General features: G+C 44.5%; 2 protein-coding genes across 4 annotated transcripts; both read left to right on the forward strand.

Annotated features, from left to right (window-relative positions):
• The first annotated feature begins 14,242 nt into the window (after positions 1-14,242).
• On the forward strand, positions 14,243-165,155 carry FLT3 (fms related receptor tyrosine kinase 3). 3 transcript variants are annotated; one of them, XM_069759027.1, is made up of 23 exons: positions 14,243-14,348; positions 32,937-33,148; positions 34,318-34,433; positions 34,856-34,967; positions 61,919-62,079; positions 80,282-80,409; positions 85,007-85,154; positions 88,725-88,893; positions 89,794-89,897; positions 106,091-106,199; positions 113,961-114,136; positions 115,470-115,561; positions 115,653-115,788; positions 115,871-115,975; positions 117,263-117,373; positions 117,463-117,616; positions 126,077-126,201; positions 131,674-131,795; positions 134,795-134,917; positions 136,157-136,268; positions 136,368-136,467; positions 148,553-148,658; positions 163,667-165,155. In XM_069759027.1, the coding sequence occupies exons 1-23, from the start codon at positions 14,262-14,264 to the stop codon at positions 163,766-163,768; spliced, it is 2,910 nt and encodes a 969-aa protein (XP_069615128.1). In that variant the 5' UTR covers positions 14,243-14,261; the 3' UTR covers positions 163,769-165,155. The 3 variants fall into 3 exon arrangements, with proteins under 3 accessions (XP_069615128.1, XP_069615129.1, XP_069615130.1); XM_069759028.1 differs by having other exon boundaries at positions 34,321-34,433; XM_069759029.1 differs by lacking the exon at positions 134,795-134,917.
• Positions 165,156-181,933: 16,778 nt separating this feature from the next.
• On the forward strand, positions 181,934-230,398 carry URAD (ureidoimidazoline (2-oxo-4-hydroxy-4-carboxy-5-) decarboxylase). Its single transcript, XM_069760285.1, has 2 exons — positions 181,934-182,108; positions 229,999-230,398. The coding sequence occupies exons 1-2, from the start codon at positions 181,934-181,936 to the stop codon at positions 230,352-230,354; spliced, it is 531 nt and encodes a 176-aa protein (XP_069616386.1). The 3' UTR covers positions 230,355-230,398.
• The last annotated feature ends 57,960 nt before the right edge of the window (positions 230,399-288,358 follow it).

The following is a 288,358-nucleotide window of genomic DNA, read 5'->3' on the forward strand; positions in this document are numbered from 1 at the left end:
CAAGCTTCCAGGGCTGCTGAGCGCAGATGGAAAAGATCCCACTCCAACGAGCAATTCATCGCATTCAAACAGTCCCTCACTACTTTCAAGACCACACTCGCCACAGCTAAACAAACCTACTTCTCATCTCTCATATCCTCCCTGTCTCACAACCCTAAACAGTTATTCAACACCTTCAATTCTCTCCTGTGTCCCCATAACCTCCTCCCTCCCCACTCATCTCAGCTTAAGACTTTGCCTCATTTTTCAAGCAGAAGATTGATAACATCAGAGACAGTTTTGGTCAACAACCCCCAGAGCCCTTCCTCCCGACTTCCCAGCCCTCCACCTCCAAAACCAACTTCTCCACCATTACAGAAGATCGACTCTCCACTCTACTCTCAAAATCACATCTCACCACCTGTGCACTTGACCCGCTCCCATCCCACTTCATCCCAAACCTCACCACAGTCTTCATCCCAACCCTAACCCATCTCTTCAACCTATCACTAACAACTGGTGTTTTCCCCTCAAGCTTTAAACATGCCTCCATCACACCTATCCTCAAAAAGCCCTCTCTTGACCCATCCTCTGTATCTAGCTATCGCCCTATATCACTTCTCCCCTATGCCTCCAAGCTACTGGAACAACACGTCTACCTTGAACTGTCCTCCCATCTCTCTTCTTGCTCCCTCTTCGACCGCTTACAATCTGGCTTCCAGTCACACCACTCCACTGAAACTGCCCTAACTAAGATCACCAATGACCTCTTAACCGCCAAGAGCAAGCGACACTACTCTGTCCTCCTCCTCCTGGACCTGTCAGCTGCCTTTGACACAGTGGACCATTCCCTATTATTACAGACCCTCTCATCCCTTGGCATCACAGATTTGGCCCTATCCTGGGTCTCATCATACCTAACAGACTGGACATTCAGCGTCTCCCACTCACACACCACCTCCTCACCTCGCCCCCTATCTGTTGGAGTCCCACAAGGTTCAGTCCTAGGGCCCCTGCTCTTCTCCATTTACACCTTTGGCCTGGGACAGCTCATAGAATCTCACGGCTTTCAGTATCATTTCTATGCTGATGACACACAGATCAACATCTCTGGACCAGATATCACCTCCCTACTAACCAGAATCCCTCAATGTCTGTCCACTATTTCATCCCTCTTCTCCGCTAAATTTCTGAAACTTAACATGGACAAAATAGAATTCATCATCTTTCCCCATCTCACGTGACCCCCCCAACGAACTTATCCATTACAGTAAATGGCTGCCTATTCTCCCCAGTCCCACAAGCTCGCTGCCTCGGGGTAATCCTTGACGCTGATCTCTCCTTCAAACCACATATCCAAGCCCTTTCCACTTCCTGCCGACTTCAACTCAAATATATTTCACAAATCCGTTCATTCCTCAACCAAGAATCTGCAAAAACCCTAGTCCATGCCCTCATCATCTCTCGCCTTGACTACTGCAACCTCCTGCTCTATGGCCTCCCCTCGAACACTCTCGCACCCCTCCAATCTATTCTAAACTCTGCTGCTTGACAAATCCACCTGTCCCCTCACTATTCCCCAGCTTCTCCCCTCTGTCAACCCCTTCACTGGCTCCCCATTGCCCAGAGACTCCAGTACAAAACCCTAACCATGACGTACAAAGCCATCCACAACCTGTCTCCTCCATACATCTGTGACCTCATCTCCCGGTACTTACCTGCACACAACCTCCGATCCTCACAAGATCTCTTTCTCTACTCCCCTCTTATCTCCTCTTCCCACAATCGTATACAAGATTTCTCTCGCGTATCACCCCTACTCTGGAACTCTCTACCACAACACATCAGACTCTCGCCTACCATCAAAACCTTCAAAAAGAGCCTGAAGACCCACCTCTTCCGACAAGCCTATAACCTGCAGTAACCACTGATCGACCAAACTGCTGCATGACCAGCTCTACCATCGCCTACTGTATCCTCACCCATCCCTTGTAGATTGTGAGCCTTCGCGGGCAGGGTCCTCTCTCCTCGTGTACCAGTTATGACTTGTATTGTTTAAGATTATTGTACTTGTTTTTATTATGTATACCCCTCCTCACATGCAAAGCGCCATGGCATAAATGGCGCTATAACAATAAATAATAATAATAATAATAATAATAATAATAATTATATATACAGTTAGGGCCAGAAATATTTGGACAGTGACACAAGTTTTGTTATTTTAGCTGTTTACAAAAACATGTTCAGAAATACAATTATATACATAATATGGGCTGAAAGTGCACACTCCCAGCTGCAATATGATAGTTTCCACATCCAAATCGGAGAAAGGGTTTAGGAATCATAGCTCTGTAATGCATAGCGTCCTCTTTTTCAAGGGACCAAAAGTAATTGGACAATGGACTCTAAGGGCTGCAATTAACTCTGAAGGCGTCTCCCTCGTTAACCTGTAATCAATGAAGTAGTTAAAAGGTCAGGGGTGGATTCCAGGTGTGTGGTTTTGCATTTGGAAGCTGTTGCTGTGAGTAGACAACATGCGGTCAAAGGAACTCTCAATTGAGGTGAAGCAGAACATCCTGAGGCTGAAAAAAAAGAAAAAATCCATCAGAGAGATAGCAGACATGCTTGGAGTAGCAAAATCAACAGTTGGGTACATTCTGAGAAAAAAGGAATTGACTGGTGAGCTTGGGAACTCAAAAAGGCCTGGGCGTCCACGGATGACAACAGTGGTGGATGATCGCCGCATACTTAATTTGGTGAAGAAGAACCCGTTCACAACATCAACTGAAGTCCAGAACACTCTCAGTGAAGTAGGTGTATCTGTCTCTAAGTCAACAGTAAAGAGAAGACTCCATGACAGTAAATACAAAGGGTTCACATCTAGATGCAAACCATTCATCAATATCAAAAATAGACAGGCCAGAGTTAAATTTGCAGAAAAACACATCAAGAAGCCAGCTCAGTTCTGGAAAAGTATTCTATGGACAGATGAGACAAAGATCAACCTGTACCAGAATGATGGGAAGAAAAAAGTTTGGAGAAGAAAGGGAACGGCACATGATCCAAGGCACACCACATCCTCTGTAAAACATGGTGGAGGCAACGTGATGGCATGGGCATGCATGGCTTTCAATGGCACTGGGTCACTTGTGTTTATTGATGACATAAGAGCAGACAAGAGTAGCCGGATGAATTCTGAAGTGTACCGGGATATACTTTCAGCCCAGATTCAGCCAAATGCTGCAAAGTTGATTGGACGGCGCTTCATAGTACAGATGGACAATGACCCCAAGCATACAGCCAAAGCTACCCAGGAGTTCATGAGTGCCAAAAAGTGGAACATTCTGCAATGGCCAAGTCAATCTCCAGATCTAAACCCAATTGAGCATGCATTTCACTTGCTCAAATCCAGACTTAAGACGGAAAGACCCACAAACAAGCAAGACCTGAAGGCTGCGGCTGTAAAGGCCTGGCAAAGCATTAAGAAGGAGGAAACCCAGCGTTTGGTGATGTCCATGGGTTCCAGACTTAAGGCAGTGATTGCCTCCAAAGGATTTGCAACAAAATATTGAAAATAAAAATATTTTGTTTGGGTTATGTTTATTTGTCCAATTACTTTTGACCTCCTAAAATGTGGAGTGTTTGTAAAGAAATGTGTACAATTCCTACATTTTCTATCAGATATTTTTGTTCAACCCTTCAAATTAAACGTTACAATCTGCACTTGAATTCTGTTGTAGAGGTTTCATTTCAAATCCAATGTGGTGGCATGCAGAGCCCAACTCGCGAAAATTGTGTCACTGTCCAAATATTTCTGGCCCTAACTGTATATATATATATATATGTATATATATATATACTGTATATAGGTAGTCACAATTATTTATGTGTGCTTCTGTTAAATTGACATTTTGTTGTTTTTGTGATTGACGCCTAGACTAGAACAGGACTCCTATTTCCTTCCTGTCTCGGTTCAGTCTGGCACTTCAACCTTAAGGAAGTTCATTTTCTTTCTCAGTTCTTCTTCGCTGGTTATACTCAAGTGTTTTTGTTCTCTTTTCCTTCAGATGTAAAATATCTCACCTTCCTTTGTACTATTTTTTGATGACCACAGTTATTGCAGACAAAAGGGCACAACGTATCCATCGCTACATCACTTCCAGCCGGTAAAAAAATTCTCAGCTCCTGAACTTCCGCCTTTGTCCCGAATACATTTATTGAATAGGATCTGTCACCTATCCTGACATCTGTGCTAGTAAAGATGTGTATTCTGGAGCATCTTCGATATAATCTTTGTGTTATGCTGTTTATTCCTACTATTAATTTATGAATTAATTAAAACGGGGTGTTACCAGTTGTGGGGGTGTCCCTGCACACTCTTACACTGTCCAATCAGCACTGACAGAGCGAAAAAGTATCTTGACACACCACTTTGACAAGGTCATTGGTAATACCCAGTTGTCAATTATCCAGGAAAATTGACCAAACCTTTTTAATATTGAACTAGTCTGACTAGTACGAGTCTGTCCTCCTACTGTTCCCCCCAAAATTTAATTGAAACTAATCAAATGTATGACCCCTTGGTTAACAGTAGTGATGAGGGAGGGTGCTCCGATAAGGTGTTATCCGGCATGCTCGTGTGCCAAAAATATGTTCGAGTCCCCACAATTGCATGTCTCGTGGCTGTTCGACAGCTGCAACACATGCAGGGATTGTCTAACAAACAGATGCCTGAACGATCCCCGACAATCCTATTCTGATATTGTCAGCACTGAAAGGACATAGGCACAGTGTGCAGGGACACCGCCCAACTAGTAATACCCAGTTGTCAATTTATACATTTCAAGGAGGAATAACAGAGGAATCGCATACACTCTAAGATGCTCCAACACTATTATATTTTAAGGAATGCAAGCATTTATTAAAACAGATTTGTGAAGAGAATGGACTCTGCTACCAAAAAAACTCAAACTAAACTTTAAACTAATCACTTTTAGTCATTTAGAGGATTTATCCACAGTAGTAATCATGCCAGTAGTGTATAGTGGTTTTGAGAGTGACACACACGTTTGATTTCACCTAAACTACTCATAAAAAGTTAAGAATATTTGGCTTTTGTATAAAATTTCAGGATGAACCGAAAATGCCCTCTAACCATCTCAGGTGAGCTTAATGTGAATGTCTCTAAGCTTTTGAATTCAAAAGTCCAACTCTTCAATGTTTCAGTACTTTTTGCACAACTTGCTGTTCTCTAACAGGTGTTGGATCCATGAATCACCCAATACATTTCGGGGTTCAATTAGAATTGGTAGTTAAACCATCCTCCTCATCATGCTGTTCACATTTTGACATCATGAGACCAAGGCTACAATTGATGATCAGTACCTCGCCATTGCGAGGCTTCAAGCAGGATGTTCTCAAACAGAAGTAGCCACTTAGCTTAGAGGGTCACAGAGTCAGCATGGAGCAACAGAGATACAGAGAGACTGGAAGAGTCACAAAAAGGCATCCTTTGGCCACATCCCACACTGATGACCGCTTTATTGTGAATAATGCCCTTCGGAACTTGATGACGAATTGCACACAACTCCAGGCACATTTAGGGGAGGAGAGAGGCACCCAAATGGAAGACCATTTACATCAGCGTGATCTGCAAGGGTACCCGACCACACTACCAGGCACAGGTGACCCAACCACACTACCAGGCACAGGTGTCATCATCTTGCATGGACCAGGGAGCATCTATGCTGGTCGAGGGACCAGTGAGCCTCAGTGCTGTTTACTGATGAAAGTTGAGCAGAAATGATGGCCGACAACGATGTTGGAGATGTCAAAGAGAGCGCCATGCATCTGCCACTGCTGTCACCAGATGACCCCTTTATAGTATTTTAGTGTGGGCAGGTTGCTAGTCAATACAGAACTGTCCTACCCTGTGCCAATGGTACTGTGAACAGCCCCTACTACTTTACGGTAAATAACATCATTATTCCAGTCATTGTGTCTCTGCACAAACAACACAGGCCTAATTTCATCTTCATGGACGATAATGCTCCAGCTCATCGAGGTCACATCATTGAGGAAAGGCCGCTGAGGACTGCGAGACCTCAAATGGAGTGGCCTGCACTTTCTCCAGACTTGAATCCCATAGAAAACCTATGCGATCAGCTGAGTCACCATGTAGAGGCACATAACTCTGTACCATTGTATTTCAAGACTTCTATCCTTCACCCTGGCAGCTGGATTTCAGCTTTTGGACCAAATCTTACCGAAGACAACCCATTCTTACCTAATCAGTGCTTGGAGATTATCATAATTTCTGTGCTTTTGTTTGTCCTACTTTTTGAGGACTGACCACAGGTTCTTAATGGGATTGAGTTCTGGGGAGTTACTTTCCTGGCCATGGACCCTGAATGTAAATGTTTTATTCACAAACCCACTTAGGCTATTTTCACATTAACATTTAGACGGGCTGCGGAGGGATGCGGACTTCCTCCGTGAAGTTCTACCCACTGCCACGCCTCTTCATTCAGCTCCGCCTATGGCTGCATGCAGCGTGCGCACCCTATCTTTAACATTGGGTCCGCAGGCCATGCCGCTGTATGCGGATGCCTCCGCATGCGTCGTTTTGACGGTGCGACGACCTGCGCCGAACACAACAAGTTGCAATTTCGTGCAGATGCCGCACTGTCAAAACGACACATGCGGAGGCATCCGCATACAGCGGCATGGCCTGCATGCCCAATGTTAAAGATAGTGTGCACACGCCGCATGCAGCAATAGGCGGAGCTGAATGAAGAGGTGCAGCAGTGGGCGGAGCTTCATGGAGGAAGTCCACATCCCTCTGCAGCCCGGCTAAACGCTAATATGAAACTAACCTTAGATATACCTTTTGCTTTGTGACGTAGTCTCCATCAGGATTGCAAAATGCATTGCTTGTCACCAAATTGCTCCTGGAGGATGTTTAGATCCTATTCATTCATGGGAGTGTTCTTAGGCAAAATTATGAATGTGCCTTTCATGAACAGCTCCCACATATGAGTGGTCTCAGGATGCTTTACAGTTGGCACATGACTCATGGTAGGGCTCACCTTTTTTCCTTTGGACAATATTTCTCCCATACAGTCATGGCCAAAAGTATTGACACCCCTGCAATTCTGTCAGATAATACTAATTTTCTTCCTGAAAATGATTGAAAACACAAATTCTTTGGTATTATTATCTTCATTTAATTTGTTTTAAATGAAAAAACACAAAAAGAATTTTCCTAAAGCCAAATTGGATATATTTCCACACCAAACATAAAAAAGGGGGTGGACAAAAGTATTGGCACTGTTGGAAAAATCATGTGATGCTTCTCTAATTTGTGTAATTAACAGCACCTGTAACTTACCTTTGGCACCTAACAGGTGTTGGCAATAACTAAATCACACTTGCAGCCAGTTGACATGGATTAAAGTTGACTCAACCTCTGTCCTGTGTCCTTGTGTGTACCACATTGAGCATGGAGAAATGAAAGAAGACCAAAGAACTGTCTGAGGACTTGAGAAACCAAATTGTGAGGAAGCATGAGCAATCTCAAGGCTACAAGTCCATCTCCAAAGACCTGAATGTTCCTGTGTCTACCGTGCGCAGTGTCATCAAGAAGTTTAAAGCCCATGGCACTGTGGCTAACCTCCCTAGATGTGGACGGAAAATATAAATTGACAAGAGATTTCAATGCAACATTGTGTGGATGTTGGATATAGAACCTCGACTAACATCCAAACAAGTTCAAGCTGCCCTGCAGTCCGAGGGTACAACAGTGTCAACCTGTACTATCCGTCTGCGTCTGAATGAAAAGGGACTGTATGGTAGGAGACCCAGGAAGACCCCATTTCTTACCCCGAGACATAAAAAAGCCAGGCTGGAGTTTGCCAAAACTTACCTAAAAAAGCCTAAAACGTTTTGGAAGAATGTTCTCTGGTCAGATGAGACAAAAGTAGAGCTTTTTGGGCAAAGGCATCAACATAGAGTTTACAGGAGAAAAAAAGAGGCATTCAAAGAAAAGAACACGGTCCCTACAGTCAAACATGGCGGAGGTTCCCTGATGTTTTGGGGTTGCTTTGCTGCCTCTGGCACTGGACTGCTTGACCGTGTGCATGGCATTATGAAGTCTGAAGACTACCAACAAATTTTGCAGCATAATGTAGGGCCCAGTGTGAGAAAGCTGGGTCTCCCTCAGAGGTCATGGGTCTTCCAGCAGGACAATGACCCAAAACACACTTCAAAAAGCACTAGAAAATGGTTTGAGAGAAAGCACTGGAGACTTCTAAGGTGGCCAGCAATGAGTCCAGACCTGAATCCCATAGAACACCTGTGGAGAGATCTAAAAATGGCAGTTTGGAGAAGGCACCCTTCAAATATCAGGGACCTGGAGCAGTTTGCCAAAGAAGAATGGCATAAAATTCCAGCAGAGCATTGTAAGAAACTCATTGATGGTTACCGGAAGCGGTTGGTTGCAGTTATTTTGGCTAAAGGTTGTGCAACCAAGTATTAGGCTGAGGGTGCCAATACTTTTGTCTGGCCCATTTTTGGAGTTTTGTTTGAAATGATCAATGTTTTGCTTTTTGCTTCATCCTCTTTTGTGTTTTATCATTTAAGACAAATTAAATGAAGATAATAATAATACCAAATAATTTGTGTTTGCAATCATTTTCAGGAAGAAAATGAGTATTCTCTGACAGAATTGCAGGGGTGTCAATACTTTTGGCCATGACTGTATGTCCCAAACAGTCTGAAGGGGCTTCATCAAAGAAAACTACTTGACCCCAGTCTGCTTCAGTCCAATATCTGCACTTCCTGCAGAATGTCACTCTGTTCTTTATGTTTTTTGGGAGAAAAGTGACTTCTTTATTACTCTTCTTAACACCAGGTCAACCTCCAAAAGCCTGTGACTCCCTATGCATGCAGATGCTCTGTCATCTGCTTGCTGTCATTCCTTTGCACTGGTGTTGAAACAATTCCATAGCTGATCCTCATTAAAAGACCATACTGGCACTTGATTGGCTTCTTGGGCGCTCTGAAGCCTTCTTCACAGTAACTGAACATGTTAGTTTGAAGCTCTTTGAAGTTGCAATGTCCTTGCCTGTAAAACCCTTTGGATGCAAAGTAATGGTAACTGCACGTTTCATTGGAGGTAATCTTGGTCAACAGAAGGCAATTATTTCAAGCAGGAGCCCCTTTTAAAGCAACCAGTCTGCTCTTAAAATTCAATCAGCATATAGAGTGATATCAGCTGCCTTGTCTTGTTAAGACTTTTTCCTGAGCTAGTGAAAAGATCACCGAAATGATGTAAGCAGGTCATTGTGTGTTAGGGCTGAAATTTAGTAGAAATTGGATTTTGGTGATTATGCTCATTTTCATGGCGAAGGAGCGAATTTGCAATTATTTTACAATTCTTCTCATCTAGCTTCATAACAATTCAGAGTTAATACACGTCACCTATTATAGATACAATCTTACTGAGTAATGACCTAAATATACTTTATCTGGACTTCTGCCTTGATAAACTCATCTGGTAACCTAGCTGTCATATTTATGGGAAAAAAAACTAACAATCTAAAATTATAAATGAATATATTTCTAAAGCGTGCATTATATGTGACATAGATTATGTTTTGAGCAGAGACTGGGGTAGACGGCATGTTGTTTGGCATAAGTCTCTTCCTGCCAGGGCCACGCAGCGACTCTTCTGCTCCACAGGAAACAGCTAGCATCGTCTGAACAGGAAAGATGAACTGCTGGAGGACTGCTTGGCGCAGTGACTGTTAAAGGAGACGCTTTAAAAATAGATTTTTAAGGGAAGTCCATCAACTTTGGTGGTTGCACCTGATTTACGATGCATTTACCTAAAATATTCAGAATATTCTAAAAATGAAAGTTAAAAGTCTGATATTCTGGTATAAAGGAGATGCTTTATAAAAAATAAATTAACGACCCATTTTGCAAGAGTGAGGCATCTACCATGTGGCTGACACGGCCATCAGTCGCTTGATGCAAATCCAGCTTCAGAACCCCAGCAATCAGCTGCCTTAACGTTCCCCTGGAGCAGCCTTTGCAGTAGGATCAATCCTCCTACGCAGTCTATATGGGTATGCAGGACACAGGAAGTGGGATAAAATTATACTGATGCCTTATTGCAGAGAAATACTCACTTTTCTTAAATATAAATGACCTGTATAGGACAATGGGACAGGACATAGACAACTCTGACAATCTGCCTCCTTTTTAAATGAAAGGGGATGTTGCCAGGGTGAGACGTGTAACTAACACAGAACAGGAGAAATTAACTTTGTCTCATAACAAGCATGTTAGCAGCTGCAGCTCTCACAGCTCTGCTGTATTATAACAGTAATACAGCCCTGTCTGCCTGTGAGATGTAAACTAAGAAGAACCTGCAACTCTCACAGCTCTGCTGTATTATAACAGTAATATAGCCCTGTCTGCCTCTGAGATGGAAGCTGAGAGGAACCTGCAGCTCTCACAGCTCTGCTGTGTTATAACAGTATTACAGCCCTGTCTGCCTGTGAGATGAAAGCTGAGAGGAACCTGCAGCTCTCACAGCTCGACTGTATTATAACAGTATTACAGCCCTGTCTGCCTGTGAGATGGAAGCTGAGAGGAACCTGCAGTTCTCACAGCTCTGCTGTGTTATAACAGCATTACAGCCCTGTCTGCCTGTGAGATGAAAGCTGAGAGGAACCTGCAGCTCTACAGCTCTGCTGTATTATAAGAGTATTACAACCCTGTCTGCCTATGAGATGGAAGCTGAGAAGAACCTGCAGATGTGTCAGTTCTAACCATACACAGCTCTGCAGTGAGGTCAGGAGAGCAGAGAGCGGCCATCACACATCACACTGGTAACAATTACATATCACACTAAAATGTAGGATACCAGAATGTACCGAATCTTTATGGAACTAAAACCACTTCTGAAGAAACGTGCACAAATGGACAGCGACATTTGTTTCCTATCTAAATGCAAAAAGGAGAATCTAATTCCCAAAGGACTCTGGATTACAAACCCAATTCTTCATACCTACAATACCCATTATGCACAGAACCTGTGTCACAGGACTTCTGAGAGATTAAGGAATCATCTTTTGCATGTCTGCTACAGCATAAAGAGTAAAGTCCAAGGGCAATTTAAAACCCTGAGGAAAACACTTACAGAAGACACAGAGCAAAAATTACAACAATATTACAACAAACTACGGACCCATCTAATTCATAACAAGGAAAAGAAACTGCACAGATTGCGCCTCAATTCAGGACTCTATACAAACAGATACAAAACAAAGCCAAAACCTGACAAATTGGACAACCACTCCATTCCAGGCACAAATAACTGTGTCACTAATCTCTCAGATTATAAAACCCAACAAAGTGGAGCTGGCTGTGCTTTCCAGAGGACTCTCATTTTGTCCTACTAAGGAACTGGATAAAACTGAACTCTGCAGTGATATGGAACATTTTTTCAGGAGACTGCGTCTGAGGGAATATTTCAATGATACAGAAGATTCAGAACCCACCTGGACTGAAGGAAAAGGGATCCTAACAACAAAGAAGAGGTCAGACTGGACACCTCCACCGGGACGCAACCCTCATTTGGATAACTATATAGACTCCTTCAGACATTTGATAAAATCCACCATCATAGATACTAACAGGAGACAAGCATCCAACATCAGTGCCCAGGAGAGAAAGGCCATACAGTCTCTGAAAACCAACAAAGAAATCATCATCAAACCTGCTGACAAGGGTGGTGCAATAGTCATGATGAACACATCAGACTATATGAGGGAAGCAAACAGACAACTTATGGACACACGCTACTACAAAAAATTGGAGTCAGATCCTACACAGGATTATTACAAGGAACAAAACAATTTGGTATCGTGTCTGCCCGACGTATCCATAAGAGCCAATGACCTGATACCAGAAAGTCCAAGAACAGGGACATTCTACATGCTTCCCAAAATCCACAAATCTGGAAACCCAGGAAGACCAATTATTTCATGTGTGGGCACCCTTACTGAGCAGGTATCTGGATGGGTAGACGGTATTCTTAAACCTCTGGTAAAGGATACACCCAGCTTCATTCAGGACACAACTGACCTATTGAATAAGCTATCAGCAATAGGTCCTCTACCAGAAGGAACCATCCTGCCAACCATGGATGTGGAATCTTTGTACTCCAATATCCCACACCAGGATGGATTAAATGCCTGCAAATTCTTCCTGGAAAACACAGGGACTGATGCAAATTCTGTGGTGAAACTTATAAAATTCATGCTCACCCACAATTACTTTGAATTTGACAAGAAGATCTATCTACAGGAGACTGGCACAGCAATGGGAAGTAAAATGGCCCCACAGTATGCAAATCTTTTCATGGCCAAGCTTGAAAGCGACTTTTTGTCCTCATGTCCCATCAGGCCTCTGGCCTACTACCGCTACATTGATGACATTTTAATCATCTGGACGGAGTCTGAGCCACAGCTAAAGACGTTCCATGAACAGTTTAATCAATTTCATCCCACTATCAACTTGACACTCCACTACTCCTGCACTGAAATTAACTTTTTGGACACCATCATTAAGCTGAAGAACAATAAAATAGAGACATCCCTGTATCAGAAGCCAATCGACCGTCCAACATACCTTAAATGGGACAGTTTCCATCCTAAACACATAAAAAACTCTATTGTCTACAGCAAAGCCATCAGATACAATCGTATATGTTCCAACCCAATGGATAGGGATGAACACCTTGGTCGCCTCAGAAAGACCTTTTTGAATCAGGGCTACCATCCAAGAATAATTGCAAACAAGATCACAAGAGCCACCAGAATATCAAGGAATCACCTGCTACATTACAAAACTAAAGAAGAAAATAACCGGGTGCCTCTAGTGGTTACCTACAATCCGAATCTGGAGGTGCTAAGGGGAGCTGCACGGAAATTACAACCTTTACTACAAAAAGATGCCCGATTACTATCCATTTTTCCAGATCCCCCACTACTGTATTTTAGGCAGCCCCCAAATCTAAGAAGCATCATTGTCAAGAGCTCCCTGTCCTCTCCCAACAGCTGCAGGTACCTTTCCTTGCAACCAGAAAAAATGTAAAACCTGTCCTTTTATAATGACCACGGACAAGATAAAGATCCCCAATTCACATCAGGACTACAAGATACCAGGTACTTTCAGCTGCGTCACTTCTAATGTGGTGTACCTAATTATTTGTAGTAAATGTCCAACTGGGGGTCTGTATGTGGGGGAGACAGGGCAAAAACTGAGAACAAGAATGAATTCTCACCGCCACACAATAAGAGATAAAAGAATGGATCTACCTGTGGCAATACATTTCTGTCTCCCGGATCATAACATTATGGACATGAAATTACTTGTATTAAAAGGTAACTTCAAATCTCAGAGAGACAGAAGAGTCTGGGAATATAAACTGATGACGACCTTTGACACGCTCACTGATGGAATGAATGACCATTAAGGGTCATCACAAAAGATACCCTAATTACATGACAATAAGACAATCCTTATCTAAGAATTGGCCCAATATTTATGGACGTAACTGTTTATCACCCATGGTAATTCTGCTTCATGTCACCTGGCTTATCCATGTTTTTTTTTTTTTTTTTCTATACTATGTTGTGCATAAATATGTGATTCTTCAGAATTTGTTTTAGTCTTTGCCTGATGAAGAGACGTATGTAGTCTCGAAAGCTTCCAATTTGTTACCACCTTTTCAGTTAGCCATTAAAAGGTATCAACCACTGAGGACTCTCAATTCTAAATATTTTTATATCACACTAGTAACACTCTTAACTATTACACATCACACTGGTACACTGGTAATTTATCCTTCATGTAAAATAGTGTCTGGAGGCAGATTCTCAGGGAGATCTATGAACGGCCCATAGATCTTAACAGCTCATTTACATATATCAAAAATGTGGATTTCTCTGGAGTAAGACATCAGATTGCAGATATCAAGGTACCATGTTACTCAGCTTCTTATGACCTGTGCTCATATAGAGGGCTTAGAAGAATTGATCCTACTGTGAGATTCCCTTTAATAGGTTTCCTTCGTCCATGCAAGAGAGTTAGTGCTCTGTATTAATGATCAGACAGAGTTATGGCGACATTAGTGTTGTTCACTGAAATTGATTGAATCTTTCACTGATTTACTTTCTACAGTTGCTGTCTTCTTAACATTATTGATGGTCACCAAACAAAGCGAGTCGCCATTTGAATGCTATTTAATAAGAAACTTTCCAGACAAAGACGAATCTGGATCTGGATTAGAGGTTGGTATTCATTTTCTGTTGTATTTTTGTTGCAATAGCAAAATAAAATGCCCAACACCTTTCTGAGCCCCTTTTTAGTTTAGATCATGCTTTCCATGAAAGGCCGTGGCCAAACTATGCCTATTAGCATTATATAACTGGGAGAATAAAGCTTTCACAAACCTACAGAACCATCTAAGGCCAGGGTCACACTAGAGAGTTTTACGGACGTATGAGAGGCGCAAAAACAACGCATTGCACACGGACCAATGATTCTCTAAGGGGCAGCTCCTATCTCCCGTATATTTCACAGCCGTATTTTACGGGCTGAGAAAATCGCAGCATGCTGTGTTTGTCAGGGTATTGAGCAAAAACAATCCACCAGTGCAAGTCTATGGGGGTGAGAAAAATACAGATTACACACAGACCATCAGTGTGACTTGCGACAAATACGCAGCGGTGTTCTATAGAAAAGCCGGCAATTCAACGCGGTGTACAGTAAAATCACACTGACAGGTTAGAATAGAATAGATAGAATAAATGTCTACACATAGTATAGGTATATATATATATATATGTCACTGAGACACATACTGTATATATATTTATCTAATATATAATTGCCTAGAATACTACTTCCTGCAATTTGTGCCAACTTCCTGTCCGGAGCTAATGTCCGGAGCTGATGTCCGGAGCTAATGTCCGGAGCTAATGTCCGGAGATAAGTGACGTCAACAGTGTCCAGTGTCTGATTGGTTGCCGCCTGCTGCGAGCGACCAATCAGAAACGTGCCGTACTGTGACACACTCCGCCCACCATTTTGGTGTGATTTTTGAATTTTTACCTCACAGCAAGTTTCTACTGCGTGGAGGCGGGCCCAGTGACGTTGCTCTTCAAGCTCCTGCCGAATTTCGTCAAAAAAATGATAATACCATTTACCAAAACTATATATATTTAGTTGTGAAGTGGTTCAGTGACATTTTCACACCAATTTTGAACTTTTGTTTGGTGTTTTCTCCATATACTGCCTATTATTCACTGACTGTTATACTGAGAGACTGCCGTTTATTAACCTCTTCTTTGCCACATTGATTCAATTGCCGGCTTTTGCTATCTCCTTATCAAATCCGACAGGATATGAGACTTGTTTTCCATACAGTAAACCATTTCATATCCCTTATTTTTTACATATTCCTCACTAATAAGTGTCTGTGTGCAAAAATTTGGGGGCTCTGTATGTTAAAATAAAGGGTTAAATCATGGAAAAAAATGGCGTGGGCTCCCGTGCAATTTTCTCCACCAGAGTGGGAAAGCCATTGACTGAGGGCAGATATTATAGCCCCCCCCCCCCCCCCCACCGGCTAACAACATCTGCCCCCAGCCACCCCAGAAAAGGCACATCTGTAAGATGCGCTTATTCTGGCACTTAGCCTCTCTCCTCCCACTGCCTTGTAGCGGTGGGATATGTGGTAATGAAGGGTTAATGTCACCTTGCTAATGTGTAATCAATAAGACACCTATCCATTATTAATCCAATAGTAGTAAAGGGTTAATAATACGCACACACATTATGAATAAAGTATTTTAATGAAATAAATAAACACATGGGGTTTTAAAATCTTTATTGTACGCTTGATCCATCTGAAGACCCTCGTTCTGTAAAAACATTAAAATAAAAAAGCAACAATATCCCATACCTGTCCATCGTACAGTCATGTCCCACGCTGTAAATCGATCTGAAGAGGTTAAATAATTTTACAACCAGGAGCTCTGCTAATGCAGCTGTTGCTCCAGGTTGTATAAACTGGGGAATGAATGGAATGCAGGGGAATGTAGCTACCTAGACTTGCGGTGCAGTGCCCCCTGCTGGCATAACCTCATATGAACTCTAGTGTGGGAAAATATTCAGAAAAATTCCCACGCTAGAGTTCATATGAGTTTTTGTCACTTTTGTCACTTTTGTCACATAACGCTGTATTGTACATTTCTCTATTGTTCCACCTGAAAAATTATAACTAAAGGGACATGTGGGTGTTACCCCATGTGAATAGGGTGTGTCTCTGCACAGGCTGACATTGTCAGCACCTGATTGGACAATATCCCGGTGTGCAGGGGTATACCCCAAACTTCTAACACCCAGTTGTCAACATATTCATAAATTTTCACGGGAGGGATCGACACGGCACAAAGATCTAAGGAAAGATGCCCCACTAATATTATTTCACAAAGAATACAAGTATGTACCTAAAGTGGATATGTGAGCTAATATTACAAAAAAGATTTCACACAGTATTGAAAATATACACTGCTCAAAAAATAAAGAGAACGCTAAAATCCCACATCCTAGATATCACTGAATGAAATATTCCAGTTGTAAATCTTTATTCATTACATAGTGGAATGTGTTGAGAACAATAAAACCTAAAAATTATCAACGTAAATCACAACTAATATCCTACGGAGGTTTGGAGTTGGAATAATGCTCAAAATCAAAGAGGAAAATGGAGTTACAGGCTGATCCAACTTCAGTGGAAATGCATCAAGTCAAGGAAATGATGCTCAGTAGTGTGTGTGGCCTCCACATGCCTGTATGGTCTCCCTACAACACCTGGGCATGCTTCTGGTGAGGTGGCAGATGGTCTCCTGAGGGATCTCCTCCCAGACCTGGACTAAAGCATCCGCTAACTCATGGACAGTCTGTGGTGCAACGTGACATTGGTGGATGGAGTGAGACATGATGTCCCATGTAGGTCTGGGGAACGGACGGGCCAGTCCATAGCTTCAATGCCTTCATCTTGCAGGAACTGCTGACACACTCCAGCTACATGAGGGCTGGCATTGTCCCGCATTTGGAGGAACCCAGGGCCAACCGCACCAGCATATGGTCTCACAAGGGGTCTAAGGATCTCATCTTGGTACCTAATGGCAGTCAGGCTACCTCTGGCGAGCACATGGAGGTCTGTGCGGCCCTCCAAAGAAATGCCACCCCACACCTTTACTGACCCACTACCAAACTGGTCATGCTGAAGGATGTTGTAGGCTGCAGATCGCTCTCCACGGCATATCCAGACTCTGTCACGTCTGTCACATGTGCTCAGTGTGAACCTACCTTCACTTGTGAAGAGCAGAGGGTGCCAGTGGCGAATTTGCCAATCCTGGTGTTCTGTGGCCAATGCCAAGCGTCCTGCACTGTGTTGGGCTGTGCGCACAATCCCCATCTATGGACGTCGGGCACTCAGACCATCCTCATGGAGTCGGTTTCTAACCGTTTGTGGAGACACATGCACATTTGTGGCCCGTTGGAGTTCATTTTGCAGGGCTCTGGCAGTGCTCCTCCTATTCCTCCTTGCGCAAAGGCGGAGGTAGCAGTCCTGCTGCTGGGTTGTTGCCCTCTTACGGCCCCCTCCACATCTCCTGGTGTACTGGTCTGTCTCCTGGTAGTGCCTCCAGCCTCTGGACACTATGCTGACAGACACAGCAAACCTTCTTGCCACAGCTCGTATTGATGTGCCATCCTGGATGAGCTGCACTACTTGAGCCACTTGTGTGAGTTGTAGAGTCAGTCTCGTGCTACCACGAGTATGAAAGCACAACCAACATTAAAAAGTGACCAAAACATCAGCCAAAAAGCATTGGTACTGAGATGTGGCCTATGGTCCCCACCTGCAGAACTACTCCTTTATTGAGTGTGTCTTGATAATTGCCCATAATTTCCATCTGTTGTCTATTCCATTTGCACAACAGCATGTGAAATTGATTGTCAATCAGTGTTGCTTCCTTAGTGGACAATTTTATTTCACAAAAGTTTGATTTACTTGGAGTTATATTCTGTTGTTTATGTGTTCCCTTTATTTTTTTTGAGCAGTGTATTTTAGACCTGGTGAGCCTGGTGCACTTACTTTGAAAATCTACAGCTGACTGGCTGTATAATCACCACTGCAGGTTTCCAAAAACGTGAAGCAGTTTAAAAAAAAAGTGTGCGGATCATTCTTCAAGTGATATCTGCTCCATACTTTTCAATAGGAGTGAATGGTAAGGCCAAACCACATCTGAAAGAGACCTGGACTTCTCTTGGAGCATTTTGTGAGCAGAAAAAAGCTCAAAAATGCCCCCCCCCCCCAAAAAAAATAAAATAAATAAAAATAACCTCTTTAAAAAAAATCCAACAAAAATGCTAATAAACCACTTCAAGAAATGGTTGCAAAAATGCACAAAAATATGCTTTAGGAAAACAATGCAGGAAAAATGCTGGCATTTCTTGGGGCGGTTTGTATTTGGAAACCTTGTCATTTTTTACCCTCCCCACCCAAAAAAATGGTAGTGTGAACAAGCCCTAAGTGTCCCAATAGTTTGATAATCTCAATAAATTACTTTGAGAAGGTGAAGAGTAACCAACCTACTGAGAAGTTGCATAAAATCTAACTATTTGTAAAACTAAAAGTCCAAAAATCAGAGACAGCACACCATTCTGGATAAGGTTATGAATGTATTCAAATTTAATAGCCCATAATGGCAACGTTTCGGCCCGTGGAGAGCCTTTCTCAAGCAAAGTGACAGTGTACAGACATGGTATTTATGTTATACAACCAATTGAACATACTTAATCTCATTTGTGCTCCATACTTTTCAATTTCAATAGGAGTGAATTGTAAGGCCAAAACACATCTGAAAGAGACCTGGACTTCTCTTGGAGCATTTTGTGAGCAGAAAAAAGCTCAAAATGCCCCCCCACCTTCCAAAAAAAAAACCTCTTTAAAAAAATCCAACAAAAATGCAATAATGCTAATGAATACCTTCATAACCTTATCCAGAATGATGTGCTGCCTCTGATGTTTGGACTTCTATGACAAGGTTTGGTACATGCCTGAGGGGCCCTGCTGTTATGAAGGCAATCCAGTAACACAGTGTGCCAGTAATCAGAGCACATACAGTGATCTGACAATAACCCAAAAACAATAGAACGAGCTCTGAGACGTGGAATCTCTGTAGACCGCAATACCTGAACCTATCCTAAACACAACTAAAGGCAGCTGTGGATTGCGCCTGACACTACCTATGCAACTCGGCACAGCCTGAGGAACTGACTAGCCTGAAGATAGAAATACAAGCCTGACTTGCCTCAGAGAAATACCCCAAAGGAAAAGGCAGCCCCCCACATATAATGACTGTTAGCAAGATGAAAAGACAAAACGTAGGGATGAAATAGATTCAGCAAAGTGAGGCCCGATATTCTAGATAGAGCGAGGATAGCAAAGAGAACTTTGCAGTCTACAAAAAACCCTAAAGCAAAAAACCACGCAAAGGGGGCAAAAAGACCCACCGTGCCGAACTAACGGCACGGCGGTACACCCTTTGCGTCTCAGAGCTTCCAGCAAAAAACGAATAGACAAGCTGGACAGAAAAAACAGCAACAAAAGCAAAGAAGCACTTATCTAAGCAGAGCAGCAGGCCAAAGGAAAGATCCAGAAGCTCAGATCCAACACTGGAACATTGACAAGGAGCAAGGAAGACAGAATCAGGTGGAGTTAAATAACAAGGCAGCCAACAAGCTCACCAGAACACCTGAGGGAGGAAGCCCAGAAGCTGCAGTACCACTTGTGACCACAGGAGTGAATTCAGCCACAGAATTCACAACACCCTGCACCCTGATTTTTATTTTTCTTTTCTGTGCTGCTCTCACTTTTTTGCAATTATTTGTAAAACCAGAAATCCAGTTGTAAAATCCGGTTCCATACATTGATGACTAGGAAGAAGTGTGGACAACGTCTTTAAAAATGTTTAATTTTTAAAGGTGTCGTCAAAACTTCAGTTTTCAGGAACACTTCACTGTCCTGTCTCCCTGCTTCCTGCTTCCCAGGCCGTGGTGCGTTCCTGAAAATTGGCAATTAAGACCAGTATTATAGCTGCTCCGCTGGTCCGATCTGTGCCCTCTCCAGGCAGCATTACCTCAGAGGAGCTCATCCAGTCAGCTTCAGAGCAGCGCTTACAAGCTCTATAGAAAAGAGCTGGTAAGAGCTGCCCTCCTTGTCTAGGACACCCACCAGCCACTACTGATATACTTGAGAGGTGCTTGTTTTTACATTTATGAAGATGAGACAATCCCTTTACCTGACACTCTAGAAAATTTATACTGGTTTGTCATTGTTGCAGAGTATCAAGTATCCAGTAACTAAGTATGTATATGGGAGAAATATCAAAGCACATTGACCAAACGTGATGAAGAATGTCATCTGTAATAACCCCACATCTAATCCCGGTCACAAAATGATAGATTGCGTTATAAATCTACGGTGATCAATAAATGCTTTCACACATATCAGACATTGAAACCCAACACATACCTGCCAGCTACGAGTAGGCAGGAGGAGCAGATGCATGTCAAGTTTCTGCGGTTTATGTGTGCAGAATACTTCCCGTGCCTGACATACCTGAAAACAGAATTTGGAAAGCAGAACTGTGACAACCACAAAGAGCTGTAAGTCAGTGCTGAAGCCACTGAGGAACTTGTGCACAGGAGATAGCATGACAGCATGGTTTACAAACAAGTGACCTAAGTTTCCATAAGGAACCATACCGTTAAAGAGGTTATCTGGGACATTGCTTATTTTTTGCTATGGAGCTAAGAACGCTAGAAGTTCCAGAGAGGGGTCATTTAACATTTCTACCTTTGGAACATTTGGAGCTCGAAATTTCTGGGACTTCTAGTTAAAGGCAGGTAGTTGCTAACTACCTCACTGTTCTGCCCGGCACCGATCCGTGCTGGCTGAGAGTGGTCACGAGCCGCTCCTGTGGGCGATTCTGCAGCTTATTCTGACGTCGCGTCGACAGAGCAGCTACGTTTCTACTCTGCTCTGTTGAAGGGGTTTCAATGCCGATTTCATGCTGATTGACAGTCGGTTCCATGGATGAGGGAGGGATGGATGATGGATGGATGGATGGATGAAGGAGGGACGCATGCACACAGCACATTATACTCACCTTTGTAGAAGCCTTTTTCTTCCTGGTTCATTCAATCATCTGAGTCATTCTCCACACTGTGTGCTGCATGAGGAGGCTGGAAGGGGTGTCTGGCCGAAACTGAGATTGGTTAAGACCAGTCTCTGACAGCCAGGAAAACTAATCGTCAAATGAGCAGCTCCTTCAGAACCAGGAGACAGCTGCTCACCAGACTAAGACCTCATGCACACATTCAGTATTTGGTGAGTTTTTTATCCCAGTATTTGTAAGCCAAAACCAGGAGTGGAACGGTCAGAGGAAAAGCATAACAGAAACATTTGCGCCCCTTCTGCATTTATCACCCACTCCTGGTTTTGGCCTAAAAATACTACGATAAAAAACTCACCAACTACTGAATGTGTGCATGAGGCCTAAAGGTAATACTTATGTTGGAGCGCACCCCAAGGGCTTGGGGAACTCGGCACCGGGCCCTTCGGTTAACAAGGGGGATGTCACGGTGGCTGACCCGGTCCGTGGCCCTCGGGAGGTCCCCGGGACGGGTGACTACCTGGTTCTACATAGAGTGCACCTGCACTCCTGATGGGAGTCTGTGTGCTGACAGTTCTCCGCGCCACAGATGTTTGGGTACACTTGAAACACATGGTGACCGGTGCAGGGGTGACCTGTTCGGGTGGAGGTTGTGGCGTTCCTTTTGGTGTTAGATCAGGGCTGTGAGATGGCGATGCGGTGGTTTCGAGTTTATTCTTGTGAACATGTAGGGCATACCAACCCTTGTCTCCCCAATGTCGCGTATATGTGACACGGTCACCAGGGTATAGATCCTGGCCTGGGTGTCCCTCCATGACGTGAGCCTCCACATCACGCCGGTTCACAAATACCTCAGGATAGAGGCCGGTTTCCTTAATAAAGCCCCAACCTCCTTGCAGGCGGAATGTCACAACGGTTCCACAACGCTGCGGACCCCAGTCCTCCTGACTCATCTGCCGGGCCCAGGTTTTGGCCAGCAGATCTTTTTCACGGTCAGTCTGGCGTCGGCGCTCTGCCTCCCTCTCCTGCTGTTCTCGCCAGAGGGTTTCCTGGCATTGATATTCTGCTAACCCGACCACCTCAACCTTCTCTCCCTCTGGCTGGGCCTCTCCCGGGAACCCGATCAGGCTAGTGGTGGCGTGGGTCCATTTGAACGTCACCCACTCCCCTTGGACGTTCACAGCGTGTTTCGTGAGCTGCAGAGGGACATCGGAGGTCCTCAGGGTCTCTCAGGGTCTTTCAAATTCTATGCGGCCACACACCCAGCCGGGTGGTGGTGGTGGGTCTACCGCCACTAGCAGGGGTTCCTCGGCTACCGGGGCAGGACTGGTGTCATTACCTGCTTCCACGGTGTCTCCGGTGCCGGTCTCCTCCTCTGCAGGCTGGAGCTCTGGCGGCTGACTGCCTCGCTGCTCCTCACTACCAGTCGTCGCACGATGCCATAGGCTCCGGAGCTGCCGACATAGCTCGTCCACTTCCGCTCCAAGAACCTCCTGGTTCATGCAGCCTGGTAGGGTCTTGCTCGATTCCCATTGGCCGGGAGGGCTACGGGCTTTCTCCCCCTCTTCCGGACGACCTCCGCTCGCCATGTTGCCAACCAGGTTCTGCCTCATGGCGTCCAGTGGTTCCTGCCCCACTCCTCCTGCACGCCACATGGTGCTGTAATGGCGGCGATTTTGGTGGGAATTTTGGCGGCAAATGGCAATACATAGTCTTTAAGCAAATCACAGTTCAAATACAATTGTGGCACAGTTCTTAGGCGCACATGACATGATTTTCAGGCTTAAGTAGATCCTGTTCGTGACGCCAAAAATTGGAGCGCCCCCAGTAGGGCAGTGGGGTACTCGGAGCCGGGCCCTTCGGCTCTCAAGGGGGATGTCACGGCGGCTGACCCGGTCCGTGGCCCTAGGGGCGTCCGTTGAAAATAAGGGGGGGATAGGTCTTTAAAGGGATAATATTCGTGACGCCACCTGTGGTATTCGGTCGGGGTGACCGACGCTGCTTAGGGGTCCGTTGGGGTGATGTTATGGCAACTAGATGGTATACCTTCCCACAGGTGAAGTATGTCCCCAGGGCTTCCCAGTGTGTGGATGATGGATGGTGTGAGGCGCAGTGAAGAACGAGGACACAAGGTTGCAGTCTCTTTACCTTTTTACTGAAGGCTTCAGCATCCACAGTTCAGAGCACAAGATCACAGGGCAGGCAGAGTCCAGCCGGTCCGAAGGCAAATCCAGAGTCCCCTTATCCAGGTGGAAATCAGTAGCCTTCCTCTAGCGCCTGAGTGTTGTAGTCCCTCCCTGCTGAGCTTCTCAGTGAGGTCCTCACAACTATTGTAGATGTAATGTCTCTTTCTCTCTGACCACCTGATGGATAGGATAGGGCAAACCCATATGACTGGTGGCCTGAGGCTTTTTACAGGGACACTACCACGCCCCGGCCCCCACAAGTTGCCACCGTGCCTCCTGGGTATAAGGTCGGGCAGCCAACATAGAATTGACTGTCCTGCCAGTCTCTGAAGTAAAGCATAGCGATCCTTACTCCCTTGGTATTCTGGCTACCGGCTTCTGCGCCTCAGAAAGGAGGCAGCTTTTTACAGGGCAGAACTCCTTCTGGTTTCCTCTCCTTTTGCTATGACTTTGTTTCTCACTCACTACAAGACAATTCTCTTCTGATGTCTCTTTCTTAGGATGCTGCCGCACGCGGGGCAGGCGCAGCTCCGTGGACCCTCATCCTCCGCAGACCTCAGTCTGCCTCTGGCCCCCTCTCACTCCAGCCAGCTTCTCCCTAACTTCCTATCCAGACTACCAGTTTTACCTAATTGTGAGGAGTGCCCTAATAGATAGAAGCATGGCTCCCCCTGGCCGCCTGGAGTGTGAAGTGTGTTGTGTGGTTTGTGATACTTGTTAAGGTGATCTCCTTTATTGCCATCAGACATAACATCACTCCCCCTGGTGGAAAAATGACATTACTGCAACGACCAGGACCCTGGGGCGCTGCACTTACAACACCATTCAGAATTCTGACAGGGAGTACAGGGTGGGCCATTTATATGGATACACCTAAATAAAATGGGAATGGTTGGTGATATCAACTTATTGTTTGTGGCACATTAGTATATGGGAGGGGGGAAACTTTTCAAGATGGGTGGTGACCATGGCAGTTATTTTGAAGTCAGCCATTTTGGATCCAAATTTATTTTTTTCAATGGGAAGAGGGGCATGTGACACATCAAACTTATTGAGAATTTCACAAGAAAAACAATGGTGTGCTTGGTTTTAACGAAACTTTATTCTTTCATGAGTTATTTTCAAGTTTATGATCACTTATAAAATGTGTTCAAAGTGCTGCCCTTTGTGTTGGATTGTCAATGCAACCCTCTTCTCCCACTCTTGACACACTGATAGCAACACCACAGAAGAAATGCTAGCACAGGCTTCCAGTATCCATTGTTTCAGATGCTGCACATCTCGTATCTTCACAGCATAGAGCACCACCACATTATGGGTGTCAGATCCGAGTATTCCTACATGAACAGTTTCCTGGAAAGTGGATTGGTCGTCGTGGGCCAATCCCGATCTGACCCCCCTTAGACTTTTATCTTTGGGGTCATCTGAAGGCTATTGTCTACGCTGTGAAGATACAAGATGTGCAGCATCTGAAACAACATATACTGGAAGCGTGTGCTGTGCCACAAACAGGAAGTTGATATCACCAACCATTCCCATTTTATTTAGGTGTATCCATATAAATGGCCCACCCTGTATATTACATACTATCAGCATTCTGCATCCTAGGTATACACCCAAATTATGCAGAAAGCTCAGACAACCCCTTTAAGTATTGATCCTAAGTGATTCTGCTGATATGCGCAATGCTTCTGGGGGAAAATGTTATGCGAAATACAGTGGCATGTTTAAAATTTTGCACCCTTAGTCAAAATTACTGGTTTTGTGAACAGTTAAGCAAGTTGAAGATGAAATGATCTGAAAAGGACCTAAAGTTAAAGCTGACACACTTCCTTTGTATTTTAGCCAATATATATTTTTATTTTTTTTCCATCTTTTATCATTTAAAAATTACAAAAAAAAATGGGCCTATGCAAAAATTTGAAAAAGAAAAAAAGAAAATGCGATCTTTGCAGAGCGCTGAGGCAGATCCTTTTTCTTTTTCACTACTCATCCCTCTTTGAGGGTACACAGCAGGAGCTGCTCCGTGCATTGCATCTGGACACACAGACCACTAGCCAGGGGTTTTGAGGACCTGCGATCACGTGACTTGAGGACCTGCGGTCACATGTACACAGCTCAGCTACGGCGGTGTCCATCAGCCTCCACGTGTGACCTGCACGTCTCCAGCTACAGGAAGCTACAGGATGGACATCGCTCCTCACTCCCATGCTCACACCGGGGTTATGCAGGGGGTGCATAACTCTGTTAGATTAGTGGCCCCTTGACGCTTGTCTAAATAGTTTTATGGTGCATACAGATTCTGCAAAAGTTTTGACACCTTGCATGGATAGTACCTAGTAGCACCCCCTGTTGAAAGTATCATTGCTTGTAAAAGCTTTTATTAGCCAGCCAACAGTCTTTCAATTCTTGTTTGAGGGATTTTCATCCATTCTTCCTTTGAAAATTCTTTCAGTTCTGTGAGATTCCTTGGTCGTCTTGCATGCACTGCTAGTTTGAGGTCTAGCCACAGAATTTCAATGATGTTCAGATTAGTGGACTGTGAGGGCCATTGTAAATCCTTCAGCTTTTGCCTTTTGAAGTAGTCTATTGTGGATTCTGACATGTGTTTAGGATCATTATCCATTTATAGAAGCCATCCTCTTTTCAACTTCTGCTTTTTTACAGATGGTGTTATGTTTGCATCAAGAATTTGTTGAAATTTCATTCAATCCATTCTTCCCTCTACCCATGAAATGTTCCCCTTGCCATTGGCTGTAACATAACTCCAACTTGATTGATCCACCTCCATGCTTAATGGTTGTCGAAATGTTCTTTTCCTGAAATTATGTGCCTTGTTTTCTCCACACATAACTTTGATCATTGTGGCCAAAGAGTTCTATTTTAATCTCATTGGTCCACAGGACTTGCTTGCAAATTGCATCAGGCTTCCTGAGATGTTCTTTTGCATACTTCTGTTGCTGAATTTTATGGTGAGGATGTAGGAGAGGTTTTCATCTGATGACTCTTCCATAAAGGTTATATTTGTGCAGGTTTTTCTGAATATTAGAACAATGTACCACAACTCCAGAGTCTGCTACATCTTTGTGAAGGTTTTTTACAGTCAAGCAGGGGTTTTTTGATTTGCCTCTCTAGCAATCCTACCAGCAGCTCTCACTGAAATTTTGCTTAATCTCCCAGACCTTATCTTGACCTCCACTGATCCTGGTAACTGCCATTTTGCCATTTCTTAATTACATTTCGAACTGAGGAAAGGTCAACTTGAAAACGCTTTGCTATCTTCTTATAGCCTTCTCTTGCTTTGTGAGACCCCACAATTTTCATTTTTAGAGTGCTAGGCAGCTGCTTAGAAGAACCCATGGCCCCTATTTTTTGGCACAAGGTTAGAGGAGGCTGGGTTTTTGTAAAGCTGTAAAATTTTCATCACCTGGCTTTTCCTAATGATGATAGTGAACAAGCCATAACCCTAACAGGCTAATTAATGTCTGAAACCTTGGTTAAAGTTATCTGAGCACACAAATTTCCAAGGGTTCCTAAACTTTTGCATCGGCCTATTTTCTTTTGTGTAATTTTTAAAATGTAAAAAATGGCAATATATATTGTTTTTGCTTAAGATCCAAAATAAATGTGGCTTTAACTTTTAGTGATCATTCATCTTCAACTTGCTTAACTGTTCACAATAACATGTGATAAAATTTACATGTCACTGTAGCTTTTCTCCAGAAGGAAGCTATTTCTCCAGTGCCATATAGAGGTGAATACCCTGTCAAAAATACATACATAGTGCTAATAAATAGTAGAAAGAGATAGTATAAAAGAGAAAAGACTAAAAAGACATGCAAAGAGGGAAGGACTTTAGATGGTAATAGTTCCGTTCAACCGAATTCCACTAATATAGAGACAAAAGCATTAGCTATTAACCCTGTGTGTCCCCAACTTTTTACTATTGACGCTGCCTATGCGGCATAAATAGTAAAAAATGTAATGTTAAAAATAATTTAAAAAAAAACCTGCTATACCCACGCTCCGTAGTCGCTCGCGCCGGCCGCTATCTTCCGTTGCAGGTTCCGGTGGCAAAGATGGTATGGGAGAAGGACCTGCCATGACGTCACGGTCATGTGACTGCGACGTCACCACACGCCCTGCACGCCTGCGCGAGAAGGACCTGCCGTGACGTCACGGTCATGTGACTGCGACGTCATCACAGGTCCTGCGCTCATACCAACCCTGGGACTGGAAGCTGCCGCGGACTACAAAGGGCCCTAGGAAAGGTGATTATATGTTTTTTTATTTTTCAACCTGTGACAAATCTGGCTGGGCAATATACCACGTAGCTGGCCAAAATACTACGTGGCTCTGTGCTGTATACTACTTCGCTGTGAAATATACTACGTGGCTCTGCTGTATACTACGTGGCTCTGTGCTGTATACTACGTAACTGGGCAATATACTACGTGGCTGGGCAATATAATACGTCACTGGGCAATATACTACGTGGCTGGGCAATATACTACGTCACTGGGCAATATACTACGTGGTTGGGCAATATACTACGTGGTTGGGCTATATACTACGTCACCGGGCAATATACTATGTCAATGGGCAATATACTACGTGCCTGGGCAATATACTACGTGTCTGGGCAATATACTACGTGGCTGGGCAATATACTATGTCAATGGGCAATATACTACGTGCCTGGGCAATATACTACGTGTCTGGGCAATATACTACGTGGGCTGTGTAATATACTATGTCGCTGGGCAATATACTACGTGGCTGGGCAATATACTACGTGTCTGGGCAATATACTACGTGGCTGGGCAATATACTACGTCGCTGGGTAATATACTATGTGGCTGGGCAATATACTACGTGGCTGGGCAATATACTACGTGGCTGGGCAATATACTATGTAGCTGGGCAATATACTACGTGGCTGGGCAATATACTACGTGGACATGCATATTCTAGAATACCCGATGCGTTAGAATCGGGCCACCATCTAGTAATAAATAAATGGACAGAGTCAACCTGTGCAGGCACTCATCCCTAATTGTTAACACCCAGTTGTCAATGTATTCGTAAATTTCTATGGAGAATACTAGAGAAACGGCACAATGCAGATAGATAAGAAAAGATGCTCCAAAATGATATTACATAAAGAATGTAAGTATTTATTAAAATAGACATGTCAGGTCTTAAAGAACCTTGCAATATATGGGCCACGCTACCCAGAGTGGCCAAAGACCTAAAGTCAACAGCTTCATAGGCATCCATGTGGGACATGTGAAACCAGCCTCAGGAAAAAAGAAAAATGAACCGATTATTTTGACCAAACTCTGATCAGAGTTTGAGCAGAGAGTGGTCCAAATGCCATCAGTTTCTCTTGAATGTGGAGAAAAGACGTTTCTCCACCTTCTCCTTATGCCATCCAAATGCATTTTGATTTATTCAGGGACTCATAGACTTGCATTGCCGATTTTGATATGACCCTCAGATCAAAATCAGACACGTCTCCATGATTTTCCAGAGGGCTGTTTGGTCCACGAAAAATCATGGACATGTGAATGACCCCATACATTATAATAGGTTCAAGTGCTATCTGTGAAAACTACGGCTAGCACTCATACGAGAAAATCTGACGTCTGAATGAGGTCCTAAGGCCACGTTGATATGTTCAGTACTTGGTCAGTATTTTACCTCAGTATTTGTAAGCCAAAACCAGGAGTGGGTGATAAATACAGAAGTGGTGCACATGTTTCTATTATACAGGGTGGGCCATTTATATGGATACACCGAAATAAAATAAGAATGGTTTGTGATTAGTGATGAGCTAATATACTCGTTACTCGAGATTTCTCGAGCATGCTCGGGGGTCCTCCGAGTATTTTTTAGTGCTCGGAGATTTAGTTTTTCTTGCCGCAGCTGAATTATTTACATCTGTTAGCCAGCATAAGGACATGTGGGGATTCCCTAGCAACCAGGCAACCCCAACATGTACTTATGCTGGTTTAAAGTCCTTTTACTAGGCACTGCTCTTAATAGCCAGTTTCCTACTCCACACTGATGAGGGGCAAATACCCCGAAACAGCTGTCTGTGGATGGATACCATGTTTTGGCATAGGTGGTTTTCCTTTTTGGATGCTGTCCTTCCCGTAGTTGTTCCTTCCCGGTGAAAGACCTGGCTATTCATTGCTTGCGTTGAGAAACACGTGATGGTGTCTCCGCGGCTTTTCTACATGCATTTGCATATTTCCCATAAGGGATGGGGGCAGTGTTCTGGATCACTGCGTTGAGAAACACGTGATGGTGTCTCTGCGGTGTTGGATGTTTTGATCTCCCCGAGGTCATTGATCCTTATGTTTATAGTTCTTTTACTAGGCACTGCTCCTAATAGCCAGTTTCCTACTTCACACTGACGAGGGGCAAATACCCCAAAACAGCTGTCTGTGGAAGGATACCATGTTTTGGCATAGGTGGTTTTCCTTTTTGGATGCTGCCCTTCCCGTGGTTGTTCCTTCCCGGTGAAAGACCTGGCTATTTATTGCTTGCGTTGAGAAACATGTGATGATGTCTCCACAGTGTTGGATGTTTTGATCTCCCCGAGGTCATTCATCCTTATGTTTATAGAAAGTAGGTGTTGACATAGAATTGCACTTCAACTCTTCTCACCCCTTTCTCCCTTCTATGTTAGACTATGTGCCCATAATCAGGAATAGTAATGTTTTGGATGCACCGTATTTTTGTTACATCCAAAGCGCTGTGTTCTAATTGTCGCACTTGTTTGTCAGTACAAGCGGATTCACCGCCATGTAACAACACTCTATTGGTCAAAATACGCAGACTAGCTTCTCCGCTACAGAAATTGACATGCTGCGGCTTGTAAACCCGCACCGCTGGTGAGTATACGCAGCGCTAAACAGAAGCACTGTGGGCATGGGAATTCTATAAATCCCATCCACTGTGCTGGTAATGTAGAGTGCAACGTTTTGGACCCAGCGCAGATGCGTTGCGTCCAAAACGCTGCTATTGCAGATCGTGGACACGTAGCCTTACCGCTCTGTCCGGTTATTGTCCATGTTTAATTGTAACAGTAAGATGTGAAGCGACACTACTCTATCCGCCTCCTTCTGGACCTGTCCTCTGCCTTTGACACAGTGGACAATTCCCTGTTGCTGCAGACCCTCTTATCCCTTGGCATCATAGACTTGGCCCTATCCTGGATCTCGTTATACCTAGCTGACCGGACATTCAGCGTCTCCCACTCACACGCCACCTCCTCACCTCGCCACCTATCTGTCGAAGTTCCGCAAGGTTCAGTTCTAGGGCCCCTGCTCTTCTCCATTTACACTTTCGGCCTGGGACAGCTCATAGAATCTCACGGTTTTCAGTATCATCTCTATGCTGACAACACAGATCTACATCTTTGGACCAGATATCAACACCCTACTAACCAGAATCCCTCAATGTCTATCCGCTATTTCATCCTTCTTCTCCGCTAGATTTCTAAAACTTAACATGGACAAAACAGAATTCATTGTCTTTCCCCCATCTCACGCGACCCCCCAACGAACCTATCCATTACAATAAATGGCTGCCCACTCTCCCCAGTCCCACAAGCTCGCTGTCTAGGGGTAATCCTTGACCCTGATCTCTCCTTCAAACCACATATCCAAGCCCTTCCCACTTCCTGCCGCCTTCAACTCACAAATATTTCAAGGATCCGTACATTCATAAACCAAGAATCTGCAAAAACCCTAGTCCATGCCTTCATCATCTCCTGTGTTATGATCTGGTGGTTTAGGAGCAACATGGGACGAGCTCTGAAGGAAGTGGTACCTGTACTGACCGCAGTCTCTAAGCTCAACACAACACTAGAAGTAGCCGTGGGATGCTCCTGACACTCCCTAGGCACCTCGTCACAGCCTGAGAACTAGCTACCCCTAAAGATAGAAACAGGAAAACTATCTTGCCTCAGAGAAAATCCCCAAAGGATAGATAGCCCCCCACAAGTAATGACTGTGAGCGGAGAGGGAAAAGACATACACAGAATGAAACCAGGATGAGCACAGGAGGCCAGTCTAGCTAGATAGATAGGACAGGATGGAATACTGTGCGGTCAGTATAAAACACTACAAAAAATCCACACAGAGTTTACAAAAATCTCCACACCTGACTAAAGGTGTGGAGGGTAAATCTGCTTCCCAGAGCTTCCAGCTACACAGAATTAATTCATACTGACAAGCTGGACAAACATAGAAAGCACAGAACGGATAAGTCCACAACATGTGGACAGAAAAGAGCAAGCAAGGACTTAGCTTTGCTGAACTGGTCAGGATAACAGGGAAATCCAAAGAGATGTGAATCCAACCAGGAACCATTGACAAGTGGCACTGGCTGAAGAGAGAGCCAGGCATAAATAGCCGAGCAGAAAGACAATCAGTGGAAGCAGCTGCAGACTGCTAAATCCAAGGAGCAGCCATACCACTTAAAACCACCGGAGGGAGCCCAAGAGCAGAACTCACAAAAGTGCCACTTACAACCATGAGAGGGAGCCCAAGAGCGGAATTCACAACACTCCTGCCTCGACTACTGTAACCTCCTGCTCTGTGGCCCCCCTCTAACACTCTTGCACACCTCCAATCTATTATAAACTCAGCTGCCCGACTAATCCACCTGTCCCCTCGCTATTCCCCGGCCTCTCCCCTCTGTCAATCCCTTCACTGGCTCCCCATTACCCAGAGACTCCAGTACAAAACCCTAACCATGACATACAAAGCCATCCACAACCTGTCTCCTCCATACATCTGTGACCTCGTCTCCCGGTACTTTCCTGCATGCAACCTCCGATCCTCACAAGATCTCCTTCTCTACTCCCCTCTTATCTCCTCTTCCCACAATCGCATACAAGATTTCTCTCGTGCATCACCCCTACTCTGGAACTCTCTACAACAACATATCAGACTCTCGCCTACCATCGAAACCTTCAAAAAGAACCTGAAGACCTACCTCTTCCGACAAGCCTATAACCTGCAGTAACCACCGATCGACCAAACCGCTACATGACCAGCTCTATCCTCACCTTCTGTATCCTCACCCATCCCTTGTAGATTGTGAGCCCTCGCGGGCAGGGTCCTCACTCCTCCTGTACCAGTTGTGACTTGTATTGTTCAAGATTATTGTACTTATTTTTATTATGTATACCCCTCCTCACATGTAAAGCGCCATGGAATAAATGGCGCTATAGCAATAAATAATAATAATAATGTGAACTCTTTAGCATTGACTTTACTCATCGTTACTGATTTTTAAGTCAAACTGTGCAATCCTTTTTGCTAATTATTATTAATTTTATCATGTCATTCTCTAATTTTATTTTTGGAAAAAAATCATGAAAATTCAGTTATATAAAAGAAACACATACTTTACTTTACAGAATTCCACCTCTCATATTAATGCTACAAACCTGAACTGTGTGTGGACATCAAATAACACTTACAAGGCTGCACTCAGCGTGGAAGTGGATATTTTTGAATCGATAAAGCTGAAAGTTCTTCAGAACATAAGCGACACGGTGACCTATGTCTGGTTTCAGAAGAAGTGCAGTATCTGTTGCGTTGTGATTCTTGTGAATGGTACTGAGTCCAGGTAAGGTGCATGGTTCTCAGGTGAGACATCCTTGGTGAACACCTTGTCATAAGAGATGCAACTGCCAATAAACTCTACCGATGACAGCAACCTCTAGGAGCCACTTTAGTCACATATGCCCTCTAGCTTTTTATTTTGTAAACCTTCTTGATAAATCAGCTTCCAAAAAGTTTGTCCTTTGATATCACTATTGGATCCACCGTTACTGTGGTGGCTTTATCTGCCCTTGTTTTAATGGGATCATCAGACAACTTACCCTAATAACTAGTCGGTTTATACGATCCCGTGTACCGCAGTGCAACTTTAGAGTTTGGGCGGGCAAAGCACAACTTAAAAGGACTCCAAATGAGTTGGACAACTTTTATCCCTTTCCAATCCTATTTCTTTTGATAATTTTTCAAAACATATGGCACGCTTGAACAATATAGAGTACAACCTGCGCTATCTGCTAGCTAAAGTCAGCGCTGATCAGAACAAATGCAGCAAAAAAAGGTGTCGGAAGTTTACCATAATTGGAACGGAGCAGGAAAATCATAATGTCATATCAAACATTGGAACGGAAAAGATTAATGCTGATGAATTCATCTAGTTACTAGAATATGGCATCACTTTATCATCAGTGGCGGTCCAGCCTCTGGGTTCCTCACCAATGCTAACAACAAAAGGGCTTCAGAGCTGTTTTTTATTACCTGCAATATTCTAATATTGTATTATGAGATTCACAATGAACAGTGAAAGATTCAATTTTATTTTGCTAAATGGAGTATTAAGATTTGCACAGCAAAATTTGTGCTAACGGTTTGACCTGAACCAAATTAGCTCTACAGTAGGTTAATTTGGAAAGTGTGAGTATAACCAGATACTTGTCCACAGAGAATGTGTGGGGACGATTGACTATATTTATTAATACTTGAAGGCAGAAGTACTGTGGGTCTTAACCAGTTAGTAGTTTTTAATGATTGCAGCAACCTAGGTAACGAGATGCAATTTGTTCTGTACTAATATATGAATGGGGAACATTAACACGATTTGACAAGTGGAGGGGGGGGGTATTTTCTGGGGTCTTCATTATTTGTTAAGCAGTAGGTCATCACGATGGATATTCATCACTACAAGTAATGTAGCAATGGCAGATCACTCACAGAAGTAATCATTTTCCTTTATTTCAGTAGTAATAGTTATTTGGATCTGGTAAGAGCCACTGGAAAACAAGCGGGAATATATGGACTTTCTATACGAAGCGAAAACTCCACCTACTGCATATATTTTGAAGTGAAAATAAGAAGTAAGTAAACCACTATGGAATGACTAGGTTGGAAGAACCAAAGTACATATTGTCAGGTGACTTGCCTGCGCCAACACTATATTCTCAGAAAGTTTCTTCTCTAAAAAAAAGTCTATTCTCAGAAAATGTGGTTCCTTATGAAGTTTCGCATCTGTTCCATCATCGGAGCACATTACCAAAATGATGGAATGCTAGACCTATCACTTTACACCAATGATGTCCAAGGGACCCTATTGACTTGTAATGGGACCCATAGCGCTGTGTTGGGGTGCACGTCATTGTCATGCATAGAGTAGCGCTGCCTGCTGCATTTTTCTTCCAGTGAAATATGAGAGAATCTGAAATTGTGGCTTCTGATGAAGCCTCCGATGCAGAGGTGAACCAAGGCTATGGAGTCAAATACGATTTATGTTCTTTTTCAGGTAAACCAAGAAAACCTTATTTTAAAATTATGCCATACCACTTGAGCTGCATTTCTGAAGCTTATCCAAAACCTGTTGTATATTGGATATCATGCACTTCACCTGATGACAGGTAGGAACATATTCTGCTGCATCATTTAGCTTATCCTGTGGTTCTGCTGTGTTTTTATTAAAGCAGTAAAAAGTATATTAAAGGTAACCTGTTACCCCCAAAATCGATGGTGAGGTAAGCTCACCGTCATCAGGGGCTTATCTACAGCATTCTGTAATGCTGTAGATAAGCCCCCGATATAACCTGAAAGAGGAGAAAAAGAGGTTAGGATTATACTCACCCAGGGGCGGTCCCGCTGCGGTCCGGTCAAATGGGTGTCTTAGGTCCGCTCCGGCGCCTCCTATCTTCATTCCATGACGTCCTATTCTGGTCTTCTCGCCGCTGCTCCGGCGCAGGCGGACTTTGTCTGCCCTGTTGAGGGCAGAACAAAGTACTGCAGTGCGCAGGTGCTGGGCCTCTCTGACCATTCCGGCGCCTGCGCACTGCAGTACTTTGCTCTGCCCTCAACAGGGCAGACAAAGTACGCCTGCGCCGGAGTCGCGGCGTGAAGACCAGAAGAGGACGTCATGGAATGAAGATGGGAGGCACTGTTCCGGACCTGTGACGCCCATCAGAGCAGGACCGCCCCTGGGTGAGTATAATCTAACCTCTTTTTCTCCTCTTTCAGGTAACATCGGCGGCTTATCTACAGCATTCCAGAATGCTGTAGATAAGCCCCTGATGACGGTGAGCTTACCTCACCATCGATTTTGGGGGTGGCAGGTTCCCTTTAAAATGGTTGTGTCAGAAGGTATATTTACATATAATAACAGATAGATTAGCGTTTGTCCGTACTGTATTATATCTTCTGTGTATAACGGCTATGACAGTTATGCCAGATCCATTTACAAATGGCTACCAACAAAGCGTAATAGACCACCTTCACCTCTCATGTTGTCTGTCTGGTTTTCTTGGGGTCTCTGACATTTTGGAATAATGCTGCAGACTACACTATTCAAAAATACCTGGAATCCTGTGGGAATAAAACAAAAGTGTGAACAGAGCCTAAGGGTATGTTCACACGTTCCTGATTTCCATCCTTTTTTTCAGGACTAAAAACCGCAGCTCTTTGCAGAAAACGCAGGTCCTTTTTTGGTGCTTTTTTGGTGTGTTTTTTGGTGCGTTTTTTGATGCGTTTTTTTTATGCAGTTTTCTATGCAGAGTCTGTGTGTTTTCTAGGAAGTTTTTTAGGGTTAAAATGGCTGAAAATACCCTAACCCTACCCCTAACCCTAACCCTACCCCTAACCCTACCCCTAACCCTACCCTAACCCTAACCCTACCCCTAACCCTACCCCTACCCCTAACCCTACCCCTAACCCTAACCCTATTCTAACCTTAGTGGAAAAAAATAAAAATAAATTCTTAATTTTTTTTATTGTCCCTACCTATGGGGGTGACAAAGGGGGGGGTGTCATTTACTATTTTTTTTATTTTGATCACTGAGATAGGTTATATCTCAGTGATCAAAACTCACTTTGGAACGAATCTGCCGGCCGGCAGATTCGGCGGGTGCACTGCGCATGCGCCCGCTATTTTGCAAGATGGCGGCGCCCAGGGAGAAGACGGCCGGACGGACACCGGGAGGTCGGGTAAGTATAAGGGGGGGAGATTAGGACACGGGGGGCATCGGAGCACGGGAGGGGGGCATCGGAGCACGGGGGTGGGCATCGGAACACGGGGGAGGGGCATCGGAGCATGGGGGGGTGGGATTGGGGCAGCCACACTCCGCCCACGCACTTCCGCCCGCTTCCCCGCACTTCCTGCTGCAGCGGTTCGGCACCACAAACCGCAATAAAACCCGCAGATATATTTTTGATCTGCGGGTTTTACTGCGGGTTTGACCTCACAATGGAGGTCTATGGGTGCAGAACCGCTGCGGTTCCGAAAAAAGAAGTGACATGGTACTTCTTTTTTACCGCGGCTATTCAGCGCGGCTTTTTTTCCCGATTCCCGCATCATGTGCACAGTGGTTCCTGTTTTCCATAGGGTACAGTGTACTGTACCCTGCATGGAAAACAGCTGCGGAGCCGCAGCGGCAAAATCGCGCCGGTTCCGCAGTAAAAAACGCACTGTGTGAACATGGCCTAACAATGGTTTTTATACACACTCTCCTCCACCTCTTCTGTCTGCATAGTGTCCATCACTTTTTGAGCTTTTGTATTTCTAGATGTTCAAAGCTTGTACACGTATACTAATTTTATATTTCCATCACATCTAGATCACCATCACCTCCTTGCCATTCTCAATTTTACACATATATCAAGATCACCATCATCACTACATCACTTCTAGATCTTTATAATTTCAACTCCTCCGTAACTTCTAGATCTTTCACTTCTAGAACTTCAGTAATTATAGATCTTTAATGCTTCCGCATCTCCATCACTTTTAGATCTCCATAGCTTTAACAACTCCATCACTTCTAGATTTCTTTAGTCATTATTGACTGCCAATGCTTCTGCACCTTCACTCCTTCTAAATACCAATCACTTTTACATATGCATCCTTTCTAGAGCTCTATAATTTCTACACCTCCATGAATTCTAGATCATCATCACCTCTACATCATTATTAGTTTTACACCCTCATCACTTTTAGATCTCCGTTACTTCTACATCTATATCACTTCAAAATTTAAATCACCTCTACACTTCCATCACTTTTACACCTCCATTATTTGTACACTTCTACACATCTATAGTTTCTAGATCTTCAGTGCTTCTAGGCATTGCTTGTGCACCTCCACCTCTTTTACACCTGCATCACTTCTAGATCTCCATCACCCTACATCTTCATCAATTCAGTCATCATTATCATCATAAATTCTACACCGCTATCACTTCCAGACCTCCATCACTTCTAGATCACCATAACATATACATAATTATTACTTTTATACCTACATCATTTTTAGATCTTCGTCACTTATTTACTTCTAGATCTCCATCACTTTTTTTTGCCTCCATCACCTCTAGATCTCCATCACTTTTTTGCTTCCATCACTGTGCTGTTCAGTTTATCCTGATAGACTTTCAGCATACATGGACATTTATGTAATGGTTAGAGTTGAGCGACCTTGACCTTTTTAGAGTCGAGCCGGGTTTCGCGAAACCCGACTATCTCAAAAGTCGGGTCGAGTGAAATCGGCCGATTATGACGTAAAGTCGGGATCGACCGAAACACGAAACCCAATGCAAGTCAATGGGGCAGCATAGTCGGCAGTGAGTGGGGGCCAGGAAAACACCTAGAGTGCCCATTTTAATGTCAAAACCATCCATTCTTCTTAATGAAGCTTGTCAAGCGTAATTTACCTTATAATAATTGGAAGGCATTTGAAATTGGGGGTCATTTGGCTAAAGTTGTGGTGGGTAGGGCTGGTTCAAGTAATTAGTGGGCCCAGGAAATCTGGACCACGTCACGGCAGTGGAGCAGGGAGAGGTAAGTATTTCAACTTTGCAAGTGCTGTGAACCTGAGCAAGCAGGGGGGGCCCACTCGTTGGCATTGGCACTGGCACAGGGCCCCTCAAAGTACAGCGGTGTGTTTGCACGGCGGGGGCGCCTCCCACCGGCAGCAACACTTTTGCGTACCATGAGAGGCCCTGTGCCAGTGACGTCGCCAACTAGTATTCCTCCCCCCACCTGATGAAGGAACCTGCACTTTCATCTGCACCTTCCTGTTTGTCCCCGTGTAAGGTGGTATGGTATGCGGGAAGGGGGACCTGACTTTCAGCAGGGTCACAATCTTGCAGTGTAGCGTGCACGGAAAATGTTGCGTTATGGGTCAATGTACCAGCAGACTCATCTATCACTGGCTGGGCAATGGGCAGGATGAGGAGGAAACACAGATATAGGCCCAAAGAATAAAGTGGGCTAAATGCAGTTCAAAATTGGTAACACAGGACTAATCAGGGGGCATTGCAGTGGAGGACAACTGGAATGAGAGGCTGACACAGAGAGTAGGCCCAAATCAGTAAGTAGTCGAAATGCAGTTCAAAATTGGCAACAGTAGTAAACAGGTGGCACAGCTTTGTTCAGTGGAGGAGAACAGCAAGGAGTGGCAGACACCGATACTAGGCCCCAACCCAACTAGTAGGCCAAATGCAGTCTAACATTAACAACTACTTAACGAGCGCCTGAAAACGGAATTTCAGGACAGGAAACCAGGAGAACAGCAAGGAGCGGCAGACACCGATAGTAGGCCCCAAACCAACCAGTACGCCAAATGCAGTTGTTCCGTTTAACCACAATTTAATGAGAGCCTGAAGATAGAAGTTCAGGAAAGGCAACCTGGAGAACACCTTGGAGTGGAACACACCATCTCTCTACACCCCATACCCAATTTGTAGGCCTAATGCAGCGTAGTTTCCAACAACTACTAAACGAGAGCATGATGATCGAAGCATTGGCGAGGAAACCTGGGGAACACCTTGGAGTGGAACACACCATCTCTCTACAGTGGAACACACCATCTCTCTACACCCCATACCCAATTTGTAGGCCTAATGCAGCGTAGTTTCCAACAACTACTAAACGAGAGCCGGAAGATCGAAGCAATGGAGAGGAAACCTGGGGAACACCTTGGAGTGTAACACACCATCTCTCTACACCCCATACCCAATTTGTAGGCCTAATGCAGCGTAGTTTCCAACAACTACTAAACGAGAGCCGGAAGATCGAAGCTCAGGAAAGGCAACCTGGAGAACACCTTGGAGTGGAACACACCATCTCTCTACACCCCATACCCAATTTGTAGGCCCAATGCAGCGTAGTTTCCAACAACTACTAAACGAGAGCCGGAAGATCGAAGCAATGGAGAGGAAACCTGGGGAACACCTTGGAGTGTAACACACCATCTCTCTACACCCCATACCCAATTTGTAGGCCCAATGCAGCGTAGTTTCCAACAACTACTAAACGAGAGCCGGAAGATCGAAGCTCAGGAAAGGCAACCTACACCACGGAAGGGCTGATTCTTAGGAAGGAAGGCTGTCGGAAAGAAGCAGGGCGCGTCCGAGGGTGATTATATTCTTATTAGGTATATACTCACCCTCGGACGCGCCCTGCTTCTTTATTTGTAATGAATGTTTATTTGCAATGTGGTTTTGACTTACTCTATTTTTTTGGTAAATAATGATTTTATTATTTTCATTGTTTTGCATCTTCTTGGCAATAATATAAAGAAGACGCGACAGGACAACACTCGGTGGATGCCATATCTGTGTTTAAAATTGAAAAAACCTTTCAGTTAACTACTTGCAGGAGAAAGTTATTGTAGCTGGTGGCCATTTTTAGTACTGTACCAGATTTTTGTTGTATGTGTTTGTTTTTAATGTTAAAATGTCTGCATTTGATATCTCTCCAGTATTTTCTTTTTTATAAGCAAAATACTTATTTTTATATTTTCTGATGTTGGTTCCAGGGGTACACGGGCAGCAGTGGTGTGGTCAGTGGAGGCCTAGTGGAAGGAGTGACCGCAGACAGGCATCGAAGGCCTAAAATAATAACACATGGCTGTAGGCAATTTTAAATTGGTTACAGGGGTACACGGGCAGCAGTGGTGTGGTCAGTGGAGGCCTAGTGGAAGGAGTGACCGCAGACAGGCATCGAAGGCCTAAAATAATAACACATGGCTGTAGGCAATTTTAAATTGGTTCCAGGGGTACACGGGCAGCAGTGGTGTGGTCAGTGGAGGCCTAGTGGAAGGAGTGACCACAGACAGGCATCGAAGGCCTAAAATAATAACACATGGCTGTAGGCAATTTTAAATTGGTTCCAGGGGTACACGGGCAGCAGTGGTGTGGTCAGTGGAGGCCTAGTGGAAGGAGTGACCGCAGACAGGCATCGAAGGCCTAAAATAATAACACATGGCTGTAGGCAATTTTAAATTGGTTCCAGGGGTACACGGGCAGCAGTGGTGTGGTCAATGGAGGCCTAGTGGAAGGAGTCACCGCAGACAGGCATCGAAGGCCTAAAATAATAACACATGGCTGTAGGCAATTTTAAATTGGTTCCAGGGGTACACGGGCAGCAGTGGTGTGGTCAGTGGAGGCCTAGTGGAAGGAGTAACCGCAGACAGGCATCGAAGGCCTAAAATAATAACACATGGCTGTAGGCAATTTTAAATTGGTTCCAGGGGTACACGGGCAGCAGTGGTGTGGTCAGTGGAGGCCTAGTGGAAGGAGTCACCGCAGACAGGCATCGAAGGCCTAAAATAATAACACATGGCTGTAGGCAATCTTAAATTGGTTACAGGGGTACACGGGCAGCAGTGGTGTGGTCAGTGGAGGCCTAGTGGAAGGAGTAACCGCAGACAGGCATCGAAGGCCTAAAATAATAACACATGGCTGTAGGCAATTTTAAATTGGTTCCAGGGGTACACGGGCAGCAGTGGTGTGGTCAGTGGAGGCCTAGTGGAAGGAGTCACCGCAGACAGGCATCGAAGGCCTAAAATAATAACACATGGCTGTAGGCAATTTTAAATTGGTTACAGGGGTACACGGGCAGCAGTGGTGTGGTCAGTGGAGGTCTAGTGGAAGGAGTAACCGCAGACAGGCATCGAAGGCCTAAAATAATAACACATGGCTGTAGGCAATTTTAAATTGGTTCCAGGGGTACACGGGCAGCAGTGGTGTGGTCAGTGGAGGCCTAGTGGAAGGAGTGACCGCAGACAGGCATCGAAGGCCTAAAATAATAACACATGGTTGTAGGCAATTTTAAATTGGTTCCAGGGGTACACGGGCAGCAGTGGTGTGGTCAGTGGAGGCCTAGTGGAAGGAGTGACCGCAGACAGGCATCGAAGGCCTAAAATAATAACACATGGCTGTAGGCAATTTTAAATTGGTTCCAGGGGTACACGGGCAGCAGTGGTGTGGTCAGTGGAGGCCTAGTGGAAGGAGTGACCGCAGACAGGCATCGAAGGCCTAAAATAATAACACATGGCTGTAGGCAATTTTAAATTGGTTACAGGGGTACACGGGCAGCAGTGGTGTGGTCAGTGGAGGCCTAGTGGAAGGAGTGACCACAGACAGGCATCGAAGGCCTAACATAACAAAAATGTCAATACAATGGTATTGTCAGTGGCAGGCATTGAAGGATGTCAGCGCATAGACTAAACATTGGTGGAGCTGTGAGATAATTTTGCAAGTGGTAGAGCACTGTTTGAGCTGGGGTGGGGGGAAACTGTCTTGTGGCCGGCGGTACAGGCCCAGGGCCCCTCATATTACAACGGTGTGTCTGACGTTGGGTGCGCACCACCACCGCCAGAGACACTTTATTGTACTAGAAGGGACCCAGTGGCAGTGCCGTCGACCAAAAGCGGGCTCACCCACCTCTTCAGACAAACTGCACTCTCACGGGTGCTGTCGCCAAGTGTCGATACCACAGCCCCGTGTGGGGAGTTTGGCCATTTAGTGAGGTGTAAACATGTCGTATGCTGGACAATCAGGTGCAGAAAATTACGAGATTGGAAAAGGCATTCAGAATAGTCCACAGGCAAGACCTTTTCATAGGAAAGCTAGGTGTCAGCCGGGCAAGGTGGGGCAAAAGATTTCGAAATCCAGTTGTGGTTCATTTTAATGAAGGTTAGATCATCTACATTTTGGGTAGCAAGACGAGTCCTTTTTTCTGTTAGTATTGAACCTGCAGCACTGAATACTCTTTCTGATAGGACACTAGCTGCCGGGCAAGCAAGCTCCTGCAATGCATATTCTGCCAATTCTGGCCAGGTGTCTAATTTTGATGCCCAGTAATCAAATGGGAATGACGGTTGAGGGAGAACATCGATAAGGGATGAAAAATAGTTTGTAACCATACTGGACAAATGTTGTCTCCTGTCACTTTGAATTGATGCTGCAGTACCTGTCCTGTCTGCGGTCATAGCAAAATCACTCCACAACCTGGTCAGAAAACCCCTCTGGCCAACGCCACTTCTGATTTCTGCCCCTCTAACTCCTCTGGTCTGCTGGCCCCTGCAGCTCGTGTGAGAACGATCACGGGCGCTGTGTGCAGGGAATGCCAGAAGCAAACGGTCAACAAGAGTTGATTGTTTGGTTGCTAATATTAGTTCCAAGTTCTCATGTGGTATTATATTTTGCAATTTGCCTTTATAGCGAGGATCAAGGAGGCAGGCCAACCAGTAATCGTCATCATTCATCATTTTAGTTATGCGTGTGTCCCTTTTGAGGATACGTAAGGCATAATCCGCCATGTGGGCCAAAGTTCCAGTTCTCAAATCTGCGGTTGTGCTTGGTTGAGGGGCAGTTTCAGGCAAATCCACGTCACTTGTGTCCCTCAAAAAACCAGAACCCGGCCTTGCCGCGCCACCAATTTCCAGTGGCCCCGGAAAAGCTTCCTCATTAAAAATATAATCATCCCCATCATCCTCCTCGTCCTCCTCCTCCTCTTCGCCCGCTACCTCGTCCTGTACACTGCCCTGGCCAGACAATGGCTGACTGTCATCAAGGCTTTCCTCTTCCTCAGCTGCAGACGCCTGATCCTTTATGTGCGTCAAACTTTGCATCAGCAGACGCTTTAGGGGGATGCTCATGCTTATTATGGCGTTGTCTGCACTAACCAGCCGTGTGCATTCCTCAAAACACTGAAGGACTTGACACATGTCTTGAATCTTCGACCACTGCACACCTGACAACTCCATGTCTGCCATCCTACTGCCTGCCCGTGTATGTGTATCCTCCCACAAAAACATAACAGCCCGCCTCTGTTCACACAGTCTCTGAAGCATGTGCAGTGTTGAGTTCCACCTTGTTGCAACGTCTATGATTAGGCGATGCTGGGGAAGGTTCAAAGAACGCTGATAGGTCTGCATACGGCTGGAGTGTACGGGCGAACGGCGGATATGTGAGCAAAGTCCACGCACTTTGAGGAGCAGGTCGGATAACCCCGGATAACTTTTCAGGAAGCACTGCACCACCAGGTTTAAGGTGTGAGCCAGGCAAGGAATGTGTTTCAGTTGGGAAAGGGAGATGGCAGCCATGAAATTCCTTCCGTTATCACTCACTACCTTGCCTGCCTCAAGATCTACAGTGCCCAGCCACGACTGCGTTTCTTTCTGCAAGAACTCGGACAGAACTTCCGCGGTGTGTCTGTTGTCGCCCAAACACTTCATAGCCAATACAGCCTGCTGACGTTTGCCAGTAGCTGCCCCATAATGGGAGACCTGGTGTGCAACAGTGGCAGCTGCGGATGGAGTGGTTGTGCGACTGCGGTCTGTGGACGAGCTCTCGCTTCTGCAGGAGGACGAAGAGGAGGAGGAGGGGGTGCGAACGGCTACAGCCAATTGTTTCCTAGACCGTGGGCTAGGCAGAACTGTCCCATACTTGCTGTCCCCTGTGGACCCTGCATCCACCACATTTACCCAGTGTGCCGTGATGGACACGTAACGTCCCTGGCCATGCCTACTGGTCCATGCATCTGTTGTCAGGTGCACCTTTGTGCTCACAGATTGCCTGAGTGCATGGACGATGCGCTCTTTAACATGCTGGTGGAGGGCTGGGATGGCTTTTCTGGAAAAAAAGTGTCGACTGGGTAGCTCGTAGCGTGGTACAGCGTAGTCCATCAGGGCTTTGAAAGCTTCGCTTTCAACTAACCGGTAGGGCATCATCTCTAACGAGATTAGTCTAGCTATGTGTTCGTTCAAACCCTGTGTACGCGGATGCGAGGCTAAGTACTTCCTTTTTCTAACCATAGTCTCATGTAGGGTGAGCTGGACTGGAGAGCTGGAGATCGTGGAACTAGCGGGGGTGCCGGTGGACATGGCAGACTGAGAGACGGTGGGAGATGGTATTGTTGCCACCGGTGCCCTAGATGCAGTGTTTCCTACTACGAAACTGGTGATTCCCTGACCCTGACGGCTTTGGCCTGGCAAAGAAACCTGCACAGATACTGCAGGTGGTGCGGAAAATGGTGGCCCTACACTGCCGGAAGGGATGTTGCGTTGCTGACTAGCTTCATTGGCCGAGGGTGCTACAACCTTAAGGGACGTTTGGTAGTTAGTCCAGGCTTGCAAATGCATGGTGGTTAAATGTCTATGCATGCAACTTGTATTGAGACTTTTCAGATTCTGTCCTCTGCTTAAGGTAGTTGAATATTTTTGACAGATGACTTTGCGCTGATCAATTGGATGTTGTTTAAAAAAATGCCAGACTGCACTCTTTCTAGCATCGGATACCTTTTCAGGCATTGCAGACTGAGCTTTAACCGGATGGCCACGCTGTCCTCCAACAGGTTTTAGCTTTGCCACGCGTTTTGGGCAAGATACGGGCCCGGCAGATGGAACCTGTTGCGATGTTGATGCCTGCTGCGGCCCCTCCTCCTCCGCTTCAGAACTGCTGCCGCCTGCACCCTGTTCCCCCAATGGCTGCCAATCGGGGTCAAGAACTGGGTCATCTATTACCTCTTCTTGTAGCTCGTGTGCAACTTCGTCTGTGTCACCGTGTCAGTCGGTGGTATAGCGTTCGTGATGGGGCAACATAGTCTCATCAGGGTCTGATTCTTGATCAGCACCCTGCGAGGGCAATGTTGTGGTCTGAGTCAAAGGACCAGCATAGTAGTCTGGCTGTGGCTGTGCATCAGTGCACTCCATGTCAGATTCAACTTGTAATGGGCATGGACTGTTAACTGCTTCACTTTCTAAGCCAGGGACGGTATGTGTAAAGAGCTCCATGGAGTAACCCGTTGTGTCGCCTGCTGCATTCTTCTCTGTTGTTGTTTTTGCTGAAGAGGACAAGGAAGCGACTTGTCCCTGAGCGTGAACATCCACTAACGACGCGCTGCTTTGACATTTACCAGTTTCACGAGAGGAGGCAAAAGAGCTAGAGGCTGAGTCAGCAAGATAAGCCAAAACTTGCTCTTGCTGCTCCAGCTTTAAAAGCGGTTTTCCTACTCCCAGAAAAGGGAGCGTTCGAGGCCTTGTGTAGCCAGACGACGAACCTGGCTCCACAGCTCCAGACTTAGGTGCAATATTTTTTTTCCCACGACCAGCTGATGCTCCACCACTACCACTACCCTCATTACCAGCTGACAATGAACGCCCCCGGCCACGACCTCTTCCACCATACTTCCTCATTGTTTTAAAAACGTAAACAAACTAACGGTATTTGTTGCTGTCACACAAATTACACGGTGAGCTATAACTTCAGTATGATTTAGCTACCCCTTTACAGGTGAGTGAGACCACAACGAAAATCAGGCACAATGTTACACACTCTGTTGTTGGTGGCAACAAATGAGAGAGATGCCACACACGCAGGACTGTCACTGAAGCACAAATGTAAATATTAATCTCCCACTGATTTGATTTTTTTTTTTTTTTCAGGGAGACTTTAGGAAAAAAAAAATAGAATAAAATGATTTTTTCAGGAAGAATTTAGAAACCAAAGAAAATAAAATAATTTTTTCAGGGAGAATTTAGAAAACAAATAAAACAAAAAAAGGCTTTTTATGGCCCACTGAGTGAGAGATGACGCACACAGGAGTCAGGAGTGGCACACAAGCCCAGAGGCCAATATTTATCTCCCACTGATTGATGTAGTGATTTTTTCAGGTAGATTTTGGAACCCAAATCAAGCTAAAAAAAATAATAGGCTTTCTATGGCCCACAATTGGAGAGAGAGAGAGAGATGGCACACCCAGGAGTCAAGACTGGCACACAAGCAGAAAGGGCAATATTAATCTCCCACTGATTTGTTTTTTTTTGGTTTTTTTTTCAGGGAGACTTTAGGAAAAAAAAAATAGAATAAAATGATTTTTTCAGGAAGAATTTAGAAACCAAATAAAATAAAATGATTTTTTCAGGGAGAATTTAGAAAACAAATAAAACAAAAAAAGGCTTTTTATGGCCCACTCAGTGAGAGATGACGCACACAGGAGTCAGGAGTGGCACACAAGCCCAGAGGCCAATATTTATCTCCCACTGATTGATGTAGTGATTTTTTCAGGTAGATTTTGGAACCCAAATCAAGCTAAAAAAAATAATAGGCTTTCTATGGCCCACAATTGGAGAGAGAGAGAGAGATGGCACACCCAGGAGTCAAGACTGGCACACAAGCAGAAAGGGCAATATTAATCTCCCACTGATTTGTTTTGTTTTTTTTTTCTTTCAGGGAGACTTTAGGAAAAAAAAATAGAATAAAATGATTTTTTCAGGAAGAATTTAGAAACCAAATAAAATAAAATGATTTTTTCAGGGAGAATTTAGAAAACAAATAAAACAAAAAAAGGCTTTCTATGGCCCACTGAGTGAGAGATGACGCACACAGGAGTCAGGAGTGGCACACAAGCCCAGAGGCCAATATTTATCTCCCACTTTTTTTTTTTTGTTCCAGGGAAAATTTATAAACCCAATAAAAAAAATAATAAATAGGCTTTCTATGGCCCACTATCTGAGAGACAGAGAGAGATGGCACGCTTAGGACTGGCACACAAGCCCAAAGGCCAATATTAATCTCCCTTTTTTTTTTAAGGGAGAATTTATAAAACCAAAAAAAAATAAATAAATAGGCTTTCTATGGCCCACTATTTGTGAGAGAGATGGTACGCTCAGGACTGGCACACAAGCCCAGAGGCCAATATTAATCTCCCACTTTTTTTTTTTTTCCAGGGAAAATTTATAAACCCAATAAAAAATAAAAAAAATAAATAGGCTTTCTATGGCCCACTATCTGAGAGATAGAGATGGCACGCTTAGGACTGGCACACAAGCCCAAAGGCCAATATTAATCTCCCACTGATTGATTTATTGATTTTTTCAGGTAGAATTTAGAACCCAAATAAAGCAAAAAAAAAAAAAAAAAGGCCTTTCTATGGCCCACTGAGTGAGTGATGATGCACACAGGAGTCAGGAGTGGCACACAAGCCCTGAGGCCAATATTTTTCTCCCACTGATTGATGTAGTGATTTTTTCAGGTAGATTTTAGAACCAAAATCAAGCAAAAAAATAAATGGGCTTTCTATGGCCCACTGAGTGAGTGATGATGCACACAGGAGTCAAGAGTGGCACACAAGCCCTGAGGCCAATATTTTTCTCCCACTGATTGATGTAGTGATTTTTTCAGGTAGATTTTATAACCCAAATCAAGCAAAAAAATAAATAGGCTTTCTATGGTCCACTGAGTGAGAGATGACACAGACAGGGATGGCACTCTAGCAGAAATGTCAATCTTAATCTCCCACAAAAAAAAAAAAAAAAAACAGGGAGTGTCCTTCAATTACTATCTCCCTGCAGTAATCTCAGCCAGGTATGGCAGGCAGCAATAAGGAGTGGACTGATGCACAAATTAAATAAAAAGTGTGTACAAACCAAAAAGATAGCTGTGCAGAAAGGAAGGAACAAGAGGATTTGTGCTTTGAAAAAAGCAGTTGGTTTGCACAGCGGCGTACACACAGCAATGCAGCTATCAGGGAGCCTTCTAGGGCAGCCCAATGAGCTACAGCGCTGAGGGGGAAAAAAAAAAAAAATGTAGCTTCCACTGTCCCTGCACACCGAAGATGGTGTTGGGCAGTGGAAATCGCTACAGCACAAGCGGTTTGGTGGTTAATGGACCCTGCCTAACGCTATCCCTGCTTCTGACGAAGCGGCAGCAACCTCTCCCTAAGCTCAGATCAGCAGCAGTAACATGGCGGTCGGCGGGAACTCCCCTTTATAGCCCCTGTGACGCCGCAGACAGCAAGCCAATCACTGCAATGCCCTTCTCTAAGATGGTGGGGACCAGGACCTATGTCATCACGCTGCCCACACTCTGCGTTTACCTTCATTGGCTGAGAAATGGCGCTTTTCGCGTCATTGAAACGCGACTTTGGCGCGAAAGTCGCGTACCGCATGGCCGACCCCGCACAGGGGTCGGATCGGGTTTCATGAAACCCGACTTTGCCAAAAGTCGGCGAGTTTTGAAAATGAACGACCCGTTTCGCTCAACCCTAGTAATGGTAATACACTCAGTTCTATCATCTATTGTATTTGTTATACTTTGCTGCCATCTACTGGCCATTGCTGTATTACACTATAATATTTTGTTATGGTACTTTCCCATAATACCTCTCTGTCTATAGCTCCTCCTATCTTTTTCCTTCTCTTCCTGTTTTGTACACCGTGCCATCTTAGAACACACATGTGCTGCAGAGCTGGAGAAAGGATTCTGTTGTTACCTCTAACCTGGAGCTTCTACTATCTCTAATCTGTTGTTTCTATAACAGCTCTAACCTACAGTCCTCACTCCTACCTCATCTTCATTCCTTCATCTTCCCTGACATCTCACCTCATCTCATCAAGGTACTGTAAATAAAGCCTGTTGAATTCATCACTGCGTCATCCTTCCAGACCACCACGCACAGCTGATGAGGACTAGGAGCACAGGTTGGCGAGTAACGCTATCCACCATTGTTTATACAGAGATTCGTGATCACATCCCTCAGACACATCTCATCCACGTATATCGGTGGCAGAATAGTAACAAGAGACCTAAGTCTACAGTGTCTGTGTGCATATGCATTGTCTGCTAGCAAGTCTTAGCTAAAACATGTCCACAAAAGGCACCGTAGACCCATCTGCAAGTGAAGCACATCAGGTTCCCGACACCATAGATGCTGCAGGAGCAGAGTCCACACTTACTGCAGAGCAAGACGTACGACCCAGACGTGTATCCAAGCCAACACAAAAGGCCAGAGAGAACTTTGAGACTACTAGAGACGAGTTCCATGATAACCTAGAACATTTATGGGGCAGAGTTGATCACTATTTAGCAGCTCTTCCACGCTCTCACAGTGACGCCGCAGATTTAACCGCCACATTGAAGAGTTTATCTGCCCCCTATGATCGCTACCAGAGACTGTCTGCAAAGTACATCACATTCCTGAGTAACTGTGACATGGAAGATGCCCCAGCAGAACTAGCTGAAAGGGAAACTCTTCTCCAAGAAAAGACCTTATTAGTACGAGATGCTCAGGATAAAGTAGAACTCCGCATCGCTCACCTCCAAAAGGTTAGGTCACATGGCACAACATCGACCAAAATCACATCTCCGTCTTCCAGATCATCTCATTCCAGGAAGTCAACATTGTCTGACAAGCTACTGAAGATCCTTGCGGCTGCAGAGGAAGCTAGAGTAAAAAGCTCATTTGCTAAGAGGAAGGCTGAAGTGGAAGTAGAAGCCCAAATGGAAGCTCAAAGAAACAAAATGGAAGCTCAAAGAAAGGAAATTAAAAATACTCCAAGCAGAAATGGAAGAAGCAACAGCCCTTGCTAAACTAAAGGTCCTTGAACAAGCATTGGGACAAAAAGATAATTCGGACTGTCTTATTCCAGGAGAAATGGAGGACTCAGCTAATCGCACTTCTGACTACGTGCTAAGACATTTAACATCTGCACCAGCACCACCACCAGTTTCTAACACGGATGCGCCCGCAAGTCAAGAAATGTCGCTACCTACTGCCGACAAGGTAACTTAAGGCACTAACTCACAATTTAGGCCTCAGCCAGCAGAACCTATAGAGACTAAACCGCAGTTTAACCCTTATGCCGCATCATTTCATCCTGATTTGTCGCAGTCATATAAGCCAGAGAACTTACATCCCCTATGGATACCACAAGTTCATCCTGCAACAATGCCCAGGAGATCGGACATGTCTGACTTCGCCAGATACATGATTCGCTGGAAGTTAATAAACATTAGTCTCTCAAAGTTTGATGATCGTGCCGAGAATTATAGAGCCTGGAAATCGACCTTTCAAGCAGTGATCCAAGACCTTAATCTCACTGGCAAGGAACAACTGGATTTGCTTGTTAACTGGTTAGGCCCTGAATCAGCAGAGCGCGTAAAGACAATAAGGGCAGTTCATGTGGACTATTCAGATGCAGGTCTTATTGCAGCCTGGGAGAGACTGGAACAAACCTACGGCAGCTCAGAAGCCATAGAACGTGCTTTATTTAAAAGACTGCAAACCTTCCCAAAGATAACTAAGGACAATAGAAAACTTCAAGATCTGAGCGACCTGCTAAAGGAAATAGAATTGGCGAAATTAGACCCACGTCTCTCAGGACTGAGCTACCTAGATACTTCTCATGGCGTTAATCCAATAGTGTCCAAGTTGCCACACGGCATGCAGGATAAATGGGCAGACCACGGCTCATCGTATAAAAGGCAGCATGATGTGTCCTTTCCCCCCTTTTCACATTTTTCCTGGTTCATCAGTGACCAAGCTCGGAAGAAGAATGATCCCAGCTTCGACTTCAATGAGCCTACTCCACCAGCATCATCATCATCTACAAGGTATGATAACATTGCCAAAAGTAGAGATTCAAGGAACACAGTATCCGTGAGAAAGACTGACGTTCCACTTACTACACCTGCCGTCACTAAAATGAATAATGTTGCTCCTAAGGTCATGGGCAGTAACCGTATGTGCCCTATCCACAAAATGCCTCACCCACTTAAAGAATGCCGTGGATTCAGAGCAAGGACTTTGCAGGAGCATAAAGATACTCTCAAGGAGCTTGGGATATGTTATAAGTGTTGCGCCTCCTCAGACCACCTCGCTAAGGACTGTAAGGCCGCCATTAAGTGCACTGAATGCAGCAGTGATTAACACGTCACAGCCATGCATCCCACACCAGCTCCACACAACTCACAACCTTCTGCAGCATCCAATCCTGCTCAAAAGCATGGCGGGGAGCCAGAAGTTACTGACCCTACTGTTACTGCTGTTTCCTCCTCATGTATTGAGGTATGTGGAGAAGGGACTGTTCCTAAATGCTGTGCCAAGGTATGTCTGGTTAAGGTCTATCCAGAAGGACAACCCGACAAGGCCTCCAAAATGTATGCCATAATAGATGAGCAAAGTAACCGATCTCTAGCAAGGCCCAAATTCTTTGAGATCTTCAACATAAAGGGACAAACGACTCCATACACCCTCAAAACCTGCTCTGGTCGTATTGAGACTTCTGGCAGGAGAGCCTCTGGGTATGTAGTCTCTTCAATCAAGGGAAACGTGCATATACCCTTGCCAACCCTTATTGAATGTGACCAGATACTTCATAACAGGGAGGAGATTCCCACTCCGGAAGCCGCGCTTCATCATTGCCACTTGAGGCACCTGACTAAAGAAATACTCCTCTGGACACGAATGCTGATATTCTAATCCAACTCGGGAGGGACATTCTGAAGGTCCACAAGTTGCGCCAACAATGCAACGGCCCAGATGATGCTCCATACGCCCAAAGACTCGACCTAGGCTGGGTAATCGTGGGCGACATATGTATGGATAGGAGTCACAAGGCATCCGAAGTCAACGCCTGTAAAACATATGTTCTCCAAAATGGTCGCGCAACTCACTTTAAGCCATGCCCTCATCACTACGAAGTGAAAGAAAGGTTCTCTTATTGCATCCAGGAGCCTGACATCATTCCCACTCCCTACGGTGATGACTTAGGGAGAACAGTGTTTCACACAACAAAAGATGGCAATAAAGTCGCCTTATCCATAGAAGACAAGGAGTTTCTTAAAATGATGGACAGTGGATTCTTCAAAAATGAATCTGACCGCTCCCTTACCCTTCAAGGCTTCAAGGACCAGGCTTCCTAAAAACAGAGAACAGGCCTTATCTAGATTCATCTCACTGCAGAGAACATTAAGGAACAAGCCTGAAATGAAGGAACATTTAATAGCCTTTATGGACAAGATATTTCGCAATGACCACGCAGAGCCAGCTCCAGCATTGCGAGCTGATGAAGAATGCTGGTATCTACCTTCCTTTGGAGTAAATCATCCAAAAAAAACAAAACAAATAATAGTAGTGTTTGATTCAAGCACCAAACATGATGGCGTATCTCTGAATGACGTCCTCCTCACTGGTCCAAACCTGACTAATAACCTGGTGGGAGTGCTGATGAGATTCAGAAAGGAACCAGTCGCCATTACCACCGACATCGAACAAATGTTCCATTGTTTCATCGTGCAACAAGATTACAGAAATTATCTCCGTTTTCTATGGCACCGAGACTACGACACCAACAAGGAAATGGTTGAATACCGCATGAAGGTGCACGTGTTCAGAAACAGTCCTTCTCCTGCAGTCGCTACATACGACCTACGTAGGGCCGCCTCCGATGGTGCATCAGAGTTCGGGAAGGATGTTCAACAGTTTGTTGAAAAGGACTTCTATGTGGACATCGGTCTTAAATCCCTGCCCACAGCAGAAGAAGCCATAAATCTGCTCAAACGGACACAAGGTATGCTTTCTAAAGCTCATTTAAGATTGCATAAAATTGCCTCCAATAGTGCTGTTGTCACGAAAGCCTTTCACCCTAATAATCATGCTGCAGAATTTTGGGACTTGAATCTAGGTCCGGACAATCCACCAGTACAGAGAAGCCTAGGCCTGAGGTGGAACTTGCTAAAGGACTCCTTCAGCTTTCAGGTTAGTGGTGCAGAAAAACCATTTACTAAGCGTGGGGTTCTGTCAGTGGTGAACAGTCTATATGATCCACTTGGGTTTGTCGCACCCCTGACTATACAAGGCAAGCTCCTGCTGAGACAACTCTCAGAGTACATTAAGGACTGGGATATACCACTCCCTGCAGACAAACAACTAAGGTGGAAGTCGTGGAGAGAATCTCTTTGCGCCTTGGATAAGATCCACATACCAAGTTGTTACACTCCGGCATCCCTAGCTACGAGTCAAAGGAAAGAGATTCATGTATTCGCTGATGCCTCCACTGAAGCTATTGTCGCTGTCGCTTACTTGAAGGTTGTAGACTCTAACAATGAAGCCCATGTTGGATTTCTGTTTGGAAAGGCTAAACTGGCTCCTAAATCCGAGCACACCATACCCAGAGTCGAGCTCTGTGGGGCTGTACTAGCCATAGAGATTGCAGACTTCATACAGAGCGAACTAGCTATTCACATGGATGACACAAAATTTTACACAGACAGTAAGGTAGTTCTGGGCTACATACAGTATATAACCAGATGAAACGCTTCTACGTCTATGTCAGGATCAGGAAATCCTCTAAACCCCAGCAATGGCAGCATGTCCCAACCCATCTTAACCCTGCGGACCTTACTACTAGACCAGTGTCTATTGGTGCCTTCGCAAGCTCTTCTTGGTTAACAGGACCAGAGTTCCTTCACGACCAATGTGAAGAGACTGCCGTTGAAGACGGCTTCAACCTTCAGGATCCAGATGTTGACCCAGAGATCCGTCCTGATGTAAGCACCTTCATCAGCAAATTCAAGGAGAAGGTTGGCTTGGACTGTCAGCGTTTTGATCGCTTCTCAAGATGGATGAGGCTGGTTCGTGCCATTCAGGGCCGGACTGGGACTAAAATTCAGCCCTGGCATTTGAAGTTACAGAGGCCCACTTGTCACATGGTGACTGTATAATATCTTTGTAAACTTGTAGGTAGGGTCGGTTTTAGGCAAAGTGGGGCCCTAGGCAAAGTTTAAAATGGGGCCCCAAATGCTAACATATTGCACATCACACAAAAGCATTCCGGTTGTATTTACATGCGCTGAGTTCAGGCCGCTAAATGAGTTTGATCGACAATACTGAAGTTGTTCAACACTTGTTTCCCAGCCTCTTTCCACCAGCTGAGGAATAATGATGGGACAGAACCATCACTAACAGATCACTAACAGATCACCATACAGTATCATGTTATCAGCAGCACATCTACAGTTTACACCGGCGATGTGCTGCTGAGAACAAGGATTTTTGTTCCGGCAAAAACAATCTGAATATGCAGCATTTTACTTGTTTAGTAAAATACACCCCATAGTCCTCCATATATTATAATGTGCACCACAGTCCTCCATATAGTATAATACACTCCCTATAGTCCTCCATATATTAAAATACACTGCTCAGTCCTCCACATAGTATATTACACTCCTCATAGCCCTTCATACAGCATAATACACTCCTCATAGTGCTCCATATAGTATAATGCTCCGCCATGGTCATCCATGTAGTACAATTCACTTCCCATAGTATAATACACCCCATAGTTCTTCATATAGTATAACGTATTCCCCATAGTCCTCAACACAGTATAATGCAGCCCACATACAGTATAATGCAGCCACCACCCTACAGAGTATAATGCAGCCACCCCAGAGTATAATGCAGCCACCCCAGAGTATAATGTAACTCCCCAAAGAATATAATGCAGCCCCCCATAGAGTATGATGCAATCACCCCTCATAGAATATAAATATAATACAGCCCCCCATAGAATATAATGTAGCCCCGAATAGAATAGAATACAGCCCACCTCCCCATAGAATATAATGCAGCCCCATCAAAGAGTATGATGCAATCATCCCTGATAAAATCTAATACAGCCCCCCATAGAATATAATGCAGCCCACCTCCCCATAATAAATAATGTAGTCCCCATAGAATATAATGCAGCCCCCATAGTATATAAGACAGCCTCCCCCATAGAATATAATATACCCCCCATAGTATATAACACAGCCTCCCCCATAGAATAGAATATACCCCCGCAATAGTATATAATACAGCCACATAGTATATAACACGGCCTCCATCATAGAATATACCTCCCATAGTATATATCAAAGCCCGAATATAATAGCACAACTTGCATAGTATATAGCACAGCCTGCATAATATAGCACAGCCTGCGTAGTAGTATACAGCACAGCCCGCGTAGTAGTATATACTACACAGCCCGCGTAGTAGTATATACAACACAGCCCGTGTAGTAGTATATACAGCACAGACCGCGTAGTAGTATACACAGCACAGCCCGCGTAGTAGTATATACAGCACAGCCCGCGTAGTAGTATACACAGCACAGCCCACACAGTGGTATATACACAGCACAGCCCACACAGTGGTATATACACGGCACAGCCCACACAGTGGTATATACACAGCACAGCCCACACAGTGGTGTATACACAGCACAGCCCACACAGTGGTATATACAGCACAGCCCACACAGTGGTATATACAGCACAGCACACACAGTGGTATATACAGCACAGCCCACACAGTGTTATACACAGCACAGCCCCCACAGTGGTATATACACAGCACAGCTCACACAGTGGTATATACACAGCACAGCCCACACAGTCGTATATACACAGCACAGCCCACACAGTGGTATATACAGCACAACCCACATCTCATCCCCCCGATAATGGCTCCACAGTCCAGTTAAAAAAAAACAAAAAAACACTCTCCTCACCTTTCCTCTTGCCCGCACTGCTCCTGGCTCCTGTCTCCTGTCTCAGCGGCTGCAGTCTGCCCGGGACACAGCATGACGTCATATCATCGCGCACCCGCAGTGTCAGAGGCAGAGCGGGGAATGATGGGAGAGGGAGCGTCAGCGGACGCTCTCTCCTCCATCATTGCATTGAACTATACCGGCGTCATAGACGCCGGTATAGTTGAATGCGGCGGCACTGGTGGGGGGAGGGGGGAAAGAGTGCAGCGGCCCACTACTGGCACCGGCCCTTCTGGCATTTGCCAGAAGTGACCAATGGCCAGTCTGGCTCTGGTGCCATTGCAAGCTTAGTACATATTGTTCAGTGCTATCGCAATAAGGGCAGTAACACTGATTGTCACGGTTGGCATATCTGCCATAAGCCTCTCTCTGTAGAAGACATTGCTCTGAGTGAACTCTTTGTGATACGCAATGTGCAGCAGAATGTTTTTCACAAGAAACTGGAATGTACAGTCATGGACAAAAATTTTGAGAATGAGACAAATATTAATTTTTCCAAAGTCTACTGCTTCATTTTTTCTAATGGCAATTTGCATATACTCCTGAATGTCAGAGTGATCAGCTTAACAGCAATTACTGTACTTGCAAAGTCAATATTTGCCCAGAAAATGAACTTTAACCCTCAAAACACATTTCAACATCATTGCAGTCCTGCCTTAAAAGGAGCAACTAACATCGTTTTAGTGATTGATCCATTAACACAGGTGTGGGTGTTGATGAGGACAGGGCTGGCGATCAATCAGTCATGATTAAGTAAGAATGACATCACTGGACACTTTAAAAGGAGGCTGGTGCTTGGTATCATTGTTTCTCTTCAGTTAACCATGGTTATCTTTAAAGAAACACGTGCAGCCATCATTGCACTGCACAAAAATGGCCTAACAGGGAAGAGTATCGCAGCTAAAAGATTGCACCTCAGTCAACAATCTATCGCATCATCAAGAACTTCAAGGAGAGAGCTTCCATTGTTGTCAAAAAGGCTCCAGGGCGCCCAAGAAAGACCAGCAAGCGTCAGGACCGTATCTTAAAACTGTTTCAGCTGCGGGATCGGACTACCAGCAGTTCCGAGCTTGCTCAGGAATGGCAGCAGGCTGGTGTGAGTGCTTCTGCACGCACTGTGAGGCGGAGACTCTTTGAGCAAGGCCTGGTTTCAAGGAGGGCAGCAAAGAAGGCACTTCTCTCCAGAAAAAACATCAGGTACCGACTGATATTCTGCAAAAGGTACAGGGAGTGGACTGCTGAGGACTGGGGCAAAGTCATTTTCTCTGATCAATCCCCTTTTTGATTGTTTGGGACATCTGGAAAACAGCTTATTCGGAGAAGAAGAGGTGAGCGATACCACCAGTCTTGTCTCATGCCAACTGTAAAGCATCCTGAAACCATTCATGTGTGGGGTTGCTTCTCAGCCAAGGGAATCGGCTCACTCACAGTCTTGCCTAAAAACACAGCCATGAATAAAGAATGGTACTAGAATGTCCTCCAAGAGCAACTTCTCCCATCCGTCCAAGAGCAGTTTGGCGCCCAACAATGCTTTTTTCCAGCATGATGGAGCACCTTGCCATAAAGCAAAGGTGATAACTAAATGGCTTGTGGAACAAAACATAGAGATTTTGGGTCCATGGCCTGGAAACTCCCCAGATCTTAATCCCATTGAGAACTTGTGGTCAATCATCAAGAGACGGGTGGACAAACAAAAACCAACAAATTCTGGCAAAATGCAAGCATTGATTATGCAAGAATGGACTGCTATCAGTCAGGATTTGGTCCAGAAGTTGATTGAGAGCATGCCAGGGAGAATTGCAGAGGTCTTGAAGAAAAAGGGTCAACACTGCAAATATTGACTTGCTGCATTAACTCATTCTAACTGTCAATATAACCTATTGGTACTCATAATATGATTGCAATTATATTTCTGTATGTGATATAAACACATACGTGTGCTGCTGCTGCATCCTGCGTCCCCATCCTTATGTGCTGCTGCATCCTGCGTCCCCATCCTTATGTGCTGCTCCATCCTGCGTCCCCATCCTTATGTGCTGCTCCCATCCTGCGTCCCCATCCTTACGTGCTGCTCCATCCTGCGTCCCCATCCTTATGTGCTGCTGCATCCTGCGTCCCCATCCTTATGTGCTGCTGCATCCTGCGTCCCCATCCTTATGTGCTGCTGCATCCTGCGTCCCCATGCTTATGTGCTGCTGCATCCTGCGTCCCCATCCTTATGTGCTGCTGCATCCTGCGTCCCCATCCTTATGTGCTGCTGCATCCTGCGTCCCCATCCTTATGTGCTGCTCCATCCTGCGTCCCCATCCTTATGTGCTGCTCCATCCTGCGTCCCCATCCTTATGTGCTGCTGCATCCTGCGTCCCCATCCTTACGTGCTGCTCCCATCCTGCGTCCCCATCCTTACGTGCTGCTCCATCCTGCGTCCCCATCCTTACGTGCTGCTCCATCCTGCGTCCCCATCCTTATGTGCTGCTCCATCCTGCGTCCCCATCCTTATGTGCTTCTCCATCCTGCGTCCCCATCCTTATGTGCTGCTCCATCCTGCGTCCCCATCCTTATCTGCTGCTCCATCCTGCGTCCCCATACTCGGCGCCGAGTGCTGGGGGGCCCAAGCAGGTGGGGACACCGGCGCGCTGTGGGGGTCAGGTGCCGGTATCGCCGCCAGCTCAGGCCCCCCAGCACTTACTATACTCACCTGTCTGTCCCGTTCCACCGCTGGGTGCCGCCATCTTCCCGGTCTCCTGGCTGTGACTGTTCAGTCAGAGGGCGGCGCCGGCGCGCATTAAGCACGTCATCGCGCCCTCTGAACTGAAGGTTACAGGCCGAAGACCGGGAAGATGGCGGCGCTCAGCGATGGAACGCAGGACAGGTGAATATAGGCGATACTCACCCTCCTGGCGGCCCCTGCTTCTCTGCTGGAGATCGCGGTGTGCGTTCAGTGTGAACGCATACCGCGATCTCCCGGGAGCGTCACTCTGTGAGGCCCAGACTGCGCCGGCGCTTGCGCCGGCGCAGTCTATAAAGGCTTCGGACAGAGTGACGCTCTCAGCGTTATATTATAGATGTTATTGTTGCATTGTATGCATTGTTTTTATCTTACAGGTTGATGTATCTCTCCATGCACTTCAGGTAAACACTCCCAATTCGAGACTGTTGGTATAGTGAAATCCAAGGATTTCAGACGGGGAGTGTGCTGTTCAATATGCTGAAAAAAAAAGACTAAATAGCCACAGCCAGCTCATCGATCCACGCAGGTGCACAAAACTTCATCTCGGACCAGGATGAGTGAATAGCAGAAGGAATAGAAGGAATGCATTGAGTAAGATCATTTAGATCGAAACGCGTCGCATGTACTCTGCACTCACATTTTCGCACTAAGGCAAGGATTGCTGTTGCGCATTTTAATGGAGAAATAAAGTTTTTGAAATTTTTAAAGGAGCTGGAACGCCTTTCTTCTATTCCCAGTGTGCTGTTCAGTTTATCCTGATAGACTTTCAGCCATACATGGACATTTATGTAATGGTAATATACTCAGTTCTATCATCTATTGTATTTGTTATTCTGGCCATTGCTGTATTACACTGTAATATTTTGTTATGGTACTTTCCCATAATACCTCTCTGTCTATAGCTCCTCCTATCTTTTTCCTTCTCTTCCTGTTTTGTACACCGTGCCATCTTAGAACACACATGTGCTGCAGAGCTGGAGAAAGGATTCTCTTGTTACCTCTAACCTGGAGCTTCTACTATCTCTAATCTGTTGTTTCTATAACAGCTCTAACCTACAGTCCTCACTCCTACCTCATCTTCATTCCTTCATCTTCCTTGACATCTCACCTCATCTCATCAAGGTACTGTAAATAAAGCCTGTTGAATTCATGACACTGCGTCATCCTTCCAGACCACCACGCGCAGCTGATGAGGACTAGGAGCACAGGTTGGCGAGTAACGCTATCCACCATTGTTTTTACAGAGATTCGTGATCACATCCCTCAGACACATCTCATCCACATATATCGGTGGCAGAATAATCACCTATAGTTCTCCATCACTTTTAGATATAATTTTACCAGCTCTATCGCTTCAATATCTCCATCATTTTGACACCACCATCATTTCTAAGATAACCATTGCTTCTACACTTTTCTCCTCCATCCTCCATCATTTATAGATCTCCTTTGCTTCTACACTTCTATCAATCCTAGATCTCAATATTTTCAGCTGTCACTTACAGATTTCCATTACTTTTAGATTTCAACCATGTCTACACCTTCAGTACTTATACTTTTCTAGATCTCTATCACTTTTACTCTTCTGTTACTTTTAGAAGTGATGGAGAATCAATTCTTATTAATTTTAGATTTCCATCCCTACTACTCCTTCGTCATTGAAAGAACTCATTCACTTCTATATCTTCATCAACTTTACACCTCCATTACTTTTAGATATATCACCTTTTCATCTCCATTACATGTAGATTTCCATCACCTCTACACCTCCATTTCTGTTATATCTCTAACAACCCCATGAGTCCACATCCCTCTACTCTCAGTCACCTTTTAGATCTCCATGACTTTTACATCACTGTCATGCTGCTGTGGTGCAGTATAGCGCAACCTCCACTGGAGGGAGCTTGAGAGGGAAGTGAGACTGCGTACACAGAGCAGCAGCACAGGCACCACCAAGTGGCGAGAGAGTGGTCAGACAAGCCAAGTCAAAAAACAGAGGCAGAAGTACTAAACGGATTAGAAGTACATGTGGTCAGGAACAAGCCAGGAGGTTCAGCAATGGTCATGAGCGGATAAGACATAGTCAGAAGGCAGAAGCAATTCCGAATATAAGCCAAGTCAGAAACCAGAGAATCAAGCCGACAAACAGGGAAACGCTTGGGAAAAGGGCAGACAGAGGGAAAAAACCGACACGGCGCAAGTCAGGGAACACAGCAGGACAAATCAAGGGCTACCAGAGTCAGGTTCACACGCCGAAGGCAGAACTATAGCTGACACTGCAAGCAGAATGCATAGGAGCTACATGGTCATAGACATGGACATGGACATGATCTGCCCGGAAAAAGGGCAGACAGGAATAAACCCTGGAACGGATCATGACAACCACCTTCACTTCCACACATTTATCACATCTGAATCTCCATCATCTTTATATCTTTATCACATCTAGATCAATATCACCTGCTTGCCATTATCACCTCTATACCTCCATTACTTCTAGACCTCCATGCCTTTTACACCTGGTGATGAAGATCTAAAAATGATGTAAGTGTAAAACTAATAATTATATATAGGTGGTGGTGATCTAGAAGTGATGCAGGTCTGGAAGTGATAGCGGTGTGGAATTGATGATGATAATGATGAATGAATTGATTAAGACATAGGGTGATGGAGATCTAGAAGTCATGCAGGTGTAAAAGTGGTGGAGGTGTAGAAGCAATGCCTAGTAATACTGAAGACCTAGAACCTGTAGATGTGTAGAAGTGACAGAGATGTGGAAATAATGGGGGTGGAAAAGTGATGGAAGTGATTTAAATTTAGAAGTTATGTAGAAGTAGAGGTAGCGGACTTTTACACCGCCAAAGTTTAACACCTCCATCACTTGTAGACCTTATAAGTTCTACACATCCATAAATTTTAGGGATTGTGTTGCTATTCTCTGTTAATCATACTCCTGATTTTCTTCTCATAGATGCAATAACAAGACACCCTCTACACAAGTTCTTGAGTCAAATGATATTGGAAGTATGATGGTGGAAAGCAAATTTAATTTGCGAGATCTTAAGGAGAAGAATATATCCTGTTGTGCATTTAATGCTCTTGGACAAGAATGCAGCCAACTTCATACCATTGGTAATAAGTAGTGCTGAGTGATACCTTCCGAAATTCGGAAATATCGGTATCGGATTGGATCATCCGATATCCAAAAAATATCGGATATCGCCGATACCGATACCAATGCAAGTCAATGGGACAAAAATATCGGAATTAAAATAAACCCTTTCTTTCCTTGTAGGTTAATTCTACATTAAGGAAAACAACTAAGAATAATGTATGATGTATTTGGGAGGTGGAGGAGACATTAAAGGCATAGAGGTTTAGCCCTATCAAATGGAATAGCAGGAATTCATTTGTTTTTAAGACGTTCGGAGTTACAAAGATATTGACTATGTTAAGCTTTTTTATATTTTGTCAGATATTTATGTTTCACTACTTCCATGCTCTTTACCTTCTTTTTTACTTCTCCCACACTTTCTTCTTCATCATCCTCAGCAGCAGCATCTTTTTCATCAACTTCTCCATCTTCTTCTTCACCTTCTTCCTATTATTCTTTTTTTTACATTCTTCATATTCTTTTTATTCAACTATTCTTTTTCTTCATATTCTACTTCTTCTTCTTCATCATATTCTTCTTCTTCATCATATTCTTATTTGTGGCAGGCATTCCTGTAGTTGTTATCTATAAAAGTTTGAAGATTACACCTTCCGTTCTGCCTGTCACAAAAGATTTACAACAGGTTTGGCCTGCAGCAGCAGGTATTTTCCAGGGGCACCACGAGGAGGAACAGACTCACCCCCATACACTGCTTAGTCTTCTTCTGCTTATAATTTAGATAATATCGTTTGCTCTGATTTTTAGTCTTATGCTTAATGTACTTCTGCTTTTTGTTCTGCAGCTTCTTATTCTTCTGCTTTTTGGTCTTCAGGGTCGTCGTTTCCAGGGTCATTGTCTCCAGGGTCGTCATCTCCAGGGTTGTCGTCTCCAGGGTCATCGTCACCGGGGTCGTTGTCGTCTCCTGGGTGGTCTTCAGAGTCGTCTTCAGGGTCGTCGTCTCTGGGGTCGTCGTCTCCGGGGTCGTCGTCTTCTTCGGGGTGGTCTTCAGGGTCGTTGTCTTTAGGCTCTTGAACTTGGAAATGTAGCAGAAGGTACAAGAAGGCTGAGGAACTGCTGAGAAAGAGCTGACGGTACTGGAACCCGGATGGCTACCTGAAGGTACAAGAGCCAATGGAACTACCGATGACCAGCTGACGGTACTGGAACCCGGTTACTAAGCAGGAGGTACCCGTGCCAGAAAGCACTACCAAGGACCACCAGGACCATAAGGAGGCACCTAAGTCAAAGGCTCTGCCTGGAACCAGTTGACAGTACTGGAACCAGGATGGGGAGCAAAAGGTACAAGAGCAAAAGACACTGCCGAGAAGAAGCTGATGGTACTGGAACCTGGATGGGTAGCAGAAGGTACAAGAGCCAATGGAATTACCAAGGACCAGCTGACGGTACTGGAACCCGGTTACTAAGCAGGAGGTACCCGTGCCAGAAAGCACTACTAAGGACCACCACGAGACGTTGGTGGAACTCTGATACCCAGAAGGAGGCACCTAAACCAAAGGCTCTGCCTGGAACCAGCTGACGGTACTGGAACCAGGGGGACCTATTCAAGATTGTCTTCCAAAGAACCAGCTAATGGTGCTGGAACTCAGATAGGCAGGAGAAGGTCCACAGGAAAAAAAAACTGCTAGGCTGCGAGCAGGCCGTAGTTACTGAAACCCCACAGTCCTACAGGGGGAGCTTGTCCTTTTGGCACTACGGAACCAGCCTTGATTGCCAGTTCCCGCAGCCCACATAGGAAACACCTAAACTGCAGGCACCATAGAGTTGGCTAACCCAACTGCAACCCGACAGGACAATGTATTGGAGGCAAAGTGACCTTGACACTACCCGGAAACAGCTCGCGTGCTGGAATCAGGCTGGGTAGAAGGGAGTACCCGTGCCAAAGACACTGCCGGGAAACAGTTGGCGATGCTGGAACCCGGATGGGTAGCCGAAGGTACAAGAGCCAATGGAACTACCGAGGACCAGCTGACGGTACTGGAACCCGGTTACTAAGCAGGAGGTACCCGTGCCAGAAAGCACTACCAAGGACCACCAGACGTTGGTGGAACTCGGATACCCAGAAGAAGATACCTAAGCCAAAGGCTCTGCCTGGAACCAGCTGACGGTACTGGAACCAGGGGGACCTATTCAAGATTGTCTTCCAAAGAACCAGCTAATGGTGCTGGAACTCAGATAGGCAGCCCACATAGGAAACACCTAAACTGCAGGCACCATATAGTTGGCTAACCCGACCGCAACCCGACAGGACAACGTATTGGAGGCAAAGTGACCTTGACACTACACAGAAACAGCTGGTGTGCTGAAACCAGGCTGGGCAGGAGGGAGTACCCGTGCCAAAGACACTTCTGAGCAGCAACTGGTGGTGTTGGAGCCCAGGGATTACAGGAGAAACAGAGTGTAGGCCGAGGCCTAATTGGAGCAAGTTTCTAATCTGGAGTTGTGTGAGTTTAAAGGGAGCAGGAGAAATTGCCGGATACACAGCTGGGGATCAGCTGTTACTAAACCCCAATAACACTGGAGCAGGTGTTGACTGTGCAGACAGCACTTCCGGGCAGCAACTGGTGGTGTTGGAGCCCAGGGATTACAGGAGAAACACAGTGTAGGTCGAGGCCTAATTGGAGCAAGTTTCTAATCTGGAGTTGTGTGAGTGTGGAGGGAGCAGGAGAAATTGCCGGATACACAGCAGGGTATCAGCTGACATTACTGAACACCAATAACATGGCAGCAAGTGTTGACTGTGCAGACAGCCCTTCCGAGCAGCAACTGGCGGTGTTGGAGCCCAGGGATTACAGGAGAAACAGAGTGTAGGCCGAGGCTTAATTGGAGCAAGTTTCTATTCTGGACTTGTGTGAGTGTGGAGGGAGCAGGAGCAATTGCCAGATACACAGCTGGGGATCAGCTGATGTTACTGAACCCCAATAACACTGGAGCAGGTGTTGACTGTGCAGACAGCACTTCCGGGCAGCAACTGGCGGTGTTGGAGCCCAGGGTCAATGCTAGAAACTGAGGGGAGAACTTGCTGCACACACAGCAGGGGAGCAGCTTGCGTTATTGAACCCCAATAACAGAAGAGCAACTGTTGACTGTGCAGACAGCACTTCCGGGCAGCAACTGGTGGTGTTGGAGCCCAGGGTCAATGCTAGAAACTGAGGGGAGAACTTGCCGCACACACAGCAGGGGAGCAGCTGGCGTTACTGAACCTCAATAACACTGGAGCAGGTGTTGACTGTGCAGACAGCACTTCTGGGCAGCAACTGGTGGTGTTGGAGCCTAGGGTCAATGCTAGAAACTGAGGGGAGAACTTGCCGCACACACAGCAGGGGAGCAGCCTGCGTTATTGAACCCCAATAACAGAAGAGCAACTCTTGACTGTGCAGACAGCACTTCCGGGCAGCAACTGGTGGTGTTGGAGCCCAGGGTCAATGCTAGAAACTGAGGGGAGAACTTGCCGCACACCCAGCAGGGGAGCAGCTGGCGTTACTGAACCCCAATAACAGAGGAGCAACTGTTGACTGTGCAGACAGCACTTCTGGGCAGCAACTGGCGGTGTTGAAGCCCAGGGTGTTGTGAATTCTGTGGTCAAGCTCCCTCCTGTGGTCATGAGTGGTACTTCGGCTGGTTCTGTCTATGAGCTTCCTCTGGTGGATGTGAGTGGGGCTGCGGCTTCTGAGTTTCCTTCCTCAGGTGACGAGGTTAAGTCATTAGGTGCTGCTCTATTTAACTCCACCTAGTTCTTTGTTCCTTGCCTCCAGTCAATGTTCCAGTATTGGTCTTGCTCTCTCCTGGATCGTCCTTGTGGCCAGTCTTCACTGCATAAGCTAAGTTCGGCTTGTGTTTCTTGGTTTGCTATTTTTTCTGTCCAGCTTGCTATTTTGGTTTGTCTTGCTTGCTGGAAGCTCTGGGACGCAGAGGAAGCACCTCCGTACCGTTAGTCGGTGCGGAGGGTCTTTTTGCGCCCTCTGCGTGGTTGTTTGTAGGTTTTTGTGCTGACCGCAAAGCTATCTTTACTATCCTCGGTCTATTCAGTAAGTCGGGCCTCACTTTGCTAAAATCTATTTCATCTCTGTGTTTGTATTTTCATCTTTACTCACAGTCATTATATGTGGGGGGCTGCCTTTTCCTTTGGGGAATTTCTCTGAGGCAAGGTAGGCTTATTTTTCTATCTTCAAGGCTAGCTAGTTTCTCAGGCTGTGCCCGAGGCGCCTAGGTCTGGTCAGGAGCGCTCCACGGCTACCTCTAGTGTGGTGTGATAGGATTAGGGATTGCGGTCAGCAGAGTTCCCACGTCTCAGAGCTCGTCCTATGTTATTAGTAACTATCAGGTCACTTTGTGTGCTCTTAACCACCAGGTCCATTGTGTTTCTAAACCACCAGTCATAACAGTACTGGAGGCCCAAAGTACTAATGCTTCTCAATAGAGGGAAAAGAGAAGTTCTGAGACCATTTTTTTTTCTCTGCACTGTGTTTTGTCTTTCTTTTCCCCTAGACATTTGGGTGGTTCAGGACACAGGTGTAGTGATGGACATTAAAGGTCTGTTTTCTTGTGTGGATCATCTCACTGCAAGAGTACAAAATCTTCAAGACATTGTGGTTCAGAAATCTATGTTAGAACCTAGAATTCCTATTCCTGACTTATTTTCTGGAGATAGAGCTAAGTTTCTGAATTTCAAAAATAATTGTAAACTGTTTCTGGCTTTGAAACCCTGCTCCTCTGGTGACCCAGTTCAACAAGTTAAGATCATTATTTCTTTATTACGTGGCGACCCTCAAGACTGGGCATTTTCCCTTGCGCCAGGAGATCCTGCATTATGCGATATTGATGCGTTTTTTCTGGCGCTCGGATTGCTGTATGATGAACCTAATTCAGTGGATCAGGCAGAGAAAAATTTGCTGGCTCTGTGTCAGGGTCAGGATGAGGTAGAGATATATTGTCAGAAGTTTAGGAAGTGGTCTGTGCTCACTCAATGGAATGAATGTGCGCTGGCATCAATTTTCAGAAAGGGTCTCTCTGAAGCCCTTAAGGATGTCATGGTGGGATTTCCTATGCCTGCTGGTCTGAATGAGTCTATGTCTTTGGCCATTCAGATCGATCGACGCTTACGTGAGCGTAAAAATGTGCACCATTTGGCGGTATTATCTGAGCATAAACCTGAGCCTATGCAATGTAATAGGACTTTGACCAGAGCTGAACGGCAAGAACACAGACGTCGGAATGGGCTGTGTTTTTATTGTGGTGATTCCACTCATGCTATCTCCGATTGTCCTAAGCGCACTAAGCGGTTCACTAGGTCTGCCACCATTGGTACGGTACAGTCGAAATTTCTTTTGTCCGTTACTTTGATCTGCTCTTTGTCATCCTATTCTGTCATGGCATTTGTGGATTCAGGCGCTGTCCTGAATTTGATGGACTTGGACTTTGCTAGGCGCTGTGGGTTTTTCTTGGAGCCCTTGCAGTATCCTATTCCATTGAAAGGAATTGATGCTACGCCTTTGGCCAAGAATAAGCCTCAGTACTGGACCCAACTGACCATGTGCATGGCTCCTGCGCATCAGGAGGATATTCGCTTTTTGGTGTTGCATAATCTGCATGATGTGGTCGTGTTGGGGTTGCCATGGCTACAAGTCCATAACCCAGTATTGGATTGGAAATCTATGTCTGTGTCCAGCTGGGGTTGTCAGGGGGTACATGGTGATGTTCCAGTTCTGTCTATTTCATCATCCACCCCTTCTGAGGTCCCAGAGTTCTTGTCGGATTACCGGGATGTATTTGATGAGCCCAAGTCCAGTGCCCTACCTCCGCATAGGGATTGCAGGGCCCTCATTCCTCCTGGTATCTGTTTTGAACTGTATTTCTGTTATGCTGTAATGTCTATTGTCTGTATAAGTCCCCTCTATAATTTGTAAAGCGCTGCGGAATATGTTGGCGCTATATAAATAAAAATTATTATTATTATTATTATTGCGATTGTGCTATCGATTTGATTCCTGGTAGTAAGTTTCCTAAGGGTCGACTGTTTAATTTGTCTGTGCCTGAGCACGCCGCTATGCGGAGTTACGTAAAGGAATCCTTGGAGAAGGGTCATATTCGCCCGTCGTCGTCGCCATTGGGAGCAGGGTTCTTTTTTGTGGCCAAGAAGGATGGTTCGTTGAGACCTTGTATTGATTACCGCCTTCTAAATAAAATCACAGTTATATTTCAGTACCCCTTGCCGCTGCTGTCTGATTTGTTTGCTCGGATTAAGGGGGCTAGTTGGTTCACCAAGATAGATCTTCGTGGTGCGTATAATCTTGTGCGTATTAGACAGGGCGATTAATGGAAAACAGCATTTAATACGCCCGAGGGCCATTTTGAGTACCTGGTTATGCCATTCGGGCTTTCCAATGCTCCATCAGTATTTCAGTCCTTTATGCATGACATCTTCCGAGAGTACCTGGATAAATTCCTGATTGTATACTTGGATGATATTTTGGTCTTCTCGGATGATTGGGAGTCTCACGTGAAGCAGGTTAAAATGGTGTTCCAGGTCCTGCGTGCGAATTCTTTGTTTGTGAAGGGGTCAAAGTATCTCTTTGGTGTTCAGAGGGTTTCATTTTTGGGTTTCTTTTTTTCCCCTTCTACTATCGAGATGGACCCTGTTAAAGTTCAGGCCATTTATGATTGGACTCAGCCGACATCTCTGAAGAGTCTGCAAAAGTTCCTGGGCTTTGCTAATTTTTATCGTCGCTTCATCAATAATTTTTCTAGTATTGCTTAACCGTTGACTGATTTAACCAAGAAGGGTGCTGATGTGGTCAATTGGTCTTCTGCTGCTGTAGAAGCTTTTCAGGAGTTGAAGCGTCGTTTTTCTTCTGCCCCTGTGTTGTGCCAGCCAGATGTTTCGCTCCCGTTCCAGGTCGAGGTTGATGCTTCTGAGATTGGAGCAGGGGCTGTTTTGTAGCAAAGAAGTTCTGATGGCTCGGTGATGAAACCATGTGCCTTCTTTTCCAGGAAGTTTTCGCCTGCTGAGCGTAATTATGATGTTGGCAATTGAGAGTTGTTGGCCATGAAGTGGGCATTCGAGGAGTGGCGTCATTGGCTTGAAGGAGCTAAGCATCGCGTGGTGGTCTTGACTGATCACAAGAACTTGACTTATCTCGAGTCTGCCAAACGGTTGAATCCTAGACAGGCTCGTTGGTCGCTGTTTTTCTCCCGTTTTGACTTTGTGGTTTCGTACCTTCCGGGCTCTAAGAATGTGAAGGCGGATGCTCTTTCTAGGAGTTTTGTGCTCGACTCTCCGGGTTTGCCTGAGCCGGCGGGTATTCTCAAAGAGGGGGTAATTTTGTCTGCCATCTCTCCTGATTTGCGGCGGGTGCTGCAAAAATTTCAGGCTAATAGACCTGACCGTTGCCCAGCGGAGAAACTGTTTGTCCCTGATAAATGGACGAGTAGAGTTATCTCTGAGGTTCATTGTTCGGTGTTGGCTGGTCATCCTGGAATCTTTGGTACCAGAGATTTGGTGGCTAGATCCTTTTGGTGGCCGTCTCTGTCGCGGGATGTGCGTTCGTTTGTGCAGTCCTGTGGGATTTGTGCTCGGGCTAAGCCCTGCTGTTCTCATGCCAGTGGATTGCTTTTGCCCTTGCCGGTCCCGAAGAGGCCCTGGACACATATCTCTATGGATTTTATTTCGGATCTCCCCGTCTCTCAAAAGATGTCGGTCATTTCGGTGGTTTTTGATCGCTTCTCTAAGATGGTCCATTTGGTACCCTTGTCTAAATTGCCTTCCTCCTCTGATTTGGTGCCATTGTTTTTCCAGCATGTGGTTCGTTTACATGGCATTCCGGAGAACATCGTTTCTGACAGAGGTTCCCAGTTTGTTTCGAGGTTTTGACGAGCCATTTGTGCTAGGATGGGCATTGATTTGTCTTTTTCCTCGGCTTTCCATCCTCAGACAAATGGCCAAACTGAACGAACCAATCAGACCTTGGAAACATATCTGAGATGTTTTGTTTCTGCTGATCAGGATGATTGGGTGTCCTTTTTGCCTTTGGCTGAGTTCGCCCTTAATAATCGGGCCAGCTCGGCTACTTTGGTTTCGCCGTTTTTCTGCAATTCTGGTTTCCATCCTCGTTTCTCTTCAGGGCAGGTTGAGTCTTCAGACTGTCCTGGTGTGGATACTGTGGTGGATAGGTTGCAGCAGATTTGGACTCATGTGGTGGACAATTTGACATTGTCCCAGGAGAAGGCTCAACGTTTCGCTAACCGCAGGCGCTGTGTGGGTCCCCGACTTCGTGTTGGGGATTTGGTTTGGTTGTCGTCTCGTTATATTCCTATGAAAGTTTTCTCTTCCAAGTTTAAGCCTCGTTTCATTGGTCCGTATAGGATTACTGAGGTTCTTAATCCTGTGTCTTTTCGTTTGACCCTTCCAGCTTCTTTTTCCATCCATAATGTATTCCATAGGTCATTGTTGCAGAGATACGTGGCACCTGTGGTTCCATCCGTTGATCCTCCTGCCCCGGTTTTGGTTGAGGGGGAGTTGGAGTATATAGTGGAGAAGATTTTGGATTTTCGTATTTCGAGACGGAAACTCCAGTACCTGGTTAAGTGGAAGGGTTATGGTCAGGAAGATAATTCCTGGGTCTTTGCCTCTGATGTTCATGCTGCCGATCTGGTTCGTGCCTTTCATTTGGCTCATCCTGGTCGGCCTGGGGGCTCTGGTGAGGGTTCGGTGACCCCTCCTCAAGGAAGGGTACTGTTGTGAATTCTGTGGTCAAGCTCCCTCCTGTGGTCATGAGTGGTACTTCGGCTGGTTCATTCTATGAGCTTCCTCTGGTGGATGTGAGTGGGGCTGCGGCTTCTGAGTTTCCTTCCTCAGGTGACGAGGTTAAGTCGTTAGGTGCTGCTCTATTTAACTCCACCTAGTTCTTTGTTCCTTGCCTCCAGTCAATGTTCCAGTATTGGTCTTGCTCTCTCCTGGATCGTCCTTGTGGCCAGTCTTCACTGCATAAGGTAAGTTCTGCTTGTGTTTCTTGGTTTGCTATTTTTTCTGTCCAGCTTGCTATTTTGGTTTGTCTTGCTTGCTGGAAGCTCTGGGACGCAGAGTAAGCACCTCCGTACCGTTAGTCGGTGCGGAGGGTCTTTTTGCGCCCTCTGCGTGGTTGTTTGTAGTTTTTTGTGCTGACCGCACAGCTATCTTTACTATCCTCGGTCTATTCAGTAAGTCGGGCCTCACTTTGCTAAGATCTATTTCATCTCTGTGTTTGTATTTTCATCTTTACTCACAGTCATTATATGTGGGGGCTGCCTTTTCCTTTGAGGAATTTCTCTGAGGCAAGGTAGGCTTATTTTTCTATCTTCAGGGCTAGCTAGTTTCTCAGGCTGTGCCCGAGGCGCCTAGGTCTGGTCAGGAGCGCTCCACGGCTACCTCTAGTGTGGTGTGATAGGATTAGGGATTGCGGTCAGCAGAGTTCCCACGTCTCAGAGCTTGTCCTATGTTATTAGTAACTATCAGGTCACTTTGTGTGCTCTTACCCACCAGGTCCATTGTGTTTCTAAACCACCAGTCATAACACCAGGGTCAATGCTAGAAACTGAGGGGAGAACTTGCTGCACACACAACAGGGGAGCAGCTGGCGTTACTGAACCCCACTAACACAGGAGCTAGTGTTTTTCTCTGTGCAGACGGCACTTCTGAGCAGCAACTGGCGGTGTTGGAGCCCAGGGAATCCAGGAGAAGCAGACTGTAGGCTGAGGCCTGCACTCGAGGCAGTTTAATATCTGCTGTAGGGTGAGAGTGGACAAGCAGGACAAATTTCCGGATACACAGCTGGGGATCAGCTGACGTTACTGAAACCCAATAACACGGCAGTAAGTGCTCACTGTGCAGATGGCACTTCTGAGCAGCAACTGGCAGTGTTGGAGCCCAGGGTCAATCATGGTGTAGGCCGAGGCCTAATTGGAGCAAGTTTAATTTCTGAAGTTGTGTGGAGGAGCCATTGCTGGATACACAGCAGGGGAGCAGCTGACATTACTGAACCCCACTAACACAGGAGCTAGTGTTTTTCTCTGTGCAGAAGGCACTTCTGAGCAGCAACTGGTGGTGTTGGAGCCCAAAGAATCCAGAAGAAGCAGAGTGTAGGCTGAGGTCTACACTCAAGGCAGTTTAATATCTGTTGTAGTGTGAGTGTGGACGGAGCTGGACAAATTGCGGGATACACATCTGGGGATCAGCTGATGTTACTGAAACCCAATAACACGGCAGCAAGTGTTCACTGTGCAGACTGTTGTGAATTCTGTTTTCGAACTCCCTCCTGTGGTCATGAATGGTACTTCGGCGAGTTCTGTCCATGGACTCCCTCTGGTGGCTGTGAGTGGAGCTGCTGCTTCTGAGGTTCCTTCCACAGGTGACGTAGTTTATTCTTTGGCTGGCTGTTCTATTTAACTCCACTCAGATCGTTACTCTATGCCAGCTGTCAATGTTCTTGTGCTGGTTCAGTTCGCTCTTGGATCTTTCTGGTGACCTGTCTACTCCAGCAGAAGCTAAGTCCCTGCTAGTTATTATTTGTTCATTGTTTCCTTGTTCAGTTGGCTATCATGATTTTGGCTTGCTAGCTGGAAGCTCTGGGATGCAGAGTGGCACCTCCGCACCGTGAGTCGGTGCGGAGGTCTTTTTGCACACTCTGCGTGGTCTTTTGTAGTTTTTTGTGCTGACCGCAAAGATACCTTTCCTATCCTCAGTCTGTTTAGTAAGTCTGGCCTCCCTTTGCTGAAACCTGTTTCATTTCTCTGTTTGTGACTTTCATCTTAACTCTCAGTCAATATATGTGGGGGGCTGCCTTTTCCTTTGGGGAATTTCTCTGAGGCAAGGTAGGCTTTATTTTCTATCTTTAGGGCTAGTTAGCTCTTAGGCTGTGAAGATGCGTCTAGGTCGGGTTAGGTACGCTCCACGGCTATTTCTAGTTGTGTGATAGGATTAGGGGTTGCGGTCGGCAGAGCTCCCACTTCCCAGAGCTTGTCCTGTGTGAGTTTAACTATCAGGTCGTTCCGGGTGCTCCTAACCACCAGGTCCATAACAGCAGACGGCACTTCTGAGCAGCAACTGGCAGTGTTGGAGCCCAGGGATTACAGTTCAGGTGGTAGAAACATGAACACAACAGGAGACCTGGATACTGTTGCCAACCAATTATTTAATATGGAAGAGGAGTGGCAAATTCCTGCAAAATCCAGGCCTTGTTCATTTTCAGAAAAGTAAGCCGGTCAACGTTATCGGAGGATAGTAGCATGCGACGGTCTGTTAGTACACCACCTGCGGCACTAAAGATGCGTTCCAATAATACACTAGCAGCAGGGGAAGCCAGCACCTCCAATGCATACTGGCTAAGCTCTGGCCATGTACCCAGCTTAGAGACCCAAAACTTGAAGGGGAAAGAGCCATCTGGGAGTACAGTGAGAGGACAAGACACGTAGTTTGTCACCATCTGACGGAAACGTTGCCTCCTGCTGACTGAAGCCGTCTGTGATGGTGTAGACATTTGTGGCGGTGACGGGCACACAAAACTTTGCCTCAGTTGGGCCATACTGGTCTTGCCTTGTGCTGAGGCACTGCTTATGCTCCCTCTTTGTGCAGAGCTTCCTCCACTGCCTCGACGCACTGAGCTGCTTTGTAAAGCACTAGCAGCACTGCTCTCGGTTGGACTGGAGAAGATGATGGAATGCACCAGCGTGTCTTGGTACTCCCGCATTTTACGCTCCCGGTTCAATGGTGTTATGAGGCTTTGTAAGTTGTCCCGGTAGTGAGGATCTAGGAGGGTGTACACCCAATAATCAGCCGTGTTGAGAATGTGGGCGATGCGGCGGTCGTTTCTCAGGCACTGCAGCATGAAATCAACCATGTGCTGCAGACTGCCAACTGGCCAAGAAACGCTGTCCCTTGCTTGAGGCGTGATCTCTGCCTGCTCTGGTCTGCATCACCCCACCCTTGCTCTACATACTGACTACTGGAGCATTGTGTAACTCCCTCCTCTGGACAGATGTCTTCCTCCTCCATTGACTCCTCCTCATCCTCACAAAGTGTCCCCTGCCTAGGCCTTTGTGAGGAACCACGTTGCGCAGACTGTCCAGAAGCAGATGGCATTTGTGACTCCTCATCCTCCACCTCTTCCACAACATCATCCCTTAGCGCTTGCAGTGTTTTTTCAAGCAGGCAGATAAGGGGGATAATCATGCTGACTAGTGCATCATCTGCACCCGCCATCCGCGTGGAATCATCGAAGGCACGCAAAACCTGGCAGATGTCCTTCATAGTGGCCCACTCAGAGGTTGTGAAGTCTGAATGGCGCGCAGTGCGACTTTTTTGCGCCTGATGCAGCTGGTACTCCATTACTGCTGGCTGCTTACCGCTACAACATATGTAACGTTGAATTCCACCTGGTGGGTAGGTCACATATGATGCTATGTTCCGGAAGGTGAAATCGCTGCTGCAGAGCTGCAATGCGCGATCTTGCCATGCTGGAACGCCGCAAGTGAGCACACTACAGGCGGACCTTGTGCAGCAGTGCATCAAGATCCGGATAGTCCCTCAAAAAACTCTGAATGACCAAGTTGAGCAAATGTGCCAGACATGGGATGTGAATGAGGTTGCCTGGGCCCAGAGCTGCCACCAGATTTCAGCCATTGTCACACACTACCATGCCTGACTGGAGATTCGCTGGCACAAACGACACGTCGCTCTCCTGCTTGATGGCATTCCAGAGCTCCTGCGCTGTGTGGCCTCGATTCCCCAAATAAATTAATTTTAATATGGCCTGTTGACGTTTGGCCACGACTGTGCTTATATCGGTCGTAACAGGTATGCGTTCACGGGTCCATGTGGAGGTGGACTGTGACGGCTCCTGCAGCGCTGATTCAGAGGAACTGGAGTATGAGAAGGAGTCAATGTGTACAGACTGGATTCCTGCAATCCTTCGAGTTGGCAGAACACAAACAGTGCCACTCGCAAGATCTGTACCCGGCTCCACAACATTGACCCAATGGGCACTGAGGGAAACTTATCGTCCCTGTCCATGGTGACTGGTCCACGCATCGGTGGTGAGGTGGACCTTGCTACTGACGGCGTTTAGTAGTACATGTTTAATGTTTCCCTCCACATGCTTTTGCAGGGCAGGGACGGCTTGCCTGCTGAAATAAAAGCGGCTGGGCACATTGTATTGTGGGATTGCTAATGCCATCAAGCTACGGAAGGTGTCTGTCTCCACCAGCCTGAATGACAGCATTTCAAGGGACAGTAGTTTTGCAATGCCAGCATTCAGAGCCTGTGCTCGGGGGTGGTTTGCCAAGAATGGCCACCTTATCACCCATGCCTGTGCTACTGATGGCTGTAGACTGGGCTGGAATGTGAGGATGACAGGGAACGTGGTGCTGTGGGTGGAATTACACTGGGTCTCTGTACAACAGTGCCAGAGGTTCTTCCATGGCGATCCTGTGAGGAAGTCGAACCAGCTGTGTGTAAGCTGTAGGAAGAGGCTACAACACGAGCTGAAGAGGTGGTAGGTGCCATTGTAGGTTGGCCGAGGTCTTCAGTGTGTTTTTGTAACTCCAACACGTGCTTGGTCCGCACATGTTTCCACATATTTATGGTATTGAGGTTGCTGACACTTTTCCCTCTTTTGACTTTCTGATCACACAGCTTGCATTTGACAAAGCAAATGTCATCTGCAACTGTGTCAAAAAAGGACCAGGCACTGCAAGTCTTGGGATCGCCCATTTTGGCTTTTGGAAGAGGCATGCTCCTAATGGGTGCCGAAGTGGAGGCTACAGGCAACTCAGTCTTCCCCCTCCCTTTCCCTCCTTTTTGGGCCGTTCGGGGAATCTTTTCCTCAGAGCTGCTCCCACCACCTTCCTGTACCTCACGCCATGATGGGTCAAGGACCTCATCATCTACACTACCCTCTGCCAACAACTGCTTATCCTGGGTAGTCTCAGCAACACAGTACGCACCAGAAAGTGGCACCTGAATCTCATCATCAGATGCGTACTGAGGTGTGCTGACCGGATGCACTGGCCCACCCGCCTCTTCAATTTCAGAGAGACAAAGCAGTTGGGCATCACTGCATACTGCCTCTTCCATTTCTCAAATGCTGCTTGGCTGGCCCCCTCTTTCCAAGCCAAGAGATTCAGAGAACAGAAGTAGAGATGGCTCCTCTACAGGGCTCTCTGACTGCCTCGGCAATTTGGTAGGTGGTGAAGAGACAGATGGGTGCTCTTCAGTGCTCTGTGCCTGAGAGGATATGGCACTAATTGAAGTCAATGCGTTAGCTGCCATCCATCCGACAATGGCTTCAATTTGTTCATCCCGCAGCAGTGGGGTATGGTGAGCTCATACAAAGCTGTGCATGAAGGACTGTTCCCTGCTAAAACTGGGGGACGATGAGTCACTGGTGCCCACAGCAGACACAGAATCCCCACGTCCTCTCCCTGCAGAAACTCCACGCCCACGACCACGTACCTTACTCCCTGCCTTCTTCATCTTCGTAGACTGATAAAGATAGGCAGAAAAATACTAAGGGCTTAGAATGCTTATTCCTGAACAGCTGCTAACAGGTATAAGAAACACAAATTTTAGAAAGTGTGGACTAGACTTTAATATGAGCTAATGTGACCTACACAATTGTAAAGTGGAGTGTTTGGTGAACTTTATTAACGTTTTGAATTTTTCGCAGAACAGACTACAGCGTGAGCTGAACTCACACAGAGACCTTGCAGACAGCCGTGAACGGCGCTGCAAGGCCAAAAAAAGCTCCTCTTTGTACTCCTATATAGTGTTTTTCCACAATCTAGCAGGATACGGATGGAAAACCACTAATAGGATAATTCAGGAAAAATGTGCAGCAGACAGCACTAATTGAAAAAAGGACAATGGAACAGTATGAGGCAGTGACGCACGCTGAGCTGACTACAACCAGCTGGGCTGCAGAACAGACTACAGCATGAGCTGAACTCACACAGAGACCTTGCAGACAGCCGTGAATGGCGCTGCAAGGCCAAAAAAGCTCCTCTTTTACTCCTATATAGTGTTTTTCCACAATCTAGCAGGATGCGGATGGAAAACCACTAATAGGATAATTCAGAAATTTGTGCAGCAGGCATCACTAATTGAAAAAAGGACAATGGAACAGTATGAGGCAGTGACGCACACTGAGCTGACTACAACCAGCTGGGTTGCAGAACAGACTACAGCGTGAGCTGAACTCACACAGAGACCTTGCAGACAGCGGTGAATGGCGCTGCAAGGCCAAAAAAACTCCTCTATGTAGTGTTTTTCCACAATCTAGCAGGATATGGATGGAAGCCCACTAAGGCTATTTTCACACTAGCGCAGTTTGGCCTCCGTTGCAATGCGTTGTTTTGGTGAAAAAACGCATCCTGCAAAGTTGCCCACAGGATGCGTTTTTTCTCCATAGACTTTCATTAGCAACGCATTGTGACGGATTGCCACACGTTGCATCCGTCATGCGACGGATGTGTTGTGTTTTTGCAGTCCGTAGGGACAAAAAACGTTGCATGCAACGTTTTTTTGTCCGTCGGTTTCGATTTTTACTCTGCCCCCTCCTCCCCGGACCTTACAATGGGGCAGCGAATGCGTTGTAAAACTGCATCTGCTGCCCCCGTTGTTCATTTTCTTCACAGTTTGCGTTGGTACGTCGGGCCGACGCTAGTGTGAAAGTAGCCTAATAGGATAAATCAGGAACAATGTGCAGCAGGCAGCAGTAATTGCAAAAATGGACAATGGAACAGTATGAGGCAGTGGCGCACACTGAGCTGTCTACAACCGGCTGTGGCTGCAGAACAGACTACAGAGTGACCTGCACTCACACAGAGACCTTGCAGACAGCCGTGAACAGCGCTGCAAGGCAAAAACAAGGTTCTCACACAGCGGTTGCTAAATTAGCATGGGTAAAGCACAATGAAGCAAATAGCAATCTCAAACTGGCCCTCAGTCAGAACACAACATCCTTTCCCTAACTGAATTCACAGCTTAGTGAACCCAAAATGGCGGCGGCGACTTTTATAGTGCATCATGACATCATTTCAGCAGCCAATCACAGCCATGCCAGTAGTTACATGACTAACATGCATAACAGGATGTGCCCACACTTCTTAGGAATCCTCATTGGCTGAATTAAATGAAACTTGCTCATAGCATTATGGGAACTTCCGATTCCGGTATCCGATATTGCAAAAGTATCGGAACTCAGTATCGGAATTCCGATACCGCGAATATCAGCCAATACCCGATATTTGCAGTATCAGAATGCTCAACACTAGTAATAAGTAAACCACACAGTGTGTGTCACATCACATATATATTTAGGTGGCTATTGACTTGCGTGTTTATTACCTACTAGATGGTGGACCGATTCTAACGCATCGGGTATTCTAGAATATGCATGTCCATCTAGTATATTGCCCAGCCACGTAGTATATTGCCTAGCCACGTAGTATATTGCCCAGCCACGTAGTATATTGCCCAGTCACGTAGTATATTGCCCAGTCACGTAGTATATTGCACAGCCCACGTAGTATATTGCCCAGCCACGCAGTATATTGCCCAGCCACGTAGTATATTGCACAGCCCACGTAGTATATTGCCCATCCACGTAGTATATTGCCCAGTCACATTGTATATTGTCCAGTGACGTAGTATTTTGCCCAGGCATGTAGTATATTGCCCAGTTACATAGTATATTGCCCAGTGACGTAGTATATTGCCCAGGCATGTAGTATGTTGCCCAGTTACGTAGTATATTGCCCAGTGACATAGTATATTGCTTAGTGACATAGTATACAGCAAAGAGCCACGTAGTATATTGCACAGCGACGTAGTATACAGCACAGAGCCACGTAGTATATTTGCCAGTCACGTAGTATATTGCCCAGCTACATAGTATATTGCCCAGCCACGTATGTCACAGGTTAAAAAATAAAAAATAAACATATACTCACCTTCCGAGGGCCCCTTGTAGTTCGGTCACATGACCGTGATGTCATGGCAGGTCCTTCTTGCGCAGGCGCGCAGGGCCAGTGATGACGTCGCGGTCACATGACCGTGATGTCATGGCAGGTCCTTCTCCCATACCATCCTTGGCACCGGAACCTGCCGCGAAAGGTGAGTATATAATGATTTTTTATTTTTTTAAATTATTTTTAACATTAGATGTTTTTACTATTGACACTGCATAGGTAGCATCAATAGTAAAAACTTGGTCACACAGGGTTAATAGCGGCGGTAACGGAGTGAGTTACCCGCGGCATAACGCGGTCCGTTACCGCTGGCATTAACCCTGTGTGAGCGGTGACAGCGGGGGAGCATGGAGCGGGCGCAGGGCGCTGACTGCAGGGGAGTAGGGAGGGACTAATCAGACTGTGGCCGTCGCTGATTGGTCGCGGCAGCCATGACAGGCAGCTGGCGAGACCAATTAGTGACTTGGATTCCATGACAGACAGAGGCCGCGACCAATGAATATCCGTGATAGACAGACAGAAAGACGGAAGTGACCCTTAGACAATTATATAGTAGACTAGATGTTGGCCCGATTCAAAAGCATCGGGTATTCTAGAATATGTATGTATGTATGTATGTTGCGCTGTCAGTAGTGTTTAAATCCCGCACTAATATCGCTGATTGGCTGATATCCGAGACAGACAATTAGACCCTTAGACAACACAATGGCGGCACTTGACAGCAGTGGAGGACAATGATGATTCCAGAATTCGCGGCAGACTGTGCCCGTCGCTGATTGGTCGAGGTCGGCTGGCCTGGCGGCCTCGACCAATCAGCTACGCGCACAGGCCAGCCAGCCTCGACCAATCAGAGACTGTGCGCGGCGCTGATTGGTCGAGGCCTGGCGGATTTCCAGCACAGACAGCCAAACCCTTAGACAATTATATATATAGATGTTGTGAACTTGAACATGGGATTGTTTTTTAGATATTGTAATGAATTCAAATCAATATTTTATCATTTATAGAGAAATATGAATAATATACAAACACTGTAGAACTCTCCACTACAATATCATACGTACATATGTATAAATGTGACAATAGTGTTTTCTGGCCTTTGTGGCAAATGATAAGTCCAAAAACCAAACCTTTGCTAACCTTTCCTGATTGGTTTGTTTTAAGATCTGATGTCTAACACATCTGACCCTGCAATTTTCCTAAAGACCTGCGAGCGTTCTGTTATCCGGTGTTGGGCGTGGTATAAATCATATGAATATAAAATTTCATGGGATGCTGGAAGCGCAGAACAGGTATGTTGTAAAGAACATTTAATCTTGTTTGTTTCTTTATTTTTGTTAGTTTACTTTAGTCTTTACTTTGCAATTGTGTTTTAGTTTTTATGGGAAACGAAGATCAAACTGGATTTAAAAACGCAGGATCTTTTTTTCCCAAGGGAATGTTGAGTGGCCTGCTGACATATTTGTCTAATGCACTTAGGCAATTTAAGGGCAAGTTGGCAAAGCAGTAAAAATACAAACAGGCTCCTTTGTTGCAAACTACTTGTTTTTTTTTCTCTTGGAAAACAATCCAGTAGTCTCTCCTCATTCGTCTCCACCTGACTGATAGTTTTCTCCCTGCTTAAGATCTGCTAATCCCCCCGTACAACACATGCGTGCAGGATGAGACAGGGCTGCCCCATTGAAAATCTCTGGAATGTAACCAAGAGGATGATGGATAGTCACAAGTGAGTCGCCCACCAGGGCAATGGGGATACTCGGTACTGGGTCCGGTCGCTCTTAAAGGGGATGTCACGGTGGCTGCAACCCGGTCCATGGCCCTGGGCACTCAATAAAAGGGGAAGGTCTTTAAAGTGAATTTGGTAATAAAGTTTATTCGCGACGCCACCTGTGGCTCTCGGTCAGAGGGACCAACGCTGCTTAAAGGGGTCCTCTGGGATGTTGTTGTTGCAGCAAGATGGTTACGCTTCCCACAGGTGAAGCGGGGTCCCCAGGGCTCCCAAGGTGTATGGCAAGGATAGTGGGTTGCCGGTAAATAACGGATGACACAGAACTGCAGTCTTTACCTGGTTTACTGATGGTAGCAGGCCTCAGTCCAGGGTACCGGCAACCGGTGCAGAATGAGTCTAGGCTGCCTGAAAACAAGTAGTAATTTCCCCCGGCAAGTCAGGTTGGGAGCCTTCCTCTATGCGCTGGTTTCCTGGTCTCTTGCTACCTGTAATTTGCTGGCAAGGTACCCCTTTCTCTCTCCTGTCCTGGGACAGTACCTCCACGGTAGGCAGCTTGACCTGTTCTCTTGGGGGGTCTCTGACACGGTGACTCCAGGCTCTAACTGCCGCTGTACCTCAGGTATGGTATGGGCAATCTACGTATAGTCCTATGCCCTCCGGTCCTACTGTGGACCTTGCAGCTATCCACAACCTTGGGCTCCCAGTGCCTGGTTTCTGCTCTGTAGCTCACAGGAGGCCCAATCGCAGCCTCCCTGATCTAATCACTCCTCTCCTTTCACTGTCTGCTCCAGACTGAACTAACTCCTCCTCCAGACCAGGATGGATATCAGGGAAGTTCCCCTAAATCAGGGTTCTGAACTTCCCTTTCTGGCCTGGAGTTAGAATGTCTTGTGTGTAACTTTTACATGCCAAAAGGAATCCCACTTGTCTCCAAGCATGGCGCTACCCTCCCCGAGAGGAAGGCAGCACCACTGTGGTACCGAACTTCTGGGGTGTGACACAAGCCATCAAACAAAGAACTGCTTAAATTTTTGCACCAGAAGCAGTGTGAAAGACTGGTGGAAAGCATTCCAAGATGCATGAAAGCTGTGATTAAAAATCATGGTTATTCCACGAAATATTGATTTCTGAACATTAGTCTTGTTGTTTCTAAATGATTATGAACTTGTTTTCTTTGCATTATTTAAGGTCTAAAAGCACTGTTTGTTTTTTTGATTTTGACCATTTCTCCTTTTCAGAGAAAATACAAAATTTATTGCTTGGAAATACAAAGATATGCTGTCAGAAGTTTATAGACTAAAAGAACAATTTAATTTTTCTCAAAAATATACAAATAAAGAGAAAAATCAGACAAACTGAAAATTTTGCAGTGGTCTCTTAATTTTTGCCAGAGCTGTAGATAGATAGATAGTGAATAGACAGACAGATAGATAGATAGATAGATAGATAGATAGATAGATAGATAGAGAGAGATATGGGATAAATAGGTAGATAGATAGATAATAGACAGATAGATAGACAGACAGATAGATATATACAGTGGGGCAAAAAAGTATTTAGTCAGTCAGCAATTGTGCAAGTTCCACCACTTAAAAAGATGAGAGGCGTCTGTAATTTACATCATAGGTAGACCTCAACTATGGGAGACAAACTGAGAAAAAAAAATCCAGAAAATCACATTGTCTGTTTTTTTAACATTTTATTTGCATATTATGGTGGAAAATAAGTATTTGGTCAGAAACAAAATTTCATCTCAATACTTTGTAATATATCCTTTGTTGGCAATGACAGAGGTCAAACGTTTTCTGTAAGTCTTCACAAGGTTGCCACACACTGTTGTTGGTATGTTGGCCCATTCCTCCATGCAGATCTCCTCTAGAGCAGTGATGTTTTTGGCTTTTCGCTTGGCAACACGGACTTTCAACTCCCTCCAAAGGTTTTCTATAGGGTTGAGATCTGGAGACTGGCTAGGCCACTCCAGGACCTTGAAATGCTTCTTACGAAGCCACTCCTTCGTTGCCCTGGCGGTGTGCTTTGCATCATTGTCATGTTGAAAGACCCAGCCACGTTTCATCTTCAATGCCCTTGCTGATGGAAGGAGGTTTGCACTCAAAATCTCACGATACATGGCCCCATTCATTCTTTCATGTACACGGATCAGTCATCCTGGCCCCTTTGCAGAGAAACAGCCCCAAAGCATGATGTTTCCACCACCATGCTTTACAGTAGGTATGGTGTTTGATGGATGCAACTCAGTATTCTTTTTCCTCCAAACACGACAAGTTGTGTTTCTACCAAACAGTTCCAGTTTGGTTTCATCAGACCATAGGACATTCTCCCAAAACTCCTCTGGATCATCCAAATGCTCTCTAGCAAACTTCAGACGGGCCCGGACATGTACTGGCTTAAGCAGTGGGACACGTCTGGCACTGCAGGATCTGAGTCCATGTTGGCGTAGTGTGTTACTTATGGTAGGCCTTGTTACATTGGTCCCAGCTCTCTGCAGTTCATTCACTAGGTCCCCCGCGTGGTTCTGGGATTTTTGCTCACCGTTCTTGTGATCATTCTGACCCCACGGGGTGGGATTTTGCGTGGAGCCCCAGATCGAGGGAGATTATCAGTGGTCTTGTATGTCTTCCATTTTCTAATTATTGCTCCCACTGTTGATTTCTTCACTCCAAGCTGGTTGGCTATTGCAGATTCAATCTTCCCAGCTGGTGCAGGGCTACAATTTTGTTTCTGGTGTCCTTTGACAGCTCTTTGGTCTTCACCATAGTGGAGTTTGGAGTCAGACTGTTTGAGGGTGTGCACAGGTGTCTTTTTATACTGATAACAAGTTTAAACAGGTGCCATTACTACAGGTAATGAGTGGAGGAAAGAGGAGACTCTTAAAGAAGAAGTTACAGGTCTGTGAGAGCCAGAAATCTTGATTGTTTGTTTCTGACCAAATACTTATTTTCCACCATAATATGCAAATAAAATGATAAAAAAACAGACAATGTGATTTTCTGGATTTTTTTTTCTCAGTTTGTCTCCCATAGTTGAGGTCTACCTATGATGTAAATTACAGACGCCTCTCATCTTTTTAAGTGGTGGAACTTGCACTATTGCTGACTGACTAAATACTTTTTTGCCCCACTGTAGATATGAGATAGATAGATAGATAGATAGATAGATAGATAGATAGATAGATAGATAGATAGATAGAGGCTTGGACTGGCCCACAGGGTAACAGGGGAATCCTGTGTAGATCTAGGCCCCCAACCCACTGTATGGGCAGTACTTGGCATAATTCACTTGATTCACTCTGTACAGAAAAATGCAGCATCTCATCATTCATTAACCAAACTACCCAGTTTATTATTATATAGAGATAAAGGTAAATTTGTGAACAAAGGTAGTATAATATTTGAATGCAGGTGAAAAGTGGGCCCCCCAAAGTCAATGTTATTGGTGGGCCCTGGTCACTCCAGTCCAACACTAAGATAGATAGATAGATAGATAGATAGATAGATAGATAGATAGATAGATAGATAGATAGACCCAGCTTCAGTGCGGCGCAGAACTCAGATGATTCAATTGAGCTTCTTACGGTGAGAGAACAAACACTTCCCCGGAGTCCTTCAACTCATAAAGGGTCCGGCTGACAGAGGGGCCCCCGAGCTCCCAGGAGGGGAATACACCACTTCAGTGCAGCATGTGGCTCAGATGATTCTAATGAGCTTATTACAGGTACCCGAGCATTCAAGAACCACATGATACTCGGCACTTCTCGATAATCAATCAAGCTCAATCAAGTATCGAGCAGTGCCGAGCATGCCCGCCTATCACTATTCTTGAGGTCATTAAAGAATTTCAATTTTTCTAAATGAAAATATACCGTAAATGAATTTGTAATACCGTAATCAGAAACCAAATCCTTGCTCATCATTGGTACGATTTGTGTTCGGTTACCCATACCAAGTTTGGAAAGGTTTTTTCCCCAAAATGTTTTTCCCCCAAATGTTATGATGATATCTCTGATTCGATGAAAGAAGATGATATAAGATTGATCAATTCAACTACTCCACTGAATAAATAGCCAAACGTAATTGTTAACTGTAAAAATCAGAATGATACAACACATCCCTAATTTATGTTAATAAATTCTTCCATTATAGAATCAGTCCATTCCTATAAACTTTTACGCCGGCGAAGGTTCTGATATGACAAGAATGTTATTTACGTCAATAATCGGAAGGAAAAGCAGGAACATCACATGTTCTTCAAATGTTCATCAAAGCAAGTCTCAACGCCTTGAAGTAATAGGTAGGAAATGTTTAAAAATGGTAAAAATCAAACGTAAAAATAAGTAAACTGTAATCAATGTAAAGTCAGGGTTTTGAACATTTTCCAACATTTGTAGCCATTAAACAAGTTGCCTGAGTTTGCTATAACAATGTCACGTGATCCCGGGAGAACCAGTGATTACACCGCTGCAACAGTGCCAGCACCGGAGGTGAGTACAAGTGTTATTATTTTACTGGAGGGAAACATATAGATTCAGAAGGGTGTGTCCAAGTAGTAGACAACCCCTTTAATTTCAATGCATGGCCTTTAAGTTTCCTTACGCCAGCTTGACACTCTCCACAAGGAGAAGCATTCCCCCATAGACCTCTATTCCCTGAAAAATAGCAAAACAGATCAAAACAATGCCAATAAAAGTTACTTTTCATCCCTTTAACGGATTCTGTCACTAAGTTTTTCTATGTAATCTGACAGCAGCATTATGTAGGGGCTGTGACCCTGATTCCAGAAGTGTGTCATTTATTTACTGGAGGCAGCAGTTATGATACAGTCACTGATTTCTCTGCTTCAGATCTAGCGCAGCTCAGCTGCTGAGCCCTGTATAACACTGCTGAGTGGCAGCTTTCTGTGTACACTATGCATAGGCAGAAAGCCTCTAATCGGGTGGGAGCAGTAGTTGTAGTGATAATCTGTTGATAAAACACTGTCTTTACTGACACTGCAGCACACATACTGTATGTGGAATCAGGGACTCTGTCCCTACATTATTCAGTTCTCAGATTACGTAACAAAACCTGCTGACAGATTCCCTGTAAAAACAAAAACCAAAAAAAAACAGAATTTTGTATTTTAAAGGATGCTGTGATACCAAAAATGATTTGTTATTTATTTGATTATTTTTAGAGGGAAAATGTGGTAATTCCAATTTTTTTTCTTCAGTTTATTTTTTAGTCCATCTGAAGAATTTGAACCAAAGTGCGCTCCTGATTATTGACACTTCAGTTCAATGGCTTGGATGAGCTTTTGGATCAAACTGTGTGCTTTCTGATGCTGCACGTAGAAGCGTCGCAGAAGTGCAGGGATACTGAAGCTTGGCGGATCCAGCAATCTGGTGAACTTCAGAGCAGCATTTGCGGCAAGCAGTGTACAATAGAAGTAAAAATCCCTCTGTTCCTAATAACAGAAGGGATCTATAAGTAGGGCTACATTGCAAAGTTGCATGTTTGCAATTTTGAAATTTTATCCATTTATGATGTTGAGAAAACCCCTTTAAAGTCACATTCACACGTTTAGTGAACGTGTTCGTGAACGTGATAATGATCAGTGATCATTATTTTACATCAGTATTTGTTGGCCAAAACCAGGAGAGGATGATAAATACAGAAGTGGTGACGTGTACAGATGGGCGAACTCAAATAGTAAAGGTCGGCATCTGTACCGAACACCTACTATTCGGACACGGGCACGGACACCTAACTCGGACTTCACCAGAAAGTCCGTGTTATTGTTCGGGTTCAGCACCCTGAACACCGGGTGTTTCTCACACTGTCATGTGCATGACAGCGAGGCAAACACTGCTTCTGTTTTGCGATAAAATCATTACCGCCGCTCAGACAGCCGTGGTTCCCTTGCTGTCAAATGACAGCGTGAGCCCGTAGCTGTGATCGGAGGTAAAAAGTTTACCTCCAGTCACTAGCGTCAGCTGATGGGACTACTGCTTCCATCAGCCTATGCCTGCTGCCGCTAACAACAAGAGCAGGTGCGACCGATGAGAGTATTTATCAGCTGCCGCCTGCGCTCTAAATAAATGATTTGAAAAAAAAAGTTTTGGGTTTCTCTGTATTTGTGATAGCTAGTCAGGCAAAATTCACAGCTGTGGGCTGCAACCTTCAGCTGTCAAGTTTAGCAAGGCTGGTTATCAAGAATAGAAGGGTCCCCACTGCGATTGTTTTAAATTATTTAAATAAATAATTTTAAAAAACGGTGTGCGGTCCCCCCAACTTCTGACAACCAGCGAGGCTAAATCAGACAGCTGGAGGCTGGTATTCTCAGGCTGGTAAGGGGCCATGGATATAGGCCCCCCAGCTTAAAAATAGCAGGCCGCAGCTGCCCAGAAAAGGAGCATCTATTAGATGCACCAATTCTGGCATTTTTCCAGTTCTTCCCACTTGCCTGTAGCGGTGGCAGGTGGGGTTCATATTTGTGGGGTTGATGTCACCTTTGTATTGTCTGGTGACATCAAGCCCACGGTTAGTAATGGAGAGGAGTCTATAAGACACCTATTCATTACTAATCCTTTAGTTACATGGTAAATAAAGACACAGCTAGAATAAAGTCCTTTATTAGGAATAATACAAAACACACTTTTCCTTTTTTATATACTCACCTAACATTTATTCCATTGAAGCCATCGTCTTCTGCATTAAAGCAAAAATAAAAAAAACAAATATTCAAAGTGATGTGCCACTTCTGTGGTGGCTGTGAGCTGGTATTTTTAGGCTGGGAAGAGCCCAATAACCAGGGACCTTCCCAGACTCAGCTGTCTCCTTTACCTTTCCTGGTTATCAAAAATAGGGGGACCCTACATGTTTTTTTTGTTTATTTATTAGGTTAAACCAGGCTAAAAACTCTTTACTGCCACATGAAAGGCACTAAAGGGTGCAAGTTTATTATATATACGGGGCGCGTAACATTATATTTCTCCAGAATATTTATCTATTCTATTCTATCTATTCTGACAAAGTCACTTGCATAGTACTGGAGGGAAGATATGTATCACTGAGGTTATTAGTTTCAGTGATTTGAACCTAGAAAAATGCTCTAACACACTAAGTACTGACAGGGATTAAAGAGTGGGTGGGAGGCTGTTCACCATATCTCCTCCCCAGGGTGGAGTCCAGAGGATAAACACTCAGCCTTCTGGTTCATTCAGGGTTGGGTGTGCCTGGAGATTTGAGCTTCAGAGTTGTGTTTGAAGATTAGGAAAGTTGAACCTTTTTGTTTCCTGAGCGGCCGATCCCCCCCCAACAGCACTAACTGTGCCGTTTGTTTTATTTTCCTGGTAGGCCAGAAATGTGTTTATGTTGTGAACTGTGCCCTGGTTTATGCTGTACTTCAGTAAACCAGTGGAAAACTTAAAGAGACAGCATTCCTGGGTTTACCTCTATGAGCAGCCGAGTGAGCTGAGCTAGCACACTATCTATAAATATGGCTGTGAATTTACTATACTTGGCTGATGGAATTTTGAGGTTCTTGAGAGAAGTGTGCGAGAAAACAAAATAGACGGCATGCACATGGCCTGTATGCCATTTTTTTTTCTCCCACCCATTGACTTACATTGGCGAGTCTCGTCCAATAAACGCGGCCATACGCAGCATGCTGCATTTTTTTTTCCTCAGCCCGATTACAGCTGAGGAATAACTCACAGATGACCACTGACACATTGAATAACATTGGTCAGAGTTATATTTTCTTGCTCTATTTATACTCTAATGTGAACGAAACCTTCAACTAACTAGACTCCCCTCGTTACAGATTCTGTCCTTTTGAGTAATACTCCTAAAAGAGTTATGTTTCTCTCTTATTTTGTAGACAGAGGATTTATCATCATGGACACTTCGACCGTAGAACATGACATTGACCCAAAGCAGGACTTTTGCCTTGTCGTAGAGTTTAGAGCATACCCGGCGGCGCGATGTGCATGGATTCACAACTCAAAGGTTTCTCCATGTTCAATCATCAAACATGAAAACATGCAAAGGTATTATAAGCATGAGTGATGCCAAAACATTGTATTTTTACTATTGCCTGACCGTATGAACTTAGTGTTTAATGATTCTGGTCTCCATTTTTGTCTTTCCCTTTGACTCTTTATATTATAATTTGCTGTGGATTGCACGGGCACAACTCCCGTGACGTAACTGCACTGCAGATTGTGGAAAGCACTTGTACATACAGTTATGTCAGATTGCGAACAGCAGTTAAAAATACTATTGAATTATGCTTTTTTGGTGCATTTTTCCCCATAGGTTTCTATAAGGAGGTGTTAAAAAAATTCAACATATCTGCACAAAAAATGCGTATAATAAAATTATGTCAAATCTTCACCCAGAAAATCTAAAAAGGGAAAAAAATGAAAAAGTTGCAAAAATGCAATAATCAGAACAAATTGCGATCACGTGTTTTGGTGCAGATACCTGCAGAATAAAAACACTGGGAAAAAGCAGCATTGTCACACGTGGGAACAAGGCCTTAGTGTTCTTCTTGGGGGTCTTCTACAGATTTTATTCTTTTTTTTTTATAAATTATTATGTTTGTAGAAATTTTGTATATTGAAGGGTATTGATTTGCAATGTACCTTAAGAAATAGCGGAAGGGACTATGACTTCTTCATTCAACCGGTGAGGATCCCGGAGCTGGAAGGATAAGTAATCTATATTAAAGTTCGAGAAATTCACTCTAAAGTGAATCTGGTATATTCTTTTTAAAGGGAGTCTATCAGCACAGAATGACTGTGCAGACCAAGTGCAGAATCTCGGTGAACCTTTTAAGTCCTATATATTAGATGTTAAACTTAATATGAAGTTATGACGATAATGTAAAAGTATCTGTAAATATATGTCTTAATCCTATGTCCTATATTATCTTAATCCTTGGACAGCAAATCTGAATACTGCCTCCATGAAAACACGCCAGGAAAGTACATGTTCTACGTAGAAAATGGTGACGTACAGCGCAGCAAAACCTTCACTTTGAATTTGCTCAGTGAGTTATACTGATTTCCATGTGCCTCAAACTATTTTTTTTGTAAATTGGTAAAATAGAACATTTTTAGAGAAAAGTAAAAGGCAGGGCATTGGACTACGTATGGACTTCATAGATTGGTGTCCGATCTATTAGCTGGAGCTGAGAAGGGCTTTGGTCTGGAGGAGTAGGATTGTTCATGTATTAGGGCTCATACTCACTTGCGAAAAACACGGATGAGTCTCGCACGGCAATACCCGGTATTGCACCTGGCACACAGGAATGGAGTGTGCGGCTGCATGTAATAATAATAATAATCTTTATTTTTTATATAGCGCTAACATATTCCGCAGCGCTTTACAGTTTGCACACTGTTAAGTCCTTCTCAGTCCCTGGCTTACTAGAGGTAGGGATCCTGAGTAAATGACACGCAAACAAGGTATTGTGTGATCATGTACAGGGGAAGCCCAGGAGCACATCTCTCTCTCTGGGCTTTGCCCTCCCTTTATATAGAAAAGAATTATTCTTTTACAGACATGCGCACAAGCGCTCATATTTCACTATCTCTTACATAAACAATCTATACCAGTCTTTATCAGTAGAAAGTTACATCATCTGGAAGGTGAATGAAAGGCTGCTATTGAAAGAAGGAATGCACACATGATTACTTCCATAAAAGGAAATGTCAAGTCAGCAGAAATGTATCTTGTTGTAAGCGAGATTTCTCAGGAAGAAGACAAGATGGATTCCTTTAGTTCAGTCTGATCTCCACAATTCCCCCCTTTGACATTTTCTTTTATTTATTTTATTACCACAGGGCCAAAGACAAAGCCTTTATTTGGTATTACACATGTACATGCTTGTATTCAATAAGAGAATCAAATCTAGTATTAATTCTTCCGTTTAACTCTCGCAACCTTTTCTTTGTTTTGCAATAAGTACAGATATTACAAAGGGATAGCAAAATAAGCGCAATAATCAGTATTAGCAAAGGATAACATAAGAGAAGAGGAAAAAAAAACTTTATACTCTTGCATCTATTACACAAAGTTTATCTGTGCATACTGAGATACTCTTGAGCACAATCTGGAATAGTACGTATATGACTACAATAATCATAACTATATGTATTATGCTCTGCATAATCCCAGCAACCCACCCACCGATTCCTCTGAACCAGTTGGCTGGGTTAAGAAAAGAAAAGGTATCTGACCACCAGCTATCCTTATTCTGGTCATTGTCTTTGTCATACTGATCTCTGAGTCGTTGTACGTCCTTTAATTTAAATGTCATACTCATAGTACTATTCGGGTCTATATAATGACAGCAGGTGGGTCCGATGATTTGACACATACCCCCTTGTGAGGCAGTTAGGTAATCCAATACCAGGGTATGTTGGTTAGTGACTATTATAAGCTGATTCTGTACAGCTATACTAGTGTTTAGTATATCCAATATATCCCAGATCTGATCATCTAGATAATCCGTGGCTCTAACTAATTTATCCCACATCTGTGTTAACATAGGATAAATAAAAATGGTACTAGCAATTTTGTTAGGAATTCCCATTTGTACTATATGTGGCCTCCTGTTGTGAATTCTGTGGCTGAGTTCACTTCTGTGGTCACAAGTGGTATTGCAGTCTCTGGGCTTCCTCCCTCAGGTGTTTTGGTGAGCTCGTTGGCTGCCTTGCTATTTAGCTCCACCTGAGTCTGTCTTCCTTGCTCCTTGTCAATGTTCCAGTGTTGGATCTGAGCTACTGCATCTTTCCTTGGGCCTGCTGCTCTGCTAGATAAGTGCTTCTAGTTTGTTTACTGTTTTTTCTGTCCAGCTTGCTATTAACTTTTGCTGGAAGCTCTGAGAAGCAAAGGGGTGCACCGCCGTGCTGTTAGTTCGGCACGGTGGGTCTTTTTTGCCCCTTTGCGTGGTTTTCGTTTTAGGGTTTTTTGTAGACTGCATAGTTCTCTTTGCTATCCTCGCTCTGTCTAGAATATCGGGCCTCACTTTGCTGAATCTATTTCATTCCTACGTTTGTCTTTTCATCTTGCTAACAGTCATTATATGTGGGGGGCTGCCTATTCCTTTGGGGTATTTCTCTGAGGTAAGTCAGGCTTGTATTTCTATCTTCAGGCTAGTCAGCTCCTCAGGCAGTGCCGAGTTGCATAGGTAGTTGATAGGCGCAATCCACTGCTGCTTATAGTTGTGTGAGGATAGATCAGGTACTGCAGTCTACAGAGATTCCACGTCTTAGAGCTCGTCCTATTGTTTTTGGTTATTGCCAGATCTCTGTATGTGCGCTGATTACTGCACGCTGTGTTGCCTGATTGCCAGCCAGAACAGTACAAGGAGCCCTCCAATGATTTCCAATAGAGGGAAAAAAGAAATCCTGACATCATTTTTTTTTCTTAGCTCTGTCTTCAGTCTTTTTTTTCCCCTAGACATTAGAGTGCTTCAGGATACAGCTGTGGACATGGATATTCAGGCTCTGTGCTCCTCAATGGATAATCTCGTTGTAAATGTACAAAAGATTCAAGATACTATTGATCAGAAATCGATGCTAGAACCAAGAATTCCGATTCCTGATTTGTTTTTTGGTGACAGAACTAAGTTCCTGAGCTTCAGAAATAATTGTAAGCTATTTTTGGCCTTGAAACCTCATTCTTCTGGTAATCCTATTCAACAGGTTTTGATTATTATTTCTTTTTTGCGCGGCGACCCACAGGACTGGGCGTTTTCTCTTGCACCAGGAGATTCTGCATTGAGTAATGTTGATGCATTTTTCCAGGCGCTGGGATTGCTTTACGATGAGCCTAATTCAGTGGATCAAGCTGAGAAAAATCTGCTGGCTTTATGCCAGGGTCAGGATGATGTAAAAGTATATTGTCAGAAATTTAGGAAATGGTCAGTACTCACTCTGTGGAATGAATCTGCACTAGCGGCTTTGTTCAGAAAGGGTCTCTCTGAAGCTCTTAAGGATGTAATGGTGGGATTTCCTATGCCTGCTGGTTTGAATGAGTCTATGTCCTTGGCCATTCAGATCGGTCGTCGCTTGCGCGAGCGTAAATCTGTGCACCATCTGGCGGTATTGTCTGAGAGTAAGCCTGAGCCTATGCAGTGCGACAGGACTATGACTAAAGTAGAACGGCACGAACACAGACGTCTGAACAGACTGTGTTTCTATTGTGGTGATTCTACTCATGCTATTTCTAATTGTCCTAAACGCACTAGGCGGTTCGATAGCTCTGCCGTTATTGGTACTGTACAGTCCAAATTCCTTTTGTCCATTACCTTAATGTGCTCTTTGTCATCATATTCTGTCATGGCGTTTGTGGATTCAGGCGCTGCCCTGAATCTGATGGATTTGGATTATGCTAAACGTTGTGGATTTTTCTTGGAGCCTTTGCGGTGTCCTATTCCGTTGAGAGGAATTGATGCTACACCTTTGGCCAAGAATAAGCCTCAGTACTGGGCCCAGCTGACCATGTGCATGGCTCCTGCACATCAGGAAGTTATTCGCTTTTTGGTACTGCATAATTTGCATGATGTGGTCGTGTTGGGGTTGCCATGGCTACAAACCCATAATCCAGTATTGGATTGGAACTCTATGTCGGTAACCAGCTGGGGTTGTCAGGGAGTACATGGTGATGTTCCATTTTTGTCTATTTCGTCATCCATTCCTTCTGACATCCCAGAGTTCTTGTCGGACTTTCAGGATGTATTTGAAGAGTCCAAGTCTGATGCCCTACCTCCGCATAGGAATTGTGATTGTGCTATCGATTTGATTCCTGGTAGTAAATTCCCTAAGGGTCGTTTATTTAATTTTTCCGTACCTGAACACACCGCTATGCGCAGTTATGTGAAGGAGTCCCTGGAGAAGGGACATATTCGCCCATCGTCGTCACCATTGGGAGCAGGGTTCTTTTTTGTAGCCAAGAAGGATGGTTCGCTAAGACCGTGTATTGATTACCGCCTTCTTAATAAGATCACTGTTAAGTTTCAGTATCCCTTGCCATTGATTTCTGACTTGTTTGCTCGGATTAAGGGGGCTAGTTGGTTTACTAAGATTGATCTTCGTGGTGCGTATAATCTGGTGAGAATCAGGCAGGGAGATGAATGGAAAACGGCATTTAATACGCCCGAGGGTCATTTTGAGTATCTGGTGATGCCGTTCGGACTTGCCAATGCTCCATCTGTTTTTCAGTCTTTTATGCATGACATTTTCCGTGAGTATCTGGATAAATTCTTGATTGTTTACTTGGATGACATTTTGATCTTCTCAGATGATTGGGAGTCTCATGTGAAGCAAGTCAGAATGGTTTTCCAGGTACTGCGTGCTAATTCCTTGTTCGTGAAGGGATCAAAGTGTCTCTTCGGTGTGCAGAAAGTTTCATTTTTGGGGTTCATCTTTTCCCCTTCTACTATCGAGATGGATCCGGTTAAGGTTCAGGCCATCCAGGATTGGACTCAGCCGACATCTCTAAAAAGTCTGCAGAAATTCCTGGGCTTTGCTAATTTTTATCGTCGCTTCATCTGTAATTTTTCTAGCATTGCCAGACCATTGACCGATTTGACCAAGAAGGGTGCTGATTTGGTTAATTGGTCTTCTGCTGCCGTGGAAGCTTTTCAGGAGTTGAAGCGTCGTTTTTGCTGTGCCCCTGTGTTGTGTCAACCTGATGTTTCTCTTCCGTTCCAGGTCGAGGTTGATGCTTCTGAGATTGGTGCAGGGGCGGTTTTGTCACAGAGAGGTTCTGGTTGCTCAGTGTTCAAACCATGTGCTTTCTTTTCCAGGAAATTTTCTGCTGCTGAGCGTAATTATGATGTGGGCAACCGAGAGTTGCTGGCCATGAAGTGGGCATTCGAGGAGTGGCGTCATTGGCTTGAGGGTGCTAAGCATCGCGTGGTGGTTTTGACTGATCATAAGAACCTTACTTATCTTGAGTCTGCCAAGCGCTTGAATCCTAGACAGGCCCGTTGGTCGTTATTTTTTGCTCGTTTTGATTTTGTGATTTCATACCTTCCGGGCTCTAAAAATGTGAAGGCGGATGCTCTGTCTAGGAGTTTTGTGCCCGACTCTCCGGGGTTATCTGAGCCGGCGAGTATCCTCAAGGAAGGAGTCATTGTGTCTGCCATCTCCCCTGATTTGCGGAGAGTGTTGCAGAAATTTCAGGCTAATAAACCTGATCGTTGTCCGGCCGAGAAACTGTTCGTCCCTGATAGGTGGACTAGTAAAGTTATCTCTGAACTTCATTGTTCGGTGCTGGCCGGTCATCCAGGAATCTTTGGTACCAGGGAGTTGGTTGCTAGATCCTTCTGGTGGCCATCTCTGTCACGGGATGTGCGTGCTTTTGTGCAGTCCTGTGGAATTTGTGCTAGGGCTAAGCCCTGCTGTTCACGTGCCAGTGGGTTGCTTTTGCCCTTGCCGGTCCCGAAGAGGCCTTGGACACATATTTCGATGGATTTCATTTCTGACCTTCCCGTTTCTCAAAAAATGTCGGTCATTTGGGTGGTCTGTGATCGCTTTTCTAAAATGGTCCATCTGGTGCCCTTGGTTAAATTGCCTTCCTCCTCTGATTTGGTGCCTTTGTTCTTCCAGCATGTGGTTCGTTTACATGGCATTCCTGAGAATATTGTTTCTGACAGAGGTTCCCAGTTTGTCTCGAGGTTCTGGCGAGCCTTTTGTGGTAGGATGGGCATTGACCTATCTTTTTCCTCGGCCTTCCATCCTCAGACTAATGGCCAGACCGAACGAACCAATCAGACCTTGGAAACATATCTGAGATGTTTTGTTTCCGCTGACCAGGATGATTGGGTGTCATTTTTGCCGTTGGCTGAGTTCGCCCTTAATAATCGGGCCAGCTCGGCTACCTTGGTCTCTCCATTTTTCTGCAATTCTGGGTTCCATCCTCGTTTCTCTTCAGGACAGGTTGAGTCTTCGGACTGTCCTGGTGTGGATTATGTGGTGGACAGGTTGCAGCAGATCTGGACTCAGGTAGTGGACAATTTGACCTTGTCCCAGGAGAAGGCTCAGCTTTTCGCTAATCGCAGACGCCGTGTGGGACCCCGACTTCGTGTTGGGGATCTGGTTTGGTTATCTTCTCGTCATATTCCTATGAAGGTTTCCTCTCCTAAATTTAAACCTCGTTTTATTGGTCCGTATAGGATTTCTGAGATTCTCAATCCGGTGTCTTTTCGTCTGACCCTCCCAGACTCCTTTTCCATACATAATGTATTCCATAGGTCGTTGTTGAGGAGATACGTGGCACCTATGGTTCCATCTGTGGAGCCTCCTGCCCCTGTTTTGGTGGAGGGGGAATTGGAGTATATTGTGGAGAAGATTTTGGATTCTCGTGTCTCTAGACGGAAACTCCAGTATCTGGTCAAATGGAAGGGTTATGCTCAGGAAGATAATTCCTGGGTTTTTGCCTCTGATGTCCATGCCCCAGATCTTGTTCGTGCCTTTCATTTGGCTCATCCTGGTCGGCCTGGGGGTTCTGGTGAGGGTTCGGTGACCCCTCCTCAAGGGGGGGGTACTGTTGTGAATTCTGTGGCTGAGTTCACTTCTGTGGTCACAAGTGGTATTGCAGTCTCTGGGCTTCCTCCCTCAGGTGTTTTGGTGAGCTCGTTGGCTGCCTTGCTATTTAGCTCCACCTGAGTCTGTCTTCCTTGCTCCTTGTCAATGTTCCAGTGTTGGATCTGAGCTACTGCATCTTTCCTTGGGCCTGCTGCTCTGCTAGATAAGTGCTTCTAGTTTGTTTACTGTTTTTTCTGTCCAGCTTGCTATTAACTTTTGCTGGAAGCTCTGAGAAGCAAAGGGGTGCACCGCCGTGCTGTTAGTTCGGCACGGTGGGTCTTTTTTGCCCCTTTGCGTGGTTTTCGTTTTAGGGTTTTTTGTAGACTGCATAGTTCTCTTTGCTATCCTCGCTCTGTCTAGAATATCGGGCCTCACTTTGCTGAATCTATTTCATTCCTACGTTTGTCTTTTCATCTTGCTAACAGTCATTATATGTGGGGGGCTGCCTATTCCTTTGGGGTATTTCTCTGAGGTAAGTCAGGCTTGTATTTCTATCTTCAGGCTAGTCAGCTCCTCAGGCAGTGCCGAGTTGCATAGGTAGTTGATAGGCGCAATCCACTGCTGCTTATAGTTGTGTGAGGATAGATCAGGTACTGCAGTCTACAGAGATTCCACGTCTCAGAGCTCGTCCTATTGTTTTTGGTTATTGCCAGATCTCTGTATGTGCGCTGATTACTGCACGCTGTGTTGCCTGATTGCCAGCCAGAACAGCCTCCCCGAGGGACGTGGTGAGTTATCTGCAGCTCTTTTATACAGTGTGTGCTTGGGCACGGCTTGCATATTCACTTGTTTATTTGAAATTATGAATGTAGCCGGGGTTAGGCGTCCTAATGTACAAGTACCCTTTATACCTACGGGAAGCCATTTATATGCTCCTTCTCCGCATATCCAAAATGTACCTTCAGGCAGATCCCATAGAGCTGAGTGCTGCAATACCAATCTGTGAGCCAAGTCCACAAATCTAGATACATTCTGAAGCATACACCAAGAGGGTTTTTGTCCCAAGGGGCTACAGTACCCGGCTGCGGGATTCCCACATACAGGCATTCCTTTGATATACTCATCGGATTTATTACAAACCAGGTTCCCCAGCTTACTTGTACAACTGTTTGCATCACCTTGGGGGAACAATTTAGAATGTTTCCATTTTCTATTATGTATGTATCTTTCCAATACTACAGGTTTGAAAGCATCAGAGGGGGGGACGGTTGTACTGAAACTAAGCTGTAGATTTTCTGTGGGGACCTGTCCTAAATTAGTTAATCCAGTCTTATTTCTAGGTACCCATTTTCCTCCCCTAAATGCTAAATATTGTAGATGTGTGTTACTCCCTGAGAGATTACCCTGCCACCAAGGAAATTCTACCCATCCCACAATTGGTATGGCGATTGTAGTATTCCACAGCCTAGCATTACCAATTTGGTTGTTGGCCAGGTTGTCTGAACAATTAGGCCAAGCGAATATTTCTTCTGCTAATACGGGAACTGCTAGAAAAGGTATACTTGTGGCTGATACCGGCGAATGGGTACAGATCCAACAATCTGTCAGGGTTTGTGTATTGTTTAACAAGTCATGCACTAATTTTCTATGATGTTGTACGAATCTATTGTTCAAAGGGGCTAGAGAATTCAGTCTATCCCACGCCTCCGTTGAGGTTATCATTATTAACATCAATATCATGAGTTTATACTGCTTTTCTTGCAATGGCTTGCATGTATCCATGATGCCTTTCCTTCAAGCTTGACTGATGTAGGTGTTGTCAACAGGACTTGGAAGGGTCCGTCAAACCTTGGTTCTAGAGCCTTTCTGGTGTGTCTTTTTACATAGACTTGATCACCTGGTTCCAACTTGTGACTTCCTTCTGTGTTGTCAGGATCTGGAAGGGAAGCAAAAACTTGTGCATGCACCTTAGTTAATTGTTTCTGAAGATTTTGCACATAAGAAGTCAATGACTCAATATTTAACACAAGTTGCTGTGGAAAATAACATCCTAAATTGGCAGTCCTGCCAAACAAAATTTCATATGGAGACAGTTTAGTCTTACCCCTTGGGGTATTGCGTATTGAGTAAAGGGCCAGTGGAAGGCATTCTGTCCAAGGCTTTCCTGTTTCAGCCATGGCTTTCTGTATTTTTAATTTTAAAGTTCCATTCATGCGTTCCACCTTACCAGAACTTTGAGGATGGTACGGAGTGTGTAACTGACTTTCAACACCCAACATTTTCAGTACATTTTGAAATATTTCTCCAGTGAAATGAGTACCCCTATCTGACTCGATCACTTCAGGGAGACCGTAACGGGGTATCAGTTCGGCAACTAGCTTTACAGCAGTGTTTTTAGCTGAAGCCTTCCGAACTGGATAGGCCTCTGGCCACCCCGAGAACATGTCCACACATACCAACACATACTTATACCCATTACTTTTTGGAAGCTGGATAAAGTCTATTTGTAATCGCTGAAACGGGTAGAGAGGTCGGACGTGGTGCTTCATAGGGGTCTTTGTTGTCTGTCCGGGATTATGTGCCAGGCATATAGCGCATGCAGCACAATAGTCTCTTGCATAGTTGCCAAAACCTGGAGCCACCCAGACTTGCTTTGCCAGTAGTGTCATTGCATTTGCAGACACATGAGTAGGGTGGTGCAGTTCACCAACTACAATCGGATACCAGGCTCTAGGTAGACATATTAGTCCATCTTTCTTCCAAATTCCCGCTTGTTCTTCTGCCCCTTCCTTTTTCCACCTGTCCCTCTCCTCTTCTCCTGCATCTTCCTGTGCTTGTCTCAGTCTATCTTCAGTATTTTCTGTGGGGTTTACAGTATGAACCTGTTGTAAGGGTTTGACAGCTGCTGCTTTGGCTGCTTTATCAGCCCTATCATTTCCCCTAGATTCCCACAGTGTTTCTGGGACCATTGAGAGGTCTAGATCTGTGGTGTACTCTTTTTCTTCAGCATAATCCTCAAAAGCCTGAATTCTAACATATTGTTCTAATGTTTCTGCATCATCAGGGATAGTCAGTATAACTGTGCCATCTTCCCTAAAATTGATGTTAGCTTCTAATTTCTTTAGGACATCAGTTCCTAACAAACATGTTGGGGCACCTCTGGCATACAAAAATCTGGATGCAAAACATTTAGGTCCTAATGAGACCTCTAGGGGCACAGTATATGGCAGTGTTCGAATTACCCCATCATAACCCTCAGCAAAAGTTGTTTGTTCTGAAATATCTTCCGGATTCGGAAGAAAATCTTGATTTAAAATTGAGGAAGTTGCACCTGTATCTATCAAAAATGGAATCTCTCTCCCCCCCACATTCACCTGTATCATAGGTCTTCTAGCTGGTAGGGAAGTTTGTAACACATCGAGTCAATCTGAATCTGGTATGGGACCATCTATGATGGTAGATTTCTGCTGGTTGTCCGTTTGGGGAGGGTTATTTCTGGGAACAAATTTGCCTGACTTTATATCTGCCAACTTCTTCCTGCACTCTCTTTGGAAATGACCTGGCTTTTTACAGTAGTGGCAAGGAAAGTTGTGTCTCACTCTTCCTCCTGTATTAGCTTGTGCTATTCTAACAGGCTTACGATTCTCTCTCATATCCATGACTATTCCTAAACATCGTTGTTTCACAATATTTGGTTGTTCAATTGTTCTCCAATCTGGAGTAGAGGATTTAAATTTTTCTCTGATTTTCGGATCTAGCCCCTCTATTAATTGTTTTGTAAAAAGTCTCCTTACTGAAGCATCAGTCAAATCCAATCCTTCATCCCTAAAGCTATTTTCTAATTCTTGACTATATTCTTCAATACTTTGCCCAAATTTCTGCATAATCACACCCGTAGATCCCCTTTCCCTCTGTTTTTCTCTCATGAAAATTATTAATGCCTCTGTGAACTGGGTACCTGATGCTTCTGTCTGTAAGGCACCCCCTTCTGCCACTGGTCTATTGGGCTGTAGGTGTGTCAATAATTCCTGAAAAAGTCCGGGGGACATTTTCATTCTACATAATTCTTCCCCGTCCGCCCAGACCCCAGCATGAGTCTGCATGATTTGTTGTATGTATTGTGCAAATCGGATGGGATATTGAGTGGGATCAGGCGCATTATGCAGGAGGGACATACCTTCAGCAGGGGACCAAGGAAAATACTGTCGGGTCTGGTGATATCTAGTTCCCATTACCCCGTCAGCACCAGGTTCCCTAAAGGGTCTTGGTACTACCCTAACAGGGGCAAGTACAGCGCCATGTCTAGGTGTACCACAGACTAGGCAATCATTTCTCCAATCTGGATTTTGTTGTCCACAGTGTGAACATACCCATCCTCCTACCCCACCAAGATTGGGATACAAGGCTGGAAATTGTTTTCCTCCTTCTGCTCCTCCAGATGATACAAATGATTGGGCTTTTGGATCTAGGTAAGGTGGTGGGATTATGTCACAACTTTTTCCCTTCCCCATAATCCATTTGGAAGTGTCTGGATCATACTTCCAATTCTCCTCTTTAGCTGTTTTTGAGACCTCTATCATACAGTGTATGATTTCTTCCCACCCATTGTCTTTGATAATTCCACCTCGTTCTTTACTCAGTTTTTCCCATTCTGTACTGAACATAAGTGCTTCTGAAATTCCCAATTTTTCTCTTACCCTTCTAATCTGACTTCTGACTGTCTTCCCACATCTTTCCTGTATGATATCTGCTGCTTCCACTTGTCCTAAGACGGTTTTTGTCTGTTTATTTCCCATTTTTCTTTTTTATTTTTTTTCAATATTAGCTATTTCTACCCCAGGTGACGTTTGGACAATCACTTATCCTAGGTGATGTCTCGTTGCCTTCTCTCCTAGGGAGCTAAAATATTGAAGGGCTGATCTGCTCCATTCTTTCTAATGTGCAGAATGTACTTAAGTGCTATTATGCACGCAAACAGACCCAGCAACACCATACAGATCACAAAACTTTCTGTGTCAGTTAGCATACTTGTCCCAGGCTCATGGACCCGCGTCCTGGGCTCATTCTATCAAACCTTATCCAGAAATGAAGGAGGTTAAGCACTTAAATGAGAGTCAAGCATGGGCGGAGGTCTCCCCGAAAGGACGCAACCACATGACCCAGTTAGGCTGACTTCCGTGTATAAGGCTTATACCCCAACTATTTCGGCTTATTTTTCTACGCACTTTTGCTCTTCTTTCACAACATACCACAACCTTCACACTGTTCACACACTGCCAGGGACAGGACTCATAAATCTATACAATATAGTAACCCGAGTTTTATAGGTATCTACTCACTACTAGACTAACCCAGCGTGACACGGCTCATAGAGATCTTTCGGATAATACAAGGCAGATAAAAGAGAACTAATAATGTCTCTTACCTGGCCAGGTTTTTCAGTTCATTTGCCGTCCATTATCCCAGATCTCCATTGTCCGTATCTGCAGGTGAATCTCGAGCAAATACTCTCATCTCGGGTCCCTGTTCGGTGCGCCAAAGAAATGTTAAGTCCTTCTCAGTCCCTGGCTTACTAGAGGTAGGGATCCTGAGTAAATGACACGCAAACAAGGTATTGTGTGATCATGTACAGGGGAAGCCCAGGAGCACATCTCTCTCTCTGGGCTTTGCCCTCCCTTTATATAGAAAAGAATTATTCTTTTACAGACATGCGCACAAGCGCTCATATTTCACTATCTCTTACATAAACAATCTATACCAGTCTTTATCAGTAGAAAGTTACATCATCTGGAAGGTGAATGAAAGGCTGCTATTGAAAGAAGGAATGCACACATGATTACTTCCATAAAAGGAAATGTCAAGTCAGCAGAAATGTATCTTGTTGTAAGCGAGATTTCTCAGGAAGAAGACAAGATGGATTCCTTTAGTTCAGTCTGATCTCCACACACACATTATCATCACTGTCCCCGATGGGCTCACAATCTAGAATCCCTATCAGTATGTCTTTGGAATGTGGGAGGAAACCGGAGGAAACCCACGCAAACACAGGGAGAACATACAAACTCTTTGCAGATGTTGTCCGGGGTGGGATTAGAACCCAGGACCCCAGTACTGAAAGGCTGCAGTGCTAACCACTGCGCCACCGTGGCGCCCATGTATTCCTATGCGGCCGCACGCTCCGATCTGAGTGCCGGTATCACGCCGGGTATTATCATGTGAGACTCATCCAAGTTTCTCGCAAGTGAGTATGAGCCCTAAATACGTTAAAGGGATTCTGGCTACAAGATTTCACACCTCAAACTATTTCTATGTGCACGCAGCTCTTTCAAAGACAGGTCCAGCAATACCTTTACATAACCAGTCCAATCCTTCCATACTGGGAATTCAGCATTTGAACAGATATACAAATGAAGCTGAAGAGCTATGATAGATCTGAAGCCTCCGTCACTCCAGCTCTATTCCTCAGCCTCCTCCTGCTTGACTGACAGCTCCTTTGACTGAAATCATACAGAATGGTAGTTGTAAGTCAAACAGGAGGTAGCAATGCTGGAAATAGCGCCACCAGGACAGAGGCTTTAGATCTACAAAGAGCTGTTCATATTATGTTTCCTTTAGTCCATTGCCATCTCAGTGGGCTATTGAGTGAAAGAGCCACTGGGTGCCACTGCCACCCCAGCTTGATAATTGTAGAAAATGCTTACTTAGAGCACTGTGTGCACACAACGTAGACGCCTGCCTAGATGTGATGCCACCAAACTTGTATAGTCAAGCCACTTACAGAGATACTAGATGGTGGCCCGATCTAACGCATCGGGTGTTCTAGAATATGCATGTCGCCGTAGTATATTGGCCAGCCTCGTAGTATATTGGCCAGCCACGTAGTATATTGCCCAGCCATGTAGTATATTGCCCAGCCACGTAGTATATTGCCCAACCACGTAGTATATTGCACAGCCACGTAGTATATTTCCCAGCCACGTAGTATATAGCACAGCCCATGTAGTATATTGCCCAGTCACGTAGTATATTGCCCAGCCACGTAGTATATTGCCCAGCCACGTAGTATATTGCCCAGCCACGTAGTATATTGCCCAGCCAAGTAGTATATTGCCCAGCCACGTAGTATATTGCCCAGCCATGTAGTATATTGCACAGCGACGGAGTATACAGCACAGAGCCACGTAGTATACAGACATAAAATAAAAAATAAACAGTTACTCACCGTCCGAAGGCCCGTTGAAGTCATTATCATTATCAAAATCATTATATACTCATCTTCCACCACCTTTCCCGCTCCTCGCGACGCTCCGGTGACCGCTCCATGCAAGCGGCAGCTTCCGGTCCCAGGGTTGGTATGAGCGCAGGACCTGTGCTGACGTCGTGGTCACATGACCATGACCTCATGGCAGGTCCTTCTCACAGGACATGTGATGACGTCGCGGTCACATGACCGTGACATAATGGCAGGTCCTTCTCGCATACCATCCTTAGCACCGGAACCTGCTGCTTGCATGGAGTGGTCACCGGAGCGTCGCGAGGAGCGGGAAAGGTGGCGGAAGGTGAGTATATAATGATTTTTATTTTTTTTAAATTATTTTTAAAATTAGTTCTTTTTACTATTGATGCTGCATAGGCAGCATCAATAGTAAAAATTTGGTCACACAGGGTTAATAGCAGCATTAATGGAGTGTGTTACGCCGCAGCATAACGCGGTCCGTTAGCGCTGCCATTAACCCTGCGTGAGCGGTGGCTGGAGGGGATTACGGAGCGGGCGCCAGGCACTGACTGCAGGGGAGTAGGGGAGGGACCAATCGGACTGTGCCCGTCGCTGATTGGTCGTGGCAGCCATAACAGGCAGCTGGTGAGACCAATCCGTGACGCGGGATTTCCGGGACGGAAGTTGCCGACAGACGGAAGTACCCCTTAGACAATTATATATATAGATTATTCACACCTAGTATGAGAGGTACAACCATAGCCAGTAAATGGATTGAAGTAAGATCTGACACCACACAGGAAGTATATATAAAAAACGCCTTTATTAAATACAAATGGCAAAATATATGTATATTTAAATAAACATAAAAGATGCGCATAAGGACAAAAAATATATTAACCAAAAATACAATAAAAAATATAGATAAAAAATATATATATATAAAAGAATATATGGAATAGAAAAACTAGCTGACCCCAACAGTATCCACATATAAGACCAAGGGTGTGGCTCCCCTACAATGTATATGGCAAAGACAAAAACCAATATTTTATAGTAAAAAAGTAGATGATAGTACAAGTGCTGAGTAGAATAGACGGCACAGAAAATTCCTGTATGGATACGCCAGACTGCTCAGACCAAAGTGCAACGTGCCAAAAATATATAACACAAAATGGGGATAAATATTAATATATTATATAGTGAACATACTAAGGTGCCAAAAAAGTGTGCAAAAATTGTCCACAGACAGGTGATAACAATCATATAAAAATGGTCTATCCGGTCTGACTATCTACCATAATGTAAGTACATAAAGTAGTACAAGTGCCATAGTGCAGTATAGCCAATAAGGCAGAGAAAGTGCCCAATAAGATATCGATTTTATACCAGCAGCAATGCTGCTGACTCTCTCTTACAGGTGGGGCAATAGTACAAATGGCTAAGAGCACCGCAGCAGCCAGAAAATCTAGCATAAAAAGTGGTAAATGGGGGAGCGCACTATACCTTAATGAATGAACTGGGTCAGCGGGGTCAGCCGAGTCCTATTGCAAACGCGCCCCGATGCGCTTTTCGGATGGTGATCCTTCGTCAGGGGGGTGGCTCTTAGCCATTTGTACTATTGCCCCACCTGTAAGAGAGAGTCAGCAGCATTGCTGCTGGTATAAAATCGATATCTTATTGGGCACTTTCTCTGCCTTATTGGCTATACTGCACTATGGCACTTGTACTACTTTATGTACTAACATTATGGTAGATAGTCAGACCGGATAGACCATTTTTATATGATTGTTATCACCTGTTTGTGGACAATTTTTGCACACTTTTTTGGCACCTTAGTATGTTCACTATATAATATATTAATATTTATCCCCATTTTGTGTTATATATTTTTGGCACGTTGCACTTTGGTCTGAGCAGTCTGGCGTATCCATACAGGAATTTTCTGTGCCGTCTATTCTACTCAGCACTTGTACTATCATCTACTTTTTTACTATAAAATATTGGTTTTTGTCTTTGCCATACACATTGTAGGGGAGCCACACCCTTGGTCTTATATGTGGATACTGTTGGGGTCAGCTAGTTTTTCTATTCCATAAATTCTTTTATATATATATATTTTTTATCTATATTTTTTATTGTATTTTTGGTTAATATAATTTTTGTCCTTATGCGCATCTTTTATGATTATTTAAATATACATATATTTTGCCATTTGTATTTAATAAAGGCGTTTTTTATATATACTTCCTGTGTGGTGTCAGATCTTACTTCAATCCATTTACTGGCTATGGTTGTACCTATCCTTTGGTGAGTGGGTTCTCCACAAAATCTTCCACAGCGCACTGGTTATTTTTACAATATTATCTATTTCTATTATTGCCTATGTGGCATGTGTATGTATACATAATACCATTGTGCCCTGTGGATTTGTCTTAACACCTAGTATGAGAAAGATTTTTTTTTTCTATCTCCTTTAATCAATAGAAAAACCTGAGGTTAAATGTGAAACAATTAACACAAAGAGCATCTCCTGCAAGTCACAAGGTTATCCATTGCCCACCATGTCATGGTTGAAGAGTGATGGCGGCTTCAAGTAAGTTTTCATGGGAATGTTTTTTAGCATTTATTGGATTTTATTTATTGTTTGTCACGGATCCCTTACTCCTTGGTGTCACTAATTCGTCACATGCCCGCTCTCAGCACGTGACTTGGGTTTGTGTCTGCAAGGATTAATCTATCTCCCCACTCTCTTTCCAGCATTCAACCTCTGTCCTATGCTGTAATGGGAGCATAAATCACACGCTGACCCAGGCCACACACCCACTCATACACACTGCCACCACTCATCGACCACATGGGCGATGAGTCCCGGAAATATTAATACTAATAATGTCTACCACTCATAAGGCTCACACACCTTAGGCTATGGATTCACTAGAACATTCAAGGTTCAACTTGTTAAAGTTTTATACTTTGATACAAAATAGGTTCAGTGCTTACAGTAAGAAAAAGGTATAAAAATATGATAATAAAAAGACATACAACTTATGCAAAACAGTATAAAAATAAACAGGAGAAAGCTTACAGAAATCATCTATCTGGTAGTTTGCTTTCTGCTCCCTGAGGGGGTGAATATGGAGTTGGTGGAACACATCAGCTTCGGCTGCCCTCACATGTGAACACCATTCTCTGTATACAGCCCTAATCTATAGCTTTGGTCTGAAGGTCAGGTTTCTAGACCAGCCCCTCAGGTTAATATCATAATTGCTTGTTTTTTGATTGCACCACGGCCTCGCCCCCAATGAATATATTATTTTCTCTTGAGATCCTTTGGGTAAAGGTACCTTCACACTAAACGACGCTGCAGCGATACCGACAACGATCCGGATCGCTGCAGCGTCGCTGTTTGGTCGCTGGAGAGCTGTCACACAGACAGCTCTCCAGCGACCAACGATCCCGAAGTCCCCTGGTAACCAGGGTAAACATCGGGTTACTAAGCGCAGGGCCGCGCTTAGTAACCCGATGTTTACCCTAGTTACCATCCTAAAAGTAAAAAAAACAAACGCTTCATACTTACCTTCCGCTGTCTGTCCTCGGCGCTCTGCTTCTCTGTACTGGCTGTGAGCACAGCGGCCGGAAAGCAGAGAGGTGACGTCACCGCTCTGCTTTCCGGCCGCTGTGCTCACAGTGAGTGCAGGAAAGGACAGCGCCGGAGGACAGACAGCGGAAGGTAAGTATGAAGCGTTTGTTTTTTTTACTTTTAGGATGGTAACCAGGGTAAACATCGGGTTACTAAGCGCGGCCCTGCGCTTAGTAACCCGATGTTTAACCTGGTTACCAGCGAAGACATCGCTGAATCGGTGTCACACACGCCGATTCAGCGATGTCAGCGGGAGAGCCAGCGACCAAAGAAAGTTCTGGCCTTCTAGCCCCGACCAACGACATCACAGCAGGATTCTGATCGCTGCTGCGTGTCAAACTGAACGATATCGCTAGCGAGGACGCTGCAACGTCACGGATCGCTAGCGATATCGTTTAGTGTGAAGGTACCTTAAGAGATCTTACAGAGATACTATCAGGCCGTAATTGACATCTCTCTTCCAAGAGCTAGGAGGTGTCAAATGTTACCTTTCTTCTTGGCTTCTAGCAGGACCCCCTGGTGAGATTGGAGACAGAAGTCTGCTTGTCTTGTTGGTGCGACCTGCAGCTTTTGAGACAGATGTTACATTATTGCCAGTGACACAATAAATCTATACATAGTCCACTGCACACACACACATACAATTAGGTCCATATATATTTGGACAGAGACAACATTTTTCTAATTTTGGTCATAGACATTACCACAATGAATTTTAAACAAAACAATTCAGATACAGTTGAAGTTCAGACTTTTAGCTTTCATTTGTGGGTATCCACATTAAAATTGGATGAAGGGTTTAGGAGTTTCAGCTCCTTAACATGTGCCACCCTGTTTTTAAAGGTACCAAAAGTAATTGGACAATTGACTCCAAGGCTATTTCACGGACAGGTGTGGGCAATACCTTCGTTATGTCATTCTCAATTAAGCAGATAAAAGGCCTGGAGTGGATTTGAGGTGTGGTGCTTGCATTTGGAAGGTTTTGCTGTGAAGTAAACATGTGGTCAAAGGAGCTCTCCATGCAGGTGAAACAAGCCATCCTAAAGCTGCGAAAACAGAAAAAACCCATCCGAGAAATTGCTACAATATTAGGAGTGGCAAAATCTACAGTTTGGTACATCCTGAGAAAGAAAGAAAGCACTGGTGAACTCATCAATGCAAAAAGACCTGGGCGCCCACGGAAGACAACAGTGGTGGATGATCGCAGAATAATCTCCATGGTGAAGAGAAACCCCTTCACAACAGCCAACCAAGTGAACAACACTCTCCAGGAGGTAGGTGAATCAATATCCAAATCTACCATAAAGAGAAGACAGCATGAAAGTAAATACAGAGGGTTCACTGCATGGTGCAAGCCACTCATAAGCATCAAGAATAAAAAGGCTAGACTGGACTCTGCTAAAAAAACATCTAAAAAAGCCAGCACAGTTCTGGAAGAACATTCTTTGGACAGATGAAACCAAGATCAACCTCTACCAGAATGATGGAAAGTGAAAATTATGGCAAAGGTGTGGTACAGCTCATGATCCAAAGCATACCACATCATCTGTAAAACATGGCGGAGGCAGTGTGATGGCTTGGGCATGCATGGCTGCCAGTGGCACTGGGTCACTAGTGTTTATTGATGATGTGACACAGGACAGAAGCAGCCGAATTAATTCTGAGGTATTCAGAGACATACTGAGGGCTCAGATCCAGCCAAATGTAGCCAAACTGATTGGTCGTCGTTTCATACTACAGATGGACCATTGTTGTGAATTCTGTGGCAGAGCTCCCTCCTGTGGTCACAAGTGGTACTTCGGCTGATTCTCTCTGGGAGCTTCCGTTTGTGGAGGAAACTGGTACTGCTGCTTCTGAGTTTCCTTCCTCAGGTGATCTGGTGAGGTCGTTAGGTGCTTCTCTACTTAACCCCACCTAATGCTTTGATTCATGCTTCCTGTCAATGTTCCAGTGTTGGACTTGTGTTTCTCTGGATCATTCCTGTGGCCTGCTGCTCTGCATAGCTAAGTGCTTCTTTGCTATTTGTTGCTATTTTTTCTGTCCAGCTTGTCTATTTGTTTTGCTGGAAGCTCTGGGACGCAAAGGGTGTACCTCCGTGCCGTTAGTTCGGTACGGAGGGTCTTTTTGCCCCTTTGCGTGGTTTTCTTTAGGGTTTTGTGTAGACCGCAAAGTTATCTTTCCTATCCTTGTTCTGTCTAGAATATCGGGCCTCACTTTGCTGAATCTATTTCATCCCTACGTTTGTCTTTTCATCTTACTCACAGTCATTATATTGGGGGGCTGCCTTTTCCTTTGGGGTATTTCTCTGAGGCAAGGTAGGCTTATTTTCTATCTTCAGGCTAGTTAGTTTCTCAGGCTGTGCCGAGTTGCATAGGGAGCGTTAGGCGCAATCCACGGCTGCCTCTAGTTGTGTTTGGAGAGGATCAGGAATTGCGGTCTGCAGAGTTCCCACGTCTCAGAGCTCGTTCTATTATTTTGGGTTATTGCCAGATCACTGTATGTGCTCTGACCTCCATGTCCATTGTGATACTGAATTGCCTTTCATAACAGTACAGGAAGCCAAAAGTACTAATGATTCTCAATAGAGGGAAAAAAGAAGTTCTGACACCATTTTTTTTTCTTGGCTTTGTGTTTTTTTTTTTTTTCCCCTAGACATTTGGGTGCTTCAGTACACAGGTGTAGCGATGGACATTAGAAGTCTGTCTTCATTTGTGGATCAGCTCTCGGCAAGAGTACAAAAGATTCAAGACACTATTGATCAGAAATCTATGTTAGAACCAAGAATTCCTATTCCTGATTTGTTTTTTGGAGATAGAACTAAGTTTCTGAGTTTCAAAAATAATTGTAAGTTATTTCTGGCCTTGAAACCTCGTTCCTCTGGTGATCCAGTTCAACAGGTTTTGATTATTATTTCTTTTTTGCGTGGCGACCCTCAGGACTGGGCATTTTCTCTTGCGCCAGAAGATCCTGCATTAAGTAATATCAATGCGTTTTTCCTGGCGCTCGGATTGCTGTACGATGAGCCTAATTCAGTGGATCAGGCAGAAAAGAATTTGCTGGCTCTTTGTCAGGGTCAGGATGAGATAGAGGTATATTGCCAGAAATTTAGAAAATGGTCAGTGCTCACTCAATGGAATGAATCTGCGCTGGCAGCTATGTTCAGAAAGGGTCTCTCTGAAGCCCTTAAGGATGTCATGGTGGGATTTCCTATGCCTGCTGGTTTGAATGAGTCTGTCATTGGCTATTCAGATCGGTCGACGCTTGCGTGAGCGTAAATCTGTGCACCATTTGGCGGTATTACCTGAGCTTAAACCTGAGCCTATGCAGTGCGATAGGACTTTGACCAGAGTTGAACGGCAAGAACACAGACGTCTGAATGGGCTGTGTTTCTACTGTGGTGATTCCACTCATGCTATCTCTGATTGTCCTAAGCGCACTAAGCGGTTCGCTAGGTCTGCCACCATTGGTACGGTACAGTCAAAATTTCTTCTGTCCGTTACCTTGATCTGCTCTTTGTCATCATATTCTGTCATGGCGTTTGTGGATTCAGGCGCTGCTCTGAATTTGATGGACTTGGAATATGCTAAGCGTTGTGGGTTTTTCTTGGAGCCCTTGCAGTGTCCTATTCCATTGAGAGGTATTGATGCTACGCCTTTGGCCAAGAATAAGCCTCAGTACTGGACCCAGCTGACCATGTGCATGGCTCCTGCACATCAGGAGGATATTCGCTTTCTGGTGTTGCATAATCTGCATGATGTGGTCGTGTTGGGGTTGCCATGGCTACAAGCCCATAATCCAGTATTGGATTGGAAATCCATGTCGGTGTCCAGCTGGGGTTGTCAGGGGGTACATGGTGATGTTCCATTTTTGTCAATTTCGTCATCCACCCCTTCTGAGGTTCCAGAGTTCTTGTCTGATTACCGGGATGTATTTGATGAGCCCAAGTCCGATGCCCTACCTCCGCATAGGGATTGTGATTGTGCTATCAATTTGATTCCTGGAGGTAAATTCCCAAAAGGTCGACTGTTTAATTTATCCGTGCCTGAGCACACCGCTATGCGCAGTTATGTGAAGGAATCCCTGGAGAAGGGGCATATTCGCCCGTCATCGTCGCCATTAGGAGCAGGGTTCTTTTTTGTAGCCAAAAAGGATGGTTCGCTGAGACCTTGTATAGATTATCGCCTTCTTAATAAGATCACTGTTAAATTTCAGTACCCCTTGCCTTTGTTATCTGATTTGTTTGCTCGGATTAAGGGGGCTAGTTGGTTCACCAAGATTGATCTTCGTGGTGCGTATAATCTGGTGCGAATCAGGTGAGGCGATGAATGGAAAACTGCATTTAATACGCCCGAGGGTCATTTTGAGTATCTAGTGATGCCATTCGGACTTGCCAATGCTCCATCAGTGTTTCAGTCCTTTATGCATGACATCTTCCGAGAGTACCTGGATAAATTCCTGATTGTGTACTTGGATGACATTTTGATCTTCTCGGATGATTGGGAGTCTCATGTGAAACAGGTCAGAACGGTTTTTCAGGTCCTGCGTGCTAATTCTTTGTTTGTGAAGGGATCAAAGTGTCTCTTTGGTGTGCAGAAGGTTTCATTTTTGGGTTCCATCCTCGTTTCTCTTCAGGACAGGTTGAGTCTTCGGACTGTCCTGGTGTGGATACTGTGGTGGACAGGTTGCAGCAGATTTGGACTCATGTAGTGGACAATTTGACCTTGTCCCAGGAGAAGGCTCAACGTTTCGCTAATCGCAGACGCCGTGTGGGTCCCCGACTTCGTGTTGGGGATCTGGTTTGGTTATCTTCTCGTCATATTCCTATGAAGGTTTCCTCTCCGAAGTTTAAACCTCGTTTCATTGGTCCTTATAGGATTTCTGAGGTTATTAATCCTGTGTCTTTTCGTCTGACCCTCCCAGATTCTTTTTTCATACATAACGTCTTCCATAGGTCATTGTTGCGGAGATACGTGGCACCTATGGTTCCATCTGTTGACCCTCCTGCCCCGGTTTTGGTGGAGGGGGAATTGGAGTATATTGTGGAGAAGATTTTGGATTCTCGTGTTTCAAGACGGAAACTCCAGTATCTGATTAAATGGAAGGGTTATGCTCAGGAGGATAATTCCTGGGTTTTTGCCTCTGATGTCCATGCTCCCGATCTTGTTCGTGCCTTTCATGTGGCTCATCCTGGTCGGCCTGGGGGCTCTGGTGAGGGTTCGGTGACCCCTCCTCAAGGGGGGGGTACTGTTGTGAATTCTGTGGCAGAGCTCCCTCCTGTGGTCACAAGGGGTACTTCGGCTGATTCTCTCTGGGAGCTTCCGTTTGTGGAGGAAACTGGTACTGCTGCTTCTGAGTTTCCTTCCTCAGGTGATCTGGTGAGGTCGTTAGGTGCTTCTCTACTTAACCCCACCTAATGCTTTGATTCATGCTTCCTGTCAATGTTCCAGTGTTAGACTTGTGTTTCTCTGGATCATTCCTGTGGCCTGCTGCTCTGCATAGCTAAGTGCTTCTTTGCTATTTGTTGCTATTTTTTCTGTCCAGCTTGTCTATTTGTTTTGCTGGAAGCTCTGGGACGCAAAGGGTGTACCTCCGTGCCGTTAGTTCGGTACGGAGGGTCTTTTTGCCCCTTTGCGTGGTTTTCTTTAGGGTTTTGTGTAGACCGCAAAGTTATCTTTCCTATCCTCGTTCTGTCTAGAATATCGGGCCTCACTTTGCTGAATCTATTTCATCCCTACGTTTGTCTTTTCATCTTACTCACAGTCATTATATGTGGGGGGCTGCCTTTTCCTTTGGGGTATTTCTCTGAGGCAAGGTAGGCTTATTTTTTCTATCTTCAGGCTAGTTAGTTTCTCAGGCTGTGCCGAGTTGCATAGGGAGCGTTAGGCGCAATCCACGGCTGCCTCTAGTTGTGTTTGGAGAGGATCAGGAATTGCGGTCTGCAGAGTTCCCACGTCTCAGAGCTCGTTCTATTATTTTGGGTTATTGTCAGATCACTGTATGTGCTCTGACCTCCATGTCCATTGTGATACTGAATTGCCTTTCATAACAGACCATGACCCAAAACATAAAGCCAAAGCAACCCAGGAGTTTATTAAAGCAAAGAAGTGGAATATTCTTGAATGGCCAAGTCAGTCACCTGATCTCAACCCAATTGAGTATGCATTTCACTTGTTAAAGACTAAACTTCAGGCAGAAAGGCCCACAAACAAACAGCAACTGAAAACCACGGCAGTGAAGGCCTGGCAGAGCATCAAAAAGGAGGAAACACAGCTTTTGGTGATGTCCATGAGTTCAAGACTTCAGGCAGTCATTGCCCACAAAGGGTTTTCAACCAAGTACTAAAAATGAACGTTTTATTTAAAATTATTGAATCTGTCCAATTACTTTTGGTCCCTTTAAAAACAAGGTGGCACATGTTAAGGAGCTGCAACTCCTAAACCCTTCATCCAATTTTAATGTGGATACCCACAAATGAAAGCTGAAAGTCTGAACTTCAACTGCATCTGAATTGTTTTGTTTAAAATTCATTGTGGTAATGTCTATAACAAAAATTAGAAAAATGTTGTCTCTGTCCAAATATATATGGACCTAACTGTATGTATATATATATATATATATATATATATATATATATATATATATATATATATATATATATATATATATTTCACCACAATTTATATGGAACCTTTTTTATGAGGATTTTATTTACAGCTGTGTGTCAGAAATCAAGAATGGACTAACTGATGGACAAACAGAAAGAAGCGGATACAGTTGGACGTCCAGTAGCACATTGAATGTAGAGGACCAGGCAGAGACCGTCAAAATCTGCAGCTGCGCTGCCAATTCTGTCGGGACAACTTGTGCAGAAGTTTTATTGAAACACATTGGTAAATTTGTTCATTAATACATCTAACAAAGTTGTGTGCGGAGACGCTCAGAGTCCCTGGTGGCATGGGGCTGCACCCACTTGTGACAGGCAGCCCATATGGCTTCATGAATTGTTGCTGCTGCAAAAATAGCTGCCATGCCGAAACTAAAAAATGACTAAAAGAACACAATAATGAAATTTGTATTATTGATTTCATTTTTAATTTCCTAGCATTTTTAAGACCTCGTTCAAATGAAAATACCATAATCACAGACCTGTTTGTACTTTATATTCTCAACTAAAAGTAATGTTTAAGATAGATGGTAACCAGAAAGGGGGACTCATTTCTCTAGCTGATAGCTGATATCTTCAGATATTTCAGATACTTCAGATATTTTAAGAATAGAGCAGGCGTACGCATGCAATACTTGCTGCTCCACTCATTTGCAGTCAGGGAAGAACAGAGGGCACAATTTTCCTTTTACAGTGATCAAGGGGGTGAGACCCACATTGATCTAATAGTAATCACCTGGGTAGGTGATACATTGTTTAGACTGAAATACCCCTTTAATAATAAATGCCATGTCATGTAGCTCAATAACATAAGCAGTCAGCCTTGGTTAGTGACCATCATTGTCCCTGAGTAGTCTGTTTTTTACCACTTGTAGATATGCTGTAACAATTGTAGCAAAGCCAGTTAGGACTGGATTAAATCTTAGCATTGCAGGCCTTAAATAGCTGAACTTGGCCAGCTTTGACTAAGAACCAGGAAATGGCTTCACCTTGTGTCAGTCTGCTGGATGTTGAGAAGAGTGGAATGTGTTGGAGCTGGTGAGTGAGATCAGCCAAAATGTGAACTGTAGCTGGGATACAGACTAGCCAGAGTCTCTCTCTGAATAGAGACTGCAAGGGTAAACTAGGAAAGCTGAGCAGTCTGTGTGTTGGAGCTGCAGAGTAACATGTGGACGCTGGAGCCTGTCCAGTGTGAACTGTGCATGGAGTTGAACACTTTGGAGCTGGAAACTCCTGGAGCTCAGACTGAAGGTGATAACGAGACTGGTAGGACCGTACCTCTTCTGTGTATATTGTTTGCCCCGGGAGAAAGAGGACTGTAAGCTGTTTGAGTGAGCACACACTGACAAATATGTGCCTCCTGAATTGTTTATTTGCCGTGATACCTTTTTGCCCAGAAGAGTCTGTTTTTGGTTTTGAATCCCTTTTATGGAAGCCATAAGAATGCACATATTTGGACCAAACCGCTTTGCCTGTGTGAACGCTACCTAATGCCTACAGTACCTGAGAGAGTGAATCCCTACACCCTCTAAAACCAACCATTTATATTTCTATTACAGAACAAAGTAATTTAATTCTTCCAACTGTCACTGGAATTTGCAGCTTGTTCTTTGTTATTCTATTTGCCTTGATCCTGAGAAAGTACAAGAAGGTAGCATTTCCAACTTTTTAGGTTTTTGGTTTATTTTTTCGTTTTGTTTTTTTCAAACTCCACTTATAAGTTGTTTATTTTTTTGGGACAGAAATACAAATACGAAGGTCAGCTACAAATGCTGCAATACATTGGACCCTCCGATAATGATTACATCTACATTGATTTCCATGTTCTGCCCTATGATATGAAAAAGTGGGAGTTCCCAAGAGAGAATCTGGAGTTTGGTGAGATGCGGATGATGTCCATAAGATATTCTGGCAAACCACCCAACCAACAGAAGCTATTCTAATGTTTTTCTTGTTATAGGTGATACTATCGGATCCGGAGCCTTTGGGAAAGTGGTGACTGCTAAAGCTTTTGGAATCAGTAAATCGGGAGTGTCCCGGCAGGTGGCGGTCAAAATGCTGAAAGGTAAGAGGAGAAAACTGGTGGTTGTGGAATGGATCCTCAAAACTGGTCATCAACAATGTATTTATTAGGGTCCAATCCCCTACACCTATGATGATCTGCAGAATGGTGGGGTTCTAACAACCGCCATGTCCTCTTCATTGTAAACATAGACACATCAGCTCATCCACAGGGGTGGTGGTGCCTGGCTTCAGCTCATACTTTCACTAGAAGGCCTCTTTGACATTAAGGGTGGATATAGATGCACTTGGACCTTTTTTGAGAATGCTATTAAAGTGGGCTCTCTATTTCCCGTTCATATTTACTTCTTGTTGCGAGGACAGCATGACGAGATCACACAGCAGCCGGCAGCCGGGAACTGTAAGATGAGATGTTGAAAGCTTGGAGGACATAGGTTTGGCGGGGCTAATAATGGAGGTGACACAGGCCTAACTGTGCCTTCTAGGTATCACCTCAGGTAGATCTAATGCATGGATACAGCAAACTAGGAAGCTTATTAGATAAACTACCCAGTTTTCCCAAGCAACTTAGATGGCGTTGTCACTAAACAAGGTGTAGGAGATGGTGGCAGCTCAGCTGATGTATCTTGGATTAATTGAAAAAGGGTCTACTCTTGGCTCAGTGGCTCATTGGAGAATGTTATGGCTCCTTGAGGGTCAGTCTGTACCACCTCGCAGGTATTAGCTATCTGTACGTGCTATAACAGCCTCTACATGATGCTCAGTTGTCCTCTCATGAGACCATTTCTTCAGGCTTCCTATCCATCACTGAACATTGTACTCTGAAATGTAAAATACATTTTAACTTTATGTTCCTAAATAAATAAATAAATATAAGGAATCCGTCAGCAGCTTTTAGAGCTATGTAATCTGACAGTAGCATGATGTAGGGACAGAGACCCTGATTCCAGTGATGTATCCCTTAGTTTACTGGGTGCAGCAGTTGTGATAGAATCCCAGTTTTCTCTGCTGCAGGTCTAGCAGAGCTCGTAATCCCGAGCCCTGTATAACTTCGCCCACATCAGTGATTGGCGGTTTTCTGTGTACATTGTATACTGGTAGAAAGCTGCTTATCAGTGTTGGGGGCATGATTGGACCATGAGGTACTAGACACCTAGTCCTGTTGTGATAATCTCCTGCCGATAAGACACTGAATTTATTGAAACAGCAAAACACAGACCAATGTGTGACACATAACTGGAATCGGGGTCTCTGCCTCCTACATCATGCTGCTCTCAGATTATATTGCAAAAACCCGTTGACAGAGTCCCTTAAATATCTCAAATTTCAGAAAATCCTGATGCTTCCGAAAAAGATGCCTTAATGTCTGAGCTGAAGATGATGACTCAGATTGAACACCACGATAATATAGTCAATTTACTTGGAGCGTGCACTTTATCAGGTAAAAAGTCACTTTCTTTTATCATTTTCCATACTATGCGACTACATATAAATTCTTCATTTTCTTGTGTAAATCCTTGTTTATTGTAGGTCCGATATACTTAATTTTCGAATACTGTCCGCATGGAGATCTACTCAATTATCTGAAAAGCAAAAGAGATTCCTTCCACAAGACATGGTCGGATGTCGTCAAGGATAATAGCTTCACTTTTTATCATAATTTCAACCAGGATGAGAAATTCAGGTATTATACATAAACTGACATCACACAGTAATGGTGGTCGTGTGAGTGGGTACGATTCGGACAGAATAAAGGGGACGTGCTCCATCAGACACCATACTACAGAGCTGATCTCCTGATTGCATCCAGAAGAAGATAGATCTGTCATATGGGGACAATGGAACATGCCACAACTTTTTGTGCCACAATTACACGAAATCTGAAAGATGAAGCCTCAGTGTGCCTCAGATGCAAATGGATGCCTCATTACAGGTTCATACATAATACAGTGCCATAATAAATGATGGCCTTCATACACATTCATGGCGGCCATACCTGATGATTTTCGTGAGACTGAGAAGCTAATGTGCATGTGGCCTGTGCTGACTCTTCCCTGCAGATGATAATAAAGAATATAACTTCCTAGATTGAGACTCAGGCGTGTCTGACAGGATTATTCCACTCACCACTGTGGAAACACAAGAACGCTGGGCTGTACATGGGGCAGTAGGCCTGGCAGAGATGGCTGTAGGCCTGGCAGAGATGGCTGTAGGCCTGGCAGAGATGGCTGTAGGCCTGGCAGAGATGGCTGTAGGCCTGGCAGAGATGGCTGTAGGCCAGCGATCATTGGTTGACAACTATAGGTGTATGGTCACCTTTACTGTTCATACACCTCCAGATTATATTCACATGTGGCAGATTTGTTACCGAAATGTCTATGACTGCAAATCACATCTAGAATTGAGTCGCCTGCCAGCGCCTTGCGGTACCCGGTACCAGGTCCGGTGTTCACAGGGGGATGTCACGGTAGCGACCCGGTATGTGGCCCTGGGCGCCCATGTAAAAGGGGAAAGTCTTTAACCCCTTCATGACCTTGGGATTTTTTGTTTTTCCGTGTTCGTTTTTCGCTCCCCTCCTTCCCAGAGCCATAACTTTTTTATTTTTCTGTCAATTTGGCCATGTGAGGGCTTATTTTTTGCGGGACGAGTTGTGCTTTTGAACGACATCATTGGTTTTAGCATGTCGTGTACTAGAAAACGGGAAAAAAATTCCAAGTGCGGTGAAATTGCAAAAAAAGTGCAGTCCCACACTTGTTTTTTGTTTGGCTTTTTTGCTAGGTTCACTAAATGCTAAAACTGACCTGACATTATGATTCTCCAGGTCATTACGAGTTCATAGACACCTAGCATGACTAGGTTATTTTTTATGTAAGTGGTGAAAAAAAATTCCAATCTTTGCTAAAAAAAAAAAAATTGCGCCATTTTCCGATACTCGTAGCGTCTCCATTTTTCATGATCTGGGGTCGGTTGAGGGCTAATTTTTTGCATGCCAAGATGACGTTTTTCATGATAGCATTTCTGTGCAGATACGTTCTTTTGATCGCCCGTTATTGCATTTTAATGCAATGTCGCGGCGACCAAAAAAAGTAATTCTGGCATTTCGAATTTTTTTCCCGCTACGCTGTTTAGCGATCAGGTTAATGCTTTTTTTTAATTGATAGATCGGGTGATTCTGAGCGCGGCGATACCAAATATGTGTAGATTTGATATTTTTTTTATGGATTTATTTTGATTGGGGCGAAAGGGGGGTGATTTAAACTTTTATATTTTTTTAAAAAAAAATTTCAACTTTTTTTTTTAACTTTTGCCATGCTTCAATAGCCTCCATGGGAGGCTAGAAGCAGGCACAGCACGATCGCCTCTGCTACATAGCAGCGATCTGCTGATTGCTGCTATGTAGCAGAAATGGAGGTGTGCTGTGAGCGCCGACCACAGGGTGGCGCTCACAGCCACCGGCGTTCAGTAACCATAGAGGTCTCAAGGACCTCTATGGTTACAATGGAGACGCATCGCCGACCCCCAATCATGTGATGGGGGTCGGCGATGACGTCATTTCCGGCCGCCCGGCCGGAAGCGGTAGTTAAATGCCGCTGTCTGCGTTTGACAGCGGCAATTAACTAGTTAATAGGTGCGGGCAGATCACGATTCTGCCCGCGCCTATTACGGGCACATGTCAGCTGTTCAAAACAGCTGACATGTCCCGGCTTTGGTGCGGGCTCACTGCGGAGCCCTGCATCAAAGCAGGGGATCTGACCTTGGACGTACTATCCCGTCCGAGGTCAGAAAGGGGTTAAAGGGATTTAGTGAATAGAGTTTATGCTCGTGACACCACCTGTGGTATTCGGTCAGTGTGGACCGACGCTGCTTTAAGGGGTCCTCTGGGGTGATGTTATGGCAGCTAGATGGTATAACTTCCCACAGGTGAAGTATGTCCCCAGGGCTTCCCAGTATGTAGATGGAAGATGGTGAATGGTGCAGTAAGGAACGAGGACACAGGTTTGCAGTCTCTTTACCTGGTTTACTGAAGACTTCAGGCAGCCACAGTCCAGGGTACCAGATCACAGGGCACGCAGGGTCTGGCCGGCTTGGAAGCGAATCCAGAGTCCCCTTTACCAGGTGGAGCTAAAAGCCTTCCTCTAGCGCGGTGGTGTTGTAGTTCCTTACGGGGTTTTTGAGAATAGCTGAAGAGTGGGTGGGAGGCTGTTCACTATATCTCCTCCCAAGGATGTGGTCCAGAAGGTAAATTTGCAGCCTTTGTATTCATTCGGTGTGTCTGGAGATGAGCGCTCCAGAGCAGTGCTCGTGTTAAAGAGAACTGAACCTTGTTTTTGTTCCCCTGAGCGGAAGGATCCCCACAGCCATACACACTGTATTGTATACTTTTTTTTTCTTCTTATGCCAAAAGGGCCATGTTTGTTTTCCTAATTTTGCACTGATTTATGCAGTACGGTTTTAATAAACCAGTTGAAAACTTAAACGGAAAGTGTTCGTTTGACTACCTCTTTAAGCAGCCAAGTGAGTCGATCTACCACAGTGCTATATAAGTAAAATAATTATTATTATCACTATTTCTTATAAATCACAGCTGTCAGGTCACTAATTGGCATTTTCCTTTATTACTCAGTGGCTTCTCTCCATGAACCTAGGATATTGTGATATATTGGCATAGGATCTATGTAACTATAAGCAGTTTACTTATGGTGATTTTGTCAACATTGAGCTGTAAGTGATTCCCGAGGATTTTTTGGATAGCACCCAATATGCCAATAACAACTGGTACCACAGTTGCTGGTTTGTGCCTTAGCCTTTCATTTTCATGTTGATATTTTTCAGCTTTCTCAATTCTCTTTATTGAATATGCTATCTCCTGGTATTGCTATATCGACAATCCTCTCCTTTTTCTCAATGATGTTTAAAGGGAATCTGTCACCAGGATTTTGCTATGTAATCTGAGATCATCATTATGTAGGCGCAGAGACCCTCATTCCAGTGATGTGTCCCTTTCTGGTCTGCTTGGTGTCATTTTGATACAATCTCTGTTTTATCTGCTGTAGATCTAACATTGATTAGATTTCTGAGCTCTGTATGTCACCCCAGGAGTCCGGATGCCACAATGGCGTTGCCTTCCTCACGGGGAGGGTGATGCTATGCCTGGAAGCGAAAAGGATCGCCTTAACAGGTAGCACTAACATACAACTCTTTTCTAACTCCAGGCCAGAAGGGGGAGCTCTAAACTTGGTTTCAGGGTAGCTTCCCTATAAGTTCTAGTTTGTAGGAGGAGTTAGTGGTCAGTCTACAGCAGGGGTGTCAAACTGCATTCCTCCAGGGCTGCAAACAGGTCATGTTTTCAGGATTTCCTTGTACTGTACATGTGATAATTTAATCACCTACACAAATAATGAGTTGGTGATTAAATTATCACCTGTGCAGTACAAGGAAATCCTGAAAACATGACCTGTTTGCAGCCCTCGAGGAATGCAGTTTGACACCCCTGGTCTACAGTACAGACCAAAATTTTGGACACACCTTCTCATTTAAAGATTTTTCTGTATTTTCATGACTGTAAAAATTGTACATTCACACTGAAGGCATCAAAACTATGAATTAACACGTGGAATTATATACTTAACAAAAAAGTGTAAAACAGCTGAAATTATGTCTTATATTCCAGGTTCTTCAAAGTAGCCACCTTTTGCTTTGATGACTGCTTTGTACACTCTTGGCATTCTCTTGATGAACTTCCAGAGGTAGTCACCGGGAATGGTTTTCCAACAATCTTGAAGGAGTTCAGAGATGCTTTGCACTTGTTGGCCCTTTTGCCTTCACTCTGCGGTCCAGCTCACCCCAAACCATCTCGATTGAGTTCAGGTCTGGTGACTGTGGAGACCAGGTCATCTGGCGTAGCACCCCATCACTCTCCTTCTTGGTCAAATTGTTAAGTATATAATTCCACGTGTTAATTCATAGTTTTGATGCCTTCAGTGTGAATGTACAATTTTCATAGTCATGAAAATACAGAAAAATATTTAAATGAGAAGGTGTGTCCAAACTTTTGGTCTGTACTGTATGTGAAACAGTGAAGGGAGAGGAAGCACAGGAGGAGAGAGAAACTGGAGTGGAGCTGCGATTGGGTTCAGTCCAGGTTTGAGCGCAAGAAACCGGACACCAGAGTCCAAGGTTGTGTGGGAACTGTATGCCCCACAGCAGGAGATTGCAGGTCTCCTGGCCACCACTAACACCCGAAGGCACAGCATCATGTTAGAGCCTGGAGTCACCGCGAGAGAAAGGACCCCTGTAAAAAGGCTTGAGCTGCCTGCCATGCGGGTAGTGTCCACCTAAAAAGACAGATTGAGAGAGGACCTTGCGTGAAGCCTTAGGCAGCAAGGGACAGAGAATTCAGAGCAGAAAGGAAGGCTTCCAACCCCACCTGCCTAGGTGGATTCCGAATCGCTTCCAGGCTGCCTGGATTCCAAAGACCACCTGTAATCTGTGTACCTGAACTTCACCAGTAAAAGGTAAAGAGACTGCATCCATTTGTCCTCCAGTTCTTTCTTGCATCTCAACATCTACCATCCCTTACCAATTGCACCGGGAGCCCTGGGGACCAAGCTCTGCTTGAGAGGAGCTATACCAACTCTGCTGCAATACCATCGGCCCCAGTGGATCCCTTTAAGCAACGTCGGCCATCCCTGGCCGAGTACCACAGGTAGCGTCACAAACATTACTCTATAGACTTTATTTCCCAATACACTTTATCCCCTTTATTTGGACGCCCAGGACTACGGGCTGGGTCACCAAATCCTGTACCAAGTATCCCACAGTTCTAGCGGGCGCTCCATTTATAACCCCACCCACACCACTGATTGGCAGCTTCCTGTGAACAATATAGATTGACAAAAAGCTGAAATTCGGTGATGGGGGCGTGGTTACACAGATCAGGTTAACTACAAGGCCCGAGACCCCTAGTCCTGTAGTGATAATCTCCTGCTGATAAAACAATCATTTTAATGAAACAGCAAAACATAGACCAGTAAGTGACAACGCTGGAATCAGGGTCTATGGCCCAACATCATGCTGCTCTCAGATTACATGGCAAAAACCTGCTGACATATTCTCTTTAAGTCAGATGTGTTGTGGGTCAATCCTTTGTCTGTTCATATCCGAAAGTTTTCACTTGTTCATTTTTTACTACCTTTTCCACCGTGTGTTCCCACCAGTTCTTAGTAGGCAGCTGGTCCAGTCTGCACTTGCAATCATCAGAATTATTATTATTATACCTATATACTTCAAAAACCTTTGGGCTCGTCTTAGTTTGGTACAGGGCTTGTGGCTGCTCATTGCTGTCATCAAAGATACCTTCAAGTCATTGGTGGTTTCCTACTGTATGTGCATTACGCATTGATCATTTTCCATTCTTAGTTTGTAATTCACCTATTTTTAGCTGGCAAAAATGTTCATGTTTTGGGACTTTTGGGAATATGTTTGTTACATACTTGTATAGTTTACCAATGTCATAATATAGATACTGTATGTTTGATAATTATCTTAAATGAGGACACAAAAGAGAATAGTAAAACCAAAAACACTCAGTTTGAAAATAATCTTAATCTTAATCTTAATTATCTTAAATGAGGCATTCCCAATATACGGTAACTAGCTATTGAACCCGTTCTACGCCCGGGTGGCGAGCATTTATATTGGTATATGGTCTCCATCCTGGTATGTGCTGCTCCATCCTGCGTCCCCATCCTGTCATGTGCTGCTCCATCCTGCGCCCCCATTCTGTCATGTGCTGCTCCATCCTGCATCCTCATCCTGTCATGTGCTGCTCCCATCCTGCGCCCCCGTTCTGTCATGTGCTGCTCCCATCCTGCGCCCCCGTTCTGTCTTGTGCTGCTCCCATCCTGCGCCTCCATTCTGTCAATTGCTGCTCCCATCCTGTCATGTGCTGCTCCCATCCTGCGCCCCCGTTCTGTCATGTGCTGCTCCCATCCTGCGCCCCCGTTCTGTCATGTGCTGCTCCCATCCTGCGCCCCCGTTCTGTCATGTGCTGCTCCCATCCTGCGCCCCCGTTCTGTCATGTGCTGCTCCCATCCTGCGCCTCCATTCTGTCATTTGCTGCTCCCATCCTGTCATGTGCTGCTCCCATCCTGCGCCCCCGTTCTGTCATGTGCTGCTCCCATCCTGCACCCCCGTTCTGTCATGTGCTGCTCCCATCCTGCGCCCCCGTTCTGTCATGTGCTGCTCCCATCCTGCGGCACCGTTCTTTAATTTGCTGCTCCCATCCATATGCCCCATACGCTGCTCCATAAGATGCTCCATAGTATATGCCCCGTATCAGGTGGCGTAAGTAACAAATAGCTGTGGCATGAAGTGCCACAGCCTCATGCCACAGCAATTTGTTACTTGCGCCACCTGATTCCTTTCTGCCGCCATTTTCTTTGTCCTCCTGCTGGCGGAATCGGCGCCTGCGCAGTCCGCGCTTTCCGGCGCCATTTTCTTGAAGACACACCTGCAGTGTGTCTTCAAGAAAATGGCGCCGGCAGTGTGTCTTCAAGAAAATGGTGCCGGAAAGCGTGGATTGCGCAGGCGCCGATTCCGGCAGCAGGACCAAGAAAATGGCGGCGGAAAGGAATCAGGTGGCGTAAATAACAAATTGCTGTGGCATGAAGTGTCACAGCTTCATGCCACAGCAATTTGTTACTTACGCCATTCCTTTCCGCCCATTTTCTTCGTCCTCCTGCTGCTGGAATTGGCGCCTGCGCAGTCCGCGCTTTCCGGCGCCATTTTCTTGAAGACACACCTGCAGTGGAGCCGGAGTGTGTCTTCAAGAAAATGGCGCCGGAAAGCGCGGACTGCGCAGGCGCCGATTCCTGCTGCCGGAATCGGCGCCTGCGCAGTCCGCGCTTTCCGGCGCCATTTTCTTGAAGACACACTCCGGCTCCTCTGCCTGTGACTGGTCAGAGGGTGGCGCCGGCGCGCATTGAGCGCGTCATCACGCCCTCTGAACTGTCAAAGCAGAGGAGCCGGGAAACGGAGCCGCACGCAGCGCTGGAACGGGGAACGGTGAATATACTTACCCTCCTGGCGGTCCCTGACTCTCCGGTGGAGATCGCGGTATGCGTTCAGTGCTTATGCATACCGCGATCTCCTGGGAGCGTTACTCTGTGGGGGCCAGACTGCGCCGGCGCTTGCGCCTGCGCAGTCTATAAAGGCTTCGGACAGAGTGATGCTCCCAGCGTTATATTATAGATTTATGTATGACAAAGGTATAGGGCTTTTTATTTTTTAACCTTTTTTCAGCTGACTTATGGAATGTATATATACTAAAATGTCAATTTTTCATGTATGAGTTCTGTTTTTTTTCAAGGATGGAACTCGTACCTACAATATGATCTATGGGACTCTTCATATAACTAAATTTTTAGTTTAACCAAGTGATCCGCACATGATCACAGAGATGTGTCCAATATTTATCCGAGTATCAGATCAAAATTGGTAATGCAAGTCTATGGGTCCCAGTTTTGGACTGGAGTGCCAAGGGCCCATCAGTAACCAAGTCTAGGGCCCCCTTTTCAACTACATGCAAATGTGACATTATCCTCAATCACAAATTTATATAACAATGTACTGGGTAGATTGTTAAATGAATAAGATGACGCCCTTGTTTGTACGTCGTGATTCAAGTATATTGTGCCAAGTAGTGCTCATCTAAGAGGGTGGTGGCCCACTCCTGCACAGGGGCCCACCGGAGGATTCTCCGGTTCCGCTATGGCCAGTCCAAGCCTGAGCTCCATGCAAAAATCAGACAGCACTGGGATGCCATCCGTGTGCTATCAATTTTTCTCAGACTGCATGAGAAGTAGTAGTATTCTTTTTTTTTCATCCGAAAAAAAAACTGATGAAACGGATGAAATTTGGATGACACTCGGATGAAACTCTGATAAAAACAATAACACTGTAAATGCTCAATAACACTGATGAAACTTGGTCCGTTTTTCTTCTTTGAGAAGAGAATGGACATCTGAATGAGTCCTAATGCCAATTTCATAGAAAGTGAGTTATTACTTTGTTAATATTTACATTTTCCCCAGCTTCTCATTGACAATGCCCTTTCTAGTGAATATATTTTGCCCTCCTCTAGAGACAGAGCTGTGACGGCGTTAAGCAACAGCTCGTATTCGTGTTTAACTACAGAACAAGAAAGTGACGAAAATCAGCACAACCTGGAGTTTTCGACCACACAACCTGAGATCCTACAGGCTGAAGGTATGACATTTTCACAATGGCTCTGCTATCACAGGGAGAATAGTAGGTCCCGTACTGCAACCCCGAAAGACCAAAAAGAGAGGGCCACATGACTAGGATGCCTGCCAGGCCCTGGTTAATATGGTGGTTGATAAGGAAAACATTATCAGGGGGAGCCAAGATGGCGTTTGTGAAGTTGAGGGGCAAGGTCCCAGGGAAATTTTTTGGGTGGGGTCCAAGGGAGTGTCTACCCAAGGGATCTTACCTGAATGGAAGGGAGCTCTGGGTATGTAGGGGAGCCAGTGGCGTGACAGTCTCAGACCATTGGTAGATCCACGTAGCACCCACCCTCCTTTTAAAATGGTTATAAATATTTTAAGAAATGTTTCAGTGTAAGTTTGGCATTGTTGGCTGCTCAGGTTAACCCTCATGTCATGGCAGCTGACAGCAATGGGTCTTTGGAAAGCCAATTGGTGACATGGAAAAGAGAGAGAAGGTAACTTGTTTTGGTGGGGTCAATCTCCTTCCCTCCCTCTTTTATAAGTAGTGAGAAAAATACCTGGGGTACCCACTGAGCAGAAATCTCAGTGGGACAATTTTATGAGGCGATGCCATTCAGCAGGAGGCTCCCTGAATCGGCGCAATGCGTTTGGGAGCAGAGAGGAGCAGCTGATGGCCCTAGGTTTTATTGGTTGAGCATCTATAGACCCTTTCCTTATGTTATGTTTAATATGTTAATGTTGTTTAATAAAGGCTGCTGTGGCCAATTTATTGTTTTTATTGAGTTAGAGTTAAGGTGAAGGTGAGAAATTAAAGGGGGATAGCTAACTTCCCTCTCCAAAATCACTGAAGGACAGCTTGCTCATCTTCTCTTCAAATCACACCTCACCACTTGTGCACTTGACCCCATCCCATCCCACCTCCTCCCCAACCTCACCACTACACTAATCCCATCCCTAACCCATGTCTTCAATCTATCATTAACTTCTGGTACCTTCCCCTCTGCTTTCAAACATGCCACAATCACACCTATCCTCAAAAAGCCATCCCTTGACCGAAGCGCTATGTCCAGCTACCGCCCCATATCTTTGCTCCCATTTGCTTCCAAACTCCTTGAGCAGCACGTCCACGCTGAGCTTTCCTCTCGCCTTGCATCTAACTCTCTCTTCGACAACCTACAATCTGGCTTCCGTCCCCACCATTCCACTGAGACTGCCCTGACCAAACTTATGAACGACTTACTTACAGCCAAAGTGAACAGACAATTCTCTATACTCCTCCTTCTAGACCTGTTCTCTGCCTTTGACACAGTTGCCCACTGCCTCCTACTACACATCCTCTCTTCCTTTGGTGTCAAAGACCTTGCCCTATCCTGGATCTCCTCATACCTTACCAACTGCACATTTATTGTTTCCTACTCCCATACTACCTCTTCATCTAGCCCCCTCTCTGTTGGTGTCCCTCAAGGCTCGGTCCAAGGACCCCTTCTCTTCTCAATCTATACCCTTGGCCTGGGACAACTCATAAAGTCCTATGGCTTCCAGTACCATCTATATGCCGATGACACTCAGATCTACCTCTCTGGCCCAGATGTCACCTCTCTGCTCTCCATAATCCCAGACTATCTATCAGCCATATCCTCCTTCTTCTCCTCTCGCTTCCTCAAACTCAATGTGAACAAATCTGAAATAATTATCTTTCCTCCATCTCGTACACCTTCCCTACCTGATCTATCTATCACAATAAATGAGTTCACACTTTCCCCTGTCCGGGAAATCCGCTACCTTGGAGTAACCCTTAACTCTGCCCTGTCCTTTAAACTGCATATCCAAGCTCTCACCATCTCCTGTTGCCTCCAGCTCAAAAATATTTCCAGATTCCATACTTTCCTCAACCCTCACTCTACCATAATGCTTGTGCATGCCCTAATCATCTCCCGCCTCGACTACTGCAGCATCCTCCTCTGAGGCCTACCTTCTAACACTCTCGCACCCCTCCAGTCCATCCTTAAAGCTGCTGCCCAACTAATTAATCTCTCTCCTTGCTACACTCCTGCTTCCCTTTTTACAGATCCCTTCACTGGCTCACAATTTCCCAGCATATCCAGTTTAAACTACTAACACTGATCTACAAAGCCATCCGTAACCTTTCTCCTTCATATATTTCCGAACTAATCTCTAAATATCTTCCCTCACGTAATCTCCGGTCCTACCAAGACCTCCTTCTCTTCTCCACACTTATTCACTCCTCACCCAATCACCTCCAAGACTTCTCCCGAATATCCCCCATCATCTGGAATTCTGTGCCCCAACCCGTCCTGTTATCCACCACATTTGGATCCTTCAAACGGAACCTGAAAACCCATCTCTTCGAAAAAGCCTACAACCTTTACTGACCACGCTGCCACCTCAACACCATTGGAGCTACTGCAACCCCTGACCTAATGTCTCCTTCCCCATAATCCTGTAGAATGTAAGCCCGCAAGGGCAGGGTCCTCTTCCCTATGTATCAGTCTGTCACTGTTAGTTTTGTTTACTGTAAGTGATATTTGTATTTTGATGTAGCCCCTTCTCATGTACAGCACCATGGAATTAATGGTGCTATATAAACAAATAATAATAATAAATGGGAGAGTTTTCTTGTTGGGTTAGGCTGAGGTCAGCCATTCGTTAGTCATGTGCAGTAGAATCATCTTATTCTACAGCAGTGATTTTTGGTTCCTTAAACATGGCGCTCTACTCAACTTGCAGAATAGTCTCTCTCTAGGGCCTTTCACCTAAAACAGTCCATCTCTGTCTTTCACCTCTAGTGCTCTTTAATGTTTCTTCACCCCAGGCTGTACTTGTTGAGTCGTAAGCATCTGCGCTCTCTCTTCCCAGCTACTGATCTCTGCTGCGTTACGGCTCTGTCACATCTAATAAACACTTTCCCCATGTGCTTGTAATATGGTATCATGGTCTGAAGAAGCTTGTTTGCAGGAGACCCAGGAAAAGGTTGTTATGATAGAGGTCAAGGGAAAAGCATACAGTCCCTGGAAATCCTTGCTAGAGAAAAAAACAGCTGTGATCTGCGAATTAACTCTTCCAATAAGATAGTAACCTGAAAGAAAATTCAGTAAATGGTTATCTTAAAAGGAATCTGTGAGAAGGATTCCATCCCCCATAATACTTATATGTGCAGGTAGCTTCAAACATGTGAAACCATATACGAATGGATAAATCCAGCTCACCGAGTAACCACCGCAGTTGCACCGAACTTCACGCTAATCCACGTAGTCACATATAGGAAGAGAAGAAAAAAACTTGTTCCAGCTCCATATTTGTAAAATTCAAGCTCAATACTTTATTATGCCGATTTAAAAGCAGTGGATATAAGCTCTCCAAAAGCACAACGGGAAAAGAGCGACGCGTTTCGATCACTAAAGATCTTTGTCAAAGCTATATACAAAATGTCCAATACACAATGAATGGACACCTTCAACCAATGAAGAACAGAAAACAGATCATGTCAAAGGTCCTTCATAAACAAAAAACTATAATTAACAAATTAACCAAAACAGATGTACAAACAGAATTCCAATCAGAAGAGTAAAAAACATACTTGAATTTAAAAACTTGATATGCAGAAATGTTTGACACTAATAGTGATACATCAATTCATTACGTTTGTTAAAGGGAACCTGTCACCTGAATTTGGAGGGACTGGTTTTGGGTCATATGGGCGGAGTTTTCGGGTGTTTGATTCACCCTTTCCTTACCTGCTGGCTGCATGCTGGCTGCAATATTGGATTGAAGTTCATTCTCTGTCCTCCGTAGTACACACCTGCGCAAAGTAATCTTACCTTGCACAGGCGTGTACTATGGAGGACAGAGAATGAACTTCAATCCAATATTTCGGCCAGCATGCAGCCAGCAGGTAAGGAAAGGGTGAATCAAACACCCGAAAACTCCGCCCATATGACCCAAAACTGGTCCCGCCAAATTCAGGTGACAGGTTCCCTTTAAGACCAGTTGGAAATCGGGTGTTAAGAGAATAAATCCAAAATGCCTCATGTGTGAGAAGACGCCGTCTGGCGTCACCCCCACGTAAAGGTCTGTTCAAATGCTCTATGCCCTGTATGCGAAAACACTTAGTACTGCAGGCGTGCTGTGTAATAAAATGTTTGGAAGCTGCAGAGACAGTGCGGGTTGATTCCCCAGTGTTACTTATATCATAAAGGTGTTCAGTAATGCGTACCTTCAGTTTACGCGATGTGCATCCAACATAAGATAAATGACATGCAGTACAGTCAATTTTATAGACTACAAAAGTGGTATTAGAATTAATGTATTGTTTAATATTAAAACTCACTGAAATATCAGAATTATAAAAAGTTTTAGTAATAAATGCATATGCGCAAGTTTTACAATTATTTGAACCACATTTGTAGAAACCACTGCAATCTTACCACGTCTTATTTTTATTTCTGTCTGCACAAAACATACTGGGTGAAATTTTGTTACCTATGGTGGGAGCTCTCCTGGCCCTTACATTAATTCCAGCTTTTAAAATTTTAGCCAGATTTTCATCCTCATATAGAACTGGGAGAAATTTTTTACCAATTCCCTTGATTTCATAAAACTGAGGACTAAATTGGAAACATACATAAGGTTTTTTACCAGCATCAGATCTAAAATCAGAAGATACTGTTTCTGTTTTGGGTGCAATAAGATCCTCACTTTTTTTTATGCGTCAAAATTTTGCGTGCTCTATTAAGAGTCCAATGTGGATTCGGATTAGGATGGAGACTCTAGTCCTATGTTTGTTGTCCTCCACCATCTGTGCTTTTTATGTTTGTGCTTTTGTTTGCTTCCTTCCTTGCTGGGTTCCACTTCATTCATCTTATTGCTCCTTAGATTTCTGAGCGTGCCTAGTCCTCACTTCCCGCGTGCATTTCTGCTTGCTGCATCAATGCCCAGGGTTCATGTTGCCACCTAGATCTGAGGCTTAGAGAATCCACCGTAGGCTAGGTTCACATTTGCGTTCAGGAGGGCTGCGGATGGCTGCCTACTTTCTCCCTTCCTCCTCCCTGAATCTCCGTCAAATCACCGCATGCGGATGCATCTGTATACACCGCATGTCCCTGCGTACCCAATGTTAAAGAAAGGTATGCAGGGAAACGCAGAACGCATACAGAAGTAGGAGGAGCGTAGGTGGAGCTTCAGGGAGGAAGAAGGGAGGACGTACGCTGCCATCCGCAGCCCTCCTGAACGCAAATGTGAACCTCGCCTTACCTGGTGAGCCTAATATGTGCATTCAACCTAGTGTCTGGCAGCAGCTTATTCTGTTCTCCACAAGCCAAGCCAATCCTCCACATGATAGAAGGAGTCAGGGACATAGCCATCGGATAACACCTATCGAAGGAGTATGGGCACCTCTAGATATCCATGGCATTTCAGGATTGAAATTTACATATTTTATAATTGTTAATCTCTTTACTCTCTTATCGTTAAGAAATCAAATACCAAAACACCAAGAAGTACGACGAGGAGGATCTGAACATCCTCACACTGGAAGATCTGCTCAGTTTCTCATGTCAAGTTGCAAAAGGAATGGAATTCCTTGAATCAAAGTTGGTGAGTTTATTAGTTGGTCCCACCGTACTAAAACAGGATCTGTTGTAGTACAGGACTGGTCACTTTTCTGCTTTTTATAGGCATAAGGCATGGCCAAGCCATGTAATGGAGCGGAGCAATTATTAGAACAAACAATGCATTAAAATAGAAAGAGGCCAGAAATGCCTCCGATTAGCGACGACCTCACTGTGCGTTTACAGTTCCATGTTCTCTTCTATTCGTGCAGCTTCATTTACACGTATACTTCCTCTGGGCTGACTACGTGCTCTCTCCATTCTGTAAACAGCGTGCAGAAATAGTTTGCAGCTTAGTGAGGACTGGAAACTGCATTGTAGCTGGAGGAGGGGGACATCCATCTGCTCAAATTATCATTGTCCTTTGGCCAGCACTTTAGGAATTAGCGTAATCTTTTTTTCTTGTCTATTCTAGTTACACACAACCTGCACGTGTCGGTAAAAAAGGGACCTAAAGGATAAAGAAACTTAAAAAGATTAATAAAAACTGTCATGAGAGCATAAGTGCAGTGCTTATAAAGCGCCTGCTGACTTTTTTTTGCATGTTTTCCTGTTGGTTTGCACTTTTTAGTTAATAGGTTTCATCTAATTGGTTACTAAGTTTAGGCCTGTCTCTCCTAGTGAGGAGATCCTCAAAGCATCTGGACGAGCAGGTCTTATATATATACTATATAGTATATATACTATATATACTACAATCCTGGTGCACAATATAATTACAAATGCAATTAATGCCTATATGCGAATTTTTACATACCTAATACAGGAAGGCGTTTGCTAGGTTACTGAGGAGCTGGCCGCATTCCGGATGGTACGAGGGGGGAACTTGCACACGCTGGTGATAACTAGGGCAGATATCTACCCATATGCTCTGGAAGGTAGGCGTGCACCTTCTGGTACATTTGTAATTATATTGTGCACCAGGATTGTAGTATATATAGGCGCAATATAAGGAGGTGTTGCTTGTTTATATTCTACAGGGCAACTTGGTTGGCACGCATATTAGTGGTGTGCATGATGTGGTGCATATGATCTTTCAGGACAGCAGAGTTGGAAATAGTGTGATTATATCCAGGCACTCATAGCGCGGTATTTCTCATTAATTATCTGGTCTTCTTATTGTTGACAGAATAGGCACAGTATCTGTCTGGTATACCAGCAGCACTTGTGCGTTTCGAGTTGTAGCGCCAGTGTATTTTATAAATTTTAATCTCAGAGTTAGAACAGTTGTAGTAGTACCAGATGTAACAGAGCTGGAACCACAGAGTTGATGTAGTGGAGACCAGATGTTGTAAAACTGGGACAGTGGATTTTTTTGTAGTGGAAATCAGGTGCAACAGAGCTGGAATAGCAGAATTGTTGCAATGGAGACCAGATGTAGTAAAGCTGAAACAGTAGAGTTGTTGTAATGAGATCAGATGTAATGGAGCTGGAACCACAGAGTCGCTGTAGTGAAGACCAGATGTTGTAAAACTGGGACAGTGGACTTTTTGTAGTGGAGACCTGTTGCAACAGAGCTTGAACAGTAGAGTTGTTGCAATGGAGAATAGATGTAGCAAAGCTGGAGCAGCAGAGTTGCTGTAGAGGAGACCAGATGTAGCAGAGCTAGAACAATGGAATTGTTAGACTGAAGACCAGATGCAGCAGAGTTTAGAACAGTAGTAGTACCAGATGTAAAAGAGCTGGAATGACAGAGTTCATGTAGTGGAGACCAGATGTTGTAAAACTGGGACAGTGGACTTTTTGGAGGGGAGACCAGTTGCTGCAGAGCTGCAACAGTAGAGTTTTTGCAGTGGAGACCAGATGTAGCAAAGCTGGAACAGTAGAGTTGTAGCGAGATCAGATGTAACAGAGCTGGAGCCACAGAATTGTTGTAGTGGAGACCAGATGTTGTAAAGTTGGGACAGTGGACTTTTTGTAGTGGAGACCAGTTGCTACAGAAGCTGGAACAGTAGAGTTGTTGCAGTGGAGACCAGATGTAGCAAAGCTGGAAAAGTAGAGTTGTTGTAGTGAGATCAGATGTAACAGAGCTGGAACCACAGAGTTGTTGTAGTGGAGACCAGATGTTGTAAAGTTGGGACAGAGGACTTTTGGTAGTGGAGACCAGTTGCTACAGAAGCTGGAACAGTAGAGTTGTTGCAGTGGAGACCAGATGTAGCAAAGCTGGAACAGTAGAGTTGTTGTAGCCAGATCAGATGTAACAGAGCTGGAACCACGGAGTTGTTGTAGTGGAGACCAGATGTTGTAAAGTTGGGACAGTGGACTTTTGGTAGTGGAGACCAGTTGCTACAGAAGCTGGAACAGTAGAGTTGTTGCAGTGGAGACCAGATATAGCAAAGCTGGAACAGTAGAGTTGTTGAAGTGGTGTTCAGATGTAGGAGAGCTGGAAGAGAGGAGTTGTACTGGAGACCCGACGCAGCAGAGATGTGATAGTGCAGTTGTTGTGTTGGGGACCTGGAACAGCAGAATACCACCTGAGATGGTTTTAAAAGGCCTAGAGGCATTATTTAGTCTGGCGTCTGGCTGCTGCAAAGCAAGAGGAGCAATTTATGGCTAGGAGACAGTAGAGAAACAGATTGTCATTTTATACATCATGTTTGAGTACCAAAGTGAACGGCCAGGAGACCAATTAGGAACAAAGGATATTGCAGGTTTTTATAATACTGTTTGAAGAGGCCTAATTTGGAGCTCCTAGTTCCCAATGCAAAATGTCTCTTACACAGCTTTTGTTTTGAGCGCCCTGCTACCTCTGTACCCCTTAAGTCTATGATCCTGACACTGGGGAGGTCATAAAATCCATTTGAAAGAAAAAAAAAAGTAAAGAGAAACACCTGTGTCATAGGCAGGAAGAAGCAGATGGTCGTAATACTGAGGGTCCAAGAAATACTCAGTCCATCTCTGGTGTCAACTGGAGATCAAGGCGTCAGAGCGACGCGGTGACTGCGTATTATTAACACAGATTCCTAATTCTGATCCTTTCTTCAGTGCATTCACAGGGATCTTGCAGCCAGAAATATACTGATAAACAATGGAAAGGAGGCCAAGATCTGTGATTTCGGACTTGCCAGGGACATTATGAATGATTCAAACTATGTGGTAAAGGGCAATGTAAGTCCGTCTTAAATCCATCTTCATTGCTTTCTTGGTCATTTGAAAAATGTAGAAATCTGTGAGAATTTTCAGTCGGTTCCTAATTTTAATGGGCCTCAGACTGAGCCTTGGCGTGCAGATACAGAGTCAGGGATGGGAAATTGGCAAATGGAAGGCCTATGGCCTATAAAAGGGGTCATGGTTATGTAAAATATTTTCGATTGGTTTCATCCCAGAAATTCCCACAAGTCCGTTTAAAAAAATCTAGGTAAATATGCTATAAAGTATTATTATATTCCTACCAAGGTCAGGTTATCAGTTTATCAAGACTGAACTACTAGAAATCTAAGGTCTTACCAAAGTGTCAATTGTAACATTTTCGAAAATGTGAATGCAATTTTTCATGTGATTTTCTATGAACGCATTTACATCCTATCTGCAGTAATCTAAAAAATACATTATTGTTAATTTTTTTGCAGCAGAGATATGTCCCAATATTGTAGGAATACAATTATTAACAATTACATTTGTGCGATAAATGTGCATTATTTATCACCTTGGAGCGCGAACCTTTGGATAAACCGCTCTAACAGCAGATCGATAATAAGGAAGTCATCAGCTCCATCTACAGGACAAATGGGAGTACTGCTAAAAAAAAATCCAGTTAAAAAGGAACCAAACCTTCATTTTTTTTATAATTATGTCCAGCATGGAAAGTTATGAAACTTTGTACATGACTTTATTAATTGAATTGTCTTTATTCCCATAAAAAACTGCATGTAAGTGGTTTCCAACCCTCTGTTTTTCCTCAGTCTATTTGCCTTCTTTTAGCTGCACTGATATCAGCACGTACTCATTTGGAGTACAGATGATGGCAGTGATGGGTCAGTACTTGTTTCCTCCTTTTTAGTGTTGTGCTCATCAGAACAATCTCCTGTAGCAGCTTATTCCCAGAGTTAGTTACAAAGGTGCCATCATCTGTACCCCGAATGAGTACGCTCTGATATCAATGCAGCAGAAGGCTGGGAAATAGGCCAGAAAAGCAGGAGTTTAGAAGCCCCTTACATACAACCTTTTTTTTTTTTTACAGGAATGAAGACACATTCCCTAATAAAGTGATTTACAAAGTTTCATAACTTTCTATGCCGGATAAAATTAACAACAAAAAAAGTTTGGTTACTTCTTAAAAGTTTTTAGTTTGGATACGTTTTTCTGCATACATCACCTGGTGTGTTTCATTTTTCATGTCTGCTCCAGGCTCGACTGCCAGTTAAATGGATGTCTCCAGAGAGTATATTCGATGGAATATATACTATCAAAAGTGACGTGTGGTCTTACGGCATATTACTTTGGGAAATATTTTCTCTTGGTATGGCATATATCATTAGAATGTTGTATTATAAGCATACAGACATGTACGTACTTACCGCATATGTAAAGTGTAACATGGATTTGTGTCTCTTTCAAGGAATAAATCCATATCCAGGCATACCAGTCGATGCCAAATTTTACAAGCTTCTGCAAAGTGGATTTAAAATGGAGCAACCGTTCTACGCCACTAACGAAATGTGAGTATATGAGACTTTATATAGTGTATTGTAAATTCCACCATGTCTGAACATGACCAAGCCCTTCAAGCAGGATCCTAACCCTCCTGTACCAAGAAGCAGAGGATTAGGCCATATTCCACTCCTTCCGCACTGTTGTTCAGGGTAGGCTGCTTACCCCCCTCGACGCGCGTCTGGTGAACTGCTGAGGGCAGTTGTTTGTCCGCAATACTTTCGGCACCTTCACCCCTTACTCCACAGGGCTAACTCCAGAGATACATTGCGATGTTACTGGAGACACCAGACTAGATGCAAAACACATAGATCTCAAAGCACCTCTCATGATATTGGTAAATGTAAATGAGAAGGAAAAATGAGTGTATTATCCCACACTGCTGGAAAAATGATGAGAAACCGGAAGCAAGGAGCTGTAGTTAAACGCTTTTATTATCGATGTGTTTCAAAGTATAACACACTTTTTCTTCAGATTACCAACACTTTTTGTATCCTGAGGAAGAAGTGTGCAGAGAGAGAAGATATGACAAACCAATGGGATCCACCTTAAATAATCAATTTTATTGTACAAAAGTCATAATCCATAAACAGAGCCAGGCAAGACATACATTTAAAAACATTTAAAACAATGGTATGGCTAAATAGACCATAAAGAATTATACCCGAGGGAAGAAAGGAAGCTGATACTTCACAACATACGTAGAGCAGGAAAGATTACCAAAAAGTGCTAAGTATGCGAATACACCAATCTTAAGGTACCTTCACACTGAGAAACTTTTGAACGATAACGATAGCGATCCATGATGTTGCAGCGTCCTGGATAGCGATATCGTTGTGTTTGACAGGCAGCAGCGATCAGGATCCTGCTGTGACATCGCTGGTCGGAGCTAGAAGGTCAGAAGTTTATTTTGTCGTCAGGTCTCCCGCTGTCATCTCTGGATCGGCGTGTGTGACGCCGATCCAGCGATGAGTCCACGGGTAACCAGGGTAAACATCGGGTTACTAAGCGCGGCCCTGCGCTTAGTAACCTGATGTTTACCCTGGTTACCATTGTAAAAGTTTAAAAAAAAAACACTACATACTCACATTCTGATGTCTGTCACGTCCCTCGCTGTCAGCTTCCCGCACTGACTGTGAGCGCCGGCCATAAAGCACAGTGGTGACGTCACAGCTGTGCTCTGCTTTACGGCCGGCGCTCACACAGTCAGTGCGGGAAGCTGAGGGCGAGGGACGTGACAGACATCAGAATGTGAGTATGTAGTGTTTTTTTTTTTTTTTACTTTTACAATGGTAACCAGGGTAAACATCGGGTTACTAAGCGCGGCCCTGCACTTAGTAACCCGATGTTTACCCTGGTTACCCAGGGACTTCGGCATCGTTGGTCGCTGGAGAGCGGTCTGTGTGACAGCTCCCCAGCGACCACACAAGGACTTTCCAACGATCACGGCCAGGTCGTATCGCTGGTCGTGATCGTTGGAAAGTTGATCAGTGTGAAGGTACCTTTAGTCAAATATAAATCCTATTGTTTGCTGCCAACTGACCCCCGGAGTACTATAACAGATAACATGTACTCCAGCCTAAGGGTATGTGCACACGTCAGGATTTCTTGCAGAAATTTTCCTGACAAAAACCGGACATTTCTGCCAGAAATCTGCATGCGTTTTTTTCGCGTTTTTTATGCGTTTTTTGTGCGTTTTTTGTGCGTTTTTTCCCAAATGCTTAGAATTGCGGGAAAAACGCAGAAAATCCGCAAAAATAATGAACATGCTCATTTTTTTACCGCTATGCATCCATGTGCACAAAACATGCAGAATGCATTCTAAATGATAGAATGCATAATGTATGCGTTTTTAATGAGTTTTTATAGCGTTTTTAGCGTGAAAAAACCTGAACGTGTGCACATAGCCTAATATCAGGAGAAGATATATCATGGATCCTATCTTGTCCAAAACGGCATGTGTGCAAACAGATGGTAAACAAGTAAGAGCAGACCCTTGTAGAAAAATAATCAGGGAAATAAATATACTGCAATACTACAATGTCCTAGTAATTTAAATAAACATATGCATACACACACCATATGGAAATACAAGGAATAAAGATCCAATATCCTAAGGCATGAATAAGTGTCAGTCTATGCAAGAAATAAATAGGTGTAATTCCATAGCAGTTATAGAGTTACCCAGTCCTATTCCTCGGGGAAAAAAAGGCCCTGAACCCCACGCGTATCGACGCTACTCAAGCGTCTTCATCAGGGAAAGAGTTCAGGACATTGGATCTTGCATGTTATCTGTTATGGTCTATTTAGCCATACCATTGTTTTAAATGTTTTTAAATGTATGTCTTGCCTGGCTCTGTTTATGGATTATGACTTTTGTACAACAAAATTGATGGGCAGCACGGTGGCGCAGTGGATAGCACTGCAGCCTTGCTGTGCTGGGGTCCTGGGTTCAAATCCCCACCAAGGACAACATCTGCAAAGAGTTTGTATGTTCTCTCCGTGTTTGCGTGGGTTTCCTCTGGGTTCTTCGGTTTCCTCCCACATTCCAAACACATACTGATAGGGATTCTAGATTGTGAGCCCCATCGGGGACAGTGATGATAATGTGTGCAAACTGTAAAGCGCTGCGTAATATGTTAGCGCTCTATAAAAATTATTATTATTAAGATTATTATTATTATTTAAGGTGGATCCCATTGGTTTGCATATCTTCTCTCTCTGTTCAGTAATTATTTATATGCAATGGCTGATCCCTAATTTTTGTATTGGAGTGGTGCCCGCTTTTCTTTCTCTTTATATAAACTGAGGAAGAAGTGTGTTATAATTGGTAACGCGTCAAAAATAAAACCGCAAAACTACAGCTCCTTGCTACCGGGTTCTCCTCTTTCTCCAACAGTGCGGAATGATCCACAAATTTTTCCTTCTCATTTACATTTATCAATATCATGAGAGGTGCTTTGAGATCATGAGTCCCAGGTCACAGGACATAGGGCGCATAGCTGGTCCCTCATGCCTCATTTTCATTCTTCTAACCCCAGTGGTGATTGGCTGGCAGACATGTGCCAGCGTTGTATGAAACAGTAAATGGTAAATCACTCCAGTAAGGTGTTTTATTTAATTATTGATGTATATAATTTAGGAATACATATACCGTATACAGCTCTGTCAAAAATTAAGAGACCACCACATCAAATCCCTGTCATGAGCAGCCCAATCTCCAGACCTGAACACCTCTGTAATGTAACCAAGAGGATGATGGATAGTCACAAGCCATCAAACATAGAAGAACTGCTTACATTTTTGCGCCAGGAGCAGTGTGAAAGACTGGTGGAAAGCATGCCAAGACACATGAAAGCTGTGATTAAAAATCATGGTTATTCCACAAAATATTGATTTCTGAACTCTTCCTGAGTTAAAACATTAGTATTGTTGTTTCTAAACGATTATGAACTTGTTTTCTTTGCATTATTTGAGGTCTGAAAGCACTGTTTGTTTTTTTTAAATTTTGACCATTTCTCCTTTTCGGGAAAAATAATACAAAATTTATTGCTTGGAAATTCGGAGACATTTGAGAATTTTATAGAATAAATGAATAATTTACATTTTACTCAAAAATATACCTATAAAGAGAAAAATCAGACAAACTGAACATTTTGTCCCAAAAAATTGTTATTTCGTGCTGACGCATCGTGTATGTATATGTCTGTATATTCACCACCTAGTATATTTGTGCACCTGTCATTAATTTATCACTAAAGGTGTGCAGGCCCTATTTTCTATAGTATATATTAGGGGTTGTGGCCCCTTATTCACCCATCTATCCCACACAAGGTTTTAATTGTGAGCTATGTCTGGTTTTCTTTAACTTTCCCATTCAGTTGAGGCTGGTTTGGCACATGGAGAGGTAGGATATTAGTGATAGGGACCATCCATATTTAGGTACACCTTGACCTTGTTGACCCTAAGTACCTTACATTTCTAACATATATAGCAGTTTTGGAGTTCATGTATTCCATGATCGCAGTGTACAGACCGCATTGTGTATGTATATAGACTGCTCGTGGCTGCATGTCTCGCAACTGTTCGACAGCCGCAACACATGCAGGGATTGGCTAGCAAACAGGCTATCTTTGCATGTGTTGCAACCGTTGAACAGCCACGAGACCTGCAGCCGCGGGGACTTGAACGTATTATTCGAGCACTCGGTTAGCACCCGAGCATGGCGGATAACACCTTATCCAAACACGTTCACTCATTACTAAATACATGTCTTGAAATACAGTCTAGCAACCTGACCAGTGTTATAGACTTTCCTCATTTCTCTAGCTGGCGAGAAAGCTTGGGCAAAATTAAACGTGAGTGCACTTGCAAGTCAGTAGTGATCCAACGTACCATCAGGTAGTCACATCCTATACCAAGTGATTTAGGGCACCCCATGATCACCATTCCGGAGCACCTTTGCCACTCTGGCTTTAATCCCCTTTCTTACAGCTTTAAAGGGGTTGGACACTTTAAAGGAATGTTAAGAAATAGGTTTTAAAGATTCATCTATTCAGTTTATAAATACAGGTGCATCTCACAAAATTAGAATGTCATCAAAAAGTTAATTTACTGTATTTCGGTTCTTCAATACAAAAAAGTGAAACTCTTATATCATATAGAGTCATAAAAAAACAGAGTGATCTATTTTAAGTGTTTATTTCTGTTAATGTTGATGATTATGACTTACAGCCAATGAAAACCCAAAACACCCACTTGAAAAAAATGATTTTAAAATCCGAACTGTTGGCCTAGTGAAATGCATGTTCAGTAAATGCACTCAATACTTGGTCGGGGCTTATTTTGCATCAATTACTGCATCAATGTGGCGTGGCATGGAGTTGATCAGTCTGTGGCATTGCTGAGTTGTTATGGAAGCCCAGGTTGCTTTGATAGCAGCATTCAGCTCATCTGCATTGTTGGGTCTGGTGTCTCATCTTCCTTTTGACAATACACCATAGATTCTCTATGGGGTTAAGGTCAGGAGCGTTTGTTGGCCAATCAAGCACAGTGGTACTGTTGTTTTTAAACCAGGTATTGGTACTTTTGGCAGTGTGGACAGGTGCCAAGTCCTGCTGGAGAATGAAATTTCCAACTCCATAAAGCTTGTCGGCAGAATGAAGCATGAAGTGCTCTATAATTTACTGGTAGACGGCTGCGCTGACTTCAGTCTTGATAAAACACCGTGGACCTACACCAGCAGATGACATGGCTCCCGAGACCAACACTGATTGTGGAAACTTCATAGGACCCAAGGGGTTGTGGTATAGATGTCACTGGAGACATGGGGCTGTGGTATAAACATCGCTGGAGACATGGGACTGTGGCTTATACATCAATGGAGACACTGAGCTGGGGCATAGACATCACAGGAGACACTGGGCTTGAGCATAGACATCACAGGAGACATGGGCGGGGGCATAGACATCACAGGAGACACTGGGCTGGGGCATAGACATCACAGGAGACACGGGGCTGGGGCATAGACATCACAGGAGACACGGGGCTGGGGCATAGACATCACAGGAGACACTGGGCTGGGGCATAGACATCACGGGAGACACTGGGCTTTGGTCATAGAGATCACATGAGACATGGGGCTGGGGCTTAGACATCACAGGAGACACTGGGCTGGGGCATAGACATCACAGGAGACATGGGGCTGAGTCATAGATATCACAGGAGACATGGGTCAGGGGCATAGACATCACAGGAGACACTGGGCTGGGGCATAGACATCACAGGAGACATGGGGCTGGGTCATAGACATCACAGGAGACACTGAGCTGGGGCATAGACATCACAGGAGACATGGGGCTGAGTCATAGACATCACAGGAGACATGCGACAGGGGCATATACATCACAGGACACACTGTGCTGGGGTATAGACATCACAGGAGACACTGGGCTTGGGCATAGACATCACAGGAGACACTGGGCTGGGCCATAGATGTAATAATCTGCAGAAATGCGGGATGTCACCACGGACAGGGAGTGTCAGGGGCAGGCCCAAAGGAGACTATCGCCGCGGGCGCTGATACCCGGGGACAGAACGTAGGAGAAGCACGAGAGGCAGGCGAGGAAAACAGGTAGCGGAGGCAGGATATACCAGGATAGACTGATATGGCACAGGCAGAGGAAGACGGAAGGAGGACACTAAGGAGAGGCTGGAAAATGGAACAAACAAGGAAAGGACATGGACGGATGGCAGGCACTAAGAGGACACACAGAGGGAAATCAAGGAAGGAGAGCACAGGGCAAGGAAACATGCAAAATACTGAACAGAATGGCAGAAAACCAGGGAAGCTTAGGGAAGAGAGGGACCTGAATCTAGTGTGAAGAACAATAGACAAACAGGCAAAGGACAGGGGAAGAGGCTAGCTGATAAAGGAAGCATACCGTAGAACTTCTGGGTCAGGAAACCACCAGCATCATGAAAAGGAGGAACGAGACGAGGGAAGGCCAGCCAGTGGAAGTACGCGTGCGCCGCTGGAGCTGGAGGAAGGAGTGCGCACACGCCGCCGCCGAAAACCAGGAGCCAGCGAGGAGACCAGAAGTGAGGACACACCGGGAGCGCACAGGACCGGACGAACATGCCGGAGGAAGACCCAGCCGAAGTGGCAGCAGCGGGAGAAGCGCACTGGGACAGGTAAGTATGCTGCAAACCAGATGGAGGTGCGGCAGACGTGACAGTACCCCCCTCCTTACGCCCCCCCTTTCTAAGATTAGAAAGAAACTTAGCTAAAATTCGAGAAGCTTGGTTATTCTCCCGAGGCTCCCAAGACCTCTCCTCAGGACCAAAGCCCTTCCAATCAATTAAAAAGAGGGTTTTACCACGAGATTTCTTCATAGCTAGAATGTCCTTAACTTCAAAGGCATCCTGTGCAGAAATGGGTAGAGGCGACTGGCCAGTGGTGGCGTGAATTTGATTGAGTATGACTGGCTTAAGTAGGGAAACGTGGAGTGAGATGGGGATGCGAAGCGAAGCAGGTAACCTTAACTTGTAGGAAAAAACATCATTAATACGAGTTAACACTTCAAATGGACTGATATACCATGGACCAAGTTTACACGAGGGAATCTTAAGATGGATGAACTTGGAAGATAACCATACTTTATCACCTGGTTTGAAAGATGGAGAATCCAGACGTCTCTTGTCAGCATGTCTTTTAATTCTGTCTCCAGCTCGTTCGAGTGCGGTCTTGGTCTCCTGCCAGACCCTGGAAAAGTCCTCGGTTAGAAGATCGGCCGCCGGCACACCCGAGGCAGGGAGTACTGGCAGAGGAACACCAGGATGTTGCCCATAGATGACAAAGAAAAGCGACTTGGAAGAAGATTCGCTGATGTGGTTGTTGTAAGCAAACTCGGCCCAAGGGAGTAAACTGGACCAGTCATTTTGATGGACGTTAGAAAAATGACAAAGATGGGTAACCAGGATTTGATTAGTGCGCTCTGCCTGACCATTAGTTTGAGGATGGTAGGCAGAGGAGAAATCCAGTTATGTCCATTAGTTTGAACTGAACTCCTCTGTCCAAAACAATTTGTCATGGAAAACCGTGAACCCAAAAAATATGAGTGATGAAAACTTTTGCCAATTTGGGGGCAGAAGGTAATCCGGGTAGAGGAACAAAATGAGCCATCTTGGAAAATCGATCCACGACTACAAAGATAACTATATGGCTTGAAGACTGAGGTAGATCGGTGATAAAGTCCATTCCAATGTGTTGCCAAGGAGCCAAGGGAACTGGAAGCGGATGCAGAAGACCCGAGGGTAGATGCCTAGGAACTTTGTTCTTGGCACAGGATGGACAGGAAGCGACAAATCTTCGGCTGTCTTGAGGAAGGGATGGCCACCTGTAGTATCGTGACACCAGAGAAAGGGTTTTCTTGAAACCGACATGACCCGCCAGCTTGGAGGCATGACCCCAACGTAAAACTTGCTTCCTGTTGCTCTCTTGAACAAAAGTCTTACCCGGGGATAAAGAAGTTAAAGTGACGGGAGCAACTGAGATGACCTTGCTCAGCTCCACGATATTTGAGGGTTTCTCCTCAACATCGGTTGTCAGAAAGGATCTGGATAAAGCTTTGAAATTCTTATCGCCAGCACAGAAATGTAGCTTCAAATCGTGCAAAGAACAGCGACCACCTAGCTTGCCGAGGATTAAGTCTCTGTGCAGAGCGGATGTATGCCAGATTCTTGTGGTCAGTGTAGATCTTAAAAGGATGTACAGCTCCCTCCAACAAATATCACCACTCCTCCAACACCATTTGATAGCCAGCAACTCTCTGTCACCAATGGTATAGTTTCTCTCAGCCGCTGAGAAGGTCTTAGAGAAGAAGCTGCAGGTGACAAGCCGACCAGAGGAAGACCTCTGGGAAAGTACCGCACCAGCACTAATCTCAGGACAATGGAGAATGGGAGCTGAACCAAAGGCTTGCTTCAAGGACCGGAAAGCATTCTCGGCCTCAGGAGACCAGGAGTGAGGATTTGCTCCCTTGCGCATCAGAGCCAGGGTGGAAAAGTGTGGAATAAACTGCCGGTAGTACTTAGCGAAACCAAGGAACCATTGGATTGCCTTGACCCCTGGGGACGCGGCCAGTTCAGCACGGCAGACACTTTTTCCGGATCCATGTGTAGACCAGAGTCAGATATGATATACCCTAAAAATGGTAGTGAAGACTGTTCGAAGGCACACTTTTTAAGATCTGGAGAGAAAATAAGAATATCATCAGTACACCAACACACCAACCAACACACCAAGTACACCAACACACAGGAATAAAGTAGATCCCGGAACACATAGTTCACGAACTCCTGGAACACAGCGGGAGTGTTGCATAAACCAAAAGGCATAACAAAATACTCGTAATGACCATCTCGGGTGTTGAACGCGGTCTTCCACTCATTTCCGGGGTGGATACAGATGAGGTTGTAGGCCCCACAAAGATCCAATTTAGAGAAGATTCACGCTTCTCGGAGACGGTCAAACAGTTCCGGAATGAGAGAAAGTGATTACTTTAATTTAACTGTGATATTGTTGAGGCCTTGGTAGTCGATTCAAGGACGAAGGGAACCATCTTTCTTCTTGACAAAAAAGAAACCTGGACCAGCGGGAGAAGAAGATTTTCGAATAAAGCCTTTGACTAAATTTTCCTGAACATATTCGGTCATTGCTTGAGTCTCAGTAGTGGATAGGGGGTAAATCCGGCCCCTGGGTGGAGTGGAACCTGGAACAAGGTCGATCGGGCAATCATATGGGCGATGTGAAGGCTGGATCTCCACCTCTCTTTTATTGAAGACGTCCGCAAAGGCCACATAGGCAGACGGTAAATCTGGAGAAGAGACTTTTAACTGGACGGGAAGCAGGCACTTGTTCTGGCAGCACTGTCCCCAAAGCAGAATGTCCCCAGACTGCCAATCGAAGGTAGGCTCGTGCATTCTCAATCGAGGGTAGCACGTAAAAGACAATTCTCTCCCGGTGCCGGACTCTGATCTGTAGCTCCAACTCTTCGGTGATCTGAGTAACAGACTCCCTCAGGGGTTGACCGTCGACTGAAGCTATCTGTCGAGGAGTCTCCAGGGATCTAACAGGAATCCAAAGTCTTCTAACCACCTCGAGCTGGATGAAATTTCTGGCTGCACCTGAATCAATATAAGCTAATTCAGAGAAATACTTAGAACCCAAATGCAAAAGAACAGAAATAGTCAAAGGTGGAGAGGAATCAGAATTACCTAGGAAGACCTCTCTTACCTGTCCTAGGCGGAGGCGTTTCCCAGCCTCAGAGGACAGGAACGCAGAAAATGAGAAGCACTGTGTCCCTGTGGGTGGAGATAAGGGGAGGGGGAAAAATAATAAATTACTGATAGGGGTTTGTTATAAATCTCCAAAAATAATGGAAGCAATGGAGAATATCCTCGTAAAGCAAATAGATGAAGCTGCGACTCAAGGGGAAGTTATTATTATGGGGGACTTCAACTACCCTGAAATAGATTGGGGAACAGAAACCTGCAGTTCCAGCAAAGGTAATCGGTTTTTGACAACTATGAGAGACAATTACCTTTCACAATTGGTTCAGGACCCAACAAGAAGGGGGGCACTGCTAGACCTAATATTAACCAACAGGCCAGACCGCATATCAAATATAAGGGTTGGGGGTCACTTGGGGAATAGTGATCACAAAATAATAAGTTTTCATGTATCCTTCAATAAGATGTGTAGTAGAGGGGTACAAGGACACTAAACTTCAGGAGGGCAGATTTCCAACGGATGAGAGAGTATCTTGGTGCAATTAACTGGGACGATATCCTGAGACATAAAAATACACAAAGAAAATGGGAGACATTTATTAGCATCCTGGATAGGACCTGTGCACAGTATATACCGTATGGGAATAAACATACTAGAAATAGGAGGAAACCAATATGGCTAAATAGAGCTGTAAGGGGCGCAATAAGTGACAAAAAGAAAGCATTTAGAGAATTAAAGGAAGTAGGTAGTGAGGAGGCATTAAATTAAATACAAAAAATTAAATAAATTCTGTAAAAAGCAAATCAGGGCAGCAAAGATTGAGACAGAGAGACTCATTGCCAGAGAGAATAAAAACAATCCCAAAATATTCTTTAACTATGTAAATAGTAAGAAACTAAAAAATGATAGTGTTGGCCCCCTTAAAAATTGTCTGGGTGAAATGGTGAATGAGGATGAGGAAAAAGCCAATATGCTAAATGACTTTTTTTCATCAGTATTTACACAAGAAAATCCCATGGCAGACAAAATGATTAGTGATAACAGTTCCCCATTAAATGTCACCTGCTTAACCCAGCAGGAAGTACGTCGGCGTCTAAAAATCACTAAAATTGACAAATCTCCGGGCCCGGATGGGATACACCCTCGAGTACTGCAGGAATTAGGTACAGTCATTGATAGACCATTATTTTTAATCTTTAAAGACTCCATAATGACAGGGTCTGTACCACAGGACTGGCGTATAGCAAATGTGGTGCCAATATTCAAAAAGGGGACAAAAACTGAACTCGGTATTCTAAGGGATGCTATACTGGAGTATCTGAAGAGGAATAACCTCATGACCCAGTATCAGCACAGGTTTACTAGGGACCGTTCATGTCAGACTAATCTGATCAGCTTCTATGAAGAGGTAAGTTCTGGACTGGACCAAGGGAACCCAGTGGACGTAGTGTATATGGACTTTTCAAAAGCTTCCGTGGAAAGTGGGAAGTTTACAGGGCAGTGGTGGGTACAACTTACTAGCCTGACTTGGGGACTGCCCTTGTCAGGGCAGGAGCACTACAGGGGCACGACCGGGGTAGGATAGAAACTCTCTCCCCCCTTAATATCCTTAATATATACAGATGCTCCTGTGAAGGAAACTACAGATTTGGTGAGATAAAACCATTTTTTATTGAGCACTGGTTTACATGGGCACTTTTTGCAGTTTATCACTGTTGTGTCTTGTTGAGAATTATCCAATAGTTTTTTAGATAAAAGTTATGTTTTATTGTATTGGTAACCACTCCCCATCTTTATTTAAATAGTCACAGGAAGCATCAGCTGATTGTCGGTTATAGAGTTATTCCTATGCAGACCAGCTAGTGTGTGGGTTTCTCCTGTGACTGGGATATTGCCGCTGTTGGAGTCCTGTTTACTGTGCCATTTACTCTGCTGCGGTGGAGCTTAGCTGCAGATTCTGAGCTGAGTTGTATCTTTTCTGTTAGTCCCTTGTTTGTCTCTTTCCCTGTGTTATATTACCTGCAGTGGTAAGTCTAGCGTCCTTGCCAGCCAGTGCACTAGCCAGGGTATATTGAGGTGGCAATCAGGGATTAGGCACGTGATGGCAGGGGGAAGAACCCACATAGGGAATTAGGGGAGCTTAGGGACAGGCACAGGTTGGTGTCAGGGGGTGTCCCATCCCTTGCTCCCTATCTTTAGGGTCTTCCTCTTCCTTTATCACCCGTTGTACCTATATATTGTGCTGTTTGTCAGATCTACCCTTGTGCAGACGTGACACATATATTTTGCTTTCTCTGCAGATATTTCCTGATGCAGTCCTGCTGGGCTTTTGATTCTAAGAAAAGACCATCCTTTTCAGAACTGGTTTCCTATTTGGGCTATCAGATTTCCAATATAGAAGCTCAGGTATGTAAGATATATATTGCCATTTTCTTGTCACCCATACTGTTACCAATCAGAGTAATCACTGGCTTTTTTAATCTCATTTGCCCTTAAATAAAAATGTTAAAATTATTATTATTATTATTATTATACATTTTTATAGCGCCATTTATTCCATGGCGCTTTACATGTGAATACGGGGCAAATATAGACAAATACATTAAACATGAGCAGATAACAAGGCACACGAGTACATAAGGAGGGAGGACCCTGCCCGCGAGGGCTCACAGTCTGCAGGGGGTTGGTGAGGATACAAAAAATTATTTGGGCCATAATAACAGATTATAAAGTTGTCATCTTCTGTCAGGTTAATAAAAATTCCATTAGTTCATTAGAAAGTTGTCTGACAGCCAACATGGCCTCCAGAAGGCAAACTTAAAGTTTCTCAGTCTTATCCACAAACATTACCAGCGCCATCCTGAAAGTTTATATGTAGTGGACAGTGTTGTTGACTTCTTTTGTAACAAGAGGAACAAGAGCAAAAAGTAGTTTGTGGCTGTTTGACCAAAGCCCCGTAATCCTCCTCCCTCTTGTTGGTATCCCTGATGCCTCTCCTAATTAGTAGATCTGGTACGACGTCATTATTGTGACGTGATGTATGCATGACTTCAAGTCTGGCCTATAAATCAGAAGAAATGCCAGAGATGTCACAGCTTATAAGTAACAACTACCATATCACGCAGATAAACACATTGTAATGCGCCTATGCGATAATAAACATTGTGGTAAAGTTGAAAACTTTCTGTAAAGGGTTTTTCCACAATTTAAAACTTTTATGACCTATCTATACTAATTACTAATGGGTGTCCTGACTCCTGGGACCCCACTCCATCTCACTGTGGTCAGACGTTTACTTGGTAATAAATGTCATTCATTAGTAAACCACTTCAGTTTCTTTGTAACACCATGAATCCGCCATGTCTGAGCAGCTGATAATGCTGCATCAGGGGCGATTCACTTTCTCTGTCGAATTCTTCATAATTAGACCAAATTCTGATGGCTCTCGTATGGTTGATATTAGAGTCTTAGTTTTTCTGCCGAATTATAGCTTAGATACACATTAAACCCTATGATCTAGGTTTTGTTCTAGGGTTGTTTCCATCATGATATGTCATGAATATACAATATGTGCATGTACCTGTAAGGAGGTGACAGAGTCCGTCAGGTTTCTTCCTCCCCTGTGGATACTCTACACATGTATTACATACGGCACCTTGTCGTTTGTTAATGTTAATGTAATGTGCTGTATTATTTATGTACTGTAATGTGAATGTCTTTGATATGTGTTTATTTACAGAGTTAGGCTACTTTCACACTGGCGTTTTTTTCAATACGTCGCAATGCGTCGTTTAGGGGAAAAAACGCATCCTGCAAAGTTGTTTGCAGGATGCGTTTTTGCCCCATAGATTAACATTCGCGACGCATTGACACGCCTTGACACACGTAGCAACCGTCGTGCGATGGTTGCGCTGTGTTGTGGCGGACCGCCGGGAGCAAAAAACGTTACATGTAACATTTTTTGCTGCCGACGGACCGCTTTTTCCGACCGCGCATGCGCGGCCGGAACTCCGCCCCCACCTCCCCGCACCTCGCAATGGGGCAGCGGATGCTTGGAAAATCTGCATCCCGTTGTGCGGCGCAAACAACGCTGGCGTCGTTGCGCCTGCATGTCGCATCGCGACGTGCAGCGCACGACGCTAGTGTGAAAGTAGCCTTAGGGATAGTATAGACGTTAGCATAGGTAATAGTGGGGTTTGATTAGTGAGGCACATTAGAGATAGGGAATAGGATTATTAGCTTAAGTTTAGTTAGCATGGGGGTTTTCTAGAAGGCAGTGGCTACAGAGCAGTGCAGCATAGAGCAGGGGATATAGAGAGGGACTTCCTGGTTAGGGATAAGTGCAGTCAGGATGCAGCAGTGAACAGTGATAGTCTGCAAGCCATGGGGATAAAGCTGCTATGGCAGGAAGGGGCCTGTTGTGAGTTCTGTTTTTGGGCTCCCTCTGGTGGTTACTGGTGGTACTGGGTGACTTGTGTTCTCTGCGGTCTCTGGTGTCCACCTGTTCCATCAGGATATTGGAGTTTCCTATTTAGCCTGGCTTTCTTGTCATTTCCTCGCCGGCTACCAATGTAATCAGTGTGTCTTTTTACCTCTGCTACCCGCTTCTGTAATCTTCAGGACAAGCTAAGTTTTGATTTTCCTGTTCCACGTTTTGCTTTATTTTTGTCTTGTCCAGCTTGCAGATATGGGATTTCTTGTTGCTGGTTGCTCTTGTGGGCTGAAATTACTCCTCATGTTCCATGAGTTGGCACATGAGTTCAAGTAATTTCAGGATGGTTTTTTGAAGGGTTTTTCGCTGACCGCGCAGTTCACTTTTGTATCCTCTGCTATCTAGCTTTAGCGGGCCTCATTTTGCTGAATCTGTTTTCATAACTACGTATGTGCTTTCCTCTCATTTCACCGTTATTACATGTGGGGGGCTGCTATTTCTGTGGGGTGTTTCTTTGGAGGCAAGAGAGGTCTGTGTTTCTTCTAATAGGGGAAGTTAGTTCTTCGGCTGGCGCGAGACGTCTAGAATCATCGTAGGCACGTTCCCCGGCTACAGCTAGTTGTGTGTTAGGTTCAGTATCGCGGTCAGCTCAGGTTCCATCACCCTAGAGCTTGTTTTGCTTTTGTGCTTGTCCTTTTGTGATCCCCTGCCATTGGGATCATGACAGTATAGCCGGCCAAAAGTGGTAATCGTATTGGCTGAAGTAGGAGGAAAAGTAGTCTGAGGAAGTTTTTTTTTTTTTTTTCCTCTCCCAGAGGTTGCTGCCTAGCCTTAATTGCTGCCTGGCTGCTTCTATCCTCCTCTTAATCCTTGAATGGCTCTGACCTCAGCTGTTTATCATGGACGTCCAGAGTTTGGCTTCCAGCCTGAATAATCTTGCTGCTAAGGTTCAAAATATACAAGATTTTGTTGTACATGCTCCTATGTCTGAACCTAGAATTCCTATCCCAGAGTTTTTTTCTGGAGATAGATCTAGTTTTCTGAATTTTAGGAACAATTGCAAGTTGTTTCTTTCATTGAAATCTCGTTCCTCTGGAGACCCTGCTCAGCAGGTCAAGATTATTATATCTTTCCTGCGGGGTGACCCTCAGAATTGGGCATTTGCATTGGCACCAGGGGATCCTGCGTTGCTTAATGTGGATGCGTTTTTTCTGGCATTGGGTTTGCTCTATGAGGAACCTAACCAAGAGATTCAGGCTGAAAAAGCTTTATTGGCTCTCTCTCAGGGGCAAGATGAAGCAGAAATATATTGTCAGAAATTTCGGAAATGGTCGGTGCTTACTCAGTGGAATGAGCGCGCTCTGGCTGCAAAATTCAGAGATGGCCTTTCTGAGGCCATTAAAGATGTTATGGTGGGGTTCCCGGCGCCTACAGGTCTGAATGAGTCCATGACTATGGCTATTCAAATTGATCGGCATTTACGGGAGCGCAAACCTGTGCACCATTTGGCGGTGTCTTCTGAACAGGCACCTGAGACAATGCAATGTGATAGAATTCAGTCCAGAAGTGAACGGCAAAACTATAGGCGGAAAAACGGGTTGTGTTTTTATTGTGGTGATTCAGCTCATGTTATATCAGCATGCTCTAAAAACGCACAAAAAAGGTTGATAAGTCTGCTGCCATTGGTACTTTACAGTCTAAGTTCATTCTGTCTGTGACTCTGATTTGTTCTTTATCATCCATTTCCGTCGATGCCTATGTGGATTCAGGCGCTGCCCTGAGTCTTATGGATTGGTCATTTGCCAATCGCTGTGGGTTTAGTCTGGAGCCTCTGGAAGTTCCTATTCCTTTGAAAGGAATTGACTCTACACCTTTGGCTATGAATAAACCTCAGTACTGGACACAAGTGACCATGCGTATGACTCCCGTTCATCAGGAGGTGATTCGCTTCCTGGTACTGTATAATTTACATGATGTCTTAGTGCTTGGTCTGCCATGGTTACAAACTCATAACCCAGTCCTGGACTGGAAAACAATGTCTGTGTTAAGCTGGGGATGTCAGGGGGTTCATGATGATGCACCTCCGATTTCTATCGCTTCATCTACTCCTTCTGAGGTTCCTGTATTTTTGTCTGATTATCGGGATGTTTTTGAGGAGCCTAAGCTCAGTTCGCTTCCTCCTCACAGGGATTGCGATTGTGCTATAAATTTGATTCCTGGCAGTAAGTTTCCTAAAGGTCGTTTGTTCAATCTGTCAGTGCCAGAGCATGCTGCTATGCGGAATTATGTTAAGGAGTCCTTGGAAAAGGGACATATCCGTCCATCTTTGTCCCCTTTGGGAGCAGGTTTTTTTTTCGTGGCCAAGAAAGATGGTTCCTTGAGGCCTTGTATAGATTATCGTCTTTTGAATAAGATTACAGTCAAATATCAGTATCCTTTGCCATTGTTGACTGATTTGTTCGCTCGCATTAAGGGGGCTAGATAGTTCACTAAGATTGATCTTCGGGGTGCGTATAATCTTGTGCGGATAAAGCAGGGTGATGAGTGGAAAACCGCATTTAATACGCCTGAGGGCCATTTCGAGTATTTGGTGATGCCTTTTGGACTTCCTAATGCTCCTTCTGTCTTCCAGTCCTTTATGCACGATATTTTCCGTGAATATCTGGATAAATTTATGATCGTGTATTTGGATGATGTTTTGGTTTTTTCTGATGACTGGGAGTCCCATGTTCAGCAGGTCAGGAAGGTGTTTCAGGTCCTGCGGGCCAATTCTTTGTTTGTAAAGGGTTCAAAGTGTCTCTTTGGAGTCCAGAAGATTTCTTTTTTGGGGTATATTTTTTCCCCTTCTACTATTGAGATGGATCCCGTCAAGGTTCAGGCTATTTGTGACTGGACGCAGCCTACATCTCTTAAGAGTCTACAGAAGTTCTTGGGCTTTGCTAATTTTTATCGTCGTTTCATAGCTAATTTTTCTAGTGTTGTTAAACCTTTGACGGATTTGACTAAGAAGGGTGCTGATGTTGCGGATTGGTCTCCTGCGGCTGTGGAGGCCTTTCAGGAACTTAAGCGCCGGTTTTCTTCCGCTCCTGTGTTGCGTCAGGTTGAGGTTGATGCTTCCGAGATTGGAGCGGGGGCGGTTTTGTCGCAGAGAAGCTCCGATGGCTCAGTGATGAAGCCATGTGCGTTCTTTTCTAGAAAATTTTCGCCCGCTGAACGGAATTATGATGTTGGTAATCGGGAGCTTTTGGCCATGAAGTGGGCATTTGAGGAGTGGCGTCATTGGCTTGAGGGTGCTAGACATCGTGTGGTGGTCTTTACTGATCACAAAAATCTGATGTACCTTGAGTCTGCCAAGCGTCTGAATCCTAGACAGGCTCGTTGGTCACTGTTTTTCTCCCGTTTCAATTTTGTGGTTTCATACCTGCCAGGTTCAAAGAATGTGAAGGCGGATGCTCTTTCTAGGAGTTTTGTGCCTGACTCCCCTGGAAATTCTGAGCCTACTGGTATCCTGAGGGATGGGGTGATTTTGTCGGCTGTCTCTCCAGACTTGCGACGTGCTTTGCAGGAGTTTCAGGCGGATAAACCTGATCGTTGTCCGCCTGAAAGACTGTTTGTTCCGGATAATTGGACCAGTAGAGTCATCTTCGAGGTCCATTCTTCTGCGTTGGCAGGTCATCCTGGAATATTTTGTACTAGAGACTTGGTGGCCAGGTCTTTTTGGTGGCCTTCCTTGTCGAGGGATGTGCGTTCTTTTGTGCAGTCTTGTGAAGTTTGCGCTCGGGCTAAGCCTTGCTGTTCTCGGGCCAGTGGATTGTCGTCACATTTGCCTATCCCAAAGAGGCCTTGGACGCACATTTCCTTGGACTTTATTTCGGATCTTCCTGTCTCTCAAAAAATGTCCGTCATCTGGGTTGTGTGTGACCGCTTTTCTAAGATGGTTCATCTTGTACCCTTGCCTAAGTTACCTTCCTCTTCTGAGTTGGTCCCTCTGTTTTTTCAGAACGTGGTTCGTTTGCATGGTATTCCGGAGAACATCGTTTCTGACAGGGGATCCCAGTTTGTGTCTAGATTTTGGCGGACGTTTTGTGCTAAGATGGGCATTGATTTGTCCTTTTCGTCTGCATTCCATCCCCAGACGAATGGCCAGACTGAACGAACTAATCAGACCTTAGAAACTTATTTAAGGTGTTTTGTTTCTGCTGATCAAGATGACTGGGTTACCTTTTTGCCGCTTGCCGAATTTGCCCTTAATAATCGGGCTAGTTCTGCTACCTTGGTTTCTCCTTTCTTTTGTAATTCGGGGTTTCATCCTCGTTTTTCCTCTGGTCAGGTGGAGCCTTCTGATTGTCCTGGAGTGGACATGGTGGTGGATAGGTTGCATCAGATTTGGAGTCATGTGGTGGACAATTTGAAGTTGTCCCAGGAGAGGGCTCAGCAGTTTGCTAATCGCCGTCGCCGCGTGGGTCCTCGTCTTCGTGTTGGGGACTTGGTGTGGTTGTCTTCTCGTTTTGTTCCTATGAAGGTCTCTTCTCCTAAGTTCAAGCCTCGGTTCATCGGTCCCTATAGGATCTTGGAAATTCTTAACCCTGTGTCGTTTCGTTTGGATCTCCCGGCATCGTTTGCTATTCATAATGTGTTCCATCGGTCGTTGTTGCGGAAGTATGAGGTACCTGTTGTTCCTTCGCTTGAGCCTCCTGCTCCGGTGCTGGTGGAGGGAGAATTGGAGTATGTTGTGGAGAAGATCTTGGATTCTCGTGTTTCCAGGCGGAAGCTCCAGTATTTGGTCAAGTGGAAGGGTTATGGTCAGGAGGATAATTCTTGGGTGGTTGCCTCTGATGTTCATGCTGCCGATTTGGTCCGTGCATTTCATAGGGCTCATCCTGGTCACCCTGGTGGTTCTCGTGAGGGTTCGGTGACCCCTCCTCAAGGGGGGGGTACTGTTGTGAGTTCTGTTTTTGGGCTCCCTCTGGTGGTTACTGGTGGTACTGGGTGACTTGTGTTCTCTGCGGTCTCTGGTGTCCACCTGTTCCATCAGGATATGGGAGTTTCCTATTTAGCCTGGCTTTCTTGTCATTTCCTCGCCGGCTACCAATGTAATCAGTGTGTCTTTTTACCTCTGCTACCCGCTTCTGTAATCTTCAGGACAAGCTAAGTTTTGATTTTCCTGTTCCACGTTTTGCTTTATTTTTGTCTTGTCCAGCTTGCAGATATGTGATTTCTTGTTGCTGGTTGCTCTTGTGGGCTGAAATTACTCCTCATGTTCCATGAGTTGACACATGAGTTCAAGTAATTTCAGGATGGTTTTTTGAAGGGTTTTTCGCTGACCGCGCAGTTCACTTTTGTATCCTCTGCTATCTAGCTTTAGCGGGCCTCATTTTGCTGAATCTGTTTTCATAACTACGTATGTGCTTTCCTCTCATTTCACCGTTATTACATGTGGGGGGCTGCTATTTCTGTGGGGTGTTTCTTTGGAGGCAAGAGAGGTCTGTGTTTCTTCTAATAGGGGAAGTTAGTTCTTCGGCTGGCGCGAGACGTCTAGAATCATCGTAGGCACGTTCCCCGGCTACAGCTAGTTGTGTGTTAGGTTCAGTATCGCGGTCAGCTCAGGTTCCATCACCCTAGAGCTTGTTTTGCTTTTGTGCTTGTCCTTTTGTGATCCCCTGCCATTGGGATCATGACAGGGGCCCCAGCTGAGGAACATGCTAATGGTCACCACCTTCAATGGAAACCGACCCCAAATGGATCCAGGGCCTACGGTCAGGATTAGGCGCAGCTGAGATGGTGAGCCTTCTACCTTCTCCTACTGAGACCGGACAAGGGGAGTGGGAAGCTGGTGGACCCAAAGGCACTTACGGTCCAGACGGGGCAGGGAATGTGCAGAGAGGCTGGGATGGCCAGAAGAGACAGGGATTGTCAGGTGGGACAGGGATTGTCCGGAGGGGCCGAGATGGCCAGGAGAAACGGAGACTGCCAGGGAAAGCTTCTTGACTGCCATTACAAAGGAACTTTACTGTACTTGTGGATGGATACCATGCTTGGCATAGGTGGCTTTCCTTAATAGGATGCTGCTCTTCCCGTGGTTGTTCCTTCCCGGGGAAAGGCCTGGCTATTCACTGCTTGCGTCGAGAAACACGTGATGGTGTCTCCGCAGCTTCTTTACATGCATCTTCATATTTCCCATAAGGGATGGGGGCAGTGTTCTGGAATCACTGCGTTGAGAAACACGTGATGGTGTCTCCGCGGTGTTGAATGTTTTGGTCTCCCCGAGGCCAATCATCTGTGCCTTTACAGCCTTTTTACTAGGCACTGCTCCTAATAGCCAGATTCCTACTCCACACTGATGAGGGGCAAAAACCCCGAAACAGTTGTCTGTGGATGGATACCATGCTTGGCATAGGTGGCTTTCCTTCATAGGATGCTGCCCTTCCCGTGGTTGTTCCTTCCCGGGGAAAGGCCTGGCTATTCACTGCTTGCGTCGAGAAACATGTGATGGTGTCTCCGCAGCTTCTTTACATGCATCTGCATATTTCCCATAAGGGATGGGGGCAGTGTTCTGGAATCACTGCGTTGAGAAACACGTGATGGTGTCTTCGCGGTGTTGGATGTTTTGGTCTCCCCGAGGCCAATCATCTGTGCCTTTATTTACTGTACTTGTAACGGAAACTCTGTCATTAAGTAAAGTTAAATTGTTGAGCATGGATATGGAGTTTGGAGTGATTTGTGAGATCCGTGGATCTGAAGCTGGACTGACAGACGAAAGGACTCCAGCAACTGAAGTGTTCTTCTGCACATACAGCAGGACGGACATTGTATTTAATCTGTGGGGCACCAGGGTGTGGAGACACTACAGCTTGTTGCCACGACTAATACCCTGGCGGCTTTACATACCACCAATGGGATCTAAATCTATCTCCAAAATAGAAACCTGACACTTACTGCTGTCAATGGAGAGATGGTCAGAATTCCCATTCAGCTGTCTTGTGATAGATGCAAGTCACATTGGTTGGACACACACATGCCATACCTTCATGGCGTATTCTATGGATTTGGTATAAATTTAAGAGATGGGAATACCCCATTAAGTAGACATGTTAGATGAATCTTTTAGAGAGATCGTATAGAATTTGAAGCAGACAGGGAGCAATACTGCTGATGCCGTACTTATGATATTCTATCCAGGACCCTAAGTTTGAGGGTACCCATCCATTTGTAATGTGGCACCCCAGGAGTCCAGTTGCCACAGTGGCATTGCCTCCCTCACAGGGAGTAATGTCATGCCTGTAAGCAAGGAGGGGTCCCCTTACCAGGTGTCAGTAGGAGAGAAGTAGAGCAGACCCTGGGGACTGGAGCTGTGATTAAACTCGCCCCAGAGCTGAGCGCTAGGAACCGGATACCGGAGTCCATGGTTGCATGGGTACTGAAGTCCCGGCAGCTAAATCCGGAGGGCAGGGGACTGCAGGTCAACCATCAAGTAAAGGAAAAGAAAACTACAGCCCATGTGTCATTCAGTGATCTCTTGCACCCTGAGTCCTGCACCACAAGGTACATGAAGCCTGACATAAACGGGACGGATACCCCTGGTGCCCCACTCCACCTGTGGGGAGCAGAACAATCCCAGCTGTGTCACCATCAGCTCCAGCGGTCTCCTTGAGCAGCGTCGGCCATCCGTTGCCGAACACCACAGGTGACGTCACGTTAAATCCCATATACCGTATATACTCGAGTATAAGCCGACCCAAGTATAAGCCACAAAAAACTGGGAAAACTTAATGACTCGAGTATAAGTCTAGGGTGGGAAATGCAGCAGCTACTGGTAAATTTCAAAAATAAAAATAGATACCAATAAAAGTAAAATGAATTGAGACATCAGTAGGTTAAGTGTTTTTGAATATCCATATTGAATCAAGAGCCCCATATAATGCTCCATAGAGTTCATGATGGGCCCCATAAGATGCTCCATACAAAATACGCCCCATATAATGCTCCATAAAGTTCATGATGGGCCCCATAAGATGCTCCATAATAAAATATACCCCATATAATACTCCATAAAGTTTAAGATGGGCCCCATAAGATGCTTCATACAAAAATATGCCCCATATAATGCTGCACAAAGGTTGATTGTGGCCTCATAAGATGCTCCATAGAAACATTTTCCCCATACAATCCTGCATAAAGTTTGATTATGGCGCTATAAGATGCTCCATAGAAAATGTGCCCCATATAATGCTGCATAAAGGCTGATTATGGCCCCATAAGATGCTCCATAGAAACATTTGCCCCATATGCTGCAATAAAAGAAAAATGACATACTCACCTCTTGTCCTGAGCAGGCGTGGACCCCGGCACTTGCGATATTCACCTTTCCCTGTTCCACCGCTGTTCAGGCAGAGGGCGGCATGCACACTAAGCACGTCATTGCGCCCTCTTACCTGAACGTCACAGGCAGAGGACGTGGAAGACGGAGCGGCGCGTGACGGTGGCACGGGGACAGGTGAATATCGAGCAATGCTCACCTCCCCCGTCATACTCACCTGCTCCCAGCGCGGTCCCTGGCAGCTTCTCTCTGACAGATGGTCTCCAGCGCCCGCAGCTTCTTCCTTTGTTCAGCGGTCACATCGTACCGCTCATTAAAGTAATGAGTATGCGTCCATATTCATTACTTTAATGAGCGGTACCACGTGACCGCTGAACACAGGAAGAAGCTGCCGGCGCCGGAGAAGCAGGGACGTGCAGAAATGCCCCGGGAGCAGGTAAGTATGATTTGGCAGCTGACGCTCCCCCTCCCCCGCCGACCCCCTGGAACAATGACTCGAGTATAAGCTGAGAGGGGCACTTTCAGCCTAAAAAAATGGGCTGAAAATCTCAGCTTATACTCAAGTGTATACGGTACATATTCCCCATTTTATGGCACAACCAAAGCCACGGAGTCGGGTCACGGCCCCGTGACTTCCCCAAAGAACTGTCCGACCCGTTTCCAAGTACCCCACGGCCTGGTGGGCATGTCATTTTGAGAATACAAAACTGGGCTTTCCATACAGTATATCAATTATATACTACAATGCAGGGCTCTTTTATCTATACCTTTAAGGCTACGTGCACACAGTGCGTTTTTGCTGCGTTTTTTTCCATGTGGAAATGGGCCAAAAAGGCTATGGAATCCTTATGCAAACTTATTCAATGACAATCCTGATCTGCTGTGCAAATGATCAGTAAATTTCTGTTTGTATGTGCAGTGTGTTTTTTTCTGCAGCATGTCAATTCTTTATGCATTTCTGTAGCGTTTTTCACCCATTGACTTCAATTGAGTCAGTCAAATCTGCAGCAAAAACGCAGGTATAAAAATATGTTCTGAAGATTTGCTGAGTTTATGTTTTGTGTTTTACCGGCTTCCTATGTTGTCTCCCATGCTGTCATCTGTGTGAAACACTGGGAAATACCGGCACTGTGGTTCTTATTGGCAGTAACCATACCATCCAGTACCATCGGTAGGACCGTCGGTCACAGCACTGCGGGATCATACTGTCAGATGTCAGCATTGGAGCGCCCACAAGGGCTATGGGGAACTCAGTACCGGGCCCTTCTGTTGTCAGTGGGGATGTCATGGTGGCTGACTCGGTCCGTGGCCCTCAGGAGGTTCGGTGATGTTGTGGGGGAAAGGTCTTTAAAGGGATAATGTTCGTGACGCCACCTGTGGTATTCGGTCAAGGTGACCGACGCTGCTTAGGGGTCCGCTGGGGTGATGTTATGGCAGCTAGATGGTATACCTTCCCACACGTGAGGTATGTCCCCAGGGCTTCCCAGAATGTAGATGGTGGATGGTGGATGATGTAAGGCTCAGTGAATAACGAGGACACAAGGTTGCAGTCTCTTTACCTTTACTGAAGGCTTCAGCATCCACAGTCCAGGGTTGGGACCACAGGGCAGGCAGAGTCCGGCCAGTCTGAAGGCAAATCCAGAGTCCCCTTATCCAGGTGGAATTCAATAGCCTTCCCCTTGCGCCTGGGTGTTGTAGTACCTCCCTGCTGAGCAACTCGGTAAGGTCCTCACAACTATTGTAGATGTAGTCTCTTCTCTCTGTCCCCCTTATGGATAGGACAAACCCGTATGACTGGTGGCCTGAGGCTTTTTACAGGGACCCTAGAGATGCCCTGCCCCCACAAGTTGCCACCCTGCCTCCTGGGTAAATGGTCGGGCAGCTAACGTGGAATTAACTGTCCTGCCAGTCTCTGAAGAAACGGCATAGAGATCCTTACTCCCTCGGTGTTCTGGCTACCGGTAGTGCGCTTCAGAAGGAGGCAGCCTGCTTCTAGCTGGTCTCCCTCTGATGTTCCTCTCCTGTGCTCTGCTTTCCTGCACACTCTCCACGCAATATGCTCACTTTTTGGTGTCTTTCCCCAGGAGTTGCAGCACTTCATGCCACAGAGCTCCTCTCCGTCTGTCTTCCTGACAGGAACTGCACTCTGAACTCCCTTTCCCTCCAGATCAGGATGTTATATAGGGGAGTTCACCTTAAACAGGCTTAGAGCTTCCCCTTCTGGTCTGGAGTGTGAACATGTTGCATGCATTGTGTTACCTGATGAGAAGATCTCCTTTATTGCCTTCAGACATAACATCACTCCCCCTGGTGGAAGAATAACATTACTGCAACAAACCAGGACTCTGGGGCGCTGCAGCATGACCCCGCAGCTGTGACTATCACCCGCGGTAACACTACCGCCGATACTGTCGGTCACAGCGCTGCAGGGTCATACTGTCCGATGTCAGCATGGCCCCGTAGCTGTGACTGTGACCCGTGGTAACGCTACCGCCAGTACTGTTGGTCACAGCGCAGCGGAATTATGCTGGCAGACGTCAGCGTGACCCCGCAATTGTGACTGTGACCCGCAGACGTGGGCCAATGAGACTACTGCTCCCATCGGGCTACGTCTGCTGTCACTGATAACAGTTGCAGCAGGTGCCGCTGATGGGAGACGCCTGTGCTCACAGCTGAAAAAAAAAGTAAAATTAAATACATATTCAAATAAAAATTAAAAAAGTATACTCACCTTAACGCCCAATCCCTGACGCCCTCGTATCATAGAAATAATGCAAAATAATAAACCAACATACACTCACCTGTTCGCCATAGTCCAGGTAATCCAAGTAACCCACGGCAATCTCACGTGTAGAACAGTCACATTTTGAGATATGATCGCTCTACCCAGCCTCCGGCGATACACTGACAGGAGGTAATCGCTCCCGCAGTGTATCATTGAGCTGCCGTGAGAGTTCAGTGGAGTTCATAAGTTCTGGTGCTCACACTTATGGCACCGCTGCGTGAGAATTTTCCGACGCAGCAGTGGTGCTGTAAGGAAGATCACCTGAGCTGATCAGCTGATGAACTCCGGTGAACACTCACGGTAGCTCAGTGATACTGTCAGTGTATCGCAGGCTGTCTTTGAAAGTAGTCACATCACTGATGTGACTGCTCTCAAAGTGATCAGGATCGTCGTGGGACGTTATAGATTATCTTCTTGGCGGACAGGTGAGGAATATTGTGGTTTATTATTTTATTTTTAAATAAGAAAGAAAGGTTTGTCAGCTCACCCGTTATGTGGATCTCGCTTCACTCCTTCCCTCACGGAAAAGGTTGAGAGACCAGTCCAATGTAGAAAAACAGAAGAATTCCAGCGGGAAAATTTCATAAAAATTCCAACACTTATTAGCACATATTTAAAATATTTTCCCCAATGGTACACCACCAAAAAATATTACAAGAACTATATTGATACAGCTCTGTGCACAATCAAGCGGTAATCACAGCGTTTACCAACGCGTTTCAACTTAAGTTTTAATCATGGCATCAATCAGCATGAAAAAGGTGATGTTGAACCAAGAAATTTCATCACAAAACTTTTTTAAAAAATATCTTTATTTAGCTCAAAAAAATTTATTGCTGTACAAAAACGCATGCAAAAACGCATTAAAAAAAGCACCAAAAATGCGGCAGAAACGCACATTTTTTCCGTAGCGTTTTTCCTGCCAAGAGATGCAGAAACCTTGCAGAAATTTCTGCAAGCAAATACTCAACGTGCTCACATAGCCTAATTTGTACTACTTTGCTATTTGGTGGTGGGGGCCCCTCTAATTTTGCTATGTGGTCATGTAACGCCCTGTTCCGTATTGCCTCCTTGTCTTTACCAGTCTTAAGGTACCTTCACACTAAGCGACGCTGCAGCGATACCGACAACGATGTCGATCGCTGCAGCGTCGCTGTTTGGTCGCTGGAGAGCTGTCACACAGACAGCTCTCCAGCGACCAACGATGCCGGTAACCAGGGTAAACATCGGGTTACTAAGCGCAGGGCCGCACTTAGTAACCCGATGTTTACCCTGGTTACCAGCGTAAAAGTAAAAAAAAAAAAAACACTACATACTTACCTTCAGCTGTCTGTCCCCGGCGCTCTGCTTTCCTGCACTGACTGTGACCACAGCGGCTGGAAAGCACAGCGGTGACGTCACCGCTCTGCTTTCCGGCTGGCCGTCGCTGACACAGGATGCAGGAGGAGTGCAGAGAAGCACAGCGCCGGGGACAGACAGCTGAAGGTAAGTATGTAATGTTTGTTTTTTTTACTTTTACGCTGGTAACCATGGTAAACATCGGGTTACTAAGCGCGGCCCTGCGCTTAGTAACCCGATGTTTACCCTGGTTACCAGTGAAGACATCGCTGAATCGGTGTCACACACGCCGATTCAGCGATGTCTGCAGGGAGTCCAGCGACGAAATAAAGTTCTGGACTTTCTGCAGCGACTAACGATGGCACAGCAGGGGCCTGATCGCAGCTGCGTGTCAAACACAACGATATCGCTATCCAGGACGCTGCAACGTCACGGATCGCTAACGATATCGTTGTGAAGTTGTTTAGTGTGACGGTACCTTTATCGTTCACACACAAATCGTCTGTTGTAAATCTTTACTTACATCATTATATTCATTACAGATTTATCAGAACAAGGAGACCTGTGATGCAGATGACAATTTTTCAACGCTAAAAAGTGAGCTGATCTGGGACTTTCTGTCTGTGAATACGCCACTTATCTAAATCTGCAATCAGTCCAGAGAGGATCCAACTAGCAAAATGCTTTTTGAGCCAGTCACAGTCAGTCCCGTCTGACTATGTCTCTTTTCTAAGATCACCTCTGTTGTAGATTGATAATGGAACGATGGAATATATTTTATGAGATCATATGAGTACAGGCAGATGTCAACAAATGTTGTTTTGCAAGTAATGTTTTGCATAATCACATATAGGGTCAGGTATTGAAAGAGGATAAAAATGCCATAATATAAAACAACAATAACTGGGACCCTTCCCATGCCAGCTTCACCACCCTTTAGCCCAAATACTTAAACACTGCTTCTGCCTTTTTTCATTTCCACACCCTAACACCAAGGATATCTGCTTCTTTGTTGTAGAGGAAATTATGAGCAGCCTATTTAAGACATTTGGGTCCTTACAGGCAAGAACACCTGTTTTGCTTTGTCTCCCATTTTGGCGTCTTTATAGTTTCTGGGTCCCACAAAGACTGTGATATCTTTGACAAATATTTTGCCACATTTCTTGTATTGCTTCTTCTACAGTTCCCAGGTGTGAAGATCTGAGGTTCTCAGTTGTAATAATCACCTAGTCAGGTTAACAATGAAACTATTTTTATTCCTTACGTCCATTGTCTTACAGCAACCTCGGGTAGATGGCCACACTGCAATGCCCCCAGTCCAGGAGATTCCCAACCCGGGGCCGGTTGTTCAACCAAACCAGGCGATACCAACTGTCTCCCAAATTTTGCTTGGCCTACAGCTTTTGTATCTCCCACTGGTAAAGTCTGCAGTCACAGCTCATGCTCCTCCAGATGACAGATACCATGACTGTAGTGCATATATCCAGCTCCAGCTGGCATCAAGATATAGTACTGTCTCAACCCGGGTTATCCAAATGTGTTTGTGAGTTCAGTAATGGGCAGTACAACAGATCTATATTCCACCAGATGGAGTCATAGTTCCTTGGGCTGATCCTGTAGAGTCTCTCTGTAGATAGAGGAAGCCCCATTTTTATATTCCACAGCTCTCCTTTAGGGCATTCTCCCACAGAGTTGGGGGAAGGTGGAATGATGTAATCCCTCATTGTTCGATTGTTTAATTAACCGGCATTTTTGTCCTTCAAGGTTTGTGGACTAATAAACCGCAGGGTGATGATGCAATATGTAATCAGCAGGCATTCCACAGATTAATATGCAAGAGTCAACGTACTGACTTACATGTACAGTGGCTCATGTCCCTTGCAATACGTCTGGCATTATTAAGAATAGTGATGACCGAATATACTCGTTACTCGCACGCTCGGGTGTCCTCCGAGTATTTTTTACAGCTCGAAGATTTAGTTTTCATCGCCTCAGCTGAATGATTTACAGCTATTAGCCAGGCTAAGTACATGTGGGGTTGCCTGGTTGCTAGGGAATCCCCACATGTAATCAAGCTGGCTAGTAGCTGTAAATCATCCAGCTGCGGCAAAGAAAACAAAATCTCCGAGCACTAAAAAATACTCGGAGGACACCCAAATGTGCTCGGGAAATCTCGAGTAATGAGTATATTCACTCATCACTAATTAAGAATAAAGGTCACAACAGGCATCAATTGGCAATCAGTCATCAGAAAACTAAGGCTAGACTTTTATAACCAGGATCGTCTTTTTAGATCGAAAGGAGGAATGTATCAAGACAAAGTCCCCTAATTTTCCTTGATAAGGTGGTAGGGGGATGCTTATTTTAATATTTTCTTCCTGTCAGCTCTATAGGCGCATATCTTCTGCAGCTTATAGTCACAATCTTTTTAGTCACATCAGTCCATGTTCCCATTGGGACTCACAATCTACTTACCCTATGACAGATGAACTGCAGAGGATGTTAGCGTGAGGAAGGCTTACACAAACTGTGCAGATTTGACTGGTCTGAGAGACTACGACTACCTTTGAAAAATATATTATAGAGATCCTATAAATAATCCTACATGGTGCCCAAACTATCATTGCTAGTTTACACTTATTGTGGGGTCTTATTAACACATGTATAACTCAAGAGCATTAAGTTAAAATGTAAGCATGTTTTATAGGTAAATGAAACATAACTGAGAGAAGATCAGAAGATACTAATGGTGGTGGTCCATGACTTGGAACAATCTCTAGGGCCCATTCAAAGACATATCAAGGGGAGGAGAACATATGGAGCATATGTCCTGGGTTCTGCTTGCCAAATGGGGAGCATTGGCTACAGCTAATTCTAAAAAATAGAAATGGTGATTATTCACTTTAAAAATGGTGACTGAAGTAGACTACCCCTTTGCTCAAGCATATCCCATTATGATGTGTTAATAGGAGAGGCATGCAGCTTTGCCCACATGTGATCATCTACAGTATTACAGGGGCAAGCGAAATGTACGTTTTCATGAAGCATTACATGGCACCCCATCTAAATGAACCTGTCATTTAAAGAGAATCCGTCAGTAGGATTTCACCTCCCAAATTATTTATATCCACATGTAGTGCTTACAAACACAAATTAAGCACTTCTTTTACATGTACTGTTAATTCCTCCATTCCTAAGAAATCAGCATTTTAATGGATATGGAAATGAAGATGAAGTGCTTTCAGGGCATAGAACAGGGTTCCCCAACTCCAGGCCTCGAGGGCCGCCAACAGTGCAGGTTTTCAGGATTTCTTTAGTATTGCATCGGTGGTAATGTGATCATCTGCACAGGTGATGATTCCAACCCCTGTGCAATACTAAGGAAATCCTGAAAACCTGCACTGTTGGCGGCCCTCGAGGCCTGGAGTTGGGGACCACTGGCATAGAAGCTCTTCCAAAGCCTCTGACACTCCAGATCTTTTCCCCACCCAGTACCACCTCCTCTTACTTGTCTGACAGCTTCTTTGCTTGAAGTTAGACAATACAAGAGCTGTCAGTCAATTAGGAGGAGGCAGCGCTGTGCAGGAAATAGAGCTGGAGTGACAAAGGATTGAGAAGAGATTCCAAAGTCCAAAGCATTTCAGTCTCAATTGCATATCCATTCAAATGCTGGAGGAATGGATTGCCTAGATAAAGGTATTGCTGGATTAGTCTTTAAAAAAGTTACATGTGGGTATAAATTGTTTGGGGGTGAAGTCCTGCTGAAAGATTCCCTGTAGTGCATTAACAAGACCATTACACGGAAGGGCTATTGTTAGTGGCTGTCCACTTAAGCTAATAGATGGGGTCCTGTCTAGTACATTCATATGCCATAATGAGGCATGTACAAGGGGGTTTCCTCCCTTTAAGAATTATTCAGAAATTATGTAAATATTTGAATCACAAGAGGCATTCATTTTTTGGTGTTGGCTTTTGCTGATCGCTATGATTTAGTGATGATTTTATTATGTTGTCCATGCTTTCTTCTATTATTAACAGATCTGTACTAATAAAATGCACAATAATATGTTATCATTTGTGCTTTCTAATTAAACATTCAATTATCTTGTGTGATGTCATTTGTTTTCTGTAATTAATTTATAAAAAGAAAAAGAGAAAAAAAATCAATGAGGTTCAACGGAGAAGCATTAATATCACATTTACAAATGAAACTCATCTTCGAAAGTACTCATCTTCGAAAGTTTAAAAGGGGTTTCTTTTGTCACAAATCCATCCAAAGGAGGGCAAGATGACGAAATAACGAAAAAATCTACACATGCCCGTTGTTACTAAAGCTACAACCACCTTGCCTATGTTTGCTCGGCTGCAGCAATGACGCACTTCTCAACACACGGGATCACTTTAGCCAATTATTGGCTACTGCAGTCTCATGTAGTCCATTGCTGAGGCTGTTGGTTGGCTGCAGTGGTCACATTTGATCACATGTGATGCAGGTGTTCAGATACTGGCGGGATAGCACCAGGAGAGGAGATTTTCTTTTTGCATTTCTTCTAGTAAAATGTTTTCTATTTTTATTTAAAATTATCAATATTAAACCATATGGAAATCAATGGGAAGACTGGAGAGAGAGATTCCAGTTCCAAAGTTCGGGTTCTCATTGATTTCTATGAGGTTTGGGTTCAGGTTCAAATTTGAATTCAAATTCTTGTATCTAAACCAAACTTTGGACTAAAACTTGAACCCGACGAACCCAAATTCCCACGGGTCCGCTCATCCCTATTACTGAGAAATTCTGGAATTACTGTTAGGCTGTGTGCCCACGTTCAGGATTTTTAGCCTTTTTTTGTGTTTTTTCATCGGTTTTATGCTGCAAAAATGCTAAAAAGCGCTTACATTAAGCATCCTATTATTAGAATGCATTCCGCAATTTTTGTGCCTATGCTGCATTTTTTCCCCACAAAAAAAAAACAAAAAACACATTGCAGAAAAAAACGCAGCATGTTTATTAATTTTGCTGAAAATCTGCGGATTTGCCACTATATTATTGCATTGGGAAGCTCCGGAAAAAAACGTGAAAAATCAGAGCTAAAAACGCGATAAAAACGCATGCAGATTTCCTGCGGAAGGAGTCCAGTTTTGATCAGGAATATTCTGCGAACAATCCTGAACGTGGGCACATAGCCTTACAGTTACTTGACTTGTACCTAATAGAAAATCTTCAGTGGAATGTGAACAAGATGGTAGCACAGGGCCGCCATCAGGGCATTACTGCCCTTACTGCTGTATGGGGCCCGGTGAACAGCAGTACACAGAGGGGCCCGCAGGTCCGGGGCCCGGATTATGTGCTACTGTTCATCGGGCCCCATCGTGCAGCAAAGTGGTGCGCACTGTGATGCACATGTCGGCACTGAGGCCTGGGAGTTTTCCCGGAGCTGTGCACGGCCGTCTGACCTTGACGGCTGCGCAGCTCCTGCTCCCTCTGTCTTTGGTTGAGCCTATACTGTATGGGCTCCTTCCAGGTCCTGACTGCAACCCATACGGCTAGCCGGCTCACTACTGAAGATGGCAGCTTCTCTTCCTGCCTTTGCTAACTCAGAACACGCCCCCCGTATGACACGCCTCCGAAAATGACATCATACCTGGAGGGAGCCCATACAGTCTAGCATTTACCCTGGAGGCAGAGGCGCACTGCCGCGGAGCGACTGTGAGGTAAGTATACAAAACATTTTTGTTTTCTGTACAAAATGAACTAAATGGGTGAGGGGAGGAGGAGGAGGAATTGCACATGATGACAGGGGAAGGAGTACGGGAGACTGCACATAATGATGTGGGGAGGGGGTTAAAGGGGGACTGCACATGATGATGTGGGGAGGGGGTTAAAGGGGGACTGCACATGAAGTGGGGGTTAAAAGGAACTGCAAAGGATGGCATGGGGGTAAAGAGGACTGCAAATGATGAAGTGGGGAAGTGAAGTGCAGTCCCCCACTGCACATGATGAAGTGGGGGAGGGGATGGGAGACTGCAAATGATGAATTGAGAGTGAGGGAAGAGGGACAGCAATTGAATTGAAGGTGGGGTGGGGAGAGCAAATAATGATCGGGAGAGAGCAAATAATGATGAATTTTGAGGGTGGGGAGTAAATGATGTATTGAATGTGGGGGTACAGCTGTTGATAATGAATAGAATGTGGGAGAGAGGAGACATGGCTGAATTGGGGCCGAAGGGGCAGGTAAATATAATGAGTCACGGGAGCGGGAGGTACATAGTGGGAGAAATGAGTATGCAGTGACTGGTAATGAATTGGGGAAAGCATACAGGTGCTAATTAGTTTATATATTAGGTGGGGAAAGTGGCTATGTATAGCTAGAAGAAGCTCAGTGGTGGATTATACAGTGCCTTGCGAAAGTATTCGGCCTCCTGGAACTTTTCAACCTTTTCCCACATATCATGCTTCAAACATAAACATACCAAATGTAAATTTTTGGTGATGAATCAACAACAAGTGGAACACAATTGAGAAGTTGAATGAAATTTATTGGTTATTTTAAATTTTTGTGGAAAATCAAAAACTGAAAAGTGGGGCGTGCAATATTATTTGGCCCCTTTACTTTCAGTGCAGCAAACTCACTCCAAAAGTTCATTGTGGATCTCTGAATGATCCAATGTTGTCCTAAATGTCTAATGATGATAAATATAATTCACCTGTGTGTAATCAAGTCTCCGTATAAATGCACCTGCTCTGTGATAGTCTCAGAGTTCTGTTTGAAGCACAGAGAGCATCATGAAGACCAAGGAACACAACAGGCAGGTCCGTGATACTGTTGTGGAGAAGCTTAAAGCCTGATTTGGATACAAAATGATTTCCAAAACTTTAAACATCCCAAATAGTATCATACCACTGCAAATCTACCAAGACCAGGCCGTCCCTCTAAACTTTCATCTCAAACAAGGAGAAGACTGATCAGAGATGCAGCCAAGAGGCCCATGATCACTCTGGATGAACTGCAGAGATCTACAGCTGAGATAATAATAATAATCTTTATTTTTATACAGCGCAAACATATTCCGCAGCGCTTTACAGTTTGCAAAATACAAAAATAGTGAAAAAGGAAAAAATGGGAAGAAAATAAGTCAGCTCACCAATCCCTCAACAATGCAATGATGTCCATGCACGGAGCCGCCTTGGTCAAGGGCGTAGTCCAGAGCCAGCAATGAAAAAGAAAAAATAATCTCCAGCATGGATCTTCTAAAAAGTCAATTTATTGGAAACACTTTAAAATGCAAACATTAGCAAAAAAGAGATGGGAGTCCCAGGTGGTCAACGCCGACGCGTTTCGACCATCAGGTCTTAGTCATGGCATGAAAATGGAACCACATATTAACATTTTATACAACACAGAACACTAAAACAACAAGTGCTTAGATTAAAACTCAGGTGGGCAATCAGAACATTCATTAGATTAACCCCCTGTGAACCGCAAAAGAGAAAGACATGTCTATGGAAAAGAACCACAACGGTATATCAAAAAATTACATTAGCCGGAGTAATAGAACCAATTCACAGTGTGTACAATATTAAATATCACCTTCTTATGGAGAGAAAAAAAATAAAATTGGATTATATTAAATAAAGATATGAATATATAATTCATATATATGAATATATAATGTAATAATTTCATATCTTTACAGTTTGCACACATTATCATCGCTGTCCCCAATGGGGCTCACAATCTAGAATCCCTATCAGTATGTTTTAGGAATGTGGGAGGAAACCGGAGTACCCGGAGGAAACCCACGCAAACACGGGGAGAAGATAGAAACATCTTGCAGATTATGTCCTTGGTGGGATTTGAACCCAGGACCTCAGCGCTGCAAGGCCACTGAGCCACTAGTCTGTCTGGGACAGTCTGCCCATAGGACATCAATGAGTAGTACACTGCACAAATCTGGCCTTTATGGAAGAGTGGCAAGAAGAAAGCCATTTCTCAAAGATATCCGTAAAGTCTTGTATAAAGTTTGCAACAAGCCACCTGGGAGACACAACAAACATGTGGAAAAGGTGCTCTGGTAAGATGAAACTAAAATCAAACTTTTTAGCAACAATGCCAAACGATATGTTTGGCGTAAAGGCAACACAGCTCATCACCCTGAACACACCATCCCTACTGTCAAACATGGTGGTGGCAGCATCATGGTTTGGACCTGATTTTCTTCAGCATGGACAGGGAAGATGGTTAAAATTGATGGGAAGATGGATGGAGCCAAATACAGGACCATTCTTGAAGAAAACCAGTTGGAGTCTGCAAAAGACCTGAGACTGGGACGGAGATTTGTCTTCCAACAAGACAATGTTCCCAAACATAAAGCAAAATCTACAATGGAATGGTTCACAAATAAACGTATCCAGGTGTTAGAATGGCCAAGTCAAAGTCCAGACCTCAATCCAATCGAGAATCTGTGGAAAAAGCTGAAAACTGCTGTTGACAAACCATCTCCATCAAACCTCACTGGGCCCGAGCTGTTTTCCAAGGAAGAACAGGCAAGAATTTTAGTCTCTCGATGTACAAAACTGATAGAGACATACCCCAAGTGACTTGCAGCTGTAATCGAAGCAAAAGGTGGCGCAACAAAGTATTACGTTAAAGGGGCTGAATAATATTACACGCCTCACTTTTCAGTTTTTGATTTTCCACAAAAATTTAAAATAACCAATAAATTTCGTTCAACTTCACAATTGTGTTCCACTTGTTGTTGATTCTTCACCAAAAATTTACATTTGGTATCTTTATATTTGAAGCATGATATGTGGGAAAAGGTTGAAAAGTTCGAGGGAGCCGAAAACTTTTGCAAGGCACTGTAAATATTTTTTGATGACAGAAAATATCTGAGTGTGATTTATACTATAATGGGTAAAAAATGTGACCTTTTTGCTATTAGCTTCATTGTTAGTCCTCTTGGATGTCTGATACATTCTAAGGGGTGCACGCATGTGTGGGGTCACACGCATTGAGCAAAGCATCGCATTAGCAAAGCATCAAGCTAAAGGCAGTTACTCCATGGCAAGGAATTAACATCCATCTACTCTCTTCACACAGGTAATCATGTCATTCAACCTCTGAACTGAACTACCCTGCATGTATTTTCACTCCATTCAATGTTAGCAAGCAGCCTGAATGGTAATCATGTGTGAGATAGCACTCTCTGCATTTGTTGGGGGACACTTGGCATGGGATTCAAACACACGGGCACAGTTTTCTCACATAAACAGTCTATTTGGTTAATTTAAGCAGTCATAAACCATAGAAACGTGAACCAAATGCAAACAGTCTTTACATAAAGCTTCACATCATCAGTTTGCGACACTAAACACGCTGATCCTTATCTGACCAGTTGCCGTGGGTGACCGCACAGTTCATAGAGTATCATAAGCAGGAGCTCCTGCTCCACACGCTGTCTCTTTGTCAGTCCTCTCTCCTGGGAAAGCTGCCTCACTATGTTCACCAACTTGCCTGGCAGGCACACATCAGTCAGTCCAGAGCCACCGAAGGATGGTAGCTTCCCCAACACAGACCGTCGAGGTCCACGGTCTCAGGTGCTCCAGGAAGACTCCACACACAGGAGCTCCCAGCACAGACCGTCCAGGACCATGGTCACTCTGTGCTCTTCAGGGATCCAGTCCTACTTCCAGGACCTCCCAACACAGAAGCTTTCCACAGTGTACTATTCAGGATGTCCATCCCACCTTGGACCGTCCAACACACAACCATCCAGGTCCATGATCTCTCAGGTGCAATAGGAAGACTTCACTCACAGGAGCTTCCAACACAGACCGACCAGGACCACGGTCTCACTGTGCGTTATTCAGGACATTCATCCAACCTGGGACCATCCAACACACAAACATGTGGCCTGTCCAGGTGCTATTTAGGACATTCGCCCAACACCCCAGGTCACCAGGTCCAAAGCTGTTGTGAATTCTGTTGTCGGGCTCCCTCCTGTGGTCATGAATGGTACTTCGGCTGGTTCTGTCCATGGACTTCCTCTGGTGGGTGTTTCTGAGTTTCCTTCCACAGGTGACGAGGTTAATTCGTTAGCTGGCTGTTCTATTTAACTCCACTTAGATCTTTGCTCCATGCCACCTGGCAATGTTCCAGTATTGGTCCAGTTCACTCCTGGATCGTTCTTGTGACCTGTCTTCCCAGCAGAAGCTAAGTTCCTGCTTGTATTTCTTTGGTTTGCTATTTTTCTGTCCAGCTTGCTATTTTTATTGTTGTCTTGCTTGCTGGAAGCTCTGGGACGCAGAGGGAGCGCCTCCGCACCGTGAGTCGGTGCGGAGGGTCTTTTTGCGCCCTCTGCGTGGTCTTTTTGTAGGTTTTTGTGCTGACCGCAAAGCAACCTTTCCTATCCTCAGTCTGTTCAGTAAGTCGGGCCTCGCTTTGCTAAATCTATTTCATCTCTGTGTTTGTATTTTCATCTTTACTCACAGTCATTATATGTGGGGGGCTGCCTTTTCCTTTGGGGAATTTCTCTGAGGCAAGGTAGGCTTTATTTTTCTATCTTCAGGGCTAGCTAGTTCCTTAGGCTGTGCCGAGTTGCATAGGGAGCGTTAGGAGCAATCCACGGCTATTTCTAGTGTGTGTGATAGGATTAGGGATTGCGGTCAGCAGAGTTCCCACGTCCCAGAGCTCGTCCTTTATTATCAGTGACTATCAGGTCATTCCGTGTGCTCTTAACCACCAGGTCTATTATTGTCCTGACCACCAGGTCAAAACAGTACAGGTGGCCAAAAGTACTAATGCATCTCAATAGAGGGATAAGAGAAGTTCTGAGACCATTTTTTTTTCTTTGCAGTGTGTTTTGTCTCTCTTTTCCCCTTTACCTCTGGGTGGTTCAGGACACAGGTGTAAACATGGACATTCAAGGTCTGTCCTCTTGGATGGATAATCTCACTACAAGGGTACAAAACATTCAAGATTTTGTGGTTCAGAATCCGATGTCAGAGCCTAGGATTCCAATTCCTGATTTGTTTTATGGTGATAGATCTAAGTTCTTGAATTTCAAAAATAATTGTAAATTGTTTCTTGCCTTGAAACCTCGCTCCTCAGGTGACCCTATTCAACAAATAAAGATCATTATTTCTTTGTTACGTGGTGACCCTCAAGACGGGGCATTTTCCCTTGCGCCAGGAGATCCGGCATTGCGTGATGTTGATGCATTTTTCCTGGCGCTTGGATTGCTTTATGACGAACCTAATTCAGTGGATCAGGCAGAGAAAATCTTGCTGGCTCTGTGTCAGGGTCAGGATGAAGCGGAGATATATTGTCAGAAGTTTAGAAAGTGGTCTGTGCTCACTCAGTGGAATGAATGTGCCCTGGCAGCAATCTTCAGAAAGGGTCTCTCTGAAGCCCTTAAGGATGTCATGGTGGGATTTCCCATGCCTGCTGGTCTGAATGAGTCTATGTCTTTGGCCATTCAGATCGATCGACGCTTGCATGAGCGTAAAGCTGTGCACCATTTGGCGGTACTATCTGAGCATGGGCCTGAGCCTATGCAATGTGATAGGACTTTGACCAGAGCTGAACGGCAAGAACACAGACGTCGGAATGGGCTATGTTTTTACTATGGTGATTCCACTCATGCTATCTCCGATTGTCCTAAGCGCACTAAGCGGTTCGCTAGGTCTGCCACCATTGGTACAGTACAGTCTAAATTTCTATTGTCCGTTACTCTGATTTGCTCTCTGTCATCCTATTCTGTTATGGCATTTGTGGATTCAGGCGCTGCCCTGAATTTGATGGACTTGGAGTATGCTAGGCGCTGTGGTTTTTTCTTGGAGCCCTTGCAGTATCCTATTCCATTGAGAGGAATTGATGCTACGCCTTTGGCCAAGAATAAGTCTCAGTACTGGACCCAATTGACCATGTGCATGGCTCCTGCACATCAGGAGGATATCCGCTTTCTGGTGTTGCATAATCTGCATGATGTGGTCGTTTTGGGGTTGCCATGGCTACAGGTTCATAATCCAATATTGGACTGGAAATCTATGTCTGTGTCCAGCTGGGGTTGCCAGGGGGTACATGGTGATGTTCCATTTTTGTCTATTTCGTCTTCCACTCCTTCTGAAGTTCCAGAGTTTTTGTCGGATTATCGGGATGTATTTGATGAGCCCAAAGCCAGTGCCATACCTCCTCATAGGGATTGCGATTGTGCAATTAATTTGATTCCTGGTAGTAAGTTTCCTAAGGGCCGATTGTTCAATTTATCTGTGCCAGAACACGCCGCTATGCGGAGTTATATAAAGGAATCCTTGGAGAAAGGCCATATTCGCCCGTCGTCATCACCGTTAGGAGCAGGGTTCTTTTTTGTGGCCAAGAAGGATGGTTCTTTGAGACCTTGTATTGATTACCGCCTTCTTAATAAAATTACAGTCAAATGTCAGTATCCTTTGCCGTTGCTGTCTGATTTGTTTGCTCGTATTAAAGGGGCTAGTTGGTTCACCAAGATAGATCTTCGAGGGGCATATAATCTTGTGCGTATTAAACAAGGCGATGAATGGAAAACAGCATTTAATACGCCCGAGGGCCATTTTGAGTACTTGGTTATGCCATTAGGGCTTTCCAATTCTCCATCAGTATTTCAGTCCTTTATGCATGACATCTTCTGAGAGTACCTGGATAAATTCCTGATTGTGTATTTGGATGATATTTTGGTCTTTTCGGATGATTGGGAGTCTCATGTGAAGCAGGTCAGAATGGTGTTCCAGGTCCTTCGTGCGAATTCCTTGTTTGTGAAGGGGTCAAAGTGTCTCTTTGGAGTTCAGAAGGTTTCATTTTTGGGGTTCATTTTTTCCCCTTTTACTATCGAGATGGACCCTGTTAAAGTCCAGGCCATTTACGATTGGACTCAGCCGACATCTGTGAAGAGCCTGCAAAAGTTCCTGGGCTTTGCTAATTTTTATCGGCGCTTCATCGCTAATTTTTCTAGTGTTGCTAAACCGTTGACTGATTTGACCAAGAAGGGTGCTGATGTGGTCAATTGGTCTTCTGCAGCTGTAGAGGCTTTTCAGGAGTTGAAGCGTCGTTTTTCTTCTGCCCCTGTGTTGTGCCAGCCAGATGTTTCGCTCCCATTTCAGGTTGAGGTTGATGCTTCTGAGATTGGAGCAGGGGCTGTTTTGTCACAAAGAAGTTCTGATGGCTCGGTGATGAAGCCATGTGCTTTCTTTTCTAGAAAGTTTTCGCCTGCTGAGCGTAATTAAGATGTTGGTAATCGAGAGTTGTTGGCCATGAAGTGGGCATTCGAGGAGTGGCGTCATTGGCTTGAAGGAGCCAAGCATCGCGTGGTGGTCTTGACAGATCACAAGAATTTGACTTATCTTGAGTCTGCCAAACGGTTGAATCCGAGACAGGCTCGATGGTCGTTTTTTTTCTCCCGTTTTGATTTTGTGGTACCTTCCGGGCTCTAAGAATGTGAAGGCTGATGCCCTGTCAATGAGTTTTGTGCCTGACTTTCCGGGTGTTCCTCAGCCGGCGGGTATTCTCAAAGAGGGGGTAATTTTGTCTGCCATCTCCCCTGATTTGCGGCGGGTGCTGCAAAAATGTCAGGCTGATAGACCTGACCGTTGCCCAGCGGAGAAACTGTTTGTCCCCGATAGATGGACTAGTAGAGTTATCTCTGAGATTCATTGTTCAGTGTTGGCTGGGCATCCTGGAATCTTTGGTACCAGAGATTTGGTGGCTAGATCCTTTTGGTGGCCGTCTTTGTCACGGGATGTGCGTTCTTTTGTGCAGTCCTGTGGGACTTGTGCTCGCGCTAAGCCCTGCTGTTCTCGTGCCAGTGGGTTGCTTTTGCCCTTGCCAGTCCCGAAGATGCCCTGGACGCATATTTCTATGGATTTTATTTCGGATCTCCCCGTCTCTCAAAAGATGTCTGTCATTTGGGTGGTTTGTGATCGCTTTTCTAAGATGGTCCATTTGGTACCTTTGTCTAAATTGCCTTCCTCCTCTGATTTGGTGCCATTATTTTTCCAGCATTTGGTTCGTTTACATGGTATCCCGGAGAACATCGTTTCTGACAGAGGTTCCCAGTTTGTTTCGAGGTTTTGGCGATCCTTTTGTGCTAGGATGGGCATTGATTTGTCTTTTTCCTCGGCTTTCCATCCTCAGACAAATGGCCAAACCGAACGAACTAATCAAACTTTGGAAACATATCTGAGATGCTTTGTTTCTGCTGATCAGGATGATTGGGTGTCCTTTTTGCCGTTGGCTGAGTTCGCCCTTAATAATCGGGCCAGCTCGGCTACTTTGGTTTCGCCGTTTTTCTGCAATTCTGGTTTCCATCCTCGTTTCTCTTCAGGGCAGGTTGAGTCTTCGGACTGTCCTGGTGTAGATACTGTGGTGGATAGGTTGCAGCAGATTTGGACTCATGTGGTGGACAATTTGACATTGTCCCAGGAGAAGGCTCAACGTTTCGCTAACCGCCGGCGCTGTGTGGGTCCCCGACTTCATGTTGGGGATTTGGTTTGGTTGTCGTCTCGTTATGTTCCTATGAAGGTTTCCTCTCCTAAGTTTAAGCCTCGTTTCATTGGTCCGTATAAGATTTCTGAGGTTATCAATCCTGTGTCATTTCGTTTGGCCCTTCCTGCTTCTTTTGCCATCCGTAATGTGTTCCATAGGTCGTTATTGCGGAGATACGTGGCGCCTGTGGTTCCATCCATTGATCCTCCTGCCCCGGTGTTGGTTGAGGGGGAGTTGGAGTATGTGGTGGAGAAGATTTTGGATTCTCGTATTTCGAGACGGAAACTCCAGTACCTGGTCAAGTGGAAGGGTTATGGTCAGGAAGATAATTCCTGGGTTTTTGCCTCTGATGTTCATGCTGCCGATCTGGTTCTTGCCTTTCATTTGGCTCATCCTGGTCGGCCTGGGGGCTCTGGTGAGGGTTCGGTGACCCCTCCTCAAGGGGGGGGTACTGTTGTGATTTCTATTGTCGGGCTCCCTCCTGTGGTCATGAGTGGTACTTCGGCTGGTTCTGTCCATGGACTTCCTCTGGTGGGTGTTTCTGAGTTTCCTTCCACAGGTGACGAGGTTAATTCGTTAGCTGGCTGCTCTATTTAACTCCACTTAGATCTTTGCTCCATGCCACCTGTCAATGTTCCAGTATTGGTCCAGTTCACTCCTGGATCGTTCTTGTGACCTGTCTTCCCAGCAGAAGCTAAGTTCCTGCTTGTATTTCTTTGGTTTGCTATTTTTCTGTCCAGCTTGCTATTTTTATTGTTGTCTTGCTTGCTGGAAGCTCTGGGACGCAGAGGGAGCGCCTCCGCACCGTGAGTCGGTGCGGAGGGTCTTTTTGCGCCCTCTGCGTGGTCTTTTTGTAGGTTTTTGTGCTGACCGCAAAGCAACCTTTCCTATCCTAAGTCTGTTCAGTAAGTCGGGCCTCGCTTTGCTAAATCTATTTCATCTCTGTGTTTGTATTTTCATCTTGATTCACAGTCATTATATGTGGGGGGCTGCCTTTTCCTTTGGGGAATTTCTCTGAGGCAAGGTAGGCTTTATTTTTCTATCTTCAGGGCTAGCTAGTTCCTTAGGCTGTGCAGAGTTGCATAGGGAGCGTTAGGAGCAATCCACAGCTATTTCTAGTGTGTGTGATAGGATTAGGGATTGCGGCAGAGGCGTAGCTAGAGCTTTTGCCGCCCGGGGCTGTTCCCGAGTTTGGCCCCTCCCGGCTCAATACACACAAAGTTTACCAAAAATGGTTTTCCTGTTTTGTAGAACTTAAACTGGGCCTAATGGTGTCACCCCCACATGCCACACCTGTGACTTAATACCACCACACCATGACCAGGCCACATAGTAACCGAATAATACTACATACAAGGGACAAATACCACAACACCATTTCCAGACCACATATTACCACCACATAGTGACTGAATACTACAATACTGATCAGTAATAAAAAAAAAAACCACAATACTATCACCATAAGTGCCAGTATTCACAGGAGATCTGTACTTAGTATGCAGTGTCTGTGTAGAGGTAATACAGAGATCACTGGTGGTATTATACACAGGACCTCTATATAATATACAGTGTATAGTGTCAGTGTATAGGTAACACTTCGGAGCTGGCCCTGGTCGTGGCGGCGGACGGCGCCGCCCGAAGATTTAAAGGGGCGTCTTTTTTTTTTTTTTCTTCTTCTCCTGCAGCGCCGGCCGCCCCCCGCATTGTGCCGCCCGGGGCGGACCGCCCCCCCCCGCACCCCACTTCCTACGCCACTGGATTGCGGTCAGCAGAGTTCCCACGTCCCAGAGCTCGTCCTTTATTATCAGTGACTATCAGGTCATTCCGTGTACTCTTAACCACCAGGTCTATTATTGTCCTGACCACCAGGTCATAACAGGCTTTACACTTCTTGATGACACTGTGCACGGTAGACACAGGAACATTCAGGTCTTTGGAGATGGACTTGTAGCCTTGAGATTGCTCATGCTTCCTCACAATTGGGTTTCTCAAGTCCTCAGACAGTTCTTTGGTCTTCTTTCTTTTCTCCATGCTCAATGTGGTACACACAAGGACACAGGACAGAGGTTGAATCAACTTTAATCCATGTCAACTGGCTGCAAGTGTGATTTAGTTATTGCCAACACCTGTTAGGTGCCACAGGTAAGTTACAGGTGCTGTTAATTATACAAATTAGAGAAACATCACATGATTTTTCGAACAGTGCCAATACTTTTGTCCACCCCTTTTTTATGTTTGGTGTGGAATTATATCCAATTTGGCTTTAGGACAATTCTTTTTGTGTTTTTTCATTTAAGAAAAATTAAATGAAGATAATAATAACAAAGAATTTATGTTTGCAATTATTTTCAGGAAGAAAATGAGTATTATCTGACAGAATTGCAGGGGTGTCAATACTTTTGGCCATGACTGTAGCTGCCATAACATCACCCCAACGCACCCCTTAAAGCGGCGTCGGTCACCCTGACCGAATACCACAGATGGCATCACGAACATAAACTTTATCCCTTTAAAGACCTTTCCGTTTTATACGGACGTCCCAGGGCCACGGACCGGGTCAGCCACCGTGACATCCCCCTGTGAACACTGGACCCCGTACCAAGTAACCCCTTGCCCTGACGGGGCGCTCCATTTTCACCTTCCGGCGGCCCTGGCAGCCTTCCCACTCCTCGCGATGCCCTCGTTCCCAGTGATGCCTCGTGGCAATGACCCCAGATGACGTAGCATCACTCGAGACTGCTATGTCATCACAGGTCATTGCCGCTAGGTAATTCTGGGAACGGGAGCATCGCGAGGTGCGGGAAGGCTGCAGGGGCCACCGGAAGGTGAGAATATCACTATTTTTTATTTTAGTTCTTTTTTTTACAGTTATATGGTTCCTAGGGCCTGGAGGAGAGTCTCCTCTCCTCCATCCTGGGTACCAACTGTGCAGCGCCCCAGAGACCTGGTCGTTGCAGTATGACGCTCTGCCACTAAGGGGAGTGATGGTACGTCTGATGGCACTAAAGGAGTTTTCCTGACCAGGTATCACCAGAACACATTACACTTCACACTCCGGCCACTAGGCGGAGAAAAAGGCTTTATTTATTGGGCCACTCCTCACACTGGTAAAACTAGGGGTTGGGGAAGAAGTTAGTCAGAAGCTGACTGGGTTGGATTCAGGCAACATCCCGTGGCAGGGGGTGTTGCAGGGGGAAGACACAGGGGGGTCCCTGTCAGGCGTGGGAACCTGGCAGGTGCCTAGCGAACAGAGCAGAACATAACGGAACCGCACCTGCACACCCCGCGGCGGTATCCAAGATAGAGACACGAAGGGAAGGATATTGTGGAACAGTGTAAACGAGATCAAGCACAAAGGAGTACCACTAGGAGTCGTGCCGTGAGACCGAGGCAACATCCTACTGAGGCGCGTAGCCGGTGGCCGGAACACCGCGGGAGTAACTGACTCTAGGCCTTACTTCGAACTCCGTAGGACAGTTAATCATAGGTTGGCTGTCTACCTTACTACACCTATGAAGACATAGGGAGCAACGCGTGGAGAGGGGCATCTCTAGGGTCCCAGAAGAGCTTTGAGCCTTCCCGTCATACGGGTGCGTCCTAGCCATAACATTCCTGGGGGACGAGAAACTAGTAACATCTGGAACCAAAGAGAGAGAGAGCTGTAGAGAACAAACGAACGAGAACAGCAGTTGTGAGGACTATTCCGAATGCTCAGCAGGGTAGGACTACAACACACATGCGCTAGTGGTAGGCAACGATTTCCATCTGCGAAGGAAACTCTGGAAACACCATTACCATCCACCATATCACGTTTTTATAGCGGAAAACTGCCTAAAAAAAATCGAAAAATCCTGAACGTGTGCACACAGCCTTACAGTGACAAATCTCCTTCCTTATTTTCCTTTTTTCTAAATTCACCATCTGCCAGATTATCTTCCTACTCCCACAACTAGAAGATTCACGTGAATCACAAGGTAGAGCATTAATCTGAAAAGTCAATAAATCCATCTTCCAATACATGACAGTGTGCAGATTATAAGAGCATTGCATACAAACAATGGATAGGAAAGATTGCTGTAAAAACTACATGATTTATATTGTTTCTCTCCTCTTTTCTACGCTCGGTGAGCATTGTCAGTGGACTTTAGATTTCAGATTTTGGAAAAGTCAGCGACCTCGGTTCCACTCTTGGCTCTATGAACAGTTAACAATAAACTTATTAACTAACGTTAGGACTTGACTGCGCTCTTCTGGAGGTGTTACACATAGTTCCTGCTGTTGGGTCAGAAGATGGATCTAGAAGCTATAAACGCGATGAATTATGAGCAATTCCTGGACATTTTTGGAAATGTCATTGAGAAATGTCCAATGATTACAGCCACAGTGTGGTCCAGGCGGCCGTTTTCTAGCTTCTGTGATGTGGAGAACAGCGTATATGAATTTATTGAGTCTCTGCCAACATCAGGTAAAAATGTGGTCTGTGTGTTTCTTGAATAGGAGACTATGGGCCCGATTCATCATTGCGTTTGTGCCTGTTTTTTGTTGAATTCTACTTGTTTTGAGCCTTTTTTTGTTTGCACCAAATTCATCTTTCCATTTGCGCCCTTTTTGAAATTTATTTTCATGTGGATTCACCTGGGGGTTTTTTTAGTTCGTGAACAAGGACATGATTTAGGATTTCCAGATGTTTTTGCCTGATTCAATATTTTCCCTTTCGAAAATGTGCAAATGTACTCCAGTTATTCTACTGAAGTACAGTTGCAAATTTACAATTCTACCCTGGAGTGATTCTATGTAAGCCAGCATAATCTGCGATATTTTGCAAAACGTGTGACTTGGGTAAGGTCACGCTGAAGAGTTGCCTTGGTGTGACCTCACCAAAAGCATCCCAGTTTTGTGACCCCCTTTGAGTGTGAAGTGAGGTCCCGATGTAAAATCTCCAACAGGACCCTCAACTAGCAAGAGTCATAGTACTGATCTTCTCAAATAGGCCCTCGAGGCTCCAGGGCCTGGGTGCGACTGCAACTCCTGCACCCACTGCAGTTACACCCTTGGATAATGGAGTAAAAAAACTTTTGTTTTTAAGTCAGTTGACCTGTTTGATATGTCTTCCCTTTGCCTTGGCCATTTCATGGCTGAGGTGGAAAAAACTCTGTCCAGCTCTGACCACTGGAGATGGAGCGATGGAAAGAGCCAATAGTGGCTCAGCTATGCAGTTCCCGCAAAACTTGAGTTTCTTTTTCTTTTAAGATTATTTCAGTCAATCTACAATAATAATGTATTTAGTTATTTAAAAGGAACCTGACAGGAGATTCTCGCTGACTGGACCATGAGTCAGGTATATTTTACTCAGAAATTATATTTAAGAGCCATCCGAGGATGATACACCTTGGCTAAGTAGTCCAAGGCTGGTCGCTGACTTCTGCCCCGGTTTCTCAGACTGACTTATCTCTCCTTATATAGGGTACATACACATAATGAAAGACCCGTCAGCCTACGGGAACATAGTGAAGAGAAGCCGCTGGCAATCTGCCTTGGACTAGTCAGTCGAGACACATTATCTAGACTTGCCAACTTAATTTTTTATGTTTTCTGGACAACTCATCTAAAAATCATGGGCAGACAATATTTTTGACTGAAACATTGCAAAATTATAATAAATCATTAAGATTTTAGATTCTGGAAGTCCAAAGACCAGAATAGTGATATGAAGACATTAGCAAAAAATTTGTTGTGAACTGTAACATGATGATAATTACAGTTTTGAAATTCCATCAAAACTCCTACAGATTAAAAATAGTCTGTAAAAAAAATGCCCCCTCCCCTTTTTTTTTTTTTTTTACAGACTGTCCACGAATTTCCGGACAGTTGGCAAACTTTCTTAAGACCAAATAACTTCTTAAAACCAATGCAGAAAACAAAGTAGCAGAGAGGCACCTAGATCTGTTGAGGTTTCTATTGTTTTAATAAAAGTAGAAAAAGTTGAATAAGTTATTATTATTACCCTTGAAAGTTTGGCAGGACAGCAGTGCAGTAGGGTCTCCCATACACACTAGGTGTCGCTCTTACACTGTCTCATGATTTTATATGGCAGTCAAAGATTTATTTTTCTTGTTACTGACAAACTTAGGAGTCATTTTTCCGGAAATAACAACACACCAAAATCCGCAATGTAACCTACATGTGTTTTCACTGCACATATTGCACAGAAGGCAGCGGATTTCACACTTTGCATATTAATGAATGAAATCGACTATGAAAATCTACTATATTTTAGGGCTCGCTCACATTTGTGTATAAATCTGGCATTCACAGGATACCCGCGATTTCTGCTAGATATAACAATGCTCTGCCATTGCTGAATATAGCACAAGCAATCGGGTGATCACAGGTTCAAGTCCCCTAAAAGGGATTAACAAAAACAGTGAAAAGTAAAAAATAAATAAAAGTTCAAAAGTTTTACCACATAAAAAAAATAACAAAATTGGCACCTATTTGGTATCACTGCTTTTGTAACAGTCAAATCTATAAAAATATGAAATATTAAATAAATTACGGTAATCTGAACGATAAAAATAAAAAAATCAAAATGCCAGAATTGCATTTTTTTTTGGGAAAAGAAAATAACAGAAAATAATGTGATAACAGATGATCAAAACATGGTATCTGCCCCAAAATGCTATCAATAAAAACATCAGCTTGGGGCACGAAATAAAACAAAGCCTCACATAGCTCCATATCTCAAAAATTGAAAACGTTACTGCTCTATGAAAGTGACGACACAAGCAAAATTTTATTATTTCTGGGTTTTTTTTTCATCACTTAAATAAAACAAAAACTTATATATTTGGTATCTGGGTTATCGTACTGACCTGGAGAATCATGTTGTCAGGTCATTGTTGCAGTAAAATAAAAGCTGTAAATAAAAAAAAAAAAAACAAAACAATTAAACAATTAATTTTTTTTTGCTATTTTGCCACACTTGGATTATTTTTCTATGCTTTCGATTATATTATATGATAAAGTGGATGGTGTAATTCAAAGTTACAACTCGTCCTGCAAAAATTAAGAAAAAAAAATGTATTGCTTTTGGAACAAGAGGCGAATAAACGAATGCGCAAATATGAAAAATCATTCTTCAGGCGCTCACTGTTTTATGCATAAAGGTAAAAGAAAAAACCTCGGGTGGCAGAACCGCCACACAGAACATCACGGAACACAGAAATAAAGATGTTTCAGGAAAATCACCCCCACAAGGCTGTGTGCTCATTATGAGTTTTTGGCGCTGCGTATTTTCCCTGTGCCAAAAAAGCAACATGTTACAGTTCCAGCAATGTGGATGGGATTTATAGAAATCTCGTGCCAGCTGTGATTTTTTTTACTCAACGTAAACTGACCTGCTGTGCGCGTTTCGCATCTGCAATGTGTCAGTTTCTCTTGCCGCTGAGTTTTCTGTGGGAAATTTCCCCATAGATTTACATTAGATGCGGAAAACTCACATGCATTTTTAGTTGGGTTTCCATGGCGGAAACACATGAAAAAGCCTTAAGATCAGCAGATAAGTATGTCAATAAATAAGAACACCCAGAATAAAATCAATAAAAATCAATAAAAATCAGCACTGTTAAAAACAGGCATAAAACATACTCCAAAATGCAATTACAGACAGAAAAAAAGGAGTACCAGACTACCCATAAATATATATCAAATATTTATTGAAAATATCAATAAAAAAGTAAATACCATAGACAGAAATATAAAAGAATTATATGGACAACCAATTCAATAGTGAAGGACACAAACACAAAAGTCTGACACAAATGCATATATATATATAGACAGGACTGGGATTTCAATCACCATATATATTACAACACTATCACAACAAACTGGGTATATTTTAGGGTTACTTAAAAATCCATTAGTACCATAAATATGTGCACAGCCCCCTGAGGAAGCCCACGTGAAACGCGCGTTGGGGCTGTGTAGTCCGACCATCTGCAAGGATACATTTGGGTAAGACACTATATATTTTTTGTTTGGGTGCATATTGTTCTAAATTCTGGGTATTCATATGGGCCATATTTATGGTACTAATGGAGTTTTAAGTAACCCTAAAATATACCCAGTTTGTTGTGATAGTGTTGTAATATATATGTTGATAGAAATCCCAGTCCTGTCTATATATGCATTTGCATTTGTGTCAGACTTTTGTGTTTGTGTCCTTCACTATTGAATTGGTTGTCCATATAATTCTTTTATATTTCTGTCTATGGTATTTACTATTTTATTGATATTTAATAAATATTTGATATATATTTATGGGTAGTCTGGTACTCCTTTTTTTCTGTCTGTATAAGTATGTCAATAAAGCTTTGTCAAAGCCAAATATCAGGAAGTGTAAAAAAACAAAGCAGTCGAGGCCGCGAGGCTGACAAGAGTCTCTGGGCGGCATGAAACAACAAACAGTATAAATACTCAGGAGAGCAGTGAGAATAAAATATGAGAAAAATCCAAGAATTGTCCAGTGGACTCACCATATAAAGTATAACATCATTCTTATGAAGTCCGAAACAGTGTGACATCATCATCATACTTCGTGATGGCCTAAGGTACCGCCATATGGAACAAAAGTTTCCACCTATACCCTTTTGTACAACCAGTCTGCCAACACAGTGCTATAGGGGGATACTAACAAGTGCTATAGGGGGTACTAACATATTTAATAGCAGTGGGTGTTATATCCATGGATGACAAATTTTATTTAATTGGGGTGGATGTTATATCCATGGATGACATGTGTTATTTAATAGGGGTGGGTGTTATATCCATGGATGTCACATGTTATTTAATAGGGGTGGGTGTTATATTCATGGATGACACATGTTATTTAATAGGAGTTGGTATTATATCCATGGATGACATGTGTTATTTAATAGGAGTTGGTATTATGTCCATGGATGACACGTGTTATTTAATATTTAATAGGGGTGGGTGTTATATCCATTATGACACGTGTTATTTAATAGTAGTTGGTACTATATCCATGGATGACATGGGTTGTTTAATAGGAGTTGGTACTATATCCATGGGTGACACATGTTATTGAATAGGAGTTGGCATTATACCCATGGATGACACATGTTATTGAATAGGAGTTGGTATTATGTCCATGGATGACATGTGTTATTTAATAGGGGTGGGTGTTATATCCATGGATGACATGTGTTGTAGTTTTACAACTGCTTGAAAGTATCCATCACAAACAATTGATTACATCCCCGACAATTACTTTGGTAATGTTTTCTGGATGTGCCCTTGCAGGCTACACTCTGCGTTGACTCAACGTAAATGTTGCCATAAAAGTGGTTGTGACAGGCGACTTACCGATCATGGGTTATGGCTCATTGTCTTCTCTATGAACATGCATATGGAGGTGTTGTGCGATATAACGCACTGATTTATTAATGGTGCCTCCATGTCTGTGTAACGTGGCGCAGGGCGGTAGCTTTGAGCGAGATACTCATCTCTTATGCCCCGGCATGTTACATGAAGGTGGAATCCTGGCTGGGTGTGTGGACTTGTGCTATGGGGAACGCTATACCCTTGCTGGTTGCATGTTACCGATGGCTTGGGTTGGCCAGGACCACATACTGAACAGTTTAATAGGAGACCACCAGTAAAAGATAAACTTTTTACTGAACAATAACTACGTGGGGATTATGTACAGTAGATAGATAAACACAGCTTGATAAACATTTCCTTCACAATACAGAGCATTTTCACACACAGTCTTAAGGTACCGTCACATTAAGTGATGCTGCAGCGATACAGACAACGATGCCAATCGCTGCAGCGTCGCTGTTTTGTCGTTGTGTGGTCGCTGGAGAGCTGTCACACAGACAGCTCTCCAGCGACCAACGATGCCGAAGTCCCCGGGTAACCAGGGTAAACATCGGGTTACTAAGCGCAGGGCCGCGCTTAGCAACCCGATGTTTACCCTGGTTACCATTGTAAAAGTTAAAAAAAAAAAAACACTACATACTTACATTCCGATGTCTGTCCCGGGCCCCGCGCCGTCAGCTTCCCTGCACTGTGTCAGCGCCGGCCGGCCGTAAAGCAGAGCTGCGCGGCCCTGCGCTTAGTAACCCGATGTTTACCCTGGTTACCAGTGAACAGATCGCTGGATCAGCGTCACACACGCCGATTCAGCGATGTCAGCAGGTGATCAGCGACCAAATAAAGGTCCTGATCATTCCCAGCGACCAACGATCTCCCAGCAGGGGCCTGATCGTTGGTCGCTGTCACGCATAACGATTTTGTTAACGATATCGTTGCTACGTCACAAAAAGCAACGATATCGTTAATGAAATCGTTATTTGTGAAGGTACCTTTAGTTCCTTTCTTTAACGTACTTGCTCTCTATCTTCACTGTTTCACCTTCTTTCACCACAACCCAGCTCAGTACTACAGTTCAGTGAGTGAGAGTTTCATTCTCATCCCGCGATTCCACGTCTTCTTTCCCATAATAATAATAATAATTTTTATTTATATAGCGCCAACAAATTCCGCAGCACTTTACAATTAAGCGGGGACATGTACAGACAATAAATTCAGTACAAGTTAAGACAATTTAAACAGTGACATTAAGGGTGAGGACCCTGCTCACAAGCTTACAATCTACAAGGAAATGGGAGGACACAATAGGTGAAAAGTGCTTGTTATTTCGGGTCTGGCAATTATAATAAATAGGGATTTTCATATAAAGCTGCATGATCCGGTCATCAGCCCGTGTGTTTAAGTGCAATAGTCAAGTATCAAGTGCAGTTATCATGTGCATGGAGGGTGTGGAGACAGATGAATAGTAGGGTGCAGATTCACACGCAGATAATATTTGGAAGGAGGGAACAGGACAAAGTTAGTTTACTGAGTAGTTGATTTGGTAGGCTTGTTTGAAGAGATGGGTTTTTAAAGCGCGCTTGAATAGGTCGGGGCTAGGTATCAGTCTGATCGTCTGGGGAAGTGCAGAGAGCTGGCGCAGCACGAGAGAAGTCTTGGAGACGGAGGTGCGAGGTTCGGATTACGGGGGATGTTAGTCTTAAATCATTTGTAGAACGGAGGGCACGTGTAGGGCGATAGACGGAGATGAGAGAGGAGATATAAGGCGGTGTAGAGCTGTGGAGAGCTTTGTGGGTGAGAGAGATGAGTTTATACTGGACCCTGTAGCAAATGGGTAGCCAGTGTAATGACCGGCACAAGATGGAGGCATCAGTGAAGCGGCTGGACAGAAATATGACCCTGGCGGCCGCATTTAAGATGGATTGGAGAGGAGAAAGTTTGGAAAGAGGGAGACCGATCAGAAGAGAGTTGCAGTAGTCCAGACGGGAATGAATGAGAGCGACAGTAAGAGTCTTAGCAGTTTCAAAGGTGAGAAAAGGTCGGATTCTGGAGATGTTTTTAAGATGCAGGTGACAGGAGCGAGTGAGTAATCGGATATAGGGAGTAAAGGAAAGTTCGGTGTCGAATATCACCCCAAGACAGCGGGCATGCTGCTTGGGAGTTATGGTTGAACCCTCCAGGGTAATTTCGATGTTGGGTAGAGTGAGGTTAGTTCCCATTAAGGGAATTAGATTGCTAGTATGACCGGTATTTAGCTTCTCTGCTACTGACGCCTTGGAACTCCCACCAGGGGCACTCTCGTCATCTCACATTCAATGTTCCCTCCTGGCATTTTACCTCCCTGAGTTATAAATTTGGAGCAGTACTGCTAGGCATCCTGACCCCAGACCCGTCTCCAGTGCATCACTTCTATCTTTCTGTCACTTCTCCTTTCTCTACTCTGGATCTAGCAATTCAGCGCCTTGGTCTCAGCTCACTTTGGGGACACTCAACTCAAGCACCACTGCTGAGTACTCAGACCAAAGGTCTGCACTAGCTACAAGCTGGGCCCTGTCTGACTCACTACCAGGAAGTCCTCTCTGATCTTGCTACATAGCCCTTCTCTCTCTGGGCTAGTCCCAACTCCTAACTCTATGAATGCCTACTCATTGCCTGATGCTGGGCAGAACACAGATTCATCACATGACAATGCAAAACATTACAAAGGCAAACATTGCAATGCATCACATCACATCAACATGCATGTCTTCAAGGGGGAACAAGGACAGCAAGTCCATCTCCTTACATCTGCATCCTGTACCACGCTCTCACCAGCACTTGCGCAAGCCAATAGACTGGTGTTATTTTCCATTCATTGCATACCAATTCCCAACATGTCCACCAGGGTTACCAACGACTTTATTATTATTATTACTAGCTGAAGAGCCCGGCGTTGCCTGGGCATAGTAAATATCTGTGGTTAGTTATAGCACCTCACTTCTCTTATTTTCCCATCACGCCTCTTATTTTCCCCCTCACATCTCTCATTTTCTCCCTTACACCTCTCATTTTCCCCCTCACTCCTCTTATTTTCCCCCTCACTCGTCTCATTCCCCCCTAACACTTGTCATTTCGACCTCACATCTGTCATTTTCCGATCACTCCAGTATTTTCCCTCACTCCTCTCATTTTGCACTCACACCTTTTCATTTTCACCTCACACCCCTCATTTTCACCTCACACCTCTCATTTTCCCCTCAGTATATACATGTTTGTCATCTCCCTTATATATAGTATACACCTGTATGTCATCTTCTGTATATAGTATATACCAGTGTGTCATCTCCTACTGTATATAGTATATACATGTGTGTCATCTCCCCTGTATATAGTATATGTGTGTGTCATCTCCTCCTGTATATAGTACAGTATATACCTGTGTCATCTCCCCTGTATATAGTATATATGTGTGTGTCATCTCCCCTGTATATAGTATATATCTGTGTGTCATCTCCCCTGTATATAGTATATATCTGTGTGTCATCTCCCCTGTATATAGTATATATCTGTGTGTCATCTCCCCTGTATATAGTGTATATCTGTGTGTCATCTCCTCCTGTATTAGACTGCGTTCACACATTATTTGGTCAGTATTTTTACCTCAGTATTTGTAAGCTAAATTGGCAGCCTGATAAATCCCCAGCCAACAGGAAGCCCTCCCCCTTGGCAGTATATATTAGCTCACACATACACATAATAGACAGGTCATGTGACTGACAGCTGCCGTATTTCCTACTGTATATGGTACATTTGTTGCTCTTGTAGTTTGTCTGCTTATTAATCAGATTTTTATTTTTGAAGGATAATACCAGACTTGTGTGTGTCTTAGGGCGAGTTTCATGTGTCAAGTTGTGTGTGTTGAGTTGCGTGTGATCAACATGCATGTAGCGACTTTTGTGAGATGAGTTTTGTGTGGCGACATGCGTGTAGCAACTTTTTGTGTCGAGTTGCATGTGACAGGTTAGTGTAGCAAGTTGTGTGCAGCAAGTTTTGCGCATGGCGAGTTTTGCACGTGGCGAGTTTTATGTGTGGTGCGTTTTCAGTATGTGCAAGTTTTGTGTGAGGCAACTTTTGCATGTGTTGCAACTTTTGTGCATGTGGCAATTTTTCCGCGTGTGGCGAGTTTTCCATGAGGTGAGTTTTGCACATGTGGCGAGTTTTGCATGAGCCTAGTTTTGTACGTGGCGTGTTTTGCGCGTGGCGAGTTTTGAGCGGCGACTTTTGTGTCTCGACTTTTATGTGGCGAGGTTGGTGTATGTGTGGTGAAATGTGTGCTGAGGGTGGTATATGTGTTCAAGCACGTGGTAGTGTGTGGCGCATTTTGTGTGTGTGTGTGTTCATATCACCGTGTGAGGTGAGTATCCCATGTCGGGGCCCCACCTTAGCAACTGTACGGTATATACTCTTTGGCGCCATCGCTCTCACTCTTTAACCCCTTCAAGACCCAGCCTATTTTGACCTTAAAGACCTTGCCGTTTTTTGCAATTCTGACCAGTGTCCCTTTATGAGGTAATAACTCAGGAACGCTTCAACAGATCCTAGCGGTTCTGAGATTGTTTTTTCGTGACATATTGGGCTTCATGTTAGTGGTAAGTTTAGGTCAATAAATTCTGCATTTATTTGTGATAAACACGGAAATTTGGCGAAAATTTTGAAAATTTCGCAATTTTCACATTTTGAATTTTTATTCTGTTAAACCAGAGAGATATGTGACACAAAATAGTTAATAAATAACATTTCCCACATGTTTACTTTACATCAGCACAATTTTGGAAACAAAATTTTTTTTTGTTAGGAAGTTATAAGGGTTAAAATTCGACCAGCGATTTGTCATTTTTACAACGAAATTTACAAAACCATTTTTTTTAGGGACCACCTCACATTTGAAGTCAGTTTGAGGGGTCTATATGGCTGAAAATACCCAAAAGTGACACCATTCTAAAAACTGCACCCCTCAAGGTACTCAAAACCACATTCAAGAAGTTTATTAACCCTTCAGGTGCTTCACAGCAGCAGAAGCAACATGGAAGGAAAAAATGAACATTTAACTTTTTAGTCACAAAAATTATCTTTTAGCAACAATTTTTTTATTTTCCCAATGGTAAAAGGAGAAACTGAACCACGAAAGTTGTTGTCCAATTTGTCCTGAGTACGCTGATACCTCATATGTGGGGGTAAACCACTGTTTTGGCGCACGGCAGGGCTTGGAAGGGAAGGAGCGCCATTTGACTTTTTGAATCAAAAATTGGCTCCACTCTTTAGCGGACACCATGTCACGTTTGGAGAGCCCCCGTGTGCCTAAAAATTGGAGCTCCCCCACAAGTGACCCCATTTTGGAAACTAGACGCCCCAAGGAACTTATCTAGATGCATAGTGAGCACTTTGAACCCCCAGGTGCTTCACAAATTGATCCGTAAAAATGAAAAAGTACTTTTTTTTCACAAAAAAATTCTTTTAGCCTCAATTTTTTCATTTTCACATGGGCAACAGGATAAAATGGATCCTAAAATGTGTTGGGCAATTTCTCCTGAGTACACCAATACCTCACATGTGGAGGTAAACCACTGTTTGGGCACATGCTAAGGCTCGGAAGGGAAGGAGCGCCATTTGACTTTTTGAATGAAAAATTATTTCCATCGTTAGCGGACACCATGTCGCGTTTGGATAGCTCCTGTGTGCCTAAACATTGGCGCTCCCCCACAAGTGACCCCATTTTGGAAACTAGACCCCCCAAGCAACTAATTTAGATGCCTAGTGAGCACTTTAAACCCTCAGGTGCTTCACAAATTGATCTGTAAAAATGAAAAAGTAATTTTTTTTCACAAAAAAATTCTTTTCGCCTCAATTTTTTCATTTTCACATGGGCAGTAGGATAAAATGGATCATAAAATTTGTTGGGCAATTTCTCCCGAGTACGCCGATACCTCATATGTGGGGGTAAACCACTGTTTGGGCACTCGGCAGGGCTCGGAAGAGAAGGCGCGCCATTTGACTTTTTGAATGGAAAATTAGCTCCAATTGTTAGCGGACACCATGTCGCGTTTGGAGAGCCCCTGTGTGCCTAAACATTGGAGCTCCCGCACAAGTGACCCCATTTTGGAAACTAGACCCCCCAAGGAACTTATCTAGATGCATATTGAGCACTTTAAACCCCCAGGTGCTTCACAGAAGTTTATAACGCAGAGCCATGAAAATAAAAAATAATTTTTCTTTCCTCAAAAATGATTTTTTAGCCTGGAATTTCCTATTTTGCCAAGGATAATAGGAGAAATTGGACCCCAAATATTGTTGTCCAGTTTGTCCTGAGTACGCTGATACCCCATATGTGGGGGTAAACCACTGTTTGGGCGCACGGCAGGGCTCGGAAGGAATGGCACGCCATTTGGCTTTTTAAATGGAAAATTAGCTCCAATCATTAGCGGACACCATGTCACGTTTGGAGAGCCCCTGTGTGCCTAAACATTGGAGATCCCCCAGAAATGACACCATTTTAGAAACTAGACCCCCAAAGGAACTAATCTAGATGTGTGGTGAGGACTTTGAACCCCCAAGTGCTTCACAGAAGTTTATAACGCAGAGCCATGAAAATAAAAAAAAAAATTATTTTCTCAAAAATGATCTTTTAGCCTGCAATTTTTTATTTTCCCAAGGGTAACAGGAGAAATTTGACCCCAAAAGTTGTTGTCCAGTTTCTCCTGAGTACGCTGATACCCCATATGTGGGGGTAAATCACTGTTTGGGCACATGCCGGGGCTCGGAAGTGAAGTAGTGACGTTTTGAAATGCAGACTTTGATGGAATGCTCTGTGGGCGTCACGTTGCGTTTGCAGAGCCCCTGATGTGGCTTAACAGTAGAAACCCCCCACAAGTGACCCCATTTTGGAAACTAGACCCCCAAAGGAACTTATCTAGATGTGTGGTGAGCACTTTGAACCCCCAAGTGCTTCATAGAAGTTTATAATGCAGAGCCGTGAAAATAATAAATACGTTTTCTTTCCTCAAAAATAATTATTTAGCCCAGAATTTTTTAATTTTCCCAAGGGTAACAGGAGAAATTTGACCCCAATATTTGTTGTCCAGTTTCTCCTGAGTACGGTGATACCCCATATGTGGGGGTAAACTACTGTTTGGGCACATGCCGGGGCTTGGAATTGAAGTAGTGACGTTTTGAAATGCAGACTTTGATGGAATGCTCTGCGGGCGTCACGTTGCGTTTGCAGAGCCCCTGATGTGCCTAAACAGTAGAAACCCCCCACAAGTGACCCCATTTTGGAAACTAGACCCTGAAAGGAACTTATCTAGATGTGTGGTGAGCACTTTGAACCCCCAAGTGCTTCACAGACGTTTACAACGCAGAGCCGTGAAAATAAAAAATCATTTTTCTTTCCTCAAAAATTATGTTTTAGCAAGCATTTTTTTAGATTCACAAGGGTAACAGGAGAAATTGGACCCCAGTAATTGTTGCGCAGTTTGTCCTGAGTATGCTGGTACCCCATATGTGGGGGTAAACCACTGTTTGGGCACACGTCAGGGCTCGGAAGTGAGGGAGCACCATTTGACTTTTTGAATACGAGATTGGCTGGAATCAATGGTGGCGCCATGTTGCGTTTGGAGACCCCTGATGTGCCTAAACAGTGGTAACCCCTCAATTCTAACTCCAACACTAACCCCAACACACCCCTAACCCTAATCCCAACTGTAGCCATAATCCTAATCACAACCCTAACCCCAACACACCCCTAACCACAACACTAACCCCAACACACCCCTAACCCTAACCACAACCCTAATTCCAACCCTAACCCTAAGGCTATGTGCCCACGTTGCGGATTCGTGTGAGATATTTCCGCACCATTTTTGAAAAATCTGCGGGTAAAAGGCACTGTGTTTTACCTGCGAATTTTCCGCGGATTTCCAGTGTTTTTTGTGCGGATTTCACCTGCGGATTCCTATTGAGGAACAGGTGTAAAACGCTGCGGAATCCGCACAAAGAATTGACATGCTGCGGAAAATACAACGCAGCGTTCCCGCGCGGTATTTTCCGCACCATGGGCACAGCGGATTTGGTTTTTCATATGTTTACATGGTACTGTAAACCTGATGGAACACTGCTGCGAATCCGCAGCCAAATCCGCACCGTGTGCACATAGCCTAATTCTAAAGGTATGTGCACACGCTGCGGAAAACGCTGCGGATCCGCAGCAGTTTCCCATGAGTGTACAGTTCAATGTAAACCTATGGGAAACAAAAATCGCTGTACACATGCTGCAGAAAAACTGCACGGAAACGCAGCGGTTTACATTCCGCAGCATGTGACTTCTTTGTGCGGATTCCGCAGCGGTTTTACAACTGCTCCAATAGAAAATCGCAATTGTAAAACCGCAGGGAAATGCGCAGAAAAAAACGCGGTAAATCCGCCATAAATCCGCAGCGGTTTAGCACTGCGGATTTATCAAATCCGCAGCGGAAAAATCCGCAGAGGACCAGAATACGTGTGCACATTCCTAACCCTAACCCTAGCCCTAACCCTAGCCCTAACCCTAGCCCTAACCCTACCCCTAACCCTAACCCTACCCCTAACCCTACCCCTAACCCTACCCCTAGCCCTACCCCTAACCCTACCCCTAACCCTACCCCTAACCCTACCCCTAACCCTAACCCTACCCCTAACCCTAACCCTATTCTAACATTAGTGGAAAAAAAAAAATTTCTTTATTTTTTTATTGTCCCTACCTATGGGGGTGACAAAGGGGGGGGGGGGGTCATTTATTATTTTTTTTATTTTGATCACTGAGATAGATTATATCTAGTATTTCCAGCCATGGCCGATGATATTTCAGCATCGGCCATGGCTGGATTGTAATATTTCACCCGTTATAATGGGTGAAATATTACAAATCGCTCTGATTGGCAGTTTCACTTTCAACAGCCAATCAGAGCGATCGTAGCCACGAGGGGGTGAAGCCACCCCCCCTGGGCTAAACTACCACTCCCCCTGTCCCTGCAGATCGGGTGAAATGGGAGTTAACCCTTTCACCCGATCTGCAGGGACGCGATCTTTCCATGACGCCGCATAGGCGTCATGGGTCGGAATGGCACCGACTTTCATGACGCCTACGTGGCGTCATGGGTCGGGAAGGGGTTAAGTCCCCCTTGCTCACATCTGGTAGCTGTCAATTTGCCTCCAACACTTTTCCTTTCACCTTTTCCCCATTATGTAGATAGGGGCAAAATTGTTTGGTGAATTGGAACGCGCGGGGTTAAAATTTTGCCTCCCAACATAGCCTATGACGCTCTCGGGGTCCAGACGTGTGACTGTGCAAACTTTTGTGGCTGTAGCTGCGACGGTGCAGATGCCAATCCCGGACATACATACACACACACACACATACACACACATTCAGCTTTATATATTAGATTATTATTTATCAAGAAATCACAGACTGCCAACATTTTTTATGGATATATTGGAAAACCTTAATAAATTACTATGATTGTATGTGATACATGGGTACAGCCTGTAATTCTGATATGGAGACATAAGCCACAGTCACTTTGAACTGTAAAATAATGATAATTGCAGTCATACTTTGCCCTTCACTTCGCTAAACAGACCTACTTTACCACTCTGATCTCCTCACTATCCAACAACCCCAAGAAACTTTTTGACACCTTTCACTCCCTCCTCAGGCCAAAAGCACAAGCCCCTATCACAGATATTTGTGCTGGTGACCTGGCCTCCCACTTTATAGAGAAAATAGACAATATCCGTCAGGAAATCCGCTCCCAACAACTAAGTTCAGTGACTCCCTTCCCTCCCCTTATTGCCCCTGGCTCACTCTCCACATTCGATCCCATCACAGAAGAAGAAGTCTCCAAGCTCCTCTCCTCTTCTCGTCCGACTACATGCACTACCGACCCCATTCCCTCACATCTCCTCAAGTCTCTGTCTCCAGTTGTCACAAGTCACCTAACTACATCAAACCAAAAGAAAAGAAACATGCACATACGCAGGGATCACAAAAATATAACAAAGTTTATTGATAACAAATCCTAAACCACATTTACAGGCTTAAAAACACTTAAAAAATCCATACTAACAAAAATACAAGTTTACCCAAGAAAAACCACACAGGAGTCCCAACCCCCCCTTCTTTCCCCCCTGAACAAAGCTCTCCCTGCTAGTTATAGAGCGACATATACCACTAAGCGATATCTAGCCCTGATACAACTGTAGCCAATGGTGGTATGAACACCAACAAATACACAGGCTAAATAGAAGGATCCTTGTTATCCCTGATGAAGTCACTTTTGTGACGACACGCGTCGGGTTGACCACATGGGAACCGGCTCCCTCTTCCTCACATTCCCTCCTGAGCGGTATGATTAAACATTGAACATGAGCTTGTCCATTAGGAGCTTATTATAATCATTGATATCAAGTGTTTTTGTATAGCTGTATTTATATCATTTTTTCCGCAATAGCCTTGTCTTTATTTGCCCTATTGCTTTAATAGTATCTCTCTCTTTATATTGGGTACTTCTATTTAGCCTGTGTATTTGTTGGTGTTCATACCACCATTGGCTACAGTTGTATCAGGGCTAGATATTGCTTAGTGGTATATGTCGCTCTATAACTAGCAGGGAGAGCTTTGTTCAGGGGGGAAGGAAGGGGGGGTTGGGACTCCTGTGTGGTTTTTCTTGGGTAAACTTGTATTTTTGTTAGTATGGATTTTTTAAGTGTTTTTAAGCCTGTAAATGTGGTTTAGGATTTGTTATCAATAAACTTTGTTATATTTTTGTGATCCCTGCGTATGTGCATGTTTCTTTTCTTTTGGTTTGATGTGACTTGTGTTTAACATGCAGCAGGTTGAGCACTATAACTAGAATATTTGATGGTGCCCTCTTTCTAGTAGTTTAATAAGTCACCTAACTACAATCTTTAATCTCTCCCTCTCCTCTGGCATTTTCTTCTCCTCCTTCAAACACTCTATCATTATTCCATTACTAAAGAAACCCACCCTCGACCCATCCTGCACAAACAACTACAGACCGGTCTCCAATCTCCCCTTCATCTCTAAACTCTTGGAGCGCCTGATATACTCCCACCTTACCCGTTACCTCTCCACTCACTCCCTCCTAGACCCTTCACAGTCCGGTTTCCGCCCCCTACATTCGACAGAAACTGCACTCATCAAAGTGACCAATGACCTTCTGACAGCAAAACGTAATGGTGACCACTCTCTGCTCATTCTTCTCGACCTTTCTGCAGCTTTTGACACTGTTGACCACCCTCTCCTGCTCTCTAGGCTCCAGTCACTAGGCATTAAGGGACACTGCTCTCTCCTGGTTCTCCTCCTACCTTTCTGACCGCTCCTTCAGTGTTCTGTTCTCTGGCTCCACTTCATCTCCTCTTCCTCTCACTGTTGGGGTACCTCAGGGCTCAGTCCTTGGCCCCCTTCTGTTCTCTCTCTACACAGCCCCAATTGGACAGACCATCAGCAGATTTGGCTTTCAGTACCATCTTTATGCCGACGACACACAACTATATACGTCATCCCCTGACCTTACCCCCGCTGTACTACAGAACGCCACTGACTGTCTGTCCGCAGTCTCCAACATCATGTCCGCTCTCTATCTGAAACTCAACCTCTCCAAAACTGAACTTCTTCTGCTCCCACCATCTACTAACCTCCCTAAATCTGACATTTCCCTCTCCGTGAGTGGCACCATAATAACACCCCGGCAGCAGGCGCGCTGTCTGGGTGTTATGTTTGACTCCGATCTCTCCTTCACCTCCCATATACAATCTCTTGCCCGCTTGTGCCACTTACACCTAAAGAACATCTCTAGAATCCGTCCTTTTCTCACCATGGAGACAGCTAAAACCCTCACTGTCGCCCTGATCCACTCCCGCCTGGACTACTGTAACGCTCTATTAATTGGCCTCCCCCTCACTCGACTTTCCCCTCTCCAGTCCATCCTTAATGCAGCAGCCAGGGTCGTCCATCTGGCTAATCGTTACTCGGACACGTCCGCTCTTCGCCAGTCGTTACACTGGCTACCCATTCATTACAGGATACAATTCAAAGTACTTGTTCTCACCCACAAAGCTCTCCACAGTGCGGCACCCCCTTACATCTCCTCCCTCATTTCTGTCTATCAGCCTAACAGACCACTGCGCTCTGCAAATGAATTTCGATTAACCTCTGCACTGATCCGTACCTCCCACTCCCGACTCCAAGACTTCTCCCGTGCTGCGCCAATCATCTGGAATGCTCTACCCCAAGATATTAGGACCATCCATAATTTGCATAGTTTTAGGCGCTCGCTCAAAACACATTTGTTCAGAGCGGCCTATCACGTTCACTAATCAAAGTTATGTTATGTTTGTGTGTGTGTGTGTAGCCCATTCAGTATCTCCATCTATTCCTCAACCCCTGAAGATGGCTGGACCATGATTGTAAATACATCATTGTAAATACATCATTGTAAATACACACCTGTGCTTTGCATCTCCCCCACCTCATTGTAGATTGTAAGCTCTCACGAGCAGGGTCGTCTTATTTTGCTTTAATTATTGTATTGTTAACGTTGTTACTTATGACTTTTGTGTTTGAAACTGTTAAACTGTAAAACGCTGCGGAATATGTTGCCGCTATATAAATAAAGATTATTATTATTTTTATTATAATAATCTGTATAATCTTCTTTGGCTTGTACACTTCAAATTTTTGAGAAGGAGGGAAAAAGCCCTATTTCTGCAGACGCTCCAGGAATTTCTGGACGGTTGGCAACCTTGACGGCCGGTATGTGGTGTTTGGAGGGTTAAGAATCCGCACTGGCTAGACAGGTTACTTACTAACATATAACTAGTGATTAACCTTTGTGTATTAGACAGTAAACACTATGTCTGTGGCCTGTGTCATTGTGTTACTTCAAACATTAAGGTACTGTCACACTAGACGATATCGCTAGCGATCCGTGACGTTGCAGCGTCCTCGCTAGCGATATCGTCCAGTGTGACAGGCAGCAGCGATCAGGCCCCTGCTGTGATATCGCTGGTCGGGGAAGAAAGTCCAGAACTTTATTTCGTCGCTGGACTCCCCGTAGACATCGCTGAATCGGCGTGTGTGACACCGATTCAGCGATGTCTTCGCTGGTAACCAGGGTAAACATCGGGTAACTAAGCGCAGGGCCGCGCTTAGTAACCCGATGTTTACCCTGGTTACCATCCTAAAAGTAAAAAAACAAACACTACATACTTACCTACAGCCGTCTGTCCTCCAGCGCTGTGCTCTGCTCTCCTCCTGCACTGGCTGTGAGCGTCGGTCAGCCGGAAAGCAGAGCGGTGACGTCATCGCTCTGCTTTCTGGCTGCCCGGCGCTCACAGCCAGACCAGAGAAGCAGAGCGCCGAGGACAGACAGCGGAAGGTAAGTATGTAGCGTTTGTTTTTTTACTTTTTAGGATGGTAACCAGGGTAAACATCGGGTTACTAAGCGCGGCCCTGCGCTTAGTTACCCGATGTTTACCCTGGTTACCGGGGACCTCGGGATCGTTGGTCGCTGGAGAGCTGTCTGTGTGACAGCTCTCCAGCGACCAAACAGCGACGCTGCAGCGATCCGGATCGTTGTCGGTATCGCTGCAGCGTCGCTATGTGTGACAGTACCTTTAGGCTGCAGCGAAGATTTCACTTATTTCTCAGATGTCTCCACATTCTTCCAATATGATGCCGGTTTCACAGGTCATAATCAACACAATGTCTGGATGTGCTAAACTCAACATCCTCATAGGCTTATATAAGACGGTTAAAGGGGTTGACCAGGCTTGAGGTCCAGGTCTGCAGTCACCCTATGCGACTGCAGACTTTGTGAATCCTCACAGAGCATGCTGTCATGATTCTCCATTGCCTGTCCTGGGAGCAAGAGGGCATGTTACCACAAGTATGCAATTTGCACACTATTTGCTCCATTTATCTGTATTAAGCAAGGCATACTTGCGGCCACATGACCATCTGCTCTCAGAGCCGCAGGATCTTGACAGCATGCAGTGTGCAAAGTGACTGTAGACTTGAACCCGAAGCCTGAAGAGCCTCTATAAGTTCAGGTCAGGAGACCTATACCCAGTTTAGACAGGACCGTGAATGTCAGATTTTTGAAACTAACTTTAGGACTCATTTAGACAACAGTGACTTTTCACCTATGCAAAAAATAGTCTGTGCTTCATCAGTGCTATGGATTCAAGTTTCATCAGTGTTTCATTAGATACAAAAGATGCCAGCATGTCCTTCCAGGGTCTGCACATACCCTAAAAGCACCTAAAGGACTTAACTACAAAAATCAGCCAATCCCCCAATATTGAAAGGTTCGGCCGATAGTTTAATGTATGCATACACCCATGTGCCACTGACTCATAATTGTCAGTGTCAGAGATAAGAATTCACCATGTCCGATTTCAAGGCCCCCATGCACTTTACACTAATATCAGCTGAACTCACCAATATCGATGGGTTCGGACAATAACCTAATGTGTATGTGGGCTCAGGCCATTTGATCATCAGGAAAGATGTTAATTGGACATGTTTGACTTTAGACTGCTGATTGCATTGTTCTTCCAAAGATAAGCCGCCAGCTGACAAGTTCAACTGAAAAAAGTGCTTCTCTTGTGTGGCTGACATATATGACCTCATTTAGACGGCTGCATTTTCTACCATCAGTACATGAATACAACACCAGAACCATAAACAGTACATGAATACATAGTAAGAACCATCATCAGTACATGAACACATCAGCAGAATCATAATCAAAACATCAGTGACTGTATGCATCACCAGAATCACCATCAATACATGAGTACAGCACTAGAACATCATCAGTACATGAATACATCACCAGAACCATTTTCAGTACATGAATATTATTCTAGAATCACCATAAGTACATGAATGCATCACCAGAACCATCATCAGTGCATGAATAGAACACCAGAACAATGCTCAGTACATTAATGCATCACCAGAACCATTATCAGTACAAGAATATAACATCAGAACCACTATTAGTATATGAATACAACATGAATTTGCAACTCCCAATATAATGGTAAAGAGATTAGACTATTCACAGTCACAGCTCATCTTTGCAGACATCCCTCTTCTTCTGCCTTCTGCATCACATCCCAACACGGTACGCTTAAAAATAACAGTATCATAATAATTCTGCCTAAATAAAAATAACCATTCAAGCTAAATAAGCTCTATGTTATACCACTGAACAAAAAATTGCCCCTCACTGTGCTCTCTACACAAAAAATGACCCTCACGGTGTCCCTCTTATGATACATGGCCTCAGCATTATCCTCTCCTATAAAATACTCTCACTACACTATTTCCCCCATATACTACGACCTCCACACACCCCTTATAAATTAGAACTGCCACACTGTCCTCCCATATGAATTATGCCCACCACACACTTCTTTATGAACTTTGATTTTCACACTGTACCCTCAATGCTGCCACCTTTTCACACAGTCCTCCAAATATAGCCTTACGCCATACTGAGCCCTCTGTTCACACTGTCACTCACTCTGCTCATTCTTCACAATGTTCCAACCACATTGACCCTTCTACAGACTGAGCTCCACGTTACACTGTCACCCCTATGCTGCTCCCTCTCCATACTGAACCTCATCTTCACACTTTCACCCACCACACTGTCTTCTCTCCATACTGAGCCCATTTTACACTGTCACCTCCATGCTGCCCCTCGCCGTATCCAATTTCCTATTCACACTCTCTCCCAACATGTTGTTGTAGCGCCCCCGTTAGGGCAGTGGGGGTACTTGGAGCCGGGCCCTTTGGTTCTCAAGGGGGATGTCATGGTGGCTGACCCGGTCCGTGGCCCTAGGGGCGTCCGTTGATAAATGGGGGAAAAGTCTTTAAAGGGATAATGTTCTTGACGCCATCTGTTGTATTCAATCAGGATGACCGACGCTGCTTAGGGGTCCGCTGCGGTGATGTTGTGGCAGCTAGATGGTATACCTTCCCACAGGTGAAGTATATCCCCATTGCTTCCCAAAGTGTAGGTGATAAATGGTGTGAGGTGCAGTGAAGAACGAGGACACAAGAGTGCAGTCTCTTTACCTTTTTAATGAAGGTTCAGCATCCACAGTCCAGAGCACCAGATCACAGGGCAGGCAGAGTCCGGCCAGTCTGAAGGCAAATCCAGAGTCCCCTTATCCAGGTGGAAATCAGTAGCCTTCCTCTAGCGCCTGGGTATTGTAGTACCTCCCTGCTGTGCATCTCGGTAAGGTCCTCACAACTGTTCTGGATGTTATGTCTTTCTCTCTCTGTCCCCCTGATGGGTAGGATAGTACAAACCCGTATGATTGATGCCCTGAGGCTTTTTACAGGGACACTATCACGCCCCAGCCCCCACAGTTGCCACTGTGCCTCCTGGGTATAAGGTCGGGCAACTAATATGGAACTATCCAGGCTTGGAGACGATGACTCCCTCGGTGTTCCGGCTACCGGCTTCTGCACCTCAGAAAGGAGGCAGCCTTTTACAGGGCAGAACTCCTTCTGGTTTCCTCTCCTTTTGCTATGACTTCGTTTCTCACTCTCAGCAACGTAATTCCCTTCAATGTCTCTTTCTTAGGATGCTGCCGCATTGGTAAGCAGGCGCAGCTCCGTGTCCTTCTGTCTAGGCCTCTGACAGGATCCCACCCCTGTCAGGGAAACACTACCTGAGTGGAGCTCAGATAGCAGCTCACTGGGTGAAGCCCAGCTCACTTCTGCCTAACATCCTGTCCAAACCACCAGTTTTACCTAATTGTGAGGAGTGCCCTAATAGATAGAAGCATGGCTCCCCCTGGCGGCCTGGAGTGTGAAGTGTGTTGTGTGGTTTGTGATACCTGGTAAAGAGATCTCCTTTATTGCCATCAGACGTAACATCACTCCCCCTGGTGGAAGAATGACATTACTGCAACGACCAGGACCCTGGGGCGCTGCATTGTCCTTTCTCCTTACTGAGCCCTCTCTTCACACTGTCCCCTTCATGCTGCCCTTTCTCCGTAGTAAACTTCTCATGTTGCCTCATCTTCATACTGATCTTGTCATGCTACCCTCTCTCCATACTGAGACCACCATACTATCTAACTCTCCAAACTGAGTCCCCCATGCTGCCCTTTCCCTAAGCTGAGCCTATCATACTGTGTCCCATGCATGCTGAGCCCCCAATCTGCCCCTTCCTTATACTGAATCTTCTATGTTGCACGTTCTCTACAATAAACCCCCCAACACACTGCCTTTTTTCCATATTGATCCCCCATGTTGCCTTTTTTCATACTGAGCTCCTCAAGCTGCCCTGCTTTTCATGCTTAGCCCCCCATGCTGCCTCTTCTCTATGCTGAGCCTCTTCTACTGCGCTCTTTCCAGGCTGAGACCCCACACTGCCAGTTATTCATACTGAGCCCCCCATACTGGCCCTTCTCTATACTGAGTCACCTAAGATGTCTCTTCTCCACAGTGAGCATGCCATGCTACCCCTTCTCAATTCTGAGAAGAATAGAGAATAAATACAAATGCATTAATTTACAATATATTAACACCTTACCGTGAGGAGTTCTTTCCATCCATTCAACAAAATTCAGCAAAGGTTGATTCTGCATGTGTTTCCTTCTTAGAGTGTTTCGTAATGTCGGAGTGAGAAGATTTTGACTTCTTAAATTCTTCTGTTTTGCTGTACTAGTCCATAAACTTTATTTTGCAGGTTAAACTACTTGATTGTCATAAACATCAAGTTAACAGAAATATTATCGATCCTATAATAGTCATCAACATGCACATCCTGTTGTAGAGTATAAAAATATAGATATTATCTATAAGCCCAACCCTTCATATATTTGCAATCTATGTAAACTTTCTTGTACATTAGTTCAAGATAATACCTGTTCACAACATACATGCTTCTATCGAAAATAACCTTTGACATCCTTTTACAGTTACAGTGTTTTGGTGAGCTAAAATGCAATGAGTGCAAACATATAACCGTTAAAATATACATTTAATTGAAAATTCTAAAATCACACCAAAAAAAAACCTTAGAGCACAAATAGTGAAACACATATAGATAATATCAAAATATATTTAATAAATTACTGTTTTGATAAGTCAAGTAAAGTCAAGTAAAGTACACTCACAAGTGCTCCAACAGAGCGCCACTATCCTTGTCTCCCCTTGCACTTATCAAGATAAATGTGAAATGGTTAGGGGAACAGGGGGACAGGTGGGCTGGATAAGCTCTATAGGAGAAGTCCCTGGTACTACCACACATGGCCTAGGGCGACCTACATGCCTGCCAGCGGAGGTTGGCACCCTAAACACGATATTTGGCGCCTCCGCTCCACGGAGGCTGACCCTCACTTACCCTGCAGGCCCTGCGCTAATGTGTCTACAGGGAGCCTAGACTAGACAATAAGCAACTAGACTATAAGTTGGGAAGGGATTTTGGATACCATGTGATAGAAAAGAGTAGATGTTACTTATCAATCTGATGCATTATGATGTTCAAAGGTTCTATGCCTCTGCCTCGACGCGTTTCTCCTTTGGTGGTTCATCAGGAGGCTATGGTTCATACATATTAGGTATAGATGCTGGAGGATAGTCAGAAGCCCACACTGCCAGTCAAACTATACATAGATTGTATGTGAGCAAATATATGGAATGTCACAGGCGCTGTTGTCCCATTATTTATCTTGACAGTATAATAACGTGAATCAAATTGGTGTATTTTCTCAAGCTATATCGAAAGCAACTGGTTGGGTATAATTAGGGGTGCATTGGAGGATATTTACTAAGCTATTTTGCACCAGCTTTCTGGTGAAAAAAAATGACTAATTTATGTATGGTGCAAAAATGTATAACTTTTCTTCAAATCATTTCTAAAAAGTAGTCAGAACTTAAATGGAGAGGAGGGGTCAACAACAGCATGAAATATTTACTATAATTTATGCAAAACACTGGCATAAATTAGAGCTCAGAGCTGACCCAAGATGTGCCAAATGTATTAAAAGGTGTGGAGCTCCTTATAAATTGAATGCTTCTTGGTTCAGCAAACTTCTGTTTAAGGCTGGAATCTTAAAAACGATCTTAGTAAATTCTTCCAATGGTGTAAGGTCTTAATTACTTCCCTTGTATTTGTGGGTTTTCCATCTTCTTCCGATAATTCAAAAACTTTCCGATAAATTTATGAGATGGGGGTGCATACATTTAAGGAAATTAGACTGGGCAGATTCCCTCTACACCTAACAGTTCTATAGAGGGCGCTGTCATTCCGGGCTCACCTGCATAGGAGCAATCCAAGCTCCCATCACCATAAAGCCCTGATACATGTAGGTGAAACAGAAAAACCAGAACCCTCGGAACAGCCCAGCCAAACCCAACCGGACCAGAACACCAATCACAACAACCTGACAAAAGCCGGAATCAGGAAGATGGCAGATGAAGGCCAGGAGAGGTATGTCAGTGACTGGAAGAATGATATCATCAGCTCACAGAAACTGACCATGTACCGGAGCCTACAGAGAGACTACAGACTGGCGCCATATCTGGAGAAACTCCCGGACCCCAGAGACCGCCAGATCCTGAGCCGATATAGACTCAGTGCCCACAGTCTGGCCATCGAATGTGGCCGACACAGGCAGAGCTACAAGCCCAGGGAGGAAAGACTGTGCCAACACTGTGATCAGGAGGCCATAGAGGACGAAACCCACTTCCTGCTACACTGCTCCAAATACTCAGCAGTGAGGGACACTCACTTCAGGAGACTCTCACATCTCTTCCCAGACTTCATCACCATGAAGGAGGAAGAAAAAACATATATCCTGCTGGGAGAAGAAGAGAGAGCGGTGGAGATAGCAGCGCGGTATGTGAGCGAATGCCATAGACAGCGAGAAAGAGAACTATGATGCCATGGACTATAGCCCCCAACCTGGACCTGCCCCATCCACCTCCCCTATGCCATGGACTATAGCCCCCACCCTGCATCTGCCCCATCCACCTCCCCTATGCCATGGACTATAGCCCCCACCCTGGATCTGCCCCCATCCACCTCCCCTATGCCATGGTCTATAGCCCCCACAATGGATCTGCCCCCATCCACCTCCCCTATGCCATGGACTATAGCCCCCACAATGGATCTGCCCCCTTCCACCTTCCCTACAGCTCCTACCCAACATCCCCACAGTCCCTATCCCTATTGCCTTTATACACTTGCTTTGGTAAAACTGATGTGTATTTGGTCCTGCCAATAAAGCTTCTTTGAATCTTGAATCTTGAATCTTGACTGGGCACATGCACTGATGTAAATGATAACAATCTCTGAACTGCACTGAGGGATTTGTTGTTGCTATATAAGAAACGGAATATAGGATGTTTAACCTACCAAAAACCATGCCAACTCTCCCCAACAGGTCAATAAAAAGAAAATAGTCACTCTCTGTCCTTATCACTGGTCATTTCCTTCTAATCTCTCCTAGTGGAGCAGACAAATAAATATTTAGGTTAGTATCAATTTTCCACCCAGAAGACCTTGACAAAATGACCTGGCTCTAGGTCAACGTCTGTTTCAGTGAACTTTATTTGGCATTGCTATTCATTGACTCCATCAATTGCAGGAAGGTGTTGCCAGCAGGCTGAATTACACAAATTAGGATGCACATAGGCAAAAGACCTTCTTTCCAAAGAATCAGTCACAGATTAGGAAGAGGAGGAGCAGTGAAGAGGCCCAAGAATAAAGAGAAAGTACCTTGTCACACAAAAGAGGAGGAGAATTAGAGAGGATGAAAGAGAAGAAAAGCAAAGATAACATCCTGTAGGAGAGGCAACGCTCCATATTCATGTCCTCACTGTACAGGCCGGTCTGGAATGTTCTCCATATGTCCTTCCTACTTATATCATATACAGTGGGGAATAAAAGTATTTAGTCAGCCACCAATTGTGCAAGGTCTCCCACTTAAAATGATTAGAAAGGCCTGTAATTGACATCACAGGTAGAACACAACTATGAGAGTCAAAATGAGAAAACAAATCCAGAAAGTCACCTTGTCTGATTTTGCAAGATTTATTTTGCAAATTATGGTGGGAAATAAGTATTTGGTCGCATAAAAACATGCAAGATTTCTGACTCTCACAGACCTGTAACCTTCTTTAAAGGGACTCTGTCACCTGAATTTGGCGGGACTGGTTTTGGGTCATATGGGCGGAGTTTTCGGGTGTTTGATTCACCCTTTCCTTACCCGCTGGCTGCATGCTGGCTGCAATATTGGATTGAAGTTCATTCTCTGTCCTCCATAGTACACGCCTGTGCAAAGCAATCTTGCCTTGTGCAGGCGTGTACTATGGAGGACAGAGAATGAACTTCAATCCAATATTGCAGCCAGCATGCAGCCAGCGGGTAAGGAAAGGGTGAATCAAACACCCAAAAACTCCGCCCATATGACCCAAAACCAGTCCCGCCAAATTCAGGTGACAGGTTCCCTTTAAGAGGCTCCTCTGTCCTCCACTCATTGCCTGTAGTAATGGCACCTGTCACAGTCACACTCCGAACTCCACTATAGTGAAGACCAAAGAGCTGTTGAAGGACACCAGAAACAAAATTGTATCCCTGCACCAGACTAGGAAGACTGAATCTGCAATAGGCAAGCAGCTTGGTGTGATGAAATCAACTGTGGGAGCAATAATAAGAAAATGGAAGACATACAAGACCACTGATAATTTCCCTCAATCTGGGGCTCCACACAAGATCTCACCCTGAGGGGTCAAAATGATCACAAGAACGGTGAGCAAAAATCCTGGACCCACATGTGGAGACCTAATAAATGACCTGCATAGAGCTGGGACAACCATAACAAAGGCTATCATCAGTAATACACTACACACTACGCCGCCAGGATCTCAGATCCTGCAGTGCCAGAGGTGTCCCTCTGCTTAAGCCAGTACATTTCCGGGCCCGGCTGAAGTTTGCTAGAGAGCATTTGCATTATCCAGAAGAGTACTGGGAGAATGCCATATGGTCTGATGAAACCAAAGTAGAACTGTTCGGTAGAAACAGAACTCGTGTTTGGAGGAGACAGAATGCTAAGTTGCATCCAAAGAACACCCTACCTAGTGTGAAGCATGGGGGTGGCAACATCATTCTTTGGGGCTGTTTCTCTGCAATGGGACCAGGACGACTAATCCGTGTACATGAAAGAATGAATGGGGCCATGTATGGTGAGATTTTGAGTGCAAACCTCCTTCCATCAGCAAGGGCATTGAAGATGATACGTGGCTGGGTTTTTCAGCATGGTAATGATCCTAAGCACACTGCCAGGGCAACAATTGAGTGGCTTATTAAGAAGCATATGTTAAGAAGCATATGAAGGTCCTGGACTGGCCTAGCCAGTCTACAGATCTCAACCCCATAGAAAACCTTTGGCGGGAGTTGAAAGTCCTTGTTACAAAGCGACAGGCCCTAAACATCACTGCTCTAGAGGAGATCTGCATGGAGGAATTGGCCAACATACCACCAACAGTGTGTGCCAACCTTGTGAAGACTTACAGAAAACGTTTGACCTTTGTCATTGCCAACAAAGGATATATAACAAAATATTGAGATTAACTTTTGTTAATGACCATATACTTATTTTCCACCATAATTTGCAAAATAAATCTTGCCAAATCAAACAAGGTGATTTTCTGGATTTGTTTTCTCATTTTGACTCTCATAGTTGTGATCTACCTATGATGTCAATTACAGGCCTCTCTCATCTTTTTAAGTGGGAGAATTTGCACAATTGGTGGCTGACTAAATACTTTTTTCCCCATTCTACATCTGATGGGTCACACAAAAATTCCAAAGAGAAAACTATCAAATTATTACAGATCAAGATTTTTCTGAGTCTAGTGTACTGAGCATTTAATCACCTACATGGAATTTTCATAAATTTGCTCAACTTGTGCAAGTTAGATTTAAGGTTTTGGGGTTTTATCATAGACAATTGTTAAATAAATAATTTACACATTTCAAAATAAAATCAGTAGAAAAACTAGATAAAACTCCTGAAGATTCCCAGATAATGGCTCCTAGCAATCCTATATCAATTTGCCTTGTTGGATCCTTTAAAGAGGATGTACCAAGTTTGGAAGTTATCCCTGTTGCTGAGGGTCTGACTGTTGACACCTCCTCCTGCCTCAATGGAGTGGTGGCCAGAGTGCACCTCCACTCCATTCATTCTCTATGGGACTGCAAGAGACAGCCAAGACCAGCATTCGTCTGGTCTTCAGCACGCTCATTAAGAATGAATAGAGTGGAGCTGCACATGATTGACCAACGTTTCCTCCTCATTGGGCACTGAAGAGCCCCAGTTCTTGGAATTTGTAAGGGTCTCAGAAGTCATTAACCTGAATGTGAGTCCTTGGACATATCTACAATATGGGGAACAGAATAGGGCAGCATTACAAGATGAAGACAAAGTCACATTACTACAAGAAGGGTAAAAAAAATATATATATAAAAATTGAAAAAGAACTATAAAAAAATGCAGCTCAGGATATATTGCTGCACTGGTAGTATTGTTTACACAGGACAATATACAATACAATACAATACCTACCTATTTTTTGTGTTTTTGTAAACGTGTATGTACATGTATGACAGTACACAAGACTAACCTAGACCTTATTCCAGGTCCTAAAGAGTTTAGATGGCACCTATAGGGCATATCCCATTGTATATTGTCCTGTGCAAACAATACTACCAGTGCAGCAATATATCCTGAGCTGCATTTTTTATAGCTCTTTTTCAATTTTTATAATTTTTTTTTCCCCACATCTTTAGCGTGACCTAGGGTTTGGTTGAGTGTATGGTCTTTGGGTTTGGGCGTGGGTAGACGTTAGGGTCCTACTAGGGCCATAAGGGACAGCCGACGTTGAGTGGGGGCACCACATCAAATTCTAGGGTGCCAACCTCCGCTGCCAGGAAGGTGTGCGTTTATTAGGGAGAACAATAGGGATTTAGCCAGGATTAATGTTCTTTATTTAAAGAGTTCCTGTTGTACTCCAGTTGTCATTATTCCCCGCTCAGGTTCAAGGGTCATGGTGTTCGGAGTTATTATTTAGTTATATTTCTCTATTTTAATGATGATGTATTAAAGATATTTTAAGGGTTGTTTTTCTTTTTTTTGGTTGCTATATTGAATATACCCCTATACCATTTGTTTTGGTTTTGTGATTTTTGGGGGTTCCATGCAGTGGTGCAACTTAAAGATTGTGGACCACAATACAACTCCAACAGGGCAACCAATTACCAGATCTTTACTAGTATTGGGCCAAAGAGACCTTTTAGGCTTTATCCGAGGCTCCAGTGCCTGGGTTCAACTGCAACCTCTGCACCCACCATAGTTTTTCCTGTTTTTGCATGAGCTGAACCCGCATTGACCAAATGATCGCTAAAGTGGCCGTCATTAAAGAAGAAGTTGGCTTTATCAGAAGACCTATGAAAGATTTTCAAGGAATACTTTGGCACCAATTCATCAAGACTAGTGTAGCACATGCCCGTCTGGCCTGAGTCGAAGGCGCCAAATTCATTAAGAAGGACACGCCACTTAATGAATCCAACACTTATTGTAAGTGGCATGCACCTCAGAGACTGAAATAGCATTTCTGGAGGACAAAACACCTACGCTTTTGATTAATTTGACGGACAGGTGCGGCCACGCCCCATCTTGCACCTTCCCCTGCTCCTCACATTTTGGTAGAGCTGATTCAAACTGGCGTCAAAACAGTTGAATTTGCAATTTAGTTTTACACGACCCCCTTTGCTGTGCAAAAATTTTGCAGCTTTTCAAAGTTTTTACTCTAGTTTTCTGGCATAAAAGCTAAAGGCTTTGATGAATCGGCCCCTATGTATTTTGGAAGTGATAGATAAGTGATTATTTTTAGTTTTCCATGGATTCTAGTGTCTTTTCTAGACCAGATTATCTTCTGGAGAGAAGAAAGATGTGGCGTCAGTCTGTTTTTTTTTTTTATCAAGACATGGTTTATTGGGTATTTTCAAGTTCTAGCTCTACTGACAGCTACTTAGAGCTCGCTCACACCCAGGGCCAGACTGGCCATCGGGCAGTTCTGGCAAATGCCAGAAGGGCTGATGGCAGTAGTGGGCCGTTCGAGTGTGCCGCTGTCGACACACTCCCCCCCCCCGCTGTCGGTACACTCCCGGCCCGCATTCAACTATACTGGCGTCATAGACGCCGATACAGTTGAATGCAATGATGGGGAGAGAGCGTCTGCTGTCGCTCCCTCTCCCATCATTCCCCGCTCTGTCTGCCGCTTACACTGTTGGTGCGTGATGACGTCATATCATCGCGCACCTGCTGTGTGACCGGGCGGGCAGACTGCAGCTGCTGAGACCGGAGCCAGGAGCAGCCCGGGACAAGAGGAAAGGTGAGTAGAGTCAGTGTTTTGTTTTTTTTTATTATTACATGGCATGGCTGCATTACATTCTATGGGGCTGGGCAGCGCTGCATTATATTGTATGGTGGCTGTGCTGCATTACATTCTATGGGGACTGGCTGCATTACATTCTATGGGGTCTGTGCTGCATTACATTCTATGGGGGCTGGCTGCATTACATTCTATGGGGCTGTGCTGCATTACATTCTATGGGGCTGTGCTGCATTATATTCTATGGGGGCTGTGCTGTATTACATTCTATGGGGCTGTGCTGCATTACATTCTATGGGGGCTGTGCTGTATTACATTCTATGGGGCTGTGCTGCATTGCATTCTATGGGGTCTGTGCTGCATTACATTCTGTGGGGGCTGGCGGCATTACATTCTATGGAGAGTGCTGCATTACATTCTATGGGGCTGTGCTGCATTACATTCTATGGGGCTGTGCTGCATTACATTCTATGGGGGCTGTGCTGTATTACATTCTATGGGGCTGTGCTGCATTGCATTCTATGGGGTCTGTGCTGCATTACATTCTGTGGGGGCTGGCGGCATTACATTCTATGGAGAGTGCTGCATTACATTCTATGGGGCTGTGCTGCATTACATTCTATGGGGGCTGGCTGCATTACATTCTATGGGGCTGTGCTGCATTACATTCTATGGGGCTGTGCTGCATTACATTCTATGGGGTCTGTGCTGCATTACATTCTATGGGGGCTGTGCTGCATTACATTCTATGGGGCTGTGCTGCATTACATTCTATGGGGCTGTGCTGCATTACATTCTATGGGGCTGTGCTGCATTACATTCTATGGGGCTGTGCTGCGTTACATTCTTTGGGGGCTGTGCTGTATTACATTGTATGGGGGCTGTGCTGCATTACATTCTATGGGGGCTGGCTGCATTACATTCTATGGGGCTGGCTGCATTACATTCTATGGGGACTGGCTGCATTACATTCTATGGGGACTGGCTACATTACATTCTATGGGGCTGTGCTGCATTACATTCTATGGGGGCTGGCTGCATTACATTCTATGGGGCTGGCTGCATTACATTCTAAAGGGACTGGCTGCATTACATTCTATGGGCGCTGGCTGCATTACATTCTATGGGGGCTGGCTGCATTACATTCTATGGGGACTGGCTGTATTACATTCTATGGGGACTGGCTACATTACATTCTATGGGGCTGTGCTGCATTACATTCTATGGGGCCTGTGCTGCATTACATTCTATGGGGGCTGGCTGCTTTACATTCTATGGGGCTGTGCTGCATTACATTCTATGGGGATTGGCTGCATTACATTCTATGGGGACTGGCTGCATTACATTCTATGGGGGCTGGCTGCATTACATTCTATGGGGACTGGCTGCATTACATTCTATGGGGGATGTGCTGTATTACATTCTATGGGGACTGGCTGCATTACCTTCTATGGGGCTGGCTGCATTACATTCTATGGGGACTGGCTGCATTACATTCTATGGGGACTGGCTGCATTACATTCTATGGGGGCTGGCTGCATTACATTCTATGGGGCTGGCTGCATTACATTCTATGGGGGCTGGCTGCATTACATTCTATGGGGACTGCCTGCATTACATTCTATGGGGGCTGGCTGCATTACACTCTATGAGGGCTGGCTGCATTACATTCTATGGGGACTGGCTACATTACATTCTATGGGGCTGTGCTGCATTACATTCTATGGGGACTGGCTGCATTACATTCTATGGGGACTGGCTGCATTACATTCTATGGGGCTGGCTGCATTACATTCTATGGGGCTGGCTGCATTACATTCTATGGGGACTGGCTGCATTACATTCTATGGGGGCTGGCTGCATTACATTCTATGAGGGCTGGCTGCATTACATTCTATGTGGACTGGCTACATTACATTCTATGGGGCTGTGCTGCATTACATTCTATGGGGGCTGTACTGCATTACATTCTATGGGGACTGGCTGCATTACATTCTATGGGGCTGGCTGCATTACATTCTATGGGGACTGGCTGCATTACATTCTATGGGGACTGGCTGCATTACATTCTATGGGGACTGGCTGCATTACATTCTATGGGGGCTGGCTGCATTACATTCTATGGGGCTGGCTGCATTACATTCTATGGGGGCTGGCTGCATTACATTCTATGGGGACTGGCTGCATTACATTCTATGGGGGCTGGCTGCATTACATTCTATGAGGGCTGGCTGCATTACATTCTATGGAGACTGGCTACATTACATTCTATGGGGCTGTGCTGCATTACATTCTATGGGGGCTGTGCTGCATTACATTCTATGGGAACTTGCTGCATTACATTCTATGGGGGCTGAGCTGTAATGCTGGATACAGCTGTAATTATATGTTATATAGTCGTGTTACACTCCCCTCACTTCTTGTAACCTACAAGTGTACAAAGACATTATACAGTCACCATGTGACAAGTGGGCCTGTGTGACTTCAAATGCCAGGGCTGAATTTTAGTCCCAGTCCGGCCCTGCTCACACCACTGTATTAATCGGACAAGGGCTGTTTGATTGTTTATCGGATAGCATTTGGCCCACAAGAGCTGCGATTTCACTAGTAAATCGAACGAGACTCTCCCATCCAAGTCTATGGGTGTGTGGAAATCATCGAACTGCACTCGGATGACATCCCAGTTCAGGCCAATTTCTGCAGACTCACACGATGGAGAAGATGGAGAAATTTTGACCTCCATCTTCTCCTTACAGAGTGCTCTGATTCTCTTATCCGAGAGAATCACATGACACTTTCCTGACACTCTGGTCAAACTCTGATCAGTTTAATCAGAGTGTCATTAGCAAAATTCGCCTGATTATTTCGGTTTAGAGGATCTTCGGTTGTGTGACCTCAGGTCAGGAATACATTATATTGTTCTCATGTATGGAGGGGCATTACCACAGCAGTGTATCCAGCTCAGGAAAAAAGTTATCAAATCAGCTCAATGTGTGTGGTGATCTTCTGCATTTATCATAGAATTTACATGTGCCAATCTTTTATACAGCTTACTATTAGTTGTGATGTTAGGCTACGTTCACATTAGCGTCGCGTCGCTGTTGCGTCGGCGACGCAGCGGCGACGCACGGAAAAACGCGCGCGCGCGTTTTGCGACGCGTGCGTCGTTTTTTGCCGAAATCGGACGCAAGAAAAATGCAACTTGTAGCGTTTTCTTGCGTCCGACGCTAGCGTCTAAAACGACGCACGTGTCGGAAAACGCGTGCAAAAAGACGCACGCGTCCCCTAGGTTAAACATAGGGGCGCGTCGCCGCTGCGTCGCCGCTGCGTCGCCGACGCAACAGCGACGCGACGCTAATGTGAACGTAGCCTTACGAGTTTTCTAACCTCCATAGACAATTTGCGGACATGAGTGGCCCAAGTTTAAGAGCAGCTGTGTGAGCCCAACCTAGCTGTAAGGACAAGGGCAGGTGGCTAGAGAGTCTCTCATCCAAGAGAATCGCGTCAATTATGCAAATCACACTCTGATCAGCGTTTAATCAGAGTGTGATCATAGCTAGAGAAAAAAATGTGTCCATATTCTCCACTTTGTTAGTCCATGGAAATCGGACTCCACTCAGATGTGATCCGAGTGCAGCCCAATGTTTTCCATAGACTTATTGACTTGCATGGCCAAGTGCAATCTAAATATTAGATCAAACTCAGGCATGCTTCATTTTTTTCTGGACAGACTCTGTTCGAGGAAAAAAAATTGGACATATACACGGCCTCATAGCATAACATTGGTTCTGGTGAGATCCGATGTTTTGTCGAATCACACTTGGACCGATAATGTAATCGTGTGCATGAGCCCTTAGGGTAACTGGACTGGGCATCCCAAGTCTGGCACTAGCATTGTACCTTTGGCCTTTTTGGCAGCAGGGTTTTTTTCAGACAATCCTAAGCATGTACTCATGGTTAAATCTGAATTTCAAAGAGCAGCGACAAGGAATATGAGGCGGCTTCAGGCAGATTTCAGTCCCAGTCATCCTTATCATGATCGCCCTGCAGTCAGTACATCCCAAGCATGCAATAACTCAGAAGCCGTCATTTCCATTTCCGCCGTCCATTACCCTTTAATTAGTTGTCGTCTGTTGAGTTTTTCTTGTATTGCACAATTTGTAAACTTATAAAAAAACGAAACAAGCAAAAAAATAACATACCGTAAACATAAGGAGCGTACCGCAGAAACGTGTCATCCAAACGTACTAAGGTATTAAATAAAGGTTTGGGGTTTTTTTTCATTTCACATTGGTGAGAATAGCTGACAACATTAAAGGGAATCTGTCAGCCAAAAAATGGTATTTACCTGCAGCCATAGTGCTAATATGCCAGTAAATACCCTTCTAAATATGTTCAGGTGTCTCTCGATGGTGGGAAGCGAGTGGCTGCAGGGAAGATATAACTTCATTTTCTCCCTGCAGCTGCACTTCCTTTTAGACTGCTGCATATGCCTAAAATGCTATTTACCATTATGGATGGCTGTGGGTAGATACACTTTTTTTTTTTAACCCCTTAGTGACAGAGCCAATTTGGTACTTAATGACCAGGCCAATTTTTGCAATTCTGACCACTGTCACTTTATGAGGTTATAACTCTGGAACGCTTCAACGGATCCCGCTGATTCTGAGATTGTTTTTTCGTGACATATTGTACTTCATGTTAGTGGTAACATTTCTTCGATATTACTTGCGATTATTTATGAAAAAAACGGAAATATGGCGAAAATTTTTAAAATTTTGCAATTTTCAAACTTTGTATTTTTATGCCCTTAAATCAGAGAGATATGTCACGAAAAATAGTTCATAAATAACATTTCCCACATGTCTACTTTACATCAGCACAATTTTGGAAACAAAATTTTTTTTTGTTAGGGAGTTATAAGGGTTAAAAGTTGACCAGCAATTTCTCATTTTTACAACACCATTTTTTTTTAGGGACCACATCACATTTGAAGTCATTTTGAGGGGTCTACATGATAGAAAATAATGAAGTGTGACACCATTCTAAAATCTACACCCCTCAAGGTTCTCAAAACCACATTCAAGAAGCTTATTAACCCTTTACGTGCTTCACAGGAACTGAAACAATGTGGAAGGAAAAAATGAACATTTAACTTTTTTTTGCAAACATCTTAATTCAGAACAATTTTTTTTATTTTCACAAGTGTAAAAACAGAAATGTAACCATAAATTTTGTTATGCAATTTCTCCTGAATACGCCAATACCCCATATGTGGGGGTAAATCACTGTTAGGGCGCACCGCAGAACTTAGAAGTGAAGGAGTGCCGTTTGACTTTTTCAATGCAGAATTGGCTGGAATTGAGATCGGACACCATGTCACATTTAGAGAGCCCCTGATGTACCTAAACAGTGGAAACCCCCCACAAGTGACACCATTTTGGAAACTAGACCCCTTAAGGAACTTATCTAGATGTGTGGTGAGCACTTTGAACCCCCAAGTGCTTCACAGAAGTTTATAACGTAGAGCCGTGAAAATAAAAAATCGCTTTTGTTTACACAAAAATGATCTTTTCGCCCACAAATTCTTATTTTCACAAGGGTAACAGGAGAAATTAGACCACAAAAGTTGTTGTGCAATTTCTCCTGAGTATGCTGATACCCAATATGTGGGGGTAAACAACTGTTAGGGCGCACCGCAGAGCTTGGAAGAGAAGGAGTGCCGTTTTACTTTTTCAATGTAGAATTGGCTGGAATTGAGATTAGACGCCATGTCGCGTTTGGAGAGCCCCTGATGTGCCTAAACAGTGGAAACCCCCCACAAGTGACACCATTTTGGAAACTAGACCCCTTAAGGAACTTATCTAGATGTGTGACGAGCACTTTGAACCCCCATGTGCTTCACAGAAGTTTATAACGTAGAGCCGTGAAAAAAAAAATTGCATTTTTTCTACAAAAATGATCTTTTTGCCCACAAATTTTTATTTTCACAAGGGTAACAGGAGAAATTAGACCACTAAAGTTGTTGTGCAATTTCTCCTGAGTACGTCGATACCCAATATGTGGGGGTAAACCACTGTTTGGGCGCACCGCAGAGCTTGGAAGAGAAGGAGTGCCGTTTTACTTTTTCAATGTAGAATTGGCTGGAATTGAGATCGGACGCCATGTCGCGTTTGGAGAGCCCCTGATGTGCCTAAACAGTAGAAATCCCCCACAAGTGACCCCATTTTGGAAACTAGACCCCCCATGGAACTTATCTAGATGTGTGGTGAGAACCTTGAATGCCCAAGTGCTTCACAGAAATTTATAATGCAGAGCCGTGAAAATAAAAAATATTTTTTTTTCCACAAAAAAGATTTTTTAGCCACCAAATTTTTATTTTCACAAGGGTAACAAGAGAAATTGGACCCCAAAAGTTGTTGTCCAATTTGTCCTGAGTATGCTGGTACCCCATATGTGGGGGTAAACCACTGTTTGGGCGCACGGCAGAGCTCGGAAGGAAGGAGCGCCGTTTTGGAATGCAGACTTTGATAGAATGGTCTGCGGGTATTATGTTGCGTTTGCAGAGCCCCTGATGTACCTAACCAGTAGAAACCCTCCACAAGTGACCCCATTTTGGAAACTAGACCCCCCAAGGAACTTATCTAGATGTGTGGTGAGAACTTTGAATGCCCAAGTGCTTCACAGAAGTTTAGAATGCAGAGTCGTGAAAATAAAAAATATTTTTTTTTCCACAAAAAAGATATTGTAGCCCCCAAGTTTTTATTTTCACAAGGGTAACAGGAGAAATTGGACTGCAATAGTTGTTGTCCAATTTATCCCGAGTACGCTGATGCGCCATATGTGGGGGTAAACCACTGTTTGGGCGCACGGCAGAGCTCGGAAGGGAAGGAGCGCCTTTTTGGAATGCAGACTTTGATAGAATGGTCTGTGGGCATTATGTTGCGATTGCAGAGCCCCTGATGTACCTAAACTGTAGTAACCCCCCACAAGTGACCCCATTTTGGAAACTAGACCCCCCAAGGAACTTATCTAGATGTGTGGTGAGAACTTTGAATGCCCAAGTGCTTCACAGAAGTTTAGAATGCAGAGTCGTGAAAATAAAAAATATTTTTTTTTTCACAAAAAAGATTTTGTAGCCCCCAAGTTTTTATTTTCACAAGGGTAACAAGAGAAATTGGACCCCAGAAGTTGTAGGGAGGGAGCACCATTTGACTTTTTGAGCGCAAAATTGGCTGTCGTGTTTGGAGACCCCCTGATGTACCTAAACAGTGGAAACCCCCCAATTCTAGCTCCAACCCTAACCCCAACACACCCCTAACCCTAATCCCAACCTCATCCATAATCCTAATCACTAACCCTAACCATAATCACAACCCTTACCCCAAAACAACCCTAATGTCAACCCTAACCATAACCCTAATCAAAACCCTAAATCCAACACACCCCTAATCCTAATCTCAACCCTAACCTCAAACCTAACCCTAATCCCAATACACCCCTAATCACAACCCTAACCTTAACCCTAATCCCAAACCTAACCCTAATCCCAAGCGTAACCCTAATGCCAACCCTAACCCTAATACCAACCCTAATCCAAACCCTAACCCTAATCCCAGCTCTAACCCTAACTTTAGCCCCAACCCTAGCCCTAACTTTAGCCCCAACCCTAACCCTAAGGCTACTTTCACACTTGCGTCGTTTGGCATTCCGTCGCAATCCGTCGTTTTGGACAAGAAACGGATCCTGCAAATGTGCCCGCAGGATGCGTTTTTTGCCCATAGACTTGTATTGCCGACGGATCGTGACGGATGGCCACACGTCGCGTCCGTCGTGCACTGGATCAGTTGTGTTTTGGCGGAGCGTCGGCACAATGAAACGTTTTTTTGTACGTCGCATCTGCCATTTCTGACCGCGCATGCGTGGCCGTAACTCCGCCCCCTCCTCCCCAGGACATAGATTGGGCAGCGGATGTGTTGAAAAACTACAGCTGCTGCCCACGTTGTGCACAATTTTCACAACGTGCGTCGGTATGTCGGGCCGACGCATTGCGACGGCCCCGTACCAACATAAGTGTGAAAGAAGCCTAACCCTAAGTTTAGCCCCAACCCTAACCCTAAATTTAGCCCCAACCCTAACCCTAAATTTAGCCCCAACCCTAGCCCTAACCCTACCCCTAACCCTACCCCTAACCCTACCCCTAACCCTACCCCTAACCCTAACCCTAACCCTTCCCCTAACCCTAACCCTACCCCTAACCCTACCCCTAACCCTACCCCTACCCCTAACCCTACCCCTAACCCTACCCCTACCCCTAACCCTACCCCTAACCCTACCCCTACCCCTAACCCTACCCCTAACCCTAACCCTAACCCTACCCCTAACCCTAATTTTAGCCCCAACTGCTGTTCTCCTGCCGGCCGGCAGATGGAGACAGATGGCGGGCGCACTGGGCATGCGTCCGCCATGTTCTGCTGCCGGCGGCCAGGAGGAGCAGCAAGAGGATCCAGGGACCTAGGTGAGTATGCTAGGGTCCCCGAATCCCCCTATTTCTCTGTCCTCTGATGTGCGATCACATCAGAGGACAGAGAATTACACTTTACTTTTTTTTTTTTTTTTTTTGCGGTCGCCGGTAAACAGTTAATTACCGGCGATCGCAAAACAGGGGTCGGTAATACCGACCCCGATTGTGCTCTTTGGGGTCTCGGCTACCCCCGGCAGCCGAGACCCCAAAGATTCTCCCGGTGCCGGCCGGCGGGCGCACTGCGCATGCGCCCGCCATTTTGAAGATGGCGGCGCCCACCGGGAGACACGAGGAGCATCGGGGGAGCTAGGTGAGTATTGGGGGGCCACCTGTGACCCCTTTTCTCTGTCCTCCGATGTGCGATCACATCGGAGGACAGAGAAATTAAAAAGAGATCGCTTTTTTTTGCGATCGCCGGTAAACGGTTAATTACCGGCGATCGCAAATGCGGGGTGGGTTAAAAACCCCCCGAATCATGTTCTCTGGGGTCTCGGCTACCCTCGGCAGCTGAGACCCCGGAGAAAATCGGCCTCTGGGGGGCGCTATGGACTTTTTCCACAGCGCCGTTAATTAACGGCGCTGTGGTTTAAGTACCCTTAGCGGCCGCCGTTAAAAGGCGTATCGGCAGTCGCTAAGGGGTTAACTGACAGGTTAATAATATTACTTGTTGAGTATTGTTTGCAGAGATCACACTTTCCCTGTCTTCTAGGACATACCCTTAAATTAAGGACATTCCTTCTTGTTCTGGAGTCAGACTTGTCATCCCCAGTCGCTGTAATTGCATGTTGCCTAGAGAGCCAAAGAATGTAAGCAGACGGTTTAGTTGGGTGCACAAACTTTTGCAAAACTCTAGAAACACAGAAGGAAAGAATATGACGAAGTGTGGAAGTTGTTGATGAGTCTGCAGATAAAACATCATCATTGGTAAAGGAAAAGTTCTACAGTGTACTTAGAAAGATGAAACTCCGGCCAAAAACTTGCTGCATACAAATATACACCTATCATTTGAGTTTATTTCTTCACATTTTCAAGATCTCTGCTTGCTGTGAGTAAATAGTAACCTACATTTTTTCCATTCTGATATATATATATATATATATATATATATATATATATATATGTGCAGTATATATATATATAAAACCTGTCCTGCTGTCCTGACCAAATGCTGGAAACACAACTCTGATTAGCTATTAGGCTATGTTCACATGTTGCGTTTTTGCTGCTTATTTTATGCAAGTCAAATGCTGCGTTTTACAGTACCAGCAAACGCTACGAGATTTCAGCAATCTCATGCACACATTGTTTTTTTCCCTGACTAAATTGGAAAACTGCTGCGTTTTTTATAACTGTAGCATGTCAATACTTTCAGCGTTTTTGCATCATTTTTTCACCCATAGAAAGCAATAAGTAAGAGTAAAAACACAACCCATAATGCATAGCACGGACAAAATGCATGTCGCACGCATGCACGCTGATGACATCATTATGTCATCAGTGTGACACATACCGGTGCTTGGAAAAAGCGGTACGATTCGCGATGATCCCAGGCTCCGGATGCTGAAGGCAGAATTCATCATTGTCGCCTGGTCTCCCTGAGATTAGCGCGATGAGGCGACAATGATGGGAGTTGTATTCAGCACTCGCTGTGTCCCTCCTTTGTAAAATTAAGACATGAAAAAAATGGCTTGGGCTCCTGTGCAATTTTCATAACCAGCAGAGGGAAAGCTGATGGCTGGGGGCTGATGTTAATAATCTGGGAAAGGGGACAATATCCCAAAAGGATCCCAGGCTATTAAGCTGTTTGCTTAGCTTTTCCGGGTGAGTTCACAGGGAATCCCAGAAAAATAAATGACATAGAGTCCTACATAGAATCAAACCTACAAATACTAAACAGACAGCTGTGGGTTGATATTAATAACCTGGGAATGGGCCAGAGATATTGCCCCCTCCCAGGCTACCAACATCGTCCGTCAACCATCCCATCCATGAGGTGCATCAAATCTGGTGCTTAGCCTCAGTCTTGCCACTTGCCCTGTGGCAGTTGCAAATGGGGTACTAAGGTTGGGGTTGATGTCATCTTTGTATTGTCGGCTGACACCAAGCCCAGGGGTAAGTAATGGAGAGGCATAATGAAGACGCCCCATTGCTAACCCCATAATAAGTTTTGAAAATAAACACATAGCAAGAATAAAGTCCTTCATTTGAAATAAAAGTCAACACCCTCTTTTTCACATCTTTTCCAAGAAAAAAAACAAAGTTATACTCACCTTTTAGCTCAGTATTTGTAAGTCCAAATCAGGAGAGGAACAACCAGAGGAAAAGTATAATAGAAACGCATCACCACTTCTGTATTTATCACCCACTCCTCATTTTGGCTTCCAAATACTGAGGTTAAAAAACCTCACTGAATACTCAATGTGTGAACGTGCCCAATGAGCTTTTTGCGAGTTTTTTTTATTCTGTATATTTTAAAAAAATTGACATTTTACTTAATGGATCCAGAAATGGTGCAGAAAAATACACAAAAACTTTCCAAAACTTCATTGTGGGAACGTAGCCTTAAAGTTTTTTGTTTTTCACTTGATATGTCTATTGGAGGTGCCTATTATGAATGCCATACTTTATATAGTCCCATCAGTACCACTCAGCTTCACCTGATTCAAACCAGGGATTCAAGCTTGAGGAGGCTAATTTGCATATTCCAGGTGCATTCTGGGAAAGCGAAGAGTCTCCCTAAGCTAGAAGATCGTTGGGTACAGCCGGGACCAGCTGCTTGGAAAGAATCACCAAACCAGGGATTCAAGCTTGAGGAGGCTAATTTGCATATTCCAGGTGCATTCTGGGAAAGCGAAGAGTCTCCCTAAGCTAGAAGATCGTTGGGTACAGCCGGGACCAGCTGCTTGGAAAGAATCACCAAACCAGGGATTCAAGCTTGAGGAGGCTAATTTGCATATTCCAGGTGCATTCTGGGAAAGCGAAGAGTCTCCCTAAGCTAGAAGATCGTTGGGTACAGCCGGGACCAGCTGCTTGGAAAGAATCACCAAACCAGGGATTCAAGCTTGAGGAGGCTAATTTGCATATTCCAGGTGCATTCTGGGAAAGCGAAGAGTCTCCCTAAGCTAGAAGATCGTTGGGTACAGCCGGGACCAGCTGCTTGGAAAGCATCACCAAATGAATTTTTGCCTGTAGGACATTATTGCAAGAGAGCTTGGCTGAGTAGATTACACAAGAAGGAAAACACACAGCAAGTCAGCAGGATCTAGGAGCAACATGGCAGATGTGACAACCTACATGGTGAGCTGCAGCATGTGCTACATGTTCACAGATCGACCAGAAGAAGAATCAAATTTCACCTGTCAGAAGTGTAGACTAGTGGCCCTTTTAGAAGAAAAGGTGCGGGGTCTGGAAGAAAGAATAGCAACTTTGAAACTCATCAAAGAGAATGAAGACTTTCTAGACAGAACAGAAGCATCTCTACTGGTCACAGAAGGTGAAAAAAGTGTCAGAGAACCTCCAAAAGCAGATGAGTGGAAGCATGTGACCAAAAGAAGCAAGAAGACCATGGAGAAATCACCAACCACACAACTGAAGAACCGATATCAAATCTTTGTAGAGGATGAAGATGGCACACCTAAGGATGAAGCAATACCAGCAAGCAAAAAAGAAAAGGGCACACAGCAACAAGTGACAGCAAAAAGTACAGCCAAGAAGCAACGAAGAGTGGTGGTGGTGGGAGACTCACTACTGAGAGGCACCGAAGCAGCCATCTGCAGACCGGACATAACTGCAAGAGAAGTATGCTGCCTTCCAGGTGCGATGATCAAGGATGTGACCGATAGGATACCAAAGCTCTTCAACTCCAAGGACGTCCACCCATTTCTTCTGATACATGTTGGCACCAATGACACGGCAAGGAAGGACCTACCGACAATCTGCAAAGACTTTGAAGAGTTGGGGAAGAAAGTAAAGGAACTGGATGCACAGGTAGTTTTTTCTTCTATCCTTCCAGTAGACGGGCATGGCACCAGGAGATGGAACAGGATCCTTGATGCAAACAACTGGCTAAGACGATGGTGCAGACAACAAGGATTCGGATTCCTGGACCACGGTGTGAATTACTTGTACGATGGACTCCTCGCCAGAGACGGACTACACCTCAACAAACCTGGGAAACACACATTCGCCAGAAGACTCGCTACACTCATCAGGAGGGCGTTAAACTAGAAGAAGAGGGGACGGGAAGAAAAACATTAGACTTGAACAAAGAAGATCCAGGAAAACATACTCAGAAGGGCGGTAAGAACATTTCTAAAACAATCCACAGCGAGGAGATTGGAACAAAACAAAATCCTCTAAACTGCATGCTTGCAAACGCCAGAAGCCTGACAAACAAGATGGAAGAACTAGAAGCAGAAATATCTACAGGTAACTTTGACATAGTGGGAATAACCGAGACATGGTTAGATGAAAGCTATGACTGGGCAGTTAACTTACAGGGTTACAGTCTGTTTAGAAAGGATCGTAAAAATCGGAGAGGAGGAGGGGTTTGTCTCTATGTAAAGTCTTGTCTAAAGTCCACTTTAAGGGAGGATATTAGCGAAGGAAATGAGGATGTCGAGTCCATATGGGTCGAAATTCATGGAGGGAAAAATGGTAACAAAATTCTCATTGGGGTCTGTTACAAACCCCCAAATATAACAGAAACCATGGAAAGTCTACTTCTAAAGCAGATAGATGAAGCTGCAACCCATAATGAGGTCCTGGTTATGGGGGACTTTAACTACCCGGATATTAACTGGGAAACAGAAACCTGTGAAACCCATAAAGGCAACAGGTTTCTGCTAATAACCAAGAAAAATTATCTTTCACAATTGGTGCAGAATCCAACCAGAGGAGCAGCACTTTTAGACCTAATACTATCTAATAGACCTGACAGAATAACAAATCTGCAGGTGGTCGGGCATCTAGGAAATAGCGACCACAATATTGTACAGTTTCACCTGTCTTTCACTAGGGGGACTTGTCAGGGAGTCACAAAAACACTGAACTTTAGGAAGGCAAAGTTTGACCAGCTTAGAGATGCCCTTAATCTGGTAGACTGGGACAATATCCTCAGAAATAAGAATACAGATAATAAATGGGAAATGTTTAAGAACATCCTAAATAGGCAGTGTAAGCAGTTTATACCTTGTGGGAATAAAAGGACTAGAAATAGGAAAAACCCAATGTGGCTAAACAAAGAAGTAAGACAGGCAATTAACAGTAAAAAGAAAGCATTTGCACTACTAAAGCAGGATGGCACCATTGAAGCTCTAAAAAACTATAGGGAGAAAAATACTTTATCTAAAAAACTAATTAAAGCTGCCAAAAAGGAAACAGAGAAGCACATTGCTAAGGAGAGTAAAACTAATCCCAAACTGTTCTTCAACTATATCAATAGTAAAAGAATAAAAACTGAAAATGTAGGCCCCTTAAAAAATAGTGAGGAAAGAATGGTTGTAGATGACGAGGAAAAAGCTAACATATTAAACACCTTCTTCTCCACGGTATTCACGGTGGAAAATGAAATGCTAGGTGAAATCCCAAGAAACAATGAAAACCCTATATTAAGGGTCACCAATCTAACCCAAGAAGAGGTGCGAAACCGGCTAAATAAGATTAAAATAGATAAATCTCCGGGTCCGGATGGCATACACCCACGAGTACTAAGAGAACTAAGTAATGTAATAGATAAACCATTATTTCTTATTTTTAGGGACTCTATAGCGACAGGGTCTGTTCCGCAGGATTGGCGCATAGCAAATGTGGTGCCAATATTCAAAAAGGGCTCTAAAAGTGAACCTGGAAATTATAGGCCAGTAAGTCTAACCTCTATTGTTGGTAAAATATTTGAAGGGTTTCTGAGGGATGTTATTCTGGATTATCTCAATGAGAATAACTGTTTAACTCCATATCAGCATGGGTTTATGAGAAATCGCTCCTGTCAAACCAATCTAATCAGTTTTTATGAAGAGGTAAGCTATAGGCTGGACCACGGTGAGTCATTGGACGTGGTATATCTCGATTTTTCCAAAGCGTTTGATACCGTGCCGCACAAGAGGTTGGTACACAAAATGAGAATGCTTGGTCTGGGGGAAAATGTGTGTAAATGGGTTAGTAACTGGCTTAGTGATAGAAAGCAGAGGGTGGTTATAAATGGTATAGTCTCTAACTGGGTCGCTGTGACCAGTGGGGTACCGCAGGGGTCAGTATTGGGACCTGTTCTCTTCAACATATTCATTAATGATCTGGTAGAAGGTTTACACAGTAAAATATCGATATTTGCAGATGATACAAAACTATGTAAAGCAGTTAATACAAGAGAAGATAGTATTCTGCTACAGATGGATCTGGATAAGTTGGAAACTTGGGCTGAAAGGTGGCAGATGAGGTTTAACAATGATAAATGTAAGGTTATACACATGGGAAGAAGGAATCAATGTCACCATTACACACTGAATGGGAAACCACTGGGTAAATCTGACAGGGAGAAGGACTTGGGGATCCTAGTTAATGATAAACTTACCTGGAGCAGCCAGTGCCAGGCAGCAGCTGCCAAGGCAAACAGGATCATGGGGTGCATTAAAAGAGGTCTGGATACACATGATGAGAGCATTATACTGCCTCTGTACAAATCCCTAGTTAGACCGCACATGGAGTACTGTGTCCAGTTTTGGGCACCGGTGCTCAGGAAGGATATAATGGAACTAGAGAGAGTACAAAGGAGGGCAACAAAATTAATAAAGGGGATGGGAGAACTACAATACCCAGATAGATTAGCGAAATTAGGATTATTTAGTCTAGAAAAAAGACGACTGAGGGGCGATCTAATAACCATGTATAAGTATATAAGGGGACAATACAAATATCTCGCTGAGGATCTGTTTATACCAAGGAAGGTGACGGGCACAAGGGGGCATTCTTTGCGTCTGGAGGAGAGAAGGTTTTTCCACCAACATAGAAGAGGATTCTTTACTGTTAGGGCAGTGAGAATCTGGAATTGCTTGCCTGAGGAGGTGGTGATGGCGAACTCAGTCGAGGGGTTCAAGAGAGGCCTGGATGTCTTCCTGGAGCAGAACAATATTGTATCATGCAATTAGGTTCTGTAGAAGGACGTAGATCTGGGAATTTATTATGATGGAATATAGGCTGAACTGGATGGACAAATGTCTTTTTTCGGCCTTACTAACTATGTTACTATGTTACTATGTTACCTGAGAGATACAAGGACAGTTCATTGTGCTATCCCTATAGTATAAAGCTATGTGGGTGACATTTACATATGACTGGGCAAACCTTTTTAATACGTTGCTTTATTTATTGGTTTATTTTGCTCTTCGATGCTATTTCTACCCATTTTTATTGCTCAAATTCGTCTAAGATACAAACAAAATTTTTGCTGAAGACCCTAATCTCCACCATCTTTGCACGCCAATGAAGCCAGACCACGGCTGGGCTTCATAGAAGATTGTAAATTTAACTATATACTGTAATACTAATTGCAGGTTCAAGTCCTGTAGGGGGCCTACAAAATAAAGTATAAATAAATTTTTTTAAAAATAACATTTTTGATTGCCCCCATTTCTTGATTCAAATGTAAAAAAATAGAAAATAGACTCATTTGTTATTGCCGCATTTGTAAAATTCTGATTTGTGAAAATATCAAATGGATTAAGCCATAAGGTAAAAGCTGCAAAAAAAACAACAAAAACCGCTAACCGGTATTGCCATTTTTAGGTAAACAGTCTTTCCCTAGAAAATAGTAATAAAATACGTTGCATGTACCTAAAATTGGTATAAGTAAAAACATAAGCTCGCCATGCAACAAAACAAGCCCTAATACAGGTCCACTGGCAAAAAAAAAATGTAAAAAGTTGCAGATCTCAGAAAATAGTGAAGCAAAATATTTCTGACTTTTTTCTCACCATCAAAATATAAAAATCACTTTTGCAAATTTGGTATCACTGGCCTGAAGAATCATGCAACCAGGTCATTTTTTTTACCCTACAGTGAACACAATTTAAACAAAACACAAAAAATAATGGTGGAATTGCATTTTTTTTTTCACCATTTTTGCCAAACTTGGAATTTCTTTTCCTGTCTTTCACTAAATTATTTGGGGAAATAAATGGTGTAATTCAACACTACAGCTAGTCTCATTTAAAACCAATCCCTCAATATGGATAAACATGATGGAAAAATAACGAAAAAGTTATGGCAAAAAAAAAAGAAAATTTTTTTATCGTGAAAGGGTTATTTTTTAAAGAAATCCCTGTCAAACCATTTAACTTGCAGTAGATTGACCAGATATATATTTTATGTTAATATTGCTAGGAAATTTTGCTGGAAAATAATATAAAAGTGAGTGTGGACAAGGGTACACTGGTCATTTTGGTAAACAACTGGACATCAGCAACCCCCACTTCTTCACGACAGTGAAAAACATACATTAGTTTAGTAAATATTTCCCAGTGACCATCAATAGTTCCGGGACATTTCCACCAAATAGAAAAGAATAAGAATGGAGTTTCTCTGTAGGTTAAAAAACTTCAAAGCCTTGAAGGGCTCAGCTTGAAAAGACTGGAAATATCCTTAAGTTCTTATCTTGTCTCTGCTCGAGGGAAGCCATAAATTCCACAAGCTTATTGCATTATTCTCCTGGTTACTCAGTGTAATGACCAAATGTTTTTATTGCCATATAATCAGAACCCTACCAACAAAGACCTCACTGGTGTCTCTCAATAAAGTCTACCTTGTTCTGTACTAGACACTGTGAAAAATATGATGGGATATTGTAGGGTTCACAAAATCCTAAAACTTTAGGTCAGCAATTTTATTTAAATCATTTTTTGTATTTCCACATAGGAAAAGAAGGCATCTTGAGGTGTCATCCTGACCTGGCCGGAAGAGAATTGACAAGTGGGACCTTAACAATGGAGTCACAGCAGGAGCAAAGACAAGCAGGGCTCACATCCTTAAATTCTAGGGAAAGAGAGAGGATGACTCTTCTGAACGGCCAATACAAGCAGAAGTTTGGGTTTCCTTTTGTTATGTGTGCGAAAATGGCAGACAAAGAGAAAATCATGGAAGAATTGACCGGTCGTCTTCGAAACGCTCCATCGGAAGAACTTCACAAGGGAATTGATGAGGTTAAAAAGATTTGTCACTTGAGATTGCAAGACATCGTATGCAAAGGTTCTTCCTTGCCCACAAAACTGTGATAACTGGAAAACTTCAATTTACATATGAGCATAATTAAGAAATATCTAAGGGAATATGACCTCATAATGAAAGAACTCACTGTAAATTTTGTGTTTTACTAAAGACATGACATCGTAATTACATGATTAGAGGAATTTCCATGTTGTTTCAGTTCTAAATGTAAAATAAAATACTATTTAAATTGGCTTTTTAATCCTTAGTGAGATTTTGACATCTCGGACGAGTACAGAAGACGTTCTGATACTTTAGTGAATTCTCGTCACTGCAGACTACAGAACCATAGGTGCTCGTTGTGGCATCATATGTATCTAACCAACACTCCATTAGAGACATTTTGTGCCTGATTTATTATTGTATTTGCACCAGTTTTTTGTCGAATTTTTGGTATTTTGCTTCTTTTTTATATTGCACCAAATTCATGTTTCCACTTGTGCCCTTTTTATAAGACTCTTTTTTACATGTTTACATGTTTGTGTGTTTTTAGCTCACCACCATGGGCAAGGTTTAAGGTTTTCAAGTGTTTTTGCCTGATCCAACATTTGCAGCAATTGTACTCCAGTCTAGAGATGAGAGAACCTTTCAAGGTTTAGTTTCAGTACGTCGAATATCCCGATGTTCGCCGAACAGTTCATGGAACATACCAGAACCCCATTGAATTCAATGGAAGGCAAAACCAAATGCATTGGCAACACCTTCGGGGTGTCACCCCCAAGGGTGGTTTGCACGTTAATGACCACGCCAATTTTTACAATTCTTACCACTGTCCCTTTATGAGGTTATAACTCTGGAACGCTTCAACGGATACCAGTGATTCTGACATTGTTTTCTCGCAATTTCGCAATTTTCCAACTTTGAATTTTTATGCAATTAAATCACAGAGATATGTCACACAAAATACTTAATAAGTAACATTTCCCACGTGTGTACTTTACATCAGCACAATTTTGGAACCAACATTTTTTTTTTGTTAGGGAGTTATAAGGGTTAAAAGTTGACCAGCAATTTCTCATTTCTACAACACCATTTTTTTTAGGGACCACATCTCATTTGAAGTCATTTTGAGGGGTCTATATGATAGAAAATACCCAAGTGTGACACCATTCTAAAAACTGCACCCCTCAAGGTGCTCAAAACCATATTCAAAAAGTTTATTAACCCTTCTGGTGCTTCACAGGAATTTTTTGAATGTTTAAATTAAAATGAACATTTAACTTTTTTTCACAAAAATTTACTTCAGCTCCAATTTGTTTTATTTTACCAAGGGTAACAGGAGAAAATGGACCCCAAACATTGTTGTACAATTTGTCCTGAGTACGCCGATACCCCACATGTGGGGGTAAACCACTGTTTGGGCACATGGCAGAGCTCGGAAGCGAAGGAGCGCCATTTGACTTTTCAATGCAAAATTGACTGGAATTGAGATGGGACGCCATGTTTCGTTTGGAGAGCCCCTGATGTGCCTAAACATTGAAACCCCCCACAAGTGACACCATTTTAGAAAGTAGACCCCCTAAGGAACTTATCTAGAGGTGTGATGAGCACTTTGACCCACCAAGTGCTTCACAGAAGTTTATAATGTAGAACCGTAAAAATAAAAAATCATATTTTTTCACAAAAATTATCTTTTCGCCCCCAATTTTTTTATTTTCCCAAGGGTAAGAGAAGAAATTGGACCCCAAAAGTTGTTGTAGAATTTGTCCTGAGTACGCTGATACCCCATATGTGGGGGTAAACCACTGTTTGGGCGGATGGAAGAGCTCGGAAGGGAAGGAGCGCCGTTTGACTTTTCAATGCAAAATTGACAGGAATTGAGATGGGACGCCATGTTGCGTTTGGAGAGCCACTGATGTGCCAAAACATTGAAACCTCCCACAAGTGACACCATTTTGGAAAGTAGACCCCCTAAGGAACTTATCTAGAGGTGTGGTGAGCACTTTGACCCACCAAGTGCTTCACAGAAGTTTATAAATGCAGAACCGTAAAAATAAAAAATCATATTTTTTCACAAAAATTATCTTTTTGCCCCCAATTTTTTATTTTCCCAAGGGTAAGAGAAGAAATTGGACCCCAAAAGTTGTTGTACAATTTGTCCTGAGTACTCTGATACCCCATATGTGGGAGTAAACCACTGTTTGGGCGGATGGGAGCGCTCGGAAAGGAAGGAGCGCCGTTTGACTTTTCAATGCAAAATTGACAGGAATTGAGATGGGACGCCATGTTGCGTTTGGAGAGCCACTGATGTGCCTAAACATTGAAACCCCCCACAAGTGACACCATTTTGGAAAGTAGACCCCCTAAGGAACTTATCTAGAGGTGTGGTGAGCACTTTGACCCACCAAGTGCTTCACAGAAGTTTATAATGCGGAGCCGTAAAAATAAAACAAAAATGTTTTCCCACAAAAATTATTTTTTTAGCCCCCAGTTTTGTATTTTCCCGAGGGTAACAGGAGAAATTGGACCCCAAAATTTGTTACCCAATTTGTCCTGAGTGTGATGATACACCATATGTGGGGGGAAACACTGTTTGGGCGCATGGGAGGGCTCGGAAGGGAAGGAGTGCCATTTGAATGCAGACTTAGATGGAATGGTCTGCAGGTGTCACATTGCGTTTGCAGAGCCCCTAATGTACCTAAACAGTAGAAACCCCCCACAAGTGACACCATTTTGGAAAGTAGACCCCCTAAGGAACTTATCTAGATGTGTGGTGAGCGCTTTGACCCACCAAGGGCTTCACAGAAGTTTATAATGGAGAGCCATAAAAATAAAACAAAAATTTTTTCCCACAAAAATTATTTTTTAGCCCCCAGTTTTGTATTTTCCCGAGGGTAACAGGAGAAATTGGACCACAAAATTTGTTGTCCAATTTGTCCTGAGTGCGCTGATACCCCATATGTGGGGGGGGGGGGGGGGGAACCACTGTTTGGGCGCATGGGAGGGCTCGGAAGAGAAGGAGCTCCATTTGGAATGCAGACTTAGATGGAATGGTCTGCAGGTGTCACATTGCATTTGCAGAGCCCCTAATGTGCCTAAACAGTAGAAACCCCCTACAAGTGACACCATTTTGGAATCTAGACCCCCTAAGGAACTCATCTAGATGTGTTGTGAGAGCTTTGAACCCCCAAGTGTTTCACTACAGTTTGTAACGCAGAGCCGTGAAAATTAAAAAAAAAAAACTTTCCCCAAAAAATTATTTTTTAGCCCCCAGTTTTGTATTTTCCCAAGGGTAAGAGGAGAAATTCGACCCCAAAAGTTGTTGTCCTATTTGTCCTGAGTACGCTGATACCCCATATGTTGGGGTAAACCCCTGTTTGGGCACACGGGAGAGCTCGGAAGGGAAGAAGCACTGTTTTACTTTTTCAACGCAGAATTGGCTGGAATTGAGATCGGACGCCATGTCGCGTTTGGAGAGCCCCTGATGTGCCTAAACAGTGGAAACCCCCCAATTATAACTGAAACCCTAATCCAAACACACCCCTAACCCTAATCCCAACAGTAACCCTAACCACACCTCTAACCCTGACACACCCCTAACCCTAATCCCAACCCTATTCCCAACTGTAAATGTAATCTAAACCCTAACTGTAACTTTAGCCCCAACCCTAACCCTAACTTTAGCCCCAACCCAAACTGTAGCCCTAACCCTAGCCCTAACCCTAACCCTAGCCCTAACCCTAATCCTAGCCCTAATCCTAGCCCTAACCCTAGCCCTAACCCTAACCCTAGCCCTAACCCTAACCCTAGCCCTAACCCTAGCCCTAGCCCTAACCCTAGCCCTAGCCCTAACCCTAGCCCTAGCCCTAATGGGAAAATGGAAATACATTTTTTTAATTTTTCCCTAACTAAAGGGGTGATGAAGGAATGTTTGATTTACTTTTATAGTGGGTTTTTTAGCGGATTTTTATGAAAGACGCTTTTTATTGCAAAAAATATTTTTTGCATTACCACATTTTGAGAGCTATAATTTTTCCATATTTTGGTCCACAGAGTCATGTGAGGTCTTGTTTTTTGCGGGACGAGTTGACGTTTTTATTGGTAACATTTTCGGGCATGTGTCATTTTTTGATCGCTTTTTATTCCGATTTTTGTGAGGCAGAATTACCAAAAACCAGCTATTCATGAATTTCTTTTGGGGGAGGCGTTTATACCGTTCCGCGTTTGGTAAAATTGATAAAGCAGTTTTATTCTTCGGGTCAGTACGATTACAGCGACACCTCATTTATATCATTTTTTATGTTTTGGCGCTTTTATACAATAAAAACTATTTTATAGAAAAAATAATTATTTTTGCATCGCTTTATTCTCAGGACTATAACTTTTTTATTTTTTTGCTGATGATGCTGTATGGCAGCTCGTTTTTTGTGGGACAAGATGACGTTTTCTGCGGTACCATGGTTATTTATATCTGTCTTTTTGATCGCGTGTTATTCCACTTTTTGTTCGGCAGTATGATAATAAAGCGTTGTTTTTTGCCTAGTTTTTTTTTTTTTCCCTACGGTGTTTACTGAAGGGGTTAACTAGTGGGCCAGTTTTATAGGTCGGGCCGTTACGGACGCGGCGATACTAAATATATGTACTTTTATTTATTTATTTATTTTATTTAGATAAAGAAATGTATTTATGGGAATAATATATATATTTTTTTTATTATTTAGGAATATTTTTTTTTACACATTTGGAAAAAATTGTTTTTACTTTGTCCCAGGGGGGGACATCACAGATCGGTGACCTGACAGTTTGCACAGCCTCTCTGTCAGATCACCGATCTGACTTACAGTGCTGCAGGCTTCACAGTGCCTGCTCTGAGCGGCCATCTTGGATCCGGGCCTGGAGCAGGGAGGGAGGTATGCAGACCCTCGCAGCAACGCGATCACATCGCGTTGCTGCGGGGGGCTCAGGGAAGCCCGCAGGGAGCCCCCTCTCTGCGCGATGCTTCCCTGCACCGCCGGCACATCGCGATCATGTTTGATCGCGGTGTGCCGGGGGTTAATGTGCCGGGGGCGGTCCGTGACCACTCCTGGCACATAGTGCCGGATGTCAGCTGCGATAGGCAGCTGACACCCGGCCGCAATCGGCCGCGCTCCCCCCGTGAGCGCCGCTGATCCCGCTGGATGTACTATCCCGTCGGTGGTCATAGGGACCCACCCCACCTCGACGGGATAGTATGTCCGATGTCAGAAAGGGGTTAACAATAAGTTCCTGAAAAAGTCAAAAAGTCTTGATGCAATAAACTAATGTATGTAGAATTTGTATGCATTTAAAACCTAATACGGGTCAGTCACGACCCTAACACTAGAAGAAGGTTAAAAAATTAACGTGGATTCCCCTGTATTTTTGATAATCAGCCATACAAAACTCCCAGCTGCGGGCTACAACCTTCAGCTGTCAGCCTTTTTTTAATTATTTATTTAAATAATTTTAAAACTGCCTTGATGAAAATGACAGCTGAGAGTTGCCTCCCGCACCTGTCAGTTTTGCCTGGCTGGTTATCAAAAATACAGGGGAGTCCCAAGTCATTTTTTAAAATATTTATTTATTTATAGGCGGCTGATGAATACTCCGAACAGCTGCCACTTGCTCTAGCTGTTAACAGTTGAACACTACTCTTAATATTGTCCCCTGCTTGCACTGATCGCAGCGCGAGCATGGGACAGTGATTTGAGCTGTCTTTACTTTAGCACCCGTCACCGTGTGAACAGTGCGAACAGTACCGCTGATTCCCAGGCACTGGTACGTGTCACACTGATGACACAGGGATGTCATCTATGTGTCATCAGTGTGCACGTGTACAGGACTTTTTGCAGCCCATGCTGCTACCAGAAACACTGACATCTGAAAAAGCCCTTAGTGAACTCGATCATTTACTGAACTTTGGCCGACTTTTACCGATTTTTTAGGGAAAAAGCTTGGAAACCCAAATCCGAATGTGCAACATTCATGCTGAATTTGAGATTGGCAAGCGTATTCCTAACAAGTTCGCTCATCTCTCTAGTCCCTCTCCTGGAATGATTTTATGTACACCAGAAATTTTTGCACAATTTTGCAAAATGAGTCACAAAAAAAAGTCATTTTTGACTTTGTACAAAATTCATGTACTACGTGCCATATTGGTGAATTTGGTTAAAAACAAGTCAGTGAATACCAAAATATAATAAAAGAAAAGTGACTTAAAAATGTTGAAACAACTCTATATCTATAGCTGGAAAAAGCAGGGCAATATTCTCACATTTCACATGGAGACCTATGGAGGTAAAGTGGAACCCAAGGATGTAGCAGCTGTAGTCGGTGTTGTGGGTGCTGACGGAGCCTCTCCGATCTTTCTGTGACATAAAAACACACTACTATTTCAAACAGGTGGCATCTATTGCAGAAATTGTATTAGTGCCCTGAGGCTTTGAGTAAAGACCCTTGTATACATTAGATAAAAGTACGGTATATCTTATTAGGGAGAACCCCTCAAAGTGCAGAAGGAGTTGGCAAAACTCATTTTCAACTGTATTTGCGTTCTCAAGGCACAAATATAGTTGAACACTATGGTGGAGCAGAGCCACAATGTAAAGCCTGAAGTCTTCCAGTGTCCAGTGGTCCATAGAGCTAGGAAATATAGGGCTTTGCCACGACATCCCATCACTGAGTGTGAGAGCCACATACTGAAGGCAGGAGGAAGATAGAGGAGGTCACTGCTCATTGTGATTAGCATAAACGGGCATTGTGGGAAACTATACGTGGACACAAGTGGGTCAGATTATTGTGTGGGGGTACAAATGATAGCGTTTACTGCCTGGGGGATACAAATGGGGGACATAACTGTATGACAGCACCAATGGGTTCACTATTACCATGTGGAGGCACAGAGGGGTACTATTATCATGTACATTGCCATGTGGAGGCACAAAGTAGGCAATATCACTGTGTGAAGGCACAGAGGGAGGACTATTACCATGCATGGACACAAAAGTGGCACTATTAGTATATGTGGGAACAGTGGGGGCACTATTACTGTGTGAAGGAGCAGAGAGGACTTCATTACTTTGAATAGACACAGAAGGAGAACACTTATGGTGTGGGGCACAAAAGGAGGGTAATATTACTGTCTAGGGCAGCTTGAATGGTTATAGCAGTATGTGTTTTCTGTAACGATGGGGCAAAAAGTGCATAGGCGCCAGGGTCCGCCTACTCTTGCTTCATTAGCGTCCCTGGCGCCTGCGCTGTAAGTTTGAAGGGCAGCGCAACTGCGCATGCCCAGAAAAGATACAGCGCAGGTGCAAGGAACGCTAATGAAGCAAGAGGAGGTGGCGCCCGGTGCGCACAGGCCCGGAGTGACGGCTGTGCTGCGTCTGATTAAGGGGGAAAGACCCGCCCCCGTGACGATTTCACTGTATGAGGTGGCACATTTTATAAGCGTTTATTTCAGCGTGTGCAGGGAGCAGAACTAAAAGAGCCACCTGGTCAGAATGCAACATTAGTGCTGCACAAGGTGGCTCTTTTAGTTACAAACGCCTGAGGGGGGTGACAGGTTCCCTTTAAGTTCTACCCCTGCTGCTACCATTATACTGTATATACCACTATATTGTGCTAATTTCAGTCTTAACACAGTGGTTTTTGTTCATTTTCAGTATGGAAGTAACGACAGTGATCATGGTGTGATGATATTACAGTATATGTCCCATATATTGTTGTAATACTGGTAATATTAGTCTTGTTATATTGGGTTTTGTTTAGTAACCATAAGTTGTTATTATTCATACATTATCTGTAGGCAGAGAAACATGAATTATCTGTGGTGTTACATAGTACTGCAGATGACATCTATATGACCTGTATTTAGAGAGTTATCTCTGTGTTAAATAGGTGACATTTACTACATTATCTCAGAGAAATAGCACTGTGTTATCCGTTGTGTTGTTATCATTATTATTCTCATTTATATAGTTCCATGAGTTCCACAGCGCTTTACAGATATTGTCATTGTTGTCCCCACTAGGGCTCACAATCTACATTCCCATGTCATGCCTGCAGGTGGCGCATGTGCTTCGTGGACCCACTGTGCCACGGGGCTGGGCTTACCTTGGAGGGGTGGGGCTAAGCAGCTACCTGGTTTTCACTGGAGCTTCTGATGGTGGAGTCAGGCTTGAGTGACATGTAGCCACCTGGTACTACTCCTAGGCAGTTTCCAGTACTGCGGCTCCTGAGGTTCGTTGACACCGATAAGGATTCAGAGTCACTGACAGGCATGAATCAAACTCTGTTCAAACTACTCAAGTTCCGGATGCTGAACACAGAGTATACTGACACAGAGTCACAGAGAGGGCTGGATTCGGAAACTGAAACTGGCTCCATCCTGTGACAATACAGACTGAGGAACACTAGCCATGACTGACACAGGTGCACGTTCAAGTACTGACAGAACAGTTACACGGTTAAGATAAGGCCGGTTCAGCTTCTCAGGTTCAGATACCATCAGATACAGTTTATGGGTCTGGCCCTGGACACACAGGGACCAGTGGTTCAGGTTCAGGCCCTGGCCACACAAGGACCAGAGGTTCAGGTTTAGGTCCTGGCCACACAAGGACCAGGGGTTCAGATTCAGGCCCTGGCTACATAAGGACCAGGAGATCATGTTTACAAGGACCAGAGGTTCAGGTTTAGGCCATGGCCATACAAAAACCAGGGGTTCAGGTTCACAGCACAGAATACTACGACATGGGCTTGGCAACATACAGTTGCCCAACACACACTACTCAGGAAACTTTAGAGTTTGCGTAAGCACCTCCCGTTTTGGGAGGGTGCCTTTTATACAAGATGCCTCTCAGCTACTGTCTGGGGGCAATTTCAAACTACCCCTTTATAAGCACCACCGGCAAGGTCTGTGCAGCATACACAGATAACAGGAAGCAGGGTGAAGTGCTGCGAGATGGGGAGGTTCCGGCACGGACGCGCAGGTAAGTTTGTCAGCGTCTCTGCAGGAAAGGGGAAGGGGAACCATGCAGGAGCTATGGCATTAGTGTTACACCCAACTAGTATGTCTTTTGAGTATAAGACAAGGCTGGAAAACCCGGAGGAAACCCATGCATACACTGGAAGAACATACAAACTCCTTGCAGATGTTGTCCTTGGTGGGATGCTTGCATAGATCTGGGCGTGGTAGCAACTACATTATCTGTATTCAGAGCGTATTGTAAATAAGTGCTAAAATATAAATATGTGCCATCTGTGCTGTTACATAGGACTGCAGATGATAGCACAGTCATAGAAAGCTTAAAAGGAATCTGTTACCACATTTGATCTATCTAAACTATTAATATGGGCATACAGGTAATAGGCTGCTGAAAACAGTCCTGCCTGTGCGTCTCATATCAGATGCCTTGTTGCTGAGAAATCATCTTTTATCACTTTATATAAGTGACCTCTTCCAGGCTCTGGAGCGGATGGTGCCTGGAAGATAAGCTCTGGAGGCAGAGTTATTTCACATGAAGGCGGTGTTACCAGTGTGAGACGAGTAACTAACACAGAACAGGGGAAATGAACTTTGTCTTCTTATAAACAAATTTTTTGCTGGAGGCCGAGTTACCTTCAAGGCAGCGTCCTCCTCAGAGCTTGGAAGAGGTCACTTATATAAAGTGATAAAAGATGATTTCTCAGCAACACATCCGATCTGAGACATACAGGGAGGACTGTTTTCAGTATTCTATAGCCTGTATGCCCATATTAATAGTTAAAATAGGTCAAATGTGGTAACAGATTCCCTTTAATGTGAGTGTATTGCATTTTCCCTTATGGCAGTTTTCAAAAGTTGGCAAGTATGTATAAAAGTCAACCAAATCCATTGATCTCAGTGGTATTGGTTGACCATCTATTGTGTGTAGGGAACCTCCTGACTGTCCCTTTACATTTGACGTCAGAGAAGAAAAAGATTTGGATTGTTAAAGGGAACCTGTCAGTACATTTTTACAAACAGAGGTTGTGGTACAGCTGAATAGGTGCTTGGTTCCCAATAAAAATGGCACCTTTTTTGAAGAGATCTGATGTAGTCAAGAGAAAACTAACACAAAAACCATATGCAAATCAGACTGGAAGTGCACATGGGGATTAAAAAACGGCGCATATGGGAACGCTATGTTTTCATTTGGAGGAAGCTGACCGACTGGTCTGGTCACATGATCCCTCATCAGCAACCAGTTTGGGAATAGTAGAGCTGTGCAGTCTGTGAGGAAGGAGGAGAACATGTAATAATTATACATAGGCATGCCCCCAACACATTTCTTAGGCTATGTGCACATGCTGAGTATTTGCGTCAGAGATTCTGCAACAAAAAAACAGACTGTTGGCAGGCAAAAAACTGTAAAATAAGCAAGTTTTTTTAAGCATTTTCATCTGTTTTTTATGCATCTTTTCTTGTGTTTTTTTCTCATTCATTAGAATGGGTGAAAAAATGCTGTAGAAAAAGCAGTAAGAACTGAAAAGCTGTAGATATGAAAAAATGCGTTGATAGTTCAGTTTTGCAAGGAAAAGGAAAAAATGAGCAGCATTGTGGATAAGATTTCATGACTGCATATGGCTAATCCAGCTTCTTTACCTTGACACCTCCATCCTGAAACCAATCTGTACCAAAATGTCACCCCCTTTAAATAAAAACGCTACTATTTATGTTCTTTGGATACATTTTGGCCACTGCGGCCAATTTTATTAACAAACAATTACATATAACAATAATATTAATACAATCTGTATGTAAATAGGGGAGGGTTCTTGGAGCTAAAAGATCTGGCTTTTATATCTGGCAAAACACAAACGAACCTCGACCACCATGTTACCCTCAGCCGTCCATCACCAGCCCGAGGGCACCATACATCCCGATCCGGGAAGAAAAAAACACTAAAAGCTCCCGGGGTAAAACCACGTCCAGAGCCCACAACCAAATGTCAGATCAACCCCAACAATTTCCAACTGCCTGAAATTTACTTAAATTTACTGAAATTTCCTTCCCCTGACCAATCAGCGTCAACTCCAAGAACCCCACCCCCTGTCAACCATGCCACTGTGAGGACAAACACCAAATCTATCTATATATATAATTGCCTAAGGGTTTTTCCGTCTGTCTGTCTGTCTGTCTGTCTGTCTGTCCTGGGAATCCCGCGTCTCTGATTGGTCGAGGCCTGGCGCAGCATCGACGTAGAAATCACGCATCTCTGATTGGTCGAGGCCGCCAGGCCTCGACCAATCAGCAACGGGCACAGCGACGATGATGTCATAAAGGACGTAGACATCCCGCGTCTCTGATTGGTCGAGGCCGCCAGGCCAATCAGCAATGGGCACAGCGACGATGATGTCATAAAGGACGTAGACATCTCACGTTTCTGATTCAGCGACGGGCACAGTGACGATGCTGATTGGTCGAGGCCACCAGGCCTCGACCAATCAGCAACGGGCACAGCGACGATGATGTCATAAAGGACGTAGACATCTCACGTTTCTGATTCAGCGACGGGCACAGTATCGACGTAGATGTCATAATGGTTGCCATGGCGATGATGATGTCATAAAGGTTGCCTCGACCAATCAGCGACGGGCACAGTCTGCCGCGAATTCTGGAATCATCATTGTCCATATACTACGGGGACATGCATATTCTAGAATACCCGATGCGTTAGAATCGGGCCACAATCTAGTCTATATATATAATTGCCTAAGGGTTTTTCCGTCTGTCTGTCTTTCTGTCTGTCTGTCTGTCTGTCCTGGAAATCCCGCATCTCTGATTGGTCGAGGCCGCCAGGCCTCGACCAATCAGAGACGGGCACAGTATCGACGTAGAAATCCCGCGCCTCTGATTGGTCGAGGCTGCCAGGCCTCGACCAATCAGCGACGGGCACAGTGACGATGATGTCATAAAGGACGTAGACATCCCGCGTCTCTGATTGGTCGAGGCCGATAGGCCTCGACCAATCAGCAACGGCACATGTCATGATCCCAATGGCAGGGGATCACAAAAGGACAAGCACAAAAACAAAACAAGCTCTAGGGTGATGGAACCTGAGCTGACCGCGATCCTGAACCTAAACACACAACTAGCAGTAGCCGGGGAACGTGCCTACGATGATTCCTAGACGTCTCGCGCCAGCCGAAGGATTAACTTCCCCTATTAGAAGAAACACAGATCTCACTTGCCTCCAGAGAAACACCCCACAGAAATAGCAGCCCCCCACATGTAATAATGGTGAAATGAGAGGAAAGCACATACGTAGTTATGAAAATAGAATCAGCAAAAATGAGGCCCGCTAAAGCTAGATAGCAGAGGATACAAAAGTGAACTGCGCGGTCAGCGAAAAACCCTTCAAAAAACCATCCTGAAATTACTTGAACTCATGTGCCAACTCATGGAACAGGAGGAGTAATTTCAGCCCACTAGAGCAACCAGCAGCAAGGAATCACATATCAGCAAGCTGGACTAAGACAAAAATAAAGCAAAACGTGGAACAGGAAAATCAAAACTTAGCTTGTCCTGAAGATAACAGACGCAGGGAGCAGAGGTAAAAAGACACGCTGATTACATTGATAGCCGGCGAGGAAATGACAAAAAGGCCAGGTTAAATAGGAAACTCCCATAACCTGATGGAACAGGTGGACACCAGAGACCGCAGAGAACACAAGTCACCCAGTACCATCAGTAACCACCAGAGGGAGCCCAAAAACAGAACTCACAACAGTACCCCCCCCTTGAGGAGGGGTCACCGAACCCTCACGAGAACCACCAGGGCGACCAGGATGAGCCCTATGAAAAGCACGGACCAAATCGGCAGCATGAACATCAGAGGCAATCACCCAAGAATTATCCTCCTGACCATAACCCTTCCACTTGACCAAATACTGGAGTTTCCGTCTGGAAACACGAGAATCCAAGATCTTCTTCACAACATACTCCAATTCACCCTCCACCAGCACCGGAGCAGGAGGCTCAAGGGAAGGAACAACAGGTACCTCATACTTCCGCAACAACGACCGATGGAACACATTATGAATAGCAAACGATGCCGGGAGATCCAAACGAAACGACACAGGGTTAAGAATTTCCAAGATCCTATAGGGACCGATAAACCGAGGTTTGAGCATAGGAGAAGAGACCTTCATAGGAACAAAACGAGAAGACAACCACACCAAGTCCCCAACAAGAAGTCGAGGACCCACGCGGCGACGGCGATTAGCAAACTGCTGAGCCCTCTCCTGGGACAACTTCAAATTGTCCACCACATGACTCCAAATCCGATGCAACCTATCCACCACCATGTCCACTCCAGGACAATCAGAACGCTCCACCTGACCAGAGGAAAAAACGAGGATGAAACCCCGAATTACAAAAGAAAGGAGAAACCAAGGTAGCAGAACTAGCCCGATTATTAAGGGCAAAAACACCTTAAATAAGTTTCTAAAGTCTGATTAGTTCGTTCCGTCTGGCCATTCGTCTGGGGATGGAATGCAGACGAAAAGGACAAATCAATGCCCATCTTAGCACAGAACGTCCGCCAAAATCTAGACACAAACTGGGATCCCCTGTCAGAAACGATGTTCTCCGGAATGCCATGCAAACGGACCACGTTTTGAAAAAACAGAGGGACCAACTCAGAGGAGGAAGGTAACTTAGGCAAGGGTACCAGATGAACCATCTTAGAAAAGCGGTCACACACAACCCACATGACGGACATTTTTTGAGAGACAGGGAGATCCGAAATAAAGTCCATGGAAATGTGCGTCCAAGGCCTCTTCGGGATAGGCAAAGGTGACAACAATCCACTGGCCCGAGAACAGCAAGGCTTAGCCCGAGCGCAAACTCCACAAGACTGCACGAAAGAACGCACATCCCTCGACAAGGAAGGCCACCAAAAAGACCTGGCCACCAAGTCTCTAGTACCAAATATTCCAGGATGACCTGCCAACACAGAAGAATGGACCTCGGAGATGACTCTACTGGTCCAATTATCCGGAACAAACAGTCTTTCCGGCGGACAACGATCAGGTTTATCCGCCTGAAACTCCTGCAAAGCACGTCGCAAGTCTGGGGAGACAGCCGACAAAATCACCCCATCCCTAAGGATACCAGTGGGCTCAGAATTTCCAGGGGAGTCAGGCACAAAACTCCTAGAAAGAGCATCCGCCTTCAGATTCTTTGAACCTGGCAGGTATGAAACCACAAAATTGAAACGGGAGAAAAACAGTGACCAACGAGCCTGTCTAGGATTCAGACGCTTGGCAGACTCAAGGTACATCAAATTTTTGTGATCAGTCAAGACCAGCACACGATGTCTAGCACCCTCAAGCCAATGACGCCACTCCTCAAATGCCCACTTCATGGCCAAAAGCTCCCGATTACCAACATCATAATTCCGTTCAGCGGGCGAAAATTTTCTAGAAAAGAACGCACATGGCTTCATCACTGAGCCATCGGAGCTTCTCTGTGACAAAACCGCCCCCGCTCCGATCTCGGAAGCATCAACCTCAACCTGAAAAGGAAGCGACGTATCTGGCTGACGCAACACAGGAGCAGAAGAAAACCGGTGCTTAAGTTCCTGAAAGGCCTCCACAGCCGCAGGAGACCAATCAGTAACATCAGCACCCTTCTTAGTCAAATCCGTCAAAGGCTTAACAACACTAGAAAAATTAGTTATGAAGCGACGATAAAAATTAGCAAAGCCCAAGAACTTCTGTAGACTCTTAAGAGATGTAGGCTGCGTCCAGTCACAAATAGCCTGAACCTTGACAGGATCCATCTCAATAGTAGAAGGGGAAAAAATATACCCCAAAAAGGAAATCTTCTGGACTCCAAAGAGACATTTAGAACCCTTTACAAACAAAGAATTGGCCCGCAGGACCTGAAACACCTTCCTGACCTGCTGAACATGAGACTCCCAGTCATCAGAAAAAAAAAAAACATCATCCAAATACACGATAATAAATTTATCCAGATATTCACGGAAAATATCGTGCATAAAAGACTGGAAGACAGAAGGAGCATTAGAAAGTCCAAAAGGCATCACCAAATACTCGAAATGGCCCTCAGGCGTATTAAATGCGGTTTTCCACTCATCACCCTGCCTTATCCGCACAAGATTATACGCACCCCGAAGATCAATCTTAGTGAACCATTTAGCCCCCTTAATGCGAGCGAACAAATCAGTCAACAATGGCAAAGGATACTGATATTTGACTGTAATCTTATTCAAAAGACGATAATCTATGCAAGGCCTCAAGGAACCATCTTTTTTGGCCACGAAAAAAAAACCTGCTCCCAAAGGGGACGAAGATGGACGGATATGTCCCTTTTCCAAGGACTCCTTAACATAATTCCGCATAGCAGTATGCTCTGGCACTGACAGATTGAACAAACGACCTTTAGGGAATTTACTGCCAGGAATCAAATCTATAGCACAATCGCAATCCCTATGAGGAGGAAGCGAACTGAGCTTAGGCTCCTCAAAAACCTCCCGATAATCAGACAAAAATACCGGAACCTCAGAAGGAGTAGATGAAGCGATAGAAATCGGAGATGCATCATCATGAACCCCCTGACATCCCCAGCTTAACACAGACATTGTTTTCCAGTCCAGGACTGGGTTATGAGTTTGTAACCATGGCAGACCAAGCACTAAGACATCATGTAAATTATACAGTACCAGGAAGCGAATCACCTCCTGATGAACGGGAGTTATACGCATGGTCACTTGTGTCCAGTACTGAGGTTTATTCATAGCCAAAGGTGTAGAGTCAATTCCTTTCAAAGGAATAGGAACTTCCAGAGGTTCCAGACTAAACCCACAGCGATTGGCAAATGACCAATCCATAAGACTCAGGGCAGCGCCTGAATCCACATAGGCATCGACGGAAATGGATGATAATGAACAAATCAGAGTCACAGACAGAATGAACTTAGACTGTAAAGTACCAATGGCAACAGACTTACCAACCTTTTTTGTGCGTTTAGAGCATGCTGATATAACATGAGCTGAATCACCACAATAAAAACACAATCCATTTTTCCGCCAATAATTTTGCCGTTCACTTCTGGACTGAATTCTATCACATTGCATTATCTCAGGTGCCTGTTCAGAAGACACCGCCAAATGGTGCACAGGTTTGCGCTCCCGTAAACGCCGATCAATCTGAATAGCCATAATCATGGACTCATTCAGACCTGTAGGCGCCGGGAACCCCACCATAACATCTTTAATGGCCTCAGAAAGGCCATCTCTAAATTTTGCAGCCAGAGCGCACTCATTCCACTGAGTAAGCACCGACCATTTCCGAAATTTCTGACAATATATTTCTGCTTCATCTTGCCCCTGAGAGAGAGCCAATAAAGCTTTTTCAGCCTGAATCTCTAGGTTAAGTTCCTCATAGAGCAAACCCAATGCCAGAAAAAACGCATCCACATTGAGCAACGCAGGATCCCCTGGTGCCAATGCAAATGCCCAATTCTGAGGGTCACCCCGCAGGAAAGATATAACAATCTTGACCTGCTGAGCAGGGTCTCCAGAGGAGCGAGATTTCAAAGAAAGAAACAACTTGCAATTTTTCCTAAAATTCAGAAAACTAGATCTATCTCCAGAAAAAAACTCTGGGATAGGAATTCTAGGTTCAGACATAGGCGTATGTACAACAAAATCTTGTATATTTTGAACCTTAGCAGCAAGATTATTCAGGCTGGAAGCCAAACTCTGGACGTCCATGATAAACAGCTGAAGTCAGAGCCATTCAAGGATTAAGAGGAGGAAAAAAACAGCCAAGCTGCAATTAAGGCTAGGCAGCAAACACCGAGGAGGGGAAAACAAAAAAAAAAAAACTTCCTCAGACTACTTTTCCTCCTACTTCAGCCAAAACGATGACCAATTTTTTAGGGCCGGCTATACTGTCATGATCCCAATGGCAGGGGATCACAAAAGGACAAGCACAAAAACAAAACAAGCTCTAGGGTGATGGAACCTGAGCTGACCGCGATCCTGAACCTAAACACACAACTAGCAGTAGCCGGGGAACGTGCCTACGATGATTCCTAGACGTCTCGCGCCAGCCGAAGGATTAACTTCCCCTATTAGAAGAAACACAGACCTCACTTGCCTCCAGAGAAACACCCCACAGAAATAGCAGCCCCCCACATGTAATAACGGTCAAATGAGAGGAAAGCACATACGTAGTTATGAAAATAGAATCAGCAAAAATGAGGCCCGCTAAAGCTAGATAGCAGAGGATACAAAAGTGAACTGCGCGGTCAGCGAAAAACCCTTCAAAAAACCATCCTGAAATTACTTGAACTCATGTGCCAACTCATGGAACATATGAGGAGTAATTTCAGCCCACTAGAGCAACCAGCAGCAAGGAATCACATATCAGCAAGCTGGACTAAGACAAAAATAAAGCAAAACGTGGAACAGGAAAATCAAAACTTAGCTTGTCCTGAAGATAACAGACGCAGGGAGCAGAGGTAAAAAGACACGCTGATTACATTGATAGCCGGCGAGGAAATGACAAAAAGGCCAGGTTAAATAGGAAACTCCCATAACCTGATGGAACAGGTGGACACCAGAGACCGCAGAGAACACAAGTCACCCAGTACCATCAGTAACCACCAGAGGGAGCCCAAAAACAGAACTCACAACAGGCACAGTGATGATGATGTCATAATGATGTCATAAAGGACGTGGAAATCCCACGTTTCTGATTCAGCGACGGGCACAGTATCGACGTAGATGTCATAATGGTTGCCATGGCGACGATGATGTCATAAAGGTTGCCTCGACCAATCAGCGACGGGCACAATCTGCCGCGAATTCTGGAATCATCATTGTCCATATACTACGGGCACATGCATATTCTAGAATACCCGATGCGTTAGAATCGGGCCACAATCTAGTCTATATATATAATTGTCTAAGGGTTTTTCCGTCTGTCTGTCTGTCCTGGAAATCCCGCGTCTCTGATTGGTCGAGGCCGCCAGGCGACGGGCACAGCGACGATGATGTCATAATGGTTGCCATGGCGACGATGATGTCATAAAGGTTGCCTCGACCAATCAGCGACGGGCACAGCGACGATGATGTCATACTGGTTGCCATGGCGACGATGATGTCATAAAGGTTGCCTCGACCAATCAGCGACGGGCACAGCGACGATGATGTCATACTGGTTGCCATGGCGACGATGATGTCATAAAGGTTGCCTCGACCAATCAGCGACGGGCACAGCGACGATGATGTCATACTGGTTGCCATGGCGACGATGATGTCATAAAGGTTGCCTCGACCAATCAGCGACGGGCACAGTCTGCCGCGAATTCTGGAATCATCATTGTCCATATACTACGGGGACATGCATATTCTAGAATACCCGATGCGTTAGAACCCAGAAGCTAGAAAATGTTAGAGCTGCTACTACTCTCTGACTACCTCCACATGTCGGTTACATCCAAAGGAAGTGAATCGTATGCAGTTTGGCCGACATAACATTATTTTCAGAGTATAATATCTTCAGTACTTATTTAGGCTGCACACTCTGGCAGGCATGATCTGTGGACTCTGGTCATGTGACCCTGATGAAATCATCACAGGTCTTTCTTCACTTCTATGTTGCTGCCTGCTGATGATTGGTCAGTGTCCTACATGAGGCAGATGTACACACCCCCAGTGAAAACTGTCTAATACCAACCACTTGGACTTAACTAAAATGAACTCATTACGTGCCGAATATTTCAATGCTAAAATCTCTGCAACAGGGAGGTGAAATAAATGATTTAAAAAAACAAACAATTTATTCTGCTCTGCAGCCACTAATTACATGGTGTGTCTGGTTCAAAATGAAAAAAATTGTGAAAGGTCCTTTTTTAAGAAAACGAAAATGGAAATCACATAAAAGGGTGATGACAGTGCAGAGTTATACAAAACAGAGTTGTATCATGAATACAAATTACAAAGAGGTGACGTTATTGGAAAGTAATTTAAGCATTATTTCCTAATTGGTCAAAAAACTTGTAAAACTGTTTAGGCCTGTTATATATTCAATATTCCTTAATTCCACTGATGCTTTCAGCTACAGCAGGACCCTTTTGGTTCTTACCAATACTGAGCTGTTTTCATTCTTCTTGCTATAATATGACAGCAATGACTCTATGGTGACTATAAAGCCAGTTTCACACATCCACGCAACATATACCGTTCAGACATTAGAAGACCTGACCCCACTGCCCAGTCTCCCAACCTGAGCTATTTCATAGGCATATATGAAGGAGTTTGCTCAGATCTGAAGACCCAGAGGTAAGATATGGTTTTCTGATATGAGAATGGTCCGGATTTGGATACAAAATTATTTCCAAAACTTTTAACATCCCAAGAAGCACTGTGGAAGTGATCATATTGAAATGGAAGGAGTATCATACCACTGCAAATGTACCAAGACCCGGCCGTCCCTCTAAACTTTCATTTCAAGCAAGGAGAAGACTGGTCAGAGATGCAGCCAAGAGGCCCATGATCACTCTGGATGAACTGCAGAGATCTACAACTGAGGTGGGACAGTCTGTCCATAGGACAACAATCAGTCATACATTGCACAGATCTGGCCTTTATGGAAGAGTGGCAAAAAGAAAGCCATTTCTCAAAGATATCCATAGAAAGTGTTGTTTAAAGTTTGCAACAAGCCACCTGGGAGACACACCAAACATGTGGAAGAAGGTGCTCTGGTCAGATGAAGCCAAAATCGAACTTTTGGCAACAATGCCAAACGATATGTTTGGCGTAAAGGCAGCACAGCTCATCACCCTGAACACACCATCCCCACTGTCAAACATGGTGGTGGCAGCATCATGGTTTGGGCCTGCTTTTCTTCAGCAGGGACAGGAAAGATGGTTAAAATTGATGGGAAGATGGATGGAGCCAAATACAGGACCATTCTTGAAGAAAACCTGTTGGAGTCTGCAGAAGACATGAAACTGGGACGGAGATTTGTCTTCCAACAAGAAAATGATCCCAAACATAAAGCAAAATCTACAATGGAATGGTTCACAAATAAACGTATCCAGGTGTTAGAATGGCCAAGTCAAAGTCCAGACCTCAATCCAATCGAGAATCTGTGGAAAGAGCTGAAAACTGCTGTTCACAAACGATCTCCATCAAACCTCACTGAGCTCGAGCTGTTTGACAAGGAAGAATGAACAAGAATGGGTAAGACTTTCCTGGAATTCTCCAGGTGATCTATGTATTTAAATAGCTTAGTTACTGCAGATGAGACTTCTGACCATTAATTATCTGAGATTTGACAATCTACTATATAATTGTCTTAGGGTCACTTCCGTCTGTCTGTATTTCTGTCTGTCTGTCACAGATATTCATTGGTCGTGGCCTCTGTCTGTCATGGAAATCCAAGTCTCTGATTGGTCGCGGCAAAACAGCCATGACCAATCAGCGACGGGCGCAGTCCAGAAGAAAATGGCCGCTACTTACTCCCCGCAGTCAGTGCCAGGCCGGCGCCCACATACTCCCTTCCAGTCACCGCTCACACGGGGTTAATGCCAGTGGTAACGGACCCCGTTATGCCGCGGGTTACGCACTTCGTTACCGCTGTGTCCCCAACTTTTTACTATTGATGCTGCCTATGCGGCATCAATAGTAAAAAAAATGTAATGTTAAAAATAATTTTTAAAAAAAACCTGCTATACTCACCCTCCGTTGTCCGACGATCCGCATATCGCCGGAACTTCGGTGGATCCCAGGGGGTGAGTATATAACTATTTTTTATTTTAATTATTTTTTTTACAGAGATATGGTGCCCACACTGCTGTATACTACGTGGGCTGTGTTAGATACCGCGTGGCTGCTATATACTACTTAGGCAGTGTTATATACTGCGTGGGCTGTGTGATATACTCCGTGAGCTGTGCTATATATTACGTGGGCTGTGCTATATATTACGTGGCCACTGTTATATACTGCGTGGGCAGTGTTATATGCTACGTGACTGGGCAATATACTACGTGACTGGGCAATATACTACGTGACTGGGCAATATACTACGTGGCTGGGCAATATACTACGTGGTTCTGTGCTGTATACTACGTGACTGGGCAATATACTACGTGACTGGGCAATATACTATGTGACTGGGCAATATACTACGTGTCTGTGCTGTATACTACGTGGCTCTGTGCTGTATACTACGTCGCTCTGCAATATACTACGTAGCTGGGCAATATACTACGTGACTAGGCAATATACTACGTGGCTGGGCAATATACTACGTGGCTGGGCAATATGCTACGTGACTGGGCAATATACTACATGGGCTGTGCAATATACTACGTAGACATGCATATTCTAGAATACCCGATGCGTTAGAATCGGGCCACCATCTAGTTAAAGAATAATCACCATTTCCATTTTTATTTAATAAATACGCATTAAAACAAGCAACTGTGTAATATATCTTATCAGAGGAATCTGCTTCTTTCTCCTCCAGGATTGATCTTTCACTCTCAGTTCATAGGTAAAATCTGTATTCAGTGAAGACATATTTTCACATTTTTGAGATAGGAGATGAGGCTTCTCTCCACCCGTTGCTCTGGATTGACAGGTCTATTGTCACGTAGTGTCAAGGGACTGTGGCATCTGCCCGATCCCTTGTACTAAGAGCTCCCTAGTCTATCCCTGTCCCCCTGATTATGCAGGATGGTGGAGACGTACCTAGCTATGGTCCTACACTTAACCCTAATCTGATCCCCTCCAACCCAGGTTGTGAGGGGCTGAAGTGTATAGGAAAACACTAGCCAGACAGACAGGGGTAAACAGATAAGGATACAAGAAATCAATATCATACAAATCAAATGTGAAAGAAGAAGGATAAACATGCAAACCAAGTCCACACAGCAATCTCCAGAAAAACTCTCCAACTGCCAACTTCAAACACTGAACTTTCTCCTTCAATACCAAACCAGGAAGCAGAACTACCACTGGCAACTCCCAAGTGCCAGTGGCGAGCATACATACCAGAGGGGAGTGGTCAATACAGAACAGCTGAGACAATTCTAGATGGAGAGCTCCAAGAGATCAATTCAACTGATTAACCCTTGCCATGACAGAGCAAGGAACACCTGTTTAATAGGATGGTGAAGCAGTTCTAATAAGTGCAGGAGTTCGTATAACCAGACGCCACGATCTTCTGGCCCCTCTCTATCATCGTATCCTTGTAATATCTGATATGAATGTAACACACCCTCACTCATGGGTTACTTAAAAAGGGAGGACTTACTACGGGGAGATGTCCCAACCACACCAAAATGGTCCGTGTACAAACTAGAAACTCCCTAGCCGCACAACTCAAAAACACCACCTCAGACCTGGCTCCCTAAAGGACCATTGAGGGGTTTCTCATAGCTCCTGTGGAACCAGATGGGAGGCTGCAACCCACTGCCAAAAAGAGTAGAGTAAATTGTGCAGGTAGATATAAAACCCAGGGTGAGAAAATTAAAACAAGTTCATTTAGGGTAGAGAGGGAAAGTTAAGAGGAGCCAAAAGTAAGCAGAACAAGTTTAACCTCCCAGAAACCTAAAGAGATGAAAGGAAGAGGAACTGGGCAGGAAAGGCAATAGCTCAGCAGACAGGAGAACCGACCAAGGACCAACAGGTCAGTGGATTGAATTCTCAACCCAAACCATGACAGTCTCTGCCTATACGTCTGTACATATTGGACAGCATGCATCGAGTTCTGCTTAATCAAATATGCACTAAGGACCCTTGTCATTGCCAAGTAACTCAGTGCACCTTATCACCTGGCTTTGCAGGACCCCACCTCTCTCACTGGTGATTAGCAGCTCAGGCGAAACAGCTCTGGCAGTCACTAGTGAAGGAAACAGGTGTATACAAAACCATTGGGCGGAATGGTGCACTGAACCACTTTTCCACACCACGGATGTTCTGAACACCCAATTAGCACACCTGATTAAACTTCAGTTTCTACAGAAAGAAGCCAGTGATAAGTATATTAAATGTGTGATTTTTCTAGGCTATATCCCCTAATAGGCCTATATGGACAAATTTACATACGCTTGTTTTTAGCAGACAGCACACGGATTGAGCTGTCCGGAACATCACAGACCTAATCATTGACATGTTTGATTTCGATCCATGAATTGGGCCACAGTCAGACATGCATTTCCCCAAAAAACGACGTGTGAACAGCCCATGATGCATGAATTTGGCCTTATTGTTGTCATTTTCATCTTTCAAATGGGGTTAACATAACAGATTGTAGTCAAATTGCTATTTTGTGGCCCAACAAAAAAAAAGGACTGTGGTGGAAAAGCACTACCTCAGGATATGGGGATGTGAATGGACACCAATAAGGTGCCCTTCAGATTGCTATCAACAGATCTTTAATTCAATGTGTACACAAGGACGGACTAGTTAGCCAAAGCTACATTTGCCAATGCTTTGCCCATTAATTTCATTAATTGTGAGATACACTTGTAGATCTGCTTTATTGCATTGAAATGTGTTCTAAAAATAATTGTAATTACAAAAAATATACACATATATATCAGGATATATTGATATTTTTGGATATTTCTAGTAAGGAAAACTCCAGCCTTACCTCGTAAGTGATCGACAGTAATTAGCTGTATTTGCTTTTACACACCTTAAATATGGATCAGACGTTTGCACGTGCAATTTTTTTCTGATAACTTTTATTTCAGCTTAAGAACGATAACTGTCAAGTCTGCGGCACTTTAATTACAGTATAGTGTGCAGACAAAATGGTGTTTGCAATTAGTAATTTAACAGTTAACGAAGTCAGGAGCACTTGCACCTGTACATTACTTTTTCAAAAGTCATTGCTAGGCTCTTTATTCCTCCAAAGATTCAGTTTGCATGCCAAGAAGCCTTTTTATTAGTGATGAGCGAGTGTACTCCTTGCTCGGGTTTTCCCCGAGCACGCTTGGGTGACCTCCGAGTCTTTATGACTGCTCGGAGATTTAATTTTCATCATGGCAGCGGAATGATTTACAGCTATTAGCCTGCTTGATTACATGTGGGGATTCCCTAGCAAGCAGGCAACCCCCACTTGTACTCAGCCTGGCTAGTAGCTATAAATCATTCAGCTGCCGCAGATGAAAACTAAATCTCCTAGCAGTCATAAATACTCGGAGGTCACCCGAGCGTGCTCGGGAAAACCTGAGCAACGAGTACACTCGCTCATCACTACTTTTTACCTAAATGCAAGTTAGGTAACTTTCTAAATAGTCTTTATTAAAAAATTTCTACCATTTTGCTGCTGCAGAATATGTGTAATACCTTTACCTATCTGATGAAAATCCAATCCAATGCCCCTAATCCTGATGGCTCCCTCTACGAACCCCGTCCCTTTGGTCAGTGGTGGCTCCATGTGAGTTGCCTGCCAGGGCCGTGGGGTACTCGGTACCGGGTTCGATCACGGTTAAAGTGGATGTCACAGTGGTCTTTAAGGGTATTTGAAACAAAGTTTGTTCGTTATGCCACCTGCGGTTTTTGGTCAGTAGGGACCGACACTGCTTAATGGGGTCCTCTGGGGTGATGGAATTGCAGCTAGATGGTGTAACTTCCTGTTGTGAATTCCGCTCTTGGGCTCCCTCCGGTGGTTGTAAGGCTACGTTCACATTAGCGTTCCGCTAATGTGCGTCGCTGTTGCGTCGGCGACGCAGCGGCGACGCAGCGGCGACGCGCCCCTATGTTTAACATGGGGGACGCGTGCGTTTTTTTTGTTGCGTTTTCCGACACGTGCGTCGTTTTCGTCGCTAGCGTCGGACGCAAGAAAATGCAACAAGTTGCATTTTTCGTGCGTCCGATTTTCGTCAAAAAACGACGCACGCGTCGCAAAACGCAGCGTTTTTGTGTGCGTTTTTGGTGCGTCGTGCGTTGCGTCGCCGTTGCGTCGCCGACGCACCGGCGCGCAACACTAATGTGAACGTAGCCTAAGTGGCACTTTTGTGAGTTCTGCTCTTGGGCTCCCTCTTGTGGTTTCAAGTGGTATGGCTGCTCCTTGGTTTTAGCTGTCAGCAGCTGCTTGCACTGATTGTCTTTTCTGCTCGGCTATTTATGCCTGCTCTGTCCTTCTGCCAGTGCCACTTGTAAATGGTTCCTGGTTGGATTCACATCTCTTTGGATTTCCCTGTTATCCTGACCAGTTCAGCAAAGCTAAGTTTTTGCTTGCTCTTTTCTGTCCACAGATTGTGGACTTATCCATTCTGTGCTTTCTATGTTTGTCCAGCTTATCAGTATGAATTAACTCTGTGTTGCTGGAAGCTCTGGAAAGCAGATTTACCCTCCACACCTTTAGTCAGGTGTGGAGATTTTTGTAAAATCTGCGTGGATTTTTGTAGTGTTTAATACTGACCGCACAGTACTCCATCCTGTCCTATATATCTAGCTAGACTGGCCTCCTGTGCTCATCCTGGTTTCATTCTGTGTATGTCTTTTCCCTCTCCACTCACAGTCATTATTTGTGGGGGGCTAATCTATCCTTTGGGGATTTTCTCTGAGGTAAGATAGTTTTCCTGCTTCTATCTTTAGGGGTAGTTAGCTCTTAGGCTGTGTAGAGGTGCCGAGGGAGAGTTAGGAGCATCCCACGGCTACTTCTAGTGTTGTGTTGAGCTTAGGGACTGCGGTCAGTACAGATACCACTTCCTTCAGAGCTCGTTCCATGTTGCTCCTAAACCACCAGATCATAACAACTTCCCACAGGTGAAGTAGGGCCCCAGGGCTCCCAAGGTTTATGGCAAGATGGTGTATGCCGGTAAATAACAGAGGACACAGAGTTGTAGTCTTTACCTGGTTTACCGATGGCAACAGTCCTCAGTCCGGGGTACCAAGTGCAAGGATAGCTGTGGTCTGGCTGGCTTGGAGGCAATAGAGGGTGAATCTCCCAGGTGAGGTCCATAAGCTTTCCTACATGCGCTAGATGGTGAGGTCCCTGCTGCTTGTAGCTTGCTGACAGAGTCCTCTCTCTCCTGTCCTGAGACAGATGTCTGTACGATAAGCAGTGTGAGCCATTTTACAGGGTCTCTATCATGACCCGGGCTCTCAGGTTACTGCTTCACCTCAGACTTGGTGTGGGCAATTGGCATACAGTCCTATGCCCTCAGGTTTTGTCACGCGTCCTGGAGAACAACACAACTTCGGGCTCCCAGTGCCCGGTTACTACGATCTGGCTCTGAGGGTGTCGTGCTGCTGTTCCCCTCCGAGCCTCTTCCTCTACTGTGCTCCTTTCCTCTAAGCTCCTCTACGATTCAACCCCTCGGGTTCTGTTACTTTCCCAGAGCTGCAGCTCAGTGTTGGCTGCACGGCTTTGCACTCTCTGCTCTCACTCCTCTCTCCTCACTGTCTCCTCCAGACTGAACTAACTCCTCCTCCAGACCAGAACACATATAGTTTTAGGAAGCTCCCCTGAATCCGGGTCCTGAGCTCCCACTTCTGGCCTGGATTCGGAATATGTTGAATGTGGGTGCATTACCTGGTAAAGAGAATCCTCCTTGCCTCCAAGCGTGACATCACCCTCCCTGAAAGGAAATCAACATCACTGCAACAAGCGGTTACCTGGGGTGTTGTACATGCACAACATATACAGTAGATGCCGATTCAATGATCGTCCAAGATTTCGCTCCTGACTGCAAAGGAGCATTGGCTTTGCGGAGAGAGCGGCTGCCAGAACAAAAGGATCAGCAGTCTGAAATCAGACATGCAGTATCCTTATCTCTCCTGACATCATCTGTAGGGAGAGAGTCAGGAGAGAGTCATTAGACTGTCTGTCGAGCCTACTGATATGGGCGGTGTCACGCCGAATACGGCGATAAAGGGGCAGGACGGCGTATTTGGAACCCGCAACTGTCCCTGCCACTAAAGGGGCCCTGGCTAACCCTTATCTCGGGGGTACCCTTGAAGGTAGGGAGGTCCGAGCCGCCAGCGTAACCCTGTCTCCTATGCAGACCCTATAGTGACCCCCACACCCCCCAAGAGTGGACTGCGCCAGAGGAAAACTATAACATCTTACAATAAAACAAACAATGAAAAGGAAACCCAAACTTAGCTTAATTCAGCAAGAAACAGCACAACAGGGAGAAACACCAGATAAACGGACACAGCAGAAGATCAGCAGATCCCAGCTAGATCCTACTCCTGGTTTGGTCGCTGAACAATGAACTAACACCGACAGTCAGCTGATGAACCAGGTGACCTTTTAAAAGATGGAGTGAGTGGTCATCACAAGCATCAGCTGAGCTAGAAGCAATGCAGTAACATCAGCGGCCACCGGGGGAAAGAAACTGCATTAACCCCCGAAGACCAGAAAGGAAAAAAGGTCTTTAACTGAAGCAAATCAGATCTGCCACAGATCCAAACATGGATCGTGATAGGCGGGTTCAGCTGACATTGGTCTATTATACACGGAGGTCTATAGAATAAGTAGAGAGAGGGGATGTACACAGATCTGCAGGGGAGAAGGTGGAGAAGTTCTAAGGTTTTATGGAGAGCATCAAAAAGCAGGTTATAGATGAGGAGGAAAGCACATAGACGAGGAGGAAAGCACATGGAGAAGAAGTTACAACACTGGAGCTGTTTTGATACTGGAAAACAAGTGTAGTTTTAGAATTACTACATCAAGTGAAGACAGTAGCACCTTGGATACACACGGACATCACATCCAGCCTGTATTACTGGGAGAGACACTCCTATATGAGAAATATCTGTGACTTCTATCTGTCTGCAAACTCCATGTCTGGTGGTCTGCAAATGTACGAAGGCTCCAAACTGGAACTTTATGCAATTTTATCAGGTAAAGGTCACCATTCACATAAGTATTAATAATTTTTCCATGTCAAAGGTGTCCATAGCCTTTAATTAAGTACTATATAGATAATGAACTAGTGGTACACATGAGTTCACTTGTTTAGAAAGTAAGTCTCCTACGTGGCGGCAGCTTGCATTGATCACCTGCCTCTTAGCTGCAAAATTATTACAGGAATGTTCTCCACGATATGAAGAGATTCATCATCTATGCACTGAGTAATGTTAATGCACTCCATCACTCATCGCTGTGACACGCACAGAGGGACATCAATACAAGTGAAGGCAGCGTTTACAAAGCACCACTAACAACCAGCTGCAGTCCAGGAAGCATATTAGTACATGGACCCAGTGTCATATTGGTAGCAATGACAGATATGGGGCCCATGAATTGTGAGGGCCTCATCCTCCAAATGCAGATGCAGTGTAATACAGTGGTGGAACAAGGAGCTGTCAGTACTGTGCTCCACCATTCAGCCTGTACATCTGAATCTCAGAACAACATTACTAGATTGCCGCTGCTTTGCGGGACCCTCAGTCCACACAGCACAGACCAAAGCAGAGCATCAGGGAATGGGGCTAGATGAGTTTTTTTTTTATTTTGTCAGTCAGTACTTCTAAGGGTAAACTGTGGAAGCTATCACACTGTACGGTGGGCTTGGGGGAGTTGGCACTATACTGTGCATGAGGACTGTGGGCACTATTCAACTGGGTGGGGCTATAATACTGTACTGGGGACATCGTACTGTGTGGAGGGCAGTGGAGGCATCATACTTTTGCATGCAGGCTGTAGGAGCATCATATTTTTGTGGAGAGGAACATCATAGAGTGTGGAGGGACTGTGGGGGAATCATGCTCTGATAGCCATCATACTGTGTTGGGGACTGTAGGATAATTATGATCATACTGTGTGGGAGAATTGTAAGGGCGTTATACTGTGTGGTTAGGGTCATTGTTGGAACCTCATAATGTGTATAGGGGAACTGTGGAGACATCACACTGTATTGAGGGCACCTTGGAGGCATTATAATTGTAAGTGTGTTGGGGGCGCAAATAGGAATTTTGCAATAGGGCCCCATGGTTTCTATATGAGACCCAAAGTGATTGTTCATTATATCTGTTGAGGTGTTCAGTAAATATGCACAGTAACTATTTTGCAAAGCCCCAGTCTCTAGGAGCTCAGTGTATCTGTAACAATTCAGTGATAATTAAAGAGGATTTCAAAATTAAAATCTTTTTATTTTATAAAGCTGCATTCACTCACCTATGTGTTATGGTCAGGGTTGCCATCAGGGCATTACTGCCATTACTGGTTTATGGGGCCCGGTGAGCAGGAGCAATGAGGGGCCCGGACTGGATGAGACACGCCACAGCCTGCGCTGAGGCAGCACAGCTGAGCCACTGTATAAACGGCCTGGCAGACTGCGTGGGTTATTTACTTTACTTTAATAGGTCCCAGGGCCCCCAGTCACTCAGAAAAGCAGCATATTACATGGTATGGCGGTATGGCTGCAGCAGAGGGGGCTGGCCGTCTCTGACATCAGTGATGTGAGATGCTCTCAGCTCGCCCTATGTTCTTAAGCTGCCGGCATACCCTAGGCCCTCGTGGCATATTATATGCAGGAGCTGAGGGCATGAAAATCATGAGGTGCAGGAGCCCACCCATGCACGAGCCCATCCAGTGGCCCGTCTGACCTCCCATTCCCCCGTCCGAGCCCCCATTCGCATACCTGCTGGCTTACCCACCCACTACTCTTCTTTTGCCCCCTTCCCTGCTCATGCTGTGTGAAGTTGGAGGCCATCTCTGTCTGGTGCCTGCCTGCAAACTGCTGCTAAGTTCATCCCTACTGATTGCTGCCTGTCTGCCTCCAATAAGATAAAATTGCCTGTCTTTAATGGGATATTCTATTCACCTAATACTTATCCCCTATACACGACATATTGGATAATTATTAGGGCCAGTTCACATGGCGGATCTCCAAGCGGACGTTTGGCGCAGACAGGCATGCTGACATTCTGCTAAATATCCACGGTGGCCACTGCCCTCATACCTCCCATTCATCTCTAGAGACCACAGCGATGAGGATTGTGGAACGGTGAGTTTTAGGCCGGCTTCACACTTGCGAGTTTTACGGACGTAAGAGCGCAGAAACTACGTCCGTAAAACTCGCAAAAAATACGGCACAATTATTCTCTATGCCCCTGCTCCTATCTGCCGTATTTTACTGATCAGTATTATACGGCTTTCTACGGCCGTACAAAATCGCAGCATGCTGCGTTTGTCACCGTACTGCGCAAGAAATACGCCAATGAAAGTCTATGGAAGCGTGAAAAATACGGATTACACACGGACAAGCAGTGTGACTTGCGAGAAATACGCAGCGCTGTTAGAGAGAAAAGCCGGTAATTCAGTGCGGTGTACAGTAAAATCACAGTCCAATAGGTAGAATAAATGTGTACACATAGAATAGGTATATATATATATATATATATACTGTATGTCAGTGAGACACATATATGTATATATATTAAAATTTATTCCAGCGCTATACAGCTTGAAAGCCGGTAATTCAATTACCGGCTTTTTCTTTCTCCTTCCTAAACCCGACATGATTTGAGACATGGTTTACATACAGTAAACCATGTCTTCTCTCCATTTTTTTTTGCAGATTCCACACTACTAATGTCAGTAGTGTGTATCTACAAAATTTGGCCGTTCTAGCTCTTAAAATAAAGGGTTAAATGGCGGAAAAAATTGGCGTGGGCTCCCGCGCAATTTTCTCCGCCAGAGTAGTAAAGCCAGTGACTGAGGGCAGATATTAATAGCCTGGAGAGGGTCCACGGTTATTGGCCCCCCCCCCTGGCTAAAAATATCTGCCCCCAGCCACCCCAGAACAGGCACATCTGTAAGATGCGCCTATTCTGGCACTTGGCCACTCTCTTCCCATTCCCGTGTAGCGGTGGGATATGGGGTAATGAAGGGTTAATGCCACCTTGCTATTGTAAGGTGACATTAAGCCTAATTAATAATGGAGAGGCGTCAATTATGACACCTATCCATTATTAATCCAATTGTAGTAAAGGGTTAAATTAAACACAAACACATTATTTACAATTATTTTAATGAAATAAAAACAATGGTTGTTGGAGTATTTTATTCTACGCCCAATCCAGTCACTGAAGACCCTCGTTCTGTAAGTAAAAAAACATAATAAACCAACAATATACTTACCTTCCGAGGATCTGTAACGTCCAACGATGTAAATCCTTCTGAAGGGGTTAAAACATTTTGCAGCAAGGAGTTCCGCTAATGCAGGCTGCTCCTTGCTGCAAAACCCCGGGGAATGAGGCTAAATATAGATCAATGATCTATATTTAGCTTCATTTGCGGTGAGGCGCCCTCTGCTGGATGTTCATAGATCGTGAGAACTTACCTAGAAAGCTCCCAGGCTTTCTAGGAAAGGCTATATTTAGCCTCATTCCCCGGGGTTTTGCAGCAAGGAGCAGCCTGCATTAGCGGAACTCCTTGCTGCAAAATGTTTTAACCCCTTCAGAAGGATTTACATCGTTGGACGTTACAGATCTGCGGAGGGTAAGGATATTGTTGGTTTATTATGTTTTTTTACTTACAGAACGAGGGTCTTCAGTGACTGGATTGAGCGTAGAATAAAATACTCCATCAACCATTGTTTTTATTTCATTAAAATAATTTTAAATAATGTGTTTGTGTTTTATTTAACCCTTTACTACAATTGGATTAATAATGGATAGGTGTCATAATTGACGCCTCTCCATTATTAATTAGGCTTAATGTCACCTTACAATAGCAAGGTGGCATTAACCCTTCATTACCCCATATCCCACCGCTACACGGGAATGGGAAGAGAGTGGCCAAGTGCCAGAATAGGCGCATCTTCCAGATGTGCCTTTTCTGGGGTGGCTGGGGGCAGATGTTTTTAGCCAGGGGGGGCCAATAACCGTGGACCCTCTCCAGGCTATTAATATCTGCCCTCAGTCACTGGCTTTACTACTCTGGCGGAGAAAATTGTGCGGGAGCCCACGCCAATTTTTTCCGCCATTTAACCCTTTAATTTACTAGCTAGAACGGCCAAATTTTGCAGATACACACTACTGACATTAGTAGTGTGGAATCTGCAAAAAAAAAGGAGAGAAGACATGGTTTACTGTATGTAAACCATGTCTCAAATCATGTCGGGTTTTAGGAAGGAGAAAGAAAAAGCCGGTAATTGAATTACCGGCTTTCAAGCTGTATAGTGCTGGAAAAAATATTAATATATATACATATATGTGTCTACTGACATATATATATATATATATATATATATATAGACAGTATATTTTTTTTTTTTTCTTTTTGGGACACATGGATCACTTCTATAGCGGTATGTTGGTTTTGCAAGCCTGCGAGAAAACCACGCAGTACGGATGCCATATGGATTACATACGGAGGATGCCATGCGCAAAAAACGCTGACACACCCTGCCTACGGAGGAGCTACGGACCACTATTTTCGGGAATTTTCAGCGTATTACGGCCGTAATATACGGACCGTATTGTTTTACGCTGTGTGTGACGCCGGCCTTAGCCAAAAAGACCTGTCCACACCAAAATTCTGCTTGAAAATCTGCTGTGTGAGGTGGCCCTTACAATCAAGTAGCTGCACATATGCCCAATCAGCTGCTTCGCTCATTTCAGGGGGAAATGAGATCTACGGGGGCCTCGATTTTGTGCTCAAAAGTATAACTCCCACTAATTCCGATAACAGGGGCTCCAAAAGTCTAACCACCCCCTGAAATAAACGAAGCGGCTGGTCAGACATGCGTGCAGCCGCTCAATTAATTTGACTGGGAGTTCCGGAAATAGCTGGAACTCGCAGTGAAATGAATGAAGCGGCCGGGCGCATGTCTGACCGGCCTCTCCGTTCATTTCAGGGGGTGGTCGGGTAGTTTTTTTTTTATTTCTTCGTCGACGTATTTCAATCGCTATAACTTTTTTTGCCATTGATCTAGCCGTATGAGCCTTATTTATTGTGGGACAAGTTGTCATGGTGGCAGGCTTAAAAAAAATATTTTGGCCTAAACAAAAGCTGATGACTATGAATGAGTTATGGTGTTCAATGGAAACTATTAATGTCTGATTGGTGAGGATGTGGTGTAGAAGTGGAATTTTTCCAAGAGTGGGTGGTGGGACTGTGGAAGGTTCGATGGGTAGATCCTGGGCAGAGTCTCAAGAGGGCCCAAAAATGTTGCCAGTATGGGGCCCTGATATTCCTGGTGGCAGTGTAGCACAGTCCATGATTTAGGGACCTAATATTGAACGCGTGAAATGGCCTTAGTCTGTGAAAATCAGATTGTACTTGGATGATTAAAATTGGACATGTCTTTGATTTTTTTTTCCATGGACCAATAAAGAAAAGAAAACAAACAACAGCCTCATAGACTATTATGCAGGTACGAGTGCTATCCATGAAAACCACAGATAGCACTTGGACAAGAAAATCAGTCGTGTGCACGAGCCCTTTGTATGGCAAAACCAGGAGTGGAACTTACGACAAAAAAATGGTGGTTGAAAGATTGACGCCTGTTCTGTGCTTTGGAGACACTTCTGCTTTTGACATTCAAATGCTGATGAAAATTTTATCAAAAATACTGATGTGTGAATAAAGCCTGGACAGTACACTGGTAATTGTATTAGTAAATCTCTCCAGTATATCCCTGACAATAATAACGGTGAGGGTCGTCTCAACAAACACCAAGCTATTATCAATTTTATGGTTTGTTGGATTGCGTCCATAAAACACAAGGAGTGGAATTTATTTTTCACATTTCACATACAGGATTAAGTTTTACTTTAAAATAAAACCCATTTTATTTCATTGTTTAACAAATGGGTTTTTTTTTTTCAATAGCAAATACTAAAAAGCTATAAAACCAAGGCTGGAATTGTGTGCGTATTTACTCATGGCTTAGTAAAGGAGATCGACATTCACCCATAATGTCTCACATTGCACGTCGTGATGATCACAGCCTACAAGAAATGGCACATACACTTTATAGATGTCTTATAACAGGGTTTCCATTCGCTTCATATATGTAAACAGCAGCAACATTACATTATTTCAAGCTGTTTATAACACCATTGAGTTTATTTACTCAGTTCTGGGGGGGAAAAAAGTGATTATGCAAAAATAATGATATTTTGCAAGATACTGTTTGCACAATTTTGTAATCGTCAGAACATTAAAAGCAAAACATGGATTTGTGATGTACGAATACACCCTAAAGCCTCATTCAGAAATCTTTTTTTTTTTACGTATGAAGGGAACGGAGTGAGTTTAATCAGTGATTTTTGTCAGCGTTTGGTCTTGTGAATGAACCCTAAGGCTCATAATGAATTTGGCATATCTTATTCCTGCATGCCTCTCATTAAAAATGGCATACGAAGTGCAAGTCTTAGGCTGGAGTCACACTCAGCGTAAGACAATACGGTCCGTATATTACGGCCGTAATACGCTGAAAAGTCTCCAAAATAGTGGTCTGTATCTCCTCCGTAGTCAGGGTGTTTCAGCGTTTTTTGCGCATGGCATCCTCCGTATGTAATCCGTATGGCATCCGTACTGCGTATTTTTCTCGCAGGCTTGCAAAACCGACATACACCTATACAAGGGATCCATGTGTCAAAAAAAACAAACATATATACTGTCTATATATATATATATATATATATATATATGTCAGTAGACACATATATGTATATATATTATTACTTCATACAGCGCTAGATAGCTTTAAAGCCGGTAATTCAATTACCGGCTTTTGCTTTCTCCTTCCTAAACCCGACATGATATGAGACCTGGTTTACATACAGTAAACCATCTCATATCCCCATTTTTTTTGCATATTCCACACTACTGTTAGTAGTGTGTATATGCAAAATTTGGCCGTTCTAGCTATTAAATTAAAGGGTTAAATGGCGGAAAAAATTGGCGTGGGCTCCCGCGCAATTTTCTCCGCCAGAGTAGTAAAGCCAGTGACTGAGGGCAGATATTAATAGCCTGGAGAGGGTCCATGGTCATTGGCCCCCCCGGCTAAAAACATCTGCCCCCAGCCACCCCAGAAAAGGCACATCTGCAAGATGCACCGATTCTGGCACTTCGCCACTCTCTTCCCATTCCCGTGTAGCCATGGGATATGGGGTAATGAAGGGTTAATGCCACCTTGCTATTGTAAGGTGACATTAAGCCAAATTAATAATGGAGAGGCGTCAATTATGACACCTATCCATTATTAATCCAATACTAGTAAAGGGTTAAAAAAAACACAAACACAATATTAAAAATTATTTTAATGAAATAAAAACAAAGGTTGTTGTAATAATTTATTCTACGCTCGATCCTTCTGAAGACCCTCGCTCTGTAACAAAGTAAAAATAATAAACCAACAATATACATACCTTCCGAAGATCTGTAAGGTCCCACGATGTAAATCCATCTGAAGGGGTTAAAAATTTTGCAGCCAGGAGCTCTGCTAATGCAGCGCTGCTCCTTGCTGCAAAACCCCGGAGAATGAAGGTAAAGTAGGTCAATGACCTATATTTACCTTCATTTGCGGTGAGGCGCCCTCTGCTGGTTGTTCCTGGAGCGTAGGAACTTTCCTAGAAAGCTCCCAGGCTCGAGTTCATATGAGGACAACCAGCAGAGGGCGCCCTCATACGTGTAGGTGTTTTTGGTTTTTTTTAATTGTTTTATTTAGGATGGGGCGAAGGGGGGTGATTTAAACTTTTATATTTTTTATATTTTTTTCATATTTTTAAAAACATTTTTTTTTACTTGTGCCATGCTTCAATAGCCTCCATGGGAGGCTAGAAGCTGGCATAGACTGATGATCGCTGCTATGTAGCTGAAATGCAGGTGTGCTGTGAGTGCCGACCACAGGGGGGCGCTCACAGCAGGCCGGCATCAGTAACCATAGAGGTCTCAAGGACCTCTATGGTTACCTTCCTGATGCATCGCCGACCCCCGATCATGTGATGGAGGTCGGCGATGACATCATTTCCGGCCGCCCGCCGGAAGCACCGGTTAAATGCCGCTGTCTGCGTTTGACAGCGGCATTTAACAGGTTAATAGCGGCGGGTGAATAGCGATTTCACCCGCCACTATTGCGCGCACATGTCAGCTGTACAAAACAGCTGACATGTCGCGACTTTGATGTGGGCTCACCGCTGGAGCCCACATCAAAGGGGGTGACACGGCATGCACAGTAATAGTACGGCGCATGTCGTGAAAGAGTTAAAATACTTACCCAGCTCCCTCGATGCTTCCTCTCAGCGTCGCTGCTTGTCCTGTATGAGCGGTCATGTGGTGCCGCACATTACAGTGATGAATATGCGGCTCCACCTCCCATAGGAAGTTTGTTCTGACATGCCACAATTTGAATACTTAGCATTTATCATGCACATTGGTAAAAAGTTATGACTTTAGCTTCATATCACTGTAATATTAATGCTTGTTTCGGGATATATTTTGCCTCCATTTTGTCTGTATTTATCTTTTAGAAACACCATAAATTTGCTTTCTAAGTGAAAAGATGGAAATAGAACTGTATTTTGATAATTGTGCATGACATCTCATCCAAATCATGTCCTGTAAGTTGTTTTCATGTATCTACAAGAAACTGCTTCATTCATTAAGCTACAAATAATATCTTCTTTCCATTTATCAGGCCACCTAATGTTTTTTCTTAATTCCCAAATGATGCACTGTACTAACTAGGGCAGCATAGTGGCTCAGTGGTTATCACTGTTGCTTTGCAGTGTTGGGGGTCCTGGGTTCAAATCCCACCAAGGACAACATCTGCAAGCAGTTTGTATCTTCTCCCTGTGTTTGTGTGGGTTTCCTTCGGTTTCTTCCTACACTCCAATGATAGAGGATTTAGAATGTGATCCCCAATGGGACAACGATGATGTCTGTAAAGCACTGCGTAATTAATTGCGTTATAAAAGCAAGTAAAATACTAGCAACACCAGGACAAGGGGAGTTTGGGAACAGGTCTGCCCACACCAGGACCAAAGGAAAATGTTCAGGAGCTAGCCACACTGGGACCAGGGAGTTGGGGAACAGGTCTGGCCGCACCAGGACCAGGGGACAATGTTCAGGACAATGGCCGCACCAGGATCAGGGTTTCAGTTTCAGGATCTGGCCACACCGGGACCAGGGTTTCAGATTCATGGCCCTGGCCACACCAGAACCAGGGATTCAGGTTCAGGACCTGGCAACACCAAGACCAAGGATTCGGTTTCAGGGCAGGCCACACCAGGACCAGAGGACCTAACAGCTCACTAGTAGGGAAGACTACTGGGAGCCATCTTGCAGGTGAACTAATTATACCAAATGCCTCTCAGCAACACTATATGTGCGCTCTCCTTTAAGAAGAGGGAAGCGCACTCACGCAGCCAGGAAGTGCAGGCAGCACAAGACATGCAAGCAGAAGGGGACTATGCTGCAGGGCTGGAGCAGTGAGTATGATAGGATCCTTGCATGGAGGGGAAACCATGCAGGGGAGTCGGCAATAGCGTTACAGCAAAGTATCTGTCACTAACCAATACGGTTAAGTCCAGCAGACAACATAACTTACACCAACAATGGGATGGAATGGGGAGAGGAAGGCCCTCACAGTAGGGAACAAGGGATGGGGAGCCTCCTGAACTCCAACCTGAGCCTGTCCCTACACTTCCCTAACGCCCTATGTGGGTCCTCCCCCCCGGCGCTGTCTGGTGCCTTTGTCTCCTCCCCTGGCAAGTGCACTGGCTGGCAAGGATTCTAGCCTCATCACTGCAGATGGTGAACAACACAGGGAGAGGGACAGCAACATGACAGAAAGAAAAAGGGACACTAAAACTTAACACTGTCCCTCCTGAAAAGCACCACACAGCTGAGGATATGGCACCAGGATCACGAACTCCACGAACACAACAGAAGCACCACTGCAACAAGAGAGTTCCTTTCTCCAGGCTTGGTCAACATAAATTACTCTATCACTGACAGTCAGCTGATGCGTCATGTGACTCTTTAAAGGATGGTGGAACTGGTCACCATCAACATCAGCTGACTAGCAATCAAAGCAGCTGCCAGCAAGGAAACTGACGTTCAACCCTTGCTGCTCTGAAAGGAAAAAAACTACATTTAAATTATAGCGGAGCCAGAGCTGCCACAAATCCAAAATGAATTGTGACAGTACCCCCTTTCAACGAGGGGCCTCTGGACCTTCAACATTGGACTTCACTGGAAATGATGTCTCCAACCACTAGGATTCACCTCCGCAGTCACCTGATCCTTAAGGTTGTGGCAAACGAAGCCCGAGGGAGATGGCAATAACGTAGGCTCCAGAGGCGCTACAAATCTCCAGAGCTCTGACCTGTGGAATACGTTGTGTACCTGGATTACTGGGGGTAACTCTAGCTGGAGATTGCCCGGGATGAAAATGGCCAACATCCGATATGGCCCGATCACCCTAGAACTCCAGGTCCCAGATGCACACTTCCACCTGATATTTTTGGTGGACACCCACACGTATTCATTCACACACAGGTCCAAAACTGGATGCCTGTATCCACACATGCATTTGCCCAAAGATGGTGAACTCTGAGGAACAGACAATACAGGAGTCCCCCTGTGCCACTGTTATGCAGGTGCCTGGATGCAAAGATCACGAGGCGGAAACAGTCAGGGGTTGATATATTGGTATTTTATACAATGATAACTATAAATATGCAATTTTACAATATAAAGAATTATAACTGGTTATGAACAAGTTAGAAAGTCTCTCAGTACTTAACGTTAGTGGTGTGCCCATTCTTGCGAAACACCACTTGAGTTCTCACTTGATGCTCTAGTGGGCTCTAGTGGGGGTCACAGAGTTTTCCTGCTAGGCCGCAAGTCTCTTCCTGACGTAGTCTATTAAAGCCCGTTGAGCCTCCCACACACCAACTGGCCCCCTCCCAACCTGTAATCCTAGTCCCAGCTGACCTCAGTACCTTAGATGATAGCTGGAAGTGACGGCCTTGCTCACTTGCACTGTCCCTCCTCCCTCGCAGGCATGCCTCTCCTGTCGCAGTCACCGCATGGCTCTTCTCAGCTTGACCATCGACAAAAGTCTCTCAGGCTCGCGGCAGAGAGGACCGGGCCTTAATTCCTGACAGGCGTAGTCCAACCTTGGAAGTTTGACCAGTGCAGGGTGCAAATTACGGCCCTGACCAGCGTAAGCCGAACTTGCCAGGTGGTGATCAACACCAAGGTAGCATGTCTGCCCCGTTCTCTTTCCTCACGCCAAATCCCCTGTGGTTTGGCGCTCTTGGCTTTTATATCAGGGCAGTTCTTACAGAGGGTCACCTGATCTTCTCTAGCACACAAGGTTCCTCCCTCTGTAAATCTTCCAGCACACTTTGGTTCCGCTTGATTTTGGCTGGCCAGAAGATGGCAGTCTTTCCTCATTAATGGCACATCTTGCACCAATTTTACGGAGTGGCCATGTTGTCTGCTAACATCACCAAACTCATACCCTCGCTATACACAGAGGGAACCACCACCCTCCCGATACCTCCTCCTGAGAGGACTCCAAGACTCATGGTTTACTTGTGGTGAGGGTTGAGATTTTCCCCTACTTCCTGGTTGGTAGCACCTTAACTGCCCCCACCGGAGAAGAAGGGGTAGGTTTGAGAAGAACCGCAGAGATCATAGTTCCCAGTCAGCAGTCCTTACAAGACTGGTCCCAACTGACTACTTCCCTGGACTGCCAATTTATGACCGGGTTGTGTCTCTTCAACCAGGGAAGGCCTAAGACGATGGGAGTTGGCATACTCTCCAAGACGTAGCACGACAGGGTCTCTTCATGAAAAGTCCCTATACGCAGGTTAATATTATCTACAACTTGAGTCATAGTCCCTTGGCTGAGAGGAACAGAGTCAATTATCCGAACAGTAATTGGTCTCACCAGCGTCCTAGAGATCAGACCATGGGTTTGAACAAAGCGAGAATCCACCAAATTGACTCCAGCTCCACTATCCACAAGCACCGGAAAAGTCTCAGCTACCCCACCAACCACCACTTCAGCTGGAATGGTACACTGAGATGAATGGTACACTGAGACGAAGAGATGGAGGAAATGTACACACCATGGTCCACTCCCACCACACAACCAGGGGAACGCTGCTTTTGAGATGGAATACATTCTTTGACGCGAACTGGGCAGACATTGATGTAATGATCAGTCAGACCACAGAAAAAAACATGCCCCCGTCCCACAGCGAACCGCAGACTACCTAGTTTGAGAGGAGGCTCCTCCTACCTGCATGGGTTCATCCATCTGCACCAGTGTGTCCTCCCTAGAAAGAACAACAGTGGGTAGATTTGGTGTATGTCCCTCCGTGAGGCTTCTATTCACCCAGATAGCAAGGGCCATGGCTGCCTCCAATGACTAAGGAGTAGCACATTGCACCAGAGTATCCTGAAGCCTAGCTGACAGACCCTGTAAGAAATGGCTCCTAAGAGCATGGTCAATCCACTGCATGTCAGTGGCCGATCTCTGAAACTCCGAGCAGTACTCCTCAGCAGGCCAGCCACCCTGCTTGATTTTGCAGTGTCTAGACTCAGCAAGGTAGACGCCATCAGGATCCCCATGCACCAGCGCCAGTGATGCGAAAAACTCGTCCACCGACTACAAAGATGGTGAATCAATCAGCAGGGAGAAGGCCCAGGATTGGGGATCACCCTTGAGAAGGGAAACTATAATCCCCACATGCTGTTCCTCACTCCCTGAAGAATGAGGACGAAGCCTGAAATACAATTTACAGGCTTCTTTAAAGACCATAAATGTATCTCTCTCCTGAAAATCTGTCAGATACTTTAGGCTCCGGATGAGCCAGGACTTGAGATGAGACCGAGGACCCCATCACCTGCTGAAACTGCTGCACCACCTGAGTCAGCAACTCGGAAACCTCATCCGTAAGGAATGGATCAGGTGAGGAAAGGCCTCTGCATGAGCCATGGGTTCACTGGAAAAAAAATATGGGTCGGTGATAATGTCACAAACCAATACGGTTAAGTCCAGCAGACTACACAACTTACACCAATAATAATGGGATGGAATGGGGAGCAGAAGGCCCTAACAGTAAGGAACAAGAGATGGGGCACTGTTATGACCTGGTGGTTAGGACAAGAATGGACCTGATGGTCAAGAGCACCCGGAAAGACCTGATAGCTACAAAAATACAGGACAAGCTCTGGGAAGTGGAAACTGTGCTGACCGCAATCCCTAATCCTATCACACACACTAGAAATAGCTGTGGATTGCTCCTAACGCTCCCTATGCAACTCGTCACAGCCTCAGAACTAGCTAGCCCTAAAGATAGGAAAATAAAGCCTACCTTGCCTCAGAGAAATTCCCCAAAGGAAAAGGCAGCCCCCCACATATAATGACTGTGAGTAAGATGAAATCACAAACACAGAGATGAAATAGATTTAGCAAAGAGAGGCCCGACTTACTGAACAGACAGAGGATAGGAAAGGTAACTTTGCGGTCAGCACAAAAACCTACAAAAAGCCACGCAGAGTGAGCAGGGAAAAAAAACCTTCCGCACCGACTCACGGTGCGGAGGCGCCCCTCTGCGTCCCAGAGCTTCCAGCAAGCAAGGCAATATTCACAATAGCAAGCTGGACAGAAAAAATAGCAAACAAGAAAATAGCAAAGAGGAACTTAGCTTCTGCTGGAATAAACAGGTAACCAGAACGATCCAGGAGCGAACTAGACCAATAGTACAACATTGACAGCTGGCAAGGGGCAAAGATCTAAGTGGAGTTAAATAGAGCAGCCCACTAACGACTTCGCCTCGTCACCTGTGGAAGGAAACTCAGAAACACCCACAGCCACCAGAGGAAGTCCATGGACAGAACCAGCCGAAGTACCATTCATGACCACAGGAGGGAGCCCGACAACAGAATTCACAACAGGGCACCTTTTGAGCTCCAACCTGTGCCTGTCCCTAAACTCCCGTAAAATCCTAAGCGGGTTCTTCCCCCTGCCGCCGTCTCATGCCTAAACCCAGTTTGTCTCCTCTCTATTCCCTGGCTAGTGCACTGGTCGGCAAGGACACTAGCCTCACCACTGCAGATGGTGAACAACACCGGGAGAGGGACAATAACAAGACAGACAGAAAAAGGGGAAATAGAACTTAACACTGTCCTTGCTGAAAAGCACCACACAGCTGGATAAGGCACCAGGACCACAAGCTCCACAAACACTCCAGGCTTGGTCAACATAGATTACTTTATCACCGACAGTCAGCTGATGGATCATGTGACGTTTTAAAGATTGGTGGAAGTGGTCACCACCCATATCAGCTGACTAGCAATCAAAGCAGCTGCCAGCAAGGAAACTGAAATTGAACCCTTGCTGGCCTGAAAGGAAAAAAAACTACATTTAAATTATAGCGGAGCCAGAGCTGCCACGAGTCTAAAATGAATCGTGACAGTATCATATCACTGCGATTTCAGTGCCGTAAGTCACAGGTACTCACAAATTCCTACCCTAATTTTTACTATTTTTTTAGATATAGTTTTCAGTGCAGTTTTATCTGTTTAGCTATGTAATTTTTCTCTTTTTGCAACTTACAGTTTCGCATGTGTTTCCTATCCAGTTATATTGAGTATTACTGATTTCCGCTCAGCTAACAATATACTATAACATAATAACCTGCTTATGACCCACAATAAAAACTGATTAACTAGTGAAGTTATAGCAACAAAGTGTCTATTAACTGTTAATGTCAAAAGCATAAATTTTTATTATTATTGAGAATTCACACGTGCATTACAATTCTGTAAAGCAATTCTGTAAAGCTTGGTTTTATGTCACCAATTATATACACATTACACGTGTGCTGCGCTTAACAAATCAAGCAATGTGGATGGGATTTCATGAAAACTCACACCCACTGTGCGTATAAAGACACATGTATGATTTTTTGGGGTGCATTTTTTTTCCTATATATTTCTATAGAGAGCCTCAAAATATGCTTATTAAAAACATAATTGCATTTTAAAGTGCAAAATGCCATCGTTTTGGCAAAAGAAAAAACATGAATAAAAAAAGCTGCTGAAAATCTGCACCAAAAAAGTAATAAAAATGGAAAATGCATTGCAAAAAACAGCCAAACCACGACAATCAGTGCAGATTGCTATTGCAAATTTTGGTGCAGAAAAAATGGCCCTAAAATATCTGTATTTTGAAAAATCTAATGTTCTTCATTGGGTGGTATTTTTAAGGGAGGAAAAACATGTTTTATAGAGAAATGTGCTGTGGTGTATCTGTTTTCATTATTGAAGTCAACTTTTTTCATCATTTATTGCAGTGCTGCCTCCTTTTTTCTTATTTATTTTTAGATAGATAGATAGATATTAGATAGATAGATAGATAGATAGATAGATAGATAGATAGATAGATAGATAGATAGATAATAGATAGATAGATAGATAGATAGATAGATAGATATGAAGCAGATGGATAGATAGATAGATAGATAGATAGATAGATAGATAGATAGATAGATAGATATGAAGCAGATAGATAGATAGATAGATAGATAGATAGATAGATAGATAGATAGATATGAAGCAGATAGATAGATAGATAGATAGATAGATAGATAGATGATAGATAGATAGATAGATAGATAGATAGATAGATAGATAGATAGATAGATAGATAATAGATAGATAGATGATAGATAGATAGATAGATAGATAGATAGATAGATAGATAGATAGATAGATAGATGATAGATAGATAGATAATAGATAGATAGATGATAGATAGATAGATAGATAGATAAATAGATAGATAGATAGATAGATAGATAGATAGATAGATAGATAGATAGATATGGGATAGATAGATAGATAGATAGATATGAAGCAGATAGATAGATATGAAGCAGATAGATAGATAGATAGATAGATAGATAGATAGATAGATAGATAGATAATAGATAGATAGATGATAGATAGATAGATAGATAGATAGATAGATAGATAGATAGATAGATAATAGATAGATAGATGATAGATAGATAGATAGATAGATAGATAGATAGATAGATAGATAGATAATAGATAGATGATAGATAGATAGATAGATAGATAGATAGATAGATAGATAGATAGATAGATATGGGATAGATAGATAGATAGATAGATAGATAGATATGAAGCAGATAGATAGATATGAAGCAGATAGATAGATAGATAGATAGATAGATAGATAGATAGATAGATAGATATGAAGCAGATAGATAGATATGGGATAGATAGATAGATAGATAGATAGATAGATAGATAGATAGATAGATAGATATGAAGCAGATAGATAGATAGATAGATAGATATGAAGCAGATAGATAGATAGATAGATAGATAGATAGATAGATATGAAGCAGATAGATAGATAGATAGATAGATAGATAGATAGATAGATATGAAGCAGATAGATAGATAGATAGATAGATAGATAGATAATAGATAGATGATAGATAGATAGATAGATAGATAGATAGATAATAGATAGATAGATGATAGATAGATAGATAGATAGATAGATAGATAGATAGATAGATAGATAGATAGATATGGGATAGATAGATAGATAGATAGATAGATAGATAGATAGATATGAAGCAGATAGATAGATATGAAGCAGATAGATAGATAGATAGATAGATAGATAGATAGATAGATAGATAGATAGATAGATATGAAACAGATAGATAGATATGGGATAGATAGATAGATATGAAGCAGATAGATAGATAGATAGATAGATAGATAGATAGATAGATAGATAGATAGATATGGGATAGATAGATAGATAGATAGATAGATAGATAGATATATAGATAGATAGATAATAGATAGATAGATAGATAGATAGATAGATAGATATGAAGCAGATAGATAGATACATAGATAGATAGATAGATAGATAGATAGATAGATAGATAGATAGATACAGTGCCTACAAGTAGTATTCAACCCCTTGCAGATTTAGCAGGTTTACACATTTGGAATTAACTTGGCATTGTGACATTTGGACTGTAGATCAGCCTGGAATTGTGAAATGCACTGCAGCAAAAAAGAATGTTATTTCTTTGTTTATTTTTTTTTTAAATTGTGAAAAGTCTTTTCAGAGGGTCATTTATTATTCAACCCCTCAACCCACCAGAATTCTGTTTGGTTCCCCTAAAGTATTAAGAAGTAGTTCAGGCACAAAGAACAATAAGCTTCACATGTTTGGATTAATTATCTCTTTTTCCAGCCTATTCTGACTATTTAAGACCCTCCCCAAACTTGTGAACAGCACTCATACATGGTCAACATGGGAAAGACAAAGGAGCATTCAAAGGCCATCAGAGACAAGATCGTGGAGGGTCACAAGGCTGGCAAGGGGTACAAAACCTTTTCCAAGCAGTTGGGCTTACCTGTCTCCACTGTTGGGAGCATCATCCGGAAGTGGAAGGCTTATGGAACTACTGTTAGCCTTCCACGGCCTGGACAGCCTTTGAAAGTTCCCTCCCGTGCCGTGGCCAGGCTTGTCCGAAGAGTCAAGGCTAACCCAAGGACAAAAAGGAAGGAGCTCCGGGAAGATCTCATGGCAGTGGGGACATTGGTTTCAGTCAATACCATAAACCTTGAACCAGTCAGTCTCAGAGTCCTCCAAGTGATCATGAGCAAACTGTAGACGAGCCTTGACATGACGCTTTGAAAGTAAAGGTACCTTACGGGCTCGTCTGGAACGGAGACCATTGCGGTGGAGTACGTTACGTTACGTTACGTTACGTACTCCACCGCAATGGTCTCCGTTCCAGACGTGCCCGTAAGGTACCTTTACTTTCAAAGCGTCATGTCAAGGCTCGTCTACAGTTTGCTCATGATCACTTGGAGGACTCTGAGACTGACTGGTTCAAGGTTCTCTGGTCTGATGAGACCAAGATCGAGATCTTTTGTGCCAACCACACACGTGACGTTTGGAGACTGGATGGCACTGCATACGACCCCAAGAATCCCTACAGTCAAGCATGGTGGTGGCAGCATCATGCTGTGGGGCTGTTTCTCAGCCAAGGGGTCTGGCCATCTGGTCCGCATCCATGGGAAGATGGATAGCACGGCCTACCTGGAGATTTTGGCCAAGAACCTCCGCTCCTCCATCAAGGATCTTAAGATGGGTCGTCATTTCATCTTCCAACAAGACAACGACCCAAAGCACACAGCCAAGAAAACCAAGGCCTGGTTCAAGAGGCAAAAAATCAAGGTGTTGCAGTGGCCTAGTCAGTCTCCTGACCTTAACCCAATTGAAAACTTGTGGAAGGAGCTCAAGATTAAAGTCCACATGAGACACCCAAAGAACCTAGATAACTTGGAGAAGATCTGCATGGAGGAGTGGGCCAAGATAACTCCAGAGACCTGTGCCGGCCTGATCAGGTGTTATAAAAGACGAATATTAGCTGTAATTGCAAACAAAGGTTATTCCACAAAATATTAAACCTAGGGGTTGAATAATAATAATTGACCCACACGTTTATGTTTAAAATTTATAAAAATTTAACTGAGCAACAAAACTTTTTGGTTTGTAAGATTTATGCATCTGTTAATAAATCCTGCTCTTGTTTGAAGTTTGAAGGCTCTAACTTATTTGCATCTTATTAAACCTGCTAAATCTGCAGGGGGTTGAATACTACTTGTAGGCATTGTAGATCAGAGGTCCCCAACTCCAGTCCTCAAGGCCCACCAACAGGTCATGTTTTCAGGATTTCCTTTGCATTGCACAGGTGATGCAATTATTACCTGGGCAAGACTAAGGAAATCCTGAAAACATGACATGTTGGTGGGCCTTGAGGACTGGAGTTGGGGACCTCTGTTGTAGATAGATAGATATGGGATAGATAGATGATAGATAGAGAGATAGATATGAAGCAGATAGATAGATTTGAAGTAGATAGATAGATAATAATAATAATCTTTATATAGCGCTAACATATTCCGCAGCGCTTTACAGGTTGCACACATTATTGTCGCTGTCCCCGTTGGGGCTCACAATCTAAATTCCCTATCAGTATGTCTTTGGAATGTGGGAGGAAACCGGAGTACCCGGAGGAAACCCACGCAAACACGGAGAGAACATACAAACTCTTTGCAGATGTTGTCCTTAGTGGGGCTTGAACCCAGGACTCCAGCACTGCAAGGCTGCTGTGCTAACCACTGCGCCACCGTGCTGCCCCGAATGGATGGATGGATGGATAGATAGATAGATAGATAGATAGATAGATAGATAGACAGATAGATATGAAGCAGATAGATAGATAGATAGATATGAAGCAGATAGATAGATAGATAGATATGAAGTAGATAGATAGATAGATAGATAGATAGATAGATAGATAGATAGATAGATATGAGGCAGATAGATAGATAGATAGATAGATAGATAGATAGATAGATAGATAGATAGATAGATATGAAGCAGATAGATAGATAGATAGATAGATATGGGATAGATAGATAGATAGATAGATAGATAGATAGATAGATAGATAGATAGATAGATATGGGATAGATAGATAGATAGATAGATAGATAGATATGAGGCAGATAGATAGATAGATAGATAGATAGATAGATAGATAGATATGAAGCAGATAGATAGATAGATAGATAGATAGATAGATAGATAGATATGAAGTAGATAGATAGATAGATAGATATGGGATAGATAGATAGATAGATAGATAGATAGATAGATAGATAGATAGATAAATAGATAGATAGATAGATATGAGGCAGATAGATAGATAGATATGGGATAGATAGATAGATAGATAGATAGATAGATAGATAGATAGATAGATAGATAGATAGATAGATATGGGATAGATAGATAGATAGATAGATAGATAGATAGATAGATAGATAGATAGATAGATAGATAGATATGGGATAGATAGATATGAAGCAGATAGATTAGATTGATTGCATATTTTTACATTATTATTATTTCTATTTTTATTGTTATTATGTTCAAGCACTCAATCATTATATGAAGGGGACTATATAAAATGCTCCATGTCTACAGATTTATCTCTTTTTACTGTTACATGATCCATTTGTCTGTAGAGATGACTGTGATATTTCTTCAGTAATGAAGTCACTACAGTGAGCTGTAATACAGACATCACCTGGACAGGGGCGTCAGGGCTGAGGCTGGGGGGCTTCATAAGGACGTAACAATGGTGGACGCACTGGAAACCAAATTTCATCTGCAGGAGATTCAGGGCATATTTTATGCCAAGAGGTTGGAGGCACCGTCCAAATCTACAGGACGTGATAGGAGAAAACTAAAAACTATGATGTGGAGATTGTGGCTAATAATGCAGCATGTGTGACTACTGACTACCATGTGCTGCAATCACACAACTGCGACACTGTGCAAATATCAATGCAGGCGCCGGGAATAATCGATCACAAAGAGATATCACAGCTTCAGGTGCCTCTGCCTGTCATCATTGACATTTTTTTTATATATATATACCTCACTGTGTTGCATCCACAATCCAAACAAGAGTAATACAAAATAATGAGAAAGTAAACTTATGATAGAAATTCACCCAGACAATACATAACCTTTATCTGATATTATGTGTGAACAGAACGACAAAAATATTAATGAAAACACTTGTAAGACGCATGTGCATAGCAGATTTTAATTTATCAGTCGAAATGGTAAGGAAGCATCTCCTATGTATAGTCCATATATTATTTAATCTATCATTTCATTCATAAACTACTTTCTCTGCAATCTGTTTTCTTATACTTATCTATCTGTATCTTAATATTCAATTGCTTAATATCTATTTCTATATTTTAGGTAAATCAATCATCTATCTCTCTATTATTTATCCCATATCTATCTATCTATCTATCTATCTATCTATCTATCTATCTATCTATCTATCTATCTATCTATCTATCTATCTATCTATCTATCCCATATCTATCTATATATCAATTATCTATCCATCCACCATGACATAACACACTTAAATAACTACATCAACCAAAAATGATATTGAATAACTACATCCCTAAATCATAACTGAAGATCGCACAGATAAATACATAACTTATCTAACTTATTACTTTCTCTATTTTTAGCAACAGGAAAACAAAAATATTTTCTCTATAGCAATAATTATAATAATTGATGTTGATTATATTGATTCTAATTATAAGCAGAAACTAAAGAAATTAGGAAGATGCGCAAATTCCTTATGAAAAAATGTCAGATGTTACTTGTATATAACGCATCACTATAATATTGTCTCTTGTTTCTTGCCAAAATCAGACTGTTCTGTAATTATTGATAATAGTTATTGTGCGATTTATTATATCACATGGAACTCTGCATATAAAATATATAGATACAATCATGCATAAAATAGAGATGATAGATAGATAGATAGATAGATAGATAGATAGACAGGCAGATAGATAGATAGATAGATAGATAGATAGATAATAGATAGATAGATAGAAGATAGATAGATAGATAGATAGATAGATAGATAGATAGATAGATAGATAGATAGACAAATGGATGGATGGATGGATAAATTGGTGTGTAGATAGATAGATATAGAGCACCCGGACTCTTTCTTTGTGCTGCTCTAATTTTCTTTCTCTTAAATAGAATAGAATATAGAATATAGAATATAGAATATTTCTTCTTAAATAGAAGAACTAGAAGCAGAAATATCTACAGGTAACTTTGACATAGTGGGAATAACCGAGACATGGTTAGATGAAAGCTATGACTGGGCAGTTAACTTACAGGGTTACAGTCTGTTTAGAAAGGATCGTAAAAATCGGAGAGGAGGAGGGGTTTGTCTCTATGTAAAGTCTTGTCTAAAGTCCACTTTAAGGGAGGATATTAGCGAAGGGAATGAGGATGTCGAGTCCATATGGGTCGAAATTCATGGAGGGAAAAATGGTAACAAAATTCTCATTGGGGTCTGTTACAAACCCCCAAATATAACAGAAAGCATGGAAAGTCTACTTCTAAAGCAGATAGATGAAGCTGCAACCCATAATGAGGTCCTGGTTATGGGGGACTTTAACTACCCGGATATTAACTGGGAAACAGAAACCTGTGAAACCCATAAAGGCAACAGGTTTCTGCTAATAACCAAGAAAAATTATCTTTCACAATTGGTGCAGAATCCAACCAGAGGAGCAGCACTTTTAGACCTAATACTATCTAATAGACCTGACAGAATAACAAATCTGCAGGTGGTCGGGCATCTAGGAAATAGCGACCACAATATTGTGCAGTTTCACCTGTCTTTCACTAGGGGGACTTGTCAGGGAGTCACAAAAACACTGAACTTTAGGAAGGCAAAGTTTGAACAGCTTAGAGATGCCCTTAATCTGGTAGACTGGGACAATATCCTCAGAAATAAGAATACAGATAATAAATGGGAAATGTTTAAGAACATCCTAAATAGGCAGTGTAAGCGGTTTATACCTTGTGGGAATAAAAGGACTAGAAATAGGAAAAACCCAATGTGGCTAAACAAAGAAGTAAGACAGGCAATTAACAGTAAAAAGAAAGCATTTGCACTACTAAAGCAGGATGGCACCATTGAAGCTCTAAAAAACTATAGGGAGAAAAATACTTTATCTAAAAAACTAATTAAAGCTGCCAAAAAGGAAACAGAGAAGCACATTGCTAAGGAGAGTAAAACTAATCCCAAACTGTTCTTCAACTATATCAATAGTAAAAGAATAAAAACTGAAAATGTAGGCCCCTTAAAAAATAGTGAGGAAAGAATGGTTGTAGATGACGAGGAAAAAGCTAACATATTAAACACCTTCTTCTCCACGGTATTCACGGTGGAAAATGAAATGCTAGGTGAAATCCCAAGAAACAATGAAAACCCTATATTAAGGGTCACCAATCTAACCCAAGAAGAGGTGCGAAACCGGCTAAATAAGATTAAAATAGATAAATCTCCGGGTCCGGATGGCATACACCCACGAGTACTAAGAGAACTAAGTAATGTAATAGATAAACCATTATTTCTTATTTTTAGGGACTCTATAGCGACAGGGTCTGTTCCGCAGGATTGGCGCATAGCAAATGTGGTGCCAATATTCAAAAAGGGCTCTAAAAGTGAACCTGGAAATTATAGGCCAGTAAGTCTAACCTCTATTGTTGGTAAAATATTTGAAGGGTTTCTGAGGGATGTTATTCTGGATTATCTCAATGAGAATAACTGTTTAACTCCATATCAGCATGGGTTTATGAGAAATCACTCCTGTCAAACCAATCTAATCAGTTTTTATGAAGAGGTAAGCTATAGGCTGGACCACGGTGAGTCATTGGACGTGGTATATCTCGATTTTTCCAAAGCGTTTGATACCGTGCCACACAAGAGGTTGGTACACAAAATGAGAATGCTTGGTCTGGGGGAAATTGTGTGTAAATGGGTTAGTAACTGGCTTAGTGATAGAAAGCAGAGGGTGGTTATAAATGGTATAGTCTCTAACTGGGTCGCTGTGACCAGTGGGGTACCGCAGGGGTCAGTATTGGGACCTATTCTCTTCAACATATTCATTAATGATCTGGTAGAAGGTTTACACAGTAAAATATCGATATTTGCAGATGATACAAAACTATGTAAAGCAGTTAATACAAGAGAAGATAGTATTCTGCTACAGATGGATCTGGATAAGTTGGAAACTTGGGCTGAAAGGTGGCAGATGAGGTTTAACAATGATAAATGTAAGGTTATACACATGGGAAGAAGGAATCAATGTCACCATTACACACTGAATGGGAAACCACTGGGTAAATCTGACAGGGAGAAGGACTTGGGGATCCTAGTTAATGATAAACTTACCTGGAGCAGCCAGTGCCAGGCAGCAGCTGCCAAGGCAAACAGGATCATGGGGTGCATTAAAAGAGGTCTGGATACACATGATGAGAGCATTATACTGCCTCTGTACAAATCCCTAGTTAGACCGCACATGGAGTACTGTGTCCAGTTTTGGGCACCGGTGCTCAGGAAGGATATAATGGAACTAGAGAGAGTACAAAGGAGGGCAACAAAATTAATAAAGGGGATGGGAGAACTACAATACCAAGATAGATTAGCGAAATTAGGATTATTTAGTCTAGAAAAAAGACGACTGAGGGGCGATCTAATAACCATGTATAAGTATATAAGGGGACAATACAAATATCTCGCTGAGGATCTGTTTATACCAAGGAAGGTGACGGGCACAAGGGGGCATTCTTTGCGTCTGGAGGAGAGAAGGTTTTTCCACCAACATGGAAGAGGATTCTTTACTGTTAGGGCAGTGAGAATCTGGAATTGCTTGCCTGAGGAGGTGGTGATGGCGAACTCAGTCGAGGGGTTCAAGCAGGGCCGCCATCAGGGCATTACAGCCGTGACTGGCGTAAGGGGCCCGGTGAGCAGAGGGGGCCCGCATCGGGCCCCCTCTTACCTGCTCACCGGGCCCCTACCGGCAGCCGCAGGCTGAACCGGGCCCTTAGCGGCGGCCGGCGCTGCAGCTGTACGCTATTGACATGCGGGCCCGCGCCCGCACGTCAATAGTTAACAGCCGCCAGCCGCAGCGTGCAGGTCGCCGGCGTCTGACGTCATTGTCAGTCGCCGGCGAGTGCACAGTGCAGCTGCGTGGAGAGAGGAGCGCGGCAGGTAAGTAGAACTTTTTTTTTTTTCTATTAAGAGCGGAGAGCGGCGATGGGGGGGGGGGGGTTTGGGCAGAAGGCTGGACACAGAGGGGGCAGAAGGCAGCTGGACACAGAGGGGGCAGAAGGCAGCTGGACACAGGGGGGGCAGAAGGCAGCTGGACACAGGGGGGCAGAAGGCAGCTGGACACAGAGGGGGCAGAAGGCAGCTGGACACAGAGGGGGCAGAAGGCAGCTGGACACGGGGGCAGAAGGCAGCTGGACACAGGGGGGCAGAAGGCAGCTGGACACAGAGGGGGCAGAAGGCAGCTGGACACAGGGGGGCAGTAAAGCTGGACACAGGGGGGCAGAAGGCAGCTGGACACAGGGGGGCAGAAGGCAGCTGGACACAGAGGGGGCAGAAGGCAGCTGGACACAGGGGGGCAGAAGGCAGCTGGACACAGAGGGGGCAGAAGGCAGCTGGACACAGAGGGGGCAGAAGGCAGCTGGACACAGGGGGGCAGAAGGCAGCTGGACACAGAGGGGGCAGAAGGCAGCTGGACACAGGGGGGCAGAAGGCAGCTGGACACAGGGGGGCAGAAGGCAGCTGGACACAGATGGGGCAGAAGGCAGCTGGACACAGGGGGGCAGAAGGCAGCTGGACACAGGGGGGCAGAAGGCAGCTGGACACGGGGCAGAAGGCAGCTGGACACAGAGGGGGCAGAAGGCAGCTGGACACAGAGGGGGCAGAAGGCAGCTGGACACAGAGGGGGCAGAAGGCAGCTGGACACAGAGGGGGCAGAAGGCAGCTGGACACAGAGGGGGCAGAAGGCCGCTGGACACAGGGGGGCAGAAGGCTGCTGGACACAGGGGGGCAGAAGGCAGCTGGACACAGAGGGGGCAGAAGGCAGCTGGACACAGAGGGGGCAGAAGGCAGCTGGACACAGAGGGGGCAGAAGGCAGCTGGACACAGAGGGGGCAGAAGGCAGCTGGACACAGAGGGGGCAGAAGGCCGCTGGACACAGGGGGGCAGAAGGCCGCTGGACACAGGGGGGCAGAAGGCAGCTGGACACAGGGGGGCAGAAGGCAGCTGGACACAGAGGGGGCAGAAGGCCGCTGGACACAGGGGGGCAGAAGGCAGCTGGACACAGATGGGGCAGAAGGCAGCTGGACACGGGGGCAGAAGGCAGCTGGACACAGGGGGGCAGAAGGCAGCTGGACACAGAGGGGGCAGAAGGCAGCTGGACACAGGGGGGCAGTAAAGCTGGACACAGGGGGGCAGAAGGCAGCTGGACACAGGGGGGCAGAAGGCAGCTGGACACAGAGGGGGCAGAAGGCAGCTGGACACAGGGGGGCAGAAGGCAGCTGGACACAGAGGGGGCAGAAGGCAGCTGGACACAGGGGGGCAGAAGGCAGCTGGACACAGAGGGGGCAGAAGGCAGCTGGACACAGGGGGGCAGAAGGCAGCTGGACACAGGGGGGCAGAAGGCAGCTGGACACAGATGGGGCAGAAGGCAGCTGGACACAGAGGGGGCAGAAGGCAGCTGGACACAGGGGGGCAGAAGGCAGCTGGACACAGGGGGGCAGAAGGCAGCTGGACACGGGGCAGAAGGCAGCTGGACACAGAGGGGGCAGAAGGCAGCTGGACACAGAGGGGGCAGAAGGCAGCTGGACACAGAGGGGGCAGAAGGCAGCTGGACACAGAGGGGGCAGAAGGCAGCTGGACACAGAGGGGGCAGAAGGCCGCTGGACACGGGGGCAGTAAAGCTGGACACGGGGGGGGGGGGGCAGAAGGCCGCTGGACACAGAAGGGCAGTAAAGCTGGACACGGGGGGCAGAAGGCTGGACACGGGGGGGGGGCAGAAGGCCGCTGGACACAGAAGGGCAGTAAAGCTGGACACGGGGGCAGAAGGCTGGACACGGGGGGCAGAAGGCTGGACACAGGGGGGCAGTAAAGCTGGACACAGGGGGGGCAGAAGGCTGGACACAGAGGGGGCAGTAAAGCTGGACACAGGGGGCAGTAAAGCTGGACACAGAGGGGGCAGTAAATCTGGACACAGAGGGGGCAGTAAATCTGGACACAGAGGGGGCAGTAAAGCTGGACACAGGGGGCAGTAAAGCTGGACACAGAGGGGGCAGTAAATCTGGACACAGAGGGGGCAGTAAATCTGGACACAGAGGGGGCAGTAAATCTGGACACAGAGGGGGCAGTAAATCTGGACACAGAGGGGGCAGTAAATCTGGACACAGAGGGGGCAGTAAATCTGGACACAGAGGGGGCAGTAAATCTGGACACAGAGGGGGCAGTAAATCTGGACACAGAGGGGGCAGTAAATCTGGACACAGAGGGGGCAGTAAATCTGGACACAGAGGGGGCAGTAAATCTGGACACAGAGGGGGCAGTAAATCTGGACACAGAGGGGGCAGTAAATCTGGACACAGGGGGCAGTAAAGCTGGACACAGAGGGGGCAGTAAAGCTGGACACGGGGGGGGGGCAGAAAGCTGGACACGGGGGGGGCAGAAAGCTGGACACGGGGGGGGGCAGAAAGCTGGACACGGGGGGGGCAGAAAGCTGGACACGGGGGGGGCAGAAAGCTGGACACGGGGGGGCAGAAATCTGGACAGGGGGGGGCGGGGCAGAAAGCTGGACACATGGGGGGCAGAAAGCTGGACACATGGGGGGCAGAAAGCTGGACACGGGGCAGAGTGCTGGACAGAGATGGGGCAGAGTGCTGGACAGAGATGGGGCAGAGTGCTGGACAGAGATGGGGCAGAGTGCTGGACAGAGATGGGGCAGAGTGCTGGACAGAGATGGGGCAGAGTGCTGGGCAGAGTGCTGGACAGAGATGGGGCAGAGTGCTGGACAGAGATGGGGCAGAGTGCTGGACAGAGATGGGGCAGAGTGCTGGACAGAGATGGGGCAGAGTGCTGGACAGAGATGGGGCAGAGTGCTGGACAGAGATGGGGCAGAGTGCTGGACAGAGATGGTGCAGGATTGGAAACAGATGGGGCAGGATGGATACGATGGAGACAGATGGGGCAGGATGGGGAGATCATATGGGGTAGAATGGATACTCATGAGGGCAGGATGAGAGAACATATGGCTGGAGCCTGAAATGAGACACACGGTGGCCAGGATGGCGAATATTACCATAGGGGCTAATTAAGGGATATTATTATTGCAGTGATGTATTTATTTTATTTTTTGAGTATACTGTTTTAAATGGGGGGGGGGGGCGGTCCTGTTACTGTGTAGAGTGATACTATGTTGCCTTCTTCATGTGGTGTAATGTAGAAGTTGGGAAAATTAAGTAATGTGTTCTACAAGCGGAACTCGAGATAACTGTTTTATTTCCTGCAGAGACGAGTCCTGGCTGGATAAAGTGATGGCGGTCTGTGCTGGATGAAAGATGAAGGACTTCACCTAGAGACGTCACTGGTGAGTCAGTGTTACCTATACACTTACACTATACACTGTATACTATATACAGAGGTCCTGTGTACAATGTCACCAGTGATCACTGTATTATCTATACATTATATACAGAGCTCCTGTGTGTAATGTCACCAGTGATCACTGTATTACCTGTACACAGACACTGCTTACTAATTACAGATCTCCTGTGCATAATGGCACTGATGGTGATAGTATTGTGGGTTTTTTTTGTATTACTGATCAGTATTGTAGTATTCAGTCATTGTTGGTAATATGTGGTCTGGTCATGATGTGGAGGTAATATGTGGTCTGGTCATGGTGTAGCGGTATTTGTTCCTTGTATTTTATATTATTCGATCACTGTGGTGGTAATATGTCATCTGGTCATAGTGTTGTGGTATTTGTTCCTTGTATGTAGTATTATAGGTCATTTTAAAAATTGAAAAATAAATAAAAATATACCTAAATTGTATTGCATATTTTAACAAATATTTAGTAGGTTACAGTAGAGTAGGGCCCGGCCAAAAGTGTCTACCTTGTTGTGGTGGCGGCTTAAAAAATCTTTTGGCCAAAACAAAAGCTGCCGGCTATATGTGTGATCTGGTGATGGGAACTGTCAATGTGTGATAGGTGAGAAGTGGAGATTTTCCAAGAGAGAGTGGTGGGACTGTGGACAGTTCGTGGGGTGGAGCCTGGAGGCGGGGCTGGGGTGGAGCCTGGGCGGAGTTTCAAGGGGGCCCCGAAAATTTTGCCAGTATGGGGCCCCGAAATTTCTAGTGGCAGCCCTGGGTTCAAGAGAGGCCTGGATGTCTTCCTGGAGCAGAACAATATTGTATCATACAATTAGGTTCTGTAGAAGGACGTAAATCTGGGGATTTATTATGATGGAATATAGGCTGAACTGGATGGACAAATGTCTTTTTTCGGCCTTACTAACTATGTTACTATGTTACTATGAATAACAGATATAGAGTTACGAGATTAATTATAGATATTTATTTTACCTCCCTCATAACTGTACCTCTCCTATAGATATATCTCCACTATATATACCTTCCCTGTAGATATACCTCCCTTGTAGCTGTACATCACCTTTAGATATACATCCCGCAATTGCTATATTGCCCCTATACCTATATTCCCCTATACATATACCTCCCCTAGATCTATACATCCTCTACAGCTATACCTCTCCCATAGATACATCTCCCCTATAGCTATACTTTACCTATAGATACACCTCTCCTACAGCTTTACCTTCTCTGTAGATATACCTACTATGTATATATACCTTCCCTACAGATATACCTCCCCTGTAGATATACCTCTCCTGTATATATTCCTCCCCTATGTATATACCTCCCATATATATATATATATATACCCTATAGATATACCTCCCTCATAGCTATACCTCCCCTATATACACACCTCCCCTATAGATATACACCCCTATATATACACCTCCCATAAAGCTATACCTCCTCTATAGATGTACCTCCCCTATATATACACCTCCCATGTAGCTATACCTTCCCTGTGTATATACCTCCCATAAATATATACCTCCCATATACCTATACCTCCCCTATATATGCCCCATATAGATATACCTTCCCTATATACACGCCTCCCCTATATATATGCGTCCCATATAGATATATCTTCCCTATGTATACCTCCCCTATATACACACCTCCCCTATATATACGCCTCTCATATAGATATACCTTCTCTATATATACACCTCCCCTATATATACACCTCCCCTATATATACCCCTCCCATATAGATATACCTTCCCTATATATGCCTCCCCTATATATACGCATCCCATATAGATATACATCCCCTATATATACAGTATATACCTCCCCTATATACGTCTCCCATAAAGATATACCTTCCCTATATATTTACC

This window comes from Ranitomeya imitator, chromosome 3 (genome assembly GCF_032444005.1).
Source record: "Ranitomeya imitator isolate aRanImi1 chromosome 3, aRanImi1.pri, whole genome shotgun sequence".
Lineage (NCBI taxonomy): Eukaryota > Metazoa > Chordata > Amphibia > Anura > Dendrobatidae > Ranitomeya > Ranitomeya imitator.

Bases quoted from the DNA above. Each gene is read 5' to 3' on its own strand.
- FLT3 (XM_069759027.1), top strand. From the start codon at position 14,262: ATGGTCACCAAACAAAGCGAGTCGCCATTTGAATGCTATTTAATAAGA. The intron at 34,968-61,918 runs GTAGGAACATAT...TTCTTCTCATAG, and splicing joins TGCACTTCACCTGATGACAG to ATGCAATAACAAGACACCCT. The intron at 126,202-131,673 runs GTATGACATTTT...CTTATCGTTAAG, and splicing joins TGAGATCCTACAGGCTGAAG to AAATCAAATACCAAAACACC.
- URAD (XM_069760285.1), top strand. From the start codon at position 181,934: ATGGATCTAGAAGCTATAAACGCGATGAATTATGAGCAATTCCTGGAC. The intron at 182,109-229,998 runs GTAAAAATGTGG...ATTTCCACATAG, and splicing joins TGAGTCTCTGCCAACATCAG to GAAAAGAAGGCATCTTGAGG.